The 288,358-nt window shown below is 44.6% G+C and overlaps 1 long non-coding RNA gene across 1 annotated transcript; it reads right to left on the minus strand.

Moving 5' to 3' along the window:
* Positions 1-15,341: 15,341 nt before the first annotated feature.
* LOC309660695 lies at positions 15,342-197,997 on the minus strand. Its single transcript, XR_014263551.1, has 2 exons — positions 197,722-197,997; positions 15,342-15,587 (listed from the first exon to the last, which is right to left on the minus strand). It is a non-coding gene; the product is annotated as an uncharacterized lncRNA (long non-coding RNA).
* Between the last annotated feature and the right edge of the window lie 90,361 nt (positions 197,998-288,358).

Raw genomic sequence — 288,358 nt, forward strand, 5'->3', positions numbered from 1 at the left:
TCTTACACAATTCATTCAGGGGCTGTCATGCAACCTGAATTGACCATATCTAGACCCACAGCTGGATGAGACATTAGGGTGGACACTCTTGGGGCGGAGAGGTTTGGTGAGGTTGGGTGATCAAACGCAGACCCATTAAAGTAATACTGCGTGGTCCCCATCCCATGGGTCCCAAATCTCCAGGTTCAAGGGCATCTTCCTACATTGAAAACTTGCATGAGAAACGCAGAAGATGGAACACCATGTGAACGGGAAAGGTTTCTAAAATGCACCTCATTTCTCATCACCTTGTGCTCGGGTTCGACATTCCAGCCCCTTTACTAGCAATCTCCCTACTTGGAGCATCAGCACCTTTAACCTCCTGTTCCGTACAGGTTGCCATTTGTCCTGCGGATGAACGGGAAGAAGGGGAACCAGTGAGAGACTAGCTCTAGGTGTTGGGACAGGCACAGGTCACTCAATTGTCCCATCAGGAAGAAGAATTAACCACAGGCTCAGCCTGGCCCCCGGAACCAGAATAGGGCCTGAAGCAATCCTGCGCTTTTGCGGGCAGCTCCCAAAAAAGCGAGTTGAAAAATCGAGCTCAGGGGCACTGCAATTCACAAACCTGCAGAGTTATAAATGATAATTCTCGTCCAAAAATAAATTGAGGGAAGGCAACGAAGAGGATTTGAAAGCAAGGCAGAATTGCAGCAAACCGATTTCAGGAGGTAGATTCGAATCGCCTTTAAAGCACATGAAAAACGGCAAAACGTCGACAGTGATGCCCTTGGCCAAAAAGGGCGTATGCGTTTTTTCCTGAATATATTCAGGAAAAAACGCATACGCCCTTTTTGGCCAACCAAGCAACCTGGAAATGGCAAATCAGCGCTACAAAGAAGTCTCGCTTCCCCTCGGTCAAAAGGGCCATGCTGAAAAAAGTGTCAAAACCAGAAATGCAGGACAGGCCATGGAGAAATGGGAGCCTTGCTACGCTGATGGGCGGGATGTAAATTGCCAACAGCCACTCTGGAGAATTTTACGGTGTGTCCTGAAATATCTAAAAAACACAGCTTACAGAGCATAGGGCACTTCCACTGATGGGTGTATAAATTGGGAAAAGTAAAAATCAGCAAGACACAGGCACCCCAAAGTTTAGGGCTGCTCTCTTGTCAAGAACCTCCACTTTATTTCACCTGAAATATCCCAGGAAAGAGAAAAATGGATAAAGAAGTTGTGGTCCTTATGTATAATGAAATATCACTCAGCCATGAAATCAATGTCTTAAGGCCAGTAGCAGCATGATGAGTGGATTTAGGTACGACGATTCTAAGTGAAATAAGTCCCACAGAAAAAGACACTTATAAGATATGACTTCTAGAGGGAATGTAAAAACCGTTACACTTGAACTGAATTACAAAACAGAACAGAGTCACACCTTTAGAAAACACACTATGGCTGGTTAACAGAAAAGGTGATGAGGGGTGATGCATAAAACAAGGGATTCAAATTAGCTCAGATACCGTTCCATAAACCCAATATGTAATAGACAAGACCTACTCCTTGCCCAGTGAACTGGTCTCAACACCCCCTATTCACTGCACAAGAATATATCTGACTAGTAAGAATCTTAAAACCTATGTATTGACATCTCTCTGTAAGTGAGTCCAGTGGGTGTAAAGCGGCATAAACACAGCAGTGAAAAGCAGCTAAACCCCATTAGAAAAATAAATTATTTAAAAAACCCATGAAACAAAGACAGTGAAAGTGAGACAAATGCTTACACAATTCATTCAGGGGCTGTCATGCAACCTGGATTGACCATATCTAGACCCACAGCTGGATGAGACATAAGGGTGGACACTCTTGGGGCTGAGAGATTTGGTGAGGTTGGGTGAGCAAACGCAGACCCTTTAAAGTAATACTGCGTGGTACCCATCCCATGGGTCCCAAATCTCCAGGTTCAAGGGCATCTTCCTACATTGAAAACTTGCATGAGAAACCCAGAAGATGGAACACCATGTGAACGGGAAAGGTTTCTAAAACGCACCTCTTTTCTCGTCTCCTTGTGCTCGGGTTCGCCATTCCAACTCTTTTACTAGCAATCTCCCTATTTGGAGCATCAGCACCTTTAACCTCCTGTTCTGTACAGGCGGCAATTTGTCCTGAGGATGAACGGGAAGAAGGAGAACCAATGAGAGACTAGCTCTAGGTGTTGGGACAGGCAGAGGTCACTCTATTTTCCCATCAGGAAGAAGAATTAACCACAGGCTCAGCCTGGCCCCCGGAACGAGAATAGGGCCTGAAGCAATTCAGCCCTTTTGCGCCCAGCTCCCAAAAAAGTGAGTTGAAAGATCGAGCTCAGGGGCACTGCAATTCACAAACTTGAAGAGTTATAAATGATAACTCTCCTCCACAAATAAATTGAGGGATGGCAATGAAGAAGATTTGAAAGCAAGGCAGAATTGCAGCAAACCGATTTCAGGAGGTAGATTCGAATCGCCTTTAAAGCACATGAAAAGCGGCAAAACGTCGACAGTGAAGCCCTTTGCTAAAAAGAATGTATGCGTTTTATACTGAATATATTCACTAAAAAACGCATACGTCCTTTTTGGCCAACCAAGCAACCTAGAAAGGCAAATCAGTGCTACAAAGAAGTCTCGCTTCCCATCGCTCAAAAGGGCCATGCTGAAAAAAGTGTCAAAACCAGAAATGCAGGACAGGCCATGGAGAAATGGGAGCCTTGCTACGCTGATGGGCGGGATGTAAATTGCCAACAGCCACTCTGGAAAAGTGTACGGTGTGTCCTGAAACATCTAGAAAACACAGCTTAGAGAGCATAGGGCACTTCCACTCATGGGTGTATAAATTGGGAAAACTAAAAATCAGCAAGACACAGGCACCCCAAAATTTAGGGCTGCTCTCTTGACAAGAAGCTCCACTTCATTACACCTTAAATATCCCAGGAAAGAGAAAAATGGATAAAGAAGTTGTGGTCCTTATGTACAATGGAATATCACTCAGCCATGAAATCAATGTCATAAGGCCAGTAGCAGCATGATGAGTGGATTTAGGTACGACGATTCTAAGTGAAATAAGTCACACAAAAAAGACACTTATAAGATATGACCTCTAGAGGGAATGTAAAAACTGTTACACTTGAACTGAATTACAAAACAGAACAAAGTCATGCATTTAGAAAACACAATATGGCTGCTTATCGGGAAAGGTGAGGTGGGGTGATGCATAAAACAAGGGTTTCAAATTAGCTCAGATACCGTTCCATAAACCCGATATGTAATAGACTAGAGCTACTCCTTTCTCAGTGAACTGGTCTCAGCACCGCCTATTCACTGCACAAGAATATATCTGACTAGTAAGAATCTTAAAACCTTTGTAGTGATATCTCTCTGTAAGTGAGTCAAGTGGGTGTAAAGTGGCATAAACACAGGAGTGAAAAGCAGCTAAACCCCATTAGAAAAATAAATGACTTTTAAAAACCCATGAAACAAACACAGTGAAAGAGAGACAAATTCTTACACAATTCATTCAGGGGCTGTCATGCAACCTGAATTGACCATATCTAGACCCACAGATGGATGAGACATAAGGGTGGACACTCTTGGGGCTCAGAGGTTTGGTGAGGTTGGGTGATCAAACGCAGACCCTTTAAAGTAATACTGCGTGGTCCCCATCCTATGGGTCCCATATCTCCAGGTTCAAGGGCATCTTCCTACATTGAAAACTGGCATGAGAAACGCAGAAGATGGAACACCATGTGAACGGGAAATGTTTCTAAAACGCACCTCATTTCTCATCACCTTGTGCTCGGGTTCGACATTCCAGCCCCTTTACTAGCAATCTCCCTACTTGGAGCATCAGCACCTTTAACCCGCTGTTCCGTACAGGTTGCAATTTGTCCTGAGGATGAACCGGAAGAAGGGGAACCAATGAGAGACTAGCTCTATGTGTTGGGACAGGCAGAGGTCACTCTATTTTCCCATCAGGAAGAAGAATTAACCACAGGCTCAGCCTGGCCACCGCAACCAGAATAGGGCCTGAAGCAATCCTGCGCTTTTGAGGCCAGCTCCCAAAAAAGTGAGTTGAAAAATCGAGCTCAGGGGCTCTGCAATTCACAAACCTGCAGAGTTATAAATGATCACTCTCGTCCACAAATATATTGAGGGAAGGCAACGAAGAGGATTTGGAAACAAGGCAGAATTGCAGGAAACAGATTTCAGGAGGGAGATTCGAATCGCCTTTAAAGCACATTAAAAGCGGCAAAACGTCGACAGTGATGCCCTTGGCCAAAAAGGGCGGATGCGTTTTTTCCTGAGTATATTGAGGAAAAAACGTATACGCCCTTTTTGGCCAACCAAGCAACCTGGAAAGACAAATCAGCGCTACAAAGAAGTCTCGCTTCCCATCGCTCAAAAGGGCCATGCTGAAAAAAGTGTCAAAACCAGAAATGCAGGACAGGCCATGGAGAAATGGGAGCCTTGCTACGCTGATGGGCGGGATGTAAATTGCCAACAGCCACTCTGGAAAAGTGTACGGTGTGTCCTGAAATGTCTAAAAAACACAGCTTAGAGAGCATAGGGCACTTCCACTCATGGGTGTATAAATTGGGAAAACTAACAATCAGCAAGACACAGGCACCCCAAAGTTTCGGGCTGCTCTCTTGACAAGAACCTCCACTTCATTACACCTTAAATATCCCAGGAAAGAGAAACATGGATAAAGAAGTTGTGGTCCTTATGTACAATGGAATATCACTCAGCCATGAAATCAATGTCATAAGGCTAGTAGCAGCATGATGAGTGGATTTAGGTATGACGATTCTAAGTGAAATAAGTCACACAGAAAAAGACACTTATAAGATATGACTTCTAGAGGGAATGTAAAAACCGTTACACTTGAACTGAATTACAAAACAGAACAGAGTCACACATTTAGAAAACACACTATGGCTGCTTAACGGGAAAGGTGAGGTGGGGTGATGCATAAAACAAGGGTTTCAAATTAGCTCAGATACCGTTCCATTAACCCAATATGTAATAGACAAGACCTACTCCTTGCTCAGTGAACTGGACTCACACCCCCTATTCACTGCAAAAGAATATATCTGACTAGTAAGAATTTTAAAACCTAGGTATTGATATCTCTCTGTAAGTGAGTCAAGCGGGTGTAAAGCAGCATAAACACAGCAGTGAAAAGCAGCTAAACCCCATTAGAAAAATAAATTACTTTTAAAAATCCATGAAACAAAGACAGTGAAAGAGAGACAAATTCTTACACAATTCATTCAGGGGCTGTGATGCAACCTGGATTGACCATATCTAGACCCACAGCTGGATGAGATATAAGGGTGGACATTCTTGGGGCTGAGAGGTTTGGTGAGGTTGGGTGAGCAAACGCAGACCCTTTAAAGTAATACTGCGTGGTACCCATCCCATGGGTCCCAAATCTCCAGATTCAAGGGCATCTTCCTATATTGAAAACTTGCATGAGCAACCCAGAAGATGGAACACCATGTGAACGGGAAAGGTTTCTAAAACGCACCTCATTTCTCATCTCTTTCTGCTCGGGGTCGCCATTCCAGCCCCTTTACTAGCAATCTCCTTACTTGGAGCATCAGCACCTTTAACCTCCTGTTCCGTACAGGTTGCAATTTGTCCTGAGGATGAACGGGAAGAAGGGGAACCAATGAGAGACTAGCTCTAGGTGTTGGGACAGGCACCGGTCACTCTATTTTCCCATCAGGAAGAAGAATTAACCACAGGCTCAGCCTGACCCCTGGAACCAGAATAGGGCCTGAAGCAATCCTGCTCTTTTGCGGCCACCTCCCAAAAAACCGAGTTGAAAAATCGAGCTCAGGGGCACTGCAATTCACAAACCTGCAGAGTTATAAATGATAACTCTCGTCCACATATAAATTGAGGTATGGCAATGAAGAGGATTTGAAAGCAAGGCAGAATTGCACCTAACAGATTTCAGGAGGTAGATTCGAATCGCCTTTAAAGCACATGAAAAGTGGCAAAACGTCGACAGTGATGCCCTTGGCCAAAAAGGGCGTATGCGTTTTTTCCTGAATATATTCAGGAAAAAACGCATACGCCCTTTTTGGCCAAGCAAGCAACCTGGAAATGGCAAATCAGGCTACAAAGAAGTCTCGCTTCACATCGGGCAAAAGGGCCATGCTGAAAAAAGTGTCAAAACCAGAAATGCAGGACAGGCCATGGAGAAATGGGAGCCTTGCTACGCTGATGGGCGGGATGTAAATTGCCAACAGCCACTCTGGAAAAGTGTACGGTGTGACCTGCAACATCTAAAAAACACAGCTTAGAGAGCATAGGGCACTTCCACTCATGGGTGTATAAATTGGGAAAACTAAAAATCAGCAAGACACAGGCACCCCAAAGTTCAGGGCTGCTCTCTTGACAAAAACCTCCACTTCATTACACCTTATATATCCCAGGAAAGAGAAAAATGCATAAAGAAGTTGAGGTCCTTTTGTACAATGGAATATCACTCAGCCATGAAATCAATGTCATAAGGCCAGTAGCAGCATGATGAGTGGATTTAGGTATGACGATTCTAAATGAAATAAGTCACACAGAAAAAGACACTTATAAGATATGACTTCTAGAGGGAATGTAAAAACCGTTACACTTGAACTGAATTACAAAACAGAACAGACTCACACATTTAGAAAACACGCTATGGCTGTTTAACGGGAAAGGTGAGGTGGGGTGACGCATAAAACTAGGGTTTCAAATTAGCTCAGATACCGTTCCATAAACCCAATATGTAATAGACAAGACATACTCCTTGCTCAGTGAACTGGTCTAAACACCCCCTATTCACTGCACAAGAATATATCCGACTAGTAAGAATTTTAAAACCTATGTATTGATATCTCTCTGTAAGTGAGTCAAGCGGGTGTAAAGCAGCATAAACACAGCAGTGAAAATCAGCAAAGCCCATTAGAAACATAAATTATTTTAAAAACCCATGAAACAAAGACAGTGAAAGAGACACAAATTCTTACACAATTCATTCAGGGGTTGTGATGCAACCTGGATTGACCATATCTAGACCCACAGCTGGATGAGACATAAGGGTTGACACTCTTGGGGCTGAGAGGTTTGGTGAGGTTGGGTGAGCAAACGCAGACCCTTTAAAGTAATACTGCATGGAACCCATCCCATGGGTCCCAAATCTCCAGGTTCAAGGGCATCTTCCTACATTGAAAACTTGCATGAGAAACCCAGATGATGGAACACCATGTGAACGGGAAAGTTTTCTGAAACGCACCTCATTTCTCATCTCCTTGTGTTCGTGTTCGCCATTCAAGCCCCTTTACTAGCAATCTCCCTACTTGGAGCATCAGCACCGTTAACTTCCTGTTCCGTACAGGTGGCAATTTGTCCTGCGGATGAACGGGAAGAAGGGGAACCAATGAGAGACTAGCTCTAGGTGTTTGGACAGGCACAGGTCACTCTATTTTCCCATCAGGAAGAAGAATTAACCACAGGCTCCGCCTGGCCCCGGGAATCAGAATAGGGCCTGAAGCAGTTCTGCGCTTCTGCGGCCAGCTCCCAAAAAAGCGAGTTTAAAAATCGAGCTCAGGGTCACTGCAATTCACAAACCTGCAGAGTTATAAATGATAACTCTCGTCCACAAATAAATTGAGGGAAGGCAACGAAGAGGATGTGAAAGCAAGGCAGAATTGCAGCAAACCGATTTCAGGAGGTAGATCCGAATCACTTTTAAAGCACATGAAAAGCGGCAAAACGTCGAAAGTGATGCCCTTGGCCAAAAAGGGCGTATGCGTTTTTTCCTGAATATATTCAAGAAAAAACGCATACGCCCTTTTTGACCAACCAAGCAACCTGGAAAGGCAAATCAGCGCTACAAAGAAGTCTCGCTTCCCATCGGTCAAAAGGGCCATGCTGAAAAAAGTGTCAAAACCAGAAATGCAGGACAGGCCATGGAGTAATGGGAGCCTTGCTACGCTGATGGGCGGGATGTAAATTGTAAACAGCCACTCTGGAGAAGTGTACGGTGTGTCCTGAAATATCTAAAAAACACAGCTTAGAGAGCATAGGGCACTTCCACTCATGGGTGTATAAATTGGGAAAACTAACAATCAGCAAGACACAGGCACCCCAAACTTTCGGGCTGCTCTCTTGACAAGAACCTCCACTTCATTACACCTTAAATATCCCAGGAGAGAGAAAAATGGATAAAGAAGTTGTGGTCTTTATGTACAATGAAATATCACACAGCCATGAAATCAATGTCTTAAAGCCAGTAGCAGCATGATGAGTGGATTTAGGTACGACGATTCTAAGTGAAATAAGTGACACAGAAAAAGACACTTATAAGATATGACTTCTAGAGGGAATGTAAAAACCGTTACACTTAAACTGAATTACAAAACTGAACAGAGTCACACATTTAGAAAACACACTATGGCTGCTTAACGGGAAAGGTGAGGTGGGGTGATGCATAAAACAAGGGTTTCAAATTAGCTCACATACCATTCCATAAACCCAATATGTAATAGACAAGACCTTCTCCTTGCTCAGTGAACTGGACTCACACCCCCTATTCACTGCACAAGAATATATCTGACTAGTAAGAATCTTAAAACCTATGTATTGATATCTCTCTGTAAGTGAGTCAAGTGGGTGTAAAGCGGCATAAACACAGCAGTGAAAAGCAGCTAAACCCCATTAGAAAAATAAATTACTTTTAAAAACCCATGAAACAAAGACAGTGAAAGAGAGACAAATTCTTACACAATTCATTCAGGGGCTGTGATGCAACCAGGATTGACCATATCTAGACCCACAGCTGGATGAGATATACGGGTGGACACTCTTGGGGCTGAGAGGTTTGGTGAGGTTGGGTGAGCAAACGCAGACCCTTTAAATTAATACTGTGTGGTACCCATCCCATGGGTCCCAAATCTCCAGGTTCAAGGGCATCTTCCTACATTGAAAACTTGCATGAGCAACCCAGAAGATGGAAGACCATGTGAACGGGAAAGGTTTCTAAAACGCACCTCATTTCTCATCTCCTTGTGCTCGGGTTCGCCATTCCAGCCCCTTTACTAGCAATCTCCCTACTTGGAGCATCAGCACCTTTAACCTCCTGTTCCGTACAGGTTGCAATTAGTCCTGCGGATGAACGGGAAGAAGAGGAACCAATGAGAGACTAGCTCTAGGTGTTGGGACAGGCACAGGTCACTCTATTTTCCCATCAGGAAGAAGAATTAACCACAGGCTCAGCCTGGCCCCCACAACCAGAATAGGGCCTGAAGTAATCCTGCGCTTTTGCGGCCAGCTCCCAAAAAAGAGAGTTGAAAAATCGAGCTCAGGGGCACTGCAATTCACAAGCCTGCAGAGTTATAAATGATAAGTCTCGTCCACAAATAAATTGAGGGAAGGCAACGAAGAGGATTTGATAGCAAATCAGAATTTCAGGAATCAGATTTCAGGAGGTAGATTCGAATCGCCTTTAAAGCACATGAAAAGCGGCAAAACATCGACAGTGATGCCCTTGGCCAAAAAGGGCGAATGCGTTTTTTCCTGAATATATTCAGGAAAAAAAGCATTCGCCCTTTTTGGCCAACCAAGCAACCTGGAAAGGAAAAACAGTGCTACAATGAAGTCTGGCTTCCCATCGGTCAAAAGGGCCATGATGAAAAAAGTGTCAAAACCAGAAATGCAGGACAGGCCATGGAGAAATGGGAGCCTTGCTACGCTGATGGGCGGGATGTAAATTGCCAACAGCCACTGTGGAGAAGTGTACGGTGTGTCCTGAAATATCCAAAAAATATAGCTTAGAAAGCATAGGGCACTTCCACTCATGGGTGTATAAATTGGAAAACTAAAAATCAGCAAGACACAGGCACCCCAAAGTTTAGCGCTGCTTTCTTGACAAGAACCTCCACTTCATTACACCTTAAATATCCCAGGAAAGAGAAAAATGGATAAAGAATTTGTGGTCGTTATGTACAAGGGAATATCACTCACCCATGAATTCAATGTCTTGAGGCCAGTAGCAGCATGATGAGTGAATTTAGGTACGACGAATGTAAGTGAAATAAGTCACACAGAAAAAGACACTTATAAGATATGACTTCTAGAGGGAATGTAAAAACCGTTATACTCGAACTGAATTACAAAACAGAACTGAGTCACACATTTAGAAAACACTCTATGGCTGCTTAACGGGAAAGGTGAGGTGGGGTGATGCATAAAACAAGGGTTTCCAATTAGCTCAGATACCGTTCCATAAACCCAATATGTAATAGACAAGACCTACTCCTTGCTCAGTGAACTGGACTCAACACCCCCTATTCACTGCAAAAGAATATATCTGACTAGTAAGAATCTTAAAACCAATGTATTGATATCTCTCTGTAAGTGAGTCAAGTGGTTGTAAAGCGGCATAAACACAGCAGTGAAAAGCAGCTAAACCCCATTAGAAAAATAAATTACTTTTAAAAACACATGAAACAAAGACAGTGAAAGAGAGACAAATTCTTACACAATTCATTCAGGGGCTGTGATGCAACCTGAATTGACCATATCTAGACCCACAGCTGGATGAGACATAAGGGTGGACACTCTTGGGGCTGAGAGGTTTGGTGAGGTTGGGTGAGCAAACGCAGACCCTTTAAAGTAATACTGCCTGGTACCCATCCCATGGGTCCCAAATCTCCAGGTTCAAGGGCATCTTCCTCTATTGAAAACTTGCATGAGAAACCCAGAAGATGGAACACCATTTTAACGGGAAAGGTTTCTAAAACGCACCTCATTTCTCATCTCCTTGTGCTCGGGTTCGCCATTCCAGCCCTTTTACTAGCAATCTCCCTACTTGGAGCATCAGCACCTTTAACTTCCTGTTCCGTACAGGTTGCAATATGTCCTGAGGATGAACGGGAAGAAGAGGAACCAATGAGAGAATAGCTCTAGGTGTTGGGACAGGTACAGGTCAATCTATTTTCCCATCAGGAAGAAGAATTAACCACAGGCTCAGCCTGGCCCCCACAACCAGAATAGGGCCTGAGGCAATCCTGCGCTTTTGTGGTCAGCTCCCAAAAAAGCGAGTTGAAAAATCGAGCTCAGGGGCACTGCAATTCACAAACCTGCAGAGTTATAAATGATAACTCTCGTCCAAAAATAAATTGAGGGAAGGCAACGAAGAGGATGTGACAGCAAGGCAGAAGTTCAGGAAACAGATTTCAGGAGGTAGATTCGAATCACCTTTAAAGCACATGAAAAGCGGCAAAACGTCGACAGTGATGCCCTTGGCCAAAGAGGGCGTATGCGTTTTTCCCTAAATATATTCAGGAAAAAACGCATACGCCGTCTTTGGCCAACCAAGCAACCTGGAAAGGCAAATCAGCGCTACAAAGAAGTCTCGCTTCCCATCGGTCAAAAGGGCCATGCTGAAAAAAGTGTCAAAACCAGAAATGCAGGACAGGCCATGGAGAAATGGGAGCCTTGCTACGCTGATGGGCGGGATGTAAATTTCCAACAGCCACTCTGGAGAAGTTTACGGTGTGTCCTGAAACATCTAAAAAACACAGCTTAGAGAGCATAGGGCACTTCCACTCATGGTTGAATAAATTGGGAAAACTAAAAATCAGCAAGACACAGGCACCCCAAAGTTTAGGGCTGCTCTGTTGACAAGAACCTCCACTGCATTACACCTTAAATATCCCAGGAAAGAGAAAAATGGATAAAGAAGTTGTGGTCCTTATGTACAATGGAATATCACTAAGCCATGAAATCAATGTCTTAAGGCCAGTAGCAGCATGATGAGTGGATTAAGGTAGGACAATTCTAAGTGAAATAAGTCACACAGAAAAAGACACTTATAAGATATGACTACTAGAGGGAATGTAATAACCGTTACACTTGAACTGAATTACAAAACAGAACAGAGTCACACATTTAGAAAACACACTATGGCTGCTTAACGGGAAAGGTGAGGTGGGGTGATGCATAAAACAAGGGTTTCAAATTAGCTCAGATACCCTTCCATAAACCCAATATGTACTCGACAAGACCTACTCCTTGCTCAATGAACTGGACTCAACACCCCCTATTCACTGCACAAGAATATATCTTACTAGTAAGAATTTTAAAACCTATGTATTGATATCTCTCTGTAAGTGAGTCAAGCTGGTGTAAAGCGGCATAAAGACAGCAGTGAAAAGCAGCTAAACCCCATTAGAAAAATAAATTACTTTTAAAAACCCATGAAACAAAGACAGTGAAAGAGAGACAAATTCTTACACAATTCATTCAGGGGCTGTGATGCAACCTGGATTGACCATATCTAGACCCACAGATGGATGAGACATAAGGGTGGACACTCTTGGGGCTGAGAGGTTTGGTGAGGTTGGGTGAGCAAACGCAGACCTTTTAAAGTAATACTGTGTGGTACCCATCCCATGGGTCCCAAATCTCCAGGTTCAAGGGCATCTTCCTACATTGAAAACTTGCATGAGAAACCCAGAAGATGGAACACCATGTGAACGGGAAAGGTTTCTGAAACGAACCTCATTTCTCATCCCCTTGTGCTCGGGTTCGCCATTCCACCCCTTTTACTAGCAACCTCCCTACTTGGAACATCAGCATCTTTAACCTCCTGTTCCGTACAGGTTGCAATTTGTCCTGAGGATGAACAGGAAGAAGGGGGACCAATGAGAGAGTAGCTCTAGGTGTTGGGACAGGCAGAGGTCACTCTATTTTCCCTTCAGGAAGAAGAATTAACCACAGGCTCAGCCTGGCCCCCGCAACCAGAATAGGGCCTGAAGCAATCCTGCGCTTTTGCGGACAGCTCCCAAAAAAGCGAGTTGAAAAATCGAGCTCAGGGGCACTGCAATTCACAAACCTGAAGAGTTATAAATGATAACTCTCGTCCACAAATAAATTGAGGGAAGGCAACGAAGAGGATGTGATAGCAAGGCAGAATTGCAGGAAACAGATTTCTAGAGGTAGATTCAAATCGCCTTGAAAGCACATGAAAAGCGGCAAAACGTTGACAGTGATGCCGTTGGCCAAGAAGGGCGTATGCGTTTTTTCCTGAATATATTCAGGAAAAAACGCATACGCCCTTCTTGGCCAACCAAGCAACCTGGAAAGGCAAATCAGCGCTACAAAGAAGTCTCGCTTCCCATCGGTCAAAAGGGCCATGCTGAAAAAAGTGTCAAAACCAGAAATGCAGGACAGGCCTTGGAGAAATAGGAGCCTTGCTACGCTGATGGGCGGGATGTAAATTGCCAACAGCCACTCCGGAGAAGTGTACGGTGTGTCCTGAAACATCTCAAAAAAACATCCTAGAGAGCATAGGGCACTTCCACTCATGGGTGTATAAATAGGGAAAACTAAAAATCAGCAAGACACAGGCACCCCAAAGTTTAGGGCTGCTCTCTTGACAAGAACCTCCACCTCATTACACCTTAAATATCCCAGGAAAGAGAAAAATGGATAAAGAAGTTGTGGTCCTTATGTACAATGGAGTATCACTCAGCCATGAAATCAATGTCATAAGGCTAGTAGCAGCATGATGAGTGGATTTAGGTACGGCGATTCTAAGTGAAATAAATCACACAGAAAAAGACACTTATCATAAGATATCACTTCTAGAGGGAATGTAAAAACCGTTACACTTGAACTGAATTACAAAACAGAACACACTCACACATTTAGAAAACACACTATGGCTGCTTAATGGGAAAGGTGAGGTTGGGTGATGCATAAAACAAGGGTTTCAAATTAGCTCAGATACCGTTCCATAAACCCAATATGTAATAGACAAGACCTACACCTTGCTCAGTGAACTGGACTCAACACCCCCTATTCAGCGCACAAGTATATATCTGACTAGTAAGAATTTTAAAACCTATGTATTGATATCTCTCTGTAAGTGAGTCAAGTGGGTGTAAAGCGGCATAAACACAGCAGTGAAAAGCATCTAAACCCCATTATAAAAATAAATTACTTTTAAAAACCCATGAAACAAAGACAGTGAAAGAGAGAGAAATGCTTACACAATTCCTTCAGGGACTGTGATGCAACCTGGATTGACCATATCTACACCCAAAGCTGGATGAAACATAAGGGTGGACTCTCTTGGGGCTGAGAGATTTGGTGAGGTTGGGTGAGCAAACGCATACCCTTTAAAGTAATACTGCGTGCTACCCATCCCATAGGTCCCAAATCTCCAGGTTCCAGGGCATCTTCCTACATCGAAAACATGCATGAGAAAACCAGAATATGGAACACCGTGTTATCGGGAAAGGTATCTAAAACGCACCTCATTTCTAATCTCCTTGTGCTCGGTTTCGCCATTCCAGCCCCTTTACTAGCAATCTCCCTACTTGGAGCATCAGCACCTTTAACCTCCTGTTCCGTACAGGTGGCAATTTGTCCTGAGGATGAACGGGAAGAAGGAGGACCAATGAGATAGTAGCTCTAGGTGTTGGGACAGGCACAGATCACTCTATTTCCCCATCAGGAAGAAGAATTAACCACAGGCTCAGCCTGGCCCCGCAATCAGAATAGGGCCTGAAGCAATCCGGCGCTTTTGTGGCCAGCTCCCAAAAAAGCGATTTGAAAAATGGAGCTCAGGGTCACTGCAATTCTCAAACCTGCAGAGTTATAAATGATAACACTCTCCACAAATAAACTGAGGGAAGGCAACGAAGAGGATTTGAAAGCAAAGCAGAATTGCAGCAAACCGATTTCAGGAGGTAGATTCGAATCGCCTTTAAAGCACATGAAAAGCGGCAAAACGTCGACAGTGATGCCCTTGGCCAAAAGGGCGTATGCGTTTTGTCCTGAATATATTCAGGAAAAAACGCATACGCACTTTTTGGCCAACCAAGCAACCTGGAAAGGAAAATCAGCCCTACAAAGAAGTCTCGCTTCCCATTGGTCAAAAGGGACATGCTGAAAAAAGTGTCAAAACCAGAAATGCAGGACAGGCCATAGAGAAATGGGAGCCTTGCTATGCTGATGGGCGGGATGTAAATGGCCAACAGCCACTCTGGAGAAGTGTACAGTGTGTCCTGAAACATCTAAAAAACACAGCTTAGAGAGCATAGGGCACTTCCACTCATGGGTGTATAAATTGGAAAAACTAAAAATCAGCAAGACAATGGAACCCCAACGTTTAGGGCTGCTCTGTTGACAAGAACCTCCACTTCATTACACCTTAAATATCCCAGGAAAGAGAAAAATGGATAAAGAAGTTGTGGTCCTTATGTACAATGGAATATCACTCAGCCATGAAATAAATGTCATAAGGCTAGTAGCAGCATGATGAGTGGATTTAGTTACTGCAATTCTAAGTGAAATAAGTCACACAGAAAAAGACACTTATCCTAAGATATCACTTCTAGAGGGAATGTAAAAACCGTTACACTTGAACTGAATTACAAAACAGAACAGACTCACACATTTAGAAAACACACTATGGCTGCTTAACGGGAAAGGTGAGGTGGGGTGATGCATCAAACAAGGGTTTCAAATTAGCTCACATACCGTTCCATAAACCCAATATGTAATAGACAAGACCTACTCCTTGCTCAGTGAACTGGACTCAACACCCCCTATTCAGCGCACAAGTATATATCTGACTAGTAAGAATTTTAAAACCTATGTATTGATATCTCTCTGTAAGTGAGTCAAGTGGGTGTAAAGCGGCATAAACACAGCAGTGAAAAGCAGCTAAACCACATTATAAAAATAAATTACTTTTAAAAACCCATGAAACAAAGACAGTGAAAGAGAGACAAATTCTTACAAAATTCATTCAGGGGCTGTGATGCAACCTGGATTGACCATATCTAGCCCCAGAGTTGGATGAGACATAAGGGTGGACACTCTTGGGGATGAGAGGTTTGGTGAGGTTGGGTGAGCAAATGCAGGCCCTTTAAAGAAATACTGCGTGGTATCCATCCCATGGGTCCCAAATCTCCAGGTTCAAGGGCATCTTCCTACATTGAAAACATGCATGAGTAACCCAGAAGATGGAACACCGTGTGATCGGGAAAGGTTTCTAAAACGCACCTCATTTCTCATCTCCTTGTGCTCGGATTCGGCATTCCAGCCCTTTTACTAGCAATCTCCCTACTTGGAGCATCAGCACCTTTGACCTCCTGTTCCGTACAAGTTGCAATTTGTCCTGAGGATGAACGGGAAGAAGGGGGACCAATGAGAGAGTAACTCTAGGTGTTGGGGCAGGCACAGGTCACTTTATTTTCCCATCAGGAAGAAGAATTAACCACAGGCTCAGCCTGGCCCCCGCAACCAGAATAGGGCCTGAAGCAATCCTGCGCTTTTGCGGCCAGCTCCCAAAAATGCGAGTTATAAAATGGAGCTCAGGGGCACTGCAATTCTCAAACCTGCAGAGTTATAAATGATAACTCTCGTCCACAAATAAATTGAGGGAAGGCAACGAAGAGGATCTGAATGCAAGGCAGAATTGCAGGAAACAGATTTCAGGAGGTAGATTTGAATCGCCTTTAAAGCACATGAAAAGCGGCAAAACGTCGACAGTGATGCCCTTGGCCAAAAAGGGTGTATGCGTTTTTTCCTGAATATATTCAGGAAAAAACGCATACGCCCTTTTTTGCCAACCAAGCAACCTGGAAAGGCAAATCAGCGCTACAAAGCATTCTCGCTTACCATTGGTCAAAAGGGCCATGCTGACAAAAGTGTCAAAACCAGAAATGCAGGACAGGCCATGGAGAAATGGGAGCCTTGCTACACTGATGGGCGGGATGTAAATTGCCAACAGACACTCTGGAGAAGTGTACGGTGTGTCCTGAAACATCTAAAAAACACAGCTTAGAGAGCATATGGCACTTCCAGTCATGGGTGTATAAACCGGGAAAACTATAAATCAGATAGACACAGGCACACCAAAGTTTAGGGCTGCTCTGTTGACAAGAACCTCCTCTTCATTACACCTTAAATATCCCAGGAAATAGGAAAATGGATAACGATGTTGTGGTCCTTATATACAATGGAATATCACTCAGCCATGAAATCAATGTCATAAGGCTATTAGCAGCATGATGAGTGGATTTAGGTTCGACGATTCTAAGTGAAATAAGTCACACAGAAAAAGACACTTATCATAAGATATCACTTATAGAGGGAATGTAAAAACCCTTACACTTGAACTGAATTACAAAACAGAACAGAGTCACACATTTAGAAAACACACTATGGTTGCTTAACGGGAAAGGTGAGGTGGGGTGATGCATAAAACAAGGGTTTCATATTAGCTCAGATACCGATCCATAAACCCAATATGTAATAGACAAGACCTACTCCTTGCTCAGTGAAGTGGACGCAACACCCCCTATTCAAAGAACAAGAATATATCTGACAAGTAAAATCTTAAAACCTATGTATTGATATCTCTCTGTAAGTGAATCAATGGGTGTAAAGGGGCATAAACACATCAGTGAAAATCAGGTAAACCCCATTATAAAAATAAATTACTTTAAAATCCCAAAAAACAAAGACAGTGATAGAGGGAGAAATTTTTACATAATTCGTTCCGGGGCTCTGATGCAACCTGGTGTCACCATATCTAGACCCACAGCTGGATGAGAAATAAAGCTGGACACTCTTGTGGCTGAAGGTCTCTTTCCCTATTTACCAGATTGGGAACGTAGAAAGGCTGCCACCCTCTGGCCGTTACCTGCAAAAGCAGCTTTAAAACCTGTGCTAATGGTCACTTCATATGAACAAGTACTTCAGGGCTCTAAATGAAACCTGCCCTCAAATTGTCTTGAGGAAGGTAATGGCCAAAAATTTTCAAAATGTGACACTTACTTTAAGAAAACACTTTGAAGAACTAAGCTGGAATCACAGTTTGATAAATAAAAAGGGCATGCTTTAAAGCTCAGTTTCCACAGATTATGGGACAAATGCAAATTCAACTACAGATAGGTATCAGCTCACACCTGTTAGAATAACCATCAGCAAGAAAACTACAAACAATAAATATTGAAGGTGTTTTGGAGAAATGCATACCCTCAATTTTAAGTGGGACGTAACCTGGAAAGAGCCACTAATGAGAACTGAATGGTGGTGCCTTTAATACATACACACTGAGCTACCATATGATACAGCAAGCTCACTCCTTGGCCTATAACATAAGAAGATAGAACTGGAAAGACACAGGCAAGCAAATGTGCATTGCAGCAGTATTACAATAGCCAAGACATGGAGGCAACCAGAAAGTCCATCAAGAGAAGAGGTGCGTGGCCAAAGAAGAACTGGTACACGTACAGATGGAATATTAGCCAGGGAAAAAAATGAAACAATGCCATTTGCAGCACCATGTATGATTCTTGAGGTAATCAGGCAAATTGTACTAAGTCAGAAAGCAAAAGACACATATCCTATAATATCACTTATAGGTCTTAGCTAAAAATTGATACCAATGAAGATATTTCCACAGAGAAATGCAATCACAGATTCATTAAACAAACTTATGGTTCACAAAATGGAAAGGTGTGAGGATTGGATACATTAGGATATTGGGGTTAAGATAGATATAGAGACACATGTGAAATATGTAATCACCAAAGACCTACGTAATACCAAGACAAGACTACTCAACATCGTGTCATAACCTACATGGGAAAATGATCCAAAGAAGAATAGATATATGTATATGTTTAAAAGAACCACATCTTGCACACCTAGAAGAAACAAAACATTTTAATTAAATTTGCTCTGACAAAAAAATAAAAATTAAATTAAAAAAAGAACAAGAAGTAATGAGACATAAACTTAAGGAGCTATTTGCTGGCACATTGCATTCTAATTTACAACCAGAACATGACTTCCATTAAGGCTCTGTCATCACTAATAAAGCAGCTTTATAAGCAATGTTGAAGGTAGCTTAAAAGAATTCTCACTAATTATTGATAGTAACAAGGAAACAAAGAAAAGTAAAAATCTCACTGCAAAAAGTATACATAGGGTAAGGATAGTAGATCAAACACTTATTAAACTTCTGTAAAGAATAAAAGAAAACAGTCGTATGTTTTTTTAAAAAGAGAGGGCCCAAATAAATCTGAAATGAAAGAGATGATGTTACAACAGACACCACAGAAATACAAAGTATCCTAAGATACACACAGGGTAACTCAGGGCTCAGACTGGACAGAGCCCACTCTCCAGTCCCCTGTACATGACTTACAGGAGCCTCAGGAACTGAGGAGGGGGTCCCTGAGGAGAGGCTCAAGATAGAATATGGTAGGCATTAACATGACTGCATTCATCTTAAACATGCCTGAACTACATTCACACGAGATGATTTTGTCCTGTATGTACATCGGCACCTCTAGTTGGAACTGCAGATCTTTGGCTTCAACACCTCTGCTGACAACATTAGCGTCACCTGCTGTGGACCGTCTCCTATAGGATTTCTAGAATCACAAAACATCGAAGCTTCACAGGACCCAGAGTCTGTGCGACTCCACACAGAGTCTCAGAGTCTCAACTCCACTCAGATACTCCACTCTTGGAGGGCACACACAAAGTAGTGTGCACATCAGGACCCAGGGGAAGGAGCAGTGACCCTGTAGGAGAATGACCAGAACTACCTGCTACTTTTAGAGGGTCTCCTGCAGAGGCAGGTGGTGGCTGTGGCTGTGGCTCACCATGAGGACAACGACACTGGCAGCAGAAGTTCTGGGAAATAGTCCTTGGTGTGAGCCTTCCCAGAGTCCGCCATTAGCCCCACCAAGAGCAAGGTAGGCTCCAGGGCTGGGTCGCCTCAGGCCAAACAACCAACAGGGAGGGAACCCAGCCCCATGCATCAGCAGACAAGCGGATTAAACTTTTTATTAAAGTTTTATTTAATCCGTAGACAAGCGGATTAAAGCTCTGCCCACCAAAGCAACACACAGCTCTACCTACCACCAGTCCCTCTCATCAGGAAGCTTGCACAAGCCTCTAAGATAGACTCATCCACCAGAGAGCAGACAGCAGAAGCAAGAAGAACTACAATTCTGCAGCCTGTGGAAGGAAAACCACATTCACAGAAAGATAGACAAAATGAAAAGGCAGAGGACTTTATACCAGATCAAGGAACAAGATAAAACCCCAGAAAAAAAACGAAATGAGGTGGAGATAGGGAAACTTCCAGAAAAAGAATTCAGAATAATGATAGTGAAGTTGAGCCAAGACCTTGGAAAAAGAAAGGAGGCAAAGATCGAGAAGATACAAGAAATGTTTAACAAAGACCTAGAAGAATTAAGGAACAAACACCTAGAAGAATTAAAGAACAAACAAACAGAGGTGAACAATGTAATAACTGGAATGAAAAATACACTAGAAGGAATCAGTAGCAGAATAACTGTGGCAGAAGAACAGATAAGTGACCTGGAAGACAGAAAGGTGGAAATCACTGCCATGGAACAGAATAAAGAAAAAGAATGAAAATAAACGAAGACACCCCAAGAGTCCTCTAGGACAACATTAAACGCAACAACATTCACATTATAGGGGTCCCAGAAGGAGAAGAGAGAGAGAAAGACCCGAGAATATATTTGAAGAGATTATGGTCAAAAACTTCCCTAGCATGGGAAAAGAAATAGCCACCCAAGTCCAGAAGCACAGAGTGTCCCAGGCAGGATAAACCAAAGGAGAAAAATGACAAAACACATAGTAATCAAATTGACAAAAATTAACGACAAAGAAAAATGATTGAAAGCAGCAAGGGAAAAATGACAAATAACATACAAGGGAACTCCCATAAGGATAACAACTGAATTCTCAGCAGAAAATCTACAAGCCAGAAGGAAGTGGCATGATAAGTTTAAAGTGATGAAAGGGAAGAACCTACAACCAAGAGTACTCCACACTGCAAAGAGCTCATTCAGATTTGATGGAGAAATCAAAAGCCTTACAGACAAGCAAAAGCTAAGAGAATTCAGCACCATGAAACCATCTCTACACCAAATGCTAAAGGAACTTCTCTAAGAGGGAAACACAAGAGAAGAAAAGGACCTACCAAGACAAACCCATAACAATTAAGAAAATAGTAGTAGGAACATACATATCGATAATTACCTTAAACGTGAATGCACTAAATGTTCCAACCAAAAGACACAGGCTCGCTGAATGGATACAAAAACAAGACCCATATATATGCTGTCTACAAGAGATCCATTTCAGACCTAGGGACACATACAGACTCAAAGTGAGGCAATGGAAAAATATATTCTATGCAAATGAAAATCAAAAGAAAGCTGGAGTAGCAATACTCATATAAGATAAAATAGACTTTAAAATAAAGAATGTTACAAGAGACAAGGAAAGACAATACATAATGGTCAGGGGATTAATCCAAGAAGAAGATATAACAATTAAAAATATATATGTACCCAAAATAGGAGCACCTCAATGTATAAGGCAACTGCTAACAGCTATAAAAGAGGAAATAGACAGTAACACAGTAGTAGCGGGGGACTTTAACAGCTCACTTGCACCAGTGGAGATCAGCCAGACAGAAAATTAATAAGGAAACACAAGCTTTAAATGACACAATAGACCAGATAGAGTTAATTGATATTTATAGGACATTCCATCCAAAAACAGCAGATTACACGTTCTTCTCAACTGCACACGTAACATTCTCCAGGATAGATCACATCTTGGGTCACAGATAAAGCCTCAGTAAATTTAAGAAAACTGAAATCATATCAAGCAGCTGTTCCGACCACAATGCTATGAGATTAAAAATCAATTACTCGGAAAAAAAACCGTAAAAAACACAAACACATGGAGGCTAAACAATACGTTACTAAATAACCAAGAGATCACTGAAGAAATCAAAGAGGAAATCAAAAACTACCTAGAGACAAACGACAACAAAAACACGATGATCCAAAACCTATGGGATGCAGCAAAAGGAGTTCTAAGAGGGAAGTTTATAGCAATACAAGCCTACCCCAAGAAACAAGAAAAATCTCAAATAAACAATCTAACCTTACACCTAGAGGAACTAGAGAAAGAAGAACAAAACCCAAAGTTAGTAGAAGGAAAGAAATCATAAAGATCAGAGCAGAAATAAATGAAATAGAAACAAAGAAAACGAAAGCAAAGATCAATAAAACTAAAAGCTGGTTCTTTGAGAAGATAAGCAAAAATGATCAACCTTTAGCCAGACTCAAGAAAAAGAGGGAAAGGACTCAAATTAACAAAATTAGAAGTGAAAACGGAGAAGTTACAACAGACACTACAGGAATACAAAGCATCCTAAGAGACTACTACAAGCAACTCTATGCCAATAAAATGGACAACCTGGAAGAAATGGACAAATTCTTAGAAAGGGATAACCTTCCAAGACTGAACCAGGAAGAAATAGAAAATATGAACAAACCTATCACAAGCAATGAAATTGAAACTGTGATTAAAAATCTTCCAACAAACAAAAGTCCAGAACCAGATGGCATCACAGGTGAATTCTATCAAACATTTAGAGAAGAGCTAACACCCAACCTTCTCAAATTCTTCAAAACAATTGCAGGGGAAGGAACACTCCCAAACTCATTCTATGAGACTACCATCACCTTGATACCCAAATCAGACAGAGATACTACAAGGAAAGAAAATTATAGACCAATGTCACTGATGAATATAGATGTAAAAATCCTCAACCAAATACTAGCAAACAGAATCGAACAACACATTAAAAGGATCATACACCATGATCAATTGGGGTTTATCCCAGGGATGCAAGGATTCTTCAATATACACAAATCAATGTGATACACCATATTAACAAATTGTAGAATAAAACCATATGATCATCTCAATAGATGAAGGAAAAGATTTTGAGAAAATTCAACACCGATTTACGATAAAAACTCTGCAGAGTGTGGGCACAGAGGGAAACTATCTCAACATAATAAAGGCCATATATGACAAACCCACAGCAAACAACATTCTCAATGGTGAAAAACTGAAAGCGTTTCCTCTAAGATCAGGAACAAGACGAGGATGTCCACTCTCACCACTACTATTCAACATAGTTTTGGAAGTCCTAGCCATGGCAATCAGAGAAGAAAAAGAAAGAAAAGGAATACAAAAAGGAAAAGAAGGAGTAAAATTGTCACTGTTTGCAGATGACTTGATATCATAGATAGAGAATCCTAAAGATGCCACCAGAAAACCACTGGAGCTAATCAATGAATTTGGTAAAGTTGCAGGATACAAAATTAATGCACAGAAATTGCTTGCATTCCTCTACACTAACAATGAAAGATCAGAGAGAAAAATTAAGGAAACAATCCCATTACCACTGCAACAAAAAGAATAAAATACCTAGGAATAAACCTACCTAAGGAAGTAAAAGACCTGTACTCAGAAAACTATAAGACACTGATGAAAGAAATCAAAGATGATATAAACAGATGGAGACATATACCATGTTCTTCGATTAGAAGAATCAATATTGTGAAAATGACTATACTACCCAAAGCAATCTACAGATTCAATGCAATCCCGATCAAAATACCTTTGGCATTTTCTACAGAACAAGAAAAAAAAAATCTTAAAATTTGTAGGGAGACACAAAAGACCCTGGATAGCCAAAGCAGTCTTGAGGGGGGAAAAAAAGAGCTGGAGGAATCAGACTTCCAGACTTCAGACTATATTGCAAAGCCAAAGTAATCAAGATAATATGGTACTGACACAAAAACAGAAATATAGGTCAATAGAACAGGATAGAAAGCACAGAGATAAACCCACGTACCTATGGTTAACTAATCTATGACAAAGGAGGCAAGGGTATACAACGGAGAAAAGACAGTGTCTTCAGTAAGTGGTGCTGGGAAAACTGGACAGCTACATGTAAAAGAATGAAATTAGAACACTCCCTAACACCATACACAAAAATAAACTCAAAATGGATTAGAGACCTAAATATAAGAACAGCCACTATAAAACTCTTAGAGGAAAACATAAGCAGAACAGTCTATGACATAAATTACAGCAAGATCCTTTTTGACCCACCTCCTAGAGAAATGGAAATAAAAACAAAAATAAAAAAATGGGACCGAATGAAACATAAATTCTTTTGCACAGCAAAGGAATACATAAGCAATATGAAAAGACAACCATCAGAATGGGAGAAAATATTATCAAATGAAGCAAGTGGCAAAGGATTAATCTCCAAAAAGCAGCTCATGTAGCTCAATATCACAAAACCAAACAACCCAATCCAAAATTGGGCAGAAGACCTAAATAGACATTTCTCCAAAGAAGATATACAGGTTGCCAACAAACACATGAAAGGATGCTGAACATCACTAATCATTAGAGAAATGCAAATCAAAACTACAGTGATGTATCACCTCACACCAGCCAGAATGGCCATCATCAAAAAATCTACCAACAATAAATGCTGGCGAGGCATTAATTGTAGAAAAGGGAACCCTCTTGCACTGTTGGTGGGAATGTAAATTGATATAGCCACGAGGGAGAACGGTATGGGGGTTCCTTAAAAACTAAAAATAGAACTACCATACAACCCAGCAAACCCACTCCTGGACATTTACCCTGAGAAAACCATAATTCAAAAAGAGTCATGTACCACAATGTTCACTGTAGCTCTATTTACAATAGCCAGGACATGGAAGCAACCGAAGTGTCCATCAACAGATAAATGGATAAAGAAGATGTGGCACATATATACAATGGAACATTATTCAGCCATAAAAAGAAACGAAATTGAGTTATTTTTAGTGAGGTGGATGGATCTAGAGTCTGTCCTACAGAGTGAAGTAAGTCAGAAAGAGAAAAACAAACTCCGTAGGCTAACACATATATATGGAATCTAAAAAAAAAAAAATTATGTAGAACCTAGGGGCAGGAAAGGATTAAGGACACAGACATAGAGAAAGGACCTGAGGACATGAGGAGGGGGAAGGGTAAGCTGGGACAAAGTGAGAGAGTGGTATGGACATATATACACTACCAAATGTAAAATTGATAGCTACTGGGAAGCAGCCACATAGCACAGGGAGATCAGCTCTGTGTTTTGTGACCACCTAAAAGGGTGGGATAAGGGAGTGAGAGGGAGGTGCAAGAGGGAGGGGATATGGTGTTATATGTATACACACAGATGATTCACTTTTTTATACAGCAGAAACTAACACACAATTGTAAAGCAATTATACTCCAATAAAGATGTAAAAGAAAAAGAAAAAAAAAAAGAAAGCCCAGAGATAAACCTACACACCGATGACCCACTAATCTATGACAAAGGAGACAAGGATATACAATGGAAAAAAGACAGTCTCTTCAATAAGTGGTGCTGGGAAAAATGGACAGCTACATGTAAAAGAATGAAATTAGAACACTCCCTAACACCATACACAAAAAATAAACTCAAAATGCATTAGTGACCAAAATGTAAGACCGGACACTATAAAACTCTTAGAGGAAAACATAGGAAGAATACTCTTTGACATAAATCACAGCAAGATCTTTTTTGATCCACCTCCTAGAGTAACGGAATTAAAAACAAAAATAAACAAATGGGAGCAAATGAAACCTAAAAGCTTTTGCAAAGCAAAGGAAACTACAAAGAAGACGAAAAGACAACCCTCAGAATAGGAGAAAATATTTGCAAACGAATCAATGGACAAAGGATTAATCTCCAATGTATATAAACAGCTCATGCAGCTCAACAGTAAAAAAACAAACAACCCAATCCAAAAATGGGCAGATGACGTAAATAGACATTTGTCCCAAGAAGACATACAGATGACCAAGAAGCACATGAAAAGCTGCTCAACATCACTAATTATTAGAGAAATATAAACCAAAACTACAATGAGGTATCACCTCACACGAGTTAGAATGGGCATCATCAGAAAATCTACAAACAACAAATGCTGGAGAGGGTGTGGAGAAAAGGGAACCCTCTTACACTATTTGTGGGAATGTAAGTTGATACAGTCACTATGGAGAACAGTATGGCGGTTCCTTAAAAAACTAAAAATAGAATTACCATATGACCCAGCAATCCCACTACTGGCCATATACCCAGAGAAAACCATAATTCAAAAAGACATATTCACCACAATGTTCATTGCAGCACTATTTACAATAGCCAGGTCATGGAAGCAACCTAAATGCCCATAGACAGACGAACGGAAAAGATGTGCTACATATATAAAATGCAATATTTCTCAGCCATAAAAGGAATGAAATTCGGTCATTTGTAGAGACGTGGATAGATATAGAGACTGTCATACAGAGTGAAGTAAGTCAGAAAGAGAAAAACAAATATTGTATATTAACGCATACATGTGGAACCTAGAAAAATGGTACAGATAAACCGGCTTGCAAGGCAGAAATAGAGACACAGATGTAGAGAGCAAATGTATGGACACCAAGGGGCTAAAGTGGCAGGGTGGTGGTGGTGGGATGAATTGTGAGCTTGGGATTGACATATATACACTTATATGTATAAAATAGATAACCAATAAGAACCTGCTGTATAAAAAATGAATAAAATAAATACAAAAATTAAAAAATAATTAATACTTAAAAAAATGAAACAGAAAAAAAGTTCTGTCCTTCCCATAGACGTATTTATATGAATGAATTATTTCCATGCTTATATCCATAAATACAAAAAGAGGAATAAAACTTACATTGAACCAAAAAAGAAAAAGAAAAAAAAAAAAAAACAAAACCCACTGGTCATACAGAGGAAAACCCTATCAGGGCACTTGCTCCAGTGGTAAACAATTCTGAAGTGGGTCACAGGTGGGGAATCATTTCCCATGCAGCCAGCAGCCCCCACACAAGGAGCGTCCTCATTGGAAAGCTGGGGGACCATGAGGAGGCGTCTCTGAGTAAACGTGAACTGAGCCCCAGGCCAGTTGCTGCTGAACTTTTCCCACCCTTCCCAGGAAAAACACCTGAATGTGTGCAAAGACTTTAAAAGCTGGAGGAAGGGGCTTGGAGTCACACCAGCGACAGCACGCAGGCCGACTTGGTGCCTGCAGGCCAGCCAGGATGGTCCTGGCCCCGGGCACTCGTCTGGAAGCTTTCCATTTCCCTGCCTGAGGTACCCCTCCTGTCCCGGCCCCCACTGCTTTTTTCCTTCCTCACCTCTGCCCGGGGAGAAATTCCAGCAGCAAGTATGGGTGACACATCCTCTTCTTTAGCAGGTGGCAGCCCGGCAACTCCTGCAGGAAATCCAGCAGAGCCCCAGTCACACCGGGCCACTCATAGAGCCGTGGGCCCTACTCCCTCCCACCAGCCCAACCCCAAGACTGCTGACGGGGCAGAGAATATGGAGTCAGGCACAGCTGCAGAGGCTTTTGCTGCCAGGAGGGGTGTTTATATTGACCTCAACCCAGGCACACCTGGGAAGGGCTGACCGGCCAGGTCAGGCTGCCCAGGTCAGCCAATCCTCGCCCCTCAAGGGCTCAGAGTTGCAGAAAATGGGCCTTGCTGCACCGGCCAGATCCAAGGAACAGGTGTAGGGTCCCGAGAGTCAGGATAGATAAGGGGCGGCAGCCCTGGCTTGTTTTCTAATCATTTTATCTGGTCCATGAGTGGGAGACAACTTCAAGAAGACCCTCTGCTAATGAGAGGAACCCAGGAGTCAGGGAGAGGAGGGGTGGTGGGTGGAGACAGAGGCCTGGTGCCCCGGCTGCAGTGGAAGCCCCTGGAAGACCAGGCAGAGGGAGGCCGCACAGAGTGAAGCCTAGGGTCACAGACCTGTTGGAGCTGCTGTTTGTTAGTTCAAGCTCTGCTCTGAGGTGCTCTGTGTCAGCTCTGAGTGACAGGTGTGCTGTGGGTGCTCTGCAATGAGGGCTATGTGCACGGTTCCTGTGTGCCCAGCCCTGCTGGGGTACCTGTCCACGGGAGCTCCATATCCAGGGAGGGGCCTGCTCAGGTGAGCTCCATATCCTGGGAGCGGCCTAACCACCAGAGCCCCGTGGGCTGCTGGGTACCTGCCCAGGTGAGCTCCATATCCTGGGAGGGGCCTGACCACAAGAGCCCCGTGGGCTGCTGGGGACCTGGTAGAGGACGCTAGGACAGTCAGTGAAGCCACAGAGGATATACATCTAGTAGTTCCTAATTCCTACACCCTGCTGGTCATTCTACCATCCACCAGGACATGGCATTCTGTATTAGACTTCAATAATGCCTTCTTCTGTATTCCATTAGTCCCAGAGTCACAAAAAATTTTGGCTGTGAGTGGCAGGACTCAACATACAACAAAAACAATACTGCTGGGCCGTCCTGCCCCAGGGGTTCAAAAATTCCCACACCATCTTTGGGGAAACGTTAGCTAAAGACCTAAAAGATCTACCTGTGGAGAAGGGAACCCTCCTTCAATATGCAGATGACATTCTGATCACCAGCCCGACTAAGGAGGCCTCTGAACTACCTAGCCAATAAAAGATAGAAGGTGTCCAAGAAAAAGGCTCAAATATCACAAACTAAGGTGGCCTTCCTGGGCTTCATTCGCACAGAAGGTCGGAGAAGCCCACCCCAGGAAAGGGAAGAAGCCATTTGCAGCCTCAGCTTTCCTGAAACTAGAAGACAGCTTAGGGGTTCCTGGGGAGACCGGGGTTTGCTGCATCTGGATCCCTAACAACAGTCTAATACCTGGGCCTCTATATGAAACACTGAAAGGAAAAGATGATGATCCTTTTGAATAGAATCCAGAAGCAGCCTTTCAAAAATGGAAAGAGCAGTCAATTCAGATCCTGGCCCTGGACCTCCCTAAGTTAGCTAAACCCTTTGACCTTTACATTCCTAGTCCAAGGCGAATCGCCCTTGGAGTATTAGTGCAAAAACTGGGACCACTTGAAATGGAACAATGCAAGAATGCCCTCCAGGCATTGGCCAGCCACCCCATCCGACCAGGATACTGGGGGTATCTAAAAACCTGGAAATCAGCAGCCCGCAAGGCCAGCTCCCTCCTAAGGGAAAAGGACGCCACTTGGTGATCCTAACCACCCACCATGCCCTGAAGTTGCAGGGATTGCTCCGTGGGCACAATTACCTCGAGTGAGGAGGCCCTCCAACACCAAGCTCGAGAGAGACAACCTGGGGCAATGGGCCCCCATGACGACTCGTGTGACCATCATTGACCTGGAGCTTCTCTCAGAAAACAACAAGAGTGTGCCCCAAAAGAGCAGACTATTGCTTACAGGACTTACTGCACCCAGAGCGGAGCTAATAAACTTGGCAGGGGAACCGTAAATAACGCTGCCACCATAGAAAAGCCTACAGACACCGCGGTGACGGCGGCCAGTGAGACCGGCTGTACTCCTGGCTACTTCAAAAGGCCGTTGACTGAGTGGCCGTCATGGTCCTGGATCACCACCGGCCCTGGACTGTCTGGGAGTTGAGCAAGCAGGGCTCTGACACCTGGTGCTGTTTGTACGTTAATTCAGTGGCCTAACTGAAGAAAGCACAGACTACTGGTCAGAGCATCTAGGCTGGCAGAAACCGTCAGCCTAAGGGGGCCGAACCAATGTGGAGCAGGGTAAAACCACCCACCCCCCCAGCATCTCTGCACATCTCTTTCCTGGACCCTTAAAGGTCATTAGAGTCTATAAAACTTCCAATGCTGGTGCTCAGGCAGACGAGCAGTGAGGGAGGAGGCCTGCGGACAATCAACCTCACCTGGAGGCTGCTGGGGAGAAGTCCTACCCCTCCCCCCGGGTATGAGGACACCCAACTCAGCATGAAGCATTTACAGAAGACGTGTCTGCACCCTCAGCGCCCCAAGAATGAGGAATGGGACAAAAGGCAGAGTAGGGCTTTGTCACTGGCAAAGCCCATTAAAAATTCCTGGGAGATAAAAATAGAATCTGGGCAATAAAATAAAGTCTAACCATTTTTTCCTTTGTGCTTTGTCTAATTTCAATTGCTCCTAGGTTTCCACATGCAGAGGTCCCACACCCGACACTTCAGACCCGATTTCCTAGTGCAAAATTGCTGGGCCGACACCTCAGCTCGTTGGGCCCTGTGCAGACTCTGCGACATAGAGCCTGAGCTCCAGCCAACCCGGCCCTCGAGAGCTCCGCCCCCTCCCTCCCACTGATGCTGACAGGATCCCTACAAAGCAGCCCGGCCCACAACCTGCAGGGGAGCACACACTCTCACCTCTCCATTCTCTGATCAAAATATAAAGTTTTCCTTTGCTTCTGAACCAAAGTCAGTCTCGATCTGTTGGCTCCAATGACACTGGGCAGGGAGACCCTTGTTGGGGCCCACTCTGCAGGATCAGTAACAGAATTTGAGAACATTGTAACTTCAATGAACAGATGTGTGAGCCAAACTGTAATTAACATAGAGCAGTGTATAAGGCTCGTGTAAAATAAGATGTTTCTAACACTTCCATTTGATATTTCCATCACTTTATTATAAGCGAGTTCAGTGGAGGGGTTTGTCTTATTTGTCAGGTCAACAGTAGAGAAATGCAGTGATTTCTTTCCAAGGATGTACATCTAATAATCTTGGTTGAAGTTTCAACCTTGTTTTGAATGATTTTCCATTGAAAATGATACCTCTCTTTCAGCTCCTAGATTTCTGAGACGTATAAAATCTTATATTTTTTATTACCAAAGGGGAAAGGTGGGAGGAGGGATAAATTAACAGTTTCAGATTAACATATACATACTGCTATGTATAAAATATATCATCAAAAAGGAACTACTGTATAGCACAGGGAACTATACTCAATATTTTGTAATGACCCCTGAGGGGAAATAATCTGAAAAACAATAGATATCTATATGGACATCATCTATCAACTGCAGATAAAATGGAAACTAAAGGAGGCCGATGGTGAGCATTTCTGAACCTGAAGACTTCAATCATCTAAAGTTCGGACTCTGCCTACGGCCCAAGTCCCTTAATGAACACACATGTACCAGTAGCTTAAAAATTCCCCAGATTGGAGTTCGGGGAGACACTGATTTGGAAAAATCCCTTGTGTTCTCCTTACATACACGGGACCTTTCCAACAGCTAAAACATGCCTGTGACACCCAGAAGATGGAACACGGTTGGATCAGGAAGATTTTGGAAAAGGCACCAAAACTCCTAATTTCCTGGTTGTAGGTTCACCACTCCAGCCTTTTTCCTTAAAATCACCCCACTTGAGGATGTCAGCACCTTCAACAACCAGTTGCACAGTAATTGGAATTTGTCCAAAGGAAGAAGGGGAAGGAGGAGAAACAAGGAGAGCCAAGCCCTAGATGTTCAGAGAGGCACATGTCACTCTACTTTCCAGTAGGGAAGAATTAAGCAAAAGCTTAGCCTGCAACCGGGAACCAGAGTAGGGCCAGAAGCAAACCAGCAGTTCTGCGGAAAGCTCCCAAAAAAGCGAGTTGAAAAATGGAGCTCAGGGGCACTGCAATTCACAAACATGCAGTTATAAATGATAACTCTCGTCCACAAATATATTGAGGGAAGGCAACGAAGAGGATTTGAAATCAAGGCAGAATTGCAGGAAACAGATTTCAGGAGTTAGATTCGAATCGCCCCTAAAGCACAAGACAAGCGGCCAAACGTCCACAATGATGCACTTGGCCAAAAAGAGCATATGCGTTTTTTTCTGAATAAATTCAGGAAAAAACGCATACGCCCTTTTTGGCCAACCAAGCAACCTGGAAAGGCAAATCAGCGCTACAAAGAAGTCTCGCTTCTCATCGGTCAAAAGGGCCATGCTGAAAAAAGTGTCAAAACCAGAAATGCAGGACAGGCCATGGAGAAATGGGAGCCTTGCTACACTGATGGGCGGGATGTAAATTGCTAACAGCAATTCTGGAGAAGTGTACGGTGTGTCCTGAAACATCTAAAAAACACAGCTTAGAGAGCATAAGGCACTTCCACTCATGGGGGTATAAATTGGGAAAATGAAAAATCAGCAAGACACAAGCCCCCCAAAGTTTAGGGCTGCTCTGTTGACAAGGACCTCCACTTCATGACACCTTAAATATCCGAGGAAAGAGAAAAATGGATAAAGAAGTTGTGGTCCTTATGAACAATGGAATATCACTCAGCCATGAAATCAATGTCATGAGGCTAGTAGCAGCATGATGAGTGGATTTAGGTGCGACGATTCTAAGTGAAATAAGTCACACAGAAAAGGACACTTCTCATAAGATATCACTTATAGAGGGAATGTAAAATCCGTTACACTTGAACTGAATTACAAAAGAGAAAAGAGTCACACATGCAGAAAACACACTATGGCTGCTTAACGGGAAAGGTGAGGTGGGGTGATACATAAAACAAGGGTTTCAAATTAGCTCAGATACCATTCCATAAACCCAATGTGTAATAGACAAGACCTACTTCTTGCTCAGAGAACTGGAATCAACACCCCCTATTCACCGCACAAGAATATATCTGACCTGTAATAATCTTAAAACCTATGTATTGATATTTCTCTGTTAGTGTGTCAAGTGGGTTTAAAGCAGCATAAACAGAGCAGTGAAAAGCAGCTAAACCCCAGTATAAACATAAATTACTTTTAAAAACCCATGAAACAAAGACAGTGAAAGAGAGAGAAATTATTACACAATTCGTTCAGGGGCTGTGATGCAAACTGGATTGACCATATCTAGACCCACAGCTGGATGAGCCATAAGGGTGGACAGTCATGGGGCTGAGAGGTTTTGTGAGGTTGGGTGAGCAAACGCAGACCCTTTAAAGTAATACTGCATGGTACCCATCCCATGGGTCCCAAATCTCCAGGTTCAAGGGCATCTTCCTATATCGAAAACATGCATGAGAAACCCAGAAGATGGTACACCGGGTGATGGGGAAAGGTTTGTAAAACGCCCCTCATTTCTCATCTCCTTGTGTTCGCGTTCCCATTCTAGCCACTTTACTAGCAATCTCCCTCCTTGGAGCATAAGCACCTTTAACCTCCTGTTCCGTACAGCTTGCAATTTGTCCTGAGGATGAACGGGAAGACGGGGAACCAATGAGAGACTAGATCTTGGTGTTGGGACAGGCACAGGTCACTCTAATTTCCCATCAGGAAGAAGAATTAACCGCAGGCTCAGCCTGTCCCCTGGAACCAGTACAGGGCCTGAAGCCATCCTGCGCTTTTGCGGCAAGCTCCCAAAAATGCGAGTTGAAAAATGGAGCTTCAGGGCACTGCAATTCACAAACCTGCAGAGTTATAAATGATACCTCTCGTCCACAAATATATTGAGGGAAGGCAAAGAAGAGGATTTGAAATCAAGGCAGAATTGCAGGAAACAGATTTCAGGAGGTAGATTCGAATAGCCTTTAAAGCACATGAAAAGCGGCAAAACGTTGACAATGATGCCCTTGGCCAAAAAGGGCGTATGCGTTTTTTCCTGAATATATTCAGGAAAAAACGCATACGCCCTTTTTGGACAACCAAGCAACCTGGAAAGGCAAAACAGGGCTACAAAGAAGTCTCGCTTCCCATCGGTCAAAAGGGCCATGCTGAAAAAAGTGTCAAAACCAGAAAGGCAGGGCAGGCCATGGAGAAATGGGAGCCTTGCTACACTGATGGGCGGGATGTAAATTGCCAACAGCCACTCTGGGGAACTGCTCGGTGTGTCCTGAAACATCTAAAAAACACAGCTTAGAGAGCATAGGGCAGTTCCACTCATGGGGGTATAAATTGGGAAAATGGAAAATCAGCAAGACACAAGCACCCCAAAGTTTAGGGCTGCTCTGTTGAAAAGGAACTCCACTTCATTCCACCTTAAATATCCCAGGAAAGAGAAAAATGGATAAAGAAGTTGTGGTCCTTATGTACAATGGAATATCACTCAGCCATGAAATCAATGTCATAAGGCTAGTAGCAGCATGATGAGTGGATTTAGGTACGACGATTATAAATGAAATAAGTCACACAGAAAAGGACAATTCTCATAAGGTATCACTTATAGAGGGAATGTAAAATCCGTTACACTTGAACTGAATTACAAAACAGAAGAGAGTCACACTTGCAGAAAACACACTATGGCTGCTTAACGGGAAAGGTGAGGTGGGGTGATACATAAAAAAAGGGTTTCAAATTAGCTCAGATACCGTTCCATAAACCCAATATGTAATAGACAAGACCTACTTCTTGCTCAGAGAACTGGACTCAACACGCCCTATTCACCGCACAAGAATATAACTGACTAGTAATAATCTTAAAACCTATGTATTGATATCTCTCTGTTAGTGTGTCAAGTGGGTGTAAAGCGGCATAAACACAGCAGTGAAAAGCAGCTAAACCCCATTATAAAAATAAATTACTTTTAAAAACCCATGAAACAAAGACAGTGGAAGAGAGAGAAATTCTTACACAACTCTTTCAGGGGCTGTGAAGCAAGCTGGATTGACCATATCTAGACCAACAGCTGGATGAGACATAAGGGTGGGCACTCTTGGGGCTGAGAGGTTTGGTGAGGATGGGTGAGCAAACGCAGACCCTTTAAAGTAATACTGCGTGCTACCCATCGCATGGGTCCCAAATCTCCAGGTTCAAGGGCATCCTCCTACATCGAAATCATGCATGAGAAACCCAGAAGATGGTACACCGTGTGATGGGGAAAGGTTTCTAAAAGTCACCTCATTTCTCATCTCCTTGTGCTCGGCTTCACCATTCCAGCCCCTTTACTAGCAATCTCCCTACTTGGAGCATCAGCACCTTTAACCTCCTGTTCCGTACAGGTTGCAATTTGTCCTGAGGATGAATGGGAAGAGGGGGAGACAATGAGAGACCAGCTCTTGGTGTTGGGACAGGCACAGGTCACTCTATTTTCCCATCAGGAAGAAGAATTAACCACAGGCTCAGCCTGCCCCCTGGAACCAGAACAGGGCCTGAAGCCATTCTGCACATTTGGGGCCAGCTCCCAAAAAAGCGAGTTGTAAAATGGAGCTTCAGGGCTCTGCTATTCACAAACCTGCAGAGTTATAAATGATAACTCTCGTCCACAAATATATTGAGAAAGACAAAGAAGAGGATTTGAAATCAAGTCAGAATTGTAGGAAACAGATTTCAGGAGGTAGATTCGAATCGCCTTTAAAGCAAATGAAAAGTGGCAAAACGTTGACAATGAGGCCCTTGGCCAAATGGGGCGTATGCGTTTTTTCCTGAATATATTCAGGAAAAAACGCATACGCCCTTTTTGGCCAACCAAGCAACCTGGAATGGCAAATCAGCGCTACAAAAAAGACTCGCTACCCATCGGTCAAAAGGGCCATGCTGAAAAAAGTGTCAAAAGCAGAAATGCAGGACAGGACATGGAGAAATGAGAGCCGTGCTACACTGATGGGCGGGATGTAAATTGCCAACAGCCACTCTGGAGAAGGGTACGGTGAGTTCTGAAACATCTAAAAAACACAGCTTAGAGAGCATAGGGCACTTCCACTCATGGGGGTATAAATTGGGAAAATTAAAAATCAGCAAAACAGAAGCACCACAAAGTTTAGGGCTGCTCTGTTGACAAAGACCTCCACTTCATTAAACCTTAAAAATCCCAGGAAAGAGAAAAATGGATAAAGAAGTTGTGGTCCTTATGTACAATGGAATATCACTCAGCCATGAAATCAATGTCATAAGGCTACTAGCAGCATGATGAGTGGATTTAGGTACGACGATTCTAAGTGAAATAAGTCACACAGAAAAGGACACTTCTCATAAGGTATCACTTATAGAGGGAATGTAAAAACCGTTACACTTGAACTGAATTACAAAACAGAACAGAGTCACACATGCAGAAAACACACTATGGCTGCTTAACGGGAAAGGTGAGGTGGGGTGATACATAAAACAAGGGTTTCAAATTAGCTCAGATACCGTTCCATAAACCCAATATGTAATAGAAAAGACCTACTTCTTGCTCAGGGAACTGGACTCAACACGCCCTATTCACCGCACAAGAATATATCTGACTAGTAATAATCTTAAAACCTATGTATTGATATCTCTCTGTTAGTGTGTCAAGTGGGTGTAAAGCGGCATAAACACAGCAGTGAAAAGCAGCTAAACCCCATTATAAAAATAAATTACTTTTAAAAACCCATGAAACAAAGACACTGAAAGAGAGAGAAATTCTTACACAATTCGTTCAGGGGCTGTGAGGCAACCTGGATTGACCATATCTAGACCCACAGCTAGATAAGACATAAAGGTGGACACTCTTCGGGCTGAGAGGTTTGGTGAGGTTGGGTGAGCAAACGCAGACCCTTTAAAGTAATACTGCGTGGTATCCATCGCATGGGTCCCACATCTCCTGGTTCAAGGGCATCTTCCTACATCGAAAACATGCATGAGAAACCCAGAAGATGGTACACCGTGTGATGGGGAAAGGTTTCTAAAACGCACCTCATTTCTCATCTCCTTGTGCTAGGGTTCGCCATTCCAGCCACTGTAGTAGCAATCTCCCTACTTGGAGCATCAGCACCTTTAACCTCCTGTTCCATACAGGTTGCAATTTGTCCTGAGGATGAACGGGAAGACGGGGAACCAATGAGAGACTAGCTCTTGGTGTTGGGACAGGCACAGGTCACTCTATTTTCCCAACAGGAAGAAGAATTAACCACAGTTTCAGCCTGCCCCGTGAACCAGAAGAGGGCCTGAAGCCATCTTGCGCTATTGCGGCTATCTCCCAAAAAAGCGAGTTGTAAAATGGAGCTTCAGGGCACTGCAATTCACAAACCTGCAGAGTTATAAATGATAACTCTCGTCCACAAATATATTGAGGGAAGGCAAAGAAGAGGATTTGAAATCAAGGCAGAATTGCAGGAAACAGATTTCAGGAGGTAGATTCAAATCGCCTTTAAAGCACATGAAAAGCGGCAAATCGTTGACAATGATGCCCTTGGCCAAAAAGGGCGTATGCGTTTTTTCCTGAATATATTCAGGAAAAAACGCATACGCCCTTTTTGGCCAACCAAGAAACCTGGAAATGCAAATCAGCGCTACAAAGAAATCTCGCTTCCCATCGGTCAAAAGGGCCATGCTGAAAAAAGTGTCAAAACCAGAAATGCAGGACAGGCCATGGAAAAATGGGAGCCTTGCTACACTGATGGGTGGTATGTAAATTACCAACAGCCACTCTGGAGAAGTGTACGGTGAGTCCTGAAATATCTAAAAAACACAGCTTAGAGAGCATAGGGCACTTCCACTCATCGGGGTATAAATTGGGAAAATGAAAAATCAGCAAAACACAAGCAGCCCAAAGTTTAGGGCTGCTCTGTTGACAAGGACCTCCACCTCATTCCACCTTAAATATCCCAGGAAAGAGAAAAGTGGATAAAGAAGTTGTGGTCCTTATGTACAATGGAATATCACGCAGCCATGAAATAAATGTCATAAGGCTCGTAGCAGCATGATGAGTGTATTGAGGTACGACGATTCTAAGTGAAATAAGTCACACAGAAAAAGACACTTATCATAAGCTATCACTTATAGAGGGAATGTAAAAACCACTACACTTGAACTGAATTACAAAACAGAAGAGAGTCACACTTTCAGAAAACACACTATGGCTGCTTAACGGGAAAGGTGAGGTGGGGTGATGCATGAAACAAGGGTTTCAAATTAGCTCAGATACCGTTCCATAAACCCAGTATGTTATAGGAAGACCTACTCCTTGCTCAGTGAACTGGACTCAACACCCCCTATTCACTGCAGAAGAATATATCTGATTAGTAAGAATCTTAAAACCTATGTATTGATATCTCTCTGGAAGTGAGTCTAGTGGGTGTAAAGTGGCATAAACACAGCCGTGAAAAGCAGCTAAACCCCATTATAAAAATAAAGTACTTTAAAAAACCCGTGAAACAAAGACAGTGAAATAGAGAGAAATTCTTACAAAATTCGTTCAGGGGCTGTGATGCCACCTGGATTGACCATGTCTAGACCCACAGCTGGATGAGACATAAGGGTGGACACTGTCGGAGCTGAGAGGCTTGGTGAGGTTGAGGGAGCAAACGCAGAGCCTTTAAAGTAATACTGCCTCTTACCCATCCCATGGGTCCCAAATCTCCAGGTTCAAGGGCATCTTCCTACATCGAAAACATGCATGAGAAACCCAGAAGGTGGTACACCGTGTGATCGGGAAAGGTTTCTAACACGCACCTCATTTCTCATCTCCTTGTGCTCGGGTTCGCCATTCCAGCCGCTTTACTAGCAATCTCCCTCCTTGGAGAATCAGCACCTTTAACCTCCTGTTCTGTACAGGTTGCAATTTGTCCTGAGGATGAACGGGAAGAGGGGGAGCCAATGAGAGACTAGCTCTAAGTGTTGGGACAGGCACAGGTCACTCTATTTTCCCATCAGGAAGAAGAATTAACCACAGGCTCAGCCTGCCGCCCGGAAAAGGAATAGGGCCTGAGGCCCTCCTGCGCTTTTGCGGCCAGCTCCCAAAAAAGCGAGTTGAAAAATGGAGCTCAGGGGCACTGCAATTCACAAACCTGCAGAGTTATAAATGATAACTCTCGTCCACAAATATATTGAGGGAAGGCAACGAAGAGGATTTGAAAGCAAGGCAGAATTGCAGGAAACAGATTTCAGGAGGTAGATTCGAATCGCCTTTAAAGCACATGAAAAGCGGCAAAACGTCGACAATGATGCCCTTGGCCAAAAAGGGCGTATGCGTTTTTTCCTGAATATATTCAGGAAAAAACGCATACGCCCTTTTTGGCCAACCAAGCAACCTGGAAAGGCAAATCAGCGCTACAAAGCAGTCTCGCTTCCCATCGGTCAAAAGGGCCATGCTGAAAAAACTGTCAAAACCAGAAATGCAGGACAGGCCATGGAGAAATGGGAGCCTTGCTACGCTGATGGGCGGGATGTAAATTGCCAACAGCCACTCTGGAGAAGTGTACGGTGTGTCCTGAAACATCGAAAAAACACAGCTTACAGCGCATAGGGCACTTCCACTCATGGGCGTATAAACTGGGAAAACTAAAAATCAGCAAGACACAGGCACCCCAAAGTTTAGGGCTGCTCTCTTGACAAGAACCTCCACTTCATGACACCTTAAATATCCCAGGAAAGAGAAAAATGGATAAAGAAGTGGTGGTCCTTATGTACAATGGAATATCACTCAGCCATGAAATCAATGTCATAAGGCTAGTAGCAGCATGATGAGTGGATTTAGGTACGATGACTCTAAGTGAAATAAGTCACACAGAAAAAGACACTTATCATAAGCTATCACTTAGAGAGGGAATGTAAAAACCGCTACACTTGAACTGAATTACAAAACAGAACAGAGTCACATGTTTAGAAAACACACTATGGCTGTTTAACGGGAAAGGTGAGGTGGGGTGATGCATGAAACAAGGGTTTCAAATTAGCTCAGATACCGTTCCATAAACCCAGTATGTTATAGGAAGACCTACTCCTTGCTCAGTGAACTGGACTCAACACCCCCTATTCACTGCACAAGAATATATCTGACTAGTAAGAATCTTAAAACCTATGTATTGATATCTCTCTGGAAGTGAGTCTAGTGGGTGTAAAGCGGCATAAACACAGCCGTGAAAAGCAGCTAAACCCCATTATAAAAATAAAGTACTTTTAAAAACCCGTGAAACAAAGACAGTGAAATAGAGAGAAATTCTTACAAAATTCGTTCAGGGGCTGTGATGCCACCTGGATTGACCATGTCTAGACCCACAGCTGGATGAGACATAAGGGTGGACACTGTCGGAGCTGAGAGGCTTGGTGAGGTTGAGGGAGCAAACGCAGAGCCTTTAAAGTAATACTGCCTCTTACCCATCCCATGGGTCCCAAATCTCCAGGTTCAAGGGCATCTTCCTACATCGAAAACATGCATGAGAAACCCAGAAGGTGGTACACCGTGTGATCGGGAAAGGTTTCTAACACGCACCTCATTTCTCATCTCCTTGTGCTCGGGTTCGCCATTCCAGCCGCTTTACTAGCAATCTCCCTCCTTGGAGAATCAGCACCTTTAACCTCCTGTTCTGTACAGGTTGCAATTTGTCCTGAGGATGAACGGGAAGAGGGGGAGCCAATGAGAGACTAGCTCTAAGTGTTGGGACAGGCACAGGTCACTCTATTTTCCCATCAGGAAGAAGAATTAACCACAGGCTCAGCCTGCCGCCCGGAAAAGGAATAGGGCCTGAGGCCCTCCTGCGCTTTTGCGGCCAGCTCCCAAAAAAGCGAGTTGAAAAATGGAGCTCAGGGGCACTGCAATTCACAAACCTGCAGAGTTATAAATGATAACTCTCGTCCACAAATATATTGAGGGAAGGCAACGAAGAGGATTTGAAAGCAAGGCAGAATTGCAGGAAACAGATTTCAGGAGGTAGATTCGAATCGCCTTTAAAGCACATGAAAAGCGGCAAAACGTCGACAATGATGCCCTTGGCCAAAAAGGGCGTATGCGTTTTTTCCTGAATATATTCAGGAAAAAACGCATACGCCCTTTTTGGCCAACCAAGCAACCTGGAAAGGCAAATCAGCGCTACAAAGCAGTCTCGCTTCCCATCGGTCAAAAGGGCCATGCTGAAAAAACTGTCAAAACCAGAAATGCAGGACAGGCCATGGAGAAATGGGAGCCTTGCTACGCTGATGGGCGGGATGTACATTGCCAACAGCCACTCTGGAGAAGTGTACGGTGTGTCCTGAAACATCGAAAAAACACAGCTTACAGCGCATAGGGCACTTCCACTCATGGGCGTATAAACTGGGAAAACTAAAAATCAGCAAGACACAGGCACCCCAAAGTTTAGGGCTGCTCTCTTGACAAGAACCTCCACTTCATGACACCTTAAATATCCCAGGAAAGAGAAAAATGGATAAAGAAGTGGTGGTCCTTATGTACAATGGAATATCACTCAGCCATGAAATCAATGTCATAAGGCTAGTAGCAGCATGATGAGTGGATTTAGGTACGATGACTCTAAGTGAAATAAGTCACACAGAAAAAGACACTTATCATAAGCTATCACTTAGAGAGGGAATGTAAAAACCGCTACACTTGAACTGAATTACAAAACAGAACAGAGTCACATGTTTAGAAAACCCACTATGGCTGTTTAACGGGAAAGGTGAGGTGGGGTGATGCATGAAACAAGGGTTTCAAATTAGCTCAGATACCGTTCCATAAACCCAGTATGTTATAGGAAGACCTACTCCTTGCTCAGTGAACTGGACTCAACACCCCCTATTCACTGCACAAGAATATATCTGACTAGTAAGAATCTTAAAACCTATGTATTGATATCTCTCTGGAAGTGAGTCTAGTGGGTGTAAAGCGGCATAAACACAGCCGTGAAAAGCAGCTAAACCCCATTATAAAAATAAAGTACTTTTAAAAACCCGTGAAACAAAGACAGTGAAATAGAGAGAAATTCTTACAAAATTCGTTCAGGGGCTGTGATGCCACCTGGATTGACCATGTCTAGACCCACAGCTGGATGAGACATAAGGGTGGACACTGTCGGAGCTGAGAGGCTTGGTGAGGTTGAGGGAGCAAACGCAGAGCCTTTAAAGTAATACTGCCTCTTACCCATCCCATGGGTCCCAAATCTCCAGGTTCAAGGGCATCTTCCTACATCGAAAACATGCATGAGAAACCCAGAAGGTGGTACACCGTGTGATCGGGAAAGGTTTCTAACACGCACCTCATTTCTCATCTCCTTGTGCTCGGGTTCGCCATTCCAGCCGCTTTACTAGCAATCTCCCTCCTTGGAGAATCAGCACCTTTAACCTCCTGTTCTGTACAGGTTGCAATTTGTCCTGAGGATGAACGGGAAGAGGGGGAGCCAATGAGAGACTAGCTCTAAGTGTTGGGACAGGCACAGGTCACTCTATTTTCCCATCAGGAAGAAGAATTAACCACAGGCTCAGCCTGCCGCCCGGAAAAGGAATAGGGCCTGAGGCCCTCCTGCGCTTTTGCGGCCAGCTCCCAAAAAAGCGAGTTGAAAAATGGAGCTCAGGGGCACTGCAATTCACAAACCTGCAGAGTTATAAATGATAACTCTCGTCCACAAATATATTGAGGGAAGGCAACGAAGAGGATTTGAAAGCAAGGCAGAATTGCAGGAAACAGATTTCAGGAGGTAGATTCGAATCGCCTTTAAAGCACATGAAAAGCGGCAAAACGTCGACAATGATGCCCTTGGCCAAAAAGGGCGTATGCGTTTTTTCCTGAATATATTCAGGAAAAAACGCATACGCCCTTTTTGGCCAACCAAGCAACCTGGAAAGGCAAATCAGCGCTACAAAGCAGTCTCGCTTCCCATCGGTCAAAAGGGCCATGCTGAAAAAACTGTCAAAACCAGAAATGCAGGACAGGCCATGGAGAAATGGGAGCCTTGCTACGCTGATGGGCGGGATGTACATTGCCAACAGCCACTCTGGAGAAGTGTACGGTGTGTCCTGAAACATCGAAAAAACACAGCTTACAGCGCATAGGGCACTTCCACTCATGGGCGTATAAACTGGGAAAACTAAAAATCAGCAAGACACAGGCACCCCAAAGTTTAGGGCTGCTCTCTTGACAAGAACCTCCACTTCATGACACCTTAAATATCCCAGGAAAGAGAAAAATGGATAAAGAAGTGGTGGTCCTTATGTACAATGGAATATCACTCAGCCATGAAATCAATGTCATAAGGCTAGTAGCAGCATGATGAGTGGATTTAGGTACGACGACTCTAAGTGAAATAAGTCACACAGAAAAAGACACTTATCATAAGCTATCACTTAGAGAGGGAATGTAAAAACCGCTACACTTGAACTGAATTACAAAACAGAACAGAGTCACATGTTTAGAAAACCCACTATGGCTGTTTAACGGGAAAGGTGAGGTGGGGTGATGCATGAAACAAGGGTTTCAAATTAGCTCAGATACCGTTCCATAAACCCAGTATGTTATAGGAAGACCTACTCCTTGCTCAGTGAACTGGACTCAACACCCCCTATTCACTGCACAAGAATATATCTGACTAGTAAGAATCTTAAAACCTATGTATTGATATCTCTCTGGAAGTGAGTCTAGTGGGTGTAAAGCGGCATAAACACAGCCGTGAAAAGCAGCTAAACCCCATTATAAAAATAAAGTACTTTTAAAAACCCGTGAAACAAAGACAGTGAAATAGAGAGAAATTCTTACAAAATTCGTTCAGGGGCTGTGATGCCACCTGGATTGACCATGTCTAGACCCACAGCTGGATGAGACATAAGGGTGGACACTGTCGGAGCTGAGAGGCTTGGTGAGGTTGAGGGAGCAAACGCAGAGCCTTTAAAGTAATACTGCCTCTTACCCATCCCATGGGTCCCAAATCTCCAGGTTCAAGGGCATCTTCCTACATCGAAAACATGCATGAGAAACCCAGAAGGTGGTACACCGTGTGATCGGGAAAGGTTTCTAACACGCACCTCATTTCTCATCTCCTTGTGCTCGGGTTCGCCATTCCAGCCGCTTTACTAGCAATCTCCCTCCTTGGAGAATCAGCACCTTTAACCTCCTGTTCTGTACAGGTTGCAATTTGTCCTGAGGATGAACGGGAAGAGGGGGAGCCAATGAGAGACTAGCTCTAAGTGTTGGGACAGGCACAGGTCACTCTATTTTCCCATCAGGAAGAAGAATTAACCACAGGCTCAGCCTGCCGCCCGGAAAAGGAATAGGGCCTGAGGCCCTCCTGCGCTTTTGCGGCCAGCTCCCAAAAAAGCGAGTTGAAAAATGGAGCTCAGGGGCACTGCAATTCACAAACCTGCAGAGTTATAAATGATAACTCTCGTCCACAAATATATTGAGGGAAGGCAACGAAGAGGATTTGAAAGCAAGGCAGAATTGCAGGAAACAGATTTCAGGAGGTAGATTCGAATCGCCTTTAAAGCACATGAAAAGCGGCAAAACGTCGACAATGATGCCCTTGGCCAAAAAGGGCGTATGCGTTTTTTCCTGAATATATTCAGGAAAAAACGCATACGCCCTTTTTGGCCAACCAAGCAACCTGGAAAGGCAAATCAGCGCTACAAAGCAGTCTCGCTTCCCATCGGTCAAAAGGGCCATGCTGAAAAAACTGTCAAAACCAGAAATGCAGGACAGGCCATGGAGAAATGGGAGCCTTGCTACGCTGATGGGCGGGATGTACATTGCCAACAGCCACTCTGGAGAAGTGTACGGTGTGTCCTGAAACATCGAAAAAACACAGCTTACAGCGCATAGGGCACTTCCACTCATGGGCGTATAAACTGGGAAAACTAAAAATCAGCAAGACACAGGCACCCCAAAGTTTAGGGCTGCTCTCTTGACAAGAACCTCCACTTCATGACACCTTAAATATCCCAGGAAAGAGAAAAATGGATAAAGAAGTGGTGGTCCTTATGTACAATGGAATATCACTCAGCCATGAAATCAATGTCATAAGGCTAGTAGCAGCATGATGAGTGGATTTAGGTACGACGACTCTAAGTGAAATAAGTCACACAGAAAAAGACACTTATCATAAGCTATCACTTAGAGAGGGAATGTAAAAACCGCTACACTTGAACTGAATTACAAAACAGAACAGAGTCACATGTTTAGAAAACCCACTATGGCTGTTTAACGGGAAAGGTGAGGTGGGGTGATGCATGAAACAAGGGTTTCAAATTAGCTCAGATACCGTTCCATAAACCCAGTATGTTATAGGAAGACCTACTCCTTGCTCAGTGAACTGGACTCAACACCCCCTATTCACTGCACAAGAATATATCTGACTAGTAAGAATCTTAAAACCTATGTATTGATATCTCTCTGGAAGTGAGTCTAGTGGGTGTAAAGCGGCATAAACACAGCCGTGAAAAGCAGCTAAACCCCATTATAAAAATAAAGTACTTTTAAAAACCCGTGAAACAAAGACAGTGAAATAGAGAGAAATTCTTACAAAATTCGTTCAGGGGCTGTGATGCCACCTGGATTGACCATGTCTAGACCCACAGCTGGATGAGACATAAGGGTGGACACTGTCGGAGCTGAGAGGCTTGGTGAGGTTGAGGGAGCAAACGCAGAGCCTTTAAAGTAATACTGCCTCTTACCCATCCCATGGGTCCCAAATCTCCAGGTTCAAGGGCATCTTCCTACATCGAAAACATGCATGAGAAACCCAGAAGGTGGTACACCGTGTGATCGGGAAAGGTTTCTAACACGCACCTCATTTCTCATCTCCTTGTGCTCGGGTTCGCCATTCCAGCCGCTTTACTAGCAATCTCCCTCCTTGGAGAATCAGCACCTTTAACCTCCTGTTCTGTACAGGTTGCAATTTGTCCTGAGGATGAACGGGAAGAGGGGGAGCCAATGAGAGACTAGCTCTAAGTGTTGGGACAGGCACAGGTCACTCTATTTTCCCATCAGGAAGAAGAATTAACCACAGGCTCAGCCTGCCGCCCGGAAAAGGAATAGGGCCTGAGGCCCTCCTGCGCTTTTGCGGCCAGCTCCCAAAAAAGCGAGTTGAAAAATGGAGCTCAGGGGCACTGCAATTCACAAACCTGCAGAGTTATAAATGATAACTCTCGTCCACAAATATATTGAGGGAAGGCAACGAAGAGGATTTGAAAGCAAGGCAGAATTGCAGGAAACAGATTTCAGGAGGTAGATTCGAATCGCCTTTAAAGCACATGAAAAGCGGCAAAACGTCGACAATGATGCCCTTGGCCAAAAAGGGCGTATGCGTTTTTTCCTGAATATATTCAGGAAAAAACGCATACGCCCTTTTTGGCCAACCAAGCAACCTGGAAAGGCAAATCAGCGCTACAAAGCAGTCTCGCTTCCCATCGGTCAAAAGGGCCATGCTGAAAAAACTGTCAAAACCAGAAATGCAGGACAGGCCATGGAGAAATGGGAGCCTTGCTACGCTGATGGGCGGGATGTACATTGCCAACAGCCACTCTGGAGAAGTGTACGGTGTGTCCTGAAACATCGAAAAAACACAGCTTACAGCGCATAGGGCACTTCCACTCATGGGCGTATAAACTGGGAAAACTAAAAATCAGCAAGACACAGGCACCCCAAAGTTTAGGGCTGCTCTCTTGACAAGAACCTCCACTTCATGACACCTTAAATATCCCAGGAAAGAGAAAAATGGATAAAGAAGTGGTGGTCCTTATGTACAATGGAATATCACTCAGCCATGAAATCAATGTCATAAGGCTAGTAGCAGCATGATGAGTGGATTTAGGTACGACGACTCTAAGTGAAATAAGTCACACAGAAAAAGACACTTATCATAAGCTATCACTTAGAGAGGGAATGTAAAAACCGCTACACTTGAACTGAATTACAAAACAGAACAGAGTCACATGTTTAGAAAACCCACTATGGCTGTTTAACGGGAAAGGTGAGGTGGGGTGATGCATGAAACAAGGGTTTCAAATTAGCTCAGATACCGTTCCATAAACCCAGTATGTTATAGGAAGACCTACTCCTTGCTCAGTGAACTGGACTCAACACCCCCTATTCACTGCACAAGAATATATCTGACTAGTAAGAATCTTAAAACCTATGTATTGATATCTCTCTGGAAGTGAGTCTAGTGGGTGTAAAGCGGCATAAACACAGCCGTGAAAAGCAGCTAAACCCCATTATAAAAATAAAGTACTTTTAAAAACCCGTGAAACAAAGACAGTGAAATAGAGAGAAATTCTTACAAAATTCGTTCAGGGGCTGTGATGCCACCTGGATTGACCATGTCTAGACCCACAGCTGGATGAGACATAAGGGTGGACACTGTCGGAGCTGAGAGGCTTGGTGAGGTTGAGGGAGCAAACGCAGAGCCTTTAAAGTAATACTGCCTCTTACCCATCCCATGGGTCCCAAATCTCCAGGTTCAAGGGCATCTTCCTACATCGAAAACATGCATGAGAAACCCAGAAGGTGGTACACCGTGTGATCGGGAAAGGTTTCTAACACGCACCTCATTTCTCATCTCCTTGTGCTCGGGTTCGCCATTCCAGCCGCTTTACTAGCAATCTCCCTCCTTGGAGAATCAGCACCTTTAACCTCCTGTTCTGTACAGGTTGCAATTTGTCCTGAGGATGAACGGGAAGAGGGGGAGCCAATGAGAGACTAGCTCTAAGTGTTGGGACAGGCACAGGTCACTCTATTTTCCCATCAGGAAGAAGAATTAACCACAGGCTCAGCCTGCCGCCTGGAAAAGGAATAGGGCCTGAGGCCCTCCTGCGCTTTTGCGGCCAGCTCCCAAAAAAGCGAGTTGAAAAATGGAGCTCAGGGGCACTGCAATTCACAAACCTGCAGAGTTATAAATGATAACTCTCGTCCACAAATATATTGAGGGAAGGCAACGAAGAGGATTTGAAAGCAAGGCAGAATTGCAGGAAACAGATTTCAGGAGGTAGATTCGAATCGCCTTTAAAGCACATGAAAAGCGGCAAAACGTCGACAATGATGCCCTTGGCCAAAAAGGGCGTATGCGTTTTTTCCTGAATATATTCAGGAAAAAACGCATACGCCCTTTTTGGCCAACCAAGCAACCTGGAAAGGCAAATCAGCGCTACAAAGCAGTCTCGCTTCCCATCGGTCAAAAGGGCCATGCTGAAAAAACTGTCAAAACCAGAAATGCAGGACAGGCCATGGAGAAATGGGAGCCTTGCTACGCTGATGGGCGGGATGTACATTGCCAACAGCCACTCTGGAGAAGTGTACGGTGTGTCCTGAAACATCGAAAAAACACAGCTTACAGCGCATAGGGCACTTCCACTCATGGGCGTATAAACTGGGAAAACTAAAAATCAGCAAGACACAGGCACCCCAAAGTTTAGGGCTGCTCTCTTGACAAGAACCTCCACTTCATGACACCTTAAATATCCCAGGAAAGAGAAAAATGGATAAAGAAGTGGTGGTCCTTATGTACAATGGAATATCACTCAGCCATGAAATCAATGTCATAAGGCTAGTAGCAGCATGATGAGTGGATTTAGGTACGACGACTCTAAGTGAAATAAGTCACACAGAAAAAGACACTTATCATAAGCTATCACTTAGAGAGGGAATGTAAAAACCGCTACACTTGAACTGAATTACAAAACAGAACAGAGTCACATGTTTAGAAAACCCACTATGGCTGTTTAACGGGAAAGGTGAGGTGGGGTGATGCATGAAACAAGGGTTTCAAATTAGCTCAGATACCGTTCCATAAACCCAGTATGTTATAGGAAGACCTACTCCTTGCTCAGTGAACTGGACTCAACACCCCCTATTCACTGCACAAGAATATATCTGACTAGTAAGAATCTTAAAACCTATGTATTGATATCTCTCTGGAAGTGAGTCTAGTGGGTGTAAAGCGGCATAAACACAGCCGTGAAAAGCAGCTAAACCCCATTATAAAAATAAAGTACTTTTAAAAACCCGTGAAACAAAGACAGTGAAATAGAGAGAAATTCTTACAAAATTCGTTCAGGGGCTGTGATGCCACCTGGATTGACCATGTCTAGACCCACAGCTGGATGAGACATAAGGGTGGACACTGTCGGAGCTGAGAGGCTTGGTGAGGTTGAGGGAGCAAACGCAGAGCCTTTAAAGTAATACTGCCTCTTACCCATCCCATGGGTCCCAAATCTCCAGGTTCAAGGGCATCTTCCTACATCGAAAACATGCATGAGAAACCCAGAAGGTGGTACACCGTGTGATCGGGAAAGGTTTCTAACACGCACCTCATTTCTCATCTCCTTGTGCTCGGGTTCGCCATTCCAGCCGCTTTACTAGCAATCTCCCTCCTTGGAGAATCAGCACCTTTAACCTCCTGTTCTGTACAGGTTGCAATTTGTCCTGAGGATGAACGGGAAGAGGGGGAGCCAATGAGAGACTAGCTCTAAGTGTTGGGACAGGCACAGGTCACTCTATTTTCCCATCAGGAAGAAGAATTAACCACAGGCTCAGCCTGCCGCCCGGAAAAGGAATAGGGCCTGAGGCCCTCCTGCGCTTTTGCGGCCAGCTCCCAAAAAAGCGAGTTGAAAAATGGAGCTCAGGGGCACTGCAATTCACAAACCTGCAGAGTTATAAATGATAACTCTCGTCCACAAATATATTGAGGGAAGGCAACGAAGAGGATTTGAAAGCAAGGCAGAATTGCAGGAAACAGATTTCAGGAGGTAGATTCGAATCGCCTTTAAAGCACATGAAAAGCGGCAAAACGTCGACAATGATGCCCTTGGCCAAAAAGGGCGTATGCGTTTTTTCCTGAATATATTCAGGAAAAAACGCATACGCCCTTTTTGGCCAACCAAGCAACCTGGAAAGGCAAATCAGCGCTACAAAGCAGTCTCGCTTCCCATCGGTCAAAAGGGCCATGCTGAAAAAACTGTCAAAACCAGAAATGCAGGACAGGCCATGGAGAAATGGGAGCCTTGCTACGCTGATGGGCGGGATGTACATTGCCAACAGCCACTCTGGAGAAGTGTACGGTGTGTCCTGAAACATCGAAAAAACACAGCTTACAGCGCATAGGGCACTTCCACTCATGGGCGTATAAACTGGGAAAACTAAAAATCAGCAAGACACAGGCACCCCAAAGTTTAGGGCTGCTCTCTTGACAAGAACCTCCACTTCATGACACCTTAAATATCCCAGGAAAGAGAAAAATGGATAAAGAAGTGGTGGTCCTTATGTACAATGGAATATCACTCAGCCATGAAATCAATGTCATAAGGCTAGTAGCAGCATGATGAGTGGATTTAGGTACGATGACTCTAAGTGAAATAAGTCACACAGAAAAAGACACTTATCATAAGCTATCACTTAGAGAGGGAATGTAAAAACCGCTACACTTGAACTGAATTACAAAACAGAACAGAGTCACATGTTTAGAAAACCCACTATGGCTGTTTAACGGGAAAGGTGAGGTGGGGTGATGCATGAAACAAGGGTTTCAAATTAGCTCAGATACCGTTCCATAAACCCAGTATGTTATAGGAAGACCTACTCCTTGCTCAGTGAACTGGACTCAACACCCCCTATTCACTGCACAAGAATATATCTGACTAGTAAGAATCTTAAAACCTATGTATTGATATCTCTCTGGAAGTGAGTCTAGTGGGTGTAAAGCGGCATAAACACAGCCGTGAAAAGCAGCTAAACCCCATTATAAAAATAAAGTACTTTTAAAAACCCGTGAAACAAAGACAGTGAAATAGAGAGAAATTCTTACAAAATTCGTTCAGGGGCTGTGATGCCACCTGGATTGACCATGTCTAGACCCACAGCTGGATGAGACATAAGGGTGGACACTGTCGGAGCTGAGAGGCTTGGTGAGGTTGAGGGAGCAAACGCAGAGCCTTTAAAGTAATACTGCCTCTTACCCATCCCATGGGTCCCAAATCTCCAGGTTCAAGGGCATCTTCCTACATCGAAAACATGCATGAGAAACCCAGAAGGTGGTACACCGTGTGATCGGGAAAGGTTTCTAACACGCACCTCATTTCTCATCTCCTTGTGCTCGGGTTCGCCATTCCAGCCGCTTTACTAGCAATCTCCCTCCTTGGAGAATCAGCACCTTTAACCTCCTGTTCTGTACAGGTTGCAATTTGTCCTGAGGATGAACGGGAAGAGGGGGAGCCAATGAGAGACTAGCTCTAAGTGTTGGGACAGGCACAGGTCACTCTATTTTCCCATCAGGAAGAAGAATTAACCACAGGCTCAGCCTGCCGCCCGGAAAAGGAATAGGGCCTGAGGCCCTCCTGCGCTTTTGCGGCCAGCTCCCAAAAAAGCGAGTTGAAAAATGGAGCTCAGGGGCACTGCAATTCACAAACCTGCAGAGTTATAAATGATAACTCTCGTCCACAAATATATTGAGGGAAGGCAACGAAGAGGATTTGAAAGCAAGGCAGAATTGCAGGAAACAGATTTCAGGAGGTAGATTCGAATCGCCTTTAAAGCACATGAAAAGCGGCAAAACGTCGACAATGATGCCCTTGGCCAAAAAGGGCGTATGCGTTTTTTCCTGAATATATTCAGGAAAAAACGCATACGCCCTTTTTGGCCAACCAAGCAACCTGGAAAGGCAAATCAGCGCTACAAAGCAGTCTCGCTTCCCATCGGTCAAAAGGGCCATGCTGAAAAAACTGTCAAAACCAGAAATGCAGGACAGGCCATGGAGAAATGGGAGCCTTGCTACGCTGATGGGCGGGATGTAAATTGCCAACAGCCACTCTGGAGAAGTGTACGGTGTGTCCTGAAACATCGAAAAAACACAGCTTACAGCGCATAGGGCACTTCCACTCATGGGCGTATAAACTGGGAAAACTAAAAATCAGCAAGACACAGGCACCCCAAAGTTTAGGGCTGCTCTCTTGACAAGAACCTCCACTTCATGACACCTTAAATATCCCAGGAAAGAGAAAAATGGATAAAGAAGTGGTGGTCCTTATGTACAATGGAATATCACTCAGCCATGAAATCAATGTCATAAGGCTAGTAGCAGCATGATGAGTGGATTTAGGTACGATGACTCTAAGTGAAATAAGTCACACAGAAAAAGACACTTATCATAAGCTATCACTTAGAGAGGGAATGTAAAAACCGCTACACTTGAACTGAATTACAAAACAGAACAGAGTCACATGTTTAGAAAACACACTATGGCTGTTTAACGGGAAAGGTGAGGTGGGGTGATGCATGAAACAAGGGTTTCAAATTAGCTCAGATACCGTTCCATAAACCCAGTATGTTATAGGAAGACCTACTCCTTGCTCAGTGAACTGGACTCAACACCCCCTATTCACTGCACAAGAATATATCTGACTAGTAAGAATCTTAAAACCTATGTATTGATATCTCTCTGGAAGTGAGTCTAGTGGGTGTAAAGCGGCATAAACACAGCCGTGAAAAGCAGCTAAACCCCATTATAAAAATAAAGTACTTTTAAAAACCCGTGAAACAAAGACAGTGAAATAGAGAGAAATTCTTACAAAATTCGTTCAGGGGCTGTGATGCCACCTGGATTGACCATGTCTAGACCCACAGCTGGATGAGACATAAGGGTGGACACTGTCGGAGCTGAGAGGCTTGGTGAGGTTGAGGGAGCAAACGCAGAGCCTTTAAAGTAATACTGCCTCTTACCCATCCCATGGGTCCCAAATCTCCAGGTTCAAGGGCATCTTCCTACATCGAAAACATGCATGAGAAACCCAGAAGGTGGTACACCGTGTGATCGGGAAAGGTTTCTAACACGCACCTCATTTCTCATCTCCTTGTGCTCGGGTTCGCCATTCCAGCCGCTTTACTAGCAATCTCCCTCCTTGGAGAATCAGCACCTTTAACCTCCTGTTCTGTACAGGTTGCAATTTGTCCTGAGGATGAACGGGAAGAGGGGGAGCCAATGAGAGACTAGCTCTAAGTGTTGGGACAGGCACAGGTCACTCTATTTTCCCATCAGGAAGAAGAATTAACCACAGGCTCAGCCTGCCGCCCGGAAAAGGAATAGGGCCTGAGGCCCTCCTGCGCTTTTGCGGCCAGCTCCCAAAAAAGCGAGTTGAAAAATGGAGCTCAGGGGCACTGCAATTCACAAACCTGCAGAGTTATAAATGATAACTCTCGTCCACAAATATATTGAGGGAAGGCAACGAAGAGGATTTGAAAGCAAGGCAGAATTGCAGGAAACAGATTTCAGGAGGTAGATTCGAATCGCCTTTAAAGCACATGAAAAGCGGCAAAACGTCGACAATGATGCCCTTGGCCAAAAAGGGCGTATGCGTTTTTTCCTGAATATATTCAGGAAAAAACGCATACGCCCTTTTTGGCCAACCAAGCAACCTGGAAAGGCAAATCAGCGCTACAAAGCAGTCTCGCTTCCCATCGGTCAAAAGGGCCATGCTGAAAAAACTGTCAAAACCAGAAATGCAGGACAGGCCATGGAGAAATGGGAGCCTTGCTACGCTGATGGGCGGGATGTACATTGCCAACAGCCACTCTGGAGAAGTGTACGGTGTGTCCTGAAACATCGAAAAAACACAGCTTACAGCGCATAGGGCACTTCCACTCATGGGCCTATAAACTGGGAAAACTAAAAATCAGCAAGACACAGGCACCCCAAAGTTTAGGGCTGCTCTCTTGACAAGAACCTCCACTTCATGACACCTTAAATATCCCAGGAAAGAGAAAAATGGATAAAGAAGTGGTGGTCCTTATGTACAATGGAATATCACTCAGCCATGAAATCAATGTCATAAGGCTAGTAGCAGCATGATGAGTGGATTTAGGTACGACGACTCTAAGTGAAATAAGTCACACAGAAAAAGACACTTATCATAAGCTATCACTTAGAGAGGGAATGTAAAAACCGCTACACTTGAACTGAATTACAAAACAGAACAGAGTCACATGTTTAGAAAACCCACTATGGCTGTTTAACGGGAAAGGTGAGGTGGGGTGATGCATGAAACAAGGGTTTCAAATTAGCTCAGATACCGTTCCATAAACCCAGTATGTTATAGGAAGACCTACTCCTTGCTCAGTGAACTGGACTCAACACCCCCTATTCACTGCACAAGAATATATCTGACTAGTAAGAATCTTAAAACCTATGTATTGATATCTCTCTGGAAGTGAGTCTAGTGGGTGTAAAGCGGCATAAACACAGCCGTGAAAAGCAGCTAAACCCCATTATAAAAATAAAGTACTTTTAAAAACCCGTGAAACAAAGACAGTGAAATAGAGAGAAATTCTTACAAAATTCGTTCAGGGGCTGTGATGCCACCTGGATTGACCATGTCTAGACCCACAGCTGGATGAGACATAAGGGTGGACACTGTCGGAGCTGAGAGGCTTGGTGAGGTTGAGGGAGCAAACGCAGAGCCTTTAAAGTAATACTGCCTCTTACCCATCCCATGGGTCCCAAATCTCCAGGTTCAAGGGCATCTTCCTACATCGAAAACATGCATGAGAAACCCAGAAGGTGGCACACCGTGTGATCGGGAAAGGTTTCTAACACGCACCTCATTTCTCATCTCCTTGTGCTCGGGTTCGCCATTCCAGCCGCTTTACTAGCAATCTCCCTCCTTGGAGAATCAGCACCTTTAACCTCCTGTTCTGTACAGGTTGCAATTTGTCCTGAGGATGAACGGGAAGAGGGGGAGCCAATGAGAGACTAGCTCTAAGTGTTGGGACAGGCACAGGTCACTCTATTTTCCCATCAGGAAGAAGAATTAACCACAGGCTCAGCCTGCCGCCCGGAAAAGGAATAGGGCCTGAGGCCCTCCTGCGCTTTTGCGGCCAGCTCCCAAAAAAGCGAGTTGAAAAATGGAGCTCAGGGGCACTGCAATTCACAAACCTGCAGAGTTATAAATGATAACTCTCGTCCACAAATATATTGAGGGAAGGCAACGAAGAGGATTTGAAAGCAAGGCAGAATTGCAGGAAACAGATTTCAGGAGGTAGATTCGAATCGCCTTTAAAGCACATGAAAAGCGGCAAAACGTCGACAATGATGCCCTTGGCCAAAAAGGGCGTATGCGTTTTTTCCTGAATATATTCAGGAAAAAACGCATACGCCCTTTTTGGCCAACCAAGCAACCTGGAAAGGCAAATCAGCGCTACAAAGCAGTCTCGCTTCCCATCGGTCAAAAGGGCCATGCTGAAAAAACTGTCAAAACCAGAAATGCAGGACAGGCCATGGAGAAATGGGAGCCTTGCTACGCTGATGGGCGGGATGTACATTGCCAACAGCCACTCTGGAGAAGTGTACGGTGTGTCCTGAAACATCGAAAAAACACAGCTTACAGCGCATAGGGCACTTCCACTCATGGGCGTATAAACTGGGAAAACTAAAAATCAGCAAGACACAGGCACCCCAAAGTTTAGGGCTGCTCTCTTGACAAGAACCTCCACTTCATGACACCTTAAATATCCCAGGAAAGAGAAAAATGGATAAAGAAGTGGTGGTCCTTATGTACAATGGAATATCACTCAGCCATGAAATCAATGTCATAAGGCTAGTAGCAGCATGATGAGTGGATTTAGGTACGATGACTCTAAGTGAAATAAGTCACACAGAAAAAGACACTTATCATAAGCTATCACTTAGAGAGGGAATGTAAAAACCGCTACACTTGAACTGAATTACAAAACAGAACAGAGTCACATGTTTAGAAAACCCACTATGGCTGTTTAACGGGAAAGGTGAGGTGGGGTGATGCATGAAACAAGGGTTTCAAATTAGCTCAGATACCGTTCCATAAACCCAGTATGTTATAGGAAGACCTACTCCTTGCTCAGTGAACTGGACTCAACACCCCCTATTCACTGCACAAGAATATATCTGACTAGTAAGAATCTTAAAACCTATGTATTGATATCTCTCTGGAAGTGAGTCTAGTGGGTGTAAAGCGGCATAAACACAGCCGTGAAAAGCAGCTAAACCCCATTATAAAAATAAAGTACTTTTAAAAACCCGTGAAACAAAGACAGTGAAATAGAGAGAAATTCTTACAAAATTCGTTCAGGGGCTGTGATGCCACCTGGATTGACCATGTCTAGACCCACAGCTGGATGAGACATAAGGGTGGACACTGTCGGAGCTGAGAGGCTTGGTGAGGTTGAGGGAGCAAACGCAGAGCCTTTAAAGTAATACTGCCTCTTACCCATCCCATGGGTCCCAAATCTCCAGGTTCAAGGGCATCTTCCTACATCGAAAACATGCATGAGAAACCCAGAAGGTGGTACACCGTGTGATCGGGAAAGGTTTCTAACACGCACCTCATTTCTCATCTCCTTGTGCTCGGGTTCGCCATTCCAGCCGCTTTACTAGCAATCTCCCTCCTTGGAGAATCAGCACCTTTAACCTCCTGTTCTGTACAGGTTGCAATTTGTCCTGAGGATGAACGGGAAGAGGGGGAGCCAATGAGAGACTAGCTCTAAGTGTTGGGACAGGCACAGGTCACTCTATTTTCCCATCAGGAAGAAGAATTAACCACAGGCTCAGCCTGCCGCCCGGAAAAGGAATAGGGCCTGAGGCCCTCCTGCGCTTTTGCGGCCAGCTCCCAAAAAAGCGAGTTGAAAAATGGAGCTCAGGGGCACTGCAATTCACAAACCTGCAGAGTTATAAATGATAACTCTCGTCCACAAATATATTGAGGGAAGGCAACGAAGAGGATTTGAAAGCAAGGCAGAATTGCAGGAAACAGATTTCAGGAGGTAGATTCGAATCGCCTTTAAAGCACATGAAAAGCGGCAAAACGTCGACAATGATGCCCTTGGCCAAAAAGGGCGTATGCGTTTTTTCCTGAATATATTCAGGAAAAAACGCATACGCCCTTTTTGGCCAACCAAGCAACCTGGAAAGGCAAATCAGCGCTACAAAGCAGTCTCGCTTCCCATCGGTCAAAAGGGCCATGCTGAAAAAACTGTCAAAACCAGAAATGCAGGACAGGCCATGGAGAAATGGGAGCCTTGCTACGCTGATGGGCGGGATGTACATTGCCAACAGCCACTCTGGAGAAGTGTGCGGTGTGTCCTGAAACATCGAAAAAACACAGCTTACAGCGCATAGGGCACTTCCACTCATGGGCGTATAAACTGGGAAAACTAAAAATCAGCAAGACACAGGCACCCCAAAGTTTAGGGCTGCTCTCTTGACAAGAACCTCCACTTCATGACACCTTAAATATCCCAGGAAAGAGAAAAATGGATAAAGAAGTGGTGGTCCTTATGTACAATGGAATATCACTCAGCCATGAAATCAATGTCATAAGGCTAGTAGCAGCATGATGAGTGGATTTAGGTACGATGACTCTAAGTGAAATAAGTCACACAGAAAAAGACACTTATCATAAGCTATCACTTAGAGAGGGAATGTAAAAACCGCTACACTTGAACTGAATTACAAAACAGAACAGAGTCACATGTTTAGAAAACCCACTATGGCTGTTTAACGGGAAAGGTGAGGTGGGGTGATGCATGAAACAAGGGTTTCAAATTAGCTCAGATACCGTTCCATAAACCCAGTATGTTATAGGAAGACCTACTCCTTGCTCAGTGAACTGGACTCAACACCCCCTATTCACTGCACAAGAATATATCTGACTAGTAAGAATCTTAAAACCTATGTATTGATATCTCTCTGGAAGTGAGTCTAGTGGGTGTAAAGCGGCATAAACACAGCCGTGAAAAGCAGCTAAACCCCATTATAAAAATAAAGTACTTTTAAAAACCCGTGAAACAAAGACAGTGAAATAGAGAGAAATTCTTACAAAATTCGTTCAGGGGCTGTGATGCCACCTGGATTGACCATGTCTAGACCCACAGCTGGATGAGACATAAGGGTGGACACTGTCGGAGCTGAGAGGCTTGGTGAGGTTGAGGGAGCAAACGCAGAGCCTTTAAAGTAATACTGCCTCTTACCCATCCCATGGGTCCCAAATCTCCAGGTTCAAGGGCATCTTCCTACATCGAAAACATGCATGAGAAACCCAGAAGGTGGTACACCGTGTGATCGGGAAAGGTTTCTAACACGCACCTCATTTCTCATCTCCTTGTGCTCGGGTTCGCCATTCCAGCCGCTTTACTAGCAATCTCCCTCCTTGGAGAATCAGCACCTTTAACCTCCTGTTCTGTACAGGTTGCAATTTGTCCTGAGGATGAACGGGAAGAGGGGGAGCCAATGAGAGACTAGCTCTAAGTGTTGGGACAGGCACAGGTCACTCTATTTTCCCATCAGGAAGAAGAATTAACCACAGGCTCAGCCTGCCGCCCGGAAAAGGAATAGGGCCTGAGGCCCTCCTGCGCTTTTGCGGCCAGCTCCCAAAAAAGCGAGTTGAAAAATGGAGCTCAGGGGCACTGCAATTCACAAACCTGCAGAGTTATAAATGATAACTCTCGTCCACAAATATATTGAGGGAAGGCAACGAAGAGGATTTGAAAGCAAGGCAGAATTGCAGGAAACAGATTTCAGGAGGTAGATTCGAATCGCCTTTAAAGCACATGAAAAGCGGCAAAACGTCGACAATGATGCCCTTGGCCAAAAAGGGCGTATGCGTTTTTTCCTGAATATATTCAGGAAAAAACGCATACGCCCTTTTTGGCCAACCAAGCAACCTGGAAAGGCAAATCAGCGCTACAAAGCAGTCTCGCTTCCCATCGGTCAAAAGGGCCATGCTGAAAAAACTGTCAAAACCAGAAATGCAGGACAGGCCATGGAGAAATGGGAGCCTTGCTACGCTGATGGGCGGGATGTACATTGCCAACAGCCACTCTGGAGAAGTGTGCGGTGTGTCCTGAAACATCGAAAAAACACAGCTTACAGCGCATAGGGCACTTCCACTCATGGGCGTATAAACTGGGAAAACTAAAAATCAGCAAGACACAGGCACCCCAAAGTTTAGGGCTGCTCTCTTGACAAGAACCTCCACTTCATGACACCTTAAATATCCCAGGAAAGAGAAAAATGGATAAAGAAGTGGTGGTCCTTATGTACAATGGAATATCACTCAGCCATGAAATCAATGTCATAAGGCTAGTAGCAGCATGATGAGTGGATTTAGGTACGATGACTCTAAGTGAAATAAGTCACACAGAAAAAGACACTTATCATAAGCTATCACTTAGAGAGGGAATGTAAAAACCGCTACACTTGAACTGAATTACAAAACAGAACAGAGTCACATGTTTAGAAAACCCACTATGGCTGTTTAACGGGAAAGGTGAGGTGGGGTGATGCATGAAACAAGGGTTTCAAATTAGCTCAGATACCGTTCCATAAACCCAGTATGTTATAGGAAGACCTACTCCTTGCTCAGTGAACTGGACTCAACACCCCCTATTCACTGCACAAGAATATATCTGACTAGTAAGAATCTTAAAACCTATGTATTGATATCTCTCTGGAAGTGAGTCTAGTGGGTGTAAAGCGGCATAAACACAGCCGTGAAAAGCAGCTAAACCCCATTATAAAAATAAAGTACTTTTAAAAACCCGTGAAACAAAGACAGTGAAATAGAGAGAAATTCTTACAAAATTCGTTCAGGGGCTGTGATGCCACCTGGATTGACCATGTCTAGACCCACAGCTGGATGAGACATAAGGGTGGACACTGTCGGAGCTGAGAGGCTTGGTGAGGTTGAGGGAGCAAACGCAGAGCCTTTAAAGTAATACTGCCTCTTACCCATCCCATGGGTCCCAAATCTCCAGGTTCAAGGGCATCTTCCTACATCGAAAACATGCATGAGAAACCCAGAAGGTGGCACACCGTGTGATCGGGAAAGGTTTCTAACACGCACCTCATTTCTCATCTCCTTGTGCTCGGGTTCGCCATTCCAGCCGCTTTACTAGCAATCTCCCTCCTTGGAGAATCAGCACCTTTAACCTCCTGTTCTGTACAGGTTGCAATTTGTCCTGAGGATGAACGGGAAGAGGGGGAGCCAATGAGAGACTAGCTCTAAGTGTTGGGACAGGCACAGGTCACTCTATTTTCCCATCAGGAAGAAGAATTAACCACAGGCTCAGCCTGCCGCCCGGAAAAGGAATAGGGCCTGAGGCCCTCCTGCGCTTTTGCGGCCAGCTCCCAAAAAAGCGAGTTGAAAAATGGAGCTCAGGGGCACTGCAATTCACAAACCTGCAGAGTTATAAATGATAACTCTCGTCCACAAATATATTGAGGGAAGGCAACGAAGAGGATTTGAAAGCAAGGCAGAATTGCAGGAAACAGATTTCAGGAGGTAGATTCGAATCGCCTTTAAAGCACATGAAAAGCGGCAAAACGTCGACAATGATGCCCTTGGCCAAAAAGGGCGTATGCGTTTTTTCCTGAATATATTCAGGAAAAAACGCATACGCCCTTTTTGGCCAACCAAGCAACCTGGAAAGGCAAATCAGCGCTACAAAGCAGTCTCGCTTCCCATCGGTCAAAAGGGCCATGCTGAAAAAACTGTCAAAACCAGAAATGCAGGACAGGCCATGGAGAAATGGGAGCCTTGCTACGCTGATGGGCGGGATGTACATTGCCAACAGCCACTCTGGAGAAGTGTACGGTGTGTCCTGAAACATCGAAAAAACACAGCTTACAGCGCATAGGGCACTTCCACTCATGGGCGTATAAACTGGGAAAACTAAAAATCAGCAAGACACAGGCACCCCAAAGTTTAGGGCTGCTCTCTTGACAAGAACCTCCACTTCATGACACCTTAAATATCCCAGGAAAGAGAAAAATGGATAAAGAAGTGGTGGTCCTTATGTACAATGGAATATCACTCAGCCATGAAATCAATGTCATAAGGCTAGTAGCAGCATGATGAGTGGATTTAGGTACGATGACTCTAAGTGAAATAAGTCACACAGAAAAAGACACTTATCATAAGCTATCACTTAGAGAGGGAATGTAAAAACCGCTACACTTGAACTGAATTACAAAACAGAACAGAGTCACATGTTTAGAAAACCCACTATGGCTGTTTAACGGGAAAGGTGAGGTGGGGTGATGCATGAAACAAGGGTTTCAAATTAGCTCAGATACCGTTCCATAAACCCAGTATGTTATAGGAAGACCTACTCCTTGCTCAGTGAACTGGACTCAACACCCCCTATTCACTGCACAAGAATATATCTGACTAGTAAGAATCTTAAAACCTATGTATTGATATCTCTCTGGAAGTGAGTCTAGTGGGTGTAAAGCGGCATAAACACAGCCGTGAAAAGCAGCTAAACCCCATTATAAAAATAAAGTACTTTTAAAAACCCGTGAAACAAAGACAGTGAAATAGAGAGAAATTCTTACAAAATTCGTTCAGGGGCTGTGATGCCACCTGGATTGACCATGTCTAGACCCACAGCTGGATGAGACATAAGGGTGGACACTGTCGGAGCTGAGAGGCTTGGTGAGGTTGAGGGAGCAAACGCAGAGCCTTTAAAGTAATACTGCCTCTTACCCATCCCATGGGTCCCAAATCTCCAGGTTCAAGGGCATCTTCCTACATCGAAAACATGCATGAGAAACCCAGAAGGTGGTACACCGTGTGATCGGGAAAGGTTTCTAACACGCACCTCATTTCTCATCTCCTTGTGCTCGGGTTCGCCATTCCAGCCGCTTTACTAGCAATCTCCCTCCTTGGAGAATCAGCACCTTTAACCTCCTGTTCTGTACAGGTTGCAATTTGTCCTGAGGATGAACGGGAAGAGGGGGAGCCAATGAGAGACTAGCTCTAAGTGTTGGGACAGGCACAGGTCACTCTATTTTCCCATCAGGAAGAAGAATTAACCACAGGCTCAGCCTGCCGCCCGGAAAAGGAATAGGGCCTGAGGCCATCCTGCGCTTTTGCGGCCAGCTCCCAAAAAAGCGAGTTGAAAAATGGAGCTCAGGGGCACTGCAATTCACAAACCTGCAGAGTTATAAATGATAACTCTCGTCCACAAATATATTGAGGGAAGGCAACGAAGAGGATTTGAAAGCAAGGCAGAATTGCAGGAAACAGATTTCAGGAGGTAGATTCGAATCGCCTTTAAAGCACATGAAAAGCGGCAAAACGTCGACAATGATGCCCTTGGCCAAAAAGGGCGTATGCGTTTTTTCCTGAATATATTCAGGAAAAAACGCATACGCCCTTTTTGGCCAACCAAGCAACCTGGAAAGGCAAATCAGCGCTACAAAGCAGTCTCGCTTCCCATCGGTCAAAAGGGCCATGCTGAAAAAACTGTCAAAACCAGAAATGCAGGACAGGCCATGGAGAAATGGGAGCCTTGCTACGCTGATGGGCGGGATGTACATTGCCAACAGCCACTCTGGAGAAGTGTACGGTGTGTCCTGAAACATCGAAAAAACACAGCTTACAGCGCATAGGGCACTTCCACTCATGGGCGTATAAACTGGGAAAACTAAAAATCAGCAAGACACAGGCACCCCAAAGTTTAGGGCTGCTCTCTTGACAAGAACCTCCACTTCATGACACCTTAAATATCCCAGGAAAGAGAAAAATGGATAAAGAAGCGGTGGTCCTTATGTACAATGGAATATCACTCAGCCATGAAATCAATGTCATAAGGCTAGTAGCAGCATGATGAGTGGATTTAGGTACGATGACTCTAAGTGAAATAAGTCACACAGAAAAAGACACTTATCATAAGCTATCACTTAGAGAGGGAATGTAAAAACCGCTACACTTGAACTGAATTACAAAAAAGAACAGAGTCACATGTTTAGAAAACCACTATGGCTGTTTAACGGGAAAGGTGAGGTGGGGTGATGCATGAAACAAGGGTTTCAAATTAGCTCAGATACCGTTCCATAAACCCAGTATGTTATAGGAAGACCTACTCCTTGCTCAGTGAACTGGACTCAACACCCCCTATTCACTGCACAAGAATATATCTGACTAGTAAGAATCTTAAAACCTATGTATTGATATCTCTCTGGAAGTGAGTCTAGTGGGTGTAAAGCGGCATAAACACAGCCGTGAAAAGCAGCTAAACCCCATTATAAAAATAAAGTACTTTTAAAAACCCGTGAAACAAAGACAGTGAAATAGAGAGAAATTCTTACAAAATTCGTTCAGGGGCTGTGATGCCACCTGGATTGACCATGTCTAGACCCACAGCTGGATGAGACATAAGGGTGGACACTGTCGGAGCTGAGAGGCTTGGTGAGGTTGAGGGAGCAAACGCAGAGCCTTTAAAGTAATACTGCCTCTTACCCATCCCATGGGTCCCAAATCTCCAGGTTCAAGGGCATCTTCCTACATCGAAAACATGCATGAGAAACCCAGAAGGTGGTACACCGTGTGATCGGGAAAGGTTTCTAACACGCACCTCATTTCTCATCTCCTTGTGCTCGGGTTCGCCATTCCAGCCGCTTTACTAGCAATCTCCCTCCTTGGAGAATCAGCACCTTTAACCTCCTGTTCTGTACAGGTTGCAATTTGTCCTGAGGATGAACGGGAAGAGGGGGAGCCAATGAGAGACTAGCTCTAAGTGTTGGGACAGGCACAGGTCACTCTATTTTCCCATCAGGAAGAAGAATTAACCACAGGCTCAGCCTGCCGCCCGGAAAAGGAATAGGGCCTGAGGCCCTCCTGCGCTTTTGCGGCCAGCTCCCAAAAAAGCGAGTTGAAAAATGAAGCTCAGGGGCACTGCAATTCACAAACCTGCAGAGTTATAAATGATAACTCTCGTCCACAAATATATTGAGGGAAGGCAACGAAGAGGATTTGAAAGCAAGGCAGAATTGCAGGAAACAGATTTCAGGAGGTAGATTCGAATCGCCTTTAAAGCACATGAAAAGCGGCAAAACGTCGACAATGATGCCCTTGGCCAAAAAGGGCGTATGCGTTTTTTCCTGAATATATTCAGGAAAAAACGCATACGCCCTTTTTGGCCAACCAAGCAACCTGGAAAGGCAAATCAGCGCTACAAAGCAGTCTCGCTTCCCATCGGTCAAAAGGGCCATGCTGAAAAAACTGTCAAAACCAGAAATGCAGGACAGGCCATGGAGAAATGGGAGCCTTGCTACGCTGATGGGCGGGATGTAAATTGCCAACAGCCACTCTGGAGAAGTGTACGGTGTGTCCTGAAACATCGAAAAAACACAGCTTACAGCGCATAGGGCACTTCCACTCATGGGCGTATAAACTGGGAAAACTAAAAATCAGCAAGACACAGGCACCCCAAAGTTTAGGGCTGCTCTCTTGACAAGAACCTCCACTTCATGACACCTTAAATATCCCAGGAAAGAGAAAAATGGATAAAGAAGTGGTGGTCCTTATGTACAATGGAATATCACTCAGCCATGAAATCAATGTCATAAGGCTAGTAGCAGCATGATGAGTGGATTTAGGTACGATGACTCTAAGTGAAATAAGTCACACAGAAAAAGACACTTATCATAAGCTATCACTTAGAGAGGGAATGTAAAAACCGCTACACTTGAACTGAATTACAAAACAGAACAGAGTCACATGTTTAGAAAACCCACTATGGCTGTTTAACGGGAAAGGTGAGGTGGGGTGATGCATGAAACAAGGGTTTCAAATTAGCTCAGATACCGTTCCATAAACCCAGTATGTTATAGGAAGACCTACTCCTTGCTCAGTGAACTGGACTCAACACCCCCTATTCACTGCACAAGAATATATCTGACTAGTAAGAATCTTAAAACCTATGTATTGATATCTCTCTGGAAGTGATTCTAGTGGGTGTAAAGCGGCATAAACACAGCCGTGAAAAGCAGCTAAACCCCATTATAAAAATAAAGTACTTTTAAAAACCCGTGAAACAAAGACAGTGAAATAGAGAGAAATTCTTACAAAATTCGTTCAGGGGCTGTGATGCCACCTGGATTGACCATGTCTAGACCCACAGCTGGATGAGACATAAGGGTGGACACTGTCGGAGCTGAGAGGCTTGGTGAGGTTGAGGGAGCAAACGCAGAGCCTTTAAAGTAATACTGCCTCTTACCCATCCCATGGGTCCCAAATCTCCAGGTTCAAGGGCATCTTCCTACATCGAAAACATGCATGAGAAACCCAGAAGGTGGTACACCGTGTGATCGGGAAAGGTTTCTAACACGCACCTCATTTCTCATCTCCTTGTGCTCGGGTTCGCCATTCCAGCCGCTTTACTAGCAATCTCCCTCCTTGGAGAATCAGCACCTTTAACCTCCTGTTCTGTACAGGTTGCAATTTGTCCTGAGGATGAACGGGAAGAGGGGGAGCCAATGAGAGACTAGCTCTAAGTGTTGGGACAGGCACAGGTCACTCTATTTTCCCATCAGGAAGAAGAATTAACCACAGGCTCAGCCTGCCGCCCGGAAAAGGAATAGGGCCTGAGGCCCTCCTGCGCTTTTGCGGCCAGCTCCCAAAAAAGCGAGTTGAAAAATGGAGCTCAGGGGCACTGCAATTCACAAACCTGCAGAGTTATAAATGATAACTCTCGTCCACAAATATATTGAGGGAAGGCAACGAAGAGGATTTGAAAGCAAGGCAGAATTGCAGGAAACAGATTTCAGGAGGTAGATTCGAATCGCCTTTAAAGCACATGAAAAGCGGCAAAACGTCGACAATGATGCCCTTGGCCAAAAAGGGCGTATGCGTTTTTTCCTGAATATATTCAGGAAAAAACGCATACGCCCTTTTTGGCCAACCAAGCAACCTGGAAAGGCAAATCAGCGCTACAAAGCAGTCTCGCTTCCCATCGGTCAAAAGGGCCATGCTGAAAAAACTGTCAAAACCAGAAATGCAGGACAGGCCATGGAGAAATGGGAGCCTTGCTACGCTGATGGGCGGGATGTACATTGCCAACAGCCACGCCGGAGAAGTGTACGGTGTGTCCTGAAACATCGAAAAAACACAGCTTACAGCGCATAGGGCACTTCCACTCATGGGCGTATAAACTGGGAAAACTAAAAATCAGCAAGACACAGGCACCCCAAAGTTTAGGGCTGCTCTCTTGACAAGAACCTCCACTTCATAACACCTTAAATATCCCAGGAAAGAGAAAAATGGATAAAGAAGTGGTGGTCCTTATGTACAATGGAATATCACTCAGCCATGAAATCAATGTCATAAGGCTAGTAGCAGCATGATGAGTGGATTTAGGTACGATGACTCTAAGTGAAATAAGTCACACAGAAAAAGACACTTATCATAAGCTATCACTTAGAGAGGGAATGTAAAAACCGCTACACTTGAACTGAATTACAAAACAGAACAGAGTCACATGTTTAGAAAACCCACTATGGCTGTTTAACGGGAAAGGTGAGGTGGGGTGATGCATGAAACAAGGGTTTCAAATTAGCTCAGATACCGTTCCATAAACCCAGTATGTTATAGGAAGACCTACTCCTTGCTCAGTGAACTGGACTCAACACCCCCTATTCACTGCACAAGAATATATCTGACTAGTAAGAATCTTAAAACCTATGTATTGATATCTCTCTGGAAGTGAGTCTAGTGGGTGTAAAGCGGCATAAACACAGCCGTGAAAAGCAGCTAAACCCCATTATAAAAATAAAGTACTTTTAAAAACCCGTGAAACAAAGACAGTGAAATAGAGAGAAATTCTTACAAAATTCGTTCAGGGGCTGTGATGCCACCTGGATTGACCATGTCTAGACCCACAGCTGGATGAGACATAAGGGTGGACACTGTCGGAGCTGAGAGGCTTGGTGAGGTTGAGGGAGCAAACGCAGAGCCTTTAAAGTAATACTGCCTCTTACCCATCCCATGGGTCCCAAATCTCCAGGTTCAAGGGCATCTTCCTACATCGAAAACATGCATGAGAAACCCAGAAGGTGGTACACCGTGTGATCGGGAAAGGTTTCTAACACGCACCTCATTTCTCATCTCCTTGTGCTCGGGTTCGCCATTCCAGCCGCTTTACTAGCAATCTCCCTCCTTGGAGAATCAGCACCTTTAACCTCCTGTTCTGTACAGGTTGCAATTTGTCCTGAGGATGAACGGGAAGAGGGGGAGCCAATGAGAGACTAGCTCTAAGTGTTGGGACAGGCACAGGTCACTCTATTTTCCCATCAGGAAGAAGAATTAACCACAGGCTCAGCCTGCCGCCCGGAAAAGGAATAGGGCCTGAGGCCCTCCTGCGCTTTTGCGGCCAGCTCCCAAAAAAGCGAGTTGAAAAATGGAGCTCAGGGGCACTGCAATTCACAAACCTGCAGAGTTATAAATGATAACTCTCGTCCACAAATATATTGAGGGAAGGCAACGAAGAGGATTTGAAAGCAAGGCAGAATTGCAGGAAACAGATTTCAGGAGGTAGATTCGAATCGCCTTTAAAGCACATGAAAAGCGGCAAAACGTCGACAATGATGCCCTTGGCCAAAAAGGGCGTATGCGTTTTTTCCTGAATATATTCAGGAAAAAACGCATACGCCCTTTTTGGCCAACCAAGCAACCTGGAAAGGCAAATCAGCGCTACAAAGCAGTCTCGCTTCCCATCGGTCAAAAGGGCCATGCTGAAAAAACTGTCAAAACCAGAAATGCAGGACAGGCCATGGAGAAATGGGAGCCTTGCTACGCTGATGGGCGGGATGTACATTGCCAACAGCCACTCTGGAGAAGTGTACGGTGTGTCCTGAAACATCGAAAAAACACAGCTTACAGCGCATAGGGCACTTCCACTCATGGGCGTATAAACTGGGAAAACTAAAAATCAGCAAGACACAGGCACCCCAAAGTTTAGGGCTGCTCTCTTGACAAGAACCTCCACTTCATGACACCTTAAATATCCCAGGAAAGAGAAAAATGGATAAAGAAGTGGTGGTCCTTATGTACAATGGAATATCACTCAGCCTTGAAATCAATGTCTTAAGGCCAGTAGCAGCATGATGAGTGGATTTAGGTACAACGATTCTAAGTGAAATAAGTCACACAGAAAAAGACACTTATAAGATATGACTTCTAGAGGGAATGTAAAAACCGTTACACTTGAACTGAATTACAAAACAGAACAGAGTCACACGTTTAGAAAACCCACTATGGCTGTTTAACGGGAAAGGTGAGGTGGGGTGATGCATGAAACAAGGGTTTCAAATTAGCTCAGATACCGTTCCATAAACCCAGTATGTTATAGGAAGACCTACTCCTTGCTCAGTGAACTGGACTCAACACCCCCTATTCACTGCACAAGAATATATCTGACTAGTAAGAATCTTAAAACCTATGTATTGATATCTCTATGGAAGTGAGTCTAGTGGGTGTAAAGCGGCATAAACACAGCCGTGAAAAGCAGCTAAACCCCATTATAAAAATAAAGTACTTTTAAAAACCCGTGAAACAAAGACAGTGAAATAGAGAGAAATTCTTACAAAATTCGTTCAGGGGCTGTGATGCCACCTGGATTGACCATGTCTAGACCCACAGCTGGATGAGACATAAGGGTGGACACTGTCGGAGCTGAGAGGCTTGGTGAGGTTGAGGGAGCAAACGCAGAGCCTTTAAAGTAATACTGCCTCTTACCCATCCCATGGGTCCCAAATCTCCAGGTTCAAGGGCATCTTCCTACATCGAAAACATGCATGAGAAACCCAGAAGGTGGTACACCGTGTGATCGGGAAAGGTTTCTAACACGCACCTCATTTCTCATCTCCTTGTGCTCGGGTTCGCCATTCCAGCCGCTTTACTAGCAATCTCCCTCCTTGGAGAATCAGCACCTTTAACCTCCTGTTCTGTACAGGTTGCAATTTGTCCTGAGGATGAACGGGAAGAGGGGGAGCCAATGAGAGACTAGCTCTAAGTGTTGGGACAGGCACAGGTCACTCTATTTTCCCATCAGGAAGAAGAATTAACCACAGGCTCAGCCTGCCGCCCGGAAAAGGAATAGGGCCTGAGGCCCTCCTGCGCTTTTGCGGCCAGCTCCCAAAAAAGCGAGTTGAAAAATGGAGCTCAGGGGCACTGCAATTCACAAACCTGCAGAGTTATAAATGATAACTCTCGTCCACAAATATATTGAGGGAAGGCAACGAAGAGGATTTGAAAGCAAGGCAGAATTGCAGGAAACAGATTTCAGGAGGTAGATTCGAATCGCCTTTAAAGCACATGAAAAGCGGCAAAACGTCGACAATGATGCCCTTGGCCAAAAAGGGCGTATGCGTTTTTTCCTGAATATATTCAGGAAAAAACGCATACGCCCTTTTTGGCCAACCAAGCAACCTGGAAAGGCAAATCAGCGCTACAAAGCAGTCTCGCTTCCCATCGGTCAAAAGGGCCATGCTGAAAAAACTGTCAAAACCAGAAATGCAGGACAGGCCATGGAGAAATGGGAGCCTTGCTACGCTGATGGGCGGGATGTACATTGCCAACAGCCACTCTGGAGAAGTGTACGGTGTGTCCTGAAACATCGAAAAAACACAGCTTACAGCGCATAGGGCACTTCCACTCATGGGCGTATAAACTGGGAAAACTAAAAATCAGCAAGACACAGGCACCCCAAAGTTTAGGGCTGCTCTCTTGACAAGAACCTCCACTTCATGACACCTTAAATATCCCAGGAAAGAGAAAAATGGATAAAGAAGTGGTGGTCCTTATGTACAATGGAATATCACTCAGCCATGAAATCAATGTCATAAGGCTAGTAGCAGCATGATGAGTGGATTTAGGTACGATGACTCTAAGTGAAATAAGTCACACAGAAAAAGACACTTATCATAAGCTATCACTTAGAGAGGGAATGTAAAAACCGCTACACTTGAACTGAATTACAAAACAGAACAGAGTCACATGTTTAGAAAACCCACTATGGCTGTTTAACGGGAAAGGTGAGGTGGGGTGATGCATGAAACAAGGGTTTCAAATTAGCTCAGATACCGTTCCATAAACCCAGTATGTTATAGGAAGACCTACTCCTTGCTCAGTGAACTGGACTCAACACCCCCTATTCACTGCACAAGAATATATCTGACTAGTAAGAATCTTAAAACCTATGTATTGATATCTCTCTGGAAGTGAGTCTAGTGGGTGTAAAGCGGCATAAACACAGCCGTGAAAAGCAGCTAAACCCCATTATAAAAATAAAGTACTTTTAAAAACCCGTGAAACAAAGACAGTGAAATAGAGAGAAATTCTTACAAAATTCGTTCAGGGGCTGTGATGCCACCTGGATTGACCATGTCTAGACCCACAGCTGGATGAGACATAAGGGTGGACACTGTCGGAGCTGAGAGGCTTGGTGAGGTTGAGGGAGCAAACGCAGAGCCTTTAAAGTAATACTGCCTCTTACCCATCCCATGGGTCCCAAATCTCCAGGTTCAAGGGCATCTTCCTACATCGAAAACATGCATGAGAAACCCAGAAGGTGGTACACCGTGTGATCGGGAAAGGTTTCTAACACGCACCTCATTTCTCATCTCCTTGTGCTCGGGTTCGCCATTCCAGCCGCTTTACTAGCAATCTCCCTCCTTGGAGAATCAGCACCTTTAACCTCCTGTTCTGTACAGGTTGCAATTTGTCCTGAGGATGAACGGGAAGAGGGGGAGCCAATGAGAGACTAGCTCTAAGTGTTGGGACAGGCACAGGTCACTCTATTTTCCCATCAGGAAGAAGAATTAACCACAGGCTCAGCCTGCCGCCCGGAAAAGGAATAGGGCCTGAGGCCCTCCTGCGCTTTTGCGGCCAGCTCCCAAAAAAGCGAGTTGAAAAATGGAGCTCAGGGGCACTGCAATTCACAAACCTGCAGAGTTATAAATGATAACTCTCGTCCACAAATATATTGAGGGAAGGCAACGAAGAGGATTTGAAAGCAAGGCAGAATTGCAGGAAACAGATTTCAGGAGGTAGATTCGAATCGCCTTTAAAGCACATGAAAAGCGGCAAAACGTCGACAATGATGCCCTTGGCCAAAAAGGGCGTATGCGTTTTTTCCTGAATATATTCAGGAAAAAACGCATACGCCCTTTTTGGCCAACCAAGCAACCTGGAAAGGCAAATCAGCGCTACAAAGCAGTCTCGCTTCCCATCGGTCAAAAGGGCCATGCTGAAAAAACTGTCAAAACCAGAAATGCAGGACAGGCCATGGAGAAATGGGAGCCTTGCTACGCTGATGGGCGGGATGTACATTGCCAACAGCCACTCTGGAGAAGTGTACGGTGTGTCCTGAAACATCGAAAAAACACAGCTTACAGCGCATAGGGCACTTCCACTCATGGGCGTATAAACTGGGAAAACTAAAAATCAGCAAGACACAGGCACCCCAAAGTTTAGGGCTGCTCTCTTGACAAGAACCTCCACTTCATGACACCTTAAATATCCCAGGAAAGAGAAAAATGGATAAAGAAGTGGTGGTCCTTATGTACAATGGAATATCACTCAGCCATGAAATCAATGTCATAAGGCTAGTAGCAGCATGATGAGTGGATTTAGGTACGATGACTCTAAGTGAAATAAGTCACACAGAAAAAGACACTTATCATAAGCTATCACTTAGAGAGGGAATGTAAAAACCGCTACACTTGAACTGAATTACAAAACAGAACAGAGTCACATGTTTAGAAAACCCACTATGGCTGTTTAACGGGAAAGGTGAGGTGGGGTGATGCATGAAACAAGGGTTTCAAATTAGCTCAGATACCGTTCCATAAACCCAGTATGTTATAGGAAGACCTACTCCTTGCTCAGTGAACTGGACTCAACACCCCCTATTCACTGCACAAGAATATATCTGACTAGTAAGAATCTTAAAACCTATGTATTGATATCTCTCTGGAAGTGAGTCTAGTGGGTGTAAAGCGGCATAAACACAGCCGTGAAAAGCAGCTAAACCCCATTATAAAAATAAAGTACTTTTAAAAACCCGTGAAACAAAGACAGTGAAATAGAGAGAAATTCTTACAAAATTCGTTCAGGGGCTGTGATGCCACCTGGATTGACCATGTCTAGACCCACAGCTGGATGAGACATAAGGGTGGACACTGTCGGAGCTGAGAGGCTTGGTGAGGTTGAGGGAGCAAACGCAGAGCCTTTAAAGTAATACTGCCTCTTACCCATCCCATGGGTCCCAAATCTCCAGGTTCAAGGGCATCTTCCTACATCGAAAACATGCATGAGAAACCCAGAAGGTGGTACACCGTGTGATCGGGAAAGGTTTCTAACACGCACCTCATTTCTCATCTCCTTGTGCTCGGGTTCGCCATTCCAGCCGCTTTACTAGCAATCTCCCTCCTTGGAGAATCAGCACCTTTAACCTCCTGTTCTGTACAGGTTGCAATTTGTCCTGAGGATGAACGGGAAGAGGGGGAGCCAATGAGAGACTAGCTCTAAGTGTTGGGACAGGCACAGGTCACTCTATTTTCCCATCAGGAAGAAGAATTAACCACAGGCTCAGCCTGCCGCCCGGAAAAGGAATAGGGCCTGAGGCCCTCCTGCGCTTTTGCGGCCAGCTCCCAAAAAAGCGAGTTGAAAAATGGAGCTCAGGGGCACTGCAATTCACAAACCTGCAGAGTTATAAATGATAACTCTCGTCCACAAATATATTGAGGGAAGGCAACGAAGAGGATTTGAAAGCAAGGCAGAATTGCAGGAAACAGATTTCAGGAGGTAGATTCGAATCGCCTTTAAAGCACATGAAAAGCGGCAAAACGTCGACAATGATGCCCTTGGCCAAAAAGGGCGTATGCGTTTTTTCCTGAATATATTCAGGAAAAAACGCATACGCCCTTTTTGGCCAACCAAGCAACCTGGAAAGGCAAATCAGCGCTACAAAGCAGTCTCGCTTCCCATCGGTCAAAAGGGCCATGCTGAAAAAACTGTCAAAACCAGAAATGCAGGACAGGCCATGGAGAAATGGGAGCCTTGCTACGCTGATGGGCGGGATGTACATTGCCAACAGCCACTCTGGAGAAGTGTACGGTGTGTCCTGAAACATCGAAAAAACACAGCTTACAGCGCATAGGGCACTTCCACTCATGGGCGTATAAACTGGGAAAACTAAAAATCAGCAAGACACAGGCACCCCAAAGTTTAGGGCTGCTCTCTTGACAAGAACCTCCACTTCATGACACCTTAAATATCCCAGGAAAGAGAAAAATGGATAAAGAAGTGGTGGTCCTTATGTACAATGGAATATCACTCAGCCATGAAATCAATGTCATAAGGCTAGTAGCAGCATGATGAGTGGATTTAGGTACGATGACTCTAAGTGAAATAAGTCACACAGAAAAAGACACTTATCATAAGCTATCACTTAGAGAGGGAATGTAAAAACCGCTACACTTGAACTGAATTACAAAACAGAACAGAGTCACATGTTTAGAAAACCCACTATGGCTGTTTAACGGGAAAGGTGAGGTGGGGTGATGCATGAAACAAGGGTTTCAAATTAGCTCAGATACCGTTCCATAAACCCAGTATGTTATAGGAAGACCTACTCCTTGCTCAGTGAACTGGACTCAACACCCCCTATTCACTGCACAAGAATATATCTGACTAGTAAGAATCTTAAAACCTATGTATTGATATCTCTCTGGAAGTGAGTCTAGTGGGTGTAAAGCGGCATAAACACAGCCGTGAAAAGCAGCTAAACCCCATTATAAAAATAAAGTACTTTTAAAAACCCGTGAAACAAAGACAGTGAAATAGAGAGAAATTCTTACAAAATTCGTTCAGGGGCTGTGATGCCACCTGGATTGACCATGTCTAGACCCACAGCTGGATGAGACATAAGGGTGGACACTGTCGGAGCTGAGAGGCTTGGTGAGGTTGAGGGAGCAAACGCAGAGCCTTTAAAGTAATACTGCCTCTTACCCATCCCATGGGTCCCAAATCTCCAGGTTCAAGGGCATCTTCCTACATCGAAAACATGCATGAGAAACCCAGAAGGTGGTACACCGTGTGATCGGGAAAGGTTTCTAACACGCACCTCATTTCTCATCTCCTTGTGCTCGGGTTCGCCATTCCAGCCGCTTTACTAGCAATCTCCCTCCTTGGAGAATCAGCACCTTTAACCTCCTGTTCTGTACAGGTTGCAATTTGTCCTGAGGATGAACGGGAAGAGGGGGAGCCAATGAGAGACTAGCTCTAAGTGTTGGGACAGGCACAGGTCACTCTATTTTCCCATCAGGAAGAAGAATTAACCACAGGCTCAGCCTGCCGCCCGGAAAAGGAATAGGGCCTGAGGCCCTCCTGCGCTTTTGCGGCCAGCTCCCAAAAAAGCGAGTTGAAAAATGGAGCTCAGGGGCACTGCAATTCACAAACCTGCAGAGTTATAAATGATAACTCTCGTCCACAAATATATTGAGGGAAGGCAACGAAGAGGATTTGAAAGCAAGGCAGAATTGCAGGAAACAGATTTCAGGAGGTAGATTCGAATCGCCTTTAAAGCACATGAAAAGCGGCAAAACGTCGACAATGATGCCCTTGGCCAAAAAGGGCGTATGCGTTTTTTCCTGAATATATTCAGGAAAAAACGCATACGCCCTTTTTGGCCAACCAAGCAACCTGGAAAGGCAAATCAGCGCTACAAAGCAGTCTCGCTTCCCATCGGTCAAAAGGGCCATGCTGAAAAAACTGTCAAAACCAGAAATGCAGGACAGGCCATGGAGAAATGGGAGCCTTGCTACGCTGATGGGCGGGATGTACATTGCCAACAGCCACTCTGGAGAAGTGTACGGTGTGTCCTGAAACATCGAAAAAACACAGCTTACAGCGCATAGGGCACTTCCACTCATGGGCGTATAAACTGGGAAAACTAAAAATCAGCAAGACACAGGCACCCCAAAGTTTAGGGCTGCTCTCTTGACAAGAACCTCCACTTCATGACACCTTAAATATCCCAGGAAAGAGAAAAATGGATAAAGAAGCGGTGGTCCTTATGTACAATGGAATATCACTCAGCCATGAAATCAATGTCATAAGGCTAGTAGCAGCATGATGAGTGGATTTAGGTACGATGACTCTAAGTGAAATAAGTCACACAGAAAAAGACACTTATCATAAGCTATCACTTAGAGAGGGAATGTAAAAACCGCTACACTTGAACTGAATTACAAAACAGAACAGAGTCACATGTTTAGAAAACCCACTATGGCTGTTTAACGGGAAAGGTGAGGTGGGGTGATGCATGAAACAAGGGTTTCAAATTAGCTCAGATACCGTTCCATAAACCCAGTATGTTATAGGAAGACCTACTCCTTGCTCAGTGAACTGGACTCAACACCCCCTATTCACTGCACAAGAATATATCTGACTAGTAAGAATCTTAAAACCTATGTATTGATATCTCTCTGGAAGTGAGTCTAGTGGGTGTAAAGCGGCATAAACACAGCCGTGAAAAGCAGCTAAACCCCATTATAAAAATAAAGTACTTTTAAAAACCCGTGAAACAAAGACAGTGAAATAGAGAGAAATTCTTACAAAATTCGTTCAGGGGCTGTGATGCCACCTGGATTGACCATGTCTAGACCCACAGCTGGATGAGACATAAGGGTGGACACTGTCGGAGCTGAGAGGCTTGGTGAGGTTGAGGGAGCAAACGCAGAGCCTTTAAAGTAATACTGCCTCTTACCCATCCCATGGGTCCCAAATCTCCAGGTTCAAGGGCATCTTCCTACATCGAAAACATGCATGAGAAACCCAGAAGGTGGTACACCGTGTGATCGGGAAAGGTTTCTAACACGCACCTCATTTCTCATCTCCTTGTGCTCGGGTTCGCCATTCCAGCCGCTTTACTAGCAATCTCCCTCCTTGGAGAATCAGCACCTTTAACCTCCTGTTCTGTACAGGTTGCAATTTGTCCTGAGGATGAACGGGAAGAGGGGGAGCCAATGAGAGACTAGCTCTAAGTGTTGGGACAGGCACAGGTCACTCTATTTTCCCATCAGGAAGAAGAATTAACCACAGGCTCAGCCTGCCGCCCGGAAAAGGAATAGGGCCTGAGGCCATCCTGCGCTTTTGCGGCCAGCTCCCAAAAAAGCGAGTTGAAAAATGGAGCTCAGGGGCACTGCAATTCACAAACCTGCAGAGTTATAAATGATAACTCTCGTCCACAAATATATTGAGGGAAGGCAACGAAGAGGATTTGAAAGCAAGGCAGAATTGCAGGAAACAGATTTCAGGAGGTAGATTCGAATCGCCTTTAAAGCACATGAAAAGCGGCAAAACGTCGACAATGATGCCCTTGGCCAAAAAGGGCGTATGCGTTTTTTCCTGAATATATTCAGGAAAAAACGCATACGCCCTTTTTGGCCAACCAAGCAACCTGGAAAGGCAAATCAGCGCTACAAAGCAGTCTCGCTTCCCATCGGTCAAAAGGGCCATGCTGAAAAAACTGTCAAAACCAGAAATGCAGGACAGGCCATGGAGAAATGGGAGCCTTGCTACGCTGATGGGCAGGATGTAAATTGCCAACAGCCACTCTGGAGAAGTGTACGGTGTGTCCTGAAACATCGAAAAAACACAGCTTACAGCGCATAGGGCACTTCCACTCATGGGCGTATAAACTGGGAAAACTAAAAATCAGCAAGACACAGGCACCCCAAAGTTTAGGGCTGCTCTCTTGACAAGAACCTCCACTTCATGACACCTTAAATATCCCAGGAAAGAGAAAAATGGATAAAGAAGCGGTGGTCCTTATGTACAATGGAATATCACTCAGCCATGAAATCAATGTCATAAGGCTAGTAGCAGCATGATGAGTGGATTTAGGTACGATGACTCTAAGTGAAATAAGTCACACAGAAAAAGACACTTATCATAAGCTATCACTTAGAGAGGGAATGTAAAAACCGCTACACTTGAACTGAATTACAAAACAGAACAGAGTCACATGTTTAGAAAACCCACTATGGCTGTTTAACGGGAAAGGTGAGGTGGGGTGATGCATGAAACAAGGGTTTCAAATTAGCTCAGATACCGTTCCATAAACCCAGTATGTTATAGGAAGACCTACTCCTTGCTCAGTGAACTGGACTCAACACCCCCTATTCACTGCACAAGAATATATCTGACTAGTAAGAATCTTAAAACCTATGTATTGATATCTCTCTGGAAGTGAGTCTAGTGGGTGTAAAGCGGCATAAACACAGCCGTGAAAAGCAGCTAAACCCCATTATAAAAATAAAGTACTTTTAAAAACCCGTGAAACAAAGACAGTGAAATAGAGAGAAATTCTTACAAAATTCGTTCAGGGGCTGTGATGCCACCTGGATTGACCATGTCTAGACCCACAGCTGGATGAGACATAAGGGTGGACACTGTCGGAGCTGAGAGGCTTGGTGAGGTTGAGGGAGCAAACGCAGAGCCTTTAAAGTAATACTGCCTCTTACCCATCCCATGGGTCCCAAATCTCCAGGTTCAAGGGCATCTTCCTACATCGAAAACATGCATGAGAAACCCAGAAGGTGGTACACCGTGTGATCGGGAAAGGTTTCTAACACGCACCTCATTTCTCATCTCCTTGTGCTCGGGTTCGCCATTCCAGCCGCTTTACTAGCAATCTCCCTCCTTGGAGAATCAGCACCTTTAACCTCCTGTTCTGTACAGGTTGCAATTTGTCCTGAGGATGAACGGGAAGAGGGGGAGCCAATGAGAGACTAGCTCTAAGTGTTGGGACAGGCACAGGTCACTCTATTTTCCCATCAGGAAGAAGAATTAACCACAGGCTCAGCCTGCCGCCCGGAAAAGGAATAGGGCCTGAGGCCCTCCTGCGCTTTTGCGGCCAGCTCCCAAAAAAGCGAGTTGAAAAATGGAGCTCAGGGGCACTGCAATTCACAAACCTGCAGAGTTATAAATGATAACTCTCGTCCACAAATATATTGAGGGAAGGCAACGAAGAGGATTTGAAAGCAAGGCAGAATTGCAGGAAACAGATTTCAGGAGGTAGATTCGAATCGCCTTTAAAGCACATGAAAAGCGGCAAAACGTCGACAATGATGCCCTTGGCCAAAAAGGGCGTATGCGTTTTTTCCTGAATATATTCAGGAAAAAACGCATACGCCCTTTTTGGCCAACCAAGCAACCTGGAAAGGCAAATCAGCGCTACAAAGCAGTCTCGCTTCCCATCGGTCAAAAGGGCCATGCTGAAAAAACTGTCAAAACCAGAAATGCAGGACAGGCCATGGAGAAATGGGAGCCTTGCTACGCTGATGGGCGGGATGTAAATTGCCAACAGCCACTCTGGAGAAGTGTACGTTGTGTCCTGAAACATCGAAAAAACACAGCTTACAGCGCATAGGGCACTTCCACTCATGGGCGTATAAACTGGGAAAACTAAAAATCAGCAAGACACAGGCACCCCAAAGTTTAGGGCTGCTCTCTTGACAAGAACCTCCACTTCATGACACCTTAAATATCCCAGGAAAGAGAAAAATGGATAAAGAAGCGGTGGTCCTTATGTACAATGGAATATCACTCAGCCATGAAATCAATGTCATAAGGCTAGTAGCAGCATGATGAGTGGATTTAGGTACGATGACTCTAAGTGAAATAAGTCACACAGAAAAAGACACTTATCATAAGCTATCACTTAGAGAGGGAATGTAAAAACCGCTACACTTGAACTGAATTACAAAACAGAACAGAGTCACATGTTTAGAAAACCCACTATGGCTGTTTAACGGGAAAGGTGAGGTGGGGTGATGCATGAAACAAGGGTTTCAAATTAGCTCAGATACCGTTCCATAAACCCAGTATGTTATAGGAAGACCTACTCCTTGCTCAGTGAACTGGACTCAACACCCCCTATTCACTGCACAAGAATATATCTGACTAGTAAGAATCTTAAAACCTATGTATTGATATCTCTCTGGAAGTGAGTCTAGTGGGTGTAAAGCGGCATAAACACAGCCGTGAAAAGCAGCTAAACCCCATTATAAAAATAAAGTACTTTTAAAAACCCGTGAAACAAAGACAGTGAAATAGAGAGAAATTCTTACAAAATTCGTTCAGGGGCTGTGATGCCACCTGGATTGACCATGTCTAGACCCACAGCTGGATGAGACATAAGGGTGGACACTGTCGGAGCTGAGAGGCTTGGTGAGGTTGAGGGAGCAAACGCAGAGCCTTTAAAGTAATACTGCCTCTTACCCATCCCATGGGTCCCAAATCTCCAGGTTCAAGGGCATCTTCCTACATCGAAAACATGCATGAGAAACCCAGAAGGTGGTACACCGTGTGATCGGGAAAGGTTTCTAACACGCACCTCATTTCTCATCTCCTTGTGCTCGGGTTCGCCATTCCAGCCGCTTTACTAGCAATCTCCCTCCTTGGAGAATCAGCACCTTTAACCTCCTGTTCTGTACAGGTTGCAATTTGTCCTGAGGATGAACGGGAAGAGGGGGAGCCAATGAGAGACTAGCTCTAAGTGTTGGGACAGGCACAGGTCACTCTATTTTCCCATCAGGAAGAAGAATTAACCACAGGCTCAGCCTGCCGCCCGGAAAAGGAATAGGGCCTGAGGCCCTCCTGCGCTTTTGCGGCCAGCTCCCAAAAAAGCGAGTTGAAAAATGGAGCTCAGGGGCACTGCAATTCACAAACCTGCAGAGTTATAAATGATAACTCTCGTCCACAAATATATTGAGGGAAGGCAACGAAGAGGATTTGAAAGCAAGGCAGAATTGCAGGAAACAGATTTCAGGAGGTAGATTCGAATCGCCTTTAAAGCACATGAAAAGCGGCAAAACGTCGACAATGATGCCCTTGGCCAAAAAGGGCGTATGCGTTTTTTCCTGAATATATTCAGGAAAAAACGCATACGCCCTTTTTGGCCAACCAAGCAACCTGGAAAGGCAAATCAGCGCTACAAAGCAGTCTCGCTTCCCATCGGTCAAAAGGGCCATGCTGAAAAAACTGTCAAAACCAGAAATGCAGGACAGGCCATGGAGAAATGGGAGCCTTGCTACGCTGATGGGCGGGATGTACATTGCCAACAGCCACTCTGGAGAAGTGTACGGTGTGTCCTGAAACATCGAAAAAACACAGCTTACAGCGCATAGGGCACTTCCACTCATGGGCGTATAAACTGGGAAAACTAAAAATCAGCAAGACACAGGCACCCCAAAGTTTAGGGCTGCTCTCTTGACAAGAACCTCCACTTCATGACACCTTAAATATCCCAGGAAAGAGAAAAATGGATAAAGAAGCGGTGGTCCTTATGTACAATGGAATATCACTCAGCCATGAAATCAATGTCATAAGGCTAGTAGCAGCATGATGAGTGGATTTAGGTACGATGACTCTAAGTGAAATAAGTCACACAGAAAAAGACACTTATCATAAGCTATCACTTAGAGAGGGAATGTAAAAACCGCTACACTTGAACTGAATTACAAAACAGAACAGAGTCACATGTTTAGAAAACCCACTATGGCTGTTTAACGGGAAAGGTGAGGTGGGGTGATGCATGAAACAAGGGTTTCAAATTAGCTCAGATACCGTTCCATAAACCCAGTATGTTATAGGAAGACCTACTCCTTGCTCAGTGAACTGGACTCAACACCCCCTATTCACTGCACAAGAATATATCTGACTAGTAAGAATCTTAAAACCTATGTATTGATATCTCTCTGGAAGTGAGTCTAGTGGGTGTAAAGCGGCATAAACACAGCCGTGAAAAGCAGCTAAACCCCATTATAAAAATAAAGTACTTTTAAAAACCCGTGAAACAAAGACAGTGAAATAGAGAGAAATTCTTACAAAATTCGTTCAGGGGCTGTGATGCCACCTGGATTGACCATGTCTAGACCCACAGCTGGATGAGACATAAGGGTGGACACTGTCGGAGCTGAGAGGCTTGGTGAGGTTGAGGGAGCAAACGCAGAGCCTTTAAAGTAATACTGCCTCTTACCCATCCCATGGGTCCCAAATCTCCAGGTTCAAGGGCATCTTCCTACATCGAAAACATGCATGAGAAACCCAGAAGGTGGTACACCGTGTGATCGGGAAAGGTTTCTAACACGCACCTCATTTCTCATCTCCTTGTGCTCGGGTTCGCCATTCCAGCCGCTTTACTAGCAATCTCCCTCCTTGGAGAATCAGCACCTTTAACCTCCTGTTCTGTACAGGTTGCAATTTGTCCTGAGGATGAACGGGAAGAGGGGGAGCCAATGAGAGACTAGCTCTAAGTGTTGGGACAGGCACAGGTCACTCTATTTTCCCATCAGGAAGAAGAATTAACCACAGGCTCAGCCTGCCGCCCGGAAAAGGAATAGGGCCTGAGGCCCTCCTGCGCTTTTGCGGCCAGCTCCCAAAAAAGCGAGTTGAAAAATGGAGCTCAGGGGCACTGCAATTCACAAACCTGCAGAGTTATAAATGATAACTCTCGTCCACAAATATATTGAGGGAAGGCAACGAAGAGGATTTGAAAGCAAGGCAGAATTGCAGGAAACAGATTTCAGGAGGTAGATTCGAATCGCCTTTAAAGCACATGAAAAGCGGCAAAACGTCGACAATGATGCCCTTGGCCAAAAAGGGCGTATGCGTTTTTTCCTGAATATATTCAGGAAAAAACGCATACGCCCTTTTTGGCCAACCAAGCAACCTGGAAAGGCAAATCAGCGCTACAAAGCAGTCTCGCTTCCCATCGGTCAAAAGGGCCATGCTGAAAAAACTGTCAAAACCAGAAATGCAGGACAGGCCATGGAGAAATGGGAGCCTTGCTACGCTGATGGGCGGGATGTAAATTGCCAACAGCCACTCTGGAGAAGTGTACGTTGTGTCCTGAAACATCGAAAAAACACAGCTTACAGCGCATAGGGCACTTCCACTCATGGGCGTATAAACTGGGAAAACTAAAAATCAGCAAGACACAGGCACCCCAAAGTTTAGGGCTGCTCTCTTGACAAGAACCTCCACTTCATGACACCTTAAATATCCCAGGAAAGAGAAAAATGGATAAAGAAGCGGTGGTCCTTATGTACAATGGAATATCACTCAGCCATGAAATCAATGTCATAAGGCTAGTAGCAGCATGATGAGTGGATTTAGGTACGATGACTCTAAGTGAAATAAGTCACACAGAAAAAGACACTTATCATAAGCTATCACTTAGAGAGGGAATGTAAAAACCGCTACACTTGAACTGAATTACAAAACAGAACAGAGTCACATGTTTAGAAAACCCACTATGGCTGTTTAACGGGAAAGGTGAGGTGGGGTGATGCATGAAACAAGGGTTTCAAATTAGCTCAGATACCGTTCCATAAACCCAGTATGTTATAGGAAGACCTACTCCTTGCTCAGTGAACTGGACTCAACACCCCCTATTCACTGCACAAGAATATATCTGACTAGTAAGAATCTTAAAACCTATGTATTGATATCTCTCTGGAAGTGAGTCTAGTGGGTGTAAAGCGGCATAAACACAGCCGTGAAAAGCAGCTAAACCCCATTATAAAAATAAAGTACTTTTAAAAACCCGTGAAACAAAGACAGTGAAATAGAGAGAAATTCTTACAAAATTCGTTCAGGGGCTGTGATGCCACCTGGATTGACCATGTCTAGACCCACAGCTGGATGAGACATAAGGGTGGACACTGTCGGAGCTGAGAGGCTTGGTGAGGTTGAGGGAGCAAACGCAGAGCCTTTAAAGTAATACTGCCTCTTACCCATCCCATGGGTCCCAAATCTCCAGGTTCAAGGGCATCTTCCTACATCGAAAACATGCATGAGAAACCCAGAAGGTGGTACACCGTGTGATCGGGAAAGGTTTCTAACACGCACCTCATTTCTCATCTCCTTGTGCTCGGGTTCGCCATTCCAGCCGCTTTACTAGCAATCTCCCTCCTTGGAGAATCAGCACCTTTAACCTCCTGTTCTGTACAGGTTGCAATTTGTCCTGAGGATGAACGGGAAGAGGGGGAGCCAATGAGAGACTAGCTCTAAGTGTTGGGACAGGCACAGGTCACTCTATTTTCCCATCAGGAAGAAGAATTAACCACAGGCTCAGCCTGCCGCCCGGAAAAGGAATAGGGCCTGAGGCCCTCCTGCGCTTTTGCGGCCAGCTCCCAAAAAAGCGAGTTGAAAAATGGAGCTCAGGGGCACTGCAATTCACAAACCTGCAGAGTTATAAATGATAACTCTCGTCCACAAATATATTGAGGGAAGGCAACGAAGAGGATTTGAAAGCAAGGCAGAATTGCAGGAAACAGATTTCAGGAGGTAGATTCGAATCGCCTTTAAAGCACATGAAAAGCGGCAAAACGTCGACAATGATGCCCTTGGCCAAAAAGGGCGTATGCGTTTTTTCCTGAATATATTCAGGAAAAAACGCATACGCCCTTTTTGGCCAACCAAGCAACCTGGAAAGGCAAATCAGCGCTACAAAGCAGTCTCGCTTCCCATCGGTCAAAAGGGCCATGCTGAAAAAACTGTCAAAACCAGAAATGCAGGACAGGCCATGGAGAAATGGGAGCCTTGCTACGCTGATGGGCGGGATGTACATTGCCAACAGCCACTCTGGAGAAGTGTACGGTGTGTCCTGAAACATCGAAAAAACACAGCTTACAGCGCATAGGGCACTTCCACTCATGGGCGTATAAACTGGGAAAACTAAAAATCAGCAAGACACAGGCACCCCAAAGTTTAGGGCTGCTCTCTTGACAAGAACCTCCACTTCATGACACCTTAAATATCCCAGGAAAGAGAAAAATGGATAAAGAAGCGGTGGTCCTTATGTACAATGGAATATCACTCAGCCATGAAATCAATGTCATAAGGCTAGTAGCAGCATGATGAGTGGATTTAGGTACGATGACTCTAAGTGAAATAAGTCACACAGAAAAAGACACTTATCATAAGCTATCACTTAGAGAGGGAATGTAAAAACCGCTACACTTGAACTGAATTACAAAACAGAACAGAGTCACATGTTTAGAAAACCCACTATGGCTGTTTAACGGGAAAGGTGAGGTGGGGTGATGCATGAAACAAGGGTTTCAAATTAGCTCAGATACCGTTCCATAAACCCAGTATGTTATAGGAAGACCTACTCCTTGCTCAGTGAACTGGACTCAACACCCCCTATTCACTGCACAAGAATATATCTGACTAGTAAGAATCTTAAAACCTATGTATTGATATCTCTCTGGAAGTGAGTCTAGTGGGTGTAAAGCGGCATAAACACAGCCGTGAAAAGCAGCTAAACCCCATTATAAAAATAAAGTACTTTTAAAAACCCGTGAAACAAAGACAGTGAAATAGAGAGAAATTCTTACAAAATTCGTTCAGGGGCTGTGATGCCACCTGGATTGACCATGTCTAGACCCACAGCTGGATGAGACATAAGGGTGGACACTGTCGGAGCTGAGAGGCTTGGTGAGGTTGAGGGAGCAAACGCAGAGCCTTTAAAGTAATACTGCCTCTTACCCATCCCATGGGTCCCAAATCTCCAGGTTCAAGGGCATCTTCCTACATCGAAAACATGCATGAGAAACCCAGAAGGTGGTACACCGTGTGATCGGGAAAGGTTTCTAACACGCACCTCATTTCTCATCTCCTTGTGCTCGGGTTCGCCATTCCAGCCGCTTTACTAGCAATCTCCCTCCTTGGAGAATCAGCACCTTTAACCTCCTGTTCTGTACAGGTTGCAATTTGTCCTGAGGATGAACGGGAAGAGGGGGAGCCAATGAGAGACTAGCTCTAAGTGTTGGGACAGGCACAGGTCACTCTATTTTCCCATCAGGAAGAAGAATTAACCACAGGCTCAGCCTGCCGCCCGGAAAAGGAATAGGGCCTGAGGCCCTCCTGCGCTTTTGCGGCCAGCTCCCAAAAAAGCGAGTTGAAAAATGGAGCTCAGGGGCACTGCAATTCACAAACCTGCAGAGTTATAAATGATAACTCTCGTCCACAAATATATTGAGGGAAGGCAACGAAGAGGATTTGAAAGCAAGGCAGAATTGCAGGAAACAGATTTCAGGAGGTAGATTCGAATCGCCTTTAAAGCACATGAAAAGCGGCAAAACGTCGACAATGATGCCCTTGGCCAAAAAGGGCGTATGCGTTTTTTCCTGAATATATTCAGGAAAAAACGCATACGCCCTTTTTGGCCAACCAAGCAACCTGGAAAGGCAAATCAGCGCTACAAAGCAGTCTCGCTTCCCATCGGTCAAAAGGGCCATGCTGAAAAAACTGTCAAAACCAGAAATGCAGGACAGGCCATGGAGAAATGGGAGCCTTGCTACGCTGATGGGCGGGATGTACATTGCCAACAGCCACTCTGGAGAAGTGTACGGTGTGTCCTGAAACATCGAAAAAACACAGCTTACAGCGCATAGGGCACTTCCACTCATGGGCGTATAAACTGGGAAAACTAAAAATCAGCAAGACACAGGCACCCCAAAGTTTAGGGCTGCTCTCTTGACAAGAACCTCCACTTCATGACACCTTAAATATCCCAGGAAAGAGAAAAATGGATAAAGAAGCGGTGGTCCTTATGTACAATGGAATATCACTCAGCCATGAAATCAATGTCATAAGGCTAGTAGCAGCATGATGAGTGGATTTAGGTACGATGACTCTAAGTGAAATAAGTCACACAGAAAAAGACACTTATCATAAGCTATCACTTAGAGAGGGAATGTAAAAACCGCTACACTTGAACTGAATTACAAAACAGAACAGAGTCACATGTTTAGAAAACCCACTATGGCTGTTTAACGGGAAAGGTGAGGTGGGGTGATGCATGAAACAAGGGTTTCAAATTAGCTCAGATACCGTTCCATAAACCCAGTATGTTATAGGAAGACCTACTCCTTGCTCAGTGAACTGGACTCAACACCCCCTATTCACTGCACAAGAATATATCTGACTAGTAAGAATCTTAAAACCTATGTATTGATATCTCTCTGGAAGTGAGTCTAGTGGGTGTAAAGCGGCATAAACACAGCCGTGAAAAGCAGCTAAACCCCATTATAAAAATAAAGTACTTTTAAAAACCCGTGAAACAAAGACAGTGAAATAGAGAGAAATTCTTACAAAATTCGTTCAGGGGCTGTGATGCCACCTGGATTGACCATGTCTAGACCCACAGCTGGATGAGACATAAGGGTGGACACTGTCGGAGCTGAGAGGCTTGGTGAGGTTGAGGGAGCAAACGCAGAGCCTTTAAAGTAATACTGCCTCTTACCCATCCCATGGGTCCCAAATCTCCAGGTTCAAGGGCATCTTCCTACATCGAAAACATGCATGAGAAACCCAGAAGGTGGTACACCGTGTGATCGGGAAAGGTTTCTAACACGCACCTCATTTCTCATCTCCTTGTGCTCGGGTTCGCCATTCCAGCCGCTTTACTAGCAATCTCCCTCCTTGGAGAATCAGCACCTTTAACCTCCTGTTCTGTACAGGTTGCAATTTGTCCTGAGGATGAACGGGAAGAGGGGGAGCCAATGAGAGACTAGCTCTAAGTGTTGGGACAGGCACAGGTCACTCTATTTTCCCATCAGGAAGAAGAATTAACCACAGGCTCAGCCTGCCGCCCGGAAAAGGAATAGGGCCTGAGGCCCTCCTGCGCTTTTGCGGCCAGCTCCCAAAAAAGCGAGTTGAAAAATGGAGCTCAGGGGCACTGCAATTCACAAACCTGCAGAGTTATAAATGATAACTCTCGTCCACAAATATATTGAGGGAAGGCAACGAAGAGGATTTGAAAGCAAGGCAGAATTGCAGGAAACAGATTTCAGGAGGTAGATTCGAATCGCCTTTAAAGCACATGAAAAGCGGCAAAACGTCGACAATGATGCCCTTGGCCAAAAAGGGCGTATGCGTTTTTTCCTGAATATATTCAGGAAAAAACGCATACGCCCTTTTTGGCCAACCAAGCAACCTGGAAAGGCAAATCAGCGCTACAAAGCAGTCTCGCTTCCCATCGGTCAAAAGGGCCATGCTGAAAAAACTGTCAAAACCAGAAATGCAGGACAGGCCATGGAGAAATGGGAGCCTTGCTACGCTGATGGGCGGGATGTACATTGCCAACAGCCACTCTGGAGAAGTGTACGTTGTGTCCTGAAACATCGAAAAAACACAGCTTACAGCGCATAGGGCACTTCCACTCATGGGCGTATAAACTGGGAAAACTAAAAATCAGCAAGACACAGGCACCCCAAAGTTTAGGGCTGCTCTCTTGACAAGAACCTCCACTTCATGACACCTTAAATATCCCAGGAAAGAGAAAAATGGATAAAGAAGTGGTGGTCCTTATGTACAATGGAATATCACTCAGCCATGAAATCAATGTCATAAGGCTAGTAGCAGCATGATGAGTGGATTTAGGTACGATGACTCTAAGTGAAATAAGTCACACAGAAAAAGACACTTATCATAAGCTATCACTTAGAGAGGGAATGTAAAAACCGCTACACTTGAACTGAATTACAAAACAGAACAGAGTCACATGTTTAGAAAACCCACTATGGCTGTTTAACGGGAAAGGTGAGGTGGGGTGATGCATGAAACAAGGGTTTCAAATTAGCTCAGATACCGTTCCATAAACCCAGTATGTTATAGGAAGACCTACTCCTTGCTCAGTGAACTGGACTCAACACCCCCTATTCACTGCACAAGAATATATCTGACTAGTAAGAATCTTAAAACCTATGTATTGATATCTCTCTGGAAGTGAGTCTAGTGGGTGTAAAGCGGCATAAACACAGCCGTGAAAAGCAGCTAAACCCCATTATAAAAATAAAGTACTTTTAAAAACCCGTGAAACAAAGACAGTGAAATAGAGAGAAATTCTTACAAAATTCGTTCAGGGGCTGTGATGCCACCTGGATTGACCATGTCTAGACCCACAGCTGGATGAGACATAAGGGTGGACACTGTCGGAGCTGAGAGGCTTGGTGAGGTTGAGGGAGCAAACGCAGAGCCTTTAAAGTAATACTGCCTCTTACCCATCCCATGGGTCCCAAATCTCCAGGTTCAAGGGCATCTTCCTACATCGAAAACATGCATGAGAAACCCAGAAGGTGGTACACCGTGTGATCGGGAAAGGTTTCTAACACGCACCTCATTTCTCATCTCCTTGTGCTCGGGTTCGCCATTCCAGCCGCTTTACTAGCAATCTCCCTCCTTGGAGAATCAGCACCTTTAACCTCCTGTTCTGTACAGGTTGCAATTTGTCCTGAGGATGAACGGGAAGAGGGGGAGCCAATGAGAGACTAGCTCTAAGTGTTGGGACAGGCACAGGTCACTCTATTTTCCCATCAGGAAGAAGAATTAACCACAGGCTCAGCCTGCCGCCCGGAAAAGGAATAGGGCCTGAGGCCCTCCTGCGCTTTTGCGGCCAGCTCCCAAAAAAGCGAGTTGAAAAATGGAGCTCAGGGGCACTGCAATTCACAAACCTGCAGAGTTATAAATGATAACTCTCGTCCACAAATATATTGAGGGAAGGCAACGAAGAGGATTTGAAAGCAAGGCAGAATTGCAGGAAACAGATTTCAGGAGGTAGATTCGAATCGCCTTTAAAGCACATGAAAAGCGGCAAAACGTCGACAATGATGCCCTTGGCCAAAAAGGGCGTATGCGTTTTTTCCTGAATATATTCAGGAAAAAACGCATACGCCCTTTTTGGCCAACCAAGCAACCTGGAAAGGCAAATCAGCGCTACAAAGCAGTCTCGCTTCCCATCGGTCAAAAGGGCCATGCTGAAAAAACTGTCAAAACCAGAAATGCAGGACAGGCCATGGAGAAATGGGAGCCTTGCTACGCTGATGGGCGGGATGTACATTGCCAACAGCCACTCTGGAGAAGTGTACGGTGTGTCCTGAAACATCGAAAAAACACAGCTTACAGCGCATAGGGCACTTCCACTCATGGGCGTATAAACTGGGAAAACTAAAAATCAGCAAGACACAGGCACCCCAAAGTTTAGGGCTGCTCTCTTGACAAGAACCTCCACTTCATGACACCTTAAATATCCCAGGAAAGAGAAAAATGGATAAAGAAGCGGTGGTCCTTATGTACAATGGAATATCACTCAGCCATGAAATCAATGTCATAAGGCTAGTAGCAGCATGATGAGTGGATTTAGGCACGATGACTCTAAGTGAAATAAGTCACACAGAAAAAGACACTTATCATAAGCTATCACTTAGAGAGGGAATGTAAAAACCGCTACACTTGAACTGAATTACAAAACAGAACAGAGTCACATGTTTAGAAAACCCACTATGGCTGTTTAACGGGAAAGGTGAGGTGGGGTGATGCATGAAACAAGGGTTTCAAATTAGCTCAGATACCGTTCCATAAACCCAGTATGTTATAGGAAGACCTACTCCTTGCTCAGTGAACTGGACTCAACACCCCCTATTCACTGCACAAGAATATATCTGACTAGTAAGAATCTTAAAACCTATGTATTGATATCTCTCTGGAAGTGAGTCTAGTGGGTGTAAAGCGGCATAAACACAGCCGTGAAAAGCAGCTAAACCCCATTATAAAAATAAAGTACTTTTAAAAACCCGTGAAACAAAGACAGTGAAATAGAGAGAAATTCTTACAAAATTCGTTCAGGGGCTGTGATGCCACCTGGATTGACCATGTCTAGACCCACAGCTGGATGAGACATAAGGGTGGACACTGTCGGAGCTGAGAGGCTTGGTGAGGTTGAGGGAGCAAACGCAGAGCCTTTAAAGTAATACTGCCTCTTACCCATCCCATGGGTCCCAAATCTCCAGGTTCAAGGGCATCTTCCTACATCGAAAACATGCATGAGAAACCCAGAAGGTGGTACACCGTGTGATCGGGAAAGGTTTCTAACACGCACCTCATTTCTCATCTCCTTGTGCTCGGGTTCGCCATTCCAGCCGCTTTACTAGCAATCTCCCTCCTTGGAGAATCAGCACCTTTAACCTCCTGTTCTGTACAGGTTGCAATTTGTCCTGAGGATGAACGGGAAGAGGGGGAGCCAATGAGAGACTAGCTCTAAGTGTTGGGACAGGCACAGGTCACTCTATTTTCCCATCAGGAAGAAGAATTAACCACAGGCTCAGCCTGCCGCCCGGAAAAGGAATAGGGCCTGAGGCCCTCCTGCGCTTTTGCGGCCAGCTCCCAAAAAAGCGAGTTGAAAAATGGAGCTCAGGGGCACTGCAATTCACAAACCTGCAGAGTTATAAATGATAACTCTCGTCCACAAATATATTGAGGGAAGGCAACGAAGAGGATTTGAAAGCAAGGCAGAATTGCAGGAAACAGATTTCAGGAGGTAGATTCGAATCGCCTTTAAAGCACATGAAAAGCGGCAAAACGTCGACAATGATGCCCTTGGCCAAAAAGGGCGTATGCGTTTTTTCCTGAATATATTCAGGAAAAAACGCATACGCCCTTTTTGGCCAACCAAGCAACCTGGAAAGGCAAATCAGCGCTACAAAGCAGTCTCGCTTCCCATCGGTCAAAAGGGCCATGCTGAAAAAACTGTCAAAACCAGAAATGCAGGACAGGCCATGGAGAAATGGGAGCCTTGCTACGCTGATGGGCGGGATGTACATTGCCAACAGCCACTCTGGAGAAGTGTACGGTGTGTCCTGAAACATCGAAAAAACACAGCTTACAGCGCATAGGGCACTTCCACTCATGGGCGTATAAACTGGGAAAACTAAAAATCAGCAAGACACAGGCACCCCAAAGTTTAGGGCTGCTCTCTTGACAAGAACCTCCACTTCATGACACCTTAAATATCCCAGGAAAGAGAAAAATGGATAAAGAAGCGGTGGTCCTTATGTACAATGGAATATCACTCAGCCATGAAATCAATGTCATAAGGCTAGTAGCAGCATGATGAGTGGATTTAGGTACGATGACTCTAAGTGAAATAAGTCACACAGAAAAAGACACTTATCATAAGCTATCACTTAGAGAGGGAATGTAAAAACCGCTACACTTGAACTGAATTACAAAACAGAACAGAGTCACATGTTTAGAAAACCCACTATGGCTGTTTAACGGGAAAGGTGAGGTGGGGTGATGCATGAAACAAGGGTTTCAAATTAGCTCAGATACCGTTCCATAAACCCAGTATGTTATAGGAAGACCTACTCCTTGCTCAGTGAACTGGACTCAACACCCCCTATTCACTGCACAAGAATATATCTGACTAGTAAGAATCTTAAAACCTATGTATTGATATCTCTCTGGAAGTGAGTCTAGTGGGTGTAAAGCGGCATAAACACAGCCGTGAAAAGCAGCTAAACCCCATTATAAAAATAAAGTACTTTTAAAAACCCGTGAAACAAAGACAGTGAAATAGAGAGAAATTCTTACAAAATTCGTTCAGGGGCTGTGATGCCACCTGGATTGACCATGTCTAGACCCACAGCTGGATGAGACATAAGGGTGGACACTGTCGGAGCTGAGAGGCTTGGTGAGGTTGAGGGAGCAAACGCAGAGCCTTTAAAGTAATACTGCCTCTTACCCATCCCATGGGTCCCAAATCTCCAGGTTCAAGGGCATCTTCCTACATCGAAAACATGCATGAGAAACCCAGAAGGTGGTACACCGTGTGATCGGGAAAGGTTTCTAACACGCACCTCATTTCTCATCTCCTTGTGCTCGGGTTCGCCATTCCAGCCGCTTTACTAGCAATCTCCCTCCTTGGAGAATCAGCACCTTTAACCTCCTATTCTGTACAGGTTGCAATTTGTCCTGAGGATGAACGGGAAGAGGGGGAGCCAATGAGAGACTAGCTCTAAGTGTTGGGACAGGCACAGGTCACTCTATTTTCCCATCAGGAAGAAGAATTAACCACAGGCTCAGCCTGCCGCCCGGAAAAGGAATAGGGCCTGAGGCCATCCTGCGCTTTTGCGGCCAGCTCCCAAAAAAGCGAGTTGAAAAATGGAGCTCAGGGGCACTGCAATTCACAAACCTGCAGAGTTATAAATGATAACTCTCGTCCACAAATATATTGAGGGAAGGCAACGAAGAGGATTTGAAAGCAAGGCAGAATTGCAGGAAACAGATTTCAGGAGGTAGATTCGAATCGCCTTTAAAGCACATGAAAAGCGGCAAAACGTCGACAATGATGCCCTTGGCCAAAAAGGGCGTATGCGTTTTTTCCTGAATATATTCAGGAAAAAACGCATACGCCCTTTTTGGCCAACCAAGCAACCTGGAAAGGCAAATCAGCGCTACAAAGCAGTCTCGCTTCCCATCGGTCAAAAGGGCCATGCTGAAAAAACTGTCAAAACCAGAAATGCAGGACAGGCCATGGAGAAATGGGAGCCTTGCTACGCTGATGGGCGGGATGTAAATTGCCAACAGCCACGCCGGAGAAGTGTACGGTGTGTCCTGAAACATCGAAAAAACACAGCTTACAGCGCATAGGGCACTTCCACTCATGGGCGTATAAACTGGGAAAACTAAAAATCAGCAAGACACAGGCACCCCAAAGTTTAGGGCTGCTCTCTTGACAAGAACCTCCACTTCATGACACCTTAAATATCCCAGGAAAGAGAAAAATGGATAAAGAAGTGGTGGTCCTTATGTACAATGGAATATCACTCAGCCATGAAATCAATGTCATAAGGCTAGTAGCAGCATGATGAGTGGATTTAGGTACGATGACTCTAAGTGAAATAAGTCACACAGAAAAAGACACTTATCATAAGCTATCACTTAGAGAGGGAATGTAAAAACCGCTACACTTGAACTGAATTACAAAACAGAACAGAGTCACATGTTTAGAAAACCCACTATGGCTGTTTAACGGGAAAGGTGAGGTGGGGTGATGCATGAAACAAGGGTTTCAAATTAGCTCAGATACCGTTCCATAAACCCAGTATGTTATAGGAAGACCTACTCCTTGCTCAGTGAACTGGACTCAACACCCCCTATTCACTGCACAAGAATATATCTGACTAGTAAGAATCTTAAAACCTATGTATTGATATCTCTCTGGAAGTGAGTCTAGTGGGTGTAAAGCGGCATAAACACAGCCGTGAAAAGCAGCTAAACCCCATTATAAAAATAAAGTACTTTTAAAAACCCGTGAAACAAAGACAGTGAAATAGAGAGAAATTCTTACAAAATTCGTTCAGGGGCTGTGATGCCACCTGGATTGACCATGTCTAGACCCACAGCTGGATGAGACATAAGGGTGGACACTGTCGGAGCTGAGAGGCTTGGTGAGGTTGAGGGAGCAAACGCAGAGCCTTTAAAGTAATACTGCCTCTTACCCATCCCATGGGTCCCAAATCTCCAGGTTCAAGGGCATCTTCCTACATCGAAAACATGCATGAGAAACCCAGAAGGTGGTACACCGTGTGATCGGGAAAGGTTTCTAACACGCACCTCATTTCTCATCTCCTTGTGCTCGGGTTCGCCATTCCAGCCGCTTTACTAGCAATCTCCCTCCTTGGAGAATCAGCACCTTTAACCTCCTGTTCTGTACAGGTTGCAATTTGTCCTGAGGATGAACGGGAAGAGGGGGAGCCAATGAGAGACTAGCTCTAAGTGTTGGGACAGGCACAGGTCACTCTATTTTCCCATCAGGAAGAAGAATTAACCACAGGCTCAGCCTGCCGCCCGGAAAAGGAATAGGGCCTGAGGCCCTCCTGCGCTTTTGCGGCCAGCTCCCAAAAAAGCGAGTTGAAAAATGGAGCTCAGGGGCACTGCAATTCACAAACCTGCAGAGTTATAAATGATAACTCTCGTCCACAAATATATTGAGGGAAGGCAACGAAGAGGATTTGAAAGCAAGGCAGAATTGCAGGAAACAGATTTCAGGAGGTAGATTCGAATCGCCTTTAAAGCACATGAAAAGCGGCAAAACGTCGACAATGATGCCCTTGGCCAAAAAGGGCGTATGCGTTTTTTCCTGAATATATTCAGGAAAAAACGCATACGCCCTTTTTGGCCAACCAAGCAACCTGGAAAGGCAAATCAGCGCTACAAAGCAGTCTCGCTTCCCATCGGTCAAAAGGGCCATGCTGAAAAAACTGTCAAAACCAGAAATGCAGGACAGGCCATGGAGAAATGGGAGCCTTGCTACGCTGATGGGCGGGATGTAAATTGCCAACAGCCACTCTGGAGAAGTGTACGGTGTGTCCTGAAACATCGAAAAAACACAGCTTACAGCGCATAGGGCACTTCCACTCATGGGCGTATAAACTGGGAAAACTAAAAATCAGCAAGACACAGGCACCCCAAAGTTTAGGGCTGCTCTCTTGACAAGAACCTCCACTTCATGACACCTTAAATATCCCAGGAAAGAGAAAAATGGATAAAGAAGTGGTGGTCCTTATGTACAATGGAATATCACTCAGCCATGAAATCAATGTCATAAGGCTAGTAGCAGCATGATGAGTGGATTTAGGTACGATGACTCTAAGTGAAATAAGTCACACAGAAAAAGACACTTATCATAAGCTATCACTTAGAGAGGGAATGTAAAAACCGCTACACTTGAACTGAATTACAAAACAGAACAGAGTCACATGTTTAGAAAACCCACTATGGCTGTTTAACGGGAAAGGTGAGGTGGGGTGATGCATGAAACAAGGGTTTCAAATTAGCTCAGATACCGTTCCATAAACCCAGTATGTTATAGGAAGACCTACTCCTTGCTCAGTGAACTGGACTCAACACCCCCTATTCACTGCACAAGAATATATCTGACTAGTAAGAATCTTAAAACCTATGTATTGATATCTCTCTGGAAGTGAGTCTAGTGGGTGTAAAGCGGCATAAACACAGCCGTGAAAAGCAGCTAAACCCCATTATAAAAATAAAGTACTTTTAAAAACCCGTGAAACAAAGACAGTGAAATAGAGAGAAATTCTTACAAAATTCGTTCAGGGGCTGTGATGCCACCTGGATTGACCATGTCTAGACCCACAGCTGGATGAGACATAAGGGTGGACACTGTCGGAGCTGAGAGGCTTGGTGAGGTTGAGGGAGCAAACGCAGAGCCTTTAAAGTAATACTGCCTCTTACCCATCCCATGGGTCCCAAATCTCCAGGTTCAAGGGCATCTTCCTACATCGAAAACATGCATGAGAAACCCAGAAGGTGGTACACCGTGTGATCGGGAAAGGTTTCTAACACGCACCTCATTTCTCATCTCCTTGTGCTCGGGTTCGCCATTCCAGCCGCTTTACTAGCAATCTCCCTCCTTGGAGAATCAGCACCTTTAACCTCCTGTTCTGTACAGGTTGCAATTTGTCCTGAGGATGAACGGGAAGAGGGGGAGCCAATGAGAGACTAGCTCTAAGTGTTGGGACAGGCACAGGTCACTCTATTTTCCCATCAGGAAGAAGAATTAACCACAGGCTCAGCCTGCCGCCCGGAAAAGGAATAGGGCCTGAGGCCCTCCTGCGCTTTTGCGGCCAGCTCCCAAAAAAGCGAGTTGAAAAATGGAGCTCAGGGGCACTGCAATTCACAAACCTGCAGAGTTATAAATGATAACTCTCGTCCACAAATATATTGAGGGAAGGCAACGAAGAGGATTTGAAAGCAAGGCAGAATTGCAGGAAACAGATTTCAGGAGGTAGATTCGAATCGCCTTTAAAGCACATGAAAAGCGGCAAAACGTCGACAATGATGCCCTTGGCCAAAAAGGGCGTATGCGTTTTTTCCTGAATATATTCAGGAAAAAACGCATACGCCCTTTTTGGCCAACCAAGCAACCTGGAAAGGCAAATCAGCGCTACAAAGCAGTCTCGCTTCCCATCGGTCAAAAGGGCTATGCTGAAAAAACTGTCAAAACCAGAAATGCAGGACAGGCCATGGAGAAATGGGAGCCTTGCTACGCTGATGGGCGGGATGTAAATTGCCAACAGCCACTCTGGAGAAGTGTACGGTGTGTCCTGAAACATCGAAAAAACACAGCTTACAGCGCATAGGGCACTTCCACTCATGGGCATATAAACTGGGAAAACTAAAAATCAGCAAGACACAGGCACCCCAAAGTTTAGGGCTGCTCTCTTGACAAGAACCTCCACTTCATGACACCTTAAATATCCCAGGAAAGAGAAAAATGGATAAAGAAGTGGTAGTCCTTATGTACAATGGAATATCACTCAGCCATGAAATCAATGTCATAAGGCTAGTAGCAGCATGATGAGTGGATTTAGGTACGATGACTCTAAGTGAAATAAGTCACACAGAAAAAGACACTTATCATAAGCTATCACTTAGAGAGGGAATGTAAAAACCGCTACACTTGAACTGAATTACAAAACAGAACAGAGTCACATGTTTAGAAAACCCACTATGGCTGTTTAACGGGAAAGGTGAGGTGGGGTGATGCATGAAACAAGGGTTTCAAATTAGCTCAGATACCGTTCCATAAACCCAGTATGTTATAGGAAGACCTACTCCTTGCTCAGTGAACTGGACTCAACACCCCCTATTCACTGCACAAGAATATATCTGACTAGTAAGAATCTTAAAACCTATGTATTGATATCTCTCTGGAAGTGAGTCTAGTGGGTGTAAAGCGGCATAAACACAGCCGTGAAAAGCAGCTAAACCCCATTATAAAAATAAAGTACTTTTAAAAACCCGTGAAACAAAGACAGTGAAATAGAGAGAAATTCTTACAAAATTCGTTCAGGGGCTGTGATGCCACCTGGATTGACCATGTCTAGACCCACAGCTGGATGAGACATAAGGGTGGACACTGTCGGAGCTGAGAGGCTTGGTGAGGTTGAGGGAGCAAACGCAGAGCCTTTAAAGTAATACTGCCTCTTACCCATCCCATGGGTCCCAAATCTCCAGGTTCAAGGGCATCTTCCTACATCGAAAACATGCATGAGAAACCCAGAAGGTGGTACACCGTGTGATCGGGAAAGGTTTCTAACACGCACCTCATTTCTCATCTCCTTGTGCTCGGGTTCGCCATTCCAGCCGCTTTACTAGCAATCTCCCTCCTTGGAGAATCAGCACCTTTAACCTCCTGTTCTGTACAGGTTGCAATTTGTCCTGAGGATGAACGGGAAGAGGGGGAGCCAATGAGAGACTAGCTCTAAGTGTTGGGACAGGCACAGGTCACTCTATTTTCCCATCAGGAAGAAGAATTAACCACAGGCTCAGCCTGCCGCCCGGAAAAGGAATAGGGCCTGAGGCCATCCTGCGCTTTTGCGGCCAGCTCCCAAAAAAGCGAGTTGAAAAATGGAGCTCAGGGGCACTGCAATTCACAAACCTGCAGAGTTATAAATGATAACTCTCGTCCACAAATATATTGAGGGAAGGCAACGAAGAGGATTTGAAAGCAAGGCAGAATTGCAGGAAACAGATTTCAGGAGGTAGATTCGAATCGCCTTTAAAGCACATGAAAAGCGGCAAAACGTCGACAATGATGCCCTTGGCCAAAAAGGGCGTATGCGTTTTTTCCTGAATATATTCAGGAAAAAACGCATACGCCCTTTTTGGCCAACCAAGCAACCTGGAAAGGCAAATCAGCGCTACAAAGCAGTCTCGCTTCCCATCGGTCAAAAGGGCCATGCTGAAAAAACTGTCAAAACCAGAAATGCAGGACAGGCCATGGAGAAATGGGAGCCTTGCTACGCTGATGGGCGGGATGTAAATTGCCAACAGCCACTCTGGAGAAGTGTACGGTGTGTCCTGAAACATCGAAAAAACACAGCTTACAGCGCATAGGGCACTTCCACTCATGGGCGTATAAACTGGGAAAACTAAAAATCAGCAAGACACAGGCACCCCAAAGTTTAGGGCTGCTCTCTTGACAAGAACCTCCACTTCATGACACCTTAAATATCCCAGGAAAGAGAAAAATGGATAAAGAAGTGGTGGTCCTTATGTACAATGGAATATCACTCAGCCATGAAATCAATGTCATAAGGCTAGTAGCAGCATGATGAGTGGATTTAGGTACGATGACTCTAAGTGAAATAAGTCACACAGAAAAAGACACTTATAAGCTATCACTTAGAGAGGGAATGTAAAAACCGCTACACTTGAACTGAATTACAAAACAGAACAGAGTCACATGTTTAGAAAACCCACTATGGCTGTTTAACGGGAAAGGTGAGGTGGGGTGATGCATGAAACAAGGGTTTCAAATTAGCTCAGATACCGTTCCATAAACCCAGTATGTTATAGGAAGACCTACTCCTTGCTCAGTGAACTGGACTCAACACCCCCTATTCACTGCACAAGAATATATCTGACTAGTAAGAATCTTAAAACCTATGTATTGATATCTCTCTGGAAGTGAGTCTAGTGGGTGTAAAGCGGCATAAACACAGCCGTGAAAAGCAGCTAAACCCCATTATAAAAATAAAGTACTTTTAAAAACCCGTGAAACAAAGACAGTGAAATAGAGAGAAATTCTTACAAAATTCGTTCAGGGGCTGTGATGCCACCTGGATTGACCATGTCTAGACCCACAGCTGGATGAGACATAAGGGTGGACACTGTCGGAGCTGAGAGGCTTGGTGAGGTTGAGGGAGCAAACGCAGAGCCTTTAAAGTAATACTGCCTCTTACCCATCCCATGGGTCCCAAATCTCCAGGTTCAAGGGCATCTTCCTACATCGAAAACATGCATGAGAAACCCAGAAGGTGGTACACCGTGTGATCGGGAAAGGTTTCTAACACGCACCTCATTTCTCATCTCCTTGTGCTCGGGTTCGCCATTCCAGCCGCTTTACTAGCAATCTCCCTCCTTGGAGAATCAGCACCTTTAACCTCCTGTTCTGTACAGGTTGCAATTTGTCCTGAGGATGAACGGGAAGAGGGGGAGCCAATGAGAGACTAGCTCTAAGTGTTGGGACAGGCACAGGTCACTCTATTTTCCCATCAGGAAGAAGAATTAACCACAGGCTCAGCCTGCCGCCCGGAAAAGGAATAGGGCCTGAGGCCCTCCTGCGCTTTTGCGGCCAGCTCCCAAAAAAGCGAGTTGAAAAATGGAGCTCAGGGGCACTGCAATTCACAAACCTGCAGAGTTATAAATGATAACTCTCGTCCACAAATATATTGAGGGAAGGCAACGAAGAGGATTTGAAAGCAAGGCAGAATTGCAGGAAACAGATTTCAGGAGGTAGATTCGAATCGCCTTTAAAGCACATGAAAAGCGGCAAAACGTCGACAATGATGCCCTTGGCCAAAAAGGGCGTATGCGTTTTTTCCTGAATATATTCAGGAAAAAACGCATACGCCCTTTTTGGCCAACCAAGCAACCTGGAAAGGCAAATCAGCGCTACAAAGCAGTCTCGCTTCCCATCGGTCAAAAGGGCCATGCTGAAAAAACTGTCAAAACCAGAAATGCAGGACAGGCCATGGAGAAATGGGAGCCTTGCTACGCTGATGGGCGGGATGTAAATTGCCAACAGCCACTCTGGAGAAGTGTACAGTGTGTCCTGAAACATCGAAAAAACACAGCTTACAGCGCATAGGGCACTTCCACTCATGGGCGTATAAACTGGGAAAACTAAAAATCAGCAAGACACAGGCACCCCAAAGTTTAGGGCTGCTCTCTTGACAAGAACCTCCACTTCATGACACCTTAAATATCCCAGGAAAGAGAAAAATGGATAAAGAAGTGGTGGTCCTTATGTACAATGGAATATCACTCAGCCATGAAATCAATGTCATAAGGCTAGTAGCAGCATGATGAGTGGATTTAGGTACGATGACTCTAAGTGAAATAAGTCACACAGAAAAAGACACTTATCATAAGCTATCACTTAGAGAGGGAATGTAAAAACCGCTACACTTGAACTGAATTACAAAACAGAACAGAGTCACATGTTTAGAAAACACACTATGGCTGTTTAACGGGAAAGGTGAGGTGGGGTGATGCATGAAACAAGGGTTTCAAATTAGCTCAGATACCGTTCCATAAACCCAGTATGTTATAGGAAGACCTACTCCTTGCTCAGTGAACTGGACTCAACACCCCCTATTCACTGCACAAGAATATATCTGACTAGTAAGAATCTTAAAACCTATATATTGATATCTCTCTGGAAGTGAGTCTAGTGGGTGTAAAGCGGCATAAACACAGCCGTGAAAAGCAGCTAAACCCCATTATAAAAATAAAGTACTTTTAAAAACCCGTGAAACAAAGACAGTGAAATAGAGAGAAATTCTTACAAAATTCGTTCAGGGGCTGTGATGCCACCTGGATTGACCATGTCTAGACCCACAGCTGGATGAGACATAAGGGTGGACACTGTCGGAGCTGAGAGGCTTGGTGAGGTTGAGGGAGCAAACGCAGAGCCTTTAAAGTAATACTGCCTCTTACCCATCCCATGGGTCCCAAATCTCCAGGTTCAAGGGCATCTTCCTACATCGAAAACATGCATGAGAAACCCAGAAGGTGGTACACCGTGTGATCGGGAAAGGTTTCTAACACGCACCTCATTTCTCATCTCCTTGTGCTCGGGTTCGCCATTCCAGCCGCTTTACTAGCAATCTCCCTCCTTGGAGAATCAGCACCTTTAACCTCCTGTTCTGTACAGGTTGCAATTTGTCCTGAGGATGAACGGGAAGAGGGGGAGCCAATGAGAGACTAGCTCTAAGTGTTGGGACAGGCACAGGTCACTCTATTTTCCCATCAGGAAGAAGAATTAACCACAGGCTCAGCCTGCCGCCCGGAAAAGGAATAGGGCCTGAGGCCCTCCTGCGCTTTTGCGGCCAGCTCCCAAAAAAGCGAGTTGAAAAATGGAGCTCAGGGGCACTGCAATTCACAAACCTGCAGAGTTATAAATGATAACTCTCGTCCACAAATATATTGAGGGAAGGCAACGAAGAGGATTTGAAAGCAAGGCAGAATTGCAGGAAACAGATTTCAGGAGGTAGATTCGAATCGCCTTTAAAGCACATGAAAAGCGGCAAAACGTCGACAATGATGCCCTTGGCCAAAAAGGGCGTATGCGTTTTTTCCTGAATATATTCAGGAAAAAACGCATACGCCCTTTTTGGCCAACCAAGCAACCTGGAAAGGCAAATCAGCGCTACAAAGCAGTCTCGCTTCCCATCGGTCAAAAGGGCCATGCTGAAAAAACTGTCAAAACCAGAAATGCAGGACAGGCCATGGAGAAATGGGAGCCTTGCTACGCTGATGGGCGGGATGTAAATTGCCAACAGCCACTCTGGAGAAGTGTACAGTGTGTCCTGAAACATCGAAAAAACACAGCTTACAGCGCATAGGGCACTTCCACTCATGGGCGTATAAACTGGGAAAACTAAAAATCAGCAAGACACAGGCACCCCAAAGTTTAGGGCTGCTCTCTTGACAAGAACCTCCACTTCATGACACCTTAAATATCCCAGGAAAGAGAAAAATGGATAAAGAAGTGGTGGTCCTTATGTACAATGGAATATCACTCAGCCATGAAATCAATGTCATAAGGCTAGTAGCAGCATGATGAGTGGATTTAGGTACGATGACTCTAAGTGAAATAAGTCACACAGAAAAAGACACTTATCATAAGCTATCACTTAGAGAGGGAATGTAAAAACCGCTACACTTGAACTGAATTACAAAACAGAACAGAGTCACATGTTTAGAAAACACACTATGGCTGTTTAACGGGAAAGGTGAGGTGGGGTGATGCATGAAACAAGGGTTTCAAATTAGCTCAGATACCGTTCCATAAACCCAGTATGTTATAGGAAGACCTACTCCTTGCTCAGTGAACTGGACTCAACACCCCCTATTCACTGCACAAGAATATATCTGACTAGTAAGAATCTTAAAACCTATATATTGATATCTCTCTGGAAGTGAGTCTAGTGGGTGTAAAGCGGCATAAACACAGCCGTGAAAAGCAGCTAAACCCCATTATAAAAATAAAGTACTTTTAAAAACCCGTGAAACAAAGACAGTGAAATAGAGAGAAATTCTTACAAAATTCGTTCAGGGGCTGTGATGCCACCTGGATTGACCATGTCTAGACCCACAGCTGGATGAGACATAAGGGTGGACACTGTCGGAGCTGAGAGGCTTGGTGAGGTTGAGGGAGCAAACGCAGAGCCTTTAAAGTAATACTGCCTCTTACCCATCCCATGGGTCCCAAATCTCCAGGTTCAAGGGCATCTTCCTACATCGAAAACATGCATGAGAAACCCAGAAGGTGGTACACCGTGTGATCGGGAAAGGTTTCTAACACGCACCTCATTTCTCATCTCCTTGTGCTCGGGTTCGCCATTCCAGCCGCTTTACTAGCAATCTCCCTCCTTGGAGAATCAGCACCTTTAACCTCCTGTTCTGTACAGGTTGCAATTTGTCCTGAGGATGAACGGGAAGAGGGGGAGCCAATGAGAGACTAGCTCTAAGTGTTGGGACAGGCACAGGTCACTCTATTTTCCCATCAGGAAGAAGAATTAACCACAGGCTCAGCCTGCCGCCCGGAAAAGGAATAGGGCCTGAGGCCCTCCTGCGCTTTTGCGGCCAGCTCCCAAAAAAGCGAGTTGAAAAATGGAGCTCAGGGGCACTGCAATTCACAAACCTGCAGAGTTATAAATGATAACTCTCGTCCACAAATATATTGAGGGAAGGCAACGAAGAGGATTTGAAAGCAAGGCAGAATTGCAGGAAACAGATTTCAGGAGGTAGATTCGAATCGCCTTTAAAGCACATGAAAAGCGGCAAAACGTCGACAATGATGCCCTTGGCCAAAAAGGGTGTATGCGTTTTTTCCTGAATATATTCAGGAAAAAACGCATACGCCCTTTTTGGCCAACCAAGCAACCTGGAAAGGCAAATCAGCGCTACAAAGCAGTCTCGCTTCCCATCGGTCAAAAGGGCCATGCTGAAAAAACTGTCAAAACCAGAAATGCAGGACAGGCCATGGAGAAATGGGAGCCTTGCTACGCTGATGGGCGGGATGTAAATTGCCAACAGCCACTCTGGAGAAGTGTACGGTGTGTCCTGAAACATCGAAAAAACACAGCTTACAGCGCATAGGGCACTTCCACTCATGGGCGTATAAACTGGGAAAACTAAAAATCAGCAAGACACAGGCACCCCAAAGTTTAGGGCTGCTCTCTTGACAAGAACCTCCACTTCATGACACCTTAAATATCCCAGGAAAGAGAAAAATGGATAAAGAAGTGGTGGTCCTTATGTACAATGGAATATCACTCAGCCATGAAATCAATGTCATAAGGCTAGTAGCAGCATGATGAGTGGATTTAGGTACGATGACTCTAAGTGAAATAAGTCACACAGAAAAAGACACTTATCATAAGCTATCACTTAGAGAGGGAATGTAAAAACCGCTACACTTGAACTGAATTACAAAACAGAACAGAGTCACATGTTTAGAAAACCCACTATGGCTGTTTAACGGGAAAGGTGAGGTGGGGTGATGCATGAAACAAGGGTTTCAAATTAGCTCAGATACCGTTCCATAAACCCAGTATGTTATAGGAAGACCTACTCCTTGCTCAGTGAACTGGACTCAACACCCCCTATTCACTGCACAAGAATATATCTGACTAGTAAGAATCTTAAAACCTATGTATTGATATCTCTCTGGAAGTGAGTCTAGTGGGTGTAAAGCGGCATAAACACAGCCGTGAAAAGCAGCTAAACCCCATTATAAAAATAAAGTACTTTTAAAAACCCGTGAAACAAAGACAGTGAAATAGAGAGAAATTCTTACAAAATTCGTTCAGGGGCTGTGATGCCACCTGGATTGACCATGTCTAGACCCACAGCTGGATGAGACATAAGGGTGGACACTGTCGGAGCTGAGAGGCTTGGTGAGGTTGAGGGAGCAAACGCAGAGCCTTTAAAGTAATACTGCCTCTTACCCATCCCATGGGTCCCAAATCTCCAGGTTCAAGGGCATCTTCCTACATCGAAAACATGCATGAGAAACCCAGAAGGTGGTACACCGTGTGATCGGGAAAGGTTTCTAACACGCACCTCATTTCTCATCTCCTTGTGCTCGGGTTCGCCATTCCAGCCGCTTTACTAGCAATCTCCCTCCTTGGAGAATCAGCACCTTTAACCTCCTGTTCTGTACAGGTTGCAATTTGTCCTGAGGATGAACGGGAAGAGGGGGAGCCAATGAGAGACTAGCTCTAAGTGTTGGGACAGGCACAGGTCACTCTATTTTCCCATCAGGAAGAAGAATTAACCACAGGCTCAGCCTGCCGCCCGGAAAAGGAATAGGGCCTGAGGCCCTCCTGCGCTTTTGCGGCCAGCTCCCAAAAAAGCGAGTTGAAAAATGGAGCTCAGGGGCACTGCAATTCACAAACCTGCAGAGTTATAAATGATAACTCTCGTCCACAAATATATTGAGGGAAGGCAACGAAGAGGATTTGAAAGCAAGGCAGAATTGCAGGAAACAGATTTCAGGAGGTAGATGCGAATCGCCTTTAAAGCACATGAAAAGCGGCAAAACGTCGACAATGATGCCCTTGGCCAAAAAGGGCGTATGCGTTTTTTCCTGAATATATTCAGGAAAAAACGCATACGCCCTTTTTGGCCAACCAAGCAACCTGGAAAGGCAAATCAGCGCTACAAAGCAGTCTCGCTTCCCATCGGTCAAAAGGGCCATGCTGAAAAAACTGTCAAAACCAGAAATGCAGGACAGGTCATGGAGAAATGGGAGCCTTGCTACGCTGATGGGCGGGATGTAAATTGCCAACAGCCACTCTGGAGAAGTGTACGGTGTGTCCTGAAACATCGAAAAAACACAGCTTACAGCGCATAGGGCACTTCCACTCATGGGCGTATAAACTGGGAAAACTAAAAATCAGCAAGACACAGGCACCCCAAAGTTTAGGGCTGCTCTCTTGACAAGAACCTCCACTTCATGACACCTTAAATATCCCAGGAAAGAGAAAAATGGATAAAGAAGTGGTGGTCCTTATGTACAATGGAATATCACTCAGCCATGAAATCAATGTCATAAGGCTAGTAGCAGCATGATGAGTGGATTTAGGTACGATGACTCTAAGTGAAATAAGTCACACAGAAAAAGACACTTATCATAAGCTATCACTTAGAGAGGGAATGTAAAAACCGCTACACTTGAACTGAATTACAAAACAGAACAGAGTCACATGTTTAGAAAACCCACTATGGCTGTTTAACGGGAAAGGTGAGGTGGGGTGATGCATGAAACAAGGGTTTCAAATTAGCTCAGATACCGTTCCATAAACCCAGTATGTTATAGGAAGACCTACTCCTTGCTCAGTGAACTGGACTCAACACCCCCTATTCACTGCACAAGAATATATCTGACTAGTAAGAATCTTAAAACCTATGTATTGATATCTCTCTGGAAGTGAGTCTAGTGGGTGTAAAGCGGCATAAACACAGCCGTGAAAAGCAGCTAAACCCCATTATAAAAATAAAGTACTTTTAAAAACCCGTGAAACAAAGACAGTGAAATAGAGAGAAATTCTTACAAAATTCGTTCAGGGGCTGTGATGCCACCTGGATTGACCATGTCTAGACCCACAGCTGGATGAGACATAAGGGTGGACACTGTCGGAGCTGAGAGGCTTGGTGAGGTTGAGGGAGCAAACGCAGAGCCTTTAAAGTAATACTGCCTCTTACCCATCCCATGGGTCCCAAATCTCCAGGTTCAAGGGCATCTTCCTACATCGAAAACATGCATGAGAAACCCAGAAGGTGGTACACCGTGTGATCGGGAAAGGTTTCTAACACGCACCTCATTTCTCATCTCCTTGTGCTCGGGTTCGCCATTCCAGCCGCTTTACTAGCAATCTCCCTCCTTGGAGAATCAGCACCTTTAACCTCCTGTTCTGTACAGGTTGCAATTTGTCCTGAGGATGAACGGGAAGAGGGGGAGCCAATGAGAGACTAGCTCTAAGTGTTGGGACAGGCACAGGTCACTCTATTTTCCCATCAGGAAGAAGAATTAACCACAGGCTCAGCCTGCCGCCCGGAAAAGGAATAGGGCCTGAGGCCCTCCTGCGCTTTTGCGGCCAGCTCCCAAAAAAGCGAGTTGAAAAATGGAGCTCAGGGGCACTGCAATTCACAAACCTGCAGAGTTATAAATGATAACTCTCGTCCACAAATATATTGAGGGAAGGCAACGAAGAGGATTTGAAAGCAAGGCAGAATTGCAGGAAACAGATTTCAGGAGGTAGATGCGAATCGCCTTTAAAGCACATGAAAAGCGGCAAAACGTCGACAATGATGCCCTTGGCCAAAAAGGGCGTATGCGTTTTTTCCTGAATATATTCAGGAAAAAACGCATACGCCCTTTTTGGCCAACCAAGCAACCTGGAAAGGCAAATCAGCGCTACAAAGCAGTCTCGCTTCCCATCGGTCAAAAGGGCCATGCTGAAAAAACTGTCAAAACCAGAAATGCAGGACAGGTCATGGAGAAATGGGAGCCTTGCTACGCTGATGGGCGGGATGTAAATTGCCAACAGCCACTCTGGAGAAGTGTACGGTGTGTCCTGAAACATCGAAAAAACACAGCTTACAGCGCATAGGGCACTTCCACTCATGGGCGTATAAACTGGGAAAACTAAAAATCAGCAAGACACAGGCACCCCAAAGTTTAGGGCTGCTCTCTTGACAAGAACCTCCACTTCATGACACCTTAAATATCCCAGGAAAGAGAAAAATGGATAAAGAAGTGGTGGTCCTTATGTACAATGGAATATCACTCAGCCATGAAATCAATGTCATAAGGCTAGTAGCAGCATGATGAGTGGATTTAGGTACGATGACTCTAAGTGAAATAAGTCACACAGAAAAAGACACTTATCATAAGCTATCACTTAGAGAGGGAATGTAAAAACCGCTACACTTGAACTGAATTACAAAACAGAACAGAGTCACATGTTTAGAAAACCCACTATGGCTGTTTAATGGGAAAGGTGAGGTGGGGTGATGCATGAAACAAGGGTTTCAAATTAGCTCAGATACCGTTCCATAAACCCAGTATGTTATAGGAAGACCTACTCCTTGCTCAGTGAACTGGACTCAACACCCCCTATTCACTGCACAAGAATATATCTGACTAGTAAGAATCTTAAAACCTATGTATTGATATCTCTCTGGAAGTGAGTCTAGTGGGTGTAAAGCGGCATAAACACAGCCGTGAAAAGCAGCTAAACCCCATTATAAAAATAAAGTACTTTTAAAAACCCGTGAAACAAAGACAGTGAAATAGAGAGAAATTCTTACAAAATTCGTTCAGGGGCTGTGATGCCACCTGGATTGACCATGTCTAGACCCACAGCTGGATGAGACATAAGGGTGGACACTGTCGGAGCTGAGAGGCTTGGTGAGGTTGAGGGAGCAAACGCAGAGCCTTTAAAGTAATACTGCCTCTTACCCATCCCATGGGTCCCAAATCTCCAGGTTCAAGGGCATCTTCCTACATCGAAAACATGCATGAGAAACCCAGAAGGTGGTACACCGTGTGATCGGGAAAGGTTTCTAACACGCACCTCATTTCTCATCTCCTTGTGCTCGGGTTCGCCATTCCAGCCGCTTTACTAGCAATCTCCCTCCTTGGAGAATCAGCACCTTTAACCTCCTGTTCTGTACAGGTTGCAATTTGTCCTGAGGATGAACGGGAAGAGGGGGAGCCAATGAGAGACTAGCTCTAAGTGTTGGGACAGGCACAGGTCACTCTATTTTCCCATCAGGAAGAAGAATTAACCACAGGCTCAGCCTGCCGCCCGGAAAAGGAATAGGGCCTGAGGCCCTCCTGCGCTTTTGCGGCCAGCTCCCAAAAAAGCGAGTTGAAAAATGGAGCTCAGGGGCACTGCAATTCACAAACCTGCAGAGTTATAAATGATAACTCTCGTCCACAAATATATTGAGGGAAGGCAACGAAGAGGATTTGAAAGCAAGGCAGAATTGCAGGAAACAGATTTCAGGAGGTAGATTCGAATCGCCTTTAAAGCACATGAAAAGCGGCAAAACGTCGACAATGATGCCCTTGGCCAAAAAGGGCGTATGCGTTTTTTCCTGAATATATTCAGGAAAAAACGCATACGCCCTTTTTGGCCAACCAAGCAACCTGGAAAGGCAAATCAGCGCTACAAAGCAGTCTCGCTTCCCATCGGTCAAAAGGGCCATGCTGAAAAAACTGTCAAAACCAGAAATGCAGGACAGGCCATGGAGAAATGGGAGCCTTGCTACGCTGATGGGCGGGATGTACATTGCCAACAGCCACGCCGGAGAAGTGTACGGTGTGTCCTGAAACATCGAAAAAACACAGCTTACAGCGCATAGGGCACTTCCACTCATGGGCGTATAAACTGGGAAAACTAAAAATCAGCAAGACACAGGCACCCCAAAGTTTAGGGCTGCTCTCTTGACAAGAACCTCCACTTCATGACACCTTAAATATCCTAGGAAAGAGAAAAATGGATAAAGAAGTGGTGGTCCTTATGTACAATGGAATATCACTCAGCCATGAAATCAATGTCATAAGGCTAGTAGCAGCATGATGAGTGGATTTAGGTACGATGACTCTAAGTGAAATAAGTCACACAGAAAAAGACACTTATCATAAGCTATCACTTAGAGAGGGAATGTAAAAACCGCTACACTTGAACTGAATTACAAAACAGAACAGAGTCACATGTTTAGAAAACACACTATAGCTGTTTAACGGGAAAGGTGAGGTGGGGTGATGCATGAAACAAGGGTTTCAAATTAGCTCAGATACCGTTCCATAAACCCAGTATGTTATAGGAAGACCTACTCCTTGCTCAGTGAACTGGACTCAACACCCCCTATTCACTGCACAAGAATATATCTGACTAGTAAGAATCTTAAAACCTATGTATTGATATCTCTCTGGAAGTGAGTCTAGTGGGTGTAAAGCGGCATAAACACAGCCGTGAAAAGCAGCTAAACCCCATTATAAAAATAAAGTACTTTTAAAAACCCGTGAAACAAAGACAGTGAAATAGAGAGAAATTCTTACAAAATTCGTTCAGGGGCTGTGATGCCACCTGGATTGACCATGTCTAGACCCACAGCTGGATGAGACATAAGGGTGGACACTGTCGGAGCTGAGAGGCTTGGTGAGGTTGAGGGAGCAAACGCAGAGCCTTTAAAGTAATACTGCCTCTTACCCATCCCATGGGTCCCAAATCTCCAGGTTCAAGGGCATCTTCCTACATCGAAAACATGCATGAGAAACCCAGAAGGTGGTACACCGTGTGATCGGGAAAGGTTTCTAACACGCACCTCATTTCTCATCTCCTTGTGCTCGGGTTCGCCATTCCAGCCGCTTTACTAGCAATCTCCCTCCTTGGAGAATCAGCACCTTTAACCTCCTGTTCTGTACAGGTTGCAATTTGTCCTGAGGATGAACGGGAAGAGGGGGAGCCAATGAGAGACTAGCTCTAAGTGTTGGGACAGGCACAGGTCACTCTATTTTCCCATCAGGAAGAAGAATTAACCACAGGCTCAGCCTGCCGCCCAGAAAAGGAATAGGGCCTGAGGCCCTCCTGCGCTTTTGCGGCCAGCTCCCAAAAAAGCGAGTTGAAAAATGGAGCTCAGGGGCACTGCAATTCACAAACCTGCAGAGTTATAAATGATAACTCTCGTCCACAAATATATTGAGGGAAGGCAACGAAGAGGATTTGAAAGCAAGGCAGAATTGCAGGAAACAGATTTCAGGAGGTAGATTCGAATCGCCTTTAAAGCACATGAAAAGCGGCAAAACGTCGACAATGATGCCCTTGGCCAAAAAGGGCGTATGCGTTTTTTCCTGAATATATTCAGGAAAAAACGCATACGCCCTTTTTGGCCAACCAAGCAACCTGGAAAGGCAAATCAGCGCTACAAAGCAGTCTCGCTTCCCATCGGTCAAAAGGGCCATGCTGAAAAAACTGTCAAAACCAGAAATGCAGGACAGGCCATGGATAAATGGGAGCCTTGCTACGCTGATGGGCGGGATGTAAATTGCCAACAGCCACTCTGGAGAAGTGTACGGTGTGTCCTGAAACATCGAAAAAACACAGCTTACAGCGCATAGGGCACTTCCACTCATGGGCGTATAAACTGGGAAAACTAAAAATCAGCAAGACACAGGCACCCCAAAGTTTAGGGCTGCTCTCTTGACAAGAACCTCCACTTCATGACACCTTAAATATCCCAGGAAAGAGAAAAAGGGATAAAGAAGTGGTGGTCCTTATGTACAATGGAATATCACTCAGCCATGAAATCAATGTCATAAGGCTAGTAGCAGCATGATGAGTGGATTTAGGTACGATGACTCTAAGTGAAATAAGTCACACAGAAAAAGACACTTATCATAAGCTATCACTTAGAGAGGGAATGTAAAAACCGCTACACTTGAACTGAATTACAAAACAGAACAGAGTCACATGTTTAGAAAACACACTATGGCTGTTTAACGGGAAAGGTGAGGTGGGGTGATGCATGAAACAAGGGTTTCAAATTAGCTCAGATACCGTTCCATAAACCCAGTATGTTATAGGAAGACCTACTCCTTGCTCAGTGAACTGGACTCAACACCCCCTATTCACTGCACAAGAATATATCTGACTAGTAAGAATCTTAAAACCTATGTATTGATATCTCTCTGGAAGTGAGTCTAGTGGGTGTAAAGCGGCATAAACACAGCCGTGAAAAGCAGCTAAACCCCATTATAAAAATAAAGTACTTTTAAAAACCCGTGAAACAAAGACAGTGAAATAGAGAGAAATTCTTACAAAATTCGTTCAGGGGCTGTGATGCCACCTGGATTGACCATGTCTAGACCCACAGCTGGATGAGACATAAGGGTGGACACTGTCGGAGCTGAGAGGCTTGGTGAGGTTGAGGGAGCAAACGCAGAGCCTTTAAAGTAATACTGCCTCTTACCCATCCCATGGGTCCCAAATCTCCAGGTTCAAGGGCATCTTCCTACATCGAAAACATGCATGAGAAACCCAGAAGGTGGCACACCGTGTGATCGGGAAAGGTTTCTAACACGCACCTCATTTCTCATCTCCTTGTGCTCGGGTTCGCCATTCCAGCCGCTTTACTAGCAATCTCCCTCCTTGGAGAATCAGCACCTTTAACCTCCTGTTCTGTACAGGTTGCAATTTGTCCTGAGGATGAACGGGAAGAGGGGGAGCCAATGAGAGACTAGCTCTAAGTGTTGGGACAGGCACAGGTCACTCTATTTTCCCATCAGGAAGAAGAATTAACCACAGGCTCAGCCTGCCGCCCGGAAAAGGAATAGGGCCTGAGGCCCTCCTGCGCTTTTGCGGCCAGCTCCCAAAAAAGCGAGTTGAAAAATGGAGCTCAGGGGCACTGCAATTCACAAACCTGCAGAGTTATAAATGATAACTCTCGTCCACAAATATATTGAGGGAAGGCAACGAAGAGGATTTGAAAGCAAGGCAGAATTGCAGGAAACAGATTTCAGGAGGTAGATTCGAATCGCCTTTAAAGCACATGAAAAGCGGCAAAACGTCGACAATGATGCCCTTGGCCAAAAAGGGCGTATGCGTTTTTTCCTGAATATATTCAGGAAAAAACGCATACGCCCTTTTTGGCCAACCAAGCAACCTGGAAAGGCAAATCAGCGCTACAAAGCAGTCTCGCTTCCCATCGGTCAAAAGGGCCATGCTGAAAAAACTGTCAAAACCAGAAATGCAGGACAGGCCATGGAGAAATGGGAGCCTTGCTACGCTGATGGGCGGGATGTACATTGCCAACAGCCACGCCGGAGAAGTGTACGGTGTGTCCTGAAACATCGAAAAAACACAGCTTACAGCGCATAGGGCACTTCCACTCATGGGCGTATAAACTGGGAAAACTAAAAATCAGCAAGACACAGGCACCCCAAAGTTTAGGGCTGCTCTCTTGACAAGAACCTCCACTTCATGACACCTTAAATATCCCAGGAAAGAGAAAAATGGATAAAGAAGTGGTGGTCCTTATGTACAATGGAATATCACTCAGCCATGAAATCAATGTCATAAGGCTAGTAGCAGCATGATGAGTGGATTTAGGTACGATGACTCTAAGTGAAATAAGTCACACAGAAAAAGACACTTATCATAAGCTATCACTTAGAGAGGGAATGTAAAAACCGCTACACTTGAACTGAATTACAAAACAGAACAGAGTCACATGTTTAGAAAACCCACTATGGCTGTTTAACGGGAAAGGCGAGGTGGGGTGATGCATGAAACAAGGGTTTCAAATTAGCTCAGATACCGTTCCATAAACCCAGTATGTTATAGGAAGACCTACTCCTTGCTCAGTGAACTGGACTCAACACCCCCTATTCACTGCACAAGAATATATCTGACTAGTAAGAATCTTAAAACCTATGTATTGATATCTCTCTGGAAGTGAGTCTAGTGGGTGTAAAGCGGCATAAACACAGCCGTGAAAAGCAGCTAAACCCCATTATAAAAATAAAGTACTTTTAAAAACCCGTGAAACAAAGACAGTGAAATAGAGAGAAATTCTTACAAAATTCGTTCAGGGGCTGTGATGCCACCTGGATTGACCATGTCTAGACCCACAGCTGGATGAGACATAAGGGTGGACACTGTCGGAGCTGAGAGGCTTGGTGAGGTTGAGGGAGCAAACGCAGAGCCTTTAAAGTAATACTGCCTCTTACCCATCCCATGGGTCCCAAATCTCCAGGTTCAAGGGCATCTTCCTACATCGAAAACATGCATGAGAAACCCAGAAGGTGGTACACCGTGTGATCGGGAAAGGTTTCTAACACGCACCTCATTTCTCATCTCCTTGTGCTCGGGTTGGCCATTCCAGCCGCTTTACTAGCAATCTCCCTCCTTGGAGAATCAGCACCTTTAACCTCCTGTTCTGTACAGGTTGCAATTTGTCCTGAGGATGAACGGGAAGAGGGGGAGCCAATGAGAGACTAGCTCTAAGTGTTGGGACAGGCACAGGTCACTCTATTTTCCCATCAGGAAGAAGAATTAACCACAGGCTTCAGCCTGCCGCCCGGAAAAGGAATAGGGCCTGAGGCCCTCCTGCGCTTTTGCGGCCAGCTCCCAAAAAAGCGAGTTGAGAAATGGAGCTCAGGGGCACTGCAATTCACAAACCTGCAGAGTTATAAATGATAACTCTCGTCCACAAATATATTGAGGGAAGGCAACGAAGAGGATTTGAAAGCAAGGCAGAATTGCAGGAAACAGATTTCAGGAGGTAGATTCGAATCGCCTTTAAAGCACATGAAAAGCGGCAAAACGTCGACAATGATGCCCTTGGCCAAAAAGGGCGTATGCGTTTTTTCCTGAATATATTCAGGAAAAAACGCATACGCCCTTTTTGGCCAACCAAGCAACCTGGAAAGGCAAATCAGCGCTACAAAGCAGTCTCGCTTCCCATCGGTCAAAAGGGCCATGCTGAAAAAACTGTCAAAACCAGAAATGCAGGACAGGCCATGGAGAAATGGGAGCCTTGCTACGCTGATGGGCGGGATGTAAATTGCCAACAGCCACTCTGGAGAAGTGTACGGTGTGTCCTGAAACATCGAAAAAACACAGCTTACAGCGCATAGGGCACTTCCACTCATGGGCGTATAAACTGGGAAAACTAAAAATCAGCAAGACACAGGCACCCCAAAGTTTAGGGCTGCTCTCTTGACAAGAACCTCCACTTCATGACACCTTAAATATCCCAGGAAAGAGAAAAATGGATAAAGAAGTGGTGGTCTTTATGTACAATGGAATATCACTCAGCCATGAAATCAATGTCATAAGGCTAGTAGCAGCATGATGAGTGGATTTAGGTACGATGACTCTAAGTGAAATAAGTCACACAGAAAAAGACACTTATCATAAGCTATCACTTAGAGAGGGAATGTAAAAACCGCTACACTTGAACTGAATTACAAAACAGAACAGAGTCACATGTTTAGAAAACCCACTATGGCTGTTTAACGGGAAAGGTGAGGTGGGGTGATGCATGAAACAAGGGTTTCAAATTAGCTCAGATACCGTTCCATAAACCCAGTATGTTATAGGAAGACCTACTCCTTGCTCAGTGAACTGGACTCAACACCCCCTATTCACTGCACAAGAATATATCTGACTAGTAAGAATCTTAAAACCTATGTATTGATATCTCTCTGGAAGTGAGTCTAGTGGGTGTAAAGCGGCATAAACACAGCCGTGAAAAGCAGCTAAACCCCATTATAAAAATAAAGTACTTTTAAAAACCCGTGAAACAAAGACAGTGAAATAGAGAGAAATTCTTACAAAATTCGTTCAGGGGTTGTGATGCCACCTGGATTGACCATGTCTAGACCCACAGCTGGATGAGACATAAGGGTGGACACTGTCGGAGCTGAGAGGCTTGGTGAGGTTGAGGGAGCAAACGCAGAGCCTTTAAAGTAATACTGCCTCTTACCCATCCCATGGGTCCCAAATCTCCAGGTTCAAGGGCATCTTCCTACATCGAAAACATGCATGAGAAACCCAGAAGGTGGTACACCGTGTGATCGGGAAAGGTTTCTAACACGCACCTCATTTCTCATCTCCTTGTGCTCGGGTTCGCCATTCCAGCCGCTTTACTAGCAATCTCCCTCCTTGGAGAATCAGCACCTTTAACCTCCTGTTCTGTACAGGTTGCAATTTGTCCTGAGGATGAACGGGAAGAGGGGGAGCCAATGAGAGACTAGCTCTAAGTGTTGGGACAGGCACAGGTCACTCTATTTTCCCATCAGGAAGAAGAATTAACCACAGGCTCAGCCTGCCGCCCGGAAAAGGAATAGGGCCTGAGGCCCTCCTGCGCTTTTGCGGCCAGCTCCCAAAAAAGCGAGTTGAAAAATGGAGCTCAGGGGCACTGCAATTCACAAACCTGCAGAGTTATAAATGATAACTCTCGTCCACAAATATATTGAGGGAAGGCAACGAAGAGGATTTGAAAGCAAGGCAGAATTGCAGGAAACAGATTTCAGGAGGTAGATGCGAATCGCCTTTAAAGCACATGAAAAGCGGCAAAACGTCGACAATGATGCCCTTGGCCAAAAAGGGCGTATGCGTTTTTTCCTGAATATATTCAGGAAAAAACGCATACGCCCTTTTTGGCCAACCAAGCAACCTGGAAAGGCAAATCAGCGCTACAAAGCAGTCTCGCTTCCCATCGGTCAAAAGGGCCATGCTGAAAAAACTGTCAAAACCAGAAATGCAGGACAGGCCATGGAGAAATGGGAGCCTTGCTACGCTGATGGGCGGGATGTACATTGCCAACAGCCACGCCGGAGAAGTGTACGGTGTGTCCTGAAACATCGAAAAAACACAGCTTACAGCGCATAGGGCACTTCCACTCATGGGCGTATAAACTGGGAAAACTAAAAATCAGCAAGACACAGGCACCCCAAAGTTTAGGGCTGCTCTCTTGACAAGAACCTCCACTTCATGACACCTTAAATATCCCAGGAAAGAGAAAAATGGATAAAGAAGTGGTGGTCCTTATGTACAATGGAATATCACTCAGCCATGAAATCAATGTCATAAGGCTAGTAGCAGCATGATGAGTGGATTTAGGTACGATGACTCTAAGTGAAATAAGTCACACAGAAAAAGACACTTATCATAAGCTATCACTTAGAGAGGGAATGTAAAAACCGCTACACTTGAACTGAATTACAAAACAGAACAGAGTCACATGTTTAGAAAACCCACTATGGCTGTTTAACGGGAAAGGTGAGGTGGGGTGATGCATGAAACAAGGGTTTCAAATTAGCTCAGATACCGTTCCATAAACCCAGTATGTTATAGGAAGACCTACTCCTTGCTCAGTGAACTGGACTCAACACCCCCTATTCACTGCACAAGAATATATCTGACTAGTAAGAATCTTAAAACCTATGTATTGATATCTCTCTGGAAGTGAGTCTAGTGGGTGTAAAGCGGCATAAACACAGCCGTGAAAAGCAGCTAAACCCCATTATAAAAATAAAGTACTTTTAAAAACCCGTGAAACAAAGACAGTGAAATAGAGAGAAATTCTTACAAAATTCGTTCAGGGGCTGTGATGCCACCTGGATTGACCATGTCTAGACCCACAGCTGGATGAGACATAAGGGTGGACACTGTCGGAGCTGAGAGGCTTGGTGAGGTTGAGGGAGCAAACGCAGAGCCTTTAAAGTAATACTGCCTCTTACCCATCCCATGGGTCCCAAATCTCCAGGTTCAAGGGCATCTTCCTACATCGAAAACATGCATGAGAAACCCAGAAGGTGGTACACCGTGTGATCGGGAAAGGTTTCTAACACGCACCTCATTTCTCATCTCCTTGTGCTCGGGTTGGCCATTCCAGCCGCTTTACTAGCAATCTCCCTCCTTGGAGAATCAGCACCTTTAACCTCCTGTTCTGTACAGGTTGCAATTTGTCCTGAGGATGAACGGGAAGAGGGGGAGCCAATGAGAGACTAGCTCTAAGTGTTGGGACAGGCACAGGTCACTCTATTTTCCCATCAGGAAGAAGAATTAACCACAGGCTCAGCCTGCCGCCCGGAAAAGGAATAGGGCCTGAGGCCCTCCTGCGCTTTTGCGGCCAGCTCCCAAAAAAGCGAGTTGAAAAATGGAGCTCAGGGGCACTGCAATTCACAAACCTGCAGAGTTATAAATGATAACTCTCGTCCACAAATATATTGAGGGAAGGCAACGAAGAGGATTTGAAAGCAAGGCAGAATTGCAGGAAACAGATTTCAGGAGGTAGATGCGAATCGCCTTTAAAGCACATGAAAAGCGGCAAAACGTCGACAATGATGCCCTTGGCCAAAAAGGGCGTATGCGTTTTTTCCTGAATATATTCAGGAAAAAACGCATACGCCCTTTTTGGCCAACCAAGCAACCTGGAAAGGCAAATCAGCGCTACAAAGCAGTCTCGCTTCCCATCGGTCAAAAGGGCCATGCTGAAAAAACTGTCAAAACCAGAAATGCAGGACAGGCCATGGAGAAATGGGAGCCTTGCTACGCTGATGGGCGGGATGTAAATTGCCAACAGCCACTCTGGAGAAGTGTACGGTGTGTCCTGAAACATCGAAAAAACACAGCTTACAGCGCATAGGGCACTTCCACTCATGGGCGTATAAACTGGGAAAACTAAAAATCAGCAAGACACAGGCACCCCAAAGTTTAGGGCTGCTCTCTTGACAAGAACCTCCACTTCATGACACCTTAAATATCCCAGGAAAGAGAAAAATGGATAAAGAAGTGGTGGTCCTTATGTACAATGGAATATCACTCAGCCATGAAATCAATGTCATAAGGCTAGTAGCAGCATGATGAGTGGATTTAGGTACGATGACTCTAAGTGAAATAAGTCACACAGAAAAAGACACTTATCATAAGCTATCACTTAGAGAGGGAATGTAAAAACCGCTACACTTGAACTGAATTACAAAACAGAACAGAGTCACATGTTTAGAAAACCCACTATGGCTGTTTAACGGGAAAGGTGAGGTGGGGTGATGCATGAAACAAGGGTTTCAAATTAGCTCAGATACCGTTCCATAAACCCAGTATGTTATAGGAAGACCTACTCCTTGCTCAGTGAACTGGACTCAACACCCCCTATTCACTGCACAAGAATATATCTGACTAGTAAGAATCTTAAAACCTATGTATTGATATCTCTCTGGAAGTGAGTCTAGTGGGTGTAAAGCGGCATAAACACAGCCGTGAAAAGCAGCTAAACCCCATTATAAAAATAAAGTACTTTTAAAAACCCGTGAAACAAAGACAGTGAAATAGAGAGAAATTCTTACAAAATTCGTTCAGGGGCTGTGATGCCACCTGGATTGACCATGTCTAGACCCACAGCTGGATGAGACATAAGGGTGGACACTGTCGGAGCTGAGAGGCTTGGTGAGGTTGAGGGAGCAAACGCAGAGCCTTTAAAGTAATACTGCCTCTTACCCATCCCATGGGTCCCAAATCTCCAGGTTCAAGGGCATCTTCCTACATCGAAAACATGCATGAGAAACCCAGAAGGTGGTACACCGTGTGATCGGGAAAGGTTTCTAACACGCACCTCATTTCTCATCTCCTTGTGCTCGGGTTGGCCATTCCAGCCGCTTTACTAGCAATCTCCCTCCTTGGAGAATCAGCACCTTTAACCTCCTGTTCTGTACAGGTTGCAATTTGTCCTGAGGATGAACGGGAAGAGGGGGAGCCAATGAGAGACTAGCTCTAAGTGTTGGGACAGGCACAGGTCACTCTATTTTCCCATCAGGAAGAAGAATTAACCACAGGCTCAGCCTGCCGCCCGGAAAAGGAATAGGGACTGAGGCCCTCCTGCGCTTTTGCGGCCAGCTCCCAAAAAAGCGAGTTGAAAAATGGAGCTCAGGGGCACTGCAATTCACAAACCTGCAGAGTTATAAATGATAACTCTCGTCCACAAATATATTGAGGGAAGGCAACGAAGAGGATTTGAAAGCAAGGCAGAATTGCAGGAAACAGATTTCAGGAGGTAGATTCGAATCGCCTTTAAAGCACATGAAAAGCGGCAAAACGTCGACAATAATGCCCTTGGCCAAAAAGGGCGTATGCATTTTTTCCTGAATATATTCAGGAAAAAACGCATACGCCCTTTTTGGCCAACCAAGCAACCTGGAAAGGCAAATCAGCGCTACAAAGCAGTCTCGCTTCCCATCGGTCAAAAGGGCCATGCTGAAAAAACTGTCAAAACCAGAAATGCAGGACAGGCCATGGAGAAATGGGAGCCTTGCTACGCTGATGGGCGGGATGTAAATTGCCAACAGCCACTCTGGAGAAGTGTACGGTGTGTCCTGAAACATCGAAAAAACACAGCTTACAGCGCATAGGGCACTTCCACTCATGGGCGTATAAACTGGGAAAACTAAAAATCAGCAAGACACAGGCACCCCAAAGTTTAGGGCTGCTCTCTTGACAAGAACCTCCACTTCATGACACCTTAAATATCCCAGGAAAGAGAAAAATGGATAAAGAAGTGGTGGTCCTTATGTACAATGGAATATCACTCAGCCATGAAATCAATGTCATAAGGCTAGTAGCAGCATGATGAGTGGATTTAGGTACGATGACTCTAAGTGAAATAAGTCACACAGAAAAAGACACTTATCATAAGCTATCACTTAGAGAGGGAATGTAAAAACCGCTACACTTGAACTGAATTACAAAACAGAACAGAGTCACATGTTTAGAAAACCCACTATGGCTGTTTAACGGGAAAGGTGAGGTGGGGTGATGCATGAAACAAGGGTTTCAAATTAGCTCAGATACCGTTCCATAAACCCAGTATGTTATAGGAAGACCTACTCCTTGCTCAGTGAACTGGACTCAACACCCCCTATTCACTGCACAAGAATATATCTGACTAGTAAGAATCTTAAAACCTATGTATTGATATCTCTCTGGAAGTGAGTCTAGTGGGTGTAAAGCGGCATAAACACAGCCGTGAAAAGCAGCTAAACCCCATTATAAAAATAAAGTACTTTTAAAAACCCGTGAAACAAAGACAGTGAAATAGAGAGAAATTCTTACAAAATTCGTTCAGGGGTTGTGATGCCACCTGGATTGACCATGTCTAGACCCACAGCTGGATGAGACATAAGGGTGGACACTGTCGGAGCTGAGAGGCTTGGTGAGGTTGAGGGAGCAAACGCAGAGCCTTTAAAGTAATACTGCCTCTTACCCATCCCATGGGTCCCAAATCTCCAGGTTCAAGGGCATCTTCCTACATCGAAAACATGCATGAGAAACCCAGAAGGTGGTACACCGTGTGATCGGGAAAGGTTTCTAACACGCACCTCATTTCTCATCTCCTTGTGCTCGGGTTCGCCATTCCAGCCGCTTTACTAGCAATCTCCCTCCTTGGAGAATCAGCACCTTTAACCTCCTGTTCTGTACAGGTTGCAATTTGTCCTGAGGATGAACGGGAAGAGGGGGAGCCAATGAGAGACTAGCTCTAAGTGTTGGGACAGGCACAGGTCACTCTATTTTGCCATCAGGAAGAAGAATTAACCACAGGCTCAGCCTGCCGCCCGGAAAAGGAATAGGGCCTGAGGCCCTCCTGCGCTTTTGCGGCCAGCTCCCAAAAAAGCGAGTTGAAAAATGGAGCTCAGGGGCACTGCAATTCACAAACCTGCAGAGTTATAAATGATAACTCTCGTCCACAAATATATTGAGGGAAGGCAACGAAGAGGATTTGAAAGCAAGGCAGAATTGCAGGAAACAGATTTCAGGAGGTAGATGCGAATCGCCTTTAAAGCACATGAAAAGCGGCAAAACGTCGACAATGATGCCCTTGGCCAAAAAGGGCGTATGCGTTTTTTCCTGAATATATTCAGGAAAAAACGCATACGCCCTTTTTGGCCAACCAAGCAACCTGGAAAGGCAAATCAGCGCTACAAAGCAGTCTCGCTTCCCATCGGTCAAAAGGGCCATGCTGAAAAAACTGTCAAAACCAGAAATGCAGGACAGGCCATGGAGAAATGGGAGCCTTGCTACGCTGATGGGCGGGATGTAAATTGCCAACAGCCACTCTGGAGAAGTGTACGGTGTGTCCTGAAACATCGAAAAAACACAGCTTACAGCGCATAGGGCACTTCCACTCATGGGCGTATAAACTGGGAAAACTAAAAATCAGCAAGACACAGGCACCCCAAAGTTTAGGGCTGCTCTCTTGACAAGAACCTCCACTTCATGACACCTTAAATATCCCAGGAAAGAGAAAAATGGATAAAGAAGTGGTGGTCCTTATGTACAATGGAATATCACTCAGCCATGAAATCAATGTCATAAGGCTAGTAGCAGCATGATGAGTGGATTTAGGTACGATGACTCTAAGTGAAATAAGTCACACAGAAAAAGACACTTATCATAAGCTATCACTTAGAGAGGGAATGTAAAAACCGCTACACTTGAACTGAATTACAAAACAGAACACAGTCACATGTTTAGAAAACCCACTATGGCTGTTTAATGGGAAAGGTGAGGTGGGGTGATGCATGAAACAAGGGTTTCAAATTAGCTCAGATACCGTTCCATAAACCCAGTATGTTATAGGAAGACCTACTCCTTGCTCAGTGAACTGGACTCAACACCCCCTATTCACTGCACAAGAATATATCTGACTAGTAAGAATCTTAAAACCTATGTATTGATATCTCTCTGGAAGTGAGTCTAGTGGGTGTAAAGCGGCATAAACACAGCCGTGAAAAGCAGCTAAACCCCATTATAAAAATAAAGTACTTTTAAAAACCCGTGAAACAAAGACAGTGAAATAGATAGAAATTCTTACAAAATTCGTTCAGGGGCTGTGATGCCACCTGGATTGACCATGTCTAGACCCACAGCTGGATGAGACATAAGGGTGGACACTGTCGGAGCTGAGAGGCTTGGTGAGGTTGAGGGAGCAAACGCAGAGCCTTTAAAGTAATACTGCCTCTTACCCATCCCATGGGTCCCAAATCTCCAGGTTCAAGGGCATCTTCCTACATCAAAAACATGCATGAGAAACCCAGAAGGTGGTACACCGTGTGATCGGGAAAGGTTTCTAACACGCACCTCATTTCTCATCTCCTTGTGCTCGGGTTCGCCATTCCAGCCGCTTTACTAGCAATCTCCCTCCTTGGAGAATCAGCACCTTTAACCTCCTGTTCTGTACAGGTTGCAATTTGTCCTGAGGATGAACGGGAAGAGGGGGAGCCAATGAGAGACTAGCTCTAAGTGTTGGGACAGGCACAGGTCACTCTATTTTCCCATCAGGAAGAAGAATTAACCACAGGCTCAGCCTGCCGCCCGGAAAAGGAATAGGGCCTGAGGCCCTCCTGCGCTTTTGCGGCCAGCTCCCAAAAAAGCGAGTTGAAAAATGGAGCTCAGGGGCACTGCAATTCACAAACCTGCAGAGTTATAAATGATAACTCTCGTCCACAAATATATTGAGGGAAGGCAACGAAGAGGATTTGAAAGCAAGGCAGAATTGCAGGAAACAGATTTCAGGAGGTAGATGCGAATCGCCTTTAAAGCACATGAAAAGCGGCAAAACGTCGACAATGATGCCCTTGGCCAAAAAGGGCGTATGCGTTTTTTCCTGAATATATTCAGGAAAAAACGCATACGCCCTTTTTGGCCAACCAAGCAACCTGGAAAGGCAAATCAGCGCTACAAAGCAGTCTCGCTTCCCATCGGTCAAAAGGGCCATGCTGAAAAAACTGTCAAAACCAGAAATGCAGGACAGGCCATGGAGAAATGGGAGCCTTGCTACGCTGATGGGCGGGATGTAAATTGCCAACAGCCACGCCGGAGAAGTGTACGGTGTGTCCTGAAACATCGAAAAAACACAGCTTACAGCGCATAGGGCACTTCCACTCATGGGCGTATAAACTGGGAAAACTAAAAATCAGCAAGACACAGGCACCCCAAAGTTTAGGGCTGCTCTCTTGACAAGAACCTCCACTTCATGACACCTTAAATATCCCAGGAAAGAGAAAAATGGATAAAGAAGTGGTGGTCCTTATGTACAATGGAATATCACTCAGCCATGAAATCAATGTCATAAGGCTAGTAGCAGCATGATGAGTGGATTTAGGTACGATGACTCTAAGTGAAATAAGTCACACAGAAAAAGACACTTATCATAAGCTATCACTTAGAGAGGGAATGTAAAAACCGCTACACTTGAACTGAATTACAAAACAGAACAGAGTCACATGTTTAGAAAACCCACTATGGCTGTTTAATGGGAAAGGTGAGGTGGGGTGATGCATGAAACAAGGGTTTCAAATTAGCTCAGATACCGTTCCATAAACCCAGTATGTTATAGGAAGACCTACTCCTTGCTCAGTGAACTGGACTCAACACCCCCTATTCACTGCACAAGAATATATCTGACTAGTAAGAATCTTAAAACCTATGTATTGATATCTCTCTGGAAGTGAGTCTAGTGGGTGTAAAGCGGCATAAACACAGCCGTGAAAAGCAGCTAAACCCCATTATAAAAATAAAGTACTTTTAAAAACCCGTGAAACAAAGACAGTGAAATAGAGAGAAATTCTTACAAAATTCGTTCAGGGGCTGTGATGCCACCTGGATTGACCATGTCTAGACCCACAGCTGGATGAGACATAAGGGTGGACACTGTCGGAGCTGAGAGGCTTGGTGAGGTTGAGGGAGCAAACGCAGAGCCTTTAAAGTAATACTGCCTCTTACCCATCCCATGGGTCCCAAATCTCCAGGTTCAAGGGCATCTTCCTACATCGAAAACATGCATGAGAAACCCAGAAGGTGGTACACCGTGTGATCGGGAAAGGTTTCTAACACGCACCTCATTTCTCATCTCCTTGTGCTCGGGTTCGCCATTCCAGCCGCTTTACTAGCAATCTCCCTCCTTGGAGAATCAGCACCTTTAACCTCCTGTTCTGTACAGGTTGCAATTTGTCCTGAGGATGAACGGGAAGAGGGGGAGCCAATGAGAGACTAGCTCTAAGTGTTGGGACAGGCACAGGTCACTCTATTTTCCCATCAGGAAGAAGAATTAACCACAGGCTCAGCCTGCCGCCCGGAAAAGGAATAGGGCCTGAGGCCCTCCTGCGCTTTTGCGGCCAGCTCCCAAAAAAGCGAGTTGAAAAATGGAGCTCAGGGGCACTGCAATTCACAAACCTGCAGAGTTATAAATGATAACTCTCGTCCACAAATATATTGAGGGAAGGCAACGAAGAGGATTTGAAAGCAAGGCAGAATTGCAGGAAACAGATTTCAGGAGGTAGATTCGAATCGCCTTTAAAGCACATGAAAAGCGGCAAAACGTCGACAATGATGCCCTTGGCCAAAAAGGGCGTATGCGTTTTTTCCTGAATATATTCAGGAAAAAACGCATACGCCCTTTTTGGCCAACCAAGCAACCTGGAAAGGCAAATCAGCGCTACAAAGCAGTCTCGCTTCCCATCGGTCAAAAGGGCCATGCTGAAAAAACTGTCAAAACCAGAAATGCAGGACAGGCCATGGAGAAATGGGAGCCTTGCTACGCTGATGGGCGGGATGTACATTGCCAACAGCCACGCCGGAGAAGTGTACGGTGTGTCCTGAAACATCGAAAAAACACAGCTTACAGCGCATAGGGCACTTCCACTCATGGGCGTATAAACTGGGAAAACTAAAAATCAGCAAGACACAGGCACCCCAAAGTTTAGGGCTGCTCTCTTGACAAGAACCTCCACTTCATGACACCTTAAATATCCCAGGAAAGAGAAAAATGGATAAAGAAGTGGTGGTCCTTATGTACAATGGAATATCACTCAGCCATGAAATCAATGTCATAAGGCTAGTAGCAGCATGATGAGTGGATTTAGGTACGATGACTCTAAGTGAAATAAGTCACACAGAAAAAGACACTTATCATAAGCTATCACTTAGAGAGGGAATGTAAAAACCGCTACACTTGAACTGAATTACAAAACAGAACAGAGTCACATGTTTAGAAAACCCACTATGGCTGTTTAACGGGAAAGGTGAGGTGGGGTGATGCATGAAACAAGGGTTTCAAATTAGCTCAGATACCGTTCCATAAACCCAGTATGTTATAGGAAGACCTACTCCTTGCTCAGTGAACTGGACTCAACACCCCCTATTCACTGCACAAGAATATATCTGACTAGTAAGAATCTTAAAACCTATGTATTGATATCTCTCTGGAAGTGAGTCTAGTGGGTGTAAAGCGGCATAAACACAGCCGTGAAAAGCAGCTAAACCCCATTATAAAAATAAAGTACTTTTAAAAACCCGTGAAACAAAGACAGTGAAATAGAGAGAAATTCTTACAAAATTCGTTCAGGGGCTGTGATGCCACCTGGATTGACCATGTCTAGACCCACAGCTGGATGAGACATAAGGGTGGACACTGTCGGAGCTGAGAGGCTTGGTGAGGTTGAGGGAGCAAACGCAGAGCCTTTAAAGTAATACTGCCTCTTACCCATCCCATGGGTCCCAAATCTCCAGGTTCAAGGGCATCTTCCTACATCGAAAACATGCATGAGAAACCAGGAAGGTGGCACACCGTGTGATCGGGAAAGGTTTCTAACAAGCACCTCATTTCTCATCTCCTTGTGCTCGGGTTCGCCATTCGAGCCGCTTTACTAGCAATCTCCCTCCTTGGAGAATCAGCACCTTTAACCTCCTGTTCTGTACAGGTTGCAATTTGTCCTGAGGATGAACGGGAAGAGGGGGAGCCAATGAGAGACTAGCTCTAAGTGTTGGGAGAGGCACAGGTCACTCTATTTTCCCATCAGGAAGAAGAATTAACCACAGGCTCAGCCTGCCGCCCGGAAAAGGAATAGGGCCTGAGGCCATCCTGCGCTTTTGCGGCCAGCTCCCAAAAAAGCGAGTTGAAAAATGGAGCTCAGGGGCACTGCAATTCACAAACCTGCAGAGTTATAAATGATAACTCTCGTCCACAAATATATTGAGGGAAGGCAACGAAGAGGATTTGAAAGCAAGGCAGAATTGCAGGAAACAGATTTCAGGAGGTAGATTCGAATCGCCTTTAAAGCACATGAAAAGCGGCAAAACGTCGACAATGATGCCCTTGGCCAAAAAGGGCGTATGCGTTTTTTCCTGAATATATTCAGGAAAAAACACATACGCCCTTTTTGGCCAACCAAGCAACCTGGAAAGGCAAATCAGCGCTACAAAGCAGTCTCGCTTCCCATCGGTCAAAAGGGCCATGCTGAAAAAACTGTCAAAACCAGAAATGCAGGACAGGCCATGGAGAAATGGGAGCCTTGCTACGCTGATGGGCGGGATGTACATTGCCAACAGCCACGCCGGAGAAGTGTACGGTGTGTCCTGAAACATCGAAAAAACACAGCTTACAGCGCATAGGGCACTTCCACTCATGGGCGTATAAACTGGGAAAACTAAAAATCAGCAAGACACAGGCACCCCGAAGTTTAGGGCTGCTCTCTTGACAAGAACCTCCACTTCATGACACCTTAAATATCCCAGGAAAGAGAAAAATGGATAAAGAAGTGGTGGTCCTTATGTACAATGGAATATCACTCAGCCATGAAATCAATGTCATAAGGCTAGTAGCAGCATGATGAGTGGATTTAGGTACGATGACTCTAAGTGAAATAAGTCACACAGAAAAAGACACTTATCATAAGCTATCACTTAGAGAGGGAATGTAAAAACCGCTACACTTGAACTGAATTACAAAACAGAACAGAGTCACATGTTTAGAAAACCCACTATGGCTGTTTAACGGGAAAGGTGAGGTGGGGTGATGCATGAAACAAGGGTTTCAAATTAGCTCAGATACCGTTCCATAAACCCAGTATGTTATAGGAAGACCTACTCCTTGCTCAGTGAACTGGACTCAACACCCCCTATTCACTGCACAAGAATATATCTGACTAGTAAGAATCTTAAAACCTATGTATTGATATCTCTCTGGAAGTGAGTCTAGTGGGTGTAAAGCGGCATAAACACAGCCGTGAAAAGCAGCTAAACCCCATTATAAAAATAAAGTACTTTTAAAAACCCGTGAAACAAAGACAGTGAAATAGAGAGAAATTCTTACAAAATTCGTTCAGGGGCTGTGATGCCACCTGGATTGACCATGTCTAGACCCACAGCTGGATGAGACATAAGGGTGGACACTGTCGGAGCTGAGAGGCTTGGTGAGGTTGAGGGAGCAAACGCAGAGCCTTTAAAGTAATACTGCCTCTTACCCATCCCATGGGTCCCAAATCTCCAGGTTCAAGGGCATCTTCCTACATCGAAAACATGCATGAGAAACCCAGAAGGTGGTACACCGTGTGATCGGGAAAGGTTTCTAACACGCACCTCATTTCTCATCTCCTTGTGCTCGGGTTCGCCATTCCAGCCGCTTTACTAGCAATCTCCCTCCTTGGAGAATCAGCACCTTTAACCTCCTGTTCTGTACAGGTTGCAATTTGTAATGAGGATGAACGGGAAGAGGGGGAGCCAATGAGAGACTAGCTCTAAGTGTTGGGACAGGCACAGGTCACTCTATTTTCCCATCAGGAAGAAGAATTAACCACAGGCTCAGCCTGCCGCCCGGAAAAGGAATAGGGCCTGAGGCCATCCTGCGCTTTTGCGGCCAGCTCCCAAAAAAGCGAGTTGAAAAATGGAGCTCAGGGGCACTGCAATTCACAAACATGCAGAGTTATAAATGATAACTCTCGTCCACAAATATATTGAGGGAAGGCAACGAAGAGGATTTGAAAGCAAGGCAGAATTGCAGGAAACAGATTTCAGGAGGTAGATTCGAATCGCCTTTAAAGCACATGAAAAGCGGCAAAACGTCGACAATGATGCCCTTGGCCAAAAAGGGCGTATGCGTTTTTTCCTGAATATATTCAGGAAAAAACGCATACGCCCTTTTTGGCCAACCAAGCAACCTGGAAAGGCAAATCAGCGCTACAAAGCAGTCTCGCTTCCCATCGGTCAAAAGGGCCATGCTGAAAAAACTGTCAAAACCAGAAATGCAGGACAGGCCATGGAGAAATGGGAGCCTTGCTACGCTGATGGGCGGGATGTACATTGCCAACAGCCACTCTGGAGAAGTGTACGTTGTGTCCTGAAACATCGAAAAAACACAGCTTACAGCGCATAGGGCACTTCCACTCATGGGCGTATAAACTGGGAAAACTAAAAATCAGCAAGACACAGGCACCCCAAAGTTTAGGGCTGCTCTCTTGACAAGAACCTCCACTTCATGACACCTTAAATATCCCAGGAAAGAGAAAAATGGATAAAGAAGTGGTGGTCCTTATGTACAATGGAATATCACTCAGCCATGAAATCAATGTCATAAGGCTAGTAGCAGCATGATGAGTGGATTTAGGTACGATGACTCTAAGTGAAATAAGTCACACAGAAAAAGACACTTATCATAAGCTATCACTTAGAGAGGGAATGTAAAAACCGCTACACTTGAACTGAATTACAAAACAGAACAGAGTCACATGTTTAGAAAACCCACTATGGCTGTTTAACGGGAAAGGTGAGGTGGGGTGATGCATGAAACAAGGGTTTCAAATTAGCTCAGATACCGTTCCATAAACCCAGTATGTTATAGGAAGACCTACTCCTTGCTCAGTGAACTGGACTCAACACCCCCTATTCACTGCACAAGAATATATCTGACTAGTAAGAATCTTAAAACCTATGTATTGATATCTCTCTGGAAGTGAGTCTAGTGGGTGTAAAGCGGCATAAACACAGCCGTGAAAAGCAGCTAACCCCCATTATAAAAATAAAGTACTTTTAAAAACCCGTGAAACAAAGACAGTGAAATAGAGAGAAATTCTTAAAAAATTCGTTCAGGGGCTGTGATGCCACCTGGATTGACCATGTCTAGACCCACAGCTGGATGAGACATAAGGGTGGACACTGTCGGAGCTGAGAGGCTTGGTGAGGTTGAGGGAGCAAACGCAGAGCCTTTAAAGTAATACTGCCTCTTACCCATCCCATGGGTCCCAAATCTCCAGGTTCAAGGGCATCTTCCTACATCGAAAACATGCATGAGAAACCCAGAAGGTGGCACACCGTGTGATCGGGAAAGGTTTCTAACACGCACCTCATTTCTCATCTCCTTGTGCTCGGGTTCGCCATTCCAGCCGCTTTACTAGCAATCTCCCTCCTTGGAGAATCAGCACCTTTAACCTCCTGTTCTGTACAGGTTGCAATTTGTCCTGAGGATGAACGGGAAGAGGGGGAGCCAATGAGAGACTAGCTCTAAGTGTTGGGACAGGCACAGGTCACTCTATTTTCCCATCAGGAAGAAGAATTAACCACAGGCTCAGCCTGCCGCCCGGAAAAGGAATAGGGCCTGAGGCCATCCTGCGCTTTTGCGGCCAGCTCCCAAAAAAGCGAGTTGAAAAATGGAGCTCAGGGGCACTGCAATTCACAAACCTGCAGAGTTATAAATGATAACTCTCGTCCACAAATATATTGAGGGAAGGCAACGAAGAGGATTTGAAAGCAAGGCAGAATTGCAGGAAACAGATTTCAGGAGGTAGATTCGAATCGCCTTTAAAGCACATGAAAAGCGGCAAAACGTCGACAATGATGCCCTTGGCCAAAAAGGGCGTATGCGTTTTTTCCTGAATATATTCAGGAAAAAACGCATACGCCCTTTTTGGCCAACCAAGCAACCTGGAAAGGCAAATCAGCGCTACAAAGCAGTCTCGCTTCCCATCGGTCAAAAGGGCCATGCTGAAAAAACTGTCAAAACCAGAAATGCAGGACAGGCCATGGAGAAATGGGAGCCTTGCTACGCTGATGGGCGGGATGTACATTGCCAACAGCCACGCCGGAGAAGTGTACGGTGTGTCCTGAAACATCGAAAAAACACAGCTTACAGCGCATAGGGCACTTCCACTCATGGGCGTATAAACTGGGAAAACTAAAAATCAGCAAGACACAGGCACCCCAAAGTTTAGGGCTGCTCTCTTGACAAGAACCTCCACTTCATGACACCTTAAATATCCCAGGAAAGAGAAAAAGGGATAAAGAAGTGGTGGTCCTTATGTACAATGGAATATCACTCAGCCATGAAATCAATGTCATAAGGCTAGTAGCAGCATGATGAGTGGATTTAGGTACGATGACTCTAAGTGAAATAAGTCACACAGAAAAAGACACTTATCATAAGCTATCACTTAGAGAGGGAATGTAAAAACCGCTACACTTGAACTGAATTACAAAACAGAACAGAGTCACATGTTTAGAAAACCCACTATGGCTGTTTAACGGGAAAGGTGAGGTGGGGTGATGCATGAAACAAGGGTTTCAAATTAGCTCAGATACCGTTCCATAAACCCAGTATGTTATAGGAAGACCTACTCCTTGCTCAGTGAACTGGACTCAACACCCCCTATTCACTGCACAAGAATATATCTGACTAGTAAGAATCTTAAAACCTATGTATTGATATCTCTCTGGAAGTGAGTCTAGTGGGTGTAAAGCGGCATAAACACAGCCGTGAAAAGCAGCTAACCCCCATTATAAAAATAAAGTACTTTTAAAAACCCGTGAAACAAAGACAGTGAAATAGAGAGAAATTCTTACAAAATTCGTTCAGGGGCTGTGATGCCACCTGGATTGACCATGTCTAGACCCACAGCTGGATGAGACATAAGGGTGGACACTGTCGGAGCTGAGAGGCTTGGTGAGGTTGAGGGAGCAAACGCAGAGCCTTTAAAGTAATACTGCCTCTTACCCATCCCATGGGTCCCAAATCTCCAGGTTCAAGGGCATCTTCCTACATCGAAAACATGCATGAGAAACCCAGAAGGTGGCACACCGTGTGATCGGGAAAGGTTTCTAACACGCACCTCATTTCTCATCTCCTTGTGCTCGGGTTCGCCATTCCAGCCGCTTTACTAGCAATCTCCCTCCTTGGAGAATCAGCACCTTTAACCTCCTGTTCTGTACAGGTTGCAATTTGTCCTGAGGATGAACGGGAAGAGGGGGAGCCAATGAGAGACTAGCTCTAAGTGTTGGGACAGGCACAGGTCACTCTATTTTCCCATCAGGAAGAAGAATTAACCACAGGCTCAGCCTGCCGCCCGGAAAAGGAATAGGGCCTGAGGCCATCCTGCGCTTTTGCGGCCAGCTCCCAAAAAAGCGAGTTGAAAAATGGAGCTCAGGGGCACTGCAATTCACAAACCTGCAGAATTATAAATGATAACTCTCGTCCACAAATATATTGAGGGAAGGCAACGAAGAGGATTTGAAAGCAAGGCAGAATTGCAGGAAACAGATTTCAGGAGGTAGATTCGAATCGCCTTTAAAGCACATGAAAAGCGGCAAAACGTCGACAATGATGCCCTTGGCCAAAAAGGGCGTATGCGTTTTTTCCTGAATATATTCAGGAAAAAACGCATACGCCCTTTTTGGCCAACCAAGCAACCTGGAAAGGCAAATCAGCGCTACAAAGCAGTCTCGCTTCCCATCGGTCAAAAGGGCCATGCTGAAAAAACTGTCAAAACCAGAAATGCAGGACAGGCCATGGAGAAATGGGAGCCTTGCTACGCTGATGGGCGGGATGTAAATTGCCAACAGCCACTCTGGAGAAGTGTACGGTGTGTCCTGAAACATCGAAAAAACACAGCTTACAGCGCATAGGGCACTTCCACTCATGGGCGTATAAACTGGGAAAACTAAAAATCAGCAAGACACAGGCACCCCAAAGTTTAGGGCTGCTCTCTTGACAAGAACCTCCACTTCATGACACCTTAAATATCCCAGGAAAGAGAAAAAGGGATAAAGAAGTGGTGGTCCTTATGTACAATGGAATATCACTCAGCCATGAAATCAATGTCATAAGGCTAGTAGCAGCATGATGAGTGGATTTAGGTACGATGACTCTAAGTGAAATAAGTCACACAGAAAAAGACACTTATCATAAGCTATCACTTAGAGAGGGAATGTAAAAACCGCTACACTTGAACTGAATTACAAAACAGAACAGAGTCACATGTTTAGAAAACACACTATGGCTGTTTAACGGGAAAGGTGAGGTGGGGTGATGCATGAAACAAGGGTTTCAAATTAGCTCAGATACCGTTCCATAAACCCAGTATGTTATAGGAAGACCTACTCCTTGCTCAGTGAACTGGACTCAACACCCCCTATTCACTGCACAAGAATATATCTGACTAGTAAGAATCTTAAAACCTATGTATTGATATCTCTCTGGAAGTGAGTCTAGTGGGTGTAAAGCGGCATAAACACAGCCGTGAAAAGCAGCTAACCCCCATTATAAAAATAAAGTACTTTTAAAAACCCGTGAAACAAAGACAGTGAAATAGAGAGAAATTCTTACAAAATTCGTTCAGGGGCTGTGATGCCACCTGGATTGACCATGTCTAGACCCACAGCTGGATGAGACATAAGGGTGGACACTGTCGGAGCTGAGAGGCTTGGTGAGGTTGAGGGAGCAAACGCAGAGCCTTTAAAGTAATACTGCCTCTTACCCATCCCATGGGTCCCAAATCTCCAGGTTCAAGGGCATCTTCCTACATCGAAAACATGCATGAGAAACCCAGAAGGTGGCACACCGTGTGATCGGGAAAGGTTTCTAACACGCACCTCATTTCTCATCTCCTTGTGCTCGGGTTCGCCATTCCAGCCGCTTTACTAGCAATCTCCCTCCTTGGAGAATCAGCACCTTTAACCTCCTGTTCTGTACAGGTTGCAATTTGTCCTGAGGATGAACGGGAAGAGGGGGAGCCAATGAGAGACTAGCTCTAAGTGTTGGGACAGGCACAGGTCACTCTATTTTCCCATCAGGAAGAAGAATTAACCACAGGCTCAGCCTGCCGCCCGGAAAAGGAATAGGGCCTGAGGCCATCCTGCGCTTTTGCGGCCAGCTCCCAAAAAAGCGAGTTGAAAAATGGAGCTCAGGGGCACTGCAATTCACAAACCTGCAGAGTTATAAATGATAACTCTCGTCCACAAATATATTGAGGGAAGGCAACGAAGAGGATTTGAAAGCAAGGCAGAATTGCAGGAAACAGATTTCAGGAGGTAGATTCGAATCGCCTTTAAAGCACATGAAAAGCGGCAAAACGTCGACAATGATGCCCTTGGCCAAAAAGGGCGTATGCGTTTTTTCCTGAATATATTCAGGAAAAAACGCATACGCCCTTTTTGGCCAACCAAGCAACCTGGAAAGGCAAATCAGCGCTACAAAGCAGTCTCGCTTCCCATCGGTCAAAAGGGCCATGCTGAAAAAACTGTCAAAACCAGAAATGCAGGACAGGCCATGGATAAATGGGAGCCTTGCTACGCTGATGGGCGGGATGTAAATTGCCAACAGCCACTCTGGAGAAGTGTACGGTGTGTCCTGAAACATCGAAAAAACACAGCTTACAGCGCATAGGGCACTTCCACTCATGGGCGTATAAACTGGGAAAACTAAAAATCAGCAAGACACAGGCACCCCAAAGTTTAGGGCTGCTCTCTTGACAAGAACCTCCACTTCATGACACCTTAAATATCCCAGGAAAGAGAAAAAGGGATAAAGAAGTGGTGGTCCTTATGTACAATGGAATATCACTCAGCCATGAAATCAATGTCATAAGGCTAGTAGCAGCATGATGAGTGGATTTAGGTACGATGACTCTAAGTGAAATAAGTCACACAGAAAAAGACACTTATCATAAGCTATCACTTAGAGAGGGAATGTAAAAACCGCTACACTTGAACTGAATTACAAAACAGAACAGAGTCACATGTTTAGAAAACACACTATGGCTGTTTAACGGGAAAGGTGAGGTGGGGTGATGCATGAAACAAGGGTTTCAAATTAGCTCAGATACCGTTCCATAAACCCAGTATGTTATAGGAAGACCTACTCCTTGCTCAGTGAACTGGACTCAACACCCCCTATTCACTGCACAAGAATATATCTGACTAGTAAGAATCTTAAAACCTATGTATTGATATCTCTCTGGAAGTGAGTCTAGTGGGTGTAAAGCGGCATAAACACAGCCGTGAAAAGCAGCTAAACCCCATTATAAAAATAAAGTACTTTTAAAAACCCGTGAAACAAAGACAGTGAAATAGAGAGAAATTCTTACAAAATTCGTTCAGGGGCTGTGATGCCACCTGGATTGACCATGTCTAGACCCACAGCTGGATGAGACATAAGGGTGGACACTGTCGGAGCTGAGAGGCTTGGTGAGGTTGAGGGAGCAAACGCAGAGCCTTTAAAGTAATACTGCCTCTTACCCATCCCATGGGTCCCAAATCTCCAGGTTCAAGGGCATCTTCCTACATCGAAAACATGCATGAGAAACCCAGAAGGTGGTACACCGTGTGATCGGGAAAGGTTTCTAAAACGCACCTCATTTCTCATCTCCTTGTGCTCGGGTTCGCCATTCCAGCCGCTTTACTAGCAATCTCCCTCCTTGGAGAATCAGCACCTTTAACCTCCTGTTCTGTACAGGTTGCAATTTGTCCTGAGGATGAACGGGAAGAGGGGGAGCCAATGAGAGACTAGCTCTAAGTGTTGGGACAGGCACAGGTCACTCTATTTTCCCATCAGGAAGAAGAATTAACCACAGGCTCAGCCTGCCGCCCGGAAAAGGAATAGGGCCTGAGGCCATCCTGCGCTTTTGCGGCCAGCTCCCAAAAAAGCGAGTTGAACAATGGAGCTCAGGGGCACTGCAATTCACAAACCTGCAGAGTTATAAATGATAACTCTCGTCCACAAATATATTGAGGGAAGGCAACGAAGAGGATTTGAAAGCAAGGCAGAATTGCAGGAAACAGATTTCAGGAGGTAGATTCGAATCGCCTTTAAAGCACATGAAAAGCGGCAAAACGTCGACAATGATGCCCTTGGCCAAAAAGGGCGTAGGCGTTTTTTCCTGAATATATTCAGGAAAAAACGCATACGCCCTTTTTGGCCAACCAAGCAACCTGGAAAGGCAAATCAGCGCTACAAAGCAGTCTCGCTTCCCATCGGTCAAAAGGGCCATGCTGAAAAAACTGTCAAAACCAGAAATGCAGGACAGGCCATGGAGAAATGGGAGCCTTGCTATGCTGATGGGCGGGATGTACATTGCCAACAGCCACGCCGGAGAAGTGTACGGTGTGTCCTGAAACATCGAAAAAACACAGCTTACAGCGCATAGGGCACTTCCACTCATGGGCGTATAAACTGGGAAAACTAAAAATCAGCAAGACACAGGCACCCCAAAGTTTAGGGCTGCTCTCTTGACAAGAACCTCCACTTCATGACACCTTAAATATCCCAGGAAAGAGAAAAAGGGATAAAGAAGTGGTGGTCCTTATGTACAATGGAATATCACTCAGCCATGAAATCAATGTCATAAGGCTAGTAGCAGCATGATGAGTGGATTTAGGTACGATGACTCTAAGTGAAATAAGTCACACAGAAAAAGACACTTATCATAAGCTATCACTTAGAGAGGGAATGTAAAAACCGCTACACTTGAACTGAATTACAAAACAGAACAGAGTCACATGTTTAGAAAACACACTATGGCTGTTTAACGGGAAAGGTGAGGTGGGGTGATGCATGAAACAAGGGTTTCAAATTAGCTCAGATACCGTTCCATAAACCCAGTATGTTATAGGAAGACCTACTCCTTGCTCAGTGAACTGGACTCAACACCCCCTATTCACTGCACAAGAATATATCTGACTAGTAAGAATCTTAAAACCTATGTATTGATATCTCTCTGGAAGTGAGTCTAGTGGGTGTAAAGCGGCATAAACACAGCCGTGAAAAGCAGCTAAACCCCATTATAAAAATAAAGTACTTTTAAAAACCCGTGAAACAAAGACAGTGAAATAGAGAGAAATTCTTACAAAATTCGTTCAGGGGCTGTGATGCCACCTGGATTGACCATGTCTAGACCCACAGCTGGATGAGACATAAGGGTGGACACTGTCGGAGCTGAGAGGCTTGGTGAGGTTGAGGGAGCAAACGCAGAGCCTTTAAAGTAATACTGCCTCTTACCCATCCCATGGGTCCCAAATCTCCAGGTTCAAGGGCATCTTCCTACATCGAAAACATGCATGAGAAACCCAGAAGGTGGTACACCGTGTGATCGGGAAAGGTTTCTAACACGCACCTCATTTCTCATCTCCTTGTGCTCGGGTTGGCCATTCCAGCCGCTTTACTAGCAATCTCCCTCCTTGGAGAATCAGCACCTTTAACCTCCTGTTCTGTACAGGTTGCAATTTGTCCTGAGGATGAACGGGAAGAGGGGGAGCCAATGAGAGACTAGCTCTAAGTGTTGGGACAGGCACAGGTCACTCTATTTTCCCATCAGGAAGAAGAATTAACCACAGGCTCAGCCTGCCGCCCGGAAAAGGAATAGGGCCTGAGGCCCTCCTGCGCTTTTGCGGCCAGCTCCCAAAAAAGCGAGTTGAAAAATGGAGCTCAGGGGCACTGCAATTCACAAACCTGCAGAGTTATAAATGATAACTCTCGTCCACAAATATATTGAGGGAAGGCAACGAAGAGGATTTGAAAGCAAGGCAGAATTGCAGGAAACAGATTTCAGGAGGTAGATTCGAATCGCCTTTAAAGCACATGAAAAGCGGCAAAACGTCGACAATGATGCCCTTGGCCAAAAAGGGCGTATGCGTTTTTTCCTGAATATATTCAGGAAAAAACGCATACGCCCTTTTTGGCCAACCAAGCAACCTGGAAAGGCAAATCAGCGCTACAAAGCAGTCTCGCTTCCCATCGGTCAAAAGGGCCATGCTGAAAAAACTGTCAAAACCAGAAATGCAGGACAGGCCATGGAGAAATGGGAGCCTTGCTACGCTGATGGGCGGGATGTACATTGCCAACAGCCACGCCGGAGAAGTGTACGGTGTGTCCTGAAACATCGAAAAAACACAGCTTACAGCGCATAGGGCACTTCCACTCATGGGTGTATAAACTGGGAAAACTAAAAATCAGCAAGACACAGGCACCCCAAAGTTTAGGGCTGCTCTCTTGACAAGAACCTCCACTTCATGACACCTTAAATATCCCAGGAAAGAGAAAAATGGATAAAGAAGTGGTGGTCCTTATGTACAATGGAATATCACTCAGCCATGAAATCAATGTCATAAGGCTAGTAGCAGCATGATGAGTGGATTTAGGTACGATGACTCTAAGTGAAATAAGTCACACAGAAAAAGACACTTATCATAAGCTATCACTTAGAGAGGGAATGTAAAAACCGCTACACTTGAACTGAATTACAAAACAGAACAGAGTCACATGTTTAGAAAACCCACTATGGCTGTTTAACGGGAAAGGCGAGGTGGGGTGATGCATGAAACAAGGGTTTCAAATTAGCTCAGATACCGTTCCATAAACCCAGTATGTTATAGGAAGACCTACTCCTTGCTCAGTGAACTGGACTCAACACCCCCTATTCACTGCACAAGAATATATCTGACTAGTAAGAATCTTAAAACCTATGTATTGATATCTCTCTGGAAGTGAGTCTAGTGGGTGTAAAGCGGCATAAACACAGCCGTGAAAAGCAGCTAAACCCCATTATAAAAATAAAGTACTTTTAAAAACCCGTGAAACAAAGACAGTGAAATAGAGAGAAATTCTTACAAAATTCGTTCAGGGGCTGTGATGCCACCTGGATTGACCATGTCTAGACCCACAGCTGGATGAGACATAAGGGTGGACACTGTCGGAGCTGAGAGGCTTGGTGAGGTTGAGGGAGCAAACGCAGAGCCTTTAAAGTAATACTGCCTCTTACCCATCCCATGGGTCCCAAATCTCCAGGTTCAAGGGCATCTTCCTACATCGAAAACATGCATGAGAAACCCAGAAGGTGGTACACCGTGTGATCGGGAAAGGTTTCTAACACGCACCTCATTTCTCATCTCCTTGTGCTCGGGTTGGCCATTCCAGCCGCTTTACTAGCAATCTCCCTCCTTGGAGAATCAGCACCTTTAACCTCCTGTTCTGTACAGGTTGCAATTTGTCCTGAGGATGAACGGGAAGAGGGGGAGCCAATGAGAGACTAGCTCTAAGTGTTGGGACAGGCACAGGTCACTCTATTTTCCCATCAGGAAGAAGAATTAACCACAGGCTTCAGCCTGCCGCCCGGAAAAGGAATAGGGCCTGAGGCCCTCCTGCGCTTTTGCGGCCAGCTCCCAAAAAAGCGAGTTGAGAAATGGAGCTCAGGGGCACTGCAATTCACAAACCTGCAGAGTTATAAATGATAACTCTCGTCCACAAATATATTGAGGGAAGGCAACGAAGAGGATTTGAAAGCAAGGCAGAATTGCAGGAAACAGATTTCAGGAGGTAGATTCGAATCGCCTTTAAAGCACATGAAAAGCGGCAAAACGTCGACAATGATGCCCTTGGCCAAAAAGGGCGTATGCGTTTTTTCCTGAATATATTCAGGAAAAAACGCATACGCCCTTTTTGGCCAACCAAGCAACCTGGAAAGGCAAATCAGCGCTACAAAGCAGTCTCGCTTCCCATCGGTCAAAAGGGCCATGCTGAAAAAACTGTCAAAACCAGAAATGCAGGACAGGCCATGGAGAAATGGGAGCCTTGCTATGCTGATGGGCGGGATGTACATTGCCAACAGCCACGCCGGAGAAGTGTACGGTGTGTCCTGAAACATCGAAAAAACACAGCTTACAGCGCATAGGGCACTTCCACTCATGGGCGTATAAACTGGGAAAACTAAAAATCAGCAAGACACAGGCACCCCAAAGTTTAGGGCTGCTCTCTTGACAAGAACCTCCACTTCATGACACCTTAAATATCCCAGGAAAGAGAAAAATGGATAAAGAAGTGGTGGTCCTTATGTACAATGGAATATCACTCAGCCATGAAATCAATGTCATAAGGCTAGTAGCAGCATGATGAGTGGATTTAGGTACGATGACTCTAAGTGAAATAAGTCACACAGAAAAAGACACTTATCATAAGCTATCACTTAGAGAGGGAATGTAAAAACCGCTACACTTGAACTGAATTACAAAACAGAACAGAGTCACATGTTTAGAAAACACACTATGGCTGTTTAACGGGAAAGGTGAGGTGGGGTGATGCATGAAACAAGGGTTTCAAATTAGCTCAGATACCGTTCCATAAACCCAGTATGTTATAGGAAGACCTACTCCTTGCTCAGTGAACTGGACTCAACACCCCCTATTCACTGCACAAGAATATATCTGACTAGTAAGAATCTTAAAACCTATGTATTGATATCTCTCTGGAAGTGAGTCTAGTGGGTGTAAAGCGGCATAAACACAGCCGTGAAAAGCAGCTAACCCCCATTATAAAAATAAAGTACTTTTAAAAACCCGTGAAACAAAGACAGTGAAATAGAGAGAAATTCTTACAAAATTCGTTCAGGGGCTGTGATGCCACCTGGATTGACCATGTCTAGACCCACAGCTGGATGAGACATAAGGGTGGACACTGTCGGAGCTGAGAGGCTTGGTGAGGTTGAGGGAGCAAACGCAGAGCCTTTAAAGTAATACTGCCTCTTACCCATCCCATGGGTCCCAAATCTCCAGGTTCAAGGGCATCTTCCTACATCGAAAACATGCATGAGAAACCCAGAAGGTGGTACACCGTGTGATCGGGAAAGGTTTCTAACACGCACCTCATTTCTCATCTCCTTGTGCTCGGGTTGGCCATTCCAGCCGCTTTACTAGCAATCTCCCTCCTTGGAGAATCAGCACCTTTAACCTCCTGTTCTGTACAGGTTGCAATTTGTCCTGAGGATGAACGGGAAGAGGGGGAGCCAATGAGAGACTAGCTCTAAGTGTTGGGACAGGCACAGGTCACTCTATTTTCCCATCAGGAAGAAGAATTAACCACAGGCTCAGCCTGCCGCCCGGAAAAGGAATAGGGCCTGAGGCCCTCCTGCGCTTTTGCGGCCAGCTCCCAAAAAAGCGAGTTCAAAAATGGAGCTCAGGGGCACTGCAATTCACAAACCTGCAGAGTTATAAATGATAACTCTCGTCCACAAATATATTGAGGGAAGGCAACGAAGAGGATTTGAAAGCAAGGCAGAATTGCAGGAAACAGATTTCAGGAGGTAGATTCGAATCGCCTTTAAAGCACATGAAAAGCGGCAAAACGTGGACAATGATGCCCTTGGCCAAAAAGGGCGTATGCGTTTTTTCCTGAATATATTCAGGAAAAAACGCATACGCCCTTTTTGGCCAACCAAGCAACCTGGAAAGGCAAATCAGCGCTACAAAGCAGTCTCGCTTCCCATCGGTCAAAAGGGCCATGCTGAAAAAACTGTCAAAACCAGAAATGCAGGACAGGCCATGGAGAAATGGGAGCCTTGCTATGCTGATGGGCGGGATGTACATTGCCAACAGCCACGCCGGAGAAGTGTACGGTGTGTCCTGAAACATCGAAAAAACACAGCTTACAGCGCATAGGGCACTTCCACTCATGGGCGTATAAACTGGGAAAACTAAAAATCAGCAAGACACAGGCACCCCAAAGTTTAGGGCTGCTCTCTTGACAAGAACCTCCACTTCATGACACCTTAAATATCCCAGGAAAGAGAAAAATGGATAAAGAAGTGGTGGTCCTTATGTACAATGGAATATCACTCAGCCATGAAATCAATGTCATAAGGCTAGTAGCAGCATGATGAGTGGATTTAGGTACGATGACTCTAAGTGAAATAAGTCACACAGAAAAAGACACTTATCATAAGCTATCACTTAGAGAGGGAATGTAAAAACCGCTACACTTGAACTGAATTACAAAACAGAACAGAGTCACATGTTTAGAAAACACACTATGGCTGTTTAACGGGAAAGGTGAGGTGGGGTGATGCATGAAACAAGGGTTTCAAATTAGCTCAGATACCGTTCCATAAACCCAGTATGTTATAGGAAGACCTACTCCTTGCTCAGTGAACTGGACTCAACACCCCCTATTCACTGCACAAGAATATATCTGACTAGTAAGAATCTTAAAACCTATGTATTGATATCTCTCTGGAAGTGAGTCTAGTGGGTGTAAAGCGGCATAAACACAGCCGTGAAAAGCAGCTAAACCCCATTATAAAAATAAAGTACTTTTAAAAACCCGTGAAACAAAGACAGTGAAATAGAGAGAAATTCTTACAAAATTCGTTCAGGGGCTGTGATGCCACCTGGATTGACCATGTCTAGACCCACAGCTGGATGAGACATAAGGGTGGACACTGTCGGAGCTGAGAGGCTTGGTGAGGTTGAGGGAGCAAACGCAGAGCCTTTAAAGTAATACTGCCTCTTACCCATCCCATGGGTCCCAAATCTCCAGGTTCAAGGGCATCTTCCTACATCGAAAACATGCATGAGAAACCCAGAAGGTGGTACACCGTGTGATCGGGAAAGGTTTCTAACACGCACCTCATTTCTCATCTCCTTGTGCTCGGGTTGGCCATTCCAGCCGCTTTACTAGCAATCTCCCTCCTTGGAGAATCAGCACCTTTAACCTCCTGTTCTGTACAGGTTGCAATTTGTCCTGAGGATGAACGGGAAGAGGGGGAGCCAATGAGAGACTAGCTCTAAGTGTTGGGACAGGCACAGGTCACTCTATTTTCCCATCAGGAAGAAGAATTAACCACAGGCTCAGCCTGCCGCCCGGAAAAGGAATAGGGCCTGAGGCCCTCCTGCGCTTTTGCGGCCAGCTCCCAAAAAAGCGAGTTGAAAAATGGAGCTCAGGGGCACTGCAATTCACAAACCTGCAGAGTTATAAATGATAACTCTCGTCCACAAATATATTGAGGGAAGGCAACGAAGAGGATTTGAAAGCAAGGCAGAATTGCAGGAAACAGATTTCAGGAGGTAGATTCGAATCGCCTTTAAAGCACATGAAAAGCGGCAAAACGTCGACAATGATGCCCTTGGCCAAAAAGGGCGTATGCGTTTTTTCCTGAATATATTCAGGAAAAAACGCATACGCCCTTTTTGGCCAACCAAGCAACCTGGAAAGGCAAATCAGCGCTACAAAGCAGTCTCGCTTCCCATCGGTCAAAAGGGCCATGCTGAAAAAACTGTCAAAACCAGAAATGCAGGACAGGCCATGGAGAAATGGGAGCCTTGCTATGCTGATGGGCGGGATGTACATTGCCAACAGCCACGCCGGAGAAGTGTACGGTGTGTCCTGAAACATCGAAAAAACACAGCTTACAGCGCATAGGGCACTTCCACTCATGGGCGTATAAACTGGGAAAACTAAAAATCAGCAAGACACAGGCACCCCAAAGTTTAGGGCTGCTCTCTTGACAAGAACCTCCACTTCATGACACCTTAAATATCCCAGGAAAGAGAAAAATGGATAAAGAAGTGGTGGTCCTTATGTACAATGGAATATCACTCAGCCATGAAATCAATGTCATAAGGCTAGTAGCAGCATGATGAGTGGATTTAGGTACGATGACTCTAAGTGAAATAAGTCACACAGAAAAAGACACTTATCATAAGCTATCACTTAGAGAGGGAATGTAAAAACCGCTACACTTGAACTGAATTACAAAACAGAACAGAGTCACATGTTTAGAAAACCCACTATGGCTGTTTAACGGGAAAGGCGAGGTGGGGTGATGCATGAAACAAGGGTTTCAAATTAGCTCAGATACCGTTCCATAAACCCAGTATGTTATAGGAAGACCTACTCCTTGCTCAGTGAACTGGACTCAACACCCCCTATTCACTGCACAAGGATATATCTGACTAGTAAGAATCTTAAAACCTATGTATTGATATCTCTCTGGAAGTGAGTCTAGTGGGTGTAAAGCGGCATAAACACAGCCGTGAAAAGCAACTAAACCCCATTATAAAAATAAAGTACTTTTAAAAACCCGTGAAACAAAGACAGTGAAATAGAGAGAAATTCTTACAAAATTCGTTCAGGGGCTGTGATGCCACCTGGATTGACCATGTCTAGACCCACAGCTGGATGAGACATAAGGGTGGACACTGTCGGAGCTGAGAGGCTTGGTGAGGTTGAGGGAGCAAACGCAGAGCCTTTAAAGTAATACTGCCTCTTACCCATCCCATGGGTCCCAAATCTCCAGGTTCAAGGGCATCTTCCTACATCGAAAACATGCATGAGAAACCCAGAAGGTGGTACACCGTGTGATCGGGAAAGGTTTCTAACACGCACCTCATTTCTCATCTCCTTGTGCTCGGGTTGGCCATTCCAGCCGCTTTACTAGCAATCTCCCTCCTTGGAGAATCAGCACCTTTAACCTCCTGTTCTGTACAGGTTGCAATTTGTCCTGAGGATGAACGGGAAGAGGGGGAGCCAATGAGAGACTAGCTCTAAGTGTTGGGACAGGCACAGGTCACTCTATTTTCCCATCAGGAAGAAGAATTAACCACAGGCTCAGCCTGCCGCCCGGAAAAGGAATAGGGCCTGAGGCCCTCCTGCGCTTTTGCGGCCAGCTCCCAAAAAAGCGAGTTGAAAAATGGAGCTCAGGGGCACTGCAATTCACAAACCTGCAGAGTTATAAATGATAACTCTCGTCCACAAATATATTGAGGGAAGGCAACGAAGAGGATTTGAAAGCAAGGCAGAATTGCAGGAAACAGATTTCAGGAGGTAGATTCGAATCGCCTTTAAAGCACATGAAAAGCGGCAAAACGTCGACAATGATGCCCTTGGCCAAAAAGGGCGTATGCGTTTTTTCCTGAATATATTCAGGAAAAAACGCATACGCCCTTTTTGGCCAACCAAGCAACCTGGAAAGGCAAATCAGCGCTACAAAGCAGTCTCGCTTCCCATCGGTCAAAAGGGCCATGCTGAAAAAACTGTCAAAACCAGAAATGCAGGACAGGCCATGGAGAAATGGGAGCCTTGCTATGCTGATGGGCGGGATGTACATTGCCAACAGCCACGCCGGAGAAGTGTACGGTGTGTCCTGAAACATCGAAAAAACACAGCTTACAGCGCATAGGGCACTTCCACTCATGGGCGTATAAACTGGGAAAACTAAAAATCAGCAAGACACAGGCACCCCAAAGTTTAGGGCTGCTCTCTTGACAAGAACCTCCACTTCATGACACCTTAAATATCCCAGGAAAGAGAAAAATGGATAAAGAAGTGGTGGTCCTTATGTACAATGGAATATCACTCAGCCATGAAATCAATGTCATAAGGCTAGTAGCAGCATGATGAGTGGATTTAGGTACGATGACTCTAAGTGAAATAAGTCACACAGAAAAAGACACTTATCATAAGCTATCACTTAGAGAGGGAATGTAAAAACCGCTACACTTGAACTGAATTACAAAACAGAACAGAGTCACATGTTTAGAAAACCCACTATGGCTGTTTAACGGGAAAGGCGAGGTGGGGTGATGCATGAAACAAGGGTTTCAAATTAGCTCAGATACCGTTCCATAAACCCAGTATGTTATAGGAAGACCTACTCCTTGCTCAGTGAACTGGACTCAACACCCCCTATTCACTGCACAAGGATATATCTGACTAGTAAGAATCTTAAAACCTATGTATTGATATCTCTCTGGAAGTGAGTCTAGTGGGTGTAAAGCGGCATAAACACAGCCGTGAAAAGCAGCTAAACCCCATTATAAAAATAAAGTACTTTTAAAAACCCGTGAAACAAAGACAGTGAAATAGAGAGAAATTCTTACAAAATTCGTTCAGGGGCTGTGATGCCACCTGGATTGACCATGTCTAGACCCACAGCTGGATGAGACATAAGGGTGGACACTGTCGGAGCTGAGAGGCTTGGTGAGGTTGAGGGAGCAAACGCAGAGCCTTTAAAGTAATACTGCCTCTTACCCATCCCATGGGTCCCAAATCTCCAGGTTCAAGGGCATCTTCCTACATCGAAAACATGCATGAGAAACCCAGAAGGTGGTACACCGTGTGATCGGGAAAGGTTTCTAACACGCACCTCATTTCTCATCTCCTTGTGCTCGGGTTGGCCATTCCAGCCGCTTTACTAGCAATCTCCCTCCTTGGAGAATCAGCACCTTTAACCTCCTGTTCTGTACAGGTTGCAATTTGTCCTGAGGATGAACGGGAAGAGGGGGAGCCAATGAGAGACTAGCTCTAAGTGTTGGGACAGGCACAGGTCACTCTATTTTCCCATCAGGAAGAAGAATTAACCACAGGCTCAGCCTGCCGCCCGGAAAAGGAATAGGGCCTGAGGCCCTCCTGCGCTTTTGCGGCCAGCTCCCAAAAAAGCGAGTTGAAAAATGGAGCTCAGGGGCACTGCAATTCACAAACCTGCAGAGTTATAAATGATAACTCTCGTCCACAAATATATTGAGGGAAGGCAACGAAGAGGATTTGAAAGCAAGGCAGAATTGCAGGAAACAGATTTCAGGAGGTAGATTCGAATCGCCTTTAAAGCACATGAAAAGCGGCAAAACGTCGACAATGATGCCCTTGGCCAAAAAGGGCGTATGCGTTTTTTCCTGAATATATTCAGGAAAAAACGCATACGCCCTTTTTGGCCAACCAAGCAACCTGGAAAGGCAAATCAGCGCTACAAAGCAGTCTCGCTTCCCATCGGTCAAAAGGGCCATGCTGAAAAAACTGTCAAAACCAGAAATGCAGGACAGGCCATGGAGAAATGGGAGCCTTGCTATGCTGATGGGCGGGATGTACATTGCCAACAGCCACGCCGGAGAAGTGTACGGTGTGTCCTGAAACATCGAAAAAACACAGCTTACAGCGCATAGGGCACTTCCACTCATGGGCGTATAAACTGGGAAAACTAAAAATCAGCAAGACACAGGCACCCCAAAGTTTAGGGCTGCTCTCTTGACAAGAACCTCCACTTCATGACACCTTAAATATCCCAGGAAAGAGAAAAATGGATAAAGAAGTGGTGGTCCTTATGTACAATGGAATATCACTCAGCCATGAAATCAATGTCATAAGGCTAGTAGCAGCATGATGAGTGGATTTAGGTACGATGACTCTAAGTGAAATAAGTCACACAGAAAAAGACACTTATCATAAGCTATCACTTAGAGAGGGAATGTAAAAACCGCTACACTTGAACTGAATTACAAAACAGAACAGAGTCACATGTTTAGAAAACACACTATGGCTGTTTAACGGGAAAGGTGAGGTGGGGTGATGCATGAAACAAGGGTTTCAAATTAGCTCAGATACCGTTCCATAAACCCAGTATGTTATAGGAAGACCTACTCCTTGCTCAGTGAACTGGACTCAACACCCCCTATTCACTGCACAAGAATATATCTGACTAGTAAGAATCTTAAAACCTATGTATTGATATCTCTCTGGAAGTGAGTCTAGTGGGTGTAAAGCGGCATAAACACAGCCGTGAAAAGCAGCTAAACCCCATTATAAAAATAAAGTACTTTTAAAAACCCGTGAAACAAAGACAGTGAAATAGAGAGAAATTCTTACAAAATTCGTTCAGGGGCTGTGATGCCACCTGGATTGACCATGTCTAGACCCACAGCTGGATGAGACATAAGGGTGGACACTGTCGGAGCTGAGAGACTTGGTGAGGTTGAGGGAGCAAACGCAGAGCCTTTAAAGTAATACTGCCTCTTACCCATCCCATGGGTCCCAAATCTCCAGGTTCAAGGGCATCTTCCTACATCGAAAACATGCATGAGAAACCCAGAAGGTGGTACACCGTGTGATCGGGAAAGGTTTCTAACACGCACCTCATTTCTCATCTCCTTGTGCTCGGGTTGGCCATTCCAGCCGCTTTACTAGCAATCTCCCTCCTTGGAGAATCAGCACCTTTAACCTCCTGTTCTGTACAGGTTGCAATTTGTCCTGAGGATGAACGGGAAGAGGGGGAGCCAATGAGAGACTAGCTCTAAGTGTTGGGACAGGCACAGGTCACTCTATTTTCCCATCAGGAAGAAGAATTAACCACAGGCTCAGCCTGCCGCCCGGAAAAGGAATAGGGCCTGAGGCCCTCCTGCGCTTTTGCGGCCAGCTCCCAAAAAAGCGAGTTGAAAAATGGAGCTCAGGGGCACTGCAATTCACAAACCTGCAGAGTTATAAATGATAACTCTCGTCCACAAATATATTGAGGGAAGGCAACGAAGAGGATTTGAAAGCAAGGCAGAATTGCAGGAAACAGATTTCAGGAGGTAGATTCGAATCGCCTTTAAAGCACATGAAAAGCGGCAAAACGTCGACAATGATGCCCTTGGCCAAAAAGGGCGTATGCGTTTTTTCCTGAATATATTCAGGAAAAAACGCATACGCCCTTTTTGGCCAACCAAGCAACCTGGAAAGGCAAATCAGCGCTACAAAGCAGTCTCGCTTCCCATCGGTCAAAAGGGCCATGCTGAAAAAACTGTCAAAACCAGAAATGCAGGACAGGCCATGGAGAAATGGGAGCCTTGCTATGCTGATGGGCGGGATGTACATTGCCAACAGCCACGCCGGAGAAGTGTACGGTGTGTCCTGAAACATCGAAAAAACACAGCTTACAGCGCATAGGGCACTTCCACTCATGGGCGTATAAACTGGGAAAACTAAAAATCAGCAAGACACAGGCACCCCAAAGTTTAGGGCTGCTCTCTTGACAAGAACCTCCACTTCATGACACCTTAAATATCCCAGGAAAGAGAAAAATGGATAAAGAAGTGGTGGTCCTTATGTACAATGGAATATCACTCAGCCATGAAGTCAATGTCATAAGGCTAGTAGCAGCATGATGAGTGGATTTAGGTACGATGACTCTAAGTGAAATAAGTCACACAGAAAAAGACACTTATCATAAGCTATCACTTAGAGAGGGAATGTAAAAACCGCTACACTTGAACTGAATTACAAAACAGAACAGAGTCACATGTTTAGAAAACCCACTATGGCTGTTTAACGGGAAAGGCGAGGTGGGGTGATGCATGAAACAAGGGTTTCAAATTAGCTCAGATACCGTTCCATAAACCCAGTATGTTATAGGAAGACCTACTCCTTGCTCAGTGAACTGGACTCAACACCCCCTATTCACTGCACAAGAATATATCTGACTAGTAAGAATCTTAAAACCTATGTATTGATATCTCTCTGGAAGTGAGTCTAGTGGGTGTAAAGCGGCATAAACACAGCCGTGAAAAGCAGCTAAACCCCATTATAAAAATAAAGTACTTTTAAAAACCCGTGAAACAAAGACAGTGAAATAGAGAGAAATTCTTACAAAATTCGTTCAGGGGCTGTGATGCCACCTGGATTGACCATGTCTAGACCCACAGCTGGATGAGACATAAGGGTGGACACTGTCGGAGCTGAGAGGCTTGGTGAGGTTGAGGGAGCAAACGCAGAGCCTTTAAAGTAATACTGCCTCTTACCCATCCCATGGGTCCCAAATCTCCAGGTTCAAGGGCATCTTCCTACATCGAAAACATGCATGAGAAACCCAGAAGGTGGTACACCGTGTGATCGGGAAAGGTTTCTAACACGCACCTCATTTCTCATCTCCTTGTGCTCGGGTTGGCCATTCCAGCCGCTTTACTAGCAATCTCCCTCCTTGGAGAATCAGCACCTTTAACCTCCTGTTCTGTACAGGTTGCAATTTGTCCTGAGGATGAACGGGAAGAGGGGGAGCCAATGAGAGACTAGCTCTAAGTGTTGGGACAGGCACAGGTCACTCTATTTTCCCATCAGGAAGAAGAATTAACCACAGGCTCAGCCTGCCGCCCGGAAAAGGAATAGGGCCTGAGGCCCTCCTGCGCTTTTGCGGCCAGCTCCCAAAAAAGCGAGTTGAAAAATGGAGCTCAGGGGCACTGCAATTCACAAACCTGCAGAGTTATAAATGATAACTCTCGTCCACAAATATATTGAGGGAAGGCAACGAAGAGGATTTGAAAGCAAGGCAGAATTGCAGGAAACAGATTTCAGGAGGTAGATTCGAATCGCCTTTAAAGCACATGAAAAGCGGCAAAACGTCGACAATGATGCCCTTGGCCAAAAAGGGCGTATGCGTTTTTTCCTGAATATATTCAGGAAAAAACGCATACGCCCTTTTTGGCCAACCAAGCAACCTGGAAAGGCAAATCAGCGCTACAAAGCAGTCTCGCTTCCCATCGGTCAAAAGGGCCATGCTGAAAAAACTGTCAAAACCAGAAATGCAGGACAGGCCATGGAGAAATGGGAGCCTTGCTATGCTGATGGGCGGGATGTACATTGCCAACAGCCACGCCGGAGAAGTGTACGGTGTGTCCTGAAACATCGAAAAAACACAGCTTACAGCGCATAGGGCACTTCCACTCATGGGCGTATAAACTGGGAAAACTAAAAATCAGCAAGACACAGGCACCCCAAAGTTTAGGGCTGCTCTCTTGACAAGAACCTCCACTTCATGACACCTTAAATATCCCAGGAAAGAGAAAAATGGATAAAGAAGTGGTGGTCCTTATGTACAATGGAATATCACTCAGCCATGAAGTCAATGTCATAAGGCTAGTAGCAGCATGATGAGTGGATTTAGGTACGATGACTCTAAGTGAAATAAGTCACACAGAAAAAGACACTTATCATAAGCTATCACTTAGAGAGGGAATGTAAAAACCGCTACACTTGAACTGAATTACAAAACAGAACAGAGTCACATGTTTAGAAAACCCACTATGGCTGTTTAACGGGAAAGGCGAGGTGGGGTGATGCATGAAACAAGGGTTTCAAATTAGCTCAGATACCGTTCCATAAACCCAGTATGTTATAGGAAGACCTACTCCTTGCTCAGTGAACTGGACTCAACACCCCCTATTCACTGCACAAGAATATATCTGACTAGTAAGAATCTTAAAACCTATGTATTGATATCTCTCTGGAAGTGAGTCTAGTGGGTGTAAAGCGGCATAAACACAGCCGTGAAAAGCAGCTAAACCCCATTATAAAAATAAAGTACTTTTAAAAACCCGTGAAACAAAGACAGTGAAATAGAGAGAAATTCTTACAAAATTCGTTCAGGGGCTGTGATGCCACCTGGATTGACCATGTCTAGACCCACAGCTGGATGAGACATAAGGGTGGACACTGTCGGAGCTGAGAGGCTTGGTGAGGTTGAGGGAGCAAACGCAGAGCCTTTAAAGTAATACTGCCTCTTACCCATCCCATGGGTCCCAAATCTCCAGGTTCAAGGGCATCTTCCTACATCGAAAACATGCATGAGAAACCCAGAAGGTGGTACACCGTGTGATCGGGAAAGGTTTCTAACACGCACCTCATTTCTCATCTCCTTGTGCTCGGGTTGGCCATTCCAGCCGCTTTACTAGCAATCTCCCTCCTTGGAGAATCAGCACCTTTAACCTCCTGTTCTGTACAGGTTGCAATTTGTCCTGAGGATGAACGGGAAGAGGGGGAGCCAATGAGAGACTAGCTCTAAGTGTTGGGACAGGCACAGGTCACTCTATTTTCCCATCAGGAAGAAGAATTAACCACAGGCTCAGCCTGCCGCCCGGAAAAGGAATAGGGCCTGAGGCCCTCCTGCGCTTTTGCGGCCAGCTCCCAAAAAAGCGAGTTGAAAAATGGAGCTCAGGGGCACTGCAATTCACAAACCTGCAGAGTTATAAATGATAACTCTCGTCCACAAATATATTGAGGGAAGGCAACGAAGAGGATTTGAAAGCAAGGCAGAATTGCAGGAAACAGATTTCAGGAGGTAGATTCGAATCGCCTTTAAAGCACAGGAAAAGCGGCAAAACGTCGACAATGATGCCCTTGGCCAAAAAGGGCGTATGCGTTTTTTCCTGAATATATTCAGGAAAAAACGCATACGCCCTTTTTGGCCAACCAAGCAACCTGGAAAGGCAAATCAGCGCTACAAAGCAGTCTCGCTTCCCATCGGTCAAAAGGGCCATGCTGAAAAAACTGTCAAAACCAGAAATGCAGGACAGGCCATGGAGAAATGGGAGCCTTGCTATGCTGATGGGCGGGATGTACATTGCCAACAGCCACGCCGGAGAAGTGTACGGTGTGTCCTGAAACATCGAAAAAACACAGCTTACAGCGCATAGGGCACTTCCACTCATGGGCGTATAAACTGGGAAAACTAAAAATCAGCAAGACACAGGCACCCCAAAGTTTAGGGCTGCTCTCTTGACAAGAACCTCCACTTCATGACACCTTAAATATCCCAGGAAAGAGAAAAATGGATAAAGAAGTGGTGGTCCTTATGTACAATGGAATATCACTCAGCCATGAAGTCAATGTCATAAGGCTAGTAGCAGCATGATGAGTGGATTTAGGTACGATGACTCTAAGTGAAATAAGTCACACAGAAAAAGACACTTATCATAAGCTATCACTTAGAGAGGGAATGTAAAAACCGCTACACTTGAACTGAATTACAAAACAGAACAGAGTCACATGTTTAGAAAACCCACTATGGCTGTTTAACGGGAAAGGCGAGGTGGGGTGATGCATGAAACAAGGGTTTCAAATTAGCTCAGATACCGTTCCATAAACCCAGTATGTTATAGGAAGACCTACTCCTTGCTCAGTGAACTGGACTCAACACCCCCTATTCACTGCACAAGAATATATCTGACTAGTAAGAATCTTAAAACCTATGTATTGATATCTCTCTGGAAGTGAGTCTAGTGGGTGTAAAGCGGCATAAACACAGCCGTGAAAAGCAGCTAAACCCCATTATAAAAATAAAGTACTTTTAAAAACCCGTGAAACAAAGACAGTGAAATAGAGAGAAATTCTTACAAAATTCGTTCAGGGGCTGTGATGCCACCTGGATTGACCATGTCTAGACCCACAGCTGGATGAGACATAAGGGTGGACACTGTCGGAGCTGAGAGGCTTGGTGAGGTTGAGGGAGCAAACGCAGAGCCTTTAAAGTAATACTGCCTCTTACCCATCCCATGGGTCCCAAATCTCCAGGTTCAAGGGCATCTTCCTACATCGAAAACATGCATGAGAAACCCAGAAGGTGGTACACCGTGTGATCGGGAAAGGTTTCTAACACGCACCTCATTTCTCATCTCCTTGTGCTCGGGTTGGCCATTCCAGCCGCTTTACTAGCAATCTCCCTCCTTGGAGAATCAGCACCTTTAACCTCCTGTTCTGTACAGGTTGCAATTTGTCCTGAGGATGAACGGGAAGAGGGGGAGCCAATGAGAGACTAGCTCTAAGTGTTGGGACAGGCACAGGTCACTCTATTTTCCCATCAGGAAGAAGAATTAACCACAGGCTCAGCCTGCCGCCCGGAAAAGGAATAGGGCCTGAGGCCCTCCTGCGCTTTTGCGGCCAGCTCCCAAAAAAGCGAGTTGAAAAATGGAGCTCAGGGGCACTGCAATTCACAAACCTGCAGAGTTATAAATGATAACTCTCGTCCACAAATATATTGAGGGAAGGCAACGAAGAGGATTTGAAAGCAAGGCAGAATTGCAGGAAACAGATTTCAGGAGGTAGATTCGAATCGCCTTTAAAGCACAGGAAAAGCGGCAAAACGTCGACAATGATGCCCTTGGCCAAAAAGGGCGTATGCGTTTTTTCCTGAATATATTCAGGAAAAAACGCATACGCCCTTTTTGGCCAACCAAGCAACCTGGAAAGGCAAATCAGCGCTACAAAGCAGTCTCGCTTCCCATCGGTCAAAAGGGCCATGCTGAAAAAACTGTCAAAACCAGAAATGCAGGACAGGCCATGGAGAAATGGGAGCCTTGCTATGCTGATGGGCGGGATGTACATTGCCAACAGCCACGCCGGAGAAGTGTACGGTGTGTCCTGAAACATCGAAAAAACACAGCTTACAGCGCATAGGGCACTTCCACTCATGGGCGTATAAACTGGGAAAACTAAAAATCAGCAAGACACCGGCACCCCAAAGTTTAGGGCTGCTCTCTTGACAAGAACCTCCACTTCATGACACCTTAAATATCCCAGGAAAGAGAAAAATGGATAAAGAAGTGGTGGTCCTTATGTACAATGGAATATCACTCAGCCATGAAGTCAATGTCATAAGGCTAGTAGCAGCATGATGAGTGGATTTAGGTACGATGACTCTAAGTGAAATAAGTCACACAGAAAAAGACACTTATCATAAGCTATCACTTAGAGAGGGAATGTAAAAACCGCTACACTTGAACTGAATTACAAAACAGAACAGAGTCACATGTTTAGAAAACCCACTATGGCTGTTTAACGGGAAAGGCGAGGTGGGGTGATGCATGAAACAAGGGTTTCAAATTAGCTCAGATACCGTTCCATAAACCCAGTATGTTATAGGAAGACCTACTCCTTGCTCAGTGAACTGGACTCAACACCCCCTATTCACTGCACAAGAATATATCTGACTAGTAAGAATCTTAAAACCTATGTATTGATATCTCTCTGGAAGTGAGTCTAGTGGGTGTAAAGCGGCATAAACACAGCCGTGAAAAGCAGCTAAACCCCATTATAAAAATAAAGTACTTTTAAAAACCCGTGAAACAAAGACAGTGAAATAGAGAGAAATTCTTACAAAATTCGTTCAGGGGCTGTGATGCCACCTGGATTGACCATGTCTAGACCCACAGCTGGATGAGACATAAGGGTGGACACTGTCGGAGCTGAGAGGCTTGGTGAGGTTGAGGGAGCAAACGCAGAGCCTTTAAAGTAATACTGCCTCTTACCCATCCCATGGGTCCCAAATCTCCAGGTTCAAGGGCATCTTCCTACATCGAAAACATGCATGAGAAACCCAGAAGGTGGTACACCGTGTGATCGGGAAAGGTTTCTAACACGCACCTCATTTCTCATCTCCTTGTGCTCGGGTTGGCCATTCCAGCCGCTTTACTAGCAATCTCCCTCCTTGGAGAATCAGCACCTTTAACCTCCTGTTCTGTACAGGTTGCAATTTGTCCTGAGGATGAACGGGAAGAGGGGGAGCCAATGAGAGACTAGCTCTAAGTGTTGGGACAGGCACAGGTCACTCTATTTTCCCATCAGGAAGAAGAATTAACCACAGGCTCAGCCTGCCGCCCGGAAAAGGAATAGGGCCTGAGGCCCTCCTGCGCTTTTGCGGCCAGCTCCCAAAAAAGCGAGTTCAAAAATGGAGCTCAGGGGCACTGCAATTCACAAACCTGCAGAGTTATAAATGATAACTCTCGTCCACAAATATATTGAGGGAAGGCAACGAAGAGGATTTGAAAGCAAGGCAGAATTGCAGGAAACAGATTTCAGGAGGTAGATTCGAATCGCCTTTAAAGCACATGAAAAGCGGCAAAACGTCGACAATGATGCCCTTGGCCAAAAAGGGCGTATGCGTTTTTTCCTGAATATATTCAGGAAAAAACGCATACGCCCTTTTTGGCCAACCAAGCAACCTGGAAAGGCAAATCAGCGCTACAAAGCAGTCTCGCTTCCCATCGGTCAAAAGGGCCATGCTGAAAAAACTGTCAAAACCAGAAATGCAGGACAGGCCATGGAGAAATGGGAGCCTTGCTATGCTGATGGGCGGGATGTACATTGCCAACAGCCACGCCGGAGAAGTGTACGGTGTGTCCTGAAACATCGAAAAAACACAGCTTACAGCGCATAGGGCACTTCCACTCATGGGCGTATAAACTGGGAAAACTAAAAATCAGCAAGACACCGGCACCCCAAAGTTTAGGGCTGCTCTCTTGACAAGAACCTCCACTTCATGACACCTTAAATATCCCAGGAAAGAGAAAAATGGATAAAGAAGTGGTGGTCCTTATGTACAATGGAATATCACTCAGCCATGAAGTCAATGTCATAAGGCTAGTAGCAGCATGATGAGTGGATTTAGGTACGATGACTCTAAGTGAAATAAGTCACACAGAAAAAGACACTTATCATAAGCTATCACTTAGAGAGGGAATGTAAAAACCGCTACACTTGAACTGAATTACAAAACAGAACAGAGTCACATGTTTAGAAAACCCACTATGGCTGTTTAACGGGAAAGGCGAGGTGGGGTGATGCATGAAACAAGGGTTTCAAATTAGCTCAGATACCGTTCCATAAACCCAGTATGTTATAGGAAGACCTACTCCTTGCTCAGTGAACTGGACTCAACACCCCCTATTCACTGCACAAGAATATATCTGACTAGTAAGAATCTTAAAACCTATGTATTGATATCTCTCTGGAAGTGAGTCTAGTGGGTGTAAAGCGGCATAAACACAGCCGTGAAAAGCAGCTAAACCCCATTATAAAAATAAAGTACTTTTAAAAACCCGTGAAACAAAGACAGTGAAATAGAGAGAAATTCTTACAAAATTCGTTCAGGGGCTGTGATGCCACCTGGATTGACCATGTCTAGACCCACAGCTGGATGAGACATAAGGGTGGACACTGTCGGAGCTGAGAGGCTTGGTGAGGTTGAGGGAGCAAACGCAGAGCCTTTAAAGTAATACTGCCTCTTACCCATCCCATGGGTCCCAAATCTCCAGGTTCAAGGGCATCTTCCTACATCGAAAACATGCATGAGAAACCCAGAAGGTGGTACACCGTGTGATCGGGAAAGGTTTCTAACACGCACCTCATTTCTCATCTCCTTGTGCTCGGGTTGGCCATTCCAGCCGCTTTACTAGCAATCTCCCTCCTTGGAGAATCAGCACCTTTAACCTCCTGTTCTGTACAGGTTGCAATTTGTCCTGAGGATGAACGGGAAGAGGGGGAGCCAATGAGAGACTAGCTCTAAGTGTTGGGACAGGCACAGGTCACTCTATTTTCCCATCAGGAAGAAGAATTAACCACAGGCTCAGCCTGCCGCCCGGAAAAGGAATAGGGCCTGAGGCCCTCCTGCGCTTTTGCGGCCAGCTCCCAAAAAAGCGAGTTGAAAAATGGAGCTCAGGGGCACTGCAATTCACAAACCTGCAGAGTTATAAATGATAACTCTCGTCCACAAATATATTGAGGGAAGGCAACGAAGAGGATTTGAAAGCAAGGCAGAATTGCAGGAAACAGATTTCAGGAGGTAGATTCGAATCGCCTTTAAAGCACAGGAAAAGCGGCAAAACGTCGACAATGATGCCCTTGGCCAAAAAGGGCGTATGCGTTTTTTCCTGAATATATTCAGGAAAAAACGCATACGCCCTTTTTGGCCAACCAAGCAACCTGGAAAGGCAAATCAGCGCTACAAAGCAGTCTCGCTTCCCATCGGTCAAAAGGGCCATGCTGAAAAAACTGTCAAAACCAGAAATGCAGGACAGGCCATGGAGAAATGGGAGCCTTGCTATGCTGATGGGCGGGATGTACATTGCCAACAGCCACGCCGGAGAAGTGTACGGTGTGTCCTGAAACATCGAAAAAACACAGCTTACAGCGCATAGGGCACTTCCACTCATGGGCGTATAAACTGGGAAAACTAAAAATCAGCAAGACACAGGCACCCCAAAGTTTAGGGCTGCTCTCTTGACAAGAACCTCCACTTCATGACACCTTAAATATCCCAGGAAAGAGAAAAATGGATAAAGAAGTGGTGGTCCTTATGTACAATGGAATATCACTCAGCCATGAAGTCAATGTCATAAGGCTAGTAGCAGCATGATGAGTGGATTTAGGTACGATGACTCTAAGTGAAATAAGTCACACAGAAAAAGACACTTATCATAAGCTATCACTTAGAGAGGGAATGTAAAAACCGCTACACTTGAACTGAATTACAAAACAGAACAGAGTCACATGTTTAGAAAACCCACTATGGCTGTTTAACGGGAAAGGCGAGGTGGGGTGATGCATGAAACAAGGGTTTCAAATTAGCTCAGATACCGTTCCATAAACCCAGTATGTTATAGGAAGACCTACTCCTTGCTCAGTGAACTGGACTCAACACCCCCTATTCACTGCACAAGAATATATCTGACTAGTAAGAATCTTAAAACCTATGTATTGATATCTCTCTGGAAGTGAGTCTAGTGGGTGTAAAGCGGCATAAACACAGCCGTGAAAAGCAGCTAAACCCCATTATAAAAATAAAGTACTTTTAAAAACCCGTGAAACAAAGACAGTGAAATAGAGAGAAATTCTTACAAAATTCGTTCAGGGGCTGTGATGCCACCTGGATTGACCATGTCTAGACCCACAGCTGGATGAGACATAAGGGTGGACACTGTCGGAGCTGAGAGGCTTGGTGAGGTTGAGGGAGCAAACGCAGAGCCTTTAAAGTAATACTGCCTCTTACCCATCCCATGGGTCCCAAATCTCCAGGTTCAAGGGCATCTTCCTACATCGAAAACATGCATGAGAAACCCAGAAGGTGGTACACCGTGTGATCGGGAAAGGTTTCTAACACGCACCTCATTTCTCATCTCCTTGTGCTCGGGTTGGCCATTCCAGCCGCTTTACTAGCAATCTCCCTCCTTGGAGAATCAGCACCTTTAACCTCCTGTTCTGTACAGGTTGCAATTTGTCCTGAGGATGAACGGGAAGAGGGGGAGCCAATGAGAGACTAGCTCTAAGTGTTGGGACAGGCACAGGTCACTCTATTTTCCCATCAGGAAGAAGAATTAACCACAGGCTCAGCCTGCCGCCCGGAAAAGGAATAGGGCCTGAGGCCCTCCTGCGCTTTTGCGGCCAGCTCCCAAAAAAGCGAGTTCAAAAATGGAGCTCAGGGGCACTGCAATTCACAAACCTGCAGAGTTATAAATGATAACTCTCGTCCACAAATATATTGAGGGAAGGCAACAAAGAGGATTTGAAAGCAAGGCAGAATTGCAGGAAACAGATTTCAGGAGGTAGATTCGAATCGCCTTTAAAGCACATGAAAAGCGGCAAAACGTCGACAATGATGCCCTTGGCCAAAAAGGGCGTATGCGTTTTTTCCTGAATATATTCAGGAAAAAACGCATACGCCCTTTTTGGCCAACCAAGCAACCTGGAAAGGCAAATCAGCGCTACAAAGCAGTCTCGCTTCCCATCGGTCAAAAGGGCCATGCTGAAAAAACTGTCAAAACCAGAAATGCAGGACAGGCCATGGAGAAATGGGAGCCTTGCTATGCTGATGGGCGGGATGTACATTGCCAACAGCCACGCCGGAGAAGTGTACGGTGTGTCCTGAAACATCGAAAAAACACAGCTTACAGCGCATAGGGCACTTCCACTCATGGGCGTATAAACTGGGAAAACTAAAAATCAGCAAGACACAGGCACCCCAAAGTTTAGGGCTGCTCTCTTGACAAGAACCTCCACTTCATGACACCTTAAATATCCCAGGAAAGAGAAAAATGGATAAAGAAGTGGTGGTCCTTATGTACAATGGAATATCACTCAGCCATGAAGTCAATGTCATAAGGCTAGTAGCAGCATGATGAGTGGATTTAGGTACGATGACTCTAAGTGAAATAAGTCACACAGAAAAAGACACTTATCATAAGCTATCACTTAGAGAGGGAATGTAAAAACCGCTACACTTGAACTGAATTACAAAACAGAACAGAGTCACATGTTTAGAAAACCCACTATGGCTGTTTAACGGGAAAGGCGAGGTGGGGTGATGCATGAAACAAGGGTTTCAAATTAGCTCAGATACCGTTCCATAAACCCAGTATGTTATAGGAAGACCTACTCCTTGCTCAGTGAACTGGACTCAACACCCCCTATTCACTGCACAAGAATATATCTGACTAGTAAGAATCTTAAAACCTATGTATTGATATCTCTCTGGAAGTGAGTCTAGTGGGTGTAAAGCGGCATAAACACAGCCGTGAAAAGCAGCTAAACCCCATTATAAAAATAAAGTACTTTTAAAAACCCGTGAAACAAAGACAGTGAAATAGAGAGAAATTCTTACAAAATTCGTTCAGGGGCTGTGATGCCACCTGGATTGACCATGTCTAGACCCACAGCTGGATGAGACATAAGGGTGGACACTGTCGGAGCTGAGAGGCTTGGTGAGGTTGAGGGAGCAAACGCAGAGCCTTTAAAGTAATACTGCCTCTTACCCATCCCATGGGTCCCAAATCTCCAGGTTCAAGGGCATCTTCCTACATCGAAAACATGCATGAGAAACCCAGAAGGTGGTACACCGTGTGATCGGGAAAGGTTTCTAACACGCACCTCATTTCTCATCTCCTTGTGCTCGGGTTGGCCATTCCAGCCGCTTTACTAGCAATCTCCCTCCTTGGAGAATCAGCACCTTTAACCTCCTGTTCTGTACAGGTTGCAATTTGTCCTGAGGATGAACGGGAAGAGGGGGAGCCAATGAGAGACTAGCTCTAAGTGTTGGGACAGGCACAGGTCACTCTATTTTCCCATCAGGAAGAAGAATTAACCACAGGCTCAGCCTGCCGCCCGGAAAAGGAATAGGGCCTGAGGCCCTCCTGCGCTTTTGCGGCCAGCTCCCAAAAAAGCGAGTTGAAAAATGGAGCTCAGGGGCACTGCAATTCACAAACCTGCAGAGTTATAAATGATAACTCTCGTCCACAAATATATTGAGGGAAGGCAACGAAGAGGATTTGAAAGCAAGGCAGAATTGCAGGAAACAGATTTCAGGAGGTAGATTCGAATCGCCTTTAAAGCACAGGAAAAGCGGCAAAACGTCGACAATGATGCCCTTGGCCAAAAAGGGCGTATGCGTTTTTTCCTGAATATATTCAGGAAAAAACGCATACGCCCTTTTTGGCCAACCAAGCAACCTGGAAAGGCAAATCAGCGCTACAAAGCAGTCTCGCTTCCCATCGGTCAAAAGGGCCATGCTGAAAAAACTGTCAAAACCAGAAATGCAGGACAGGCCATGGAGAAATGGGAGCCTTGCTATGCTGATGGGCGGGATGTACATTGCCAACAGCCACGCCGGAGAAGTGTACGGTGTGTCCTGAAACATCGAAAAAACACAGCTTACAGCGCATAGGGCACTTCCACTCATGGGCGTATAAACTGGGAAAACTAAAAATCAGCAAGACACCGGCACCCCAAAGTTTAGGGCTGCTCTCTTGACAAGAACCTCCACTTCATGACACCTTAAATATCCCAGGAAAGAGAAAAATGGATAAAGAAGTGGTGGTCCTTATGTACAATGGAATATCACTCAGCCATGAAGTCAATGTCATAAGGCTAGTAGCAGCATGATGAGTGGATTTAGGTACGATGACTCTAAGTGAAATAAGTCACACAGAAAAAGACACTTATCATAAGCTATCACTTAGAGAGGGAATGTAAAAACCGCTACACTTGAACTGAATTACAAAACAGAACAGAGTCACATGTTTAGAAAACCCACTATGGCTGTTTAACGGGAAAGGCGAGGTGGGGTGATGCATGAAACAAGGGTTTCAAATTAGCTCAGATACCGTTCCATAAACCCAGTATGTTATAGGAAGACCTACTCCTTGCTCAGTGAACTGGACTCAACACCCCCTATTCACTGCACAAGAATATATCTGACTAGTAAGAATCTTAAAACCTATGTATTGATATCTCTCTGGAAGTGAGTCTAGTGGGTGTAAAGCGGCATAAACACAGCCGTGAAAAGCAGCTAAACCCCATTATAAAAATAAAGTACTTTTAAAAACCCGTGAAACAAAGACAGTGAAATAGAGAGAAATTCTTACAAAATTCGTTCAGGGGCTGTGATGCCACCTGGATTGACCATGTCTAGACCCACAGCTGGATGAGACATAAGGGTGGACACTGTCGGAGCTGAGAGGCTTGGTGAGGTTGAGGGAGCAAACGCAGAGCCTTTAAAGTAATACTGCCTCTTACCCATCCCATGGGTCCCAAATCTCCAGGTTCAAGGGCATCTTCCTACATCGAAAACATGCATGAGAAACCCAGAAGGTGGTACACCGTGTGATCGGGAAAGGTTTCTAACACGCACCTCATTTCTCATCTCCTTGTGCTCGGGTTCGCCATTCCAGCCGCTTTACTAGCAATCTCCCTCCTTGGAGAATCAGCACCTTTAACCTCCTGTTCTGTACAGGTTGCAATTTGTCCTGAGGATGAACGGGAAGAGGGGGAGCCAATGAGAGACTAGCTCTAAGTGTTGGGACAGGCACAGGTCACTCTATTTTCCCATCAGGAAGAAGAATTAACCACAGGCTCAGCCTGCCGCCCGGAAAAGGAATAGGGCCTGAGGCCCTCCTGCGCTTTTGCGGCCAGCTCCCAAAAAAGCGAGTTGAAAAATGGAGCTCAGGGGCACTGCAATTCACAAACCTGCAGAGTTATAAATGATAACTCTCGTCCACAAATATATTGAGGGAAGGCAACGAAGAGGATTTGAAAGCAAGGCAGAATTGCAGGAAACAGATTTCAGGAGGTAGATTCGAATCGCCTTTAAAGCACAGGAAAAGCGGCAAAACGTCGACAATGATGCCCTTGGCCAAAAAGGGCGTATGCGTTTTTTCCTGAATATATTCAGGAAAAAACGCATACGCCCTTTTTGGCCAACCAAGCAACCTGGAAAGGCAAATCAGCGCTACAAAGCAGTCTCGCTTCCCATCGGTCAAAAGGGCCATGCTGAAAAAACTGTCAAAACCAGAAATGCAGGACAGGCCATGGAGAAATGGGAGCCTTGCTATGCTGATGGGCGGGATGTACATTGCCAACAGCCACGCCGGAGAAGTGTACGGTGTGTCCTGAAACATCGAAAAAACACAGCTTACAGCGCATAGGGCACTTCCACTCATGGGCGTATAAACTGGGAAAACTAAAAATCAGCAAGACACAGGCACCCCAAAGTTTAGGGCTGCTCTCTTGACAAGAACCTCCACTTCATGACACCTTAAATATCCCAGGAAAGAGAAAAATGGATAAAGAAGTGGTGGTCCTTATGTACAATGGAATATCACTCAGCCATGAAATCAATGTCATAAGGCTAGTAGCAGCATGATGAGTGGATTTAGGTACGATGACTCTAAGTGAAATAAGTCACACAGAAAAAGACACTTATCATAAGCTATCACTTAGAGAGGGAATGTAAAAACCGCTACACTTGAACTGAATTACAAAACAGAACAGAGTCACATGTTTAGAAAACCCACTATGGCTGTTTAACGGGAAAGGCGAGGTGGGGTGATGCATGAAACAAGGGTTTCAAATTAGCTCAGATACCGTTCCATAAACCCAGTATGTTATAGGAAGACCTACTCCTTGCTCAGTGAACTGGACTCAACACCCCCTATTCACTGCACAAGAATATATCTGACTAGTAAGAATCTTAAAACCTATGTATTGATATCTCTCTGGAAGTGAGTCTAGTGGGTGTAAAGCGGCATAAACACAGCCGTGAAAAGCAGCTAAACCCCATTATAAAAATAAAGTACTTTTAAAAACCCGTGAAACAAAGACAGTGAAATAGAGAGAAATTCTTACAAAATTCGTTCAGGGGCTGTGATGCCACCTGGATTGACCATGTCTAGACCCACAGCTGGATGAGACATAAGGGTGGACACTGTCGGAGCTGAGAGACTTGGTGAGGTTGAGGGAGCAAACGCAGAGCCTTTAAAGTAATACTGCCTCTTACCCATCCCATGGGTCCCAAATCTCCAGGTTCAAGGGCATCTTCCTACATCGAAAACATGCATGAGAAACCCAGAAGGTGGTACACCGTGTGATCGGGAAAGGTTTCTAACACGCACCTCATTTCTCATCTCCTTGTGCTCGGGTTGGCCATTCCAGCCGCTTTACTAGCAATCTCCCTCCTTGGAGAATCAGCACCTTTAACCTCCTGTTCTGTACAGGTTGCAATTTGTCCTGAGGATGAACGGGAAGAGGGGGAGCCAATGAGAGACTAGCTCTAAGTGTTGGGACAGGCACAGGTCACTCTATTTTCCCATCAGGAAGAAGAATTAACCACAGGCTCAGCCTGCCGCCCGGAAAAGGAATAGGGCCTGAGGCCCTCCTGCGCTTTTGCGGCCAGCTCCCAAAAAAGCGAGTTGAAAAATGGAGCTCAGGGGCACTGCAATTCACAAACCTGCAGAGTTATAAATGATAACTCTCGTCCACAAATATATTGAGGGAAGGCAACGAAGAGGATTTGAAAGCAAGGCAGAATTGCAGGAAACAGATTTCAGGAGGTAGATTCGAATCGCCTTTAAAGCACAGGAAAAGCGGCAAAACGTCGACAATGATGCCCTTGGCCAAAAAGGGCGTATGCGTTTTTTCCTGAATATATTCAGGAAAAAACGCATACGCCCTTTTTGGCCAACCAAGCAACCTGGAAAGGCAAATCAGCGCTACAAAGCAGTCTCGCTTCCCATCGGTCAAAAGGGCCATGCTGAAAAAACTGTCAAAACCAGAAATGCAGGACAGGCCATGGAGAAATGGGAGCCTTGCTATGCTGATGGGCGGGATGTACATTGCCAACAGCCACGCCGGAGAAGTGTACGGTGTGTCCTGAAACATCGAAAAAACACAGCTTACAGCGCATAGGGCACTTCCACTCATGGGCGTATAAACTGGGAAAACTAAAAATCAGCAAGACACAGGCACCCCAAAGTTTAGGGCTGCTCTCTTGACAAGAACCTCCACTTCATGACACCTTAAATATCCCAGGAAAGAGAAAAATGGATAAAGAAGTGGTGGTCCTTATGTACAATGGAATATCACTCAGCCATGAAATCAATGTCATAAGGCTAGTAGCAGCATGATGAGTGGATTTAGGTACGATGACTCTAAGTGAAATAAGTCACACAGAAAAAGACACTTATCATAAGCTATCACTTAGAGAGGGAATGTAAAAACCGCTACACTTGAACTGAATTACAAAACAGAACAGAGTCACATGTTTAGAAAACACACTATGGCTGTTTAACGGGAAAGGCGAGGTGGGGTGATGCATGAAACAAGGGTTTCAAATTAGCTCAGATACCGTTCCATAAACCCAGTATGTTATAGGAAGACCTACTCCTTGCTCAGTGAACTGGACTCAACACCCCCTATTCACTGCACAAGAATATATCTGACTAGTAAGAATCTTAAAACCTATGTATTGATATCTCTCTGGAAGTGAGTCTAGTGGGTGTAAAGCGGCATAAACACAGCCGTGAAAAGCAGCTAAACCCCATTATAAAAATAAAGTACTTTTAAAAACCCGTGAAACAAAGACAGTGAAATAGAGAGAAATTCTTACAAAATTCGTTCAGGGGCTGTGATGCCACCTGGATTGACCATGTCTAGACCCACAGCTGGATGAGACATAAGGGTGGACACTGTCGGAGCTGAGAGGCTTGGTGAGGTTGAGGGAGCAAACGCAGAGCCTTTAAAGTAATACTGCCTCTTACCCATCCCATGGGTCCCAAATCTCCAGGTTCAAGGGCATCTTCCTACATCGAAAACATGCATGAGAAACCCAGAAGGTGGTACACCGTGTGATCGGGAAAGGTTTCTAACACGCACCTCATTTCTCATCTCCTTGTGCTCGGGTTGGCCATTCCAGCCGCTTTACTAGCAATCTCCCTCCTTGGAGAATCAGCACCTTTAACCTCCTGTTCTGTACAGGTTGCAATTTGTCCTGAGGATGAACGGGAAGAGGGGGAGCCAATGAGAGACTAGCTCTAAGTGTTGGGACAGGCACAGGTCACTCTATTTTCCCATCAGGAAGAAGAATTAACCACAGGCTCAGCCTGCCGCCCGGAAAAGGAATAGGGCCTGAGGCCCTCCTGCGCTTTTGCGGCCAGCTCCCAAAAAAGCGAGTTGAAAAATGGAGCTCAGGGGCACTGCAATTCACAAACCTGCAGAGTTATAAATGATAACTCTCGTCCACAAATATATTGAGGGAAGGCAACGAAGAGGATTTGAAAGCAAGGCAGAATTGCAGGAAACAGATTTCAGGAGGTAGATTCGAATCGCCTTTAAAGCACAGGAAAAGCGGCAAAACGTCGACAATGATGCCCTTGGCCAAAAAGGGCGTATGCGTTTTTTCCTGAATATATTCAGGAAAAAACGCATACGCCCTTTTTGGCCAACCAAGCAACCTGGAAAGGCAAATCAGCGCTACAAAGCAGTCTCGCTTCCCATCGGTCAAAAGGGCCATGCTGAAAAAACTGTCAAAACCAGAAATGCAGGACAGGCCATGGAGAAATGGGAGCCTTGCTATGCTGATGGGCGGGATGTACATTGCCAACAGCCACGCCGGAGAAGTGTACGGTGTGTCCTGAAACATCGAAAAAACACAGCTTACAGCGCATAGGGCACTTCCACTCATGGGCGTATAAACTGGGAAAACTAAAAATCAGCAAGACACAGGCACCCCAAAGTTTAGGGCTGCTCTCTTGACAAGAACCTCCACTTCATGACACCTTAAATATCCCAGGAAAGAGAAAAATGGATAAAGAAGTGGTGGTCCTTATGTACAATGGAATATCACTCAGCCATGAAATCAATGTCATAAGGCTAGTAGCAGCATGATGAGTGGATTTAGGTACGATGACTCTAAGTGAAATAAGTCACACAGAAAAAGACACTTATCATAAGCTATCACTTAGAGAGGGAATGTAAAAACCGCTACACTTGAACTGAATTACAAAACAGAACAGAGTCACATGTTTAGAAAACCCACTATGGCTGTTTAACGGGAAAGGCGAGGTGGGGTGATGCATGAAACAAGGGTTTCAAATTAGCTCAGATACCGTTCCATAAACCCAGTATGTTATAGGAAGACCTACTCCTTGCTCAGTGAACTGGACTCAACACCCCCTATTCACTGCACAAGAATATATCTGACTAGTAAGAATCTTAAAACCTATGTATTGATATCTCTCTGGAAGTGAGTCTAGTGGGTGTAAAGCGGCATAAACACAGCCGTGAAAAGCAGCTAAACCCCATTATAAAAATAAAGTACTTTTAAAAACCCGTGAAACAAAGACAGTGAAATAGAGAGAAATTCTTACAAAATTCGTTCAGGGGCTGTGATGCCACCTGGATTGACCATGTCTAGACCCACAGCTGGATGAGACATAAGGGTGGACACTGTCGGAGCTGAGAGGCTTGGTGAGGTTGAGGGAGCAAACGCAGAGCCTTTAAAGTAATACTGCCTCTTACCCATCCCATGGGTCCCAAATCTCCAGGTTCAAGGGCATCTTCCTACATCGAAAACATGCATGAGAAACCCAGAAGGTGGTACACCGTGTGATCGGGAAAGGTTTCTAACACGCACCTCATTTCTCATCTCCTTGTGCTCGGGTTGGCCATTCCAGCCGCTTTACTAGCAATCTCCCTCCTTGGAGAATCAGCACCTTTAACCTCCTGTTCTGTACAGGTTGCAATTTGTCCTGAGGATGAACGGGAAGAGGGGGAGCCAATGAGAGACTAGCTCTAAGTGTTGGGACAGGCACAGGTCACTCTATTTTCCCATCAGGAAGAAGAATTAACCACAGGCTCAGCCTGCCGCCCGGAAAAGGAATAGGGCCTGAGGCCCTCCTGCGCTTTTGCGGCCAGCTCCCAAAAAAGCGAGTTGAAAAATGGAGCTCAGGGGCACTGCAATTCACAAACCTGCAGAGTTATAAATGATAACTCTCGTCCACAAATATATTGAGGGAAGGCAACGAAGAGGATTTGAAAGCAAGGCAGAATTGCAGGAAACAGATTTCAGGAGGTAGATTCGAATCGCCTTTAAAGCACAGGAAAAGCGGCAAAACGTCGACAATGATGCCCTTGGCCAAAAAGGGCGTATGCGTTTTTTCCTGAATATATTCAGGAAAAAACGCATACGCCCTTTTTGGCCAACCAAGCAACCTGGAAAGGCAAATCAGCGCTACAAAGCAGTCTCGCTTCCCATCGGTCAAAAGGGCCATGCTGAAAAAACTGTCAAAACCAGAAATGCAGGACAGGCCATGGAGAAATGGGAGCCTTGCTATGCTGATGGGCGGGATGTACATTGCCAACAGCCACGCCGGAGAAGTGTACGGTGTGTCCTGAAACATCGAAAAAACACAGCTTACAGCGCATAGGGCACTTCCACTCATGGGCGTATAAACTGGGAAAACTAAAAATCAGCAAGACACCGGCACCCCAAAGTTTAGGGCTGCTCTCTTGACAAGAACCTCCACTTCATGACACCTTAAATATCCCAGGAAAGAGAAAAATGGATAAAGAAGTGGTGGTCCTTATGTACAATGGAATATCACTCAGCCATGAAGTCAATGTCATAAGGCTAGTAGCAGCATGATGAGTGGATTTAGGTACGATGACTCTAAGTGAAATAAGTCACACAGAAAAAGACACTTATCATAAGCTATCACTTAGAGAGGGAATGTAAAAACCGCTACACTTGAACTGAATTACAAAACAGAACAGAGTCACATGTTTAGAAAACCCACTATGGCTGTTTAACGGGAAAGGCGAGGTGGGGTGATGCATGAAACAAGGGTTTCAAATTAGCTCAGATACCGTTCCATAAACCCAGTATGTTATAGGAAGACCTACTCCTTGCTCAGTGAACTGGACTCAACACCCCCTATTCACTGCACAAGAATATATCTGACTAGTAAGAATCTTAAAACCTATGTATTGATATCTCTCTGGAAGTGAGTCTAGTGGGTGTAAAGCGGCATAAACACAGCCGTGAAAAGCAGCTAAACCCCATTATAAAAATAAAGTACTTTTAAAAACCCGTGAAACAAAGACAGTGAAATAGAGAGAAATTCTTACAAAATTCGTTCAGGGGCTGTGATGCCACCTGGATTGACCATGTCTAGACCCACAGCTGGATGAGACATAAGGGTGGACACTGTCGGAGCTGAGAGGCTTGGTGAGGTTGAGGGAGCAAACGCAGAGCCTTTAAAGTAATACTGCCTCTTACCCATCCCATGGGTCCCAAATCTCCAGGTTCAAGGGCATCTTCCTACATCGAAAACATGCATGAGAAACCCAGAAGGTGGTACACCGTGTGATCGGGAAAGGTTTCTAACACGCACCTCATTTCTCATCTCCTTGTGCTCGGGTTGGCCATTCCAGCCGCTTTACTAGCAATCTCCCTCCTTGGAGAATCAGCACCTTTAACCTCCTGTTCTGTACAGGTTGCAATTTGTCCTGAGGATGAACGGGAAGAGGGGGAGCCAATGAGAGACTAGCTCTAAGTGTTGGGACAGGCACAGGTCACTCTATTTTCCCATCAGGAAGAAGAATTAACCACAGGCTCAGCCTGCCGCCCGGAAAAGGAATAGGGCCTGAGGCCCTCCTGCGCTTTTGCGGCCAGCTCCCAAAAAAGCGAGTTGAAAAATGGAGCTCAGGGGCACTGCAATTCACAAACCTGCAGAGTTATAAATGATAACTCTCGTCCACAAATATATTGAGGGAAGGCAACGAAGAGGATTTGAAAGCAAGGCAGAATTGCAGGAAACAGATTTCAGGAGGTAGATTCGAATCGCCTTTAAAGCACAGGAAAAGCGGCAAAACGTCGACAATGATGCCCTTGGCCAAAAAGGGCGTATGCGTTTTTTCCTGAATATATTCAGGAAAAAACGCATACGCCCTTTTTGGCCAACCAAGCAACCTGGAAAGGCAAATCAGCGCTACAAAGCAGTCTCGCTTCCCATCGGTCAAAAGGGCCATGCTGAAAAAACTGTCAAAACCAGAAATGCAGGACAGGCCATGGAGAAATGGGAGCCTTGCTATGCTGATGGGCGGGATGTACATTGCCAACAGCCACGCCGGAGAAGTGTACGGTGTGTCCTGAAACATCGAAAAAACACAGCTTACAGCGCATAGGGCACTTCCACTCATGGGCGTATAAACTGGGAAAACTAAAAATCAGCAAGACACAGGCACCCCAAAGTTTAGGGCTGCTCTCTTGACAAGAACCTCCACTTCATGACACCTTAAATATCCCAGGAAAGAGAAAAATGGATAAAGAAGTGGTGGTCCTTATGTACAATGGAATATCACTCAGCCATGAAATCAATGTCATAAGGCTAGTAGCAGCATGATGAGTGGATTTAGGTACGATGACTCTAAGTGAAATAAGTCACACAGAAAAAGACACTTATCATAAGCTATCACTTAGAGAGGGAATGTAAAAACCGCTACACTTGAACTGAATTACAAAACAGAACAGAGTCACATGTTTAGAAAACCCACTATGGCTGTTTAACGGGAAAGGCGAGGTGGGGTGATGCATGAAACAAGGGTTTCAAATTAGCTCAGATACCGTTCCATAAACCCAGTATGTTATAGGAAGACCTACTCCTTGCTCAGTGAACTGGACTCAACACCCCCTATTCACTGCACAAGAATATATCTGACTAGTAAGAATCTTAAAACCTATGTATTGATATCTCTCTGGAAGTGAGTCTAGTGGGTGTAAAGCGGCATAAACACAGCCGTGAAAAGCAGCTAAACCCCATTATAAAAATAAAGTACTTTTAAAAACCCGTGAAACAAAGACAGTGAAATAGAGAGAAATTCTTACAAAATTCGTTCAGGGGCTGTGATGCCACCTGGATTGACCATGTCTAGACCCACAGCTGGATGAGACATAAGGGTGGACACTGTCGGAGCTGAGAGACTTGGTGAGGTTGAGGGAGCAAACGCAGAGCCTTTAAAGTAATACTGCCTCTTACCCATCCCATGGGTCCCAAATCTCCAGGTTCAAGGGCATCTTCCTACATCGAAAACATGCATGAGAAACCCAGAAGGTGGTACACCGTGTGATCGGGAAAGGTTTCTAACACGCACCTCATTTCTCATCTCCTTGTGCTCGGGTTGGCCATTCCAGCCGCTTTACTAGCAATCTCCCTCCTTGGAGAATCAGCACCTTTAACCTCCTGTTCTGTACAGGTTGCAATTTGTCCTGAGGATGAACGGGAAGAGGGGGAGCCAATGAGAGACTAGCTCTAAGTGTTGGGACAGGCACAGGTCACTCTATTTTCCCATCAGGAAGAAGAATTAACCACAGGCTCAGCCTGCCGCCCGGAAAAGGAATAGGGCCTGAGGCCCTCCTGCGCTTTTGCGGCCAGCTCCCAAAAAAGCGAGTTGAAAAATGGAGCTCAGGGGCACTGCAATTCACAAACCTGCAGAGTTATAAATGATAACTCTCGTCCACAAATATATTGAGGGAAGGCAACGAAGAGGATTTGAAAGCAAGGCAGAATTGCAGGAAACAGATTTCAGGAGGTAGATTCGAATCGCCTTTAAAGCACATGAAAAGCGGCAAAACGTCGACAATGATGCCCTTGGCCAAAAAGGGCGTATGCGTTTTTTCCTGAATATATTCAGGAAAAAACGCATACGCCCTTTTTGGCCAACCAAGCAACCTGGAAAGGCAAATCAGCGCTACAAAGCAGTCTCGCTTCCCATCGGTCAAAAGGGCCATGCTGAAAAAACTGTCAAAACCAGAAATGCAGGACAGGCCATGGAGAAATGGGAGCCTTGCTATGCTGATGGGCGGGATGTACATTGCCAACAGCCACGCCGGAGAAGTGTACGGTGTGTCCTGAAACATCGAAAAAACACAGCTTACAGCGCATAGGGCACTTCCACTCATGGGCGTATAAACTGGGAAAACTAAAAATCAGCAAGACACCGGCACCCCAAAGTTTAGGGCTGCTCTCTTGACAAGAACCTCCACTTCATGACACCTTAAATATCCCAGGAAAGAGAAAAATGGATAAAGAAGTGGTGGTCCTTATGTACAATGGAATATCACTCAGCCATGAAGTCAATGTCATAAGGCTAGTAGCAGCATGATGAGTGGATTTAGGTACGATGACTCTAAGTGAAATAAGTCACACAGAAAAAGACACTTATCATAAGCTATCACTTAGAGAGGGAATGTAAAAACCGCTACACTTGAACTGAATTACAAAACAGAACAGAGTCACATGTTTAGAAAACCCACTATGGCTGTTTAACGGGAAAGGCGAGGTGGGGTGATGCATGAAACAAGGGTTTCAAATTAGCTCAGATACCGTTCCATAAACCCAGTATGTTATAGGAAGACCTACTCCTTGCTCAGTGAACTGGACTCAACACCCCCTATTCACTGCACAAGAATATATCTGACTAGTAAGAATCTTAAAACCTATGTATTGATATCTCTCTGGAAGTGAGTCTAGTGGGTGTAAAGCGGCATAAACACAGCCGTGAAAAGCAGCTAAACCCCATTATAAAAATAAAGTACTTTTAAAAACCCGTGAAACAAAGACAGTGAAATAGAGAGAAATTCTTACAAAATTCGTTCAGGGGCTGTGATGCCACCTGGATTGACCATGTCTAGACCCACAGCTGGATGAGACATAAGGGTGGACACTGTCGGAGCTGAGAGGCTTGGTGAGGTTGAGGGAGCAAACGCAGAGCCTTTAAAGTAATACTGCCTCTTACCCATCCCATGGGTCCCAAATCTCCAGGTTCAAGGGCATCTTCCTACATCGAAAACATGCATGAGAAACCCAGAAGGTGGTACACCGTGTGATCGGGAAAGGTTTCTAACACGCACCTCATTTCTCATCTCCTTGTGCTCGGGTTGGCCATTCCAGCCGCTTTACTAGCAATCTCCCTCCTTGGAGAATCAGCACCTTTAACCTCCTGTTCTGTACAGGTTGCAATTTGTCCTGAGGATGAACGGGAAGAGGGGGAGCCAATGAGAGACTAGCTCTAAGTGTTGGGACAGGCACAGGTCACTCTATTTTCCCATCAGGAAGAAGAATTAACCACAGGCTCAGCCTGCCGCCCGGAAAAGGAATAGGGCCTGAGGCCCTCCTGCGCTTTTGCGGCCAGCTCCCAAAAAAGCGAGTTGAAAAATGGAGCTCAGGGGCACTGCAATTCACAAACCTGCAGAGTTATAAATGATAACTCTCGTCCACAAATATATTGAGGGAAGGCAACGAAGAGGATTTGAAAGCAAGGCAGAATTGCAGGAAACAGATTTCAGGAGGTAGATTCGAATCGCCTTTAAAGCACAGGAAAAGCGGCAAAACGTCGACAATGATGCCCTTGGCCAAAAAGGGCGTATGCGTTTTTTCCTGAATATATTCAGGAAAAAACGCATACGCCCTTTTTGGCCAACCAAGCAACCTGGAAAGGCAAATCAGCGCTACAAAGCAGTCTCGCTTCCCATCGGTCAAAAGGGCCATGCTGAAAAAACTGTCAAAACCAGAAATGCAGGACAGGCCATGGAGAAATGGGAGCCTTGCTATGCTGATGGGCGGGATGTACATTGCCAACAGCCACGCCGGAGAAGTGTACGGTGTGTCCTGAAACATCGAAAAAACACAGCTTACAGCGCATAGGGCACTTCCACTCATGGGCGTATAAACTGGGAAAACTAAAAATCAGCAAGACACAGGCACCCCAAAGTTTAGGGCTGCTCTCTTGACAAGAACCTCCACTTCATGACACCTTAAATATCCCAGGAAAGAGAAAAATGGATAAAGAAGTGGTGGTCCTTATGTACAATGGAATATCACTCAGCCATGAAATCAATGTCATAAGGCTAGTAGCAGCATGATGAGTGGATTTAGGTACGATGACTCTAAGTGAAATAAGTCACACAGAAAAAGACACTTATCATAAGCTATCACTTAGAGAGGGAATGTAAAAACCGCTACACTTGAACTGAATTACAAAACAGAACAGAGTCACATGTTTAGAAAACCCACTATGGCTGTTTAACGGGAAAGGCGAGGTGGGGTGATGCATGAAACAAGGGTTTCAAATTAGCTCAGATACCGTTCCATAAACCCAGTATGTTATAGGAAGACCTACTCCTTGCTCAGTGAACTGGACTCAACACCCCCTATTCACTGCACAAGAATATATCTGACTAGTAAGAATCTTAAAACCTATGTATTGATATCTCTCTGGAAGTGAGTCTAGTGGGTGTAAAGCGGCATAAACACAGCCGTGAAAAGCAGCTAAACCCCATTATAAAAATAAAGTACTTTTAAAAACCCGTGAAACAAAGACAGTGAAATAGAGAGAAATTCTTACAAAATTCGTTCAGGGGCTGTGATGCCACCTGGATTGACCATGTCTAGACCCACAGCTGGATGAGACATAAGGGTGGACACTGTCGGAGCTGAGAGGCTTGGTGAGGTTGAGGGAGCAAACGCAGAGCCTTTAAAGTAATACTGCCTCTTACCCATCCCATGGGTCCCAAATCTCCAGGTTCAAGGGCATCTTCCTACATCGAAAACATGCATGAGAAACCCAGAAGGTGGTACACCGTGTGATCGGGAAAGGTTTCTAACACGCACCTCATTTCTCATCTCCTTGTGCTCGGGTTGGCCATTCCAGCCGCTTTACTAGCAATCTCCCTCCTTGGAGAATCAGCACCTTTAACCTCCTGTTCTGTACAGGTTGCAATTTGTCCTGAGGATGAACGGGAAGAGGGGGAGCCAATGAGAGACTAGCTCTAAGTGTTGGGACAGGCACAGGTCACTCTATTTTCCCATCAGGAAGAAGAATTAACCACAGGCTCAGCCTGCCGCCCGGAAAAGGAATAGGGCCTGAGGCCCTCCTGCGCTTTTGCGGCCAGCTCCCAAAAAAGCGAGTTGAAAAATGGAGCTCAGGGGCACTGCAATTCACAAACCTGCAGAGTTATAAATGATAACTCTCGTCCACAAATATATTGAGGGAAGGCAACGAAGAGGATTTGAAAGCAAGGCAGAATTGCAGGAAACAGATTTCAGGAGGTAGATTCGAATCGCCTTTAAAGCACATGAAAAGCGGCAAAACGTCGACAATGATGCCCTTGGCCAAAAAGGGCGTATGCGTTTTTTCCTGAATATATTCAGGAAAAAACGCATACGCCCTTTTTGGCCAACCAAGCAACCTGGAAAGGCAAATCAGCGCTACAAAGCAGTCTCGCTTCCCATCGGTCAAAAGGGCCATGCTGAAAAAACTGTCAAAACCAGAAATGCAGGACAGGCCATGGAGAAATGGGAGCCTTGCTATGCTGATGGGCGGGATGTACATTGCCAACAGCCACGCCGGAGAAGTGTACGGTGTGTCCTGAAACATCGAAAAAACACAGCTTACAGCGCATAGGGCACTTCCACTCATGGGCGTATAAACTGGGAAAACTAAAAATCAGCAAGACACAGGCACCCCAAAGTTTAGGGCTGCTCTCTTGACAAGAACCTCCACTTCATGACACCTTAAATATCCCAGGAAAGAGAAAAATGGATAAAGAAGTGGTGGTCCTTATGTACAATGGAATATCACTCAGCCATGAAATCAATGTCATAAGGCTAGTAGCAGCATGATGAGTGGATTTAGGTACGATGACTCTAAGTGAAATAAGTCACACAGAAAAAGACACTTATCATAAGCTATCACTTAGAGAGGGAATGTAAAAACCGCTACACTTGAACTGAATTACAAAACAGAACAGAGTCACATGTTTAGAAAACCCACTATGGCTGTTTAACGGGAAAGGCGAGGTGGGGTGATGCATGAAACAAGGGTTTCAAATTAGCTCAGATACCGTTCCATAAACCCAGTATGTTATAGGAAGACCTACTCCTTGCTCAGTGAACTGGACTCAACACCCCCTATTCACTGCACAAGAATATATCTGACTAGTAAGAATCTTAAAACCTATGTATTGATATCTCTCTGGAAGTGAGTCTAGTGGGTGTAAAGCGGCATAAACACAGCCGTGAAAAGCAGCTAAACCCCATTATAAAAATAAAGTACTTTTAAAAACCCGTGAAACAAAGACAGTGAAATAGAGAGAAATTCTTACAAAATTCGTTCAGGGGCTGTGATGCCACCTGGATTGACCATGTCTAGACCCACAGCTGGATGAGACATAAGGGTGGACACTGTCGGAGCTGAGAGGCTTGGTGAGGTTGAGGGAGCAAACGCAGAGCCTTTAAAGTAATACTGCCTCTTACCCATCCCATGGGTCCCAAATCTCCAGGTTCAAGGGCATCTTCCTACATCGAAAACATGCATGAGAAACCCAGAAGGTGGTACACCGTGTGATCGGGAAAGGTTTCTAACACGCACCTCATTTCTCATCTCCTTGTGCTCGGGTTGGCCATTCCAGCCGCTTTACTAGCAATCTCCCTCCTTGGAGAATCAGCACCTTTAACCTCCTGTTCTGTACAGGTTGCAATTTGTCCTGAGGATGAACGGGAAGAGGGGGAGCCAATGAGAGACTAGCTCTAAGTGTTGGGACAGGCACAGGTCACTCTATTTTCCCATCAGGAAGAAGAATTAACCACAGGCTCAGCCTGCCGCCCGGAAAAGGAATAGGGCCTGAGGCCCTCCTGCGCTTTTGCGGCCAGCTCCCAAAAAAGCGAGTTGAAAAATGGAGCTCAGGGGCACTGCAATTCACAAACCTGCAGAGTTATAAATGATAACTCTCGTCCACAAATATATTGAGGGAAGGCAACGAAGAGGATTTGAAAGCAAGGCAGAATTGCAGGAAACAGATTTCAGGAGGTAGATTCGAATCGCCTTTAAAGCACATGAAAAGCGGCAAAACGTCGACAATGATGCCCTTGGCCAAAAAGGGCGTATGCGTTTTTTCCTGAATATATTCAGGAAAAAACGCATACGCCCTTTTTGGCCAACCAAGCAACCTGGAAAGGCAAATCAGCGCTACAAAGCAGTCTCGCTTCCCATCGGTCAAAAGGGCCATGCTGAAAAAACTGTCAAAACCAGAAATGCAGGACAGGCCATGGAGAAATGGGAGCCTTGCTATGCTGATGGGCGGGATGTACATTGCCAACAGCCACGCCGGAGAAGTGTACGGTGTGTCCTGAAACATCGAAAAAACACAGCTTACAGCGCATAGGGCACTTCCACTCATGGGCGTATAAACTGGGAAAACTAAAAATCAGCAAGACACAGGCACCCCAAAGTTTAGGGCTGCTCTCTTGACAAGAACCTCCACTTCATGACACCTTAAATATCCCAGGAAAGAGAAAAATGGATAAAGAAGTGGTGGTCCTTATGTACAATGGAATATCACTCAGCCATGAAATCAATGTCATAAGGCTAGTAGCAGCATGATGAGTGGATTTAGGTACGATGACTCTAAGTGAAATAAGTCACACAGAAAAAGACACTTATCATAAGCTATCACTTAGAGAGGGAATGTAAAAACCGCTACACTTGAACTGAATTACAAAACAGAACAGAGTCACATGTTTAGAAAACCCACTATGGCTGTTTAACGGGAAAGGCGATGTGGGGTGATGCATGAAACAAGGGTTTCAAATTAGCTCAGATACCGTTCCATAAACCCAGTATGTTATAGGAAGACCTACTCCTTGCTCAGTGAACTGGACTCAACACCCCCTATTCACTGCACAAGAATATATCTGACTAGTAAGAATCTTAAAACCTATGTATTGATATCTCTCTGGAAGTGAGTCTAGTGGGTGTAAAGCGGCATAAACACAGCCGTGAAAAGCAGCTAAACCCCATTATAAAAATAAAGTACTTTTAAAAACCCGTGAAACAAAGACAGTGAAATAGAGAGAAATTCTTACAAAATTCGTTCAGGGGCTGTGATGCCACCTGGATTGACCATGTCTAGACCCACAGCTGGATGAGACATAAGGGTGGACACTGTCGGAGCTGAGAGGCTTGGTGAGGTTGAGGGAGCAAACGCAGAGCCTTTAAAGTAATACTGCCTCTTACCCATCCCATGGGTCCCAAATCTCCAGGTTCAAGGGCATCTTCCTACATCGAAAACATGCATGAGAAACCCAGAAGGTGGTACACCGTGTGATCGGGAAAGGTTTCTAACACGCACCTCATTTCTCATCTCCTTGTGCTCGGGTTGGCCATTCCAGCCGCTTTACTAGCAATCTCCCTCCTTGGAGAATCAGCACCTTTAACCTCCTGTTCTGTACAGGTTGCAATTTGTCCTGAGGATGAACGGGAAGAGGGGGAGCCAATGAGAGACTAGCTCTAAGTGTTGGGACAGGCACAGGTCACTCTATTTTCCCATCAGGAAGAAGAATTAACCACAGGCTCAGCCTGCCGCCCGGAAAAGGAATAGGGCCTGAGGCCATCCTGCGCTTTTGCGGCCAGCTCCCAAAAAAGCGAGTTGAAAAATGGAGCTCAGGGGCACTGCAATTCACAAACCTGCAGAGTTATAAATGATAACTCTCGTCCACAAATATATTGAGGGAAGGCAACGAAGAGGATTTGAAAGCAAGGCAGAATTGCAGGAAACAGATTTCAGGAGGTAGATTCGAATCGCCTTTAAAGCACATGAAAAGCGGCAAAACGTCGACAATGATGCCCTTGGCCAAAAAGGGCGTATGCGTTTTTTCCTGAATATATTCAGGAAAAAACGCATACGCCCTTTTTGGCCAACCAAGCAACCTGGAAAGGCAAATCAGCGCTACAAAGCAGTCTCGCTTCCCATCGGTCAAAAGGGCCATGCTGAAAAAACTGTCAAAACCAGAAATGCAGGACAGGCCATGGAGAAATGGGAGCCTTGCTACGCTGATGGGCGGGATGTAAATTGCCAACAGCCACTCTGGAGAAGTGTACGGTGTGTCCTGAAACATCGAAAAAACACAGCTTACAGCGCATAGGGCACTTCCACTCATGGGCGTATAAACTGGGAAAACTAAAAATCAGCAAGACACAGGCACCCCAAAGTTTAGGGCTGCTCTCTTGACAAGAACCTCCACTTCATGACACCTTAAATATCCCAGGAAAGAGAAAAATGGATAAAGAAGTGGTGGTCCTTATGTACAATGGAATATCACTCAGCCATGAAATCAATGTCATAAGGCTAGTAGCAGCATGATGAGTGGATTTAGGTACGATGACTCTAAGTGAAATAAGTCACACAGAAAAAGACACTTATCATAAGCTATCACTTAGAGAGGGAATGTAAAAACCGCTACACTTGAACTGAATTACAAAACAGAACAGAGTCACATGTTTAGAAAACACACTATGGCTGTTTAACGGGAAAGGCGAGGTGGGGTGATGCATGAAACAAGGGTTTCAAATTAGCTCAGATACCGTTCCATAAACCCAGTATGTTATAGGAAGACCTACACCTTGCTCAGTGAACTGGACTCAACACCCCCTATTCACTGCACAAGAATATATCTGACTAGTAAGAATCTTAAAACCTATGTATTGATATCTCTCTGGAAGTGAGTCTAGTGGGTGTAAAGCGGCATAAACACAGCCGTGAAAAGCAGCTAAACCCCATTATAAAAATAAAGTACTTTTAAAAACCCGTGAAACAAAGACAGTGAAATAGAGAGAAATTCTTACAAAATTCGTTCAGGGGCTGTGATGCCACCTGGATTGACCATGTCTAGACCCACAGCTGGATGAGACATAAGGGTGGACACTGTCGGAGCTGAGAGGCTTGGTGAGGTTGAGGGAGCAAACGCAGAGCCTTTAAAGTAATACTGCCTCTTACCCATCCCATGGGTCCCAAATCTCCAGGTTCAAGGGCATCTTCCTACATCGAAAACATGCATGAGAAACCCAGAAGGTGGTACACCGTGTGATCGGGAAAGGTTTCTAACACGCACCTCATTTCTCATCTCCTTGTGCTCGGGTTGGCCATTCCAGCCGCTTTACTAGCAATCTCCCTCCTTGGAGAATCAGCACCTTTAACCTCCTGTTCTGTACAGGTTGCAATTTGTCCTGAGGATGAACGGGAAGAGGGGGAGCCAATGAGAGACTAGCTCTAAGTGTTGGGACAGGCACAGGTCACTCTATTTTCCCATCAGGAAGAAGAATTAACCACAGGCTCAGCCTGCCGCCCGGAAAAGGAATAGGGCCTGAGGCCCTCCTGCGCTTTTGCGGCCAGCTCCCAAAAAAGCGAGTTGAAAAATGGAGCTCAGGGGCACTGCAATTCACAAACCTGCAGAGTTATAAATGATAACTCTCGTCCACAAATATATTGAGGGAAGGCAACGAAGAGGATTTGAAAGCAAGGCAGAATTGCAGGAAACAGATTTCAGGAGGTAGATTCGAATCGCCTTTAAAGCACATGAAAAGCGGCAAAACGTCGACAATGATGCCCTTGGCCAAAAAGGGCGTATGCGTTTTTTCCTGAATATATTCAGGAAAAAACGCATACGCCCTTTTTGGCCAACCAAGCAACCTGGAAAGGCAAATCAGCGCTACAAAGCAGTCTCGCTTCCCATCGGTCAAAAGGGCCATGCTGAAAAAACTGTCAAAACCAGAAATGCAGGACAGGCCATGGAGAAATGGGAGCCTTGCTACGCTGATGGGCGGGATGTAAATTGCCAACAGCCACTCTGGAGAAGTGTACGGTGTGTCCTGAAACATCGAAAAAACACAGCTTACAGCGCATAGGGCACTTCCACTCATGGGCGTATAAACTGGGAAAACTAAAAATCAGCAAGACACAGGCACCCCAAAGTTTAGGGCTGCTCTCTTGACAAGAACCTCCACTTCATGACACCTTAAATATCCCAGGAAAGAGAAAAATGGATAAAGAAGTGGTGGTCCTTATGTACAATGGAATATCACTCAGCCATGAAATCAATGTCATAAGGCTAGTAGCAGCATGATGAGTGGATTTAGGTACGATGACTCTAAGTGAAATAAGTCACACAGAAAAAGACACTTATCATAAGCTATCACTTAGAGAGGGAATGTAAAAACCGCTACACTTGAACTGAATTACAAAACAGAACAGAGTCACATGTTTAGAAAACCCACTGTGGCTGTTTAACGGGAAAGGCGAGGTGGGGTGATGCATGAAACAAGGGTTTCAAATTAGCTCAGATACCGTTCCATAAACCCAGTATGTTATAGGAAGACCTACTCCTTGCTCAGTGAACTGGACTCAACACCCCCTATTCACTGCACAAGAATATATCTGACTAGTAAGAATCTTAAAACCTATGTATTGATATCTCTCTGGAAGTGAGTCTAGTGGGTGTAAAGCGGCATAAACACAGCCGTGAAAAGCAGCTAAACCCCATTATAAAAATAAAGTACTTTTAAAAACCCGTGAAACAAAGACAGTGAAATAGAGAGAAATTCTTACAAAATTCGTTCAGGGGCTGTGATGCCACCTGGATTGACCATGTCTAGACCCACAGCTGGATGAGACATAAGGGTGGACACTCTCGGAGCTGAGAGGCTTGGTGAGGTTGGGGGAGCAAACACAGAGCCTTTAACGTAATACTGCCTCTTACCCATCCCATGGGTCCCAAATATCCAGGTTCAAGGGCATCTTCTTACATCGAAAACATGCATGACAAACCCAGAATGTGGTAGCCCGTGTGATCGGGAAAGGTTTCTAAAACGCACCTCATTTCTCATCTCCTTGTGCTCGGGTTGGCCATTCCAGCCGCTTTACTAGCAATCTCCCTCCTTGGAGAATCAGCACCTTTAACCTCCTGTTCTGTACAGGTTGCAAGTTGTCCTGAGGATGAACGGGAAGAGGGGGAGCCAATGAGAGACTAGCTCTAGGTGTTGGGACAGGCACAGGTCACTCTATTTTCCCATCAGGAAGAAGAATTAACCACAGGCTCAGCCTGCCGCCCGGAAAAGGAATAGGGCCTGAGGCCATCCTGCGCTTTTGCGGCCAGCTCCCAAAAAAGCGAGTTGAACAATGGAGCTCAGGGGCACTGCAATTCACAAACCTGCAGAGTTATAAATGATAACTCTCGTCCACAAATATATTGAGGGAAGGCAACGAAGAGGATTTGAAAGCAAGGCAGAATTGCAGGAAACAGATTTCAGGAGGTACATTCGAATCGCCTTTAAAGCACATGAAAAGCAGCAAAACGTCGACAATGATGCCCTTGGCCAAAAAGGGCATATGCGTTTTTTCCTGAATATATTCAGGAAAAAACGCATACGCCCTTTTTGGCCAACCAAGCAACCTGGAAAGGCAAATCAGCGCTACAAAGCAGTCTCGCTTCCCATCGGTCAAAAGGGCCATGCTGAAAAAACTGTCAAAACCAGATATGCAGGACAGGCCATGGAGAAATGGGAGCCTTGCTACGCTGATGGGTGGGATGTAAATTGCCAACAGCCACGCTGGAGAAGTGTACGGTGTGTCCTGAAACATCGAAAAAACACAGCTTAGAGCGCACAGGGCACTTCCACTCATGGGCGTATAAATTGGGAAAATTAAAAATCAGCAAGACACAGGCACCCCAAAGTTTAGGGCTGCTCTGTTGACAAGAACCTCCACTTCATGACACCTTAAATATCCCAGGAAAGAGAAAAATGGATAAAGAAGTGGTGGTCCTTATGTACAATGGAATATCACTCAGCCATGAAATCAATGTCATAAGGCTAGTAGCAGCATGATGAGTGGATTTAGGTACGACGATTCTAAGTGAAATAAGTCACACAGAAAAAGACAATTATCATAATCTATCACTTATAGAGGGAATGTAAAAACCGCTACACTTGAAGTGAATTACAAAACAGAACAGAGTCACACGTTTAGAAAACACACTATGGCTGCTTAACGGGAAAGGTGAGGTGGGGTGATGCATAAAACAAGGGTTTCAAATTACCTCAGATACCGTTCCATAAACCCAATATGTAATAGGAAGACCTACTCCTTGCTCAGTGAAGTGGACTCAACACCCCCTATTCACCGCACAAGCATATTTCTGACTAGTAAGAATCTTAAACCTATGTATTGATATCTCTCTGGAAGTTAGTCAAGTGGGTGTAAAGCGGCATAAACACAGCCGTGAAAAGCAGCTAAACCCCATTATAAAAATAAAGTACTTTAAAAATTCCGTGAAACAAAGACAGTGAAAGAGAGAGAAATTCTTACAAAATTCGTTCAGGGGCTGTGATGCCACCTGGATTGACCATATCTAGACCAACAGCTGGATGAGACATAAGAGTGGACACTCTCGGAGCTGAGAGGCTTGGTGAGGTTGGGGGAGCAAACACAGAGCCTTTAAAGTAATACTGCCTCTTACCCATCCCATGGGTCCCAAATCTCCAGGTTCAAGGGCATCTTCCTACATCGAAAACATGCATGAGAAACCCAGAAGGTGGTACACCGTGTGATGGGGAAACGTTTCTAAAACGCACCTCATTTCTCATCTCCTTGAGCTCGGGTTCGCCATTCTAGCCGCTTTACTAGCAATCTCCCTCCTTGGAGAATCAGCACCTTTAACCTCCTGTTCCGTACAGCTTGCAATTTGTCCTGAGGATGAACGGGAAGAGGGGGAGCCAATGAGAGACTACCTCTAGCTGTTGGGACAGGCACAGGTCACTCTATTTTCCCATTAGGAAGAAGAATTAACCACAGGCTCAGCCTGCCGCCCTGAACCACAATAGGGCCTGAGGCCATCCTGCGCTTTTGCGGCCAGCTCCCAAAAAAGCGAGTTGAACAATGGAGCTCAGGGGCACTGCAATTCACACACATGCAGAGTTATAAATGATAACTCTCGTCCACCAATATATTGAGGGAAGGCAACAAAGAGGATTTGAAAGCCAGGAAGAATTGCAGGAAACAGATTTCAGGAGGTAGATTCGAATCGCCTTTAAAGCACGTGAAAAGCGGCAAAACTTCGACAATGATGCCCTTGGCCAAAAAGGGCGTATGCGTTTTTTCCTTAATATATTCAGGAAAAAACGCATATGCCCTTTTTTGCCAACCAAGAAACCTGGAAAGGCACATCAGCGCTACAATGCAGTCTCGCTTCCCATCGGTCAAAAGGGCCATGCTGAAAAAAGTGTCAAAACCAGAAATGTAGGACAGGCCATGGAGAAATGGGAGCCTTGCTACGCTGATGGGCGGGATGTAAATTGCCAACAGCCACTCTGGAGAAGTGTACGGTGTGTCCTGAAACATCGAAAAAACACAGCTTACTGCGCATAGGGCACTTCCACTCATGGGCGTATAAATTGGGAAAATTAAAAATCAGCAAGACACAAGCACCCCAAAGTTTAGGGCTGCTCTGTTGATAAGAACCTCCACTTCATGACACCTGAAATATCCCATGAAAGAGAAAAATGGATAAAGAAGTGGTGGTCCTTATGTACAATGGAATATCACTCAGCCATGAAATCAATGTCATAAGGCTAGTAGCAGCATGATGAGTGGATTTAGGTACGACGATTCTAAGTGAAATAAGTCACACAGAAAAAGACACTTATCATAAGCTATCACTTATAGAGGGAATGTAAAAACCGCTACACTTGAAGTGAATTACAAAACAGAACAGAGTCACACGTTTAGAAAACACACTATGGCTGCTTAACGGGAAAGGTGAGGTGGGGTGATGCATAAAACAAGGGTTTCAAATTACCTCAGATACCGTTCCATAAACCCAATATGTAATAGGAAGACCTACTCCTTGCTCAGTGAAGTGGACTCAACACCCCCTATTCACCGCACAAGCATATTTCTGACTAGTAAGAATCTTAAACCTATGTATTGATATCTCTCTGGAAGTTAGTCAAGTGGGTGTAAAGCGGCATAAACACAGCCGTGAAAAGCAGCTAAACCCCATTATAAAAATAAAGTACTTTAAAAATTCCGTGAAACAAAGACAGTGAAAGAGAGAGAAATTCTTACAAAATTCGTTCAGGGGCTGTGATGCCACCTGGATTGACCATATCTAGACCAACAGCTGGATGAGACATAAGAGTGGACACTCTCGGAGCTGAGAGGCTTGGTGAGGTTGGGGGAGCAAACACAGAGCCTTTAAAGTAATACTGCCTCTTACCCATCCCATGGGTCCCAAATCTCCAGGTTCAAGGGCATCTTCCTACATCGAAAACATGCATGAGAAACCCAGAAGGTGGTACACCGTGTGATGGGGAAACGTTTCTAAAACGCACCTCATTTCTCATCTCCTTGAGCTCGGGTTCGCCATTCTAGCCGCTTTACTAGCAATCTCCCTCCTTGGAGAATCAGCACCTTTAACCTCCTGTTCCGTACAGCTTGCAATTTGTCCTGAGGATGAACGGGAAGAGGGGGAGCCAATGAGAGACTACCTCTAGCTGTTGGGACAGGCACAGGTCACTCTATTTTCCCATTAGGAAGAAGAATTAACCACAGGCTCAGCCTGCCGCCCTGAACCAGAATAGGGCCTGAGGCCATCCTGCGCTTTTGCGGCCAGCTCCCAAAAAAGCGAGTTGAACAATGGAGCTCAGGGGCACTGCAATTCACACACATGCAGAGTTATAAATGATAACTCTCGTCCACCAATATATTGAGGGAAGGCAACAAAGAGGATTTGAAAGCCAGGAAGAATTGCAGGAAACAGATTTCAGGAGGTAGATTCGAATCGCCTTTAAAGCACGTGAAAAGCGGCAAAACTTCGACAATGATGCCCTTGGCCAAAAAGGGCGTATGCGTTTTTTCCTTAATATATTCAGGAAAAAACGCATATGCCCTTTTTTGCCAACCAAGAAACCTGGAAAGGCACATCAGCGCTACAATGCAGTCTCGCTTCCCATCGGTCAAAAGGGCCATGCTGAAAAAAGTGTCAAAACCAGAAATGTAGGACAGGCCATGGAGAAATGGGAGCCTTGCTACGCTGATGGGCGGGATGTAAATTGCCAACAGCCACTCTGGAGAAGTGTACGGTGTGTCCTGAAACATCGAAAAAACACAGCTTACTGCGCATAGGGCACTTCCACTCATGGGCGTATAAATTGGGAAAATTAAAAATCAGCAAGACACAAGCACCCCAAAGTTTAGGGCTGCTCTGTTGATAAGAACCTCCACTTCATGACACCTGAAATATCCCATGAAAGAGAAAAATGGATAAAGAAGTGGTGGTCCTTATGTACAATGGAATATCACTCAGCCATGAAATCAATGTCATAAGGCTAGTAGCAGCATGATGAGTGGATTTAGGTACGACGATTCTAAGTGAAATAAGTCACACAGAAAAAGACACTTATCATAAGCTATCACTTATAGAGGGAATGTAAAAACCGCTACACTTGAAGTGAATTACAAAACAGAACAGAGTCACACGTTTAGAAAACACACTATGGCTGCTTAACGGGAAAGGTGAGGTGGGGTGATGCATAAAACAAGGGTTTCAAATTAGCTCAGATACCGTTCCTTAAACCCAATATGTAATAGGAAGACGTACACCTTGCTCAGTGAACTGGACTCAACATCCCCTATTCACCGCACAAGCATATTTCTGAGTAGTAAGAATATTAAAACCTATGTATTGATATCTCTCTGGAAGTGAGTCAAGTGGGTGTAAAGCGGCATAAACACAGCCGTGAAAAGCAGCTAAACTCCATTATAAAATAAAGTACTTTAAAAATTCCGTGAAACAAAGACAGTGAAAGAGAGAGAAATTCTTACAAAATTCGTTCAGGGGCTGTGATGCCACCTCGATTGACCATATCTAGACCAGAAGCTGGATGAGACATAAGGGTGGACACTCTCGGAGCTGAGAGGCTTGGTGAGGTTGGGGGAGCAAATGCAGAGCCTTTAAAGTAACACTGCCTGTTACCCATCCCATGTGTCCCAATCTCCAGGTTCAAGTGCATCTTCCTACATCGAAAACATGCATGAGAAACCCAGAAGGTGGTACACCGTGTGATCGGGAAAGGTTTCTAACATGCACCTCATTTCTCATCTCCTTGTGCTCAGGTTCGCCATTCCAGCCGCTTTACTAGCAATCTCCCTCCTTGGAGAATCAGCACCTTTAACCTCCTGTTCCGTACAGCTTGCAATTTGTCCTGAGGATAAACGGGAAGAGGGGGAGCCAATGAGAGACTAGCTCTAGGTGTTGGGACAGGCACAGTTCACTCTCTTTTCCCATCAGGAAGAAGAATTAACCACAGGCTCAGCCTGCCGCCCTGAACCAGAATAGGGCCTGAGGCCATCCTGCGATTTTGCGGCCAGCTCCCAAAAAAGCGAGTTGAACAATGGAGCTCAGGGGCACTGCAATTCACAAACCTGCAGAATTATAAATGATAACTCTCGTCCACAAATATATTGAGGGAAGGCAACAAAGAGGATTTGAAAGCCAGGAAGAATTGCAGGAAACAGATTTCAGGAGGTAGATTCAAATCGCCTTTAAAGCACCTGAAAAGCGGCAAAACTTCCACAATGATGCCCTTGGCCAAAAAGTGCGTATGCGTTTTTTCCTGAATATATTCAGGAAAAAACGCATACGCCCTTTTTGCCAACCAAGAAACCTGGAAAGGCACATCAGCGCTACAATGCAGTCTCGCTTCCCATCGGTCAAAACGGCCATGCTGAAAAAAGTGTCAAAACCAGAAATGCAGGACAGGCCATGGAGAAATGGGAGCCTTGCTACACTGATGGGCGTGATGTAAATTGCCAACAGCCACGCTGGAGAAGTGTACGGTGTGTCCTGAAACATCGAAAAAACACAGCTTAGAGCGAACAGGGCACTTCCACTCATGGGCGAATAAATTGGGAAAACTAAAAATCAGCAAGACACAGGCACCCCAAAGTTTAGGGCTGCTCTGTTGACAAGAACCTCCACTTCATGACACCTTAAATATCCCAGGAAAGAGAAAAATGGATAAAGAAGTGGTGGTCCTTATGTACAATGGAATATCACTCAGCCATGAAATCAATGTCATAAGGCTAGTAGCAGCATGATGAGTGGATTTAGGTACGACAATTCTAAGTGAAATAAGTCACACAGAAAAGGACACTTCTCATAAGGTATCACTTATAGAGGGAATGTAAAAACCGCTACTCTTGAACTGAATTACAAAACAGAACAGAGTCACACGTCTAGAAAACACACTATGGCTGCTTAACGGGAAAGGTGAGGTGGGGTGATGCATAAAACAAGGGTTTCAAATTAGCTCAGATACCGTTCCATAAACCCAATATGTAATAGGAAGACCTACTGCTTGCTCAGTGAACTGGACTCAACACCCCCTATTCACCTCACAAGCATATATCTGACTTGTAAGAATCTTAAAACCTATGTATTGATATCTCTCTGGAAGTGAGTCAAGTGGGTGTAAAGCGGCATAAACACAGCCGTGAAAAGCAGCTAAACCCCATTATAAAAATAAAGTACTTTAAAAACTCGTGAAACAAAGACAGTGAAAGAGAGAGAAATTCTTACAAAATTCGTTCAGGGGCTGTGATGCCACCTGGATTGAACATATCTAGACCCACAGCTGGATGAGACATAAGGGTGGACACTCTCGGAGCTGAGAGGCTTGGTGAGGTTGGGGGAGCAAACACAGAGCCTTTAAAGTAATACTGCCTCTTACCCATCCCAGGGGTCCCAAATCTCCAGGTTCAAGGGCATCTTCCTACATCGAAAACATGCATGAGAAACCCAGAAGGTGGTACACCGTGTGATCGGGAAAGGTTTCTAACATGCACCTCATTTCTCATCTCCTTGTGCTCGGGTTCTCCATTCCAGCCCCTTTACTAGCAATCTCCCTCCTTGGAGAATCAGCACCTTTAACCTCCTGTTCCGTACAGCTTGCAATTTGTCCTGAGGATAAACGGGAAGAGGGGGAGCCAATGAGAGACTAGCTCTAGGTGTTGGGACAGGCACAGGTCACTCTATTTTCCCATTAGGAAGAAGAATTAACCACAGGCTCAGCCTGCCGCCCTGAACCAGAATAGGGCCTGAGGCCATCCTGCGCTTTTGCGGTCATCTCCCAAAAAAGCGAGTTGAACAATGGAGCTCCGGGGCACTGCAATTCACACACATGCAGAGTTAAAAATGATAACTCTCGTCCACAAATATATTGAGGGAATGCAAGAAGAGCATTTGAAAGCAAGGCAGAATTGCAGGAAACAGATTTCAGGAGGTAGATTCGAATCGCCTTTAAAGCACATGAAAAGCGGCAAAACGTCGACAATGATGCCCTTGGCCAAAAAGGGCGTATGCGTTTTTTCCTGAATATATTCAGGAAAAAACGCATACGCCCTTTTTTGCCAACCAAGCAACCTGGAAAGGCAAATCAGAGCTACAAAGCAGTCTCGCTTCCCATCGGTCAAAAGGGCCATGCTGAAAAAAGTGTCAAAACCAGAAATGCAGGACAGGCCATGGAGAAATGGGAGCCTTGCTACGCTGATGGGAGGGATGTAAATTGCCAACAGCCACTCTGGAGAAGTGTACCGTGTGTCCTGAAACATCGAAAAAACACAGCTTACAGGGCATACGGCACTTCCACTCATGGGCGTATAAATTAGGGAAAACTAAAAATCAGCAAGACACAGGCACCCCAAAGTTTAGGGCTGCTCTGTTGACAAGAACCTCCACTTCATGACACCTTAAATATCCCAGGAAAGAGAAAAATGGATAAAGAAGTGGTGGTCCTTATGTACAATGGAATATCACTCAGCCATGAAATCAATGTCATAAGGCTAGTAGCAGCATGATGAGTGGATTTAGGTACGACGATTCTAAGTGAAATAAGTCACACAGAAAAAGACACTTATCATAAGCTATCACTTATAGAGGGAATGTAAAAACCGTTACACTTGAACTGAATTACAAAACAGAACAGAGTCACACGTTTAGAAAACACACTATGGCTGCTTAACGGGAAAGGTGAGGTGGGATGATGCATAAAACAAGGGTTTCAAATTAGCTCAGATACCGTTCCATAAACCCAATATGTAATAGGAAGACCTACTGCTTGCTCAATGAACTGGACTCAACACCCCCTATTCACCTGACAAGCATATATCTGAATTGTAAGAATCTTAAATCCTATGTATTGATATCTCTCTGGAAGTGAGTCAAGTGGGAGTAAAGCGGCATAAACACAGCCATGAAAAGCAGCTAAACCCCATTATAAAAATAAAGTACTTTAAAAAACTCGTGAAACAAAGACAGTGAAAGAGAGAGAAATTCTTACAAAATTCGTTCAGGGGCTGTGATGCCACCTGGATTGACCATATCTAGACCCACAGCTGGATGAGACATAAGGGTGGACACTCTCGGAGCTGAGAGGCTTGGTGAGGTTGGGGGAGCAAACACAGAGCCTTTAACGTAATACGGCCTCTTACCCATCCCATGGGTCCCAAATATCCAGGTTCAAGGGCATCTTCTTACATCGAAAACATGCATGACAAACCCAGAATGTGGTAGACCGTGTGATCGGGAAAGGTTTCTAAAACGCACCTCATTTCTCATCTCCTTGTGCTCGGGTTTGCCATTCCAGCCACTTTACTAGCAATCTCCCTCCTTGGAGAATCAGCACCTTTAACCTCCTGTTCAGTAAAGCTTGCAAGTTGTCCTGAGGATGAACGGGAAGAGGGGGAGCCAATGAGAGACTAGCTCTAGGTGTTCGGACAGGCACAGGTCACTCTATTTTCCCATCAGGAAGAGGAATAACCACAGGCTCAGCCTGCCGCCCGGAAACAGAATAGGGCCTGAGGCCATCCTGCGCTTTTGCGGCCAGCTCCCAAAAAAGCGAGTTGAACAATGGAGCTCAGGGGCACTGCAATTCACAAACCTGCAGAGTTATAAATGATAACTCTCGTCCACAAATATATTGAGGGAAGGCAACGAAGAGGATTTGAAAGCAAGGCAGAATTGCAGGAAACAGATTTCAGGAGGTACATTCGAATCGCCTTTAAAGCACATGAAAAGCGGCAAAACGTCGACAATGATGCCCTTGGCCAAAAAGGGCGTAGTCGTTTTTTCCTGAATATATTCAGGAAAAAACGCCTACGCCCTTTTTGGCCAACCAGGCAACCTGGAAAGGCAAATCAGCGCTACAAAGCAGTCTCGCTTCCCATCGGTCAAAAGGGCCATGCTGAAAAAACTGTCAAAACCAGAAATGCAGGACAGGCCATGGAGAAATGGGAGCCTTGCTACGCTGATGGGTGGGATGTAAATTGCCAACAGCCACGCTGGAGAAGTGTACGGTGTGTCCTGAAACATCGAAAAAACACAGCTTAGAGCGCACAGGGCACTTCCACTCATGGGCGTATAAATTGGGAAAATTAAAAATCAGCAAGACACAGGCACCCCAAAGTTTAGGGCTGCTCTGTTGACAAGAACCTCCACTTCATGACAGCTTAAATATCCCAGGAAAGAGAAAAATGGATAAAGAAGTGGTGGTCCTTATGTACAATGGAATATCACTCAGCCATGAAATCAATGTCATAAGGCTAGTAGCAGCATGATGAGTGGATTTAGGTACGACGATTCTAAGTGAAATAAGTCACACAGAAAAGGACACTTCTCATAAGGTATCACTTATAGAGGGAATGTAAAAACCGCTCCTCTTGAACAGAATTACAAAACAGAACAGAGTCACACGTTTAGAAAATACACTATGGCTGCTTAACGGGAAAGGTGAGGTGGGGTGATGCATAAAACAAGGGTTTCAAATTAGCTCAGATACCGTTCCATAAATCCAATATGTAATAGGAAGACCTACTGCTTGCTAAGTGAACTGGACTCAACACCCCCTATTCACCTCACAAGCATATATCTGACTTGTAAGAATCTTAAAACCTATGTATTGATATCTCTCTGGAAGTGAGTCAAGTGGGTGTAAAGCGGCATGAACACAGCCATGAAAAGCAGCTAAACCCCATTATAAAAATAAAGTACTTTAAAAAACTCGTGAAACAAAGACAGTGAAAGAGAGAGAAATTCTTACAAAATTCGTTCAGGGGCTGTGATGCCACCTGGATTGACCATATCTAGACCCAAAGCTGGATGAGACATAAGGGTGGACACTCTCGGAGCTGAGAGGCTTGGTGAGGTTGGGGGAGCAAACACAGAGCCTTTAAAGTAATACTGCCTCTTACCCATCCCAGGGGTCCCAAATCTCCAGGTTCAAGGGCATCTTCCTACATCGAAAACATGCATGAGAAACCCAGAAGGTGGTACACCGTGTGATCGGGAAAAGTTTCTAACACGCACCTCATTTCTCATCTCCTTGTGCTCAGGTTCGCCATTCCAGCCGCTTTACTAGCAATCTCCCTCCTTGGAGAATCAGCACCTTTAACCTCCTGTTCTGTACAGGTTGCAATTTGTCCTGAGGATGAACGGGAAGAGGGGGAGCCAATGAGAGACTAGCTCTAAGTGTTGGGACAGGCACAGGTCACTCTATTTTCCCATCAGGAAGAAGAATTAACCACAGGCTCAGCCTGCCGCCCGGAAAAGGAATAGGGCCTGAGGCCATCCTGCGCTTTTGCGGCCAGCTCCCAAAAAAGCGAGTTGAACAATGGAGCTCTGGGGCACTGCAATTCACAAACCTGCAGAGTTATAAATGATAACTCTCGTCCACAAATATATTGAGGGAAGGCAACGAAGAGGATTTGAAAGCAAGGCAGAATTGCAGGAAACAGATTTCAGGAGGTACATTCGAATCGCCTTTAAAGCACATGAAAAGCGGCAAAACGTCGACAATGATGCCCTTGGCCAAAAAGGGCGTAGTCGTTTTTTCCTGAATATATTCAGGAAAAAACGCCTACGCCCTTTTTGGCCAACCAGGCAACCTGGAAAGGCAAATCAGCGCTACAAAGCAGTCTCGCTTCCCATCGGTCAAAAGGGCCATGCTGAAAAAACTGTCAAAACCAGAAATGCAGGACAGGCCATGGAGAAATGGGAGCCTTGCTACGCTGATGGGTGGGACGTAAATTGCCAACAGCCACGCTGGAGAAGTGTACGGTGTGTCTTGAAACATCGAAAAAACACAGCTTAGAGCGCACAGGGCACTTCCACTCATGGGCGTATAAATTGGGAAAATTAAAAATCAGCAAGACACAGGCACCCCAAAGTTTAGGGCTGCTCTGTTGACAAGAACCTCCACTTCATGACACCTTAAATATCCCAGGAAAGAGAAAAATGGATAAAGAAGTGGTGGTCCTTATGTACAATGGAATATCACTCAGCCATGAAATCAATGTCATAAGGCTAGTAGCAGCATGATGAGTGGATTTAGGTACGACGATTCTAAGTGAAATAAGTCACACAGAAAAGGACACTTCTCATAAGGTATCACTTATAGAGGGAATGTAAAAACCGCTCCTCTTGAACAGAATTACAAAACAGAACAGAGTCACACGTTTAGAAAATACACTATGGCTGCTTAACGGGAAAGGTGAGGTGGGGTGATGCATAAAACAAGGGTTTCAAATTAGCTCAGATACCGTTCCATAAATCCAATATGTAATAGGAAGACCTACTGCTTGCTAAGTGAACTGGACTCAACACCCCCTATTCACCTCACAAGCATATATCTGACTAGTAAGAATCTTAAAACCTATGTATTGATATCTCTCTGGAAGTGAGTCAAGTGGGTGTAAAGCGGCATAAACACAGCCATGAAAAGCAGCTAAACCCCATTATAAAAATAAAGTACTTTAAAAAACTCGTGAAACAAAGACAGTGAAAGAGAGAGAAATTCTTACAAAATTCGTTCAGGGGCTGTGATGCCACCTGGATTGACCATATCTAGACCCACAGCTGGATGAGACATAAGGGTGGACACTCTCGGAGCTGAGAGGCTTGGTGAGGTTGGGGGAGCAAACACAGAGCCTTTAAAGTAATACTGCCTCTTACCCATCCCATGGGTCCCAAATCTCCAGGTTCAAGGGCATCTTCCTACATCGAAAACATGCATGAGAAACCCAGAAGGTGGTACACCGTGTGATCGGGAAAGGTTTCTAACACGCACCTCATTTCTCATCTCCTTGTGCTCGGGTTCGCCATTCCAGCCGCTTTACTAGAAATCTCCCTCCTTGGAGAATCAGCACCTTTAACCTCCTGTTCCGTACAGCTTTCAATTTGTCCTGAGGATAAACGGGAAGAGGGGGAGCCAATGAGAGACTAGCTCTAGGTGTTGGGACAGGCACAGGTCACTCTATTTTCCCATTAGGAAGAAGAATTAACCACAGGCTCAGCCTGCCGCCCTGAACCAGAATAGGGCCTGAGGCCACCCTGCGCTTTTGCGGTCATCTCCCAAAAAAGCGAGTTGAACAATGGAGCTCCGGGGCACTGCAATTCACACACATACAGAGTTAAAAATGATAACTCTCGTCCACAAATATATTGAGGGAATGCAAGAAGAGGATTTGAAAGCAAGGCAGAATTGCAGGAAACAGAATTCAGGAGGTAGATTCGAATCGCCTTTAAAGCACATGAAAAGCAGCAAAACGTCGACAATGATGCCCTTGGCCAAAAAGGGCGTATGCGTTTTTTCCTGAATATATTCAGGAAAAAACGCATACGCCCTTTTTGGCCAACCAAGCAACCTGGAAAGGCAAATCAGCGCTACAAAGCAGTCTCGCTTCCCATCGGTCAAAAGGGCCATGCTGAAAAAAGTGTCAAAACCAGAAATGCAGGACAGGCCATGGAGAAATGGGAGCCTTGCTACGCTGATGGGCGGGATGTAAATTGCCAACAGCCACTCTGGAGAAGTGTACCATCTGTCCTGAAACATCGAAAAAACACAGCTTACAGGGCATACGGCACTTCCACTCATGGGCGTATAAATTAGGGAAAACTTAAAATCAGCAAGACACAGGCACCCCAAAATTTAGGGCTGCTCTGTTGACAAGAACCTCCACTTCATGACACCTTAAATCTCCCAGGAAAGAGAAAAATGGATAAAGAAGTGGTGGTCCTTATGTACAATGGAATATCACTCAGCCATGAAATCAATGTCATAAGGCTAGTAGCAGCATGATGAGTGGATTTAGGTACGACGATTCTAAGTGAAATAAGTCACACAGAAAAAGACACTTATCATAATCTATCACTTATAGAGGGAATGTAAAAACCGTTACACTTGAACTGAATTACAAAACAGAACAGAGTCACAGGTTTAGAAAACACACTATGGCTGCTTAACGGGAAAGGTGAGGTGGGGTGATGCATAAAACAAGGGTTTCAAATTAGCTCAGATACCGTTCCATAAACCCAATATGTAATAGGAAGACCTACTGCTTGCTCAGTGAACTGGACTCAACACCCCCTATTCACCTCACAAGCATATATCTGACTTGTAAGAATCTTAAATCCTATGTATTGATATCTCTCTGGAAGTGAGTCAAGTGGGTGTAAAGCGGCATAAACACAGCCATGAAAAGCAGCTAAACCCCATTATAAAAATAAAGTACTTTAAAAAACTCGTGAAACAAAGACAGTGAAAGAGAGAGAAATTCTTACAAAATTCGTTCAGGGGCTGTGATGCCACCTGGATTGACCATATCTAGACCCACAGCTGGATGAGACATAAGGGTGGACACTCTCGGAGCTGAGAGGCTTGGTGAGGTTGGGGGAGCAAACACAGAGCCTTTAACATAATACTGCCTCTTAACCATCCCATGGGTCCCAAATATCCAGGTTCAAGGGCATCTTCTTACATCGAAAACATGCATGACAAACCCAGAATGTGGTAGACCGTGTGATCGGGAAAGGTTTCTAAAACGCACCTCATTTCTCATCTCCTTGTGCTCGGGTTTGCCATTCCAGCCACTTTACTAGCAATCTCCCTCCTTGGAGAATCAGCACCTTTAACCTCCTGTTCAGTAAAGCTTGCAAGTTGTCCTGAGGATGAACGGGAAGAGGGGGAGCCAATGAGAGACTAGCTCTAGGTGTTGGGACAGGCACAGGTCACTCTATTTTCCCATCAGGAAGAAGAATAACCACAGGCTCAGCCTGCCGCCCGGAAACAGAATAGGGCCTGAGGCCATCCTGCGCTTTTGCGGCCAGCTCCCAAAAAAGCGAGTTGAACAATGGAGCTCAGGGGCACTGCAATTCACAAACCTGCAGAGTTATAAATGATAACTCTCGTCCACAAATATATTGAGGGAAGGCAACGAAGAGGATTTGAAAGCAAGGCAGAATTGCAGGAAACAGATTTCAGGAGGTAGATTGGAATCGCCTTTAAAGCACATGAAAAGCGGCAAAACGTCGACAATGATGCCCTTGGCCAAAAAGGGCGTAGGCGTTTTTTCCTGAATATATTCAGGAAAAAACGCCTACGCCCTTTTTGGCCAACCAAGCAACCTGGAAAGGCAAATCAGCGCTACAAAGCAGTCTCGCTTCCCATCGGTCAAAAGGGCCATGCTGAAAAAAGTGTCAAAACCAGAAATGCAGGACAGGCCATGGAGAAATGCGAGCCTTGCTACGCTGATGGGTGGGATGTAAATTGCCAACAGCCACTCTGGAGAAGTGTACCGTGTGTCCTGAAACATCGAAAAAACACAGCTTAGAGCGAACAGGGCACTTCCACTCATGGGCGAATAAATTGGGAAAACTAAAAAGCAGCAAGACACAGGCACCCCAAAGTTTAGGGCTGCTCTGTTGACAAGAACCTCCACTTCATGACACCTTAAATATCCCAGGAAAGAGAAAAATGGATAAAGAAGTGGTGGTCCTTATGTACAATGGAATATCACTCAGCCATGAAATCAATGTCATAAGGCTAGTAGCAGCATGATGAGTGGATTTAGGTACGACAATTCTAAGTGAAATAAGTCACACAGAAAAGGACACTTCTCATAAGGTATCACTTATAGAGGGAATGTAAAAACCTCTACTCTTGAACTGAATTACAAAACAGAACAGAGTCACACGTTTAGAAAACACACTATGGCTGCTTAACGGGAAAGGTGAGGTGGGGTGATGCATAAAACAAGGGTTTCAAATTAGCTCAGATACCGTTCCATAAACCCAATATGTAATAGGAAGACCTACTGCTTGCTCAGTGAACTGGACTCAACACCCCCTATTCACCTCACAAGCATATATCTGACTTGTGAGAATCTTAAAACCTATGTATTGATATCTCTCTGGAAGTGAGTCAAGTGGGTGTAAAGCGGCATAAACACAGCCGTGAAAAGCAGCTAAACCCCATTATAAAAATAAAGTACTTTAAAAACTCGTGAAACAAAGACAGTGAAAGAGAGAGAAATTCTTACAAAATTCGTTCAGGGGCTGTGATGCCACCTGGATTGAACATATCTAGACCCACAGCTGGATGAGACATAAGGGTGGACACTCTCGGAGCTGAGAGGCTTGGTGAGGTTGGGGGAGCAAACACAGAGCCTTTAAAGTAATACTGCCTCTTACCCATCCCAGGGGTCCCAAATCTCCAGGTTCAAGGGCATCTTCCTACATCGAAAACATGCATGAGAAACCCAGAAGGTGGTACACCGTGTGATCGGGAAAGGTTTCTAACATGCACCTCATTTCTCATCTCCTTGTGCTCGGGTTCTCCATTCCAGCCCCTTTACTAGCAATCTCCCTCCTTGGAGAATCAGCACCTTTAACCTCCTGTTCCGTACAGCTTGCAATTTGTCCTGAGGATAAACGGGAAGAGGGGGAGCCAATGAGAGACTAGCTCTAGGTGTTGGGACAGGCACAGGTCACTCTATTTTCCCATTAGGAAGAAGAATTAACCACAGGCTCAGCCTGCCGCCCTGAACCAGAATAGGGCCTGAGGCCATCCTGCGCTTTTGCGGTCATCTCCCAAAAAAGCGAGTTGAACAATGGAGCTCCGGGGCACTGCAATTCACACACATGCAGAGTTAAAAATGATAACTCTCGTCCACAAATATATTGAGGGAATGCAAGAAGAGGATTTGAAAGCAAGGCAGAATTGCAGGAAACAGATTTCAGGAGGTAGATTCGAATCGCCTTTAAAGCACATGAAAAGCGGCAAAACGTCGACAATGATGCCCTTGGCCAAAAAGGGCGTATGCGTTTTTTCCTGAATATATTCAGGAAAAACCGCATACGCCCTTTTTTGCCAACCAAGCAACCTGGAAAGGCAAATCAGAGCTACAAAGCAGTCTCGCTTCCCATCGGTCAAAAGGGCCATGCTGAAAAAAGTGTCAAAACCAGAAATGCAGGACAGGCCATGGAGAAATGGGAGCCTTGCTACGCTGATGGGAGGGATGTAAATTGCCAACAGCCACTCTGGAGAAGTGTACCGTGTGTCCTGAAACATCGAAAAAACACAGCTTACAGGGCATACGGCACTTCCACTCATGGGCGTATAAATTAGGGAAAACTAAAAATCAGCAAGACACAGGCACCCCAAAGTTTAGGGCTGCTCTGTTGACAAGAACCTCCACTTCATTACACCTTAAATATCCCAGGAAAGAGAAAAATGGATAAAGAAGTGGTGGTCCTTATGTACAATGGAATATCACTCAGCCATGAAATCAATGTCATAAGGCTAGTAGCAGCATGATGAGTGGATTTAGGTACGACGATTCTAAGTGAAATAAGTCACACAGAAAAAGACACTTATCATAAGCTATCACTTATAGAGGGAATGTAAAAACCGTTACACTTGAACTGAATTACAAAACAGAACAGAGTCACACGTTTAGAAAACACACTATGGCTGCTTAACGGGAAAGGTGAGGTGGGATGATGCATAAAACAAGGGTTTCAAATTAGCTCAGATACCGTTCCATAAACCCAATATGTAATAGGAAGACCTACTGCTTGCTCAATGAACTGGACTCAACACCCCCTATTCACCTGACAAGCATATATCTGTCTTGTAAGAATCTTAAATCCTATGTATTGATATCTCTCTGGAAGTGAGTCAAGTGGGAGTAAAGCGGCATAAACACAGCCATGAAAAGCAGCTAAACCCCATTATAAAAATAAAGTACTTTAAAAAACTCGTGAAACAAAGACAGTGAAAGAGAGAGAAATTCTTACAAAATTCGTTCAGGGGCTGTGATGCCACCTGGATTGACCATATCTAGACCCACAGCTGGATGAGACATAAGGGTGGACACTCTCGGAGCTGAGAGGCTTGGTGAGGTTGGGGGAGCAAACACAGAGCCTTTAACGTAATACGGCCTCTTACCCATCCCAGGGGTCCCAAATCTCCAGGTTCAAGGGCATCTTCCTACATCGAAAACATGCATGAGAAACCCAGAAGGTGGTACACCGTGTGATCGGGAAAAGTTTCTAACACGCACCTCATTTCTCATCTCCTTGTGCTCAGGTTCGCCATTCCAGCCGCTTTACTAGCAATCTCCCTCCTTGGAGAATCAGCACCTTTAACCTCCTGTTCTGTACAGGTTGCAATTTGTCCTGAGGATGAACGGGAAGAGGGGGAGCCAATGAGAGACTAGCTCTAAGTGTTGGGACAGGCACAGGTCACTCTATTTTCCCATCAGGAAGAAGAATTAACCACAGGCTCAGCCTGCCGCCCGGAAAAGGAATAGGGCCTGAGGCCATCCTGCGCTTTTGCGGCCAGCTCCCAAAAAAGCGAGTTGAACAATGGAGCTCAGGGGCACTGCAATTCACAAACCTGCAGAGTTATAAATGATAACTCTCGTCCACAAATATATTGAGGGAAGGCAACGAAGAGGATTTGAAAGCAAGGCAGAATTGCAGGAAACAGATTTCAGGAGGTAGATTCGAATCGCCTTTAAAGCACATGAAAAGCGGCAAAACGTCGACAATGATGCCCTTTGCCAAAAAGGGCGTATGCGTTTTTTCCTGAATATATTCAGGATAAACGCATACGCCCTTTTTGGCCAACCAAGCAACCTGGAAAGGCAAATCAGCGCTACAAAGCATTCTCGCTTCCCATCGGTCAAAAGGGCCATGCTGAAAAAAGTGTCAAAACCAGAAATGCAGGAAAGGCCATGGAGAAATGGGAGCCTTACTACGCTGATGGGCGGGATGTAAATTGCCAACAGCCACTCTGGAGAAGTGTACGGTGTGTCATGAAACATCGAAAAAACACAGCTTACAGCGCATAGGGCACTTCCACTCATGGGCGTATAAATTGGGAAAACTAAAAATCAGCAAGACACAGGCAACCCAAAGTTTAGGGCTGCTCTGTTGACAAGAACCTCCACTTCATGACACCTTAAATATCCCAGGAAAGAGAAAAATGGATAAAGAAGTGGTGGTCCTTATGTACAATGGAATATCACTCAGCCATGAAACCAATGTCATAAGGCTAGTAGCAGCATGATGAGTGGATTTAGGTACGACGATTCTAAGTGAAATAAGTCACACAGAAAAAGACACTTATCATAAGCTATCACTTATAGAGAGAATGTAAAAACCGCTACACTTGAACTGAATTACAAAACAGAACAGAGTCACACGTTTAGAAAACACACTATGGCTGCTTAACGGGAAAGGTGAGGTGGGGTGATGCATAAAACAAGGGTTTCAAATTAGCTCACATACCGTTCCATAAACCCAATATGTAATAGGAAGACCTACTCCTTGCTCAGTGAACTGGACTCAACACCCCCTATTCACCGCACAAGAATATATCTGACTAGTAAGAATCTTAAAACCTATGTATTGATATCTCTCTGGAAGTGAGTCAAGTGGGTGTAAAGCGGCATAAACACAGCCATGAAAAGCAGCTAAACCCCATTATAAAAATAAAGTACTTTAAAAAACTCGTGAAACAAAGACAGTGAAAGAGAGAGAAATTCTTACAAAATTCGTTCAGGGGCTGTGATGCCACCTGGATTGACCATATCTAGACCCACAGATGGATGAGACATAAGGGTGGACACTCTCGGAGCTGAGAGGCTTGGTGAGGTTGGGGGAGCAAACACAGAGCCTTTAAAGTAATACTGCCTCTTACCCATCCCATGGGTCCCAAATCTCCAGGTTCAAGGGCATCCTCCTACATCGAAAACATGCATGAGAAACCCAGAAGGTGGTACACCGTGTGATCGGGAAAGGTTTCTAACACGCACCTCATTTCTCATCTCCTTGTGCTCGGGTTCGCCATTCCAGCCGCTTTACTAGAAATCTCCCTCCTTGGAGAATCAGCACCTTTAACCTCCTGTTCCGTACAGCTTTCAATTTGTCCTGAGGATAAACGGGAAGAGGGGGAGCCAATGAGAGACTAGCTCTAGGTGTTGGGACAGGCACAGGTCACTCTATTTTCCCATTAGGAAGAAGAATTAACCACAGGCTCAGCCTGCCGCCCTGAACCAGAATAGTGCCTGAGGCCACCCTGCGCTTTTGCGGTCATCTCCCAAAAAAGCGAGTTGAACAATGGAGCTCCGGGGCACTGCAATTCACACACATACAGAGTTAAAAATGATAACTCTCGTCCACAAATATATTGAGGGAATGCAAGAAGAGGATTTGAAAGCAAGGCAGAATTGCAGGAAACAGAATTCAGGAGGTAGATTCGAATCGCCTTTAAAGCACATGAAAAGCAGCAAAACGTCGACAATGATGCCCTTGGCCAAAAAGGGCGTATGCGTTTTTTCCTGAATATATTCAGGAAAAAACGCATACGCCCTTTTTGGCCAACCAAGCAACCTGGAAAGGCAAATCAGCGCTACAAAGCAGTCTCGCTTCCCATCGGTCAAAAGGGCCATGCTGAAAAAAGTGTCAAAACCAGAAATGCAGGACAGGCCATGGAGAAATGGGAGCCTTGCTACGCTGATGGGCGGGATGTAAATTGCCAACAGCCACTCTGGAGAAGTGTACCATGTGTCCTGAAACATCGAAAAAACACAGCTTACAGGGCATACGGCACTTCCACTCATGGGCGTATAAATTAGGGAAAACTAAAAATCAGCAAGACACAGGCACCCCAAAATTTAGGGCTGCTCTGTTGACAAGAACCTCCACTTCATGACACCTTAAATCTCCCACGAAAGAGAAAAATGGATAAAGAAGTGGTGGTCCTTATGTACAATGGAATATCACTCAGCCATGAAATCAATGTCATAAGGCTAGTAGCAGCATGATGAGTGGATTTAGGTACGACGATTCTAAGTGAAATAAGTCACACAGAAAAAGACACTTATCATAAGCTATCACTTATAGAGGGAATGTAAAAACCGTTACACTTGAACTGAATTACAAAACAGAACAGAGTCACAGGTTTAGAAAACACACTATGGCTGCTTAACGGGAAAGGTGAGGTGGGGTGATGCATAAAACAAGGGTTTCAAATTAGCTCACATACCGTTCCATAAACCCAATATGTAATAGGAAGACCTACTCCTTGCTCAGTGAACTGGACTCAACACCCCCTATTCACCGCACAAGAATATATCTGACTAGTAAGAATCTTAAAACCTATGTATTGATATCTCTCTGGAAGTGAGTCAAGTGGGTGTAAAGCGGCATAAACACAGCCATGAAAAGCAGCTAAACCCCATTATAAAAATAAAGTACTTTAAAAAACTCGTGAAACAAAGACAGTGAAAGAGAGAGAAATTCTTACAAAATTCGTTCAGGGGCTGTGATGCCACCTGGATTGACCATATCTAGACCCACAGCTGGATGAGACATAAGGGTGGACACTCTCGGAGCTGAGAGGCTTGGTGAGGTTGGGGGAGCAAACACAGAGCCTTTAAAGTAATACTGCCTCTTACCCATCCCATGGGTCCCAAATCTCCAGGTTCAAGGGCATCTTCCTACATCGAAAACATGCATGAGAAACCCAGAAGGTGGTACACCGTGTGATCGGGAAAGGTTTCTAACACGCACCTCATTTCTCATCTCCTTGTGCTCGGGTTCGCCATTCCAGCCGCTTTACTAGAAATCTCCCTCCTTGGAGAATCAGCACCTTTAACCTCCTGTTCCGTACAGCTTTCAATTTGTCCTGAGGATAAACGGGAAGAGGGGGAGCCAATGAGAGACTAGCTCTAGGTGTTGGGACAGGCACAGGTCACTCTATTTTCCCATTAGGAAGAAGAATTAACCACAGGCTCAGCCTGCCGCCCTGAACCAGAATAGGGCCTGAGGCCACCCTGCGCTTTTGCGGTCATCTCCCAAAAAAGCGAGTTGAACAATGGAGCTCCGGGGCACTGCAATTCACACACATACAGAGTTAAAAATGATAACTCTCGTCCACAAATATATTGAGGGAATGCAAGAAGAGGATTTGAAAGCAAGGCAGAATTGCAGGAAACAGAATTCAGGAGGTAGATTCGAATCGCCTTTAAAGCACATGAAAAGCAGCAAAACGTCGACAATGATGCCCTTGGCCAAAAAGGGCGTATGCGTTTTTTCCTGAATATATTCAGGAAAAAACGCATACGCCCTTTTTGGCCAACCAAGCAACCTGGAAAGGCAAATCAGCGCTACAAAGCAGTCTCGCTTCCCATCGGTCAAAAGGGCCATGCTGAAAAAAGTGTCAAAACCAGAAATGCAGGACAGGCCATGGAGAAATGGGAGCCTTGCTACGCTGATGGGCGGGATGTAAATTGCCAACAGCCACTCTGGAGAAGTGTACCATGTGTCCTGAAACATCGAAAAAACACAGCTTACAGGGCATACGGCACTTCCACTCATGGGCGTATAAATTAGGGAAAACTTAAAATCAGCAAGACACAGGCACCCCAAAGTTTAGGGCTGCTCTGTTGACAAGAACCTCCACTTCATGACACCTTAAATATCCCAGGAAAGAGAAAAATGGATAAAGAAGTGGTGGTCCTTATGTACAATGGAATATCACTCAGCCATGAAATCAATGTCATAAGGCTAGTAGCAGCATGATGAGTGGATTTAGGTACGACGATTCTAAGTGAAATAAGTCACACAGAAAAAGACACTTATCATAAGCTATCACTTATAGAGGGAATGTAAAAACCGTTACACTTGAACTGAATTACAAAACAGAACAGAGTCACAGGTTTAGAAAACACACTATGGCTGCTTAACGGGAAAGGTGAGGTGGGGTGATGCATAAAACAAGGGTTTCAAATTAGCTCACATACCGTTCCATAAACCCAATATGTAATAGGAAGACCTACTCCTTGCTCAGTGAACTGGACTCAACACCCCCTATTCACCGCACAAGAATATATCTGACTAGTAAGAATCTTAAAACCTATGTATTGATATCTCTCTGGAAGTGAGTCAAGTGGGTGTAAAGCGGCATAAACACAGCCATGAAAAGCAGCTAAACCCCATTATAAAAATAAAGTACTTTAAAAAACTCGTGAAACAAAGACAGTGAAAGAGAGAGAAATTCTTACAAAATTCGTTCAGGGGCTGTGATGCCACCTGGATTGACCATATCTAGACCCACAGCTGGATGAGACATAAGGGTGGACACTCTCGGAGCTGAGAGGCTTGGTGAGGTTGGGGGAGCAAACACAGAGCCTTTAAAGTAATACTGCCTCTTACCCATCCCATGGGTCCCAAATCTCCAGGTTCAAGGGCATCTTCCTACATCGAAAACATGCATGAGAAACCCAGAAGGTGGTACACCGTGTGATCGGGAAAGGTTTCTAACACGCACCTCATTTCTCATCTCCTTGTGCTCGGGTTCGCCATTCCAGCCGCTTTACTAGAAATCTCCCTCCTTGGAGAATCAGCACCTTTAACCTCCTGTTCCGTACAGCTTTCAATTTGTCCTGAGGATAAACGGGAAGAGGGGGAGCCAATGAGAGACTAGCTCTAGGTGTTGGGACAGGCACAGGTCACTCTATTTTCCCATTAGGAAGAAGAATTAACCACAGGCTCAGCCTGCCGCCCTGAACCAGAATAGGGCCTGAGGCCACCCTGCGCTTTTGCGGTCATTTCCCAAAAAAGCGAGTTGAACAATGGAGCTCCGGGGCACTGCAATTCACACACATACAGAGTTAAAAATGATAACTCTCGTCCACAAATATATTGAGGGAATGCAAGAAGAGGATTTGAAAGCAAGGCAGAATTGCAGGAAACAGAATTCAGGAGGTAGATTCGAATCGCCTTTAAAGCACATGAAAAGCAGCAAAACGTCGACAATGATGCCCTTGGCCAAAAAGGGCGTATGCGTTTTTTCCTGAATATATTCAGGAAAAAACGCATACGCCCTTTTTGGCCAACCAAGCAACCTGGAAAGGCAAATCAGCGCTACAAAGCAGTCTCGCTTCCCATCGGTCAAAAGGGCCATGCTGAAAAAAGTGACAAAACCAGAAATGCAGGACAGGCCATGGAGAAATGGGAGCCTTGCTACGCTGATGGGCGGGATGTAAATTGCCAACAGCCACTCTGGAGAAGTGTACCATGTGTCCTGAAACATCGAAAAAACACAGCTTACAGGGCATACGGCACTTCCACTCATGGGCGTATAAATTAGGGAAAACTTAAAATCAGCAAGACACAGGCACCCCAAAATTTAGGGCTGCTCTGTTGACAAGAACCTCCACTTCATGACACCTTAAATCTCCCAGGAAAGAGAAAAATGGATAAAGAAGTGGTGGTCCTTATGTACAATGGAATAACACTCAGCCATGAAATCAATGTCATAAGGCTAGTAGCAGCATGATGAGTGGATTTAGGTACGACAATTCTAAGTGAAATAAGTCACACAGAAAAAGACACTTATCATAAGCTATCACTTATAGAGGGAATGTAAAAACCGTTACACTTGAACTGAATTACAAAACAGAACAGAGTCACAGGTTTAGAAAACACACTATGGCTGCTTAACGGGAAAGGTGAGGTGGGGTGATGCATAAAACAAGGGTTTCAAATTAGCTCAGATACCGTTCCATAAACCCAATATGTAATAGGAAGACCTACTGCTTGCTCAGTGAACTGGACTCAACACCCCCTATTCACCTCACAAGCATATATCTGACTTGTAAGAATCTTAAATCCTATGTATTGATATCTCTCTGGAAGTGAGTCAAGTGGGAGTAAAGCGGCATAAACACAGCCATGAAAAGCAGCTAAACCCCATTATAAAAATAAAGTACTTTAAAAAACTCGTGAAACAAAGACAGTGAAAGAGAGAGAAATTCTTACAAAATTCGTTCAGGGGCTGTGATGCCACCTGGATTGACCTTATCTAGACCCACAGCTGGATGAGACATAAGGGTGGACACTCTCGGAGCTGAGAGGCTTGGTGAGGTTGGGGGAGCAAACACAGAGCCTTTAACGTAATACTGCCTCTTAACCATCCCATGGGTCCCAAATATCCAGGTTCAAGGGCATCTTCTTACATCGAAAACATGCATGACAAACCCAGAATGTGGTAGAACGTGTGATCGGGAAAGGTTTCTAAAACGCACCTCATTTCTCATCTCCTTGTGCTCGGGTTTGCCATTCCAGCCACTTTACTAGCAATCTCCCTCCTTGGAGAATCAGCACCTTTAACCTCCTGTTCAGTAAAGCTTGCAAGTTGTCCTGAGGATGAACGGGAAGAGGGGGAGCCAATGAGAGACTAGCTCTAGGTGTTGGGACAGGCACAGGTCACTCTATTTTCCCATCAGGAAGAAGAATAACCACAGGCTCAGCCTGCCGCCCGGAAACAGAATAGGGCCTGAGGCCATCCTGCGCTTTTGCGGCCAGCTCCCAAAAAAGCGAGTTGAACAATGGAGCTCAGGGGCACTGCAATTCACAAACCTGCAGAGTTATAAATGATAACTCTCGTCCACAAATATATTGAGGGAAGGCAACGAAGAGGATTTGAAAGCAAGGCAGAATTGCAGGAAACAGATTTCAGGAGGTAGATTGGAATCGCCTTTAAAGCACATGAAAAGCGGCAAAACGTCGACAATGATGCCCTTGGCCAAAAAGGGCGTAGGCGTTTTTTCCTGAATATATTCAGGAAAAAACGCCTACGCCCTTTTTGGCCAACCAAGCAACCTGGAAAGGCAAATCAGCGCTACAAAGCAGTCTCGCTTCCCATCGGTCAAAAGGGCCATGCTGAAAAAAGTGTCAAAACCAGAAATGCAGGACAGGCCATGGAGAAATGCGAGCCTTGCTACGCTGATGGGTGGGATGTAAATTGCCAACAGCCACTCTGGAGAAGTGTACCGTGTGTCCTGAAACATCGAAAAAACACAGCTTAGAGAGCATAGGGCACTTCCACTCATGGGCGTATAAATTGGGAAAATTAAAAATCAGCAAGACACAGGCACCCCAAAGTTTAGGGCTGCTCTGTTGACAAGAACCTCCACTTCATGACACCTTAAATATCCCAGGAAAGAGAAAAATGGATAAAGAAGTGGTGGTCCTTATGTACAATGGAATATCACTCAGCCATGAAATCAATGTCATAAGGCTAGTAGCAGCATGATGAGTGGATTTAGGTACGACGATTCTAAGTGAACTAAGTCACACAGAAAAAGACACTTCTCATAAGCTATCACTTATAGAGGGAATGTAAAAACTGCTACACTTGAACTGAATTACAAAACCGAACAGAATCACACGTTTAGAAAACACACTATGGCTGCTTAACGGGAAAGGTGAGGTGAGGTGATGCATAAAACAAGGGTTTCAAATTAGCTCAGATACCGTTCCATAAACCCAATATGTAATAGGAAGACCTACTGCTTGCTCAGTGAACTGGACTCAACACCCCCTATTCACCTCACAAGCATATATCTGACTTGTAAGAATCTTAAATCCTATGTATTGATATCTCTCTGGAAGTGAGTCAAGTGGGAGTAAAGCGGCATAAACACAGCCATGAAAAGCAGCTAAACCCCATTATAAAAATAAAGTACTTTAAAAAACTCGTGAAACAAAGACAGTGAAAGAGAGAGAAATTCTTACAAAATTCGTTCAGTGGCTGTGATGCCACCTGGATTGACCATATCTAGACCCACAGCTGGATGAGACATAAGGGTGGACACTCTCGGAGCTGAGAGGCTTGGTGAGGTTGGGGGAGCAAACACAGAGCCTTTAAAGTAATACTGCCTCTTACCCATCCCAGGGGTCCCAAATCTCCAGGTTCAAGGGCATCTTCCTACATCGAAAACATGCATGAGAAACCCAGAAGGTGGTACACCGTGTGATCGGGAAAGGTTTCTAACACGCACCTCATTTCTCATCTCCTTGTGCTCAGGTTCGCCATTCCAGCCGCTTTACTAGCAATCTCCCTCCTTGGAGAATCAGCACCTTTAACCTCCTGTTCCGTACAGCTTTCAATTTGTCCTGAGGATAAACGGGAAGAGGGGGAGCCAATGAGAGACTAGCTCTATGTTTTGGGACAGGCACAGGTCACTCTATTTTCCCATCATGAAGAAGAATTAACCACAGGCTCAGCCTGCCGCCCTGAACCAGAATAGGGCCTGAGGCCATCCTGCGCTTTTGCTGTCATCTCCCAAAAAAGCGAGTTGAACAATGGAGCTCCGGGGCACTGCAATTCACACACATGCAGAGTTAAAAATTATAACTCTCGTCCACAAATATATTGAGGGAATGCAAGAAGAGGATTTGAAAGCAAGGCAGAATTGCAGGAAACAGATTTCAGGAGGTAGATTCGAATCGCCTTTAAAGCACATGAAAAGCGGCAAAACGTCGACAATGATGCCCTTGGCCAAAAAGGGCGTATGCGTTTTTTCCTGAATATATTCAGGAAAAAACGCATACGCCCTTTTTGGCCAACCAAGCAACCTGGAAAGGCAAATCAGCGCTACAAAGCAGTCTCGCTTCCCATTGGTCAAAAGGGCCATGCTGAAAAAACTGTCAAAACCAGAAATGCAGGACAGGCCATGGAGAAATGGGAGCCTTGCTACGCTGATGGGTGGGATGTAAATTGCCAACAGCCACGCTGGAGAAGTGTACGGTGTGTCCTGAAACATCGAAAAAACACAGCTTAGAGCGCACAGGGCACTTCCACTCATGGGCGTATAAATTGGGAAAATTAAAAATCAGCAAGACACAGGCACCCCAAAGTTTAGGGCTGCTCTGTTGACAAGAACCTCCACTTCATGACACCTTAAATATCCCAGGAAAGAGAAAAATGGATAAAGAAGTGGTGGTCCTTAGGTACAATGGAATATCACTCAGCCATGAAATCAATGTCATAAGGCTAGTAGCAGCATGATGAGTGGATTTAGGTACGACGATTCTAAGTGAAATAAGTCACACAGAAAAGGACACTTCTCATAAGGTATCACTTATAGAGGGAATGTAAAAACCGCTCCTCTTGAACAGAATTACAAAACAGAACAGAGTCACACGTTTAGAAAATACACTATGGCTGCTTAACGGGAAAGGTGAGGTGGGGTGATGCATAAAACAAGGGTTTCAAATTAGCTCAGATACCGTTCCATAAATCCAATATGTAATAGGAAGACCTACTGCTTGCTAAGTGAACTGGACTCAACACCCCCTATTCACCTCACAAGCATATATCTGACTTGTAAGAATCTTAAAACCTATGTATTGATATCTCTCTGGAAGTGAGTCAAGTGGGTGTAAAGCGGCATAAACACAGCCATGAAAAGCAGCTAAACCCCATTATAAAAATAAAGTACTTTAAAAAACTCGTGAAACAAAGACAGTGAAAGAGAGAGAAATTCTTACAAAATTCGTTCAGGGGCTGTGATGCCACCTGGATTGACCATATCTTGACCCAAAGCTGGATGAGACATAAGGGTGGACACTCTCGGAGCTGAGAGGCTTGGTGAGGTTGGGGGAGCAAACACAGAGCCTTTAAAGTAATACTGCCTCTTACCCATCCCAGGGGTCCCAAATCTCCAGGTTCAAGGGCATCTTCCTACATCGAAAACATGCATGAGAAACCCAGAAGGTGGTACACCGTGTGATCGGGAAAAGTTTCTAACACGCACCTCATTTCTCATCTCCTTGTGCTCAGGTTCGCCATTCCAGCCGCTTTACTAGCAATCTCCCTCCTTGGAGAATCAGCACCTTTAACCTCCTGTTCTGTACAGGTTGCAATTTGTCCTGAGGATGAACGGGAAGAGGGGGAGCCAATGAGAGACTAGCTCTAAGTGTTGGGACAGGCACAGGTCACTCTATTTTCCCATCAGGAAGAAGAATTAACCACAGGCTCAGCCTGCCGCCCGGAAACAGAATAGGGCCTGAGGCCATCCTGTGCTTTTGCGGCCAGCTCCCAAAAAAGCGAGTTGAAAAATGGAGCTCAGGGGCACTGCAATTCACAAACCTGCAGAGTTATAAATGATAACTCTCGTCCACAAATATATTGAGGGAAGGCAACGAAGAGGATTTGAAAGCAAGGCAGAATTGCAGGAAACAGATTTCAGGAGGTAGATTCGAATCGCCTTTAAAGCACATGAAAAGCGGCAAAACGTCGACAATGATGCCCTTTGCCAAAAAGGGCGTATGCGTTTTTTCCTGAATATATTCAGGATAAACGCATACGCCCTTTTTGGCCAACCAAGCAACCTGGAAAGGCAAATCAGCGCTACAAAGCATTCTCGCTTCCCATCGGTCAAAAGGGCCATGCTGAAAAAAGTGTCAAAACCAGAAATGCAGGACAGGCCATGGAGAAATGGGAGCCTTACTACGCTGATGGGCGGGATGTAAATTGCCAACAGCCACTCTGGAGAAGTGTACGGTGTGTCATGAAACATCGAAAAAACACAGCTTACAGCGCATAGGGCACTTCCACTCATGGGCGTATAAATTGGGAAAACTAAAAATCAGCAAGACACAGGCAACCCAAAGTTTAGGGCTGCTCTGTTGACAAGAACCTCCACTTCATGACACCTTAAATATCCCAGGAAAGAGAAAAATGGATAAAGAAGTGGTGGTCCTTATGTACAATGGAATATCACTCAGCCATGAAACCAATGTCATAAGGCTAGTAGCAGCATGATGAGTGGATTTAGGTACGACGATTCTAAGTGAAATAAGTCACACAGAAAAAGACACTTATCATAAGCTATCACTTATAGAGAGAATGTAAAAACCGCTACACTTGAACTGAATTACAAAACAGAACAGAGTCACACGTTTAGAAAACACACTATGGCTGCTTAACGGGAAAGGTGAGGTGGGGTGATGCATAAAACAAGGGTTTCAAATTAGCTCACATACCGTTCCATAAACCCAATATGTAATAGGAAGACCTACTCCTTGCTCAGTGAACTGGACTCAACACCCCCTATTCACCGCACAAGAATATATCTGACTAGTAAGAATCTTAAAACCTATGTATTGATATCTCTCTGGAAGTGAGTCAAGTGGGTGTAAAGCGGCATAAACACAGCCATGAAAAGCAGCTAAACCCCATTATAAAAATAAAGTACTTTAAAAAACTCGTGAAACAAAGACAGTGAAAGAGAGAGAAATTCTTACAAAATTCGTTCAGGGGCTGTGATGCCACCTGGATTGACCATATCTAGACCCACAGCTGGATGAGACATAAGGGTGGACACTCTCGGAGCTGAGAGGCTTGGTGAGGTTGGGGGAGCAAACACAGAGCCTTTAAAGTAATACTGCCTCTTACCCATCCCATGGGTCCCAAATCTCCAGGTTCAAGGGCATCCTCCTACATCGAAAACATGCATGAGAAACCCAGAAGGTGGTACACCGTGTGATCGGGAAAGGTTTCTAACACGCACCTCATTTCTCATCTCCTTGTGCTCGGGTTCGCCATTCCAGCCGCTTTACTAGAAATCTCCCTCCTTGGAGAATCAGCACCTTTAACCTCCTGTTCCGTACAGCTTTCAATTTGTCCTGAGGATAAACGGGAAGAGGGGGAGCCAATGAGAGACTAGCTCTAGGTGTTGGGACAGGCACAGGTCACTCTATTTTCCCATTAGGAAGAAGAATTAACCACAGGCTCAGCCTGCCGCCCTGAACCAGAATAGGGCCTGAGGCCACCCTGCGCTTTTGCGGTCATCTCCCAAAAAAGCGAGTTGAACAATGGAGCTCCGGGGCACTGCAATTCACACACATACAGAGTTAAAAATGATAACTCTCGTCCACAAATATATTGAGGGAATGCAAGAAGAGGATTTGAAAGCAAGGCAGAATTGCAGGAAACAGAATTCAGGAGGTAGATTCGAATCGCCTTTAAAGCACATGAAAAGCAGCAAAACGTCGACAATGATGCCCTTGGCCAAAAAGGGCGTATGCGTTTTTTCCTGAATATATTCAGGAAAAAACGCATACGCCCTTTTTGGCCAACCAAGCAACCTGGAAAGGCAAATCAGCGCTACAAAGCAGTCTCGCTTCCCATCGGTCAAAAGGGCCATGCTGAAAAAAGTGTCAAAACCAGAAATGCAGGACAGGCCATGGAGAAATGGGAGCCTTGCTACGCTGATGGGCGGGATGTAAATTGCCAACAGCCACTCTGGAGAAGTGTACCATGTGTCCTGAAACATCGAAAAAACACAGCTTACAGGGCATACGGCACTTCCACTCATGGGCGTATAAATTAGGGAAAACTTAAAATCAGCAAGACACAGGCACCCCAAAATTTAGGGCTGCTCTGTTGACAAGAACCTCCACTTCATGACACCTTAAATCTCCCAGGAAAGAGAAAAATGGATAAAGAAGTGGTGGTACTTATGTACAATGGAATATCACTCAGCCATGAAATCAATGTCATAAGGCTAGTAGCAGCATGATGAGTGGATTTAGGTACGACGATTCTAAGTGAAATAAGTCACACAGAAAAAGACACTTATCATAAGCTATCACTTATAGAGGGAATGTAAAAACCGTTACACTTGAACTGAATTACAAAACAGAACAGAGTCACAGGTTTAGAAAACACACTATGGCTGCTTAACGGGAAAGGTGAGGTGGGGTGATGCATAAAACAAGGGTTTCAAATTAGCTCAGATACCGTTCCATAAACCCAATATGTAATAGGAAGACCTACTGCTTGCTCAGTGAACTGGACTCAACACCCCCTATTCACCTCACAAGCATATATCTGACTTGTAAGAATCTTAAATCCTATGTATTGATATCTCTCTGGAAGTGAGTCAAGTGGGAGTAAAGCGGCATAAACACAGCCATGAAAAGCAGCTAAACCCCATTATAAAAATAAAGTACTTTAAAAAACTCGTGAAACAAAGACAGTGAAAGAGAGAGAAATTCTTACAAAATTCGTTCAGGGGCTGTGATGCCACCTGGATTGACCATATCTAGACCCACAGCTGGATGAGACATAAGGGTGGACACTGTCGGAGCTGAGAGGCTTGGTGAGGTTGGGGGAGCAAACACAGAGCCTTTAACGTAATACTGCCTCTTAACCATCCCATGGGTCCCAAATATCCAGGTTCAAGGGCATCTTCTTACATCGAAAACATGCATGACAAACCCAGAATGTGGTAGACCGTGTGATCGGGAAAGGTTTCTAAAACGCACCTCATTTCTCATCTCCTTGTGCTCGGGTTTGCCATTCCAGCCACTTTACTAGCAATCTCCCTCCTTGGAGAATCAGCACCTTTAACCTCCTGTTCAGTAAAGCTTGCAAGTTGTCCTGAGGATGAACGGGAAGAGGGGGAGCCAATGAGAGACTAGCTCTAGGTGTTGGGACAGGCACAGATCACTCTATTTTCCCATCAGGAAGAAGAATAACCACAGGCTCAGCCTGCCGCCCGGAAACAGAATAGGGCCTGAGGCCATCCTGCGCTTTTGCGGCCAGCTCCCAAAAAAGCGAGTTGAACAATGGAGCTCAGGGGCACTGCAATTCACAAACCTGCAGAGTTATAAATGATAACTCTCGTCCACAAATATATTGAGGGAAGGCAACGAAGAGGATTTGAAAGCAAGGCAGAATTGCAGGAAACAGATTTCAGGAGGTAGATTGGAATCGCCTTTAAAGCACATGAAAAGCGGCAAAACCTCGACAATGATGCCCTTGGCCAAAAAGGGCGTAGGCGTTTTTTCCTGAATATATTCAGGAAAAAACGCCTACGCCCTTTTTGGCCAACCAAGCAACCTGGAAAGGCAAATCAGCGCTACAAAGCAGTCTCGCTTCCCATCGGTCAAAAGGGCCATGCTGAAAAAAGTGTCAAAACCAGAAATGCAGGACAGGCCATGGAGAAATGCGAGCCTTGCTACGCTGATGGGTGGGATGTAAATTGCCAACAGCCACTCTGGAGAAGTGTACCGTGTGTCTTGAAACATCGAAAAAACACAGCTTAGAGAGCATAGGGCACTTCCACTCATGGGCGTATAAATTGGGAAAATTAAAAATCAGCAAGACACAGGCACCCCAAAGTTTAGGGCTGCTCTGTTGACAAGAACCTCCACTTCATGACACCTTAAATATCCCAGGAAAGAGAAAAATGGATAAAGAAGTGGTGGTCCTTATGTACAATGGAATATCACTCAGCCATGAAATCAATGTCATAAGGCTAGTAGCAGCATGATGAGTGGATTTAGGTACGACGATTCTAAGTGAACTAAGTCACACAGAAAAAGACACTTCTCATAAGCTATCACTTATAGAGGGAATGTAAAAACCGCTACACTTGAACTGAATTACAAAACCGAACAGAATCACACGTTTAGAAAACACACTATGGCTGCTTAACGGGAAAGGTGAGGTGAGGTGATGCATAAAACAAGGGTTTCAAATTAGCTCAGATACCGTTCCATAAACCCAATATGTAATAGGAAGACCTACTGCTTGCTCAGTGAACTGGACTCAACACCCCCTATTCACCTCACAAGCATATATCTGACTTGTAAGAATCTTAAATCCTATGTATTCATATCTCTCTGGAAGTGAGTCAAGTGGGAGTAAAGCGGCATAAACACAGCCATGAAAAGCAGCTAAACCCCATTATAAAAATAAAGTACTTTAAAAAACTCGTGAAACAAAGACAGTGAAAGAGAGAGAAATTCTTACAAAATTCGTTCAGGGGCTGTGATGCCACCTGGATTGACCATATCTAGACCCACAGCAGGATGAGACATAAGGGTGGACACTCTCGGAGCTGAGAGGCTTGGTGAGGTTGGGGGAGCAAACACAGAGCCTTTAAAGTAATACTGCCTCTTACCCATCCCAGGGGTCCCAAATCTCCAGGTTCAAGGGCATCTTCCTACATCGAAAACATGCATGAGAAACCCAGAAGGTGGTACACCGTGTGATCGGGAAAGGTTTCTAACACGCACCTCATTTCTCATCTCCTTGTGCTCGGGTTCGCCATTCCAGCCGCTTTACTAGCAATCTCCCTCCTTGGAGAATCAGCACCTTTAACCTCCTGTTCCGTACAGCTTTCAATTTGTCCTGAGGATAAACGGGAAGAGGGGGAGCCAATGAGAGACTAGCTCTAGGTTTTGGGACAGGCACAGGTCACTCTATTTTCCCATCAGGAAGAAGAATTAACCACAGGCTCAGCCTGCCGCCCTGAACCAGAATAGGGCCTGAGGCCATCCTGCGCTTTTGCTGTCATCTCCCAAAAAAGCGAGTTGAACAATGGAGCTCCGGGGCACTGCAATTCACACACATGCAGAGTTAAAAATTATAACTCTCGTCCACAAATATATTGAGGGAATGCAAGAAGAGGATTTGAAAGCAAGGCAGAATTGCAGGAAACAGATTTCAGGAGGTAGATTCGAATCGCCTTTAAAGCACATGAAAAGCGGCAAAACGTCGACAATGATGCCCTGGGCCAAAAAGGGCGTATGCGTTTTTTCCTGAATATATTCAGGAAAAAACGCATACGCCCTTTTTGGCCAACCAAGCAACCTGGAAAGGCAAATCAGCGCTACAAAGCAGTCTCGCTTCCCATCGGTCAAAAGGGCCATGCTGAAAAAACTGTCAAAACCAGAAATGCAGGACAGGCCATGGAGAAATGGGAGCCTTGCTACGCTGATGGGTGGGATGTAAATTGCCAACAGCCACTCTGGAGAAGTGTACGGTGTGTCATGAAACATCGAAAAAACACAGCTTACAGCTCATAGGGCACTTCCACTCATGGGCCTATAAATTGGGAAAACTAAAAATCAGCAAGACACAGGCAACCCAAAGTTTAGGGCTGCTCTGTTGACAAGAACCTCCACTTCATGACACCTTAAATATCCCAGGAAAGAGAAAAATGGATAAAGAAGTGGTGGTCCTTATGTACAATGGAATATCACTCAGCCATGAAATCAATGTCATAAGGCTACTAGCAGCATGATGAGTGGATTTAGGTACGACGATTCTAAGTGAAATAAGTCACACAGAAAAAGACACTTATCATAAGCTATCACTTATAGAGAGAATGTAAAAACCGCTACACTTGAACGGAATTACAAAACAGAACAGAGTCACACGTTTAGAAAACACACTATGGCTGCTTAACGGGAAAGGTGAGGTGGGGTGATGCATAAAACAAGGGTTTCAAATTAGCTCAGATACCGTTCCATAAACCCAATATGTAATAGGAAGACCTACTGCTTGCTCAGTGAACTGGACTCAACACCCCCTATTCACCTCACAAGCATATATCTGACTTGTAAGAATCTTAAATCCTATGTATTCATATCTCTCTGGAAGTGAGTCAAGTGGGAGTAAAGCGGCATAAACACAGCCATGAAAAGCAGCTAAACCCCATTATAAAAATAAAGTACTTTAAAAAACTCGTGAAACAAAGACAGTGAAAGAGAGAGAAATTCTTACAAAATTCGTTCAGGGGCTGTGATGCCACCTGGATTGACCATATCTAGACCCACAGCTGGATGAGACATAAGGGTGGACACTCTCGGAGCTGAGAGGCTTGGTGAGGTTGGGGGAGCAAACACAGAGCCTTTAAAGTAATACTGCCTCTTACCCATCCCAGGGGTCCCAAATCTCCAGGTTCAAGGGCATCTTCCTACATCGAAAACATGCATGAGAAACCCAGAAGGTGGTACACCGTGTGATCGGGAAAGGTTTCTAACACGCACCTCATTTCTCATCTCCTTGTGCTCGGGTTCGCCATTCCAGCCGCTTTACTAGCAATCTCCCTCCTTGGAGAATCAGCACCTTTAACCTCCTGTTCCGTACAGCTTTCAATTTGTCCTGAGGATAAACGGGAAGAGGGGGAGCCAATGAGAGACTAGCTCTAGGTTTTGGTACAGGCACAGGTCACTCTATTTTCCCATCAGGAAGAAGAATTAACCACAGGCTCAGCCTGCCGCCCTGAACCAGAATAGGGCCTGAGGCCATCCTGCGCTTTTGCTGTCATCTCCCAAAAAAGCGAGTTGAACAATGGAGCTCCGGGGCACTGCAATTCCCACACATGCAGAGTTAAAAATGATAACTCTCGTCCACAAATATATTGAGGGAATGCAAGAAGAGGATTTGAAAGCAAGGCAGAATTGCAGGAAACAGATTTCAGGAGGTAGATTCGAATCGCCTTTAAAGCACATGAAAAGCGGCAAAACGTCGACAATGATGCCCTTGGCCAAAAAGGGCGTATGCGTTTTTTCCTGAATATATTCAGGAAAAAACGCATACGCCCTTTTTGGCCAACCAAGCAACCTGGAAAGGCAAATCAGCGCTACAAAGCAGTTTCGCTTCCCATCGGTCAAAAGGGCCATGCTGAAAAAACTGTCAAAACCAGAAATGCAGGACAGGCCATGGAGAAATGGGAGCCTTGCTACGCTGATGGGTGGCATGTAAATTGCCAACAGCCACTCTGGAGAAGTGTACGGTGTGTCATGAAACATCGAAAAAACACAGCTTACAGCGCATAGGGCACTTCCACTCATGGGCCTATAAATTGGGAAAACTAAAAATCAGCAAGACACAGGCAACCCAAAGTTTAGGGCTGCTCTGTTGACAAGAACCTCCACTTCATGACACCTTAAATCTCCCAGGAAAGAGAAAAATGGATAAAGAAGTGGTGGTCCTTATGTACAATGGAATATCACTCAGCCATGAAATCAATGTCATAAGGCTAGTAGCAGCATGATGAGTGGATTTAGGTACGACGATTCTAAGTGAAATAAGTCACACAGAAAAAGACACTTATCATAAGCTATCACTTATAGAGGGAATGTAAAAACCGTTACACTTGAACTGAATTACAAAACAGAACAGAGTCACAGGTTTAGAAAACACACTATGGCTGCTTAACGGGAAAGGTGAGGTGGGGTGATGCATAAAACAAGGGTTTCAAATTAGCTCAGATACCGTTCCATAAACCCAATATGTAATAGGAAGACCTACTGCTTGCTCAGTGAACTGGACTCAACACCCCCTATTCACCTCACAAGCATATATCTGACTTGTAAGAATCTTAAATCCTATGTATTGATATCTCTCTGGAAGTGAGTCAAGTGGGAGTAAAGCGGCATAAACAGAGCCATGAAAAGCAGCTAAACCCCATTATAAAAATAAAGTACTTTAAAAAACTCGTGAAACAAAGACAGTGAAAGAGAGAGAAATTCTTACAAAATTCGTTCAGGGGCTGTGATGCCACCTGGATTGACCATATCTAGACCCACAGCTGGATGAGACATAAGGGTGGACACTCTCGGAGCTGAGAGGCTTGGTGAGGTTGGGGGAGCAAACACAGAGCCTTTAAAGTAATACTGCCTCTTACCCATCCCAGGGGTCCCAAATCTCCAGGTTCAAGGGCATCTTCCTACATCGAAAACATGCATGAGAAACCCAGAAGGTGGTACACCGTGTGATCGGGAAAGGTTTCTAACACGCACCTCATTTCTCATCTCCTTGTGCTCGGGTTCGCCATTCCAGCCGCTTTACTAGCAATCTCCCTCCTTGGAGAATCAGCACCTTTAACCTCCTGTTCCGTACAGCTTTCAATTTGTCCTGAGGATAAACGGGAAGAGGGGGAGCCAATGAGAGACTAGCTCTAGGTTTTGGGACAGGCACAGGTCACTCTATTTTCGCATCAGGAAGAAGAATTAACCACAGGCTCAGCCTGCCGCCCTGAACCAGAATAGGGCCTGAGGCCATCCTGCGCTTTTGCTGTCATCTCCCAAAAAAGCGAGTTGAACAATGGAGCTCCCGGGCACTGCAATTCACACACATGCAGAGTTAAAAATTATAACTCTCGTCCACAAATATATTGAGGGAATGCAAGAAGAGGATTTGAAAGCAAGGCAGAATTGCAGGAAACAGATTTCAGGAGGTAGATTCGAATCGCCTTTAAAGCACATGAAAAGCGGCAAAACGTCGACAATGATGCCCTTGGCCAAAAAGGGCGTATGCGTTTTTTCCTGAATATATTCAGGAAAAAACGCATACGCACTTTTTGGCCAACCAAGCAACCTGGAAAGGCAAATCAGCGCTACAAAGCAGTCTCGCTTCCCATCGGTCAAAAGGGCCATGCTGAAAAAACTGTCAAAACCAGAAATGCAGGACAGGCCATGGAGAAATGGGAGCCTTGCTACGCTGATGGGTGGGATGTAAATTGCCAAAAGCCACGCTGGAGAAGTGTACGGTGTGTCCTGAAACATCGAAAAAACACAGCTTAGAGCGCACAGGGCACTTCCACTCATGGGCGTATAAATTGGGAAAATTAAAAATCAGCAAGACACAGGCACCCCAAAGTTTAGGGATGCTCTGTTGACAAGAACCTCCACTTCATGACACCTTAAATCTCCCAGGAAAGAGAAAAATGGATAAAGAAGTGGTGGTCCTTATGTACAATGGAATATCACTCAGCCATGAAATCAATGTCATAAGGCTAGTAGCAGCATGATGAGTGGATTTAGGTACGACGATTCTAAGTGAAATAAGTCACACAGAAAAAGACACTTATCATAAGCTATCACTTATAGAGGGAATGTAAAAACCGTTACACTTGAACTGAATTACAAAACAGAACAGAGTCACAGGTTTAGAAAACACACTATGGCTGCTTAACGGGAAAGGTGAGGTGGGGTGATGCATAAAACAAGGGTTTCAAATTAGCTCAGATACCGTTCCATAAACCCAATATGTAATAGGAAGACCTACTGCTTGCTCAGTGAACTGGACTCAACACCCCCTATTCACCTCACAAGCATATATCTGACTTGTAAGAATCTTAAATCCTATGTATTGATATCTCTCTGGAAGTGAGTCAAGTGGGAGTAAAGCGGCATAAACACAGCCATGAAAAGCAGCTAAACCCCATTATAAAAATAAAGTACTTTAAAAAACTCGTGAAACAAAGACAGTGAAAGAGAGAGAAATTCTTACAAAATTCGTTCAGGGGCTGTGATTCCACCTGGATTGACCATATCTAGACCCACAGCTGGATGAGACATAAGGGTGGACACTCTCGGAGCTGAGAGGCTTGGTGAGGTTGGGGGAGCAAACACAGAGCCTTTAAAGTAATACTGCCTCTTACCCATCCCAGGGGTCCCAAATCTCCAGGTTCAAGGGCATCTTCCTACATCGAAAACATGCATGAGAAACCCAGAAGGTGGTACACCGTGTGATCGGGAAAGGTTTCTAACACGCACCTCATTTCTCATCTCCTTGTGCTCGGGTTCGCCATTCCAGCCGCTTTACTAGCAATCTCCCTCCTTGGAGAATCAGCACCTTTAACCTCCTGTTCCGTACAGCTTTCAATTTGTCCTGAGGATAAACGGGAAGAGGGGGAGCCAATGAGAGACTAGCTCTAGGTTTTGGGACAGGCACAGGTCACTCTATTTTCCCATCAGGAAGAAGAATTAACCACAGGCTCAGCCTGCCGCCCTGAACCAGAATAGGGCCTGAGGCCATCCTGCGCTTTTGCTGTCATCTCCCAAAAAAGCGAGTTGAACAATGGAGCTCCCGGGCACTGCAATTCACACACATGCAGAGTTAAAAATTATAACTCTCGTCCACAAATATATTGAGGGAATGCAAGAAGAGGATTTGAAAGCAAGGCAGAATTGCAGGAAACAGATTTCAGGAGGTAGATTCGAATCGCCTTTAAAGCACATGAAAAGCGGCAAAACGTCGACAATGATGCCCTTGGCCAAAAAGGGCGTATGCGTTTTTTCCTGAATATATTCAGGAAAAAACGCATACGCACTTTTTGGCCAACCAAGCAACCTGGAAAGGCAAATCAGCGCTACAAAGCAGTCTCGCTTCCCATCGGTCAAAAGGGCCATGCTGAAAAAACTGTCAAAACCAGAAATGCAGGACAGGCCATGGAGAAATGGGAGCCTTGCTACGCTGATGGGTGGGATGTAAATTGCCAAAAGCCACGCTGGAGAAGTGTACGGTGTGTCCTGAAACATCGAAAAAACACAGCTTAGAGCGCACAGGGCACTTCCACTCATGGGCGTATAAATTGGGAAAATTAAAAATCAGCAAGACACAGGCACCCCAAAGTTTAGGGCTGCTCTGTTGACAAGAACCTCCACTTCATGACACCTTAAATATCCCAGGAAAGAGAAAAATGGATAAAGAAGTGGTGGTCCTTATGTACAATGGAATATCACTCAGCCATGAAATCAATGTCATAAGGCTAGTAGCAGCATGATGAGTGGATTTAGGTACGACGATTCTAAGTGAAATAAGTCACACAGAAAAGGACACTTCTCATAAGGTATCACTTATAGAGGGAATGTAAAAACCGCTCCTCTTGAACAGAATTACAAAACAGAACAGAGTCACACGTTTAGAAAATACACTATGGCTGCTTAACGGGAAAGGTGAGGTGGGGTGATGCATAAAACAAGGGTTTCAAATTAGCTCAGATACCGTTCCATAAATCCAATATGTAATAGGAAGACCTACTGCTTGCTAAGTGAACTGGACTCAACACCCCCTATTCACCTCACAAGCATATATCTGACTTGTAAGAATCTTAAAACCTATGTATTGATATCTCTCTGGAAGTGAGTCAAGTGGGTGTAAAGCGGCATAAACACAGCCATGAAAAGCAGCTAAACCCCATTATAAAAATAAAGTACTTTATAAAACTCGTGAAACAAAGACAGTGAAAGAGAGAGAAATTCTTACAAAATTCGTTCAGGGGCTGTGATGCCACCTGGATTGACCATATCTAGACCCAAAGCTGGATGAGACATAAGGGTGGACACTCTCGGAGCTGAGAGGCTTGGTGAGGTTGGGGGAGCAAACACAGAGCCTTTAAAGTAATACTGCCTCTTACCCATCCCAGGGGTCCCAAATCTCCAGGTTCAAGGGCATCTTCCTACATCGAAAACATGCATGAGAAACCCAGAAGGTGGTACACCGTGTGATCAGGAAAAGTTTCTAACACGCACCTCATTTCTCATCTCCTTGTGCTCAGGTTCGCCATTCCAGCCGCTTTACTAGCAATCTCCCTCCTTGGAGAATCAGCACCTTTAACCTCCTGTTCTGTACAGGTTGCAATTTGTCCTGAGGATGAACGGGAAGAGGGGGAGCCAATGAGAGACTAGCTCTAAGTGTTGGGACAGGCACAGGTCACTCTATTTTCCCATCAGGAAGAAGAATTAACCACAGGCTCAGCCTGCCGCCCGGAAACAGAATAGGGCCTGAGGCCATCCTGCGCTTTTGCGGCCAGCTCCCAAAAAAGCGAGTTGAAAAATGGAGCTCAGGGGCACTGCAATTCACAAACCTGCAGAGTTATAAATGATAACTCTCGTCCACAAATATATTGAGGGAAGGCAACGAAGAGGATTTGAAAGCAAGGCAGAATTGCAGGAAACAGATTTCAGGAGGTAGATTCGAATCGCCTTTAAAGCACATGAAAAGCGGCAAAACGTCGACAATGATGCCCTTTGCCAAAAAGGGCGTATGCGTTTTTTCCTGAATATATTCAGGATAAACGCATACGCCCTTTTTGGCCAACCAAGCAACCTGGAAAGGCTAATCAGCGCTACAAAGCATTCTCGCTTCCCATCGGTCAAACGGGCCATGCTGAAAAAAGTGTCAAAACCAGAAATGCAGGACAGGCCATGGAGAAATGGGAGCCTTACTACGCTGATGGGCGGGATGTACATTGCCAACAGCCACTCTGGAGAAGTGTACGGTGTGTCCTGAAACATCGAAAAAACACAGCTTACAGCGCATAGGGCACTTCCACTCATGGACGTATAAATTGGGAAAACTAAAAATCAGCAAGACACAGGCAACCCAAAGTTTAGGGCTGCTCTGTTGACAAGAACCTCCACTTCATGACACCTTAAATATCCCAGGAAAGAGAAAAATGGATAAAGAAGTGGTGGTCCTTATGTACAATGGAATATCACTCAGCCATGAAACCAATGTCATAAGGCTAGTAGCAGCATGATGAGTGGATTTAGGTACGACGATTCTAAGTGAAATAAGTCACACAGAAAAAGACACTTATCATAAGCTATCACTTATAGAGAGAATGTAAAAACCGCTACACTTGAACTGAATTACAAAACAGAACAGAGTCACACGTTTAGAAAACACACTATGGCTGCTTAACGGGAAAGGTGAGGTGGGGTGATGCATAAAACAAGGGTTTCAAATTAGCTCACATACAGTTCCATAAACCCAATATGTAATAGGAAGACCTACTCCTTGCTCAGTGAACTGGACTTAACACCCCCTATTCACCGCACAAGAATATACCTGACTAGTAAGAATCTTAAAACCTATGTATTGATATCTCTCTGGAAGTGAGTCAAGTGGGTGTAAAGCGGCATAAACACAGCCATGAAAAGCAGCTAAACCCCATTATAAAAATAAAGTACTTTAAAAAACTCGTGAAACAAAGACAGTGAAAGAGAGAGAAATTCTTACAAAATACGTTCAGGGGCTGTGATGCCACCTGGATTGACCATATCTAGACCCACAGCTGGATGAGACATAAGGGTGGACACTCTCGGAGCTGAGAGGCTTGGTGAGGTTGGGGGAGCAAACACAGAGCCTTTAAAGTAATACTGCCTCTTACCCATCCCATGGGTCCCAAATCTCCAGGTTCAAGGGCATCTTCCTACATCGAAAACATGCATGAGAAACCCAGAAGGTGGTACACCGTGTGATCGGGAAAGGTTTCTAACACGCACCTCATTTCTCATCTCCTTGTGCTCGGGTTCGAAATTCCAGCCGCTTTACTAGAAATCTCCCTCCTTGGAGAATCAGCACCTTTAACCTCCTGTTCCGTACAGCTTTCAATTTGTCCTGAGGATAAACGGGAAGAGGGGGAGCCAATGAGAGACTAGCTCTAGGTGTTGGGACAGGCACAGGTCACTCTATTTTCCCATTAGGAAGAAGAATTAACCACAGGCTCAGCCTGCCGCCCTGAACCAGAATAGGGCCTGAGGCCACCCTGCGCTTTTGCGGTCATCTCCCAAAAAAGCGAGTTGAACAATGGAGCTCCGGGGCACTGCAATTCACACACATACAGAGTTAAAAATGATAACTCTCGTCCACAAATATATTGAGGGAATGCAAGAAGAGGATTTGAAAACAAGGCAGAATTGCAGGAAACAGAATTCAGGAGGTAGATTCGAATCGCCTTTAAAGCACATGAAAAGCAGCAAAACGTCGACAATGATGCCCTTGGCCAAAAAGGGCGTATGCGTTTTTTCCTGAATATATTCAGGAAAAAACGCATACGCCCTTTTTGGCCAACCAAGAAACCTGGAAAGGCAAATCAGCGCTACAAAGCAGTCTCGCTTCCCATCGGTCAAAAGGGCCATGCTGAAAAAAGTGTCAAAACCAGAAATGCAGGACAGGCCATGGAGAAATGGGAGCCTTGCTACACTGATGGGCGGGATGTAAATTGCCAACAGCCACTCTGGAGAAGTGTACCGTGTGTCCTGAAACATCGAAAAAACACAGCTTAGAGAGCATAGGGCACTTCCACTCATGGGCGTATAAATTGGGAAAATTAAAAATCAGCAAGACACAGGCACCCCAAAGTTTAGGGCTGCTCTGTTGACAAGAACCTCCACTTCATGACACCTTAAATATCCCAGGAAAGAGAAAAATGGATAAAGAAGTGGTGGTCCTTATGTACAATGGAATATCACTCAGCCATGAAATCAATGTCATAAGGCTAGTAGCAGCATGATGAGTGGATTTAGGTACGACGATTCTAAGTGAACTAAGACACACAGAAAAAGACACTTCTCATAAGCTATCACTTATAGAGGGAATGTAAAAACCGCTACACTTGAACTGAATTACAAAACCGAACAGAATCACACGTTTAGAAAACACACTATGGCTGCTTAACGGGAAAGGTGAGGTGAGGTGATGCATAAAACAAGGGTTTCAAATTAGCTCAGATACCGTTCCATAAACCCAATATGTAATAGGAAGACCTACTGCTTGCTCAGTGAACTGGACTCAACACCCCCTATTCACCTCACAAGCATATATCTGACTTGTAAGAATCTTAAATCCTATGTATTGATATCTCTCTGGAAGTGAGTCAAGTGGGAGTAAAGCGGCATAAACACAGCCATGAAAAGCAGCTAAACCCCATTATAAAAATAAAGTACTTTAAAAAACTCGTGAAACAAAGACAGTGAAAGAGAGAGAAATTCTTACAAAATTCGTTCAGGGGCTGTGATGCCACCTGGATTGACCATATCTAGACCCACAGCTGGATGAGACATAAGGGTGGACACTCTCGGAGCTGAGAGGCTTGGTGAGGTAGGGGGAGCAAACACAGAGCCTTTAAAGTAATACTGCCTCTTACCCATCCCAGGGGTCCCAAATCTCCAGGTTCAAGGGCATCTTCCTACATCGAAAACATGCATGAGAAACCCAGAAGGTGGTACACCGTGTGATCGGGAAAGGTTTCTAACACGCACCTCATTTCTCATCTCCTTGTGCTCGGGTTCGCCATTCCAGCCGCTTTACTAGCAATCTCCCTCCTTGGAGAATCAGCACCTTTAAGCTCCTGTTCCGTACAGCTTTCAATTTGTCCTGAGGATAAACGGGAAGAGGGGGAGCCAATGAGAGACTAGCTCTAGGTTTTGGGACAGGCACAGGTCACTCTATTTTCCCATCAGGAAGAAGAATTAACCACAGGCTCAGCCTGCCGCCCGGAAAAGGAATAGGGCCTGAGGCCACCCTGCGCTTTTGCGGTCATCTCCCAAAAAAGCGAGTTGAACAATGGAGCTCCGGGGCACTGCAATTCACACACATACAGAGTTAAAAATGATAACTCTCGTCCACAAATATATTGAGGGAATGCAAGAAGAGGATTTGAAAGCAAGGCAGAATTGCAGGAAACAGAATTCAGGAGGTAGATTCGAATCGCCTTTAAAGCACATGAAAAGCGGCAAAACGTCGACAATGATGCCCTTGGCCAAAAAGGGCGTATGCGTTTTTTCCTGAATATATTCAGGAAAAAACGCATACGCCCTTTTTGGCCAACCAAGCAACCTGGAAAGGCAAATCAGCGCTACAAAGCAGTCTCGCTTCCCATCGGTCAAAAGGGCCATGCTGAAAAAACTGTCAAAACCAGAAATGCAGGACAGGCCATAGAGAAATGGGAGCCTTGCTACGCTGATGGGTGGGATGTAAATTGCCAACAGCCACGCTGGAGAAGTGTACGGTGTGTCCTGAAACATCGAAAAAACACAGTTTAGAGCGCACAGGGCACTTCCACTCATGGGCGTATAAATTGGGAAAATTAAAAATCAGCAAGACACAGGCACCCCAAAGTTTAGGGCTGCTCTGTTGACAAGAACCTCCACTTCATGACACCTTAAATATCCCAGGAAAGAGAAAAATGGATAAAGAAGTGGTGGTCCTTATGTACAATGGAATATCACTCAGCCATGAAATCAATGTCATAAGGCTAGTAGCAGCATGATGAGTGGATTTAGGTACGACGATTCTAAGTGAACTAAGTCACACAGAAAAGGACACTTCTCATAAGGTATCACTTATAGAGGGAATGTAAAAACCGCTCCTCTTGAACAGAATTACAAAACAGAACAGAGTCACACGTTTAGAAAATACACTATGGCTGCTTAACGGGAAAGGTGAGGTGGGGTGATGCATAAAACAAGGGTTTCAAATTAGCTCAGATACCGTTCCATAAATCCAATATGTAATAGGAAGACCTACTGCTTGCTAAGTGAACTGGACTCAACACCCCCTATTCACCTCACAAGCATATATCTGACTTGTAAGAATCTTAAAACCTATGTATTGATATCTCTCTGGAAGTGAGTCAAGTGGGTGTAAAGCGGCATAAACACAGCCATGAAAAGCAGCTAAACCCCATTATAAAAATAAAGTACTTTAAAAAACTCGTGAAACAAAGACAGTGAAAGAGAGAGAAATTCTTACAAAATTCGTTCAGGGGCTGTGATGCCACCTGGATTGACCATATCTAGACCCAAAGCTGGATGAGACATAAGGGTGGACACTCTCGGAGCTGAGAGGCTTGGTGAGGTTGGGGGAGCAAACACAGAGCCTTTAAAGTAATACTGCCTCTTACCCATCCCAGGGGTCCCAAATCTCCAGGTTCAAGGGCATCTTCCTACATCGAAAACATGCATGAGAAACCCAGAAGGTGGTACACCGTGCGATCGGGTAAAGTTTCTAACACGCACCTCATTTCTCATCTCCTTGTGCTCAGGTTCGCCATTCCAGCCGCTTTACTAGCAATCTCCCTCCTTGGAGAATCAGCACCTTTAACCTCCTGTTCTGTACAGGTTGCAATTTGTCCTGAGGATGAACGGGAAGAGGGGGAGCCAATGAGAGACTAGCTCTAAGTGTTGGGACAGGCACAGGTCACTCTATTTTCCCATCAGGAAGAAGAATTAACCACAGGCTCAGCCTGCCGCCCGGAAACAGAATAGGGCCTGAGGCCATCCTGCGCTTTTGCGGCCAGCTCCCAAAAAAGCGAGTTGAAAAATGGAGCTCAGTGGCACTGCAATTCACAAACCTGCAGAGTTATAAATGATAACTCTCGTCCACAAATATATTGAGGGAAGGCAACGAAGAGGATTTGAAAGCAAGGCAGAATTGCAGGAAACAGATTTCAGGAGGTAGATTAGAATCGCCTTTAAAGCAGATGAAAAGCGGCAAAACGTCGACAATGATGCCCTTGGCCAAAAAGGGCGTAGGCGTTTTTTCCTGAATATATTCAGGAAAAAACGCCTACGCCCTTTTTGGCCAACCAAGCAACCTGGAAAGGAAAATCAGCGCTACAAAGCAGTCTCGCTTCCCATCGGTCAAAAGGGCCATGCTGAAAAAAGTGTCAAAACCAGAAATGCAGGACAGGCCATGGAGAAATGCGAGCCTTGCTACGCTGATGGGTGGGATGTAAATTGCCAACAGCCACTCTGGAGAAGTGTACCGTGTGTCCTGAAACATCGAAAAAACACAGCTTAGAGAGCATAGGGCATTTCCACTCATGGGCGTATAAATTGGGAAAATTAAAAATCAGCAAGACACAGGCACCCCAAAGTTTAGGGCTGCTCTGTTGACAAGAACCTCCACTTCATGACACCTTAAATATCCCAGGAAAGAGAAAAATGGATAAAGAAGTGGTGGTCCTTATGCACAATGGAATATCACTCAGCCATGAAATCAATGTCATAAGGCTAGTAGCAGCATGATGAGTGGATTTAGGTACGACGATTCTAAGTGAACTAAGTCACACAGAAAAAGACACTTCTCATAAGCTATCACTTATAGAGGGAATGTAAAAACCGCTACACTTGAACTGAATTACAAAACCGAACAGAATCACACGTTTAGAAAACACACTATGGCTGCTTAACGGGAAAGGTGAGGTGGGGTGATGCATAAAACAAGGGTTTCAAATTAGCTCAGATACCGTTCCATAAATCCAATATGTAATAGGAAGACCTACTGCTTGCTAAGTGAACTGGACTCAACACCCCCTATTCACCTCACAAGCACATATCTGACTTGTAAGAATCTTAAAACCTATGTATTGATATCTCTCTGGAAGTGAGTCAAGTGGGTGTAAAGCGGCATAAACACAGCCATGAAAAGCAGCTAAACCCCATTATAAAAATAAAGTACTTTAAAAAACTCGTGAAACAAAGACAGTGAAAGAGAGAGAAATTCTTACAAAATTCGTTCAGGGGCTGTGATGCCACCTGGATTGACCATATCTAGACCCAAAGCTGGATGAGACATAAGGGTGGACACTCTCGGAGATGAGAGGCTTGGTGAGGTTGGGGGAGCAAACACAGAGCCTTTAAAGTAATACTGCCTCTTACCCATCCCAGGGGTCCCAAATCTCCAGGTTCAAGGGCATCTTCCTACATCGAAAACATGCATGAGAAACCCAGAAGGTGGTACACCGTGTGATCGGGAAAAGTTTCTAACACGCACCTCATTTCTCATCTCCTTGTGCTCAGGTTCGCCATTCCAGCCGCTTTACTAGCAATCTCCCTCCTTGGAGAATCAGCACCTTTAACCTCCTGTTCTGTACAGGTTGCAATTTGTCCTGAGGATGAACGGGAAGAGGGGGAGCCAATGAGAGACTAGCTCTAAGTGTTGGGACAGGCACAGGTCACTCTATTTTCCCATCAGGAAGAAGAATTAACCACAGGCTCAGCCTGCCGCCCGGAAACAGAATAGGGCCTGAGGCCATCCTGCGCTTTTGCGGCCAGCTCCCAAAAAAGCGAGTTGAAAAATGGAGCTCAGGGGCACTGCAATTCACAAACCTGCAGAGTTATAAATGATAACTCTCGTCCACAAATATATTGAGGGAAGGCAACGAAGAGGATTTGAAAGCAAGGCAGAATTGCAGGAAACAGATTTCAGGAGGTAGATTCGAATCGCCTTTAAAGCACATGAAAAGCGGCAAAACGTCGACAACGATGCCCTTTGCCAAAAAGGGCGTATGCGTTTTTTCCTGAATATATTCAAGATAAACGCATACGCCCTTTTTGGCCAACCAAGCAACCTGGAAAGGCAAATCAGCGCTACAAAGCATTCTCGCTTCCCATCGGTCAAAAGGGCCATGCTGAAAAAAGTGTCAAAACCAGAAATGCAGGACAGGCCATGGAGAAATGGGAGCCTTACTACGCTGATGGGCGGGATGTAAATTGCCAACAGCCACTCTGGAGAAGTGTACGGTGTGTCATGAAACATCGAAAAAACACAGCTTACAGCGCATAGGGCACTTCCACTCATGGGCGTATAAATTGGGAAAACTAAAAATCAGCAAGACACAGGCAACCCAAAGTTTAGGGCTGCTCTGTTGACAAGAACCTCCACTTCATGACACCTTAAATATCCCAGGAAAGAGAAAAATGGATAAAGAAGTGGTGGTCCTTATGTACAATGGAATATCACTCAGCCATGAAACCAATGTCATAAGGCTAGTAGCAGCATGATGAGTGGATTTAGGTACGACGATTCTAAGTGAAATAAGTCACACAGAAAAAGACACTTATCATAAGCTATCACTTATAGAGAGAATGTAAAAACCGCTACACTTGAACTGAATTACAAAACAGAACAGAGTCACACGTTTAGAAAACACACTATGGCTGCTTAACGGGAAAGGTGAGGTGGGGTGATGCATAAAACAAGGGTTTCAAATTAGCTCACATACCGTTCCATAAACCAAATATGTAATAGGAAGACCTACTCCTTGCTCAGTGAACTGGACTCAACACCCCCTATTCACCGCACAAGAATATATCTGACTAGTAAGAATCTTAAAACCTATGTATTGATATCTCTCTGGAAGTGAGTCAAGTGGGTGTAAAGCGGCATAAACACAGCCATGAAAAGCAGCTAAACCCCATTATAAAAATAAAGTACTTTAAAAAACTCGTGAAACAAAGACAGTGAAAGAGAGAGAAATTCTTACAAAATTCGTTCAGGGGCTGTGATGCCACCTGGATTGACCATATCTAGACCCACAGCTGGATGAGACATAAGGGTGGACACTCTCGGAGCTGAGAGGCTTGGTGAGGTTGGGGGAGCAAACACAGAGCCTTTAAAGTAATACTGCCTCTTACCCATCTCATGGGTCCCAAATCTCCAGGTTCAAGGGCATCTTCCTACATCGAAAACATGCATGAGAAACCCAGAAGGTGGTACACCGTGTGATCGGGAAAGGTTTCTAACACGCACCTCATTTCTCATCTCCTTGTGCTCGGGTTCGCCATTCCAGCCGCTTTACTAGAAATCTCCCTCCTTGGAGAATCAGCACCTTTAACCTCCTGTTCCGTACAGCTTTCAATTTGTCCTGAGGATAAACGGGAAGAGGGGGAGCCAATGAGAGACTAGCTCTAGGTGTTGGGACAGGCACAGGTCACTCTATTTTCCCATCAGGAAGAAGAATTAACCACAGGCTCAGCCTGCCGCCCTGAACCAGAATAGGGCCTGAGGCCACCCTGCGCTTTTGCGGTCATCTCCCAAAAAAGCGAGTTGAACAATGGAGCTCCGGGGCACTGCAATTCACACACATACAGAGTTAAAAATGATAACTCTCGTCCACAAATATATTGAGGGAATGCAAGAAGAGGATTTGAAAACAAGGCAGAATTGCAGGAAACAGAATTCAGGAGGTAGATTCGAATCGCCTTTAAAGCACATGAAAAGCAGCAAAACGTCGACAATGATGCCCTTGGCCAAAAAGGGCGTATGCGTTTTTTCCTGAATATATTCAGGAAAAAACGCATACGCCCTTTTTGGCCAACCAAGAAACCTGGAAAGGCAAATCAGCGCTACAAAGCAGTCTCGCTTCCCATCGGTCAAAAGGGCCATGCTGAAAAAAGTGTCAAAACCAGAAATGCAGGACAGGCCATGGAGAAATGGGAGCCTTGCTACGCTGATGGGTGGGATGTAAATTGCCAACAGCCACTCTGGAGAAGTGTACCATGTGTCCTGAAACATCGAAAAAACACAGCTTACAGGGCATACGGCACTTCCACTCATGGGCGTATAAATTAGGGAAAACTAAAAATCAGCAAGACACAGGCACCCCAAAATTTAGGGCTGCTCTGTTGACAAGAACCTCCACTTCATGACACCTTAAATCTTCCAGGAAAGAGAAAAATGGATAAAGAAGTGGTGGTCCTTATGTACAATGGAATATCACTCAGCCATGAAATCAATGTCATAAGGCTAGTAGCAGCATGATGAGTGGATTTAGGTATGACGATTCTAAGTGAAATAAGTCACACAGAAAAAGACACTTATCATAAGCTATCACTTATAGAGGGAATGTAAAAACCGTTACACTTGAACTGAATTACAAAATAGAACAGAGTCACAGGTTTAGAAAACACACTATGGCTGCTTAACGGGAAAGGTGAGGTGGGGTGATGCATAAAACAAGGGTTTCAAATTAGCTCAGATACCGTTCCATAAACCCAATATGTAATAGGAAGACCTACTGCTTGCTCAGTGAACTGGACTCAACACCCCCTATTCACCTCACAAGCATATATCTGACTTGTAAGAATCTTAAATCCTATGTATTGATATCTCTCTGGAAGTGAGTCAAGTGGGAGTAAAGCGGCATAAACACAGCCATGAAAAGCAGCTAAACCCCATTATAAAAATAAAGTACTTTAAAAAACTCGTGAAACAAAGACAGTGAAAGAGAGAGAAATTCTTACAAAATTCGTTCAGGGGCTGTGATGCCACCTGGATTGACCATATCTAGACCCACAGCTGGATGAGACATAAGGGTGGACACTCTCGGAGCTGAGAGGCTTGGTGAGGTTGGGGGAGCAAACACAGAGCCTTTAAAGTAATACTGCCTCTTACCCATCCCAGGGGTCCCAAATCTCCAGGTTCAAGGGCATCTTCCTACATCGAAAACATGCATGAGAAACCCAGAAGGTGGTACACCGTGTGATCGGGAAAGGTTTCTAACACGCACCTCATTTCTCATCTCCTTGTGCTCGGGTTCGCCATTACAGCCGCTTTACTAGCAATCTCCCTCCTTGGAGAATCAGCACCTTTAACCTCCTGTTCCGTACAGCTTTCAATTTGTCCTGAGGATAAACGGGAAGAGGGGGAGCCAATGAGAGACTAGCTCTAGGTTTTGGGACAGGCACAGGTCACTCTATTTTCCCATCAGGAAGAAGAATTAACCACAGGCTCAGCCTGCCGCCCTGAACCAGAATAGGGCCTGAGGCCATCCTGCGCTTTTGCTGTCATCTCCCAAAAAAGCGAGTTGAACAATGGAGCTCCGGGGCACTGCAATTCACACACATGCAGAGTTAAAAATTATAACTCTCGTCCACAAATATATTGAGGGAATGCAAGAAGAGGATGTGAAAGCAAGGCAGAATTGCAGGAAACAGATTTCAGGAGGTAGATTCGAATCGCCTTTAAAGCACATGAAAAGCGGCAAAACGTCGACAATGATGCCCTTGGCCAAAAAGGGCGTATGCGTTTTTTCCTGAATATATTCAGGAAAAAACGCATACGCCCTTTTTGGCCAACCAAGCAACCTGGAAAGGCAAATCAGCGCTACAAAGCAGTCTCGCTTCCCATCGGTCAAAAGGGCCATGCTGAAAAAAGTGTCAAAACCAGAAATGCAGGACAGGCCATGGAGAAATGGGAGCCTTGCTACGCTGATGGGTGGGATGTAAATTGCCAACAGCCACGCTGGAGAAGTGTACGGTGTGTCCTGAAACATCGAAAAAACACAGCTTAGAGCGCACAGGGCACTTCCACTCATGGGCGTATAAATTGGGAAAATTAAAAATCAGCAAGACACAGGCACCCCAAAGTTTAGGGCTGCTCTGTTGACAAGAACCTCCACTTCATGACACCTTAAATATCCCAGGAAAGAGAAAAATGGATAAAGAAGTGGTGGTCCTTATGTACAATGGAATATCACTCAGCCATGAAATCAATGTCATAAGGCTAGTAGCAGCATGATGAGTGGATTTAGGTACGACGATTCTAAGTGAAATAAGTCACACAGAAAAGGACACTTCTCATAAGGTATCACTTATAGAGGGAATGTAAAAACCGCTCCTCTTGAACAGAATTACAAAACAGAACAGAGTCACACGTTTAGAAAATACACTATGGCTGCTTAACGGGAAAGGTGAGGTGGGGTGATGCATAAAACAAGGGTTTCAAATTAGCTCAGATACCGTTCCATAAATCCAATATGTAATAGGAAGACCTACTGCTTGCTAAGTGAACTGGACTCAACACCCCCTATTCACCTCACAAGCATATATCTGACTTGTAAGAATCTTAAAACCTATGTATTGATATCTCTCTGGAAGTGAGTGAAGTGGGTGTAAAGCGGCATAAACACAGCCATGAAAAGCAGCTAAACCCCATTATAAAAATAAAGTACTTTAAAAAACTCGTGAAACAAAGACAGTGAAAGAGAGAGAAATTCTTACAAAATTCGTTCAGGGGCTGTGATGCCACCTGGATTGACCATATCTAGACCCAAAGCTGGATGAGACATAAGGGTGGACACTCTCGGAGCTGAGAGGCTTGGTGAGGTTGGGGGAGCAAACACAGAGCCTTTAAAGTAATACTGCCTCTTACCCATCCCAGGGGTCCCAAATCTCCAGGTTCAAGGGCATCTTCCTACATCGAAAACATGCATGAGAAACCCAGAAGGTGGTACACCGTGTGATCGGGAAAGGTTTCTAAAACGCACCTCATTTCTCATCTCCTTGCGCTCGGGTTCGCCATTCCAGCCGCTTTACTAGCAATCTCCCTCCTTGGAGAATCAGCACCTTTAACCTCCTGTTCCGTACAGCTTTCAATTTGTCCTGAGGATAAACGGGAAGAGGGGGAGCCAATGAGAGACTAGCTCTAGGTTTTGGGACAGGCACAGGTCACTCTATTTTCCCATCAGGAAGAAGAATTAACCACAGGCTCAGCCTGCCGCCTGGAACCAGAAAAGGGCCTGAGTCCATCCTGCGCTTTTGCGGCCAGCTCCCAAAAAAGCGAGTTGAACAATGGAGCTCAGGGGCACTGCAATTCACAAACCTGCAGAGTTATAAATGATAACTCTCGTCCACAAATATATTGAGGGAAGGCAACTAAGAGGATTTGAAAGCAAGGCAGAATTGCAGGAAACAGATTTCAGGAGGTAGATTCGAATCGCCTTTAAAGCACATGAAAAGCGGCAAAACGTCGACAATGATGCCCTTTGCCAAAAAGGGCGTATGCGTTTTTTCCTGAATATATTCAGGATAAACACATACGCCCTTTTTGGCCAACCAAGCAACCTGGAAAGGCAAATCAGCGCTACAAAGCATTCTAGCTTCCCATCGGTCAAAAGGACCATGCTGAAAAAAGTGTCAAAACCAGAAATGCAGGACAGGCCATGGAGAAATGGGAGCCTTACTACGCTGATGGGCGGGATGTAAATTGCCAACAGCCACTCTGGAGAAGTGTACGGTGTGTCATGAAACATCGAAAAAACACAGCTTACAGCGCATAGGTCACTTCCACTCATGGGCGTATAAATTGGGAAAACTAAAAATCAGCAAGACACAGGCAACCCAAAGTTTAGGGCTGCTCTATTGACAAGAACCTCCACTTCATGACACCTTAAATATCCCAGGAAAGAGAAAAATGGATAAAGAAGTGGTGGTCCTTATGTACAATGGAATATCACTCAGCCATGAAACCAATGTCATAAGGCTAGTAGCAGCATGATGAGTGGATTTAGGTACGACGATTCTAAGTGAAATAAGTCACACAGAAAAAGACACTTATCATAAGCTATCACTTATAGAGAGAATGTAAAAACCGCTACACTTGAACTGAATTACAAAACAGAACAGAGTCACACGTTTAGAAAACACACTATGGCTGCTTAACGGGAAAGGTGAGGTGGGGTGATGCATAAAACAAGGGTTTCAAATTAGCTCAGATACCGTTCCATAAACCCAATATGTAATAGGAAGACCTACTGCTTGCTCAGTGAACTGGACTCAACACCCCCTATTCACCTCACAAGCATATATCTGACTTGTAAGAATCTTAAATCCTATGTATTGATATCTCTCTGGAAGTGAGTCAAGTGGGAGTAAAGCGGCATAAACACAGCCATGAAAAGCAGCTAAACCCCATTATAAAAATAAAGTACTTTAAAAAACTCGTGAAACAAAGACAGTGAAAGAGAGAGAAATTCTTACAAAATTCGTTCAGGGGCTGTGATGCCACCTGGATTGACCATATCTAGACCCACAGCTGGATGAGACATAAGGGTGGACATTCTCGGAGCTGAGAGGCTTGGTGAGGTTGGGGGAGCAAACACAGAGCCTTTAACGTAATACTGCCTCTTACCCATCCCATGGGTCCCAAATCTCCAGGTTCAAGGGCATCTTCTTACATCGAAAACATGCATGACAAACCCAGAAGGTGGTAGACCGTGTGATCGGGAAAGGTTTCTAAAACGCACCTCATTTCTCATCTCCTTGTGCTCGGGTTTGCCATTCCAGCCACTTTACTAGCAATCTCCCTCCTTGGAGAATCAGCACCTTTAACCTCCTGTTCAGTAAAGCTTGCAAGTTGTCCTGAGGATGAACGGGAAGAGGGGGAGCCAATGAGAGACTAGCTCTAGGTGTTGGGACAGGCACAGGTCACTCTATTTTCCCATCAGGAAGAAGAATAACCACAGGCTCAGCCTGCCGCCCGGAAACAGAATAGGGCCTGAGGCCATCCTGCACTTTTGCGGCCAGCTCCCAAAAAAGCGAGTTGAACAATGGAGCTCAGGGGCACTGCAATTCACAAACCTGCAGAGTTATAAATGATAACTCTCGTCCACAAATATATTGAGGGAAGGCAACGAAGAGGATTTGAAAGCAAGGCAGAATTGCAGGAAACAGATTTCAGGAGGTAGATTCGAATCGCCTTTAAAGCACATGAAAAGCGGCAAAAGGTCGACAATGATGCCCTTGGCCAAAAAGGGCGTAGGCGTTTTTTCCTGAATATATTCAGGAAAAAACGCCTACGCCCTTTTTGGCCAACCAAGCAACCTGGAAAGGCAAATCAGCGCTACAAAGCAGTCTCGCTTCCCATCGGTCAAAAGGGCCATGCTGAAAAAAGTGTCAAAACCAGAAATGCAGGACAGGCCATGGAGAAATGGGAGCCTTGCTACGCTGATGGGTGGGATGTAAATTGCCAACAGCCACTCTGGAGAAGTGTACCGTGTGTCCTGAAACATCGAAAAAACACAGCTTAGAGAGCATAGGGCACTTCCACTCATGGGCGTATAAATTGGGAAAATTAAAAATCAGCAAGACACAGGCACCCCAAAGTTTAGGGCTGCTCTGTTGACAAGAACCTCCACTTCATGACACCTTAAATATCCCAGGAAGGAGAAAAATGGATAAAGAAGTGGTGGTCCTTATGTACAATAGAATATCACTCAGCCATGAAATCAATGTCATAAGGCTAGTAGCAGCATGATGAGTGGATTTAGGTACGACGATTCTAAGTGAACTAAGTCACACAGAAAAAGACACTTCTCATAAGCTATCACTTAGAGAGGGAATGTAAAAACCGCTACACTTGAACTGAATTACAAAACCGAACAGAATCACACGTTTAGAAAACACACTATGGCTGCTTAACGGGAAAGGTGAGGTGAGGTGATGCATAAAACAAGGGTTTCTAATTAGCTCAGATACCGTTCCATAAACCCAATATGTAATAGGAAGACCTACTGCTTGCTCAGTGAACTGGACTCAACACCCCCTATTCACCTCACAAGCATATATCTGACTTGTAAGAATCTTAAATCCTATGTATTGATATCTCTTTGGAAGTGAGTCAAGTGGGAGTAAAGCGGCATAAACACAGCCATGAAAAGCAGCTAAACCCCATTATAAAAATAAAGTACTTTAAAAAACTCGTGAAACAAAGACAGTGAAAGAGAGAGAAATTCTTACAAAATTCGTTCAGGGGCTGTGATGCCACCTGGATTGACCATATCTAGACCCACAGCTGGATGAGACATAAGGGTGGACACTCTCGGAGCTGAGAGGCTTGGTGAGGTTGGGGGAGCAAACACAGAACCTTTAAAGTAATACTGCCTCTTACCCATCCCAGGGGTCCCAAATCTCCAGGTTCAAGGGCATCTTCCTACATCGAAAACATGCATGAGAAACCCAGAAGGTGGTACACCGTGTGATCGGGAAAGGTTTCTAAAACGCACCTCATTTCTCATCTCCTTGCGCTCGGGTTCGCCATTCCAGCCGCTTTACTAGCAATTTCCCTCCTTGGAGAATCAGCACCTTTAACCTCCTGTTCCGTACAGCTTTCAATTTGTCCTGAAGATAAACGGGAAGAGGGGGAGCCAATGAGAGACTAGCTCTAGGTTTTGGGACAGGCACAGGTCACTCTATTTTCCCATCAGGAAGAAGAATTAACCACAGGCTCAGCCTGCCGCCTGGAACCAGAAAAGGGCCTGAGGCCATCCTGCGCTTTTGCGGCCAGCTCCCAAAAAAGCGAGTTGAACAATGGAGCTCAGGGGCACTGCAATTCACAAACCTGCAGAGTTATAAATGATAACTCTCTTCCACAAATATATTGAGGGAAGGCAACGAAGAGGAAAGCAAGGCAGAATTGCAGGAAACAGATTTCAGGAGGTAGATTCGAATCGCCTATAAAGCACATGAAAAGCGGCAAAATGTCGACAATGATGCCCTTGGCCAAAAAGGGCGTATGCGTTTTTTCCTGAATATATTCAGGAAAAAACGCATACGCCCTTTTTGGCCAACCAAGCAACATGGAAAGGCAAATCAGCGCTAAAAAGCAGTCTCGCTTCCCATCGGTCAAAAGGGCCATGCTGAAAAAAGTGTCAAAACCAGAAATGCAGGACAGGCCATGGAGAAATGGGAGCCTTGCTACGCTGATGGGCGGGATGTAAATTGCCAACAGCCACGCTGGAGAAGTGTACGGTGTGTCCTGAAACATCGAAAAAACAAAGCTTAGAGCGCACAGGGCACTTCCACTCATGGGCGTATAAATTGGGAAAACCAAAAATCAACAAGACACAGGCACCCCAAAGTTTAGGGCTGCTCTGTTGACAAGAACCTCCACTTCATGACACCTTAAATATCCCAGGAAAGAGAAAAATGGATAAAGAAGTGGTGGTCCTTATGTACAATGGAATATCACTCAGCCATGAAATCAATGTCATAAGGCTAGTAGCAGCATGATGAGTGGATTTAGGTACTACGATTCTAAGTGAAATAAGTCACACAGAAAAGGACAATTATCATAAGCTATCACTTATAGAGGGAATGTAAAAACCGCTACACTTGAACTGAATTACAAAACAGAACAGAGTCACACGTTTAGAAAACACACTATGGCTGCTTAACGGGAAAGGTGAGGTGGGGTGATGCATAAAACAAGGGTTTCAAATTAGCTCAGATATCGTTCCATAAACCCAATATGTAATAGGGAGACCTACTCCTTGCTCAGTGAACTGGAGTCAACACCCCCTATTCACCTCAGAAGCATATATCTGACTAGTAAGAATCTTAAAACCTATGTATTGATATATCTCTGGAAGTGAGTCAAGTGGGTGTAAAGCGGCATAAACACAGCCATGAAAAGCAGCTAAACCCCATTATAAAAATAAAGTACTTTAAAAAACTCGTGAAACAAAGACAGTGAAAGAGAGAGAAATTCTTTTTTTTTTTTTTTTTTTTTTTTTAACAGAGAGAGAAATTCTTACAAAATTCGTTCAGGGGCTGTGATGCCACCTGGATTGACCATATCTAGACCCACAGCTGGATGAGACATAAGGGTGGACACTCTCGGAGCTGAGAGGCTTGGTGAGGTTGGGGGAGCAAACACAGAGCCTTTAAAGTAATACTGCCTCTTACCCATCCCATGGGTCCCAAATCTCCAGGTTCAAGGGCATCTTCCTACATCGAAAACATGCATGAGAAACCCAGAAGGTGGTACACCGTGTGATCGGGAAAGGTTTCTAACACGCACCTCATTTCTCATCTCCTTGTGCTCGGGTTCGCCATTCCAGCCGCTTTACTAGCAATCTCCCTCCTTGGAGAATCAGCACCTTTAACCTCCTGTTCCCTACAGCTTGCAATTTGTCCTGAGGATAAACGGGAAGAGGGGGAGCCAATGAGAGACTAGCTCTAGGTTTTGGGACAGGCACAGGTCACTCTATTTTCGCATCAGGAAGAACAATTAACCACAGGCTCAGCCTGCCGCCCGGAACCAGAAAAGGGCCTGAGGCCATCCTGCGCTTTTGCGGCCAGCTCCCAAAAAAGCGAGTTGAACAATGGAGCTCAGGGGCACTGCAATTCACAAACCTGCAGAGTTATAAATGATAACTCTCGTCCACAAATATATTGAGGGAAGGCAACGAAGAGGTTTGAAAGCAAGGCAGAATTGCAGGAAACAGATTTCAGGAGGTAGATTCGAATCGCCTTTAAAGCATATGAAAAGCGGCAAAACGTCGAAAATGATGCCCTTTGCCAAAAAGGGCGTATGCGTTTTTTCCTGAATATATTCAGGATAAACGCATACGCACTTTTTGGCCAACCAAGCAACCTGGAAAGGCAAATCAGCGCTACAAAGCATTCTCGCTTCCCATCGGTCAAAAGGGCCATGCTGAAAAAAGTGTCAAAACCAGAAATGCAGGACAGGCCATGGAGAAATGGGAGCCTTACTACGCTGATGGGCGGGATGTAAATTGCCAACAGCCACTCTGGAGAAGTGTACGGTGTGTCATGAAACATCGAAAAAACACAGCTTACAGCGCATAGGGCACTTCCACTCATGGGCGTATAAATTGGGAAAACTAAAAATCAGCAAGACACAGGCACCCCAAAGTTTAGGGCTGCTCTGTTGACGAGAACCTCCACTTCATGACACCTTAAATATCCCAGGAAAGAGAAAAATGGATAAAGAAGTGGTGGTCCTTATGTACAATGGAATATCACTCAGCCATGAAATCAATGTCATAAGGCTAGTAGCAGCATGATGAGTGGATTTAGGTACTACGATTCTAAGTGAAATAAGTCACACAGAAAAGGACAATTATCATAAGCTATCACTTATAGAGGGAATGTAAAAACCGCTACACTTGAACTGAATTACAAAACAGAACAGAGTCACACGTTTAGAAAACACACTATGGCTGCTTAACGGGAAAGGTGAGGTGGGGTGATGCATAAAACAAGGGTTTCAAATTAGCTCAGATATCGTTCCATAAACCCAATATGTAATAGGGAGACCTACTCCTTGCTCAGTGAACTGGAGTCAACACCCCCTATTCACCTCAGAAGCATATATCTGACTAGTAAGAATCTTAAAACCTATGTATTGATATCTCTCTGGAAGTGAGTCAAGTGGGTGTAAAGCGGCATAAACACAGCCATGAAAAGCAGCTAAACCCCATTATAAAAATAAAGTACTTTAAAAAACTCGTGAAACAAAGACAGTGAAAGAGAGAGAAATTCTTTTTTTTTTTTTTTTTTTTTTTTTAACAGAGAGAGAAATTCTTACAAAATTCGTTCAGGGGCTGTGATGCCACCTGGATTGACCATATCTAGACCCACAGCTGGATGAGACATAAGGGTGGACACTCTCGGAGCTGAGAGGCTTGGTGAGGTTGGGGGAGCAAACACAGAGCCTTTAAAGTAATACTGCCTCTTACCCATCCCATGGGTCCCAAATCTCCAGGTTCAAGGGCATCTTCCTACATCGAAAACATGCATGAGAAACCCAGAAGGTGGTACACCGTGTGATCGGGAAAGGTTTCTAACACGCACCTCATTTCTCATCTCCTTGTGCTCGGGTTCGCCATTCCAGCCGCTTTACTAGCAATCTCCCTCCTTGGAGAATCAGCACCTTTAACCTCCTGTTCCCTACAGCTTGCAATTTGTCCTGAGGATAAACGGGAAGAGGGGGAGCCAATGAGAGACTAGCTCTAGGTGTTGGGACAGGCACAGGTCACTCTATTTTCGCATCAGGAAGAACAATTAACCACAGGCTCAGCCTGCCGCCCGGAACCAGAAAAGGGCCTGAGGCCATCCTGCGCTTTTGCGGCCAGCTCCCAAAAAAGCGAGTTGAACAATGGAGCTCAGGGGCACTGCAATTCACAAACCTGCAGAGTTATAAATGATAACTCTCGTCCACAAATATATTGAGGGAAGGCAACGAAGAGGTTTGAAAGCAAGGCAGAATTGCAGGAAACAGATTTCAGGAGGTAGATTCGAATCGCCTTTAAAGCACATGAAAAGCGGCAAAACGTCGAAAATGATGCCCTTTGCCAAAAAGGGCGTATGCGTTTTTTCCTGAATATATTCAGGATAAACGCATACGCACTTTTTGGCCAACCAAGCAACCTGGAAAGGCAAATCAGCGCTACAAAGCATTCTCGCTTCCCATCGGTCAAAAGGGCCATGCTGAAAAAAGTGTCAAAACCAGAAATGCAGGACAGGCCATGGAGAAATGGGAGCCTTACTACGCTGATGGGCGGGATGTAAATTGCCAACAGCCACTCTGGAGAAGTGTACGGTGTGTCATGAAACATCGAAAAAACACAGCTTACAGCGCATAGGGCACTTCCACTCATGGGCGTATAAATTGGGAAAACTAAAAATCAGCAAGACACAGGCACCCCAAAGTTTAGGGCTGCTCTGTTGACGAGAACCTCCACTTCATGACACCTTAAATATCCCAGGAAAGAGAAAAATGGATAAAGAAGTGGTGGTCCTTATGTACAATGGAATATCACTCAGCCATGAAATCAATGTCATAAGGCTAGTAGCAGCATGATGAGTGGATTTAGGTACGACGATTCTAAGTGAAATAAGTCACACAGAAAAAGTCACTTATCATAAGCTATCACTTATAGAGGGAATGTAAAAACCGCTACACTTGAACTGAATTACAAAACAGAACAGAGTCACACGTTTAGAAAACACACTATGGCTGCTTAACGGGAAAGGTGAGGTGGGGTGATGCATAAAACAAGGGTTTCAAATTAGCTCAGATACCGTTCCTTAAACCCAATATGTAATAGGAAGACCTACTCCTTGCTCAGTGAACTGGACTCAACACCCCCTATTCACCTCACAAGCATATATCTGACTAGTAAGAATCTTAAAACCTATGTATTGATATCTCTCTGGAAGTGAGTCAAGTGGGTGTAAAGCGGCATCAACACAGCCATGAAAAGCAGCTAAACCCCATTATAAAAATAAAGTACTTTAAAAAACTCGTGAAACAAAGACAGTGAAAGAGAGAGAAATTCTTACAAAATTCGTTCAGGGGCTGTGATGCCACCTGGATTGACCATATCTAGACCCACAGCTGGATGAGACATAAGGGTGGACACTCTCGGAGCTGAGAGGCTTGGTGAGGTTGGGGGAGCAAACACAGAGCCTTTAAAGTAATACTGCCTCTTATCTATCCGCTGGGTCCCAAATCTCCAGGTTCAAGGGCATCTTCCTACATCGAAAACATGCATGAGAAACCCAGAAGGTGGTACACTGTGTGATCGGGAAAGGTTTCTAACACGCACCTCGTTTCTCATCTCCTTGTACTCGGGTTCGCCATTCCAGCCGCTTTACTAGCAATCTCCCTCCTTGGAGAATCAGCACCTTTAACCTCCTGTTCCGTACAGCTTGCAATTTGTCCTGAGGATAGACGGGAAGAGGGGGAGCCAATGAGAGACTAGCTCTAGGTGTTGGGACAGGCACAGGTCACTATATTTTCCCATCAGGAAGAAGAATTAACCACAGGCTCAGCCTGCCGCCCGGAAACAGAATAGGGCCTGAGGCCATCCTGCGCTTTTGCGGCCAGTTCCCAGAAAAGCGAGTTGTAAAATGGAGCTTCAGGGCACTGCAATTCACAAACCTGCAGAGTTATAAATGATAACTCTCTTCCAAAAATATATTGAGGGAAGGCAACGAAGAGGATTTGAAAGCAAGGCAGAATTGAAGGAAACAGATTTCAGGAGGTAGATTTGAATCGCCTTTAAATCACATGAAAAGTGATAAAACTTCGACAATGATGCCCTTGGCCAAAAAGGGCGTATGCGTTTATTCCTGAATATATTAAGGAAAAAACGCATACGCCCTTTTTGGCCCACCAAGCAACCTGGAAAGGCAAATAAGCGCAACAAAGCAGTCTCGCTTCCCATCAGTCAAAAGGGCCATGCTGAAAAAAGTGTCAAAACCAGAAGTGCAGGACAGGCCATGGAGAAATGGGAGCCTTGCTACGCTGATGGGCGGGATGTAAATTGCAAACAGCCACTCTGGAGAAGTGTATGGTGTGTCCTGAAACATCGAAAAAACAAAGCTTAGAGCGCCTAGGGCACTTCCACTCATGGGGGTATAAATTGGGAAAATTAAAAATAGCAAAACACAAGCACCCCAAATTTTAGGGCTGCTCTGTTGCCAAGGACGTCCACTTCATTCCACCTTAAATATCCCAGGAAAGAGAAAAATGGATAAAGAAGTTGTGGTCCTTATGTACAATGGAATATCACTCAGCCATGAAATCAATGTCATAAGGCTAGTAGCAGCATGATGAGTGGATTTAGGTACGACGATTCTAAGTGAAATAAGTCACACAGAAAAGGACACTTCTCATAAGGTATCACTTATAGAGGGAATGTAAAAACCGTTACACTTGAACTGAATTACAAAACAGAACAGAGTCGCACATGCAGTAAACACACTCTGGCTGCTTAACGGGAAAGGTGAGGTGGGGTGATACATAAAACAAGGGTTTCAAATTAGCTCAGATACCGTTCCATAAACCCAATATGTAATAGACAAGACCTACTCCTTGTTCAGAGAACTGGACTCAACACGCCCTATTCACCACACAAGAATATACCTGACTAGTAATAATCTTAAAACCTATGTATTGATATCTCTCTGTTAGTGTGTCAAGTGTGTGTAAAGCGGCATAAACACAGCAGTGAAAAGCAGCTAAACCCCATTATAAAAATAAATTACTTTAAAAAACCCAAAAAACACAGACAGTGATAGAGTGAGAAATTTTTACAATATTCGTTCCGGGTCTGTGATGCAACCTGGTGTGACCATATCTAAACCCACAGCTGGATGAGAAATAAAGCTGGACACTCTTGGGGCTGAAGGTCTCTTTCCCTAGTTACCAGATTGGGGAACGTAGAAAGGCTACCGCCCTCTTGCCGTTACCTGCAAAAGCAGCTTTAAAACCTGTGCTAATGGTCACTTCATATGAGCAAGTACTTCAGGGCTGTAAATGAATCCTGCCCTCAAATTGTCTTGACGGAGGTAATGGCCAAAAATTTTCAAAATGTGACACTTACTTTAAGAAAACACTTTTAACAACTAAGCTGTAATCACAGTTTGATAAATAAAAAGGGCATGCTTTAAAGCTCAATTTCAACAGATTATGGGACACATGCAAATTCAACCACAGAGAGGTATCAGCTCACACCTGTTAGAATAACCATCAGCAAGAAAACTACAAACAATAAATATTGAAGGTGTTTTGGAGAAATGCATACCCTCAATTTTAAGTGGGACGTAACCTGGAAAGAGCCACTAATGAGAACTGAATGGTGGTGCCTTTAAAACGTACACACTGAGCTACCATATGATACAGCAAGCCCACTCCTTGGCCTATAACATAAGAAGATAGAACTGGAAAGACACAGGCAAGCAAATGTGCATTGCAGCAGTATTACAATAGCCAAGACATGGAGGCAACCAGAAAGTCCATCAAGAGGTGCGTGGCCAAAGAAGAACTGGTACACGTACAGATGGACTATTAGCCAGGGAAAAAATGAAACAATGCCATTTGCAGCACCATGTATGATTCTTGAGGTAATCAGGCAAATTGTACTAAGTCAGAAAGCAAAAGACACATATCCTATAATATCACTTATAGGTCTTAGCTAAAAATTGATACCAATGAAGATATTTCCACAGAGGAATGCAATCACAGGTTCATTAAACAAACTTATGGTTCACCAAATGGAAAGGTGTGAGGATTGGAAACATTAGGATATTGGGGTTAAGATAGATATAGAAACACATGTGAAATATGTAATCACCAAAGACCTACGTAATACCAAGACAAGACTACTCAACATTGTGTGATAACCTACATGGGAAAATTATCCAAAGAAGAATAGATATATGTATATGTTTAAAAGAACCACATCTTGCACACCTAGAAGAAACAAAACATTTTAATTACACTTGCTCTGACAAAAAATAAAAATTAAATTAAAAAAAGAACAAGAAGTAATGAGACATAAACTTAAGGGGCTTTTTGCTGGCACATTGCATTCTAATTTACAACCAGAACATGACTTCCATTAAGGCTCTGTCATCACTAATAAAGCAGCTTTATAAGCAACGTTGAAGGTAGCTTAAAAGAAGCCTCACTAATTATTGATAGTAACAAGGAAACAAAGAAAAGTAAAAATCTCACTGCAAAAAGTATACATAGGGTAAGGATAGTAGATCAAACACTTATTAAACTTCTGTAAAGAATAAAAGAAAACAGTCGTATGTTTTTTTAAAAAGAGAGGGCCCAAATAAATCTGAAATGAAAGAGATGATGTTACAACAGACACCACAGAAATACAAAGTATCCTAAGATACACACAGGGTAACTCAGGGCTCAGACCGGACAGAGCCCACTCTTCAGTCCCCTGTACATGACTTACAGGAGCCTCAGGAACTGAGGAGGGGGTCTCTGAGGAGAGGCTCAAGATAGAATATGGTAGGCATTAACATGACTGCATTCATCTTAAACATGCCTGAACTACATTCACACGAGATGATTTTGTCCTGTATGTACATCGGCACCTTTAGTTGGAACTGCAGATCTTTGGCTTCAACACCTCTACTGACAACATTAGTGTCACCTGTTGTGGACCGTCTCCTATAGGATTTCTAGAATCACAAAACATTGAAGCTTCACAGGACCCAGAGTCTGTGCGACTCCACACAGAGAATCAGAGTCTCAACTCCACTCACATACTCCACTCTTGGAGGGCACACACAAAGTAGTGTGCACATCAGGACCCAGGGGAAGGAGCAGTGACCCCGTAGGAGAATGACCAGAATTACCTGCTACTTTTAGAGGGTCTCCTGCAGAGGCAGGTGGTGGCTGTGGCTGTGGCTCACCGTGAGGAAAACGACACTGGTAGCAGAATCTCTGGGAAATACTCCTTGGTGTGAGCCCTCCCAGAGTCCGTCATTAGCCCCACCAAGAGCAAGGTAGGCTCCAGTGCTGGGTCGCCTCAGGCCAAACAACCAACAGGGAGGGAACCCAGCCCCATGCATCAGCAGACAAGCGGATTAAACTTTTTATTAAAGTTTTATTTAATCCGTAGACAAGCAGATTAAAGCTCTGTCCACCAAAGCAACACCCAGCTCTACCCACCACCAGTCCCTCCCATCAGGAAGCTTGCACAAGCCTCTAAGATAGACTCATCCACCAGAGAGCAGACAGCAGAAGCAAGAAGAACTACAATTCTGCAGCCTGTGGAAGGAAAACCACATTCACAGAAAGATAGACAAAATGAAAAGGCAGAGGACTTTATACCAGATCAAGGAACAAGATAAAACCCCAGAAAAAAAACGAAATGAGGTGGAGATAGGGAACCTTCCAGAAAAAGAATTCAGAATAATGATAGTGAAGTTGAGCCAAGACCTTGGAAAAAAAAAGGAAGCAAAGATCGAGAAGATGCAAGAAATGTTTAACAAAGACCCAGAAGATTTAAGGAACAAACAAACAGAGGTGAACAATGTAATAACTGAAATGAAAAATACACTAGAAGGAATCAGTAGCAGAATAACTGTGGCAGAAGAACGGATAAGTGACCTGGAAGACAGAAATGTGGAAATCACTGCCATGGAACAGAATAAAGAAAAAGAATGAAAATAAACGAAAACAACCCGAGTCCTCTGGTACAAAATTAAACGCAACAACATTCGCATTATAGGGGTCCCAGAAGGAGAAGAGAGAGAGAAAGGACCCGAGAATATATTTGAAGAGATTATGGTCAAAAACTTCCCTAGCATGGGAAAAGAAATAGCCACCCAAGTCCAGAAGCACAGAGTGTCCCAGGCAGGATAAACCAAAGGAGAAAAATGACAAGACACATAGTAATCAAATTGACAAAAATTAACGACAAAGAAAAATGATTGAAAGCAGCAAGGGAAAAATGACAAATAACATACAAGGGAACTCCCATAACGATAACAACTGATTTTGCAGCAGAAAATCTACAACCCAGAAGAGAGTGGCATGATAAATTTAAAGTGATGAAAGGGAAGAACCTACAACCAAGAGTACTCCACCCTGCAAAGAGCTCATTCAGATTTGATGGAGAAATCAAAAGCCTTACAGACAAGCAAAAGCTAAGAGAATTCAGCACCATGAAACCAGCTCTACACCAAATGCTAAAGGAATTTCTCTAAGTGGGAAACACAAGAGAAGAAAAGGACCCACCAAGACAAACCCATAACAATTAAGAAAATAGTAGTAGGAACATACATATCGATAATTACCTTAAACGTGAATGCACTAAATGTTCCAACCAAAAGACACAGGCTCGCTGAATGGATACAAAAACAAGACCCATATATATGCTGTCTACAAGAGATCCATTTCAGACCTAGGGACACATACAGACTCAAAGTGAGGCGATGGAAAAATATATTATATGCAAATGAAAATCAAAAGAAAGCTGGAGTAGCAATACTCATATCAGATAAAATAGACTTTAAAATAAAGAATGTTACAAGAGACAAGGAAAGACAATACATAATGGTCAAGGGATCAATCCAAGAAGAAGATATAACAATTATAAATATATATGTACCCAAAATAGGAGCACCTCAATGTATAAGGCAACTGCTAACAGCTATAAAAGAGGAAATCGACAGTAACACAATAATAGCGGGGGACTTTAACAGCTCACTTACACCAGTGGAGATCAGCCAGACAGAAAATTACTAAGGAAACACAAGCTTTAAATGACACAATAGACCAGATAGAGTTAATTGATATTTAAAGGACATTCCATCCAAAAACAGCAGATTACACGTTCTTCTCAACTGCACACGGAACATTCTCCAGGATAGATCCCATCTTGGGTTACAGATAAAGCCTCAGTAAATTTAAGAACACTGAAATCATATCAAGCAGCTGTTCCGACCACAATGCTATGAGATTAGAAATCAATTACATGGAAAAAAACGTAAAAAACACAAACACATGGAGGCTAAACAATACGTTACTAAATAACCAAGAGATCACTGAGGAAATCAAAGAGGAAATCAAAAACTACCTAGAGACAAACGACAACAAAAACACGATGATCCAAAACCTATGGGATGCAGCAAAAGGAGTTCTAAGAGGGAAGTTTATAGCAATACAAGCCTACCTCAAGAAACAAGAAAATCTCAAATAAACAATCTAACCTTACACCTAGATGAACTAGAGAAAGAAGAACAAAAACCAAAGTTAATAGAAGGAAAGAAATCATAAAGATCAGAGCAGAAATAAATGAAATAGAAACAAAAAAAACGAAAGCAAAGATCAATAAAACTAAAAGCTAGTTCTTTGAGAAGATAAGCAAAATGATCAACCTTTAGCCAGACTCAAGAAAAAGAGGGAGAGGACGCAAATCAACAAAATTAGAAGTAAAAAAGCAGAAGTTACAACAGACACCACAGGAATACAAAGCATCCTAAGAGACTACTACAAGCAACTCTATGCCAATAAAATGGACAATCTGGAAGAAATGGACAAATTCTTAGAAAGGGATAACCTTCCAAGACTGAACCAGGAAGAAATAGAAAATATGAACAAACCTATCACAAGCAATGAAATTGAAACTGTGATTAAAAATCTTCCAACAAACAAAAGTCCAGAACCAGATGGCATCACAGGTGAATTCTATCAAACATTTAGAGAAGAGCTAACACCCAACCTTCTCAAATTCTTCAAAACAATTGCAGGGGAAGGAACACTCCCAAACTCATTCTATGAGACCACCATCACCCTGATACCAAAATCAGAGAGAGATACTACAAGGAAAGAAAATCATAGACCAATATCACTGATGAATATAGATGTAAAAATCCTCAACAAAATACTAGCAAACAGAATCGAACAACACATTAAAAGGATCATACACCATGATCAAGTGGGGTTTATCCCAGGGATGCAAGGATTCTTCAATATACACAAATCAATGTGATACAACATATTAACAAATTGTAGAATAAAACCATATGATCATCTCAATAGATGAAGGAAAAGATTTTGAGAAAATTCAACACTCATTTACGATAAAAACTCTGCAGAGTGTGGGCATAGAGGGAAGCTACCTCAACATAATAAAGGCCATATATGACAAACCCACAGCAAACAACATTCTCAATGGTGAAAAACTGAAAGCGTTTCCTCTAAGATCAGGAACAAGACGAGGATGTCCACTCTCACCACTGCTATTCAACATAGTTTTGGAAGTCCTAGCCATGGCAATCAGAGAAGAAAAAGAAATAAAAGGAATACAAAAAGGAAAAGAAGAAGTAAAATTGTCACTGTTTGCAGATGACATGATATCATAGATAGAGAATTCTAAAGATGCCAGCAGAAAACCATTGGAGCTAATCAATGAATTTGGTAAAGTTGCAGGATACAAAATTAATGCACAGAAATTGCTTGCATTCCTATACACTAATAATGAAAGATCAGAAAGAGAAATTAAGGAAACAATCCCATTACCACTGCAACAAAAAGAATAAAATACCTAGGAATAAACCTACCTAAGGAAGTAAAAGACCTGTACTCAGAAAACTATAAGACACTGATGAAAGAAATCAAAGATGATATAAACAGATGGAGACATATACCATGTTCTCGGATTAGAAGAATCAATATTGTGAAAATGACTATACTACCCAAAGCAATCTACAGATTCAATGCAATCCCGATCAAAATACCTTTGGCATTTTCTACAGAACAAGAAAAATATCTTAAAATTTGTAGGGAGACACAAAAGACCCTGGATAGCCAAAGCAGTCTTGAGGGGGAAAGAAAAGAGCTGGAGGAATCAGACTTCCAGACTTCAGACTATATTACAAAGCTACAGTAATCAAGATAATATGGTACTGACACAAAAACAGAAATATAGGTCAATAGAACAGGATAGAAAGCATAGAGGTAAACCCACGTACCTATGGTTAACTAATCTATGACAAAGGAGGCAAGGGTATACAATGGAGAAAAGACAGTGTCTTCAGCAAGTGGTGCTGGGAAAACTGGACAGTTACATGTTAAAGAATGAAATTAGTACACTCCCTAACACCATACACAAAAATAAACTCAAAATGGGTTAGAGACCTAAATATAAGACCAGCCACTATAAAACTCTTAGAGGAAAACATAAGCAGAACAGTCTATGACATAAATCACAGCAAGATCCTTTTTGACCCACCTCCTAGAGAAATGGAAATAAAAACAAAAATAAAAAAAATGGGACCGAATGAAACATAAATTCTTTTGCACAGCAAAGGAAAACATAAGCAAGATGAAAAGACAACCATCAGAATGGGAGAAAATATTTTCAAATGAAGCAAATGGCAAAGGATTAATCTCCAAAAAGCAGCTCATGTAGCTCAATATCACAAAACCAAACAACCCAATCCAAAAATGGGCAGAAGACCTAAATAGACATTTCTCCAAAGAAGATATACAGGTTGCCAACAAACACATGAAAGGATGCTGAACATCACTAATCATTAGAGAAATGCAAATCAAAACTGCAGTGAGGTATCACCTCACACCAGTCAGAATGGCCATCATCAAAAACTCTACCAACAATAAATGCTGGAGAGGCATTTATTGGAGAAAAGGGAACCCTCTTGCACTGTTGGTGGGAATGTAAATTGATATAGCCACTAGGGAGAACGGTATGGGGGTTCCTTAAAAACTAAAAATAGAACTACCATACAACCCAGCAAACCCACTCCTGGACATTTACCCTGAGAAAACCATAATTCAAAAAGAGTCATGTACCACAATGTTCACTGTAGCTCTATTTACAATAGCCAGGACATGGAAGCAACCTAAGTGTCCATCAACAGATAAATGGATAAAGAAGATGTGGCACATATATACAATGGAACATTATTCAGCCATAAAAAGAAACGAAATTGAGTTATTTTTAGTGAGGTGGATGGATCTAGAGTCTGTCCTACAGACTGAAGTAAGTCAGGAAGAGAAAAACAAATACCGTATGCTAACACATATATATGGAATCTTAAAAAAAAGTTTATGAAGAACCTAGGGGCAGGAAAGGATTAAGGACACAGACGTAGAGAAAGGACTTGAGGACATGGGGAGAGGGAAGGGTAAGCTGGGACAAAGTGAGAGAGTGGTATGGACATATATACACTACCAAATGTAAAATTGATAGCTACTGGGAAGCAGCCACATAGCACAGGGAGATCAGCTCTGTGCTTTGTGACCACCTAAAAGGGTGGGATAAGGGAGTGAGAGGGAGGTGCAAGAGGGAGGGGATATGGTGTTATATGTATACGCACAGCTGATTCACTTTTTTATACAGCAGAAACTAACACACAATTGTAAAGCAATTATACTCCAATAAAGATGTAATGGAAAAAAAAAAAAAAAGCCCAGAGATAAACCTACACACCTATGGCCCACTAATCTATGACAAAGGAGGCAAGGGTATACAAAGGAGAAAAGACAGTCTCTTCAATAAGTGGTGCTGTGAAAAATGGACAGCTACATGTAAAAGAATGAAATTAGAACACTCCCTAACACCATACACAAAAAATAAACTCAAAATGGATTAGAGACCGAAATGTAAGACCGGACACTTTAAAACTCTTAGAGGAAAACATAGGAAGAATACTCTTTGACATAAATCACAGCAAGATCTTTTTTGATCCACCTCGTAGAGTAATGGAATAAAAAAAATAAACATATGGGAGCAAATGAAACCTAAAAGCTTTTGCAAAGCAAAGGAAACTACAAACAAGACGAAAAGACAACCCTCACAATGGGAGAAAATGTTTGCAAACGAATCAATGGACAAAGGATTAATCTCCAATGTATATAAATAGCTCATGCAGCTCAACAGTAAAAAAACAAACAACCCAATCCAAAAATGGGCAGATGACGTAAATCGACATTTGTCCCAAGAAGACATACAGATGACCAAGAAGCACATGAAAAGCTGCTCAACATCACTAATTATTAGAGAAATATAAACCAAAACTACAATGAGGTATCACCTCACACGAGTTAGAATGGGCATCATCAGAAAATCTACAAGCAACAAATGCTGGAGAGGGTGTGGAGAAAAGGGAACCCTCTTACACTATTTGTGGGAATGTAAATTGATACAGTCACTATGGAGAACAGCATGGAGGTTCCTTAAAATACTAAAAATAGAATTACCATATGACCCAGCAATCCCACTACGGGCCATATACCCAGAGAAAACCATAATTCAAAAAGACATATTCACCACAATATTCATTTCAGCACTATTTGCAATAGCCAGGTCATGGAAGCAACCTAAATGCCCATAGACAGACGAACAGAAAAGATGTGCTACATATATAAAATGGAATATTACTCAGCCATAAAAAGGAATGAAATTGGGTCATTTGTAGAGACGTGGATAGATCTAGAGACTGTCATACAGAGTGAAGTAAGTCAGAAAGAGAAAAACAAATATCGTATATTAACGCATACATGTGGAACCTAGAAAAAATGGTAAAGATGAACCGGTTTGCAAGGCAGAAATAGAGACACAGATGTAGAGAACAAACGTATGGACACCAAGGGGGGAAAGTGGCAGGGTGGTGGTGGTGGGATGAATTGCGAGCCTGGGATTGACATATATACACTTATATGTATAAAATAGATAACCAATAAGAGCCTGCTGTATAAAAAAATGAATAAAATAAATTCAAAAATTAAAAAATAAATAATACTTAAAAAAATAAAACAGAAAAAAAAGTTCTGTCCTTCCCATAGACGTATTTATATGAATGAATTATTTCCATGCTTATATCCATAAATACAAAAAGAGGAATAAAACTTACCTTGAACCAAAAAAGAAAAAAAAAAAAACAGAACCCACTGGTCATACAGAGGAAAACCCTGTCAGGGCACTTGCTCCAGTGGTAAACAATTCTGATGTTGGTCACAGGTGGGGAATCATCTCCCATGCAGCCAGCAGCCCCCACACGAGGAGCGTCCTCATTGCAAAGCTGGGGGACCGTGAGGAGGCGTCTCTGAGTAAACGTGAGCTGAGCCCCAGGCCAGCTGCTGCTGAACTTTTCCCACCTTCCCAGGTAAAACACCTGAATGTGTGCAAAGACTGTAAAAACTAGAGGAAGGGGCTTGGAGTCACACCAGCGACAGCACGCAGGCCGACTTGGTGCCTGCAGGCCAGCCAGGATGGTCCTGGCCCCAGGCGCTTGTCTGGAAGCTTTCCATTTCCCTGCCTGAGGTACCCCTCCTGTCCCGGCACCCACTGCTTTTTTCCTTCCTCACCTCTGCCCGGGGAGAAATTCCAGCAGCAAGTATGGGTGACACATCCTCTTCTTTAGCAGGTGGCAGCCCGGCAACTTCTGCAGAAAGTCCAGCAGAGCCCCAGTCACACCGGGCCACTCATAGAGCCGTGGGCCCTACTCTCTCCCACCAGCCCAACCCCAAGACTGCTGAGGGGGCAGAGAATATGGCGTCAGACACAGCTGCAGAGGCTTTTGCTGCCTGGAGGGGTGTTTATATTGACCTCAACCCAGGCACACCTGGGAAGGGCTGGCCGGCCGGGTCAGGCTGCCCAGGTCAGCCAATCCTCGCCCCTCAGGGGCTCAGAGTTGCAGAAAATGGGCCTTGCTGCACCGCCCAGATCCAAGGAACAGGTGTAGGGTCCCGAGAGTCAGGATAGATAAGGGGTGGCAGCCCTGGCTTGTTTTCTTATCATTTTATCTGGTCCATGAGTGAGAGACAAATTCAAGAAGACCCTCTGCTAATGAGAGGAACCCAGGAGTCAGGGAGAGGAAGGGTGGTGGGTGGAGACAGAGGCCTGGTGCCCCGGCTGCAGTGGAAACCCCTGGACGACCAGGCAGAGGGAGGCCGCACAGAGTGAAGCCTAGGGTCACAGACCTGTTGGAGCTGCTGTTTGTTAGTTCAAGCTCTGCTCTGAGGTGCTCTGTGTCAGCTCTGAGTGACAGGTGTGCTGGGGGTGCTCTGCAATGAGGGCTATGTGCACGGTTCCTGTGTGCCCAGCCCTGCCGGGGTACCTGTCCAAGGGAACTCCATATCCAGGGAGGGGCCTGCCCACGAGAGCCCCGTGGGCTGCTGCGTACCTGCCCAGGTGAGCTCCATATCCTGGGAGGGGCCTGACCATGAGGCCCCCATTGGCTGCTGGGTACCTGCCCAAGTGAGCTCCATATCCTGGGAGCGGCCTAACCACCAGAGCCCCGTGGGCTGCTGGGTACCTGCCCAGGTGAGCTCCATATCCTGGGAGGGGCCTGACCACAAGAGCCCCGTGGGCTGCTGGGGACCTGGTAGAGGACGCCAGGACACTCAGTGAAGCCACAGAGGATATACATCTAATAGTTCCTAATTCCTACACCCTGCTGGTCATTCGACCATCCACCAGGACATGGCATTCTGTATTAGACTACAATGATGCCTTCTTCTGTATTCCATTAGTCCCAGAGTCACAAGAAATTTTGGCTGTGAGTGGCAGGACTCAACATACAACAAAAACAATACTGCTGGGCCGTCCTGCCCCAGGGGTTCAAAAATTCCCACACCATCTTTGGGGAAACGTTAGCTAAAGACCTAAAAGATCTACCTGTGGAGAAGGGAACCCTCCTTCAATATGCAGATGACATTCTGATCACCAGCCCGACTAAGGAGGCCTCTGAACTACCTAGCCAATAAAAGATAGAAGGTGTCCAAGGAAAAGGCTCAAATATCACAAACTAAGGTGGCCTTCCTGGGCTTCATTCGCACAGAAGGTCGGAGAAGCCCACCCCAGGAAAGGGAAGAAGCCATTTGCAGCCTCACCCTTCCTGAAACTAGAAGACAGCTTAGGGGTTCCTGGGGAGACCGGGGTTTGCTGCATCTGGATCCCTAACTAGAGTCTAATAGCTGGGCCTCTATATGAAACACTGAAAGGAAAAGATGATGATCCATTTGAATAGAATCCAGAAGCGGCCTTTCAAGAATGGAAAGAGCAGTCAATTCAGACCGTGGCCCTGGACCTCCCTAAGTTAGCTAAACCCTTTGACCTTTACATTCCTGGTCCAAGGCGAATCGCCCTTGGAGTATTAGTGCAAAAACTGGGACCACTTGAAATGGAACAATGCAAGAATGCCCTCCAGGCATTGGCTACCCACCCCATCCGACCAGGATACTGAGGGTATCTAAAAACCTGGAAATCAGCAGCCCGCAAGGCCAGCTCCCTCCTAAGGGAAAAGGACGCCACTTGGTGATCCTAACCACCCACCATGCCCTGAAGTTGCAGGGATTGCTCTGTGGGCACAATCACCTCGAGTGAGGAGGCCCTCCAACACCAACCTCCAGAGAGACAACCTGGGGCAATGGGCCCCCATGACGACTCGTGTGACCATCACTTGACCTGGAGCTTCTCTCAGAAAACAACAAGAGTGGGCCCCAAAAGAGCAGACTATTGCTTACAGGACTTACTTCACCCAGAGCGGAGCTAATAAACTTGGCAGGGGAAACGTAAGTAACGCTGCCACCATAGAAAAGCCTACAGACACCGTGGTGATGGCGGCCAATGAGACCGGATGTACTCCTGGCTACTTTAAAAGGCCGTTGACTGAGTGGCCGTCATGGTCCTGGATCACCACCGGCCCTGGACTGTCTGGGAGTTGAGCAAGCAGGGCTCTGACACCTGGTGCTGTTTGTACGTTAATTCAGTGGCCTAACTGAAGAAAGCGCAGACTACTGGTCAGAGCATCTAAGCTGGCAGAAACCATCAGCCTAAGGGGGCCGAACCAATATGGAGCAGGGTAAAACCGCCCACCCCCTCAGCGTCTCTGCACATCTCTTTCCTGGACCCTTAAAGGTCATTAGAATCTATAAAACTTCCAATGCTGGTGCTCAGGCAGACGAGCAGTGAGGGAGGAGGCCTGGGGACAATCAACCTCACCTGGAGGCTGCTGGGGAGAAGTCCTGCCCCTATCCCCGGGTATGAGGACACCCAACTCAGCACGAAGCATTTACAGAAGATGTGTCTGCACCCTCAGGGCCCCAAGAATGAGGAATGGGACAAAAGGCAGAGGAGGGCTTTGTCACTGGCAAAGCCCATTAAAAATTCCTGGGAGATAAAAATAGAATCTGGGCAATAAAATAAAGTCTAACCATTTTTTCCTTTGTGCTTTGTCTAATTGCACTTGCTTCTAGGTTTCCACATGCAGAGGTCCCACACCCGACACTTCAGACCCGATTTCCTAGTGGAAAATGGCTGGGCCGACACCTCAGCTCTTGGGGCCCCGTGCAGACTCTGCGACATAGAGCCTGAGCTCCAGGCAACCCAGCCCTCGAGAGCTCCGCCCCCTCCCTCCCGCTGATGCTGACAGGATCCCTACACAGCAGCCCGGCCCACAACCCGCAGGGGAGCACACACTCTCACCTTTCCATTCTCGGATCAAAATATAAAGTTTTCCTTTGCTCCTGAACCAAAGTCAGTCTCGATCTGTTGGCTCCAATGACACTGGGTAGGGAGACCCTTGTTGGGGCCCACTCTGCAGGATCAGTAACAGAATTTGAGAACATTATAACCTCAATGAACAGATGTGTGAGCCAAACTGTAATTAACATAGAGCAGTGTATAAGGCTCGTGTAAAATAAGATGTTTCTAACACTTCCATTTGATATTTCCATCACTTTATTATAAGCAAGTTCAGTGGAGGGGTTTGTCTTATTTGTCAGGTCAACAGTAGAGAAATGCAGTGATTTCTTTCCAAGGATGTACATCTAATAATCTTGGTTGAAGTTTCAACCTTGTTTTGAATGATTTTCCATTGAAAATGATACCTCTCTTTCAGCTCCTAGATTTCTGAGAAGTATAAAATCTTATATTTTTTATTACCAAAGGGGAAAGGTGGGAGGAGGGATAAATTAACAGTTTCAGATTAACATATACACACGGCTATGTATAAAATATATCATCAACAAGGAACTACTGTATAGCACAGGGAACTATACTCAATATTTTGTAATGACCCCTGAGGGGAAATAATCTGAAAAACAATAGATATCTATATCAACATCATCTATCAACTACAGATAAAATGGAAACTAAAGGAGGCCGATGGTGAGCGTTTCTGAACCTGAAGACTTCAATCATCTAAAGTTCGGACTCTGCCTACGGCCCAAGTCCCTTAATGAACACACATGTACCAGTAGCTTAAAAATTCCCCAGATTGGAGTTCGGGGAGACACTGATTTGGAAAAATCCCTTGTGTTCTCCTTATATACACGGGACCTTTCCTACAGCTAAAACATGCCTGTGACACCCAGAAGATGGAACACGGTTGGATCAGGAAGATTTTGGAAAAGGCACCAAAACTCCTAATTTCCTGGTTGTTGGGTTCACCCCTCAAGCCTTTTTCCTTAAAATCTCCCCACTTGAGGATGTCAGTACCTTCAACAACCAGTTGCACAGAAATTGGAATTTGTTCAAAGGAAGAAGGGGAAGGAGGAGAAACAAGGAGAGCCAAGCCCTAGATGTTCAGAGAGGCACATGCCACTCTACTTTCCAGTCAGGAAGAAGAATTAAGCAAAGGCTTAGCCTGCAACAGGGAACCAGAATAGGGCCAGAAGCAAACCAGCAGTTCTGCGGAAAGCTCCCAAAAAAGCGAGTTGAAAAATGGAGCTCAGGGGCACTGCAATTCAAAGACCTGCAGAGTTATAAATGATAACTCTCGTCCAGAAATATATTGAGGGAAGGCAAGGAAGAGGATTTGAAATCAAGGCAGAATTGCAGGAACCAGATTTCAGGAGTTAGATTCGAATCGCCCCTAAAGCACAAGAAAAGCAGCCAAACGTCGACAATGATGCACTTGGCCAAAAAGAGCATATGCGTTTTTTTCTGAATAAATTCAGGAAAAAACCCATAGGCCCTTTTTGGCCAACCAAGCAAGCCGGAAATGCAATTCAGCACTACAAAGAAGTCTCACTTCCCATCGGTCAAAAGGTCCTTCCTAAAAAAGTGTAAAAACAAGAAATGCAGAAGAGGCCAGGGAGGAAAGGGAGCCTCGTTACACTGATGGGTGGGATGAAAATTACCAATGACAACTCTGGAGAAGTGTATGGTGCTTCCTAAAACATCTAAAAAATACAGCTAGAGAGAAAGGGGCACATCGACTCATGGGTGTATAAATTGGGAAAACTAAAAATCAGCAAGACACAGGCACCCGAAAGATTAGGGCTGCTCTGTTGACAAGAACCTCCACTTCATTCCACCTTAAATATCCCAGTAAAGACAAAAATGGATAAAGAAGTTGTGGTCCTTATGTACAATGGAATATCACTCGGGCGTGAAATCAATATCATAAGGCTAGTAGAAGCATGATGAGTGGATTTAGGTATGACGATTCTAAGTGAAATAAGTCACACAGAAAAAGACACTTATCATAAGATATCACTAACAGAGGGAATGTAAAAACCGTTACAATTGAACGGAATTACAAAACAGAACAGGGTCAAACATTTAGAAAACACACTATGGTTGCTTAACGGGAAAGGTGAGCTGGGGTGATGCATAAAAGAAGGATTTCAAATTAGCTCATATAACGTTCCATAAACCCAATATGTAATAGACAAGACCTACTCCTTGCTCAGTGAACTGGCCTCAGCACCCACTATTCACCGCACAAGAACATATTTGACTAGTAAAAATCTTAAAACCTATGTATTGATATCTCTCTGTAAGTGTGTCAAGTGGGTGTAAAGCGGCATAAACACAGCAGTGAAAAGCAGCTAAACCCCATTATAAAAACAAACTACTTTTAAAACCCCATGAAACAAAGACAGTGAAAGAGAGAGAAATGCTTACACAATTCCTTCAGGGACTGTGATGCAACCTGGATTGACCATATCTACACCCAAAGCTGGATGAAACATAAGGGTGGACTCTCTTGGGGCTGAGAGATTTGGTGAGGTTGGGTGAGCAAACGAAGACCCTTTAAAGTAATACTGCGTGGTACCCATTGCATGGGTCCCAAATCTCCAGGTTCAAGGGCATCTTCCTACATCGAAAACATGCATTTGAAACCCAGAAGATGGTACACCATGAGATTGGGAAAGGATTCTAAAACACACCTCATTTCTCATCTCCTTGTGCTCAGATTCGCCATTCCAGCCCCTTTAATAGCAATCTCCTTACTTGGAGAATCAGCACCTTTGACCTCCTGTTCCGTACAGGTTGCAATTTGTCCTGAGGATGAACGGGAAGACGGGGAACCAATGAGAGACTAGCTCTTGGTGTTAGGAAAGGCATAGGTCACTCTATTTTCCCATCAGGAAGAAGAATTAACCACAGGCTCAGCCTGCCCCCCGGAACCAGAACAGGGCCGGAAGCCATCCTGCGCTTTTGCGGGCAGTTCCCAAAAAAGCGAGTTGTAAAATGGAGCTTCAGGGCACTGCAATTCACAAACATGCAGAGTTATAAATGATAACTCTCGTCCACAAATATATTGAGGGAAGGCAAAGAAGAGGATTTGAAATCAAGGCAGAATTGCAGGAAACAGATTTCAGGGGGTAGATCCGAATCGCCTTTAAAGCACATGAAAAGCGGCAAAACGTTGACAATGATGCCCTTTGCCAAAAAGTGCATATGCGTTTTTTCCTGAATATATTCAGGAAAAAACGCATACGCCCTTTTTGGCCAACCAAGCAAGCCGGAAAGGCAAATCAGTGCTACAAAGAAGTCTCACTTCCCATCGTTCAAAAGGGCCATGCTGAAAAAAGTGTCAAAACCAGAAATGCAGGACAGGCCATGGAGAAATGGGAGCCTTGCTACACTTATGGGCGGGATGTAAATTGCCAACAGCCACTCTGGAGAAGTGTACGGTGAGTCCTGAAATATCTAAAAAACACAGCTTAGAGAGCATAGGGCACTTCCACTCATCGGGGTATAAATTGGGAAAATGAAAAATCAGCAAAACACAAGCAGCCCAAAGTTTAGGGCTGCTCTGTTCACAAGGACCTCCACTTCATTCCACCTTAAATATCCCAGGAAAGAGAAAAATGAATAAAGAAGTTGTGGTCCTTATGTACCATGGAATATCACTCAGCCATGAAATCAATGTCATAAGGCTAGTAGCAGCATGATGAGTGGATTTAGGTACGACGATTCTAAGTGAAATAAGTCACACAGAAAAGGACACTTCTCATAAGGTATCACTTATAGAGGGAATGTAAAAACCGTTACACTTGAACTGAATTACAAAACAGAACAGAGTCGCACATGCAGAAAACACACTATGGCTGCTTAACGGGAAAGGTGAGGTGGGGTGATACATAAAACAAGGGTTTCAAATTAGCTCAGATACCGTTCCATAAACCCAATATGTAATAGACAAGACCTACTCCTTGCTCAGAGAACTGGACTCAACACGCCCTATTCACCGCACAAGAATATATCTGAGTAGTAATAATCTTAAAACCTATGTATTGATAGCTCTCTGTTAGTGTGTCAAGTGGGTGTAAAGCGGCATAAACACAGCAGTGAAAACCAGCTAAACCCCATTATAAAAATAAATTACTTTTAAAAACCCATGAAACAAAGACTGTGAAAGAGAGAGAAATTCTTACACAATTCGTTCAGGGGCTGTGATGCAACCTGGATTGACCATATCTAGACCCACAGCTGGATGAGACATAAGGGTGGACAATCTTGGGGCTGAGAGGTTTGGTGAGGTTGGGTGAGCAAACGCATACCCTTTAAAGTAATACTGCATGGTACCCATCGCATGGGTCCCAAATCTCCAGGTTCAAGGGCATCTTCCTACATCGAAAACAAGCATGAGAAACCCAGAAGTTGGTACACCATGTGATGGGGAAAGGTTTCTAAAACGCACCTCATTTCTCATCTCTTTGTGCTCGGGTTCGCCATTCCAGCCATTTTACTAGCAATCTCCCTACTTGGAGCATCAGCACCTTTAACCTCCTGTTCCGTACAGGTTGCAATTTGTCCTGAGGATGAACGGGAAGACGGGGAAGCAATGAGAGACTAGCTCTTGGTGTTGGGACAGGCACAGGTCAGTCTATTTTCCCATCAGGAAGAAGAATTAACCACAGGCTCAGCCTGCCCCCCGGAACCAGAACAGGGCCTGAAGCCATCCTGCGCTTTTGCGGCCAGTTCCCAAAAAAGCGAGTTGTAAAATGGAGCTTCAGGGCACTGCTATTCACAAACCTGCAGAGTTATAAATGATAACTCTCGTCCACAAATATATTGAGGGAAGGCAAAGAAGAGGATTTGAAATCAAGGCAGAATTGCAGGAAACAGATTTCAGGAGGTAGATTCGAATCGCCTTTAAAGCACATGAAAAGGGGCAAAACGTTGACAATGATGTCCTTGGCCAAAAAGGGCGTATGCGTTTTTTCCTGAATATATTCAGGAAAAAACGCATACGCCCTTTTTGGCCTACCAAGCAACCTGGAAAAGCAAATCAGCGCTACAAAGAAGTCTCGCTTCCCATCGGTCAAAAGGGCCATGCTGAAAAAAGTGTCAAAACCAGAAATGCAGGACAGGCCATGGAGAAATGGGAGCCTTGCTACACTGATGGGCGGGATGTAAATTGCCAACAGCCACTCTGGAGAAGTGTACGGTGAGTCCTGAAATATCTAAAAAACACAGCTTAGAGAGCATAGGGCACTTCCACTCATCGGGGTATAAATTGGGAAAATGAAAAATCAGCAAAACACAAGCAGCCCAAAGTTTAGGGCTGCTCTGTTGACAAGGACCTCCACTTCATTCCACCTTAAATATCCCAGGAAAGAGAAAAATGGATAAAGAAGTTGTGGTCCTTATGTACAATGGAATATCACTCAGCCATGAAATCAATGTCATAAGGCTAGTAGCAGCATGATGAGTTGATTTAGGTACGACGATTCTAAGTGAAATAAGTCACACAGAAAAGGACACTTCTCATAAGGTATCACTTATAGAGGGAATGTAAAAACCGTTACCCTTGAACTGAATTACAAAACAGAACAGAGTCGCACATGCAGAAAACACACTATGGCTGCTTAACGGGAAAGGTGAGGTGGGGTGATACATAAAGCAAGGGTTTCAAATTAGCTCAGCTACCGTTCCATAAACCCAATATGTAATAGACAAGACCTACTCCTTGCTCAGAGAAGTGGACTCAACACGCCCTATTCACCGCACAAGAATATACCTGACTAGTAATAATCCTAAAACCTATGTATTGATATCTCTCTGTTAGTGTGTCAAGTGGGTGTAAAGCAGCATAAACACAGCAGTGAAAAGCAACTAAACCCCATTATAAAAATAAATTACTTTTAAAAACCCATGAAACAAATACAGTGAAAGAGAGAGAAATTCTTACACAATTCGTTCAGGGGCTGTGATGCAACCTGGATTGACCATATCTAGATCCACAGCTGGATGAGACATAAGGGTGGACACTCTTGGGGCTGAGAGGTTTGGTGAGGTTAGGTGAGCAAAGGCAGAACATTTAAAGTAATACTGCGTGGTACCCATCGCATGGTTCCCAAATCTCCAGGTTCAAGGGCATCTTCCTACATCGAAAACATGCATGAGAAACCCAGAAGATGGTACCCCGTGTGATGGGGAAAGGTTTCTAAAACGCACCTCATTTCTCATCTCCTTGTTCTCGGGTTCACCATTCCAGCCACTTTACTAGCAATCTCCCTACTTGGAACATCAGCACCTTTGATCTCCTGTTCCGTACAGGTTGCAATTTGTCCTGAGGATGAACGGGAAGACGGGGAACCAATGAGAGACTAGCTCTTGGTGTTAGGAAAGGCATAGGTCACTCTATTTTCCCATCAGGAAGAAGAATTAACCACAGGCTCAGCCTGCCCCCCGGAACCAGAACAGGGCCGGAAGCCATCCTGCGCTTTTGCGGCCAGTTCCCAAAAAAGCGAGTTGTAAAATGGAGCTTCAGGGCACTGCAATTCACAAACATGCAGAGTTATAAATGATAACTCTCGTCCACAAATATATTGAGGGAAGGCAAAGAAGAGGATTTGAAATCAAGGCAGAATTGCAGGAAACAGATTTCAGGGGGTAGATTCGAATCGCCTTTAAAGCACATGAAAAGCGGCAAAACGTTGACAATGATGCCCTTTGCCAAAAAGTGCATATGCGTTTTTTCCTGAATATATTCAAGAAAAAACGCATACGCCCTTTTTGGCCAACCAAGCAAGCCGGAAAGGCAAATCAGTGCTACAAAGAAGTCTCACTTCCCATCGTTCAAAAGGGCCATGCTGAAAAAAGTGTCAAAACCAGAAATGCAGGACAGGCCATGGAGAAATGGGAGCCTTGCTACACTTATGGGCGGGATGTAAATTGCCAACAGCCACTCTGGAGAAGTGTACGGTGAGTCCTGAAATATCTAAAAAACACAGCTTAGAGAGAATAGGGCACTTCCACTCATCGGGGTATAAATTGGGAAAATGAAAAATCAGCAAAACACAAGCAGCCCAAAGTTTAGGGCTGCTCTGTTCACAAGGACCTCCACTTCATTCCACCTTAAATATCCCAGGAAAGAGAAAAATGAATAAAGAAGTTGTGGTCCTTATGTACCATGGAATATCACTCAGCCATGAAATCAATGTCATAAGGCTAGTAGCAGCATGATGAGTGGATTTAGGTACGACGATTCTAAGTGAAATAAGTCACACAGAAAAGGACACTTCTCATAAGGTATCACTTATAGAGGGAATGTAAAAACCGTTACACTTGAACTGAATTACAAAACAGAACAGAGTCGCACATGCAGAAAACACACTATGGCTGCTTAACGGGAAAGGTGAGGTGGGGTGATACATAAAACAAGGGTTTCAAATTAGCTCAGATACCGTTCCATAAACCCAATATGTAATAGACAAGACCTACTCCTTGCTCAGAGAACTGGACTCAACACGCCCTATTCACCGCACAAGAATATATCTGAGTAGTAATAATCTTAAAACCTATGTATTGATAGCTCTCTGTTAGTGTGTCAAGTGGGTGTAAAGCGGCATAAACACAGCAGTGAAAACCAGCTAAACCCCATTATAAAAATAAATTACTTTTAAAAACCCATGAAACAAAGACTGTGAAAGAGAGAGAAATTCTTACACAATTCGTTCAGGGGCTGTGATGCAACCTGGATTGACCATATCTAGACCCACAGCTGGATGAGACATAAGGGTGGACAATCTTGGGGCTGAGAGGTTTGGTGAGGTTGGGTGAGCAAACGCATACCCTTTAAAGTAATACTGCATGGTACCCATCGCATGGGTCCCAAATCTCCAGGTTCAAGGGCATCTTCCTACATCGAAAACAAGCATGAGAAACCCAGAAGTTGGTACACCATGTGATGGGGAAAGGTTTCTAAAACGCACCTCATTTCTCATCTCCTTGTGCTCGGGTTCGCCATTCCAGCCATTTTACTAGCAATCTCCCTACTTGGAGCATCAGCACCTTTAACCTCCTGTTCCGTACAGGTTGCAATTTGTCCTGAGGATGAACGGGAAGACGGGGAAGCAATGAGAGACTAGCTCTTGGTGTTGGGACAGGCACAGGTCAGTCTATTTTCCCATCAGGAAGAAGAATTAACCACAGGCTCAGCCTGCCCCCCGGAACCAGAACAGGGCCTGAAGCCATCCTGCGCTTTTGCGGGCAGTTCCCAAAAAAGCGAGTTGTAAAATGGAGCTTCAGGGCACTGCTATTCACAAACCTGCAGAGTTATAAATGATAACTCTCGTCCACAAATATATTGAGGGAAGGCAAAGAAGAGGATTTGAAATCAAGGCAGAATTGCAGGAAACAGATTTCAGGAGGTAGATTCGAATCGCCTTTAAAGCACATGGAAAGCGGCAAAACGTTGACAATGATGCCCTTGGCCAAAAAGGGCGTATGCGTTTTTTCCTGAATATATTCAGGAAAAAACGCATACGCCCTTTTTGGCCTACCAAGCAACCTGGAAAGGCAAATCAGTGCTACAAAGAAGTCTCGCTTCCCATCGGTCAAAAGGGCCATGCTGAAAAAAGTGTCAAAACCAGAAATGCAGGACAGGCCATGGAGAAATGGGAGCCTTGCTACACTGATGGGCGGGATGTAAATTGCCAACAGCCACTCTGGAGAAGTGTACAGTGAGTCCTGAAATATCTAAAAAACACAGCTTAGAGAGCCTAGGGCACTTCCACTCATCGGGGTATAAATTGGGAAAATGAAAAATCAGCAAGACACAAGCAGCCCAAAGTTTAGGGCTGCTCTGTTGACAAGGACCTCGACTTCATTCCACCTTAAATATCCCAGGAAAGAGAAAAATGGATAAAAAGTTGTGGTCCTTATGTACAATGGAATATCACTCAGCCATGAAATCAATGTCATAAGGCTAGTAGCAGCATGATGAGTGGATTTATGTACGACGATTCTAAGTGAAATAAGTCACACAGAAAAGGACACTTCTCATAAGGTATCACTTATAGAGGGAATGTAAAAACCGTTACACTAGAACTGAATTACAAAAGAGAACAGAGTCGCACATGCAGAAAACACAGTATGGCTGCTTAACGGGAAAGGTGAGGTGGGGTGATACATAAAACAAGGGTTTCAAATTAGCTCAGATACCGTTCCATAAACCCAATATGAAATAGACAAGACCTACTCCTTGCTCAGAGAACTGGACTCAACACCCCCTATTCACCGCACAAGAATATATCTGACTAGTAATAATCTTAAAACCTATGTATTGATATCTCTCTGTTAGTGTGTCAAGTTGGTGTAAAGCGGCATAAACACAGCAGTGAAAAGAAGCTAAACCCCATTATAAAAATAAATTACTTTTAAAAACCCATGAAACAAAGACAGTGAAAGAGAGAGAAATTCTTACACAATTCGTTCAGGGGCTGTGATGCAACCTGGATTGACCATACCTAGACTCACAGCTGGATGAGACATAAGGGTGGACACTCTTGGGGCTGAGAGGTTTTGTGAGGTTGGGTGAGCAAACGCAGAACCTTTAAAGTAATACTGCGTGGTACGCATCGCATGGGTCCCAAATCTCCAGGTTCAAGGGCATCTTCCTACATCGAAAACATGCATGAGAAACCCAGAAGATGGTACACCGTGTGATGGGGAAACGTTTCTAAAACGCACCTCATTTCTCATCTCCTTGTGCTCGCGTTCTCCATTCCAGCCACTTTACTAGCAATCTCCCTACTTGGAGCATCAGCACCTTTAACCTCCTGTTCCGTACAGGTTGCAATTTGTCCTGAGGATGAACGGGAAGACGGGGAACCAATGAGAGACTAGCTCTTGGTTTTGGGACAGGCACAGGTCACTCTACTTTCCCATCAGGAAGAAGAATTAACCACAGGCTCAGCCTGCCCCCCGGAACCAGAACAGGGCCTGAAGCCATCCTGTGCTTTTGCGGCCAGTTCCCAAAAGAGCGAGTTGTAAAATGGAGCTTCAGGGCACTGCAATTCACAAACCTGCAGAGTTATAAATGATAATTCTCGTCCACAAATATATTGAGGGAAGGCAAAGAAGAGGATTTGAAATCAAGGCAGAATTGCAGGAAACAGATTTCAGGAGGTAGATTCGAATCGCCTTTAAAGCACATGGAAAGCGGCAAAACGTTGACAATGATGCCCTTGGCCAAAAAGGGCGTATGCGTTTTTTCCTGAATATATTCAGGAACAAACGCATACGCCCTTTTTGGCCTACCAAGCAACCTGGAAAGGCAAATCAGCGCTACAAAGAAGTCTCGTTGCCCATCGGTCAAAAGGGCCATGCTGAAAATAGTGGCAAAACCAGAAATGCAGGACAGGCCATGGAGAAATGGGAGCCTTGCTACACTGATGGGCGGGATGTAAATTGCCAACAGCCACTCTGGAGAAGTGTACGGTGAGTCCTGAAATATCTAAAAAACACAGCTTAGAGAGCATAGGGCACTTCCACTCATCGGGGTATAAATTGGGAAAATGAAAAATAAGCAAAACACAAGCAGCTCAAAGTTTAGGGCTGCTCTGTTGACAAGGACCTCCACTTCATTCCACCTTAAATATCCCAGGAAAGAGAAAAATGGATAAAGAAGTTGTGGTACTTATGTACAATGGAATATCACTCAGCCATGAAATCAATGTCATAAGGCTAGTAGCAGCATGATGAGTGGATTTAGGTACGACGATTCTAAGTGAAATAAGTCACACAGAAAAGGACACTTCTCATAAGGTATCACTTATAGAGGGAATGTAAAAACCGTTACACTAGACCTGAATTACAAAAGAGAACAGAGTCGCACATGCAGAAAACACAGTATGGCTGCTTAACGGGAAAGGTGAGGTGGGGTGATACATAAAACAAGGGTTTCAAATTAGATCAGATACCGTTCCATAAACCCAATATGTAATAGACAAGACCTACTCCTTGCTCAGAGAACTGGACTCAACACGCCCTATTCACCGCACAAGAATATATCTGACTAGTAATAATCTTAAAACCTATGTATTGATATCTCTCTGTTAGTGTGTCAAGTGGGTGTAAAGCGGCATAAACACAGCAGTGAAAAGCAGCTAAACCCCATTATAAAAATAAATTACTTTTAAAAACCCATGAAACAAAGACTGTGAAAGAGAGAGAAATTCTTACACAATTCGTTCAGGGGCTGTGATGCAACCTGGATTGACCATATCTAGACCCACAGCTGGATGACACATAAGGGTGGACACTCTTGGGGCTGAGAGTTTTGGTGAGTTTGGGTGAGCAAACGCAGAACCTTTAAAGTAATACTGCGTGGTACGCATCGCATGGGTCCCAAATCTCCAGGTTCAAGGGCATCTTCCTACATCGAAAACAAGCATGAGAAACCCAGAAGTTGGTACACCGTGTGATGGGGAAAGGTTTCTAAAACGCACCTCATTTCTCATCTCCTTGTGCTCGGGTTCGCCATTCCAGCCACTTTACTAGCAATCTCCCTACTTGGAACATCAGCACCTTTGATCTCCTGTTCCGTACAGGTTGCAATTTGTCCTGAGGATGAACGGGAAGACGGGGAACCAATGAGAGACTAGCTCTTGGTGTTAGGAAAGGCATAGGTCACTCTATTTTCCCATCAGGAAGAAGAATTAACCACAGGCTCAGCCTGCCCCCCGGAACCAGAACAGGGCCGGAAGCCATCCTGCGCTTTTGCGGCCAGTTCCCAAAAAAGCGAGTTGTAAAATGGAGCTTCAGGGCACTGCAATTCACAAACATGCAGAGTTATAAATGATAACTCTCGTCCACAAATATATTGAGGGAAGGCAAAGAAGAGGATTTGAAATCAAGGCAGAATTGCAGGAAACAGATTTCAGGGGGTAGATTCGAATCGCCTTTAAAGCACATGAAAAGCGGCAAAACGTTGACAATGATGCCCTTTGCCAAAAAGTGCATATGCGTTTTTTCCTGAATATATTCAAGAAAAAACGCATACGCCCTTTTTGGCCAACCAAGCAAGCCGGAAAGGCAAATCAGTGCTACAAAGAAGTCTCACTTCCCATCGTTCAAAAGGGCCATGCTGAAAAAAGTGTCAAAACCAGAAATGCAGGACAGGCCATGGAGAAATGGGAGCCTTGCTACACTTATGGGCGGGATGTAAATTGCCAACAGCCACTCTGGAGAAGTGTACGGTGAGTCCTGAAATATCTAAAAAACACAGCTTAGAGAGCATAGGGCACTTCCACTCATCGGGGTATAAATTGGGAAAATGAAAAATCAGCAAAACACAAGCAGCCCAAAGTTTAGGGCTGCTCTGTTCACAAGGACCTCCACTTCATTCCACCTTAAATATCCCAGGAAAGAGAAAAATGAATAAAGAAGTTGTGGTCCTTATGTACCATGGAATATCACTCAGCCATGAAATCAATGTCATAAGGCTAGTAGCAGCATGATGAGTGGATTTAGGTACGACGATTCTAAGTGAAATAAGTCACACAGAAAAGGACACTTCTCATAAGGTATCACTTATAGAGGGAATGTAAAAACCGTTACACTTGAACTGAATTACAAAACAGAACAGAGTCGCACATGCAGAAAACACACTATGGCTGCTTAACGGGAAAGGTGAGGTGGGGTGATACATAAAACAAGGGTTTCAAATTAGCTCAGATACCGTTCCATAAACCCAATATGTAATAGACAAGACCTACTCCTTGCTCAGAGAACTGGACTCAACACGCCCTATTCACCGCACAAGAATATATCTGAGTAGTAATAATCTTAAAACCTATGTATTGATAGCTCTCTGTTAGTGTGTCAAGTGGGTGTAAAGAGGCATAAACACAGCAGTGAAAACCAGCTAAACCCCATTATAAAAATAAATTACTTTTAAAAACCCATGAAACAAAGACTGTGAAAGAGAGAGAAATTCTTACACAATTCGTTCAGGGGCTGTGATGCAACCTGGATTGACCATATCTAGACCCACAGCTGGATGAGACATAAGGGTGGACAATCTTGGGGCTGAGAGGTTTGGTGAGGTTGGGTGAGCAAACGCATACCCTTTAAAGTAATACTGCATGGTACCCATCGCATGGGTCCCAAATCTCCAGGTTCAAGGGCATCTTCCTACATCGAAAACAAGCATGAGAAACCCAGAAGTTGGTACACCATGTGATGGGGAAAGGTTTCTAAAACGCACCTCATTTCTCATCTCCTTGTGCTCGGGTTCGCCATTCCAGCCATTTTACTAGCAATCTCCCTACTTGGAGCATCAGCACCTTTAACCTCCTGTTCCGTACAGGTTGCAATTTGTCCTGAGGATGAACGGGAAGACGGGGAAGCAATGAGAGACTAGCTCTTGGTGTTGGGACAGGCACAGGTCAGTCTATTTTCCCATCAGGAAGAAGAATTAACCACAGGCTCAGCCTGCCCCCCGGAACCAGAACAGGGCCTGAAGCCATCCTGCGCTTTTGCGGCCAGTTCCCAAAAAAGCGAGTTGTAAAATGGAGCTTCAGGGCACTGCTATTCACAAACCTGCAGAGTTATAAATGATAACTCTCGTCCACAAATATATTGAGGGAAGGCAAAGAAGAGGATTTGAAATCAAGGCAGAATTGCAGGAAACAGATTTCAGGAGGTAGATTCGAATCGCCTTTAAAGCACACGGAAAGCGGCAAAACGTTGACAATGATGCCCTTGGCCAAAAAGGGCGTATGCGTTTTTTCCTGAATATATTCAGGAAAAAACGCATACGCCCTTTTTGGCCTACCAAGCAACCTGGAAAGGCAAATCAGTGCTACAAAGAAGTCTCGCTTCCCATCGGTCAAAAGGGCCATGCTGAAAAAAGTGTCAAAACCAGAAATGCAGGACAGGCCATGGAGAAATGGGAGCCTTGCTACACTGATGGGCGGGATGTAAATTGCCAACAGACACTCTGGAGAAGTGTACAGTGAGTCCTGAAATATCTAAAAAACACAGCTTAGAGAGTCTAGGGCACTTCCACTCATCGGGGTATAAATTGGGAAAATGAAAAATCAGCAAAACACAAGCAGCCCAAAGTTTAGGGCTGCTCTGTTGACAAGGACCTCGACTTCATTCCACCTTAAATATCCCAGGAAAGAGAAAAATGGATAAAGAAGTTGTGGTCCTTATGTACAATGGAATATCACTCAGCCATGAAATCAATGTCATAAGGCTAGTAGCAGCATGATGAGTGGATTTATGTACGACGATTCTAAGTGAAATAAGTCACACAGAAAAGGACACTTCTCATAAGGTATCACTTATAGAGGGAATGTAAAAACCGTTACACTAGAACTGAATTACAAAAGAGAACAGAGTCGCACATGCAGAAAACACAGTATGGCTGCTTAACGGGAAAGGTGAGGTGGGGTGATACATAAAACAAGGGTTTCAAATTAGCTCAGATACCGTTCCATAAACCCAATATGAAATAGACAAGACCTACTCCTTGCTCAGAGAACTGGACTCAACACCCCCTATTCACCGCACAAGAATATATCTGACTAGTAATAATCTTAAAACCTATGTATTGATATCTCTCTGTTAGTGTGTCAAGTTGGTGTAAAGCGGCATAAACACAGCAGTGAAAAGAAGCTAAACCCCATTATAAAAATAAATTACTTTTAAAAACCCATGAAACAAAGACAGTGAAAGAGAGAGAAATTCTTACACAATTCGTTCAGGGGCTGTGATGCAACCTGGATTGACCATACCTAGACTCACAGCTGGATGAGACATAAGGGTGGACACTCTTGGGGCTGAGAGGTTTTGTGAGGTTGGGTGAGCAAACGCAGAACCTTTAAAGTAATACTGCGTGGTACGCATCGCATGGGTCCCAAATCTCCAGGTTCAAGGGCATCTTCCTACATCGAAAACATGCATGAGAAACCCAGAAGATGGTACACCGTGTGATGGGGAAACGTTTCTAAAACGCACCTCATTTCTCATCTCCTTGTGCTCGCGTTCTCCATTCCAGCCACTTTACTAGCAATCTCCCTACTTGGAGCATCAGCACCTTTAACCTCCTGTTCCGTACAGGTTGCAATTTGTCCTGAGGATGAACGGGAAGACGGGGAACCAATGAGAGACTAGCTCTTGGTTTTGGGACAGGCACAGGTCACTCTACTTTCCCATCAGGAAGAAGAATTAACCACAGGCTCAGCCTGCCCCCCGGAACCAGAACAGGGCCTGAAGCCATCCTGTGCTTTTGCGGCCAGTTCCCAAAAGAGCGAGTTGTAAAATGGAGCTTCAGGGCACTGCAATTCACAAACCTGCAGAGTTATAAATGATAATTCTCGTCCACAAATATATTGAGGGAAGGCAAAGAAGAGGATTTGAAATCAAGGCAGAATTGCAGGAAACAGATTTCAGGAGGTAGATTCGAATCGCCTTTAAAGCACATGGAAAGCGGCAAAACGTTGACAATGATGCCCTTGGCCAAAAAGGGCGTATGCGTTTTTTCCTGAATATATTCAGGAACAAACGCATACGCCCTTTTTGGCCTACCAAGCAACCTGGAAAGGCAAATCAGCGCTACAAAGAAGTCTCGTTGCCCATCGGTCAAAAGGGCCATGCTGAAAATAGTGGCAAAACCAGAAATGCAGGACAGGCCATGGAGAAATGGGAGCCTTGCTACACTGATGGGCGGGATGTAAATTGCCAACAGCCACTCTGGAGAAGTGTACGGTGAGTCCTGAAATATCTAAAAAACACAGCTTAGAGAGCATAGGGCACTTCCACTCATCGGGGTATAAATTGGGAAAATGAAAAATAAGCAAAACACAAGCAGCTCAAAGTTTAGGGCTGCTCTGTTGACAAGGACCTCCACTTCATTCCACCTTAAATATCCCAGGAAAGAGAAAAATGGATAAAGAAGTTGTGGTACTTATGTACAATGGAATATCACTCAGCCATGAAATCAATGTCATAAGGCTAGTAGCAGCATGATGAGTGGATTTAGGTACGACGATTCTAAGTGAAATAAGTCACACAGAAAAGGACACTTCTCATAAGGTATCACTTATAGAGGGAATGTAAAAACCGTTTCACTAGACCTGAATTACAAAAGAGAACAGAGTCGCACATGCAGAAAACACAGTATGGCTGCTTAACGGGAAAGGTGAGGTGGGGTGATACATAAAACAAGGGTTTCAAATTAGATCAGATACCATTCCATAAACCCAATATGTAATAGACAAGACCTACTCCTTGCTCAGAGAACTGGACTCAACACGCCCTATTCACCGCACAAGAATATATCTGACTAGTAATAATCTTAAAACCTATGTATTGATATCTCTCTGTTAGTGTGTCAAGTGGGTGTAAAGCGGCATAAACACAGCAGTGAAAAGCAGCTAAACCCCATTATAAAAATAAATTACTTTTAAAAACCCATGAAACAAAGACTGTGAAAGAGAGAGAAATTCTTACACAATTCGTTCAGGGGCTGTGATGCAACCTGGATTGACCATATCTAGACCCACAGCTGGATGACACATAAGGGTGGACACTCTTGGGGCTGAGAGTTTTGGTGAGTTTGGGTGAGCAAACGCAGAACCTTTAAAGTAATACTGCGTGGTACGCATCGCATGGGTCCCAAATCTCCAGGTTCAAGGGCATCTTCCTACATCGAAAACAAGCATGAGAAACCCAGAAGTTGGTACACCGTGTGATGGGGAAAGGTTTCTAAAACGCACCTCATTTCTCATCTCCTTGTGCTCGGGTTCGCCATTCCAGCCATTTTACTAGCAATCTCCCTACTTGGAGCATCAGCACCTTTAACCTCCTGTTCCGTACAGGTTGCAATTTGTCCTGAGGATGAACGGGAAGACGGGGAACCAATGAGAGACTAACTCTTGGTGTTGGGACAGGCACAGGTCACTCTATTTTCCCATCAGGAAGAAGAATTAACCATAGCCTCAGCCTGCCCCCCGGAACCAGAACAGGGCCTGAAGCCATCCGGCGCTTTTGCGGCCAGCTCCCAAAAAAGCGAGTTGTAAAATGGAGCTTCATGGCACTGCAATTCACAAACCTGCAGAGTTATAAATGATAACTCTCGTCCACAAATATATTGATGGAAGGCAAAGAAGAGGATTTGAAATCAAGGCAGAATTGCAGGAAACAGATTTAAGGAGGTAGATTCGAATCGCCTTTAAAGCACATGAAAAGCGGCAAAAAGTTGACAATGATGCCCTTGGCCAAAAAGGGCGTATGCGTATTTTCCTGAATATATTCAGGAAAAAACGCATACGCCCTTTTTGGCCAACCAAGCAACCTGGAAAGGCAAATCAGCGCTACAATGAAGTCTCGCTTCCCATCGGTCAAAAGGGCCATGCTGAAAAAAGTGTCAAAACCAGAAATGCAGGACAGGCCATGGAGAAATGGGAGCCTTGCTACACTGATGGGCGGGATGTAAATTGCCAACAGCCACTCTGGAGAAGTGTACGGTGAGTCCTGAAATATCTAAAAAACACAGCTTAGAGAGCCTAGGGCACTTCCACTCATCGGGGTATAAATTGGGAAAATGAAAAATCAGCAAAACACAAGCAGCCCAAAGTTTAGGGCTGCTCTGTTGACAAGGACCTCCACTTCATTCCAACATAAATATCCCAGGAAAGAGAAAAATGGATAAAGAAGTTGTGGTCCTTATGTACAATGGAATATCACTCAGCCATGAAATCAATGTCATAAGGCTAGTAGCAGCATGATGAGTGGATTTAGGTACGACGATTCTAAGTGAAATAAGTCACACAGAAAAGGACACTTCTCATAAGGTATCACTTATAGAGGGAATGTAAAAACCGTTACACTAGACCTGAATTACAAAAGAGAACAGAGTCGCACATGCAGAAAACACACTATGGCTGCTACACGGGAAAGGTGAGGTGGGGTGATACATAAAACAAGGGTTTCAAATTAGCTCAGATACCGTTCCATAAACCCAATATGTAATAGACAAGACCTACTCCTTGCTCAGACAACTGGACTCAACACGCCCTATTCACCGCACAAGAATATATCTGACTAGTAATAATCTTAAAACCTATGTATTGATATCTCTCTGTTAGTGTGTCAAGTTGGTGTAAAGCGGCATAAACACAGCAGTGAAAAGCAGCTAAACCCCATTATAAAAATAAATTACTTTTAAAAAGCCATGAAACAAAGACAGTGAAAGAGAGAGAAATTCTTACACAATTCGTTCAGGGGCTGTGATGCAACCTGGATTGACCATATCTAGACTCACAGCTGGATGAGACATAAGGGTGGACACTCTTGGGGCTGAGAGGTTTTGTGAGGTTGGGTGAGCAAACGCAGAACCTTTAAAGTAATACGGCGTGGTACGCATCGCATGGGTCCCAAATCTCCAGGTTCAAGGGCATCTTCCTACATCGAAAACAAGCATGAGAAACCCAGAAGTTGGTACACCGTGTGATGGGGAAAGGTTTCTAAAACGCACCTCATTTCTCATCTCCTTGTGCTCGGGTTCGCCATTCCAGCCATTTTACTAGCAATCTCCCTACTTGGAGCATCAGCACCTTTAACCTCCTGTTCCGTACAGGTTGCAATTTGTCCTGAGGATGAACGGGAAGACGGGGAAACAATGAGAGACTAGCTCTTGGTGTTGGGACAGGCACAGGTCAGTCTATTTTCCCATCAGGAAGAAGAATTAACCACAGGCTCAGCCTGCCCCCCGGAACCAGAACAGGGCCTGAAGCCATCCTGCGCTTTTGCGGCCAGTTCCCAAAAAAGCGAGTTGTAAAATGGAGCTTCAGGGCACTGCTATTCACAAACCTGCAGAGTTATAACTGATAACTCTCGTCCACAAATATATTGAGGGAAGGCAAAGAAGAGGATTTGAAATCAAGGCAGAATTGCAGGAAACAGATTTCAGGAGGTAGATTCGAATCGCCTTTAAAGCACATGGAAAGCGGCAAAACGTTGACAATGATGCCCTTGGCCAAAAAGGGCGTATGCGTTTTTTCCTGAATATATTCAGGAAAAAACGCATACGCCCTTTTTGGCCTACCAAGCAACCTGGAAAGGCAAATCAGCGCTACAAAGAAGTCTCGCTTCCCATCGGTCAAAAGGGCCATGCTGAAAAAAGTGTCAAAACCAGAAATGCAGGACAGGCCATGGAGAAATGGGAGCCTTGCTACACTGATGGGCGGGATGTAAATTGCCAACAGCCACTCTGGAGAAGTGTACGGTGAGTCCTGAAATATCTAAAAAACACAGCTTAGAGAGCCTAGGGCACTTCCACTCATCGGGGTATAAATTGGGAAAATGAAAAATCAGCAAAACACAAGCAGCCCAAAGTTTAGGGCTGCTCTGTTGACAAGGACCTCCACTTCATTCCACCTTAAATATCCCAGGAAAGAGAAAAATGGATAAAGAAGTTGTGGTCCTTATGTACAATGGAATATCACTCAGCAATGAAATCAATGTCATAAGGCTAGTAGCAGCATGATGAGTGGATTTAGGTACGACGATTCTAAGTGAAATAAGTCACACAGAAAAGGACACTTCTCATAAGGTATCACTTATAGAGGGAATGTAAAAACCGTTACACTAGAACTGAATTACAAAAGAGAACAGATTCGCACTTGCAGAAAACATAGTATGGCTGCTTAACGGGAAAGGTGAGGTGGGGTGATACATAAAACAAGGGTTTCAAATTAGCTCAGATACCGTTCCATAAACCCAATATGTAATAGACAAGACCTACTCCTTGCTCAGAGAACTGGACTCAACACGCCCTATTCACCGCACAAGAATATATCTGACTAGTAATAATCTTAAAACCTATGTTTGATATCTCTCTGTTAGTGTGTCAAGTGGGTGTAAAGCGGCATAAACACAGCAGTGAAAAGCAGCTAAACCCCATTATAAAAATAAATTACTTTTAAAAACCCATGAAACAAAGACTGTGAAAGAGAGAGAAATTCTTACACAATTCGTTCAGGGGCTGTGATGCAACCTGGATTGACCATATCTAGACCCACAGCTGGATGAGACATAAGGGTGGACACTCTTGGGGCTGAGAGTTTTGGTGAGTTTGGGTGAGAAAACACAGACCCTTTAAAGTAATACTGCATGGTACCCATCCCAAGGGTCCCAAATCTCCAGGTTCAAGGGCATCTTCCTACATCGAAAACATGCATGAGAAACCCAGAAGATGGTACACCGTGTGATGGGGAAAGGTTTCTAAAACGCACCTCATTTCTCATCACCTTGTGCTCGGCTTCGCCATTCCAGCCATTTCACTAGCAATCTCCCTATTTGGAGCATCAGCACCTTTAACCTCCTGTTCCGTACAGGTTGCAATTTGTCCTGAGGATGAACGGGAAGACAGGGAACCAATGAGAGACTAACTCTTGGTGTTGGGACAGGCACAGGTCACTCTATTTTCCCATCAGGAAGAAGAATTAACCATAGCCTCAGCCTGCCCCCCGGAACCAGAACAGGGCCTGAAGCCATCCGGCGCTTTTGCGGCCAGCTCCCAAAAAAGCGAGTTGTAAAATGGAGCTTCATGGCACTGCAATTCACAAACCTGCAGAGTTATAAATGATAACTCTCGTCCACAAATATATTGATGGAAGGCAAAGAAGAGGATTTGAAATCAAGGCAGAATTGCAGGAAACAGATTTAAGGAGGTAGATTCGAATCGCCTTTAAAGCACATGAAAAGCGGCAAAAAGTTGACAATGATGCCCTTGGCCAAAAAGGGCGTATGCGTATTTTCCTGAATATATTCAGGAAAAAACGCATACGCCCTTTTTGTCCAACCAAGCAACCTGGAAAGGCAAATCAGCGCTACAATGAAGTCTCGCTTCCCATCGGTCAAAAGGGCCATGCTGAAAAAAGTGTCAAAACCAGAAATGCAGGACAGGCCATGGAGAAATGGGAGCCTTGCTACACTGATGGGCGGGATGTAAATTGCCAACAGCCACTCTGGAGAAGTGTACGGTGAGTCCTGAAATATCTAAAAAACACAGCTTAGAGAGCCTAGGGCACTTCCACTCATCGGGGTATAAATTGGGAAAATGAAAAATCAGCAAAACACAAGCAGCCCAAAGTTTAGGGCTGCTCTGTTGACAAGGACCTCCACTTCATTCCAACTTAAATATCCCAGGAAAGAGAAAAATGGATAAAGAAGTTGTGGTCCTTATGTACAATGGAATATCACTCAGCCATGAAATCAATGTCATAAGGCTAGTAGCAGCATGATGAGTGGATTTAGGTACGACGATTCTAAGTGAAATAAGTCACACAGAAAAGGACACTTCTCATAAGGTATCACTTATAGAGGGAATGTAAAAACCGTTACACTAGAACTGAATTACAAAAGAGAACAGATTCGCACATGCAGAAAACATAGTATGGCTGCTTAACGGGAAAGGTGAGGTGGGGTGATACATAAAACAAGGGTTTCAAATTAGCTCAGATACCGTTCCATAAACCCAATATGTAATAGACAAGACCTACTCCTTGCTCAGAGAACTGGACTCAACACGCCCTATTCACCGCACAAGAATATATCTGACTAGTAATAATCTTAAAACCTATGTATTGATATCTCTCTGTTAGTGTGTCAAGTTGGTGTAAAGCGGCATAAACACAGCAGTGAAAAGCAGCTAAACACCATTATAAAAATAAATTACTTTTAAAAACCCATGAAACAAAGACAGTGAAAGAGAGAGAAATTCTTACACAATTCGTTCAGGGGCTGTGATGCAACCTGGATTGACCATATCTAGACTCACAGCTGGATGAGACATAAGGGTGGACACTCTTGGGGCTGAGAGGTTTTGTGAGGTTGGGTGAGCAAACGCAGAACCTTTAAAGTAATACTGCATGGTATCCATCGCATGGGTCCCAAATCTCCAGGATCAAGGGCATCTTCCTACATCGAAAACATGCATGAGAAACCCAGAAGTTGGTACACCGTGTGATGGGGAAAGGTTTCTAAAACGCACCTCATTTCTCATCTCCTTGTGCTCGGGTTCGCCATTCCAGCCATTTCACTAGCAATCTCCCTATTTGGAGCATCAGCACCTTTAACCTCCTGTTCCGTACAGGTTGCAATTTGTCCTGAGGATGAACGGGAAGACGGGGAAGCAATGAGAGACTAGCTCTTGGTGTTGGGACAGGCACAAGTCAGTCTATTTTCCCATCAGGAAGAAGAATTAACCACAGGCTCAGCCTGCCGCCCGGAACCAGAACAGGGCCTGAAGCCATCCTGCGCTTTTGCGGCCATTCCCCAAAAAAGCGAGTTGTAAAATGGAGCTTCAGGGCACTGCTATTCACAAACCTGCAGAATTATAAATGATAACTCTCGTCCACAAATATATTGAGGGAAGGCAAAGAAGAGGATTTGAAATCAAGGCAGAATTGCAGGAAACAGATTTCAGGAGGTAGATTCAAATCGTCTTTAAAGCACATGGAAAGCGGCAAAACGTTGACAATGATGCCCTTGACCAAAAAGGGCGTATGCATTATTTCCTGAATATATTCAGGAAAAAACGCATACGCCCTTTTTGGCCTACCAAGCAACCTGGAAAGGCAAATCAGCGCTCCAAAGAAGTCTCGCTTCCCATTGGTCAAAAGGGCCATGCTGAAAAAAGTGTCAAAACCAGAAATGCAGGACAGGCCATGGAGAAATGGGAGCCTTGCTACACTGATGGGCGGGATGTAAATAGCCAACAGGCACTCTGGAGCAGTGTACGGTGAGTCCTGAAATATCTAAAAAACACAGCTTAGAGAGGCTAGGGCACTTCCACTCATCGGGGTATAAATTGGGAAAATGAAAAATCAGCAAAACACAAGCAGCCCAAAGTTTAGGGCTGCTCTGTTGACAAGGACCTCCACTTCATTCCACCTTAAATATCCCGGGAAAGAGAAAAATGGATAAAGAAGTTGTGGTCCTTATGTACAATGGAATATCACTCAGCAATGAAATCAATGTCATAAGGCTAGTAGCAGCATGATGAGTGGATTTAGGTACGACGATTCTAAGTGAAATAAGTCACACAGAAAAGGACACTTCTCATAAGGTATCACTTATAGAGGGAATGTAAAAACCGTTACACTAGAACTGAATTACAAAAGAGAACAGATTCGCACTTGCAGAAAACATAGTATGGCTGCTTAACGGGAAAGGTGAGGTGGGGTGATACATAAAACAAGGGTTTCAAATTAGCTCAGATACCGTTCCATAAACCCAATATGTAATAGACAAGACCTACTCCTTGCTCAGAGAACTGGACTCAACACGCCCTATTCACCGCACAAGAATATATCTGACTAGTAATAATCTTAAAACCTATGTATTGATATCTCTCTGTTAGTGTGTCAAGTGGGTGTAAAGCGGCATAAACACAGCAGTGAAAAGCAGCTAAACCCCATTATAAAAATAAATTACTTTTAAAAACCCATGAAACAAAGACTGTGAAAGAGAGAGAAATTCTTACACAATTCGTTCAGGGGCTGTGATGCAACCTGGATTGACCATATCTAGACCCACAGCTGGATGAGACATAAGGGTGGACACTCTTGGGGCTGAGAGTTTTGGTGAGTTTGGGTGAGAAAACACAGACCCTTTAAAGTAATACTGCATGGTACCCATCCCAAGGGTCCCAAATCTCCAGGTTCAAGGGCATCTTCCTACATCGAAAACATGCATGAGAAACCCAGAAGATGGTACACCGTGTGATGGGGAAAGGTTTCTAAAACGCACCTCATTTCTCATCACCTTGTGCTCGGCTTCGCCATTCCAGCCATTTCACTAGCAATCTCCCTATTTGGAGCATCAGCACCTTTAACCTCCTGTTCCGTACAGGTTGCAATTTGTCCTGAGGATGAACGGGAAGACAGGGAACCAATGAGAGACTAACTCTTGGTGTTGGGACAGGCACAGGTCACTCTATTTTCCCATCAGGAAGAAGAATTAACCATAGCCTCAGCCTGCCCCCCGGAACCAGAACAGGGCCTGAAGCCATCCGGCGCTTTTGCGGCCAGCTCCCAAAAAAGCGAGTTGTAAAATGGAGCTTCATGGCACTGCAATTCACAAACCTGCAGAGTTATAAATGATAACTCTCGTCCACAAATATATTGATGGAAGGCAAAGAAGAGGATTTGAAATCAAGGCAGAATTGCAGGAAACAGATTTAAGGAGGTAGATTCGAATCGCCTTTAAAGCACATGAAAAGCGGCAAAAAGTTGACAATGATGCCCTTGGCCAAAAAGGGCGTATGCGTATTTTCCTGAATATATTCAGGAAAAAACGCATACGCCCTTTTTGTCCAACCAAGCAACCTGGAAAGGCAAATCAGCGCTACAATGAAGTCTCGCTTCCCATCGGTCAAAAGGGCCATGCTGAAAAAAGTGTCAAAACCAGAAATGCAGGACAGGCCATGGAGAAATGGGAGCCTTGCTACACTGATGGGCGGGATGTAAATTGCCAACAGCCACTCTGGAGAAGTGTACGGTGAGTCCTGAAATATCTAAAAAACACAGCTTAGAGAGCCTAGGGCACTTCCACTCATCGGGGTATAAATTGGGAAAATGAAAAATCAGCAAAACACAAGCAGCCCAAAGTTTAGGGCTGCTCTGTTGACAAGGACCTCCACTTCATTCCAACTTAAATATCCCAGGAAAGAGAAAAATGGATAAAGAAGTTGTGGTCCTTATGTACAATGGAATATCACTCAGCCATGAAATCAATGTCATAAGGCTAGTAGCAGCATGATGAGTGGATTTAGGTACGACGATTCTAAGTGAAATAAGTCACACAGAAAAGGACACTTCTCATAAGGTATCACTTATAGAGGGAATGTAAAAACCGTTACACTAGAACTGAATTACAAAAGAGAACAGATTCGCACATGCAGAAAACATAGTATGGCTGCTTAACGGGAAAGGTGAGGTGGGGTGATACATAAAACAAGGGTTTCAAATTAGCTCAGATACCGTTCCATAAACCCAATATGTAATAGACAAGACCTACTCCTTGCTCAGAGAACTGGACTCAACACGCCCTATTCACCGCACAAGAATATATCTGACTAGTAATAATCTTAAAACCTATGTATTGATATCTCTCTGTTAGTGTGTCAAGTTGGTGTAAAGCGGCATAAACACAGCAGTGAAAAGCAGCTAAACACCATTATAAAAATAAATTACTTTTAAAAACCCATGAAACAAAGACAGTGAAAGAGAGAGAAATTCTTACACAATTCGTTCAGGGGCTGTGATGCAACCTGGATTGACCATATCTAGACTCACAGCTGGATGAGACATAAGGGTGGACACTCTTGGGGCTGAGAGGTTTTGTGAGGTTGGGTGAGCAAACGCAGAACCTTTAAAGTAATACTGCATGGTATCCATCGCATGGGTCCCAAATCTCCAGGATCAAGGGCATCTTCCTACATCGAAAACATGCATGAGAAACCCAGAAGTTGGTACACCGTGTGATGGGGAAAGGTTTCTAAAACGCACCTCATTTCTCATCTCCTTGTGCTCGGGTTCGCCATTCCAGCCATTTCACTAGCAATCTCCCTATTTGGAGCATCAGCACCTTTAACCTCCTGTTCCGTACAGGTTGCAATTTGTCCTGAGGATGAACGGGAAGACGGGGAAGCAATGAGAGACTAGCTCTTGGTGTTGGGACAGGCACAAGTCAGTCTATTTTCCCATCAGGAAGAAGAATTAACCACAGGCTCAGCCTGCCGCCCGGAACCAGAACAGGGCCTGAAGCCATCCTGCGCTTTTGCGGCCATTCCCCAAAAAAGCGAGTTGTAAAATGGAGCTTCAGGGCACTGCTATTCACAAACCTGCAGAATTATAAATGATAACTCTCGTCCACAAATATATTGAGGGAAGGCAAAGAAGAGGATTTGAAATCAAGGCAGAATTGCAGGAAACAGATTTCAGGAGGTAGATTCAAATCGTCTTTAAAGCACATGGAAAGCGGCAAAACGTTGACAATGATGCCCTTGACCAAAAAGGGCGTATGCATTATTTCCTGAATATATTCAGGAAAAAACGCATACGCCCTTTTTGGCCTACCAAGCAACCTGGAAAGGCAAATCAGCGCTCCAAAGAAGTCTCGCTTCCCATTGGTCAAAAGGGCCATGCTGAAAAAAGTGTCAAAACCAGAAATGCAGGACAGGCCATGGAGAAATGGGAGCCTTGCTACACTGATGGGCGGGATGTAAATAGCCAACAGGCACTCTGGAGCAGTGTACGGTGAGTCCTGAAATATCTAAAAAACACAGCTTAGAGAGGCTAGGGCACTTCCACTCATCGGGGTATAAATTGGGAAAATGAAAAATCAGCAAAACACAAGCAGCCCAAAGTTTAGGGCTGCTCTGTTGACAAGGACCTCCACTTCATTCCACCTTAAATATCCCGGGAAAGAGAAAAATGGATAAAGAAGTTGTGGTCCTTATGTACAATGGAATATCACTCAGCCATGAAATCAATGTCATAAGGCTAGTAGCAGCATGATGAGTGGATTTAGGTACGACGATTCTAAGTGAAATAAGTCACACAGAAAAGGACACTTCTCATAAGGTATCACTTATAGAGGGAATGTAAAAACCGTTACACTTGAACTGAATTACAAAAGAGAACAGAGTCGCACATGCAGAAAACACAGTATGGTTGCTTAACGGGAAAGGTGAGGTGGGGTGATACATAAAACAAGGGTTTCAAATTAGCTCAGATACCGTTCCATAAACCCAATATGTAATAGACAAGACCTATTCCTTGCTCAGACAACTGGACTCAACACGCCCTATTCACCGCACAAGAATATATCTGACTAGTAATAATCTTAAAACCTATGTATTGATATCTCTCTGTTAGTGTGTCAAGTTGGTGTAAAGCGGCATAAACACAGCAGTGAAAAGCAGCTAAACCCCATTATAAAAATAAATTACTTTTAAAAAGCCATGAAACAAAGACAGTGAAAGAGAGAGAAATTCTTACACAATTCGTTCAGGGGCTGTGATGCAACCTGGATTGACCATATCTAGACTCACAGCTGGATGAGACATAAGGGTGGACACTCTTGGGGCTGAGAGGTTTTGTGAGGTTGGGTGAGCAAACGCAGAACCTTTAAAGTAAAACGGCGTGGTACGCATCGCATGGGTCCCAAATCTCCAGGTTCAAGGGCATCTTCCTACATCGAAAACAAGCATGAGAAACCCAGAAGTTGGTACACCGTGTGATGGGGAAAGGTTTCTAAAACGCACCTCATTTCTCATCTCCTTGTGCTCGGGTTCGCCATTCCAGCCATTTTACTAGCAATCTCCCTACTTGGAGCATCAGCACCTTTAACCTCCTGTTCCGTACAGGTGGCAATTTGTCCTGAGGATGAACGGGAAGACGGGGAACCAATGAGAGACTAGCTCTTGGTGTTGGGACAGGCACAGGTCAGTCTATTTTCCCATCAGGAAGAAGAATTAACCACAGGCTCAGCCTGCCCCCGGAACCAGAACAGGGCCTGAAGCCATCCTGCGCTTTTGCGGCCAGTTCCCAAAAAAGCGAGTTGTAAAATGGAGCTTCAGGGCACTGCTATTCACAAACCTGCAGAGTTATAAATGATAACTCTCGTCCACAAATATATTGAGGGAAGGCAAAGAAGAGGATTTGAAATCAAGGCAGAATTGCAGGAAACAGATTTCAGGAGGTAGATTCGAATCGCCTTTAAAGCACATGGAAAGCGGCAAAACGTTGACAATGATGCCCTTGGCCAAAAAGGGCGTATGCGTTTTTTCCTGAATATATTCAGGAAAAAACGCATACGCCCTTTTTGGCCTACCAAGCAACCTGGAAAGGCAAATCAGCGCTACAAAGAAGTCTCGCTTCCCATCGGTCAAAAGGGCCATGCTGAAAAAAGTGTCAAAACCAGAAATGCAGGACAGGCCATGGAGAAATGGGAGCCTTGCTACACTGATGGGCGGGATGTAAATTGCCAACAGCCACTCTGGAGAAGTGTACGGTGAGTCCTGAAATATCTAAAAAACACAGCTTAGAGAGCCTAGGGCACTTCCACTCATCGGGGTATAAATTGTGAAAATGAAAAATCAGCAAAACACAAGCAGCCCAAAGTTTAGGGCTGCTCTGTTGACAAGGACCTCCACTTCATTCCACCTTAAATATCCCAGGAAAGAGAAAAATGGATAAAGAAGTTGTGGTCCTTATGTACAATGGAATATCACTCAGCCATGAAATCAATGTCATAAGGCTAGTAGCAGCATGATGAGTGGATTTAGGTACGACGATTCTAAGTGAAATAAGTCACACAGAAAAGGACACTTCTCATAAGGTATCACTTATAGAGGGAATGTAAAAACCGTTACACTTGAACTGAATTACAAAACAGAACAGAGTCACACATGCAGAAAACACACTATGGCTGCTAAACGGGAAAGGTGAGGTGGTGTGATACATAAAACAAGGGTTTCAAATTAGCTCAGATACCGTTCCATAAACCCAATATGTAATAGACAAGACCTACTCCTTGCTCAGAGAACTGGACTCAACACGCCCTATTCACCGCACAAGAATATATCTGACTAGTAATAATCTTAAAACCTATGTATTGATATCTCTCTGTTAGTGTGTCAAGTGGGTGTAAAGCGGCATAAACACAGCAGTGAAAAGCAGCTAAACCCCATTATAAAAGTAAATTACTTTTAAAAACCCATGAAACAAAGACAGTGAAAGAGAGAGAAATTCTTCCACAATTCATTCAGGGGCTGTGATGCAACCTGGATTGACCATATGTAGACCCACAGCTGGATGAGACATAAGGGTGGACACTCTTGGGGCTGAGAGGTTTTGTGAGGTTGGGTGAGCAAACGCAGACCCTTTAAAGTAATACTGTGTGGTACCCATCGCTTGGGTCCCAAATCTCCAGGTTCAAGGGCATCTTCCTACATCGAAAACATGCATGAGAAACCCAGAAGATGGTACACCGTGTGATGGGGAAAGATTTCTAAAACGCACCTTATTTCTCATCTCCTTGTGCTCGGGTTCACCATTCCTGCCACTTTACTAGCAATCTCCCTACTTGCAGCATCAGCACCTTTAACCTCCTGTTCCGTACAGGTTGCAATTTGTCCTCAGGATGAACGGGAAGACGGGGAACCAATGAGAGACTACCTCTTGGTGTTGGGACAGGCACAGTTCACTCTATTCTCCCATCAGGTAGAAGAATTAACCACAGGCTCAGCCTGCCCCCCGGAACCAGAACAGGGCCTGAAGCCATCCTGCGCTTTTGCGGCCAGTTCCCAAAAAAGCGAGTTGTAAAATGGAGCTTCAGGGCACTGCAATTCACAAACCTGCAGAGTTATAAATGATAACTCTCGTCCACAAACATATTGAGGGAAGGCAAAGAAGAGGATTTGAAATCAAGGCAGAATTGCAGGAAACAGATTTCAGGAGGTAGATTCGAATCGTCTTTAAAGCACATGAAAAGCGGCAAAACGTTGACAATGATGCCCTTGGCCAAAAAGGGCGTATGCGTTTTTTCCTGAATATAATCAGGAAAAAACGCATACGCCCTTTTTGGCCAACCAAGCAACCTGGAAAGGCAAATCAGTGCTACAAAGAAGTCTCGCTTCCCATCGGTCAAAAGGGCCATGCTGAAAAAAGTGTCAAAACCAGAAATGCAGGACAGGCCATGGAGATATGGGAGCCTTGCTACACTGATGGGCGGGATGTAAATTGCGAACAGGCACTCTGGAGAAGTGTACGGTGAGTCCTGAAATATCTAAAAAACACAGCTTAGAGAGCATAGGGCACTTCCACTCATCGGGGTATAAATTGGGAAAATGAAAAATCAGCAAAACACAAGCAGCCCAAACTTTAGGGCTGCTCTGTTGACAAGGACCTCCACTTCATTCCACCTTAAATATCCCGGGAAAGAGAAAAATGGATAAAGAAGTTGTGGTCCTTATGTACAATGGAATATCACTCAGCCATGAAATCAATGGCATAAGGCTAGTAGCAGCATGATGAGTGGATTTAGGTACGACGATTCTAAGTGAAATAAGTCACACAGAAAAGGACACTTCTCATAAGGTATCACTTATAGAGGGAATGTAAAAACCGTTACACTTGAACTGAATTACAAAACAGAACAGAGTCGCACATACAGAAAACACACTATGGCTGCTAAACGGGAAAGGTGAGGTGGGGTGATACATAAAACAAGGGTTTCAAATTAGCTCAGATACCGTTCCATAAACCCAATATGTAATAGACAAGACCTACTCCTTGCTCTGAGAACTGGACCCAACACACCCTATTCACCGCACAAGAATATATCTGACTAGTAATAATCTTAAAACCTATGTATTGATATCTCTCTGTTAGTGTGTCAAGTGGGTGTAAAGCGGCATAAACACAGCAGTGAAAAGCAGCTAAACCCCATTATAAAAATAAATTACTTTTAAAAACCCATGAAACAAAGACAGTGAAAGAGAGAGAAATTCTTCCACAATTCATTCAGGGGCTGTGATGCAACCTGGATTGACCATATGTAGACCCACAGCTGGATGAGACATAAGGGTGGACACTCTTGGGGCTGAGAGGTTTTGTGAGGTTGGGTGAGCAAACGCAGACCCTTTAAAGTAATACTGCGTGGTACCCATCGCTTGGGTCCCAAATCTCCAGATTCAAGGGCATCTTCCTACATCGGAAACATGCATGAGAAACACAGAAGATGGTACACCGTGTGATGGGGAAAGGTTTCTAAAACGCACCTCATTTCTCATCTCCTTGTGCTCGGGTTCACCATTCCTGCCACTTTACTAGCAATCTCCCTACTTGGAGCATCAGCACCTTTAACCTCCTGTTCCGTACAGGTTGCAATTTGTCCTGAGGATGAACGGGAAGACGGGGAACCAATGAGAGACTAGCTCTTGGTGTTGGGACAGGCACAGTTCACTCTATTCTCCCATCAGGTAGAAGAATTAACCACAGGCTCAGCCTGCCCCCCGGAACCAGAACAGGGCCTGAAGCCATCCTGCGCTTTTGCGGCCAGTTCCCAAAAAAGCGAGTTGTAAAATGGAGCTTCAGGGCACTGCAATTCACAAACCTGCAGAGTTATAAATGATAACTCTCGTCCACAAATATATTGAGGGAAGGCAAAGAAGAGGATTTGAAATCAAGGCAGAATTGCAGGAAACAGATTTCAGGAGGTAGATTCGAATCGTTTTTAAAGCACATGAAAAGCGGCAAAACGTTGACAATGATGCCCTTGGCCAAAAAGGGCGTATGCGTTTTTTCCTGAATATATTCAGGAAAAAACGCATACGCCCTTTTTGGCCTACCATGCAACCTTGAAAGGCAAATCAGAGCTCCAAAGAAGTCTCGCTTCCCATCGGTCAAAAGGGCCATGCTGAAATAAGTGTCAAAACCAGAAATGCAGGACAGGCCATGGAGAAATGGGAGCCTTGCTACACTGATGGGCGAGATGTAAATTGCCAACAGCCACTCTGGAGAAGTGTACGGTGAGTCCTGAAATATCTAAAAAACACAGCTTAGAGAGCCTAGGGCACTTCCACTCATCGGGGTATAAATTGGGAAAATGAAAAATCAGCAAAACACAAGCAGCCCAAAGTTTAGGGCTGCTCTGTTGACAAGGACCTCCACTTCATTCCACCTTAAATATCCCAGGAAAGAGAAAAATGGATAAAGAAGTTGTGGTCCTTATGTACAATGGAATATCACTCAGCCATGAAATCAATGTCATAAGGCTAGTAGCAGCATGATGAGTGGATTTAGGTACGACGATTCTAAGTGAAATAAGTCACACAGAAAAGGACACTTCTCATAAGGTATCACTTATAGAGGGAATGTAAAAACCGTTACACTAGAACTGAATTACAAAAGAGAACATATTCGCACATGCAGAAAACATAGTATGGCTGCTTAACGGGAAAGGTGAGGTGGGGTGATACATAAAACAAGGGTTTCAAATTAGCTCAGATACCGTTCCATAAACCCAATATGTAATAGACAAGACCTACTCCTTGCTCAGAGAACTGGACTCAACACGCCCTATTCACCGCACAAGAATATATCTGACTAGTAATAATCTTAAAACCTATGTATTGATATCTCTCTGTTAGTGTGTCAAGTTGGTGTAAAGCGGCATAAACACAGCAGTGAAAAGCAGCTAAACACCATTATAAAAATAAATTACTTTTAAAAACCCATGAAACAAAGACAGTGAAAGAGAGAGAAATTCTTACACAATTCGTTCAGGGGCTGTGATGCAACCTGGATTGACCATATCTAGACTCACAGCTGGATGAGACATAACGGTGGACACTCTTGGGGCTGAGAGGTTTTGTGAGGTTGGGTGAGCAAACGCAGAACCTTTAAAGTAATACTGCATGGTATCCATCGCATGGGTGCCAAATCTCCAGGATCAAGGGCATCTTCCTACATCGAAAACATGCATGAGAAACCCAGAAGTTGGTACACCGTGTGATGGGGAAAGGTTTCTAAAACGCACCTCATTTCTCATCTCCTTGTGCTCGGGTTCGCCATTCCAGCCATTTTACTAGGAATCTCCCTATTTGGAGCATCAGCACCTTTAACCTCCTGTTCCGTACAGGTTGCAATTTGTCCTGAGGATGAACGGGAAGACGGGGAAGCAATGAGAGACTAGCTCTTGGTGTTGGGACAGGCACAGGTCAGTCTATTTTCCCATCAGGAAGAAGAATTAACCACAGGCTCAGCCTGCCCCCCGGAACCAGAACAGGGCCTGAAGCCATCCTGCGCTTTTGCGGCCAGTCCCCAAAAAAGCGAGTTGTAAAATGGAGCTTCAGGGCACTGCTATTCACAAACCTGCAGAGTTATAAATGATAACTCTCGTCCACAAATATATTGAGGGAAGGCAAAGAAGAGGATTTGAAATCAAGGCAGAATTGCAGGAAACAGATTTCAGGAGGTAGATTCAAATCGTCTTTAAAGCACATGGAAAGCGGCAAAACGTTGACAATGATGCCCTTGACCAAAAAGGGCGTATGCATTATTTCCTGAATATATTCAGGAAAAAACGCATACGCCCTTTTTGGCCTACCAAGCAACCTGGAAAGGCAAATCAGCGCTACAAGAAGTCTCGCTTCCCATCGGTCAAAAGGGCCATGCTGAAAAAAGTGTCAAAACCAGAAATGCAGGACAGGCCGTGGAGAAATGGGAGCCTTGTTACACTGATGGGCGGGATGTAAATTGCCAACAGGCGCTCTGGAGAAGTGTACGGTGAGTCCTGAAATATCTAAAAAACACAGCTTAGAGAGCATAGGGCACTTCCACTCATCGGGGTATAAATTGGGAAAATGAAAAATCAGCAAAACACAAGCAGCCCAAACTTTAGGGCTGCTCTGTTGACAAGGACCTCTACTTCATTCCACCTTAAATATCCCGGGAAAGAGAAAAATGGATAAAGAAGTTGTGGTCCTTATGTACAATGGAATATCACTCAGCCATGAAATCAATGGCATAAGGCTAGTAGCAGCATGATGAGTGGATTTAGGTACGACGATTCTAAGTGAAATAAGTCACACAGAAAAGGACACTTCTCATAAGGTATCACTTATAGAGGG

Source organism: Balaenoptera physalus (assembly GCF_965194825.1).
Source record: "Balaenoptera physalus genome assembly, contig: SUPER_4_unloc_7, whole genome shotgun sequence".
Classification (NCBI taxonomy): domain Eukaryota; kingdom Metazoa; phylum Chordata; class Mammalia; order Artiodactyla; family Balaenopteridae; genus Balaenoptera; species Balaenoptera physalus.